This window comes from Paroedura picta, chromosome 10, assembly GCF_049243985.1.
Source record: "Paroedura picta isolate Pp20150507F chromosome 10, Ppicta_v3.0, whole genome shotgun sequence".
Lineage (NCBI taxonomy): Eukaryota > Metazoa > Chordata > Lepidosauria > Squamata > Gekkonidae > Paroedura > Paroedura picta.
In genome coordinates, this window is record NC_135378.1 from 63,069,183 (window position 1) to 63,349,830 (window position 280,648).

Here is a 280,648-nt window from a genome sequence, read left to right on the forward strand (position 1 = left end):
GGAGACACCAAAAAAAAAATTATCACTTTTAGGACTCAACAAAGGCCAAAGGACATGGGCAGCTGTCAGCATGTTGAGGCGATTATTAATAACTGACTTTAATTATAATATTTATGGTGTTCACCCTGCATTCAATCATGGGATAGTCCATATAAAATACAATTAATTTATCCAAAAGTTTTATAAATAGACTTTAAAAAGCTGAATGAAAACTATAGAAATGATTGGCATTAATATAGAACATTTAAGTTAACAGAATCTTATATGAGAAATACATGAAAAAAGAGATTTAAAATACTGCCCAAACAACTTTGTTTTTCTTCTAATTCCATTTTCTGTAATGATTTCATAGTGGAGTATTTTAGCTGGGAAAATGCAAGTCAGACTTTTTAATGGGCATAAAATTTGAAAACAAGCATCTTTATGACATACCCATTGAATAAAGCAATGTAAATCCAATACAAAACAAAAATAAGTTTAGAAATTTCAGTGGTAAAACCATTTAGACAGCACTGGGGAGGAGTTGGATGAGCCTCTGATTTCAATAAAGAGTTGTGTCTGCATAGTTTCCCTGAACTTTGTCCCTGAAATTAATGGGATCTTAAAAGACTTGTTTCAAAGAGACATGAGGCTCAATAGTGTCCCAAGGGTGCTTTTATAAAAATTCCAAAACAGAATCTATAGAGATCTATTTTTAATCTGCTTATACTATTTCTATAGTGCTTTCAGCAAAAAAACTCTTTAAACAGCTTATGAAATTAGAACTACAACTAATCCATTAAAACAAATAAACAATTACTAGAACCAGCAGAGTAAAATAGTAACAAAATTAATATTAAACAACAACAACATATCATATCATGCCATTTGCCCTCATTAAAAATAGCCTTGAGGGAACACTATTTGTCCCGCTAGGGAACTGCATACATACATTGCATAGTACATGTGCAGCCTTTCAACATGTCCGGGAGGGAGTTTTCATCCAGGGAGAAGACTGAAACCTTTTGTTCCCTCTTCCAGGGTCCCAATCCAAATCAGTGTCCACACATACATGGAAATAAATTTCTAGCAGCATGGCATGTGGCTGTTGGGGGAAAAATTGTCGAGTTTGTTTCCTAGAAGGGTGAAATTCTGTTTAGAAGAAGAGTTGGTTCTTATATGCTGCTTTTCTCTACCCGAAGGAGTCTCAAAGCGGTTTACATTTGCCTTCTCTTTCCTCTCCCCACAACAGACACCCTGTGAGGTAGAGGAGGCTGAGAGAGCCCTGAAATTACTGTTCGGTCAGAACAGCTTTATCAGTGCTGTGGCGAGCTCAAGGTCACCCAGCTGGCTGCATGTGGAGGAGTGGGGAATCAAACCCAGCTCGCCAGATTGGACATCCGTGCTCCTAACCACCACACCAAGCTGACTTGGTAGCATTGTATATCTACTTCAATCTGGTCACAGATATCTTGTAGGTGTTCTGTTGCTCTGGAACAGCTTTCATGATGATGTCAGGAAAAGAAATTTGCATTCAGTGTTGGCTGTTGGCTAATGTTTTATTGTCTTGGTTTTAATTGCTTATTCTGTAATGCCTATTTTAGGGTGCAAACTATTTGTAAGCCTGGTTGAGCTCTCCTTTAATGAGGAAAAGGTAGGATAAATAATGTATTGGGGTCCAACCCGATTTTCTACTGATGAAAAAAAGAAGGGAGTTCTTTTTTACCACCCAAAAAGACTATGTTTGGAATCATGGGACCTGCATGGACAGACACCATCTGGTTTGGGGGCTGCAACAAGGAAAATAATTTGGTGTGATCAAAATCAGTAAAACCATAAATGCATCATACTACCATTGGTAAAAGGAGTTCTCTTCATTCTTTTTGCCAAATCTTTCCCCAAAATACCAATGGTGGAACTGATTGGGAAGCAAGGTTCTGCTGCCACCCAGAAGCAAAACAAACCAATTTCCTGAAAAATGTAATAACACAATTATTAGAATGCTGGCACAGAAGGCGTAAAACAGGCTGGAGATGACACTGTAACTTTGGATTGCAGACTGTAAATAAGTGAAACCATGTTTATACTGTTGGGTCCAAAAGTGCCGCCCCCCCCCCATTTATTCATTTGTGAGCATAAGATTCTTTCCATAGCAGAGTCGCATTGTTTGCCCTAACTCATTTCTATGCAGCATTACACATTATAATGCCTTTGTGTAAAGGAATGCAAATAATGAAATGAATTTAAAAATCGTGCACATTAACTTATTGTTAAGATTTCATTTTCTCATGTATATATTCACATCACTTTGAAATGCTACTTAGAAATGCCATGAGGTTTGGCACACAATATACAGCAGCACCCCAGTAAGTCTCTTACTTGAGAGGAAACTACCATGCAGCATCTGCCCGGAAGTTGTCTAAGGCAGCTATAGCTTGCAAACAGCAGGAACAGAATGAACCAGGGTCATGCAGTTTCATGGCTACCAGGAATGCCTTGGGGTTGAGAAGTTGTACTTGCTTGCACCAGTGAGTCAAAATTGTGAGTTATTTACTTAACGTACAACAGGGAACAACTTGCTTAACGTACAACAATCCCTCCATCCAAATTAGACATTTTCCCATGAAATCATAAGGCAGTTATAATCCTTTTGTTTGTTTGATGTCTATGTTTCTCATCTTGGCAATATCCCATTTTTTTTACCATTCCATGCTTCTTTGAAACATATCTTTCAAATACTAATACACCATCTATCCACTAAGCCAACAGAATTTCTCTTTCTTTCTTTACAAACATACACACACCCCATACATATATACCGAATATCTTGGATCTCATAGAAATCATAAAGCTGTTTGTAATTTGTTGTTGGGTCAATGCCATAGGTGCAATAAAATATTTGGGATTTCATCCAAACAAACCACAGAAGAATTTATTAAACAAATAAACACATTCAAATGGAATATATAATATGATCAGCTTCCCAGGTTTTCAGTTCTGAAAGAGTTCTCAAAAAAGTTCAGACAATCCTTGATGAAGAGCTAGCCTGTACTTCCTATCTTGTATTTACATTAAATGTAAAGGTTTCCATTGGCTTAATTGTTTCCAAGATCATCAAATGTCCCCAAAGAAAAATTCTCTTAAACGTTTATTGATGCAGACTAGAAGGGTGAAGAAAAACATTTATGCTGAATTGGTTTGAAAGTTTAACCTTTCAACACATTTGGGAACAGTGACCAGGCATACACCTCATCTTTTACAGTAAAAGCACCGATCTCCAGTATATCCCTCCCCCCCACAGTAATTTGCTGCACCATCCCTTGACAGAACATACTTCCTGCCTCTCCAACATCTGTCTTTTTCATTATTAATCTTTCCAGGAGAGAGACAACTGTCTTTCCCACTTTACAAAAGATGAAGCACACATTAATGTTTAATATGTTTTAACATCCCAATCGACATAATTAATATGATTAACCTGGAACACACAAAATGTATTACTGATTAAGTTGTGGCTGAAGAACATGCAGCTCTAGTGTCACATTATTTGAATGCATGCTGATAGTCAAAGTATGAATTGGAATGTGCACTTCGTTTCAATTCAGAACTGGGGGTTGCAGTCATTCAAGATGAATCAACAAAGAGTCGGAGAGACTGGTTTTAATTACAAGTTCTTGCTTCCTTTAACTTTTGGCTAGCCAATGGAAATTTGGGGTGGGATGTGGGTGTTGGTGATCTTAATGGTATTTTAAAACCAGTGATGGGTTGGATCCAAAGAACCATCAGTAGAAAGAAAATAGCTGTTAGCACTCTCCCAGAAACACCAAGGGCTGCAATGCTATATTAAGACAGGTTGTACCTGGGGAGGGGACTGGCCAGAAGGGGAGGCAAAGAAAGACCACACAAACACAGAGGATGGAAGAAACATCAGGACTTAATTTTAACTACAGGTTCTTCAGGGCAAGGAACTCCGGGTGTTGCTGACAGCCTGACAGCAGTGAAACCCCTAACCCATTTGTTTGTGATAATCAAGGAAAGAGAGTCAGCAATAATGCAAGAAGCAACAGAATCTACTGTGCCTGCCCATTGATGGCTTCTGAGAAGCTTGGACAACATGGCTGTCAGAGTCCTTGTCCCCATAGCTCTATAAGGGGAGCTCTTTTAAGGTCTTGCAGAGACCCGGGCTGCAGGCTGGGCGTTTGCAGTCTTCTGTTTTCTAGTCATCTTTGCCATGTCCATGGGGAGGTTACTGCTTAACAGGGCCAGAAAGGAAGAGGACTCAAACAGGATCGTATATTTATAAATCTATATTAATACTGAGCATGGTGCTTCCATATATATTTTATGTACTATAAACTTGGTTGAAGCAAAGCAAGAACCACTGCTAAATGATAATCAGCACAAGCACTACACAGTAGGTAGAATCCAACAAAAAAAAATCCTGCACCTGCTAGGGCAAACAGAAACACATGAAATAGATCACAATAACCACTTTTGCAAAGTCCAGATTATTGGATTCCTGGCTATGTTTTTGTTTGTCCAATTTTTTTGTGCAGCCAACCATTATGTTTCAGGAAGGGAAACTTGTTGCTTCTTCGGCTCGCCAATGTACAATATGGAAGAGGAAGATAGCTGTTACCCTTCTTGGGGCCATTAAATTTATTCATTTTATTTTATTTATATGCCGCCCTCCCTGAAGGCTCAGGACGGTTTACATGAAACAACAAAATGGTACAGGTTAAATCAGACCCTGGAGTGGTCATACTTACAAGTGTCTATTCACATAACTCTACTGAGCACTGAGCGAGGATAAGGGATATACTGACAGACTGGAGTACAGTAGGACAATCCCCTAAATAGGAAACAAACTGCTCTGTCAACAATTCTTCTTAGGACACCCAAATCCCCATGGGTAGGGCAGTGCAAACTCTAATCTGCAAATTAGAGGGGATACATCCATAAGCAGAGAGAATCATGTTAGAATCGTGGGGTTGGAAGTAGTTCTCAAAATCTTAAGGGATGATTCTGATATCCACATATATCACTTGGTAGTTCTCAGCTAAATGTGTAAACTACCTCCGTTTTAAAGTACTACATTTGATATAAAAGTTTCACCTTCTACATGCAGGGTAGTTCTTAATGACATGGACAGGAAACGAAGAGTATGCAAGTATGAACACAGCATTGCACAGGGTTCCTAAAGACTATTAGAATTGTAGGATCTTTGTAGAAGTTCATTACGAGGGAGTCTCCAATAGTTGTAGTTAGAACTCTGTCTGCTTCATGTAAAGGGTTGCAATATCTTTTGAGAAAAACCTCTCAAGATATAACAGCCTGTCTGTTGCACATCACTCCTCAAATGGTTGAAAAGTGTGTTTGACATCTGAAAGCACTAGCTGTCTATAAATGTGGGAAAAAATGAAAGGCAGATAACAATTAGGGGAGGCCTGCTGAATATCAAATTAAGACCTGGAATGCTATAGCAGTTTTGTTGTGACTGTGAACTGTTGTCTGCGTATCATCTGCATCTTTGGGAGACAGAATAAGGAAACCATGCAATCTTGGTATAAATAGATGGGACCATGCACTTTACTGAATGTTCTATGGAGTATGGGATAGCATGAAGTTATGAGAAATGTGCATTTCAAATATATCGTTTCTGATGTAACCTCTTTCCTCCACCTGTTTAAAACTGTCACCAGCACTTTTGTTTTTTTATCTTTTGCACGTATTTTAAACTTTAGTTTTTTGTTTGAATGATGTATATATTGGTTTTAAGAGCTTTTCAAATAATTACTTGGTATGTTTTGATTTGTTAGCCACCTTGGTGGTCCTAATATTTTATATTATTAAATGCTGTTGTGCCTGATAGAAGGAGTCATTAGCCTTTCAAAGCATTCAAATACAGTTGTTTGTTCTTATTTTCCAATATGAGGGATGCCAGGATGTATATTCTGTTCTGAAATACCTGAGTAGTTAAGTCAGTTACTGAAGGGAAAACATTCTATATCAGTGGCTGGTAAACTTCTTGAGGCAGGATCCACTTAACTTCATCTTTTGCAATCCACCACCATAGAGATACTGGATGCCAACAGTGCAGATCCTGAACATGAGTTGTGGAAGAACAGTGGGGTTTTTTTTTAACACCCTGCTTTTCACTGCCCAAAGGAGTCTCAAAGCGGCTTACTAGTGCCTCCCTTCCTCTTCCCACAACAGACATCTTGTGAGGTAGGTGGGGCTGAGAGAGCTCTGACAGGACTGCTCTGTGAGAACAGCTCTAACAGGACTGTGACTAGCCCAAGATCACTCAGCTGGCTGCATGTGGAAGAGTGGGGGATCAAAAATGGGTCTCCGGTTTAGGAGCTACCACTCTTAACCACTACACCAAGCTAGGTCCCCACAGGGAATCAATGGAAAGGCAGGGTGGAGGGAATATAGCAACTGTACTTTGTCTTTTATTGCCACAAAGTCTCCTCTCCTAGATCAAAGATTAATGTTTGGCAACCCATTTGAGCCACTTTGGGGACACAATCCATGGTTCGAAGGGACTGCCTATAAAATGTATTTAGAGGATTTTCCAATTATTTTCACATTACAGAGCTAAACAGTTGTACTGAGTACGATCTCATGGCCACAGCTTAGTGATCCCTTGCTCACATTATGATTCCTGCCCAGCCCGGACCACTGAGTGAATGCTGACATTTCTTGGGTGTTTCAGGAAACTTTCAGGAAAGAAGTGCAGCTAGGAACACTTTTAGATAGAAAACACAAATGAAAGCAGCCATTTTATATTGCCATGTGGAATTATCCAATGAAGCTGCAGCTAAAGTAGCTAAAAGGAACCTTTCTGTCACTGAATTCACAGGACAGTGGGCTTTGTCCTTAGGAAGACTCTCGGGTGATTCCCAAATAAAAAAAACATATTGAAAACCTGGGTTTTAAATGCAGTTTAATAAAGATAAAAAAACAAACATACAATACAATGTGTTAAGGGTTCTATTCCACATTTTAAGTATACAGGTTATATTTCCAAACTTGAGTTTACAGAGAAAATAATGAGATTGCAGAGCATTGGATCTATAGGATTAAATGTGGTTCTGTCCCAATCAGAGAGAAACAGGAAAGCATGGAGCACATCATCCATAACATTTCCCTGCAAACCTCTCCAAGAACTTTTCTCCCACTCCAAGAAAACCTTTAAATGACAAATATATTGAAAAGAAATGCACACCGTGGATGAACTGTGAGATTAACGGCACACAGGGAGACGAGTTTGCTGTTCCTCACCTGTGCATCTTTTCCTTTTTATGGCAATACAGCTTTAATGACATCTGGCTTTAGGTCTGTTTCTCAACTCTATAATCATGCTGGAGTTATTTATTTTTAATACTGTATTTCTAGAAATAATGATTCCTTAACCCTCTGCAATTTTTTTCAACTGCTTTTCCACATCTTCCACAAATGCTGGAAAGCTCTGATCCAAGAGACATAAACGAATAAAACTGTCTAAATTTCCAGCACTCCATACAGATTGTTGATATGAATGAGGGAGTGTAAAATTTGATGCCAATAAATCCTGTAGAAACAACCAAATATGATTAACTTATTTAAAAATATATATCCAGAGCATTTTAAAGAAACTTTATACACCCAAAACAGTATTTTTCCAGTTTGCATTTGACGCTGACCACCCTTCTCTGGATGGCAGATCAACTTTTGAGGTGGCAGACCAACTTTTGTGTTATGAAGTGTAACTTTAAAACTATAGTTATTAGAAACACAGTCTCGTTTGTACAACATATCTCTTTTATGGTTATGCACTAAGGCTGGTTGTTCATTACTCTTGGCTACTCTTTAATCCCCCATTTGTTCAGCATTTTTGGCCAATAATTCTTTCACAAGGCTCAAGCCTTTACAAGTTTGGGGTTGAGCAGAAGGGATGGAATTTTCAAATTTCCCCCTCACTTTTATATATCCATGGGCTGCATTTGTTACACTCGTTTCTATAATGCATAACCTGAAAACCTATTTCCTTTGCCTAGCTTCTACCAAAAGATTTGTAAGGCTGAGCAGCATACGATAACTCAAAAACCCTCCAAACCCCCACATTTTCTAGCTTATGAATTTTTAAATACAATTTATAGAAACAACCACATAATATACTTTGCACCTTATCCTAACATTTTCCAGGTTGTATTTCAATAAGAGTGAATATGACAATAACCATAGACAATGGTGGTAAAGTAATCACCATGAAGAAACTGCCTCATCATAAGCAAATCAGGATGCAGTGCCAAAGATTTATGCAATGGCAACACTTAGAAATGTGTATATTTCTACTCTCAATATCAGAGTTCAAAAAGACACAGAAAAGATCACCTGAAATGATCAAGTGGATGGAGCTATCTTTCTGCAATTTGATATCTGAAATTAATGCTCCAAGCTGAAAAAACAATGTATTTTTTAATTTGAGGGGTAAATGTTATGACTATCACCAGAGACCAAGTTTCCAGAGATATCTAGCTAACTGCTGTTGGAAACAGCTGGATCTTAATCCAATCAGTAACACAATTCCTACAAGTTCAAAAACAGCCTGTGTAGGAAAACTGCATGTTACCACATCCTGAATAATGTTACAGTAATTATTTTTAGAATCCTATAATATGCTTCTTAAATGTGGGATTGCTTTCACAAGGCCACTATAAAGAAAGCCCCAAGAGGGAAATGTCAAGCTGTAAGTGTGAATTAACTCCATATTAGCTGTAAGCAGCAAATATTCATGATGTGGCATGAAAGAAGTTGAAAAGATATGCAAAATAATTCTTTTAAAAAATTGGCAGGGGATATAAGGAAAGAATTCTATGCCCCACCATGAATTGGGCTGGGAGACGCTTTAGCCAACATCTCCATCATCAAGGAATGAAGGGGGCAAGGTACGGTGGCTATTTGAAGCTTCATTTGCTTTGGCCAAGGGAAAGGGCCAGTACTAGAACCTTGGTATTTAGCTGATGAAAGTCCTGACCCAGTGAAAGTTTGGGGCTGCAATGTATAAGAATTTTCAGCTGCAGGATTCCTCAGAGGATGGAGGCAATCTACTCAGTATTATGGAGTCTGCCTTACTGGTTTTGAGTTCAACAAGGAGGAAAAATAGTGGAGGTTGGGTATACTCTTACCTAAGCAAGGAGGACCTTCTCCCTTTGAACACAGCTATTCTGTCTTGGGCTGAGGCAATGCTTCAGCTGTAAGGTTTTCCATTTCAGGAAGGAAATAATTTGTAATAGAGGGGGAGCAGCTCCAAGATGTTTCCTCTTGAGTTGGATATTTGGCATGGGAGGCCTCCAGTGAATACAGTCTGAAGGGGCATACCAAAACATTTTGGCAGCATACTTGGCCCTTCATATTGCTATTTCTTTCCTTAGTGGTGAACAGGGAAGACATGTACTGGCTCAGAAATTGGCATATACAAGGCCTATTCCACACATACAGTTTTCAGGAGAAGTAGGATTTTCCCAGTAGAACTCAGGGGCACTGGAAGAGTTGCCTGGACAAGGCACGGCAGTGCACCCACATCCCTGTGTCATCGTTAATTTATAACTGGTATACTGTGTCTCCTTGGAAGGAGAAAATGGGTGGAATGTTGGAGTATGAGAAAGGGGGTGATAACTCTCCCAAGAGGCTCTTATCCTATTTAAATTTTCCCTCTGCAACAAACATGATTGATCCGGAGTGACCCTACCTTTTCCCTGCAATATCCTATAGTAGATAAAACTCTCAACATTTGAAAAATTGGTGTGAGAAAGCATGCAGAGCTCTGCATGTTCTAAATCTGCTGCTGAGCTCCATGGTAGAGAAGCCCTGATTGGCCAAGCTCCAGTTCCTCATTCCCAGGCTGCAAGCTTACCTTAAAGGGGAAGTCCTAATTTCTCTCAGCAGAGGCTCCAGAAGCCCTAACTTCTCTCAATAGAGATTTGCCTCTTGGTTTTTTTCTCCCTCCTCTGCTGTCTCCAATCCTCTTCTCCCCCGCCCCCTTCAAGAAAAGAAAGAGGCTCCTGCTGCGCTTGGCTCCCCTCCCCCTTTCTGAGCTTCCCTAACCACATGCAAAACACTTTTCTGTTTCAATGGAGGGGGGGGGGAGAGGAAGACCCAAGTTCAAATCGATTTGGATTCAGGAGGATCCACAACGGAATAAACAAAGTAAGTGCAGATTCAGCCCTGCTTTGTCATGGGACAAAGTTTGCAGCTACAGAACTAGTGTCTGGCCTGGTTAGGCCAATAACAGGAACTTACTGATAGCAGTCATATAGTTTCTAAGCAACAACTGGAGGCCCATAGTGATCTGGGACTAAGCAGTGGGTTCAATCCTGCCCCAGCTCCCATGGTGCAGAGGCAAGGACTTCAGAAGCAACAACTGGAGGCCCATAGTGATCTGGGACTAAGCAGTGGGTTCAATCCTGCCCCAGCTCCCATGGTGCAGAGGCAAGGACTTCAGAATTCCTGTAAATTTAAGCATGTGTGCTTCTTGTGTAGAAGCCACTAGCCAGCACCCTCCTATTGCCAAGACAAGGTGGGCCAAATCACATTTCAGAAGAAAATGAGGACGTGGGGCAGAACTAGCAAAGGTTGTCAATATATCCAGACCTACAGTACGTATTATCTTCAGCTGAAAGACTCCAAGCAGATTTCCATATTTCTTACGTGGATTTAGGCTTTTCATTTTGGCAAAGAATCTGAAGTCAGTTACAGATATGGAGTAGGTAGTAAAGAGAAAGTGGAAAAGGAGTTTAAGGAATAAAGGATAACAGGACCATGTTTCCTTCATTGCCAGACCTGAATGTAACCCATTTGGGAGAAATACCAAAGATAACAGCTGATGAGTACCATTTGATTCACCACTTGCCATACCCTAGGGGTGTTTCTGTTGTTTATTTGATTCCCATTATGCTTTATTTTGTTAAGTATTCCTTATTTGATAGCACAGTTAGGATGCTTAGGACCTGAGGGAAGGAAGTGATGTGTGACATTAAGTCAACCTTCCATCTGTTACCTATATGCTGGAAGTCTTTAGTCTCTTGGCATTTGCATTCATTCTGATAAGGCCCTTCCCTTCAGATGTTTCATTTCATGTTCAGCCTGTGAAAAGTTTGCTTCCTTTTTGTCCATTTTATATAAAAAATACAGCCAAGAACTAGAAGGTAGGAGGATGTGTATTCGAGAGTTAGTTGTTTGGGTGGAGGAAAATGCTCTCTATGTAGGAAAAGACAGAAGGGCTGTGTCATGAGTAAGTGGTGTGCAAGTGAACAAGTTGTTGGTATAGTTTGGTTACTGGTAGCTTGTTTATAGAAGCCAGGATAGGCTTTGATTTTTTATCTTCTTCAAAGAGAGGAAGAAAAATGACAGTCTCCTTATTCCTCTTATGCACCTTACATTGTATTGAATTAATGTTAACATCTGTTGCCTAAAGCTTCTTCGGGATTTATTTACATTTGTTTGTCCTGATTATAATTTCTTTCTCCCAATACATCCCTGTCCCAGCTCCCGTTCTGTGTCACAAGTAATCTGAGAGAAGGGACTCAGAGAGTGTGAGGTTTATCTCAGTTGTGGTGTTCACGTCTTCTATGGCAGTGGTCCCCAACCTTTTTATCACCGGGGACCACTCAATGCCTTTTACTGAGGCCTGGGGGGGTAGTTTACTCCTCTCCTCTCAACCACTGCCCTAGCGCTCTCTGATCGCTATGGTAATGTTTAAACATCCCTTCAAAATAAGATACAGACATGCCACAACAATGAAGTGTGTTGTAAAGGGCTGGGGGGGATGAAGTAAAGGGCCGGGGGGGGGGGTAGAAGGCGTCCTTCGGGGCCCACCTCCAATTAATCGAAGGACCACATGTGGTCCACGGCCCATAGGTTGGGGATCACTATTCTATGGGGCATAGAGAAGGAGTTTGTAGAAGTGGGAATATTTCTTATCTAAAACCTGAAAAGGAGGCAATGTGTTCCCTAAGGTACTAGTGCTGCAGGACCACCAGGACTCAAGAAAATCAAGTGATGGATAGAAAGAGGTCTAACACACATCAAGGATATAGGCATTTCTGAGGGGGGATGCTTATATATTTCTCTTTTATTAGGGTTTTGGTTTCTGGGCATTCAATCATATTGCAGTCCTGCCAGAGGATAAGTAGTTCTTTTAGAGCTGAACTAAGGTTTGTATAATAGTCCAAATGGAGTGTATGGAAGACAGAGGATGCATGGAAGACAGCTGTTAATCTTAGTATTTTAAACACTGGCCTCACCCTTAAGTCTGAGTCAATCATCTGAATGAGATCTCCACTTTGAGCCTGGCTCTGTGCTTGCATGTCTGGAAGGATAGTAACATTATCAAGGAATGGGTCTTCGGGATCTTTTATCAAATATGTGCTAGAGAAGGGTGTGGCAAGATGCCATTAAGCCACGTAAGTTGGAGACAACCTGATACAAAACGAACTGAGACCTACAGAGGGCACTGATGGCAGAGAAGGGAACTTCCATTCTCCATTTGGGCATCAGATTTGACCTTCTGCGCCTGTATAGAGTGGATGGGTCCATCTGTTTCCTGCTGGATATTTGTTCTTTACTGATCTGTAGTTGAGCTTGTATTACTTCAGATGCAGAGTAGGGACTCCCTTGGGTGCTAGGGATTGTGTGGAAGGGTTCTAAACATTGGCAAGGAGAAAAGAAGGTGACACGCAACGCCTCTCGGCACAAATTTTTGTATGATTAAAAAAACAAATAATGGCAGCAGTGGCTGAGATGGGTTTTGAAACAAGGTGGAGTTGTCCTTAATTTAAAAAACCTATACAATAATACAATACCTGAAAGTTTAGGTAATGGTAATAAGTTGTAAGTTACTGGGTGTGCCATTGTAGTCATTTACATTGAAAAGCTGAATTGACTTCCTACTGCTTGGGGGAAAGGGAGAGATCATCTCAAGAATATTTCAAATGCATAGCTACAGAACTGGGGGGGGGGGCATTTGGCTGAGAAAAAGTTCCATGTGGCAACAGCCACAGTTTAACCCAAATTTATGTGTCTTTTGTTTTCACTTCAGTTCATGGGAGCAAATTGTTTGGAAACAATCACCTAATGCAGCCTTTTTCACTTTTTTACTATTGGGAAATCCCTGACATATTATTCAGGCTTCGAGAAACCCCAGAAGTGGCACAATCATGCAGAATATAGTTGGGAAGCATAGCTGTGTACATGCCCACCTGGGGACCCTCCCCTTCAGCCCATCATTGGCCATTTTGGGAGGGGTGGGAGGGATGACATGACCATGGATGGATATATATATATATGTGTGTGTGTGTGTGTGTGTGTGTGTGTGTGTGTGTGTAATTAACTCTCACCCATTCACAAAGCCCTTCCAGGGCCATCAAGAAACCCCATGGTTTCATGAAACCCTGGCCTAATGGAATTGTAGAAGAAACAGCACACACAGGTATGTGGGAATTGTTACTAAGTTGGGAGGAGATTGGGCAACATAGGGAAAAGAAAATATAAGCAATGTTTGCACTTTTGAAATATAAATTACATTGAAATTTCATGACTTTGAGTTTTTCTACATTTGAGAAAGGCTTAAGGTATGAAAAAATGTACTTTTTTCACAGCTGATCCTATTATTTTCCCACAGGAATGAACTGTCCTGTGCTCAGCTATTTACCTGTGCTAGTTCTGCCACAGTTACTCTTCCTTGAGCTGGAGGAACCTGTAAGACATGGAAACTCTATCTATATTCATAAATAAACCAAGGCAACAAAAATAGTACAAAAACATCAAAAACAAAAAGTATTAGTTCAGTCAAAACATGATATAGCAAAGCCCTGTCAGTTCTCTCTGCTGACTATCTCTAGTTCTCTGTGCTGTTCACTGGGATTAATCTGTTCATTTGGCTGGCTTTGTGTTTGTATGGTATGTGAATTCATGAATGAGTAGGAAATCACACTCTCTCGCACAAAATTAGGTAACATTAGGATAAAAAAAAATTAGGATAAACGGTAATGACTGGGGAAGGCACTGGCAAACCACCCCGTATTGAATCTGCCATGAAAACGCTAGAGGGCGTCACCCCAAGGGTCAGACATGACTCGGTGCTTGCACAGGGGATACCTTTACCTTAACCTTTTTTTTTAGGATAAAAATAAGGGGAACGGGAATTTAAAAAAATATACAGAGGTATGTTTGCAATCTTCTTCAGATTTACAGGCAAGTTAAGGCTATTCTTATATTTCCTAACTTGGTTAACTAATATAATTTGCTGTTGTCAAGACCATTTAGATCTCTGAGGTGTTTCTTTCTTTCTTATTTTAAGCTAGTTTGAGTAAAATATTAGGAATGTAGGTAATATATTGTAAAATTTTAAGAGCACTGCTACACTGGACCAAGGACAATTATGTCCAACATAGTGTTCTCAGTCTCAGAATGCTCAATTTAAAGTGATGCAAGAAGGGTAATTGCAGAAAACATTAGGCATAATCCCAGCAAAATAATGAGATTTGGTTGTTATCACTGACATATATTTCATTTATTTCAGCATAATTCAATGATGGCTAAAAGCTATTGGAATTCAGTATAAGAATTTTTAGCAAGCAAGAGCAGTCATTAGTGTGCTCTATTGACCTTTGGTAAATGCTAGTGTATTCAGCTGCTACATCTGGATTCAGTTTACGGGGGTGGGAGGTGCAGAGAGGACAAGCGTTTGCCTTAGCTGACTCTCTCAAATGTCTGTCAAAGAACGAAAGGGGATAACAACAGCTTGCTACCAGCCAGCCCTCCAGGTTGCTTCAGATAAGAGTGAATACACTAAAGTGAATCTCTGGCTTGGAACATGACTTTTAGCAGCATACTTTATCATGTATATTTGTTAGCTATTTCGGGTTACAGAGAGATGATAGGATGTAAATATATTTTAAATAAATTAATAAAAATACATGTCACTACTTTGTGTTGTAGTGAAGCCACGTCTGCTGGTGTCTTCCTGAGCCGAGGCCAAAGATAAAACTGGAAACTGATCATGAACAAAGAGCTCCTTCAGCAAAACACCGGCGTGACACCCTGTTAAACAGAATTGCTGCCTGAAACCATGAAAAGCTACTGTCATAGTTAAGAATAACCTCATTCACTGTCATTCCAGTGGTAGCCATTTTGAGATTGTCTCTGCCACCCGATGTCACCATTTAATTGATTCTGCTTATTGTATTCTTTGTGTTGTTCCAGTATTTACTAGTTATCTTAACACCGCCCGTGGCGCCACGGGCGCCACGGACTAAATAAAACGGTAAGGCGTTCTGAGGCGGGATGTGTCTGGGATGAGGAAGGGTCTGGATTGGACCCTTCCTCCGGACAGACAATCGGAGGGAGCAATCGGCAGGCGCAAAGCGCCTGCCAATCGGTCCCTCCGATTCCCAGCCCCGAGCAACTGCGAGCCGCGGGCAGCGCGGCTCGCAGTTGCTTCTTCGCCGGCGGCTTGACGCGTCGGAGGCGCAAAGCGCCTCCGATGCGTCAGGCCGCCCGCAAGGGAGCCCCCGCGCCGCCAACTACCGACGGGAATACAAGCTTCGCAACCGGCATCCCGACGGAGCAACCCAGAAGCCGCCGGCATCGCCAGCTGTGGCCTGCCCCACGCCGCAAAAGCAAACCAAGTTCCGGAAAATACGTTCCCGTCGCCCTCATGGCGCTAAACGCCTCCCGATTCGCTCCCCCCTCCAACTTCGCTCTAATGCGGCTGCCTGCCACCATTAACTGCCTCACCATCGCCAGGGCAGCTCCGCCTGCGGCCACGCCTCAACACAGAATGCCTCGCTGCCGGCCCGTACAGCCGGGAGCGCCCCGCAGCCGCCAAACTCCCTCCTATCACCGTGGATGCTGGCCGCCCCGCTACACAATGCGGGCTCAGCTGCAGCGCCCATGGCGCCGGCTCCGCTGCCGGCTGCAGCTCCACATGCAATGGCTCGCCACCGGCCTGCACAGCTGGGAGCGGCCCGTTCTGCAAACCGCCGCCGCTAGACGCCCTCCCATCGCTGCGCCCCGCCCGCGCACAGTTCAGCTGGCCCGCAGGCCCAAGCTGCCACGAGCGCCCGGCTGACCCCTGTGCTGGAGCGGCGGCGCAATCCAACACACCCACCTGACGCCCGACACTCGCCACTGGGACCCACAGCTGGGAGCGCCCTGTGGCCCCACCCACTGCCGCATGATGCTCCCGCATCGGCACAGCCTCTGCGCTGCGCCGCCGCCACCACCCACCCTGCGCACCCGAGCACAACGAGGAAGCCACCCGCTGCGCACTTGGTGTCCTGCCTCAAAGCTCTCCACGTGGTGGGGCTCCTCCTGGACAACCCGAGGCAGCTTCTGACCCCTCCACGACCCGCCGGCGTCGCGTTTCAGGAGCTCTGACCCCGCCTCTTCCCGCTCCCGGGGTCCCTCGAGATCATGGCTGCTTCACTTCCGGGGCATTACCTCCTGTGCTAGGGAAATGCAAACAGGTAGATCAAGCAGCCGAGTCCGCCCACCCTGCAGGGAGCCTTCTCTACCGGCTCTCGCGAAGAGTCTTCCCGCGGCGAGAACGCCTAGCCGCGCCTCCAGCAGTTCCTGACTACAGACCACCCGCCTACAGTACCTGTCTCGCGGCCACTAAATACAGTAGGCCGCGGGGCGGGGGGAGGGCCCACGACTCGCCGCCGCCTCACAGGATGCCCGCCACCCATCCTCCGGTACGTTCTCTCGCTCTGCAGTGACCCAAACCTCGACAGGCCTCCTAGGGCCCGCTGTATTCCGATTACAGCGGGCTTATTTTCTAGTAATTATATATTTTGTTTATCTATATTGGACTAGTGTGTATGAATACATCTTGCTAATGGCAGAACTCTCCTCCTCCTCTTCCAGAAGCTCTGATACTATGCTGGTCAATGACTGTAGCAAATAAACAAATAAACGAATAAATATTCTGATGAAAAAGCCACTATACTTGAAGGAAAGCTCCCACATTAGTGAAACCAAGTCATAGGATCTAGACCACTGTTATTAGCAATCTTGACATTCTCAGTGTACTAGAAACTAAGGTATCTGTGTTCTAAATAAACAAGAGGGCAATAAAGGTGTTTTTTAGAAAAAAAGCAAGCACAAGTTGTGCGGTGTTATACAAGACACACTTTAAGTAGAATGAGAAGCTGCTAAACTTCTGTTTTCCATCCATCCAATCACACACGAATACAAGCATCTCGTCAACTTACAGGGTATTGCACTGGGAGATTTTGTTCTGCAACTTTCTCTTGACCTTCATCTTCAGGTGGCTGGCTGTAATTTTGCTGCAGTTCCTGTCTTGCTGCATCCATTACTTGAATGGGTACATACTCTACAAGTTTCTGTGCACAGCTATGGCAGTGTTCCTCACTCTGTGTTTTGGAATCTCCAGCAAATTGAACACGAAACATACGATGCTTGTTCTATTTCAAAGTCAGAGAGAAAAATATGGATATTTAGCCTTCAGGCTCTTGAATACCCGGCAGAAATTGAGTTCTGGGGTTTTATAGGCACATTTTAAAAACTTGTGCCAATGCAAATGTATTTCAACAGCTGCTATTATACATCATTCTCTTTTGATGGATACTAAAAGATAGCGTTAAAGGTTGCTTATCCAGTGTCAAGAAAATGTAAGTTTTCTTTCACAAAATTTTTTTACGAATCCATACAGTGATAAAGCAGTTCAATTGTAAGCACAGTTACACAGTTGTAAGCACAGTTATAGGTTCACTAACATCAGTGGATTTAGAAGGGTATAATACTGCTTAGGATAACAATGTTAATTTAATTTTGATTCCTCTAGCCACTTTCAAAAGAGTGAAAAGATGACTGCTTCATTGTGAAACAAACCATTCCAATTTTGATGAGATACTGCCATTATATATCTTGCTGATAAATGTATTCCATTTAATCACAGCTTCTTTCTAAACCACTGATAGGGCACAGATACGAAATCATATTAAACAATGGCTGATGACTTCGAGTGGCTTCTTATGTTACTTTTTATCCACATGGCCTTTAATGCCAGTGTATTAAAACTTTCATCACAGTCATTTTGGTCTGGTTCATATGGTCATGGGTTGTTCCCTTTTGCGAGGGGAGGCTAAAATACCACTTGTGTGTATTAGTGAATCATAAATTCACTCAGTAGCAATTTTGTGTGATTGTGGAAGCTCTCTTTAGACCTATCAAAATTGCTCAATAAGAGCCAGATCTAGACAGGACAACCTGAGGGAATATTGTTTTAAAAGCATTCTCTAAAGAGAAAAATATATATTTTGTCTTTATTATAGTGTGTTTGTGTGTATACAGACACATACTATTCAGAAAGAAAATAAATTTAAATGAAATGTCTCAGTAAAATTCTCCAGTGACTGATTTCCTAAACATAAACCAATTTTAAGAATGGCATTAGTGTTACTATGTCATGTTCTAGATCCAAAATGTGTGATAAAATTCATATATGAGGAGGGGACATCTAGAAAAAATGTGCCAGAAACAGCATACCTTTATCTTTGAACCAAACAGCATGCAGTCTGCATTTCTAACTATCTTCAACCACTGAGAAGCATCAATTAATGAAAAACCTTCCTGAAACGTAGAGAGAAAATCCACTGAAAAACAGAGAAAACTAGGGTACAGACAGTGAAAACAACACCTCACCTGAAATGCTGGTTCACCCCACTTAAAATATTTTGGAAAAATAGGTTAGGATTGAAAAGATTTCAGATTATTTCAGAATTATCCTTATTTGATCCTCAAACTTTGCTTTCTTCTTACATATCTCAATAGAGCAGAAATTATTTTCAATCTATGTAGCAGACTTACATGATGTTGCATATGTTATCATTGATATAAGCAATTTTAGTATTAACAATTTTAGTATGTACAGTATATAGGGTCTACACTGTATGGCATAGCATGCATCATCAGATTTTTGTAATGGACCTGACATGAATTTTATTACTGCAACAACTCTATGTGGCCATGAGGTTCCGACTGACTCATCATGCTCAGAAAGCTTTGGGAATCAGAGGAATTTGAACTTATATCCAGTAGTTCTTAGCCCCACCCTAACCACAACACTATATTAGGGTCTCTGTAATATTATTTCAATAACAAATGACTTATTGAAACACCTTTCATGTCACCAATATATTTTTAAGTAATTAGCGGCTATTAAAATAACAACAAACTGTCATGGTCTACCTATTTCAGAAAGAGGCTCTTTCTCCTCATTAGTAGTTTTCTAATTAATATTGACAACTATATAATTAGAAACATTTCAGCAAGGTGCGTTTACTTGTGAATGATGTTAATTTAAACAGTGTTAAATAAAGCTCAGCAATTCTCCTACAAAAAATATGAAACTAAAGGAGAAAACTGTCCATACTGATGAAAATAAGCACTTACCAGTACTTCTTTTCCTCTGGAAATGAAGAAATGGCCTGAAATAACCATAGTGAGAACAAGAAACCCAGATTGTTCATTTGACTCCAGAACCTTTTTCATAATTAAAATGAAAACGAGAGACAGTTTTAGGAATGATATAGTAAAAACTACAAGGTTTTTTAAAGAGAAGAATAAGGAGACTGCAAACACTAGCATGTACTCAACAAGTCACACACATTTTTAAACAACTACATTCTGCAATATGGAAGGCTTGTTCCCAAAGTTACTGATAAGTGAGAAAATACTTTTTACATATGCTCGGAAGCACTCAGGACACAGACAGTGAGAACTGAGTTCTCATATTCTCACTCTGGCAAATCCTTTTGCCTCTTGCACAAGGCAGATTGAGCTACTAATTCAGCTGCATAAAGGGCCCCTCCTTGTCGCCTAGATGACCCAAGCTCACCTTCCAGGAGCCTGAGTTAGTGGCCAAAGTTCCAGGCATGAATCGGCCATAACGTCTCAGCTGCCACTCTGTAGCACTGAGACATGAGGAAGAGTCCCGTGGCTGTTCTGTTACTGGAACTTCAGAACTTGAAATAATGCACCCACGGCTTTCGTCACTGCATGTCGCCATCTTGGTAACTACAGGAAATGCAGCAGGACACAACAAAACAACCGGGCAAAAATAAAGAATGACAAAGTAAAAGCCTGTCCCGCAGTTAACCATAGAGTGAGGTAAAGTGCACTAAATTAAACCTCAAGCAATGACAAATTTAGATGCCCTTAGATGCTGTTACAAAGACAAGTAAATTATCTTGTTCTTTACAGAAGATATGCATGACAATACTGATATGTGCATAGATAAAATGCCATTGCAAAACTTTAGTCAGTGTATCTATAAAAACAATGTGTGTGTAATGCCAGTTGAACAGGTTGAGTTGAGTTCAGGAACAAAACAACTGGCAAATATCAAAGGGACAATAAAGTTTGTGTCACCAATTTAAACCAACAGCATCCAGAAAGCCAAATTCCATTATGATTTATAGTTAAAGTTGTATACTTTTTTGTAGTCTAAAATCACCACTCAAATCAACAAAAGCAAATTACATTTCAAAAAATCATTAGGTATTTAAAATATACTTAAATATAAAACACATATTTCAGCAGCACCAACAATTTTTCCCTCTCAGAAGAGGGAGGGAACTAGGCTTCAGTAGAACTTCTGAGGGAACACTTGAAAAGAGGATGGGGGGGAGGGGAGGGAAATTGTCACACTAACAGCAGAAAAAAATGCAGGGCAGTTTTCTATTTTCTCAGGACAGCTTTCTATCTTCTTTGCAACAAGCCTAGTCTGATATATTCCAGGACCTATATCATATGTGAAGGCAGGCATGAGAATGGCCTGCATCTAGTCAAGAAGCCTGGTGTATGTGATTGAATTGCCTAGGCCTAGTCTCTAAAGCTGCTGAGTCTAGAACAGTTTCCAGCCTAGGCAAGGCAGAGACTTCAGAAGAGCAGCTGTAAGCATACAGTTGTATGTTGCTAAAAGAAACGTCACCTTATAGCACCAAGACCAACAGAAGTATTGATAGGATGTAAACTTTCATGGACTAGAGCCAATATCAACAGATGCACAAAGTATGACTTGAGTTAGTAGACTTTACGCACACACACAATTGGCACAGCACAAAAACAACATTTTTAATAGTGGGGTGAAACGGCAGTAAATTGGTATTTTTATATAATGCTCAATTGTATACAAAATAAGCAACAGTAGCAGCAGATGCTAGGAATATCTTCTTAGACATGCTAAACTAATACCTGTACTGTGACAGATTCAGTATCACCATCATTAGTAATAATCTCCTCTGTTGTCACACTACAGACGCTAAATAAGTTTATCACAGTCACAAAGATGGGGGGTGTTTCCACATCAGTCAGAAGTGGTGCAAACTGTATCGAGAGGCAGCGTGGTATAGTGGTTAGTGTCAGACCAGGATTGGGAAGATACCACTTCAAATCCCCACTCTTGACACAAAAGTTTGCTTAATTATATTGGGCCAGACATGCATGCTCACCTAACCTACTTCACAGGAGTTTTGTGAGAATAAAATGGGGAGAATATCATCTGTCATTTTGGGCACCCATGAGGGGAAAAGTGGGGTACAAATAAATGGGGTGCAAGTGGCATCAGTTGGACAATGCAGTTGTAACAATCCTTATCCATGGTTCCTCTATATATTTGTGAAACAGCCTGTGGGGTGGAACATGTCCGGCTGTTTAAGTGGGAATAGGGCCAATCAGGCTGCAGCCAGCAAAGCAAAGCTGGCTACACCCTGACTGGCCCTGCTCCTGCAGCTCCCGCCCTCCGTCCCTGGACTCTAGCCTCTTTGCTCTCAGATGCGCCTCAGTGCCTGGAGCCCGCAGCAGGTAAGGGGAGAGGGTCCTGGGCAAAGAGTGCTGGTGGAGGGCCTGCTATTGAGGGGCTCTTGAGGGCCTGCTAGTGAGGGCCTCCCGGCCTGCTTGCTAAGGAGCTCTGTCCTGGGCCTGCTAACAAGTTGCCCGGGCCCCGCCCGCCCCACTTGATCCGGCTGCGAGCTGTGGCCCAAAGCCACCTTAAGCTGCCTGGCCAGGGGCCAGGGGAGGGGACCCTTTCAAGGCCCGTTCTTGGCAACGGGCTTTGAAGCTAGTGTCTACATATATCAAAAACAATCCATTTTCCTTCCATTTGTTACAATCCTGATTTTTCAGGATCTAATTTGTTCCATTACTGTAAAAATTAAGAGACACAATCTTTGTAGTGTGTGATGATCTTTATGTTCCTGTTATGTAATCGGAAATGTTTTATCTTGCAAGCAATAAGTCACACCCTTGCAATTGGGAAGCGCAGTTAATCACAACGTTCTCATGTTTAAATTGGCACTATGATTCCACTAGGCATCAGTACTAATTCCCAACTTGTGTTTTCTAAGTCAAAAATTTGAAACTGAGAAGGAGAGTTCACTACTTAAGTTTGTGAGCAGCTCTTTTCAGGTACAAAGATGAACAAGTTAAAACTACACCCCCCCCCAAAAAAAAATCAAGACATTTCTTTGGGGAAAGAAAACTCAAATTGACACAGCTGAACACATTGTTGCTACAGCACAAATACTTGCTTCAAATTTTAAGCAGTAATCCAAACGAAGCATCAAAAGGAATAGATAAGGTACTGTCAGAATACTACTTCTTAGCACAAACATCTCTTTTCAGTTAAAAAAAAATATTTTAATCAGTAAAGTAGTTTACTGTTAAGAGCCTCTTGTGGCGCAGAGTGGTAAGGCAGCGATATGCTGTCTGAATCTGTCTGCCCATGAGGTTGGGAGTTCAATCCCAGCAGCCGGCTCGAGGTTGACTCAGCCTTCCATCCTTCCGAGGTCGGTAAAATGAGTACCCAGCTTGCTGGGGGGTAAACGGTAATGACTGGGGAAGGCACTGGCAAACCACCCTGTATTGAGTCTGCCAGGAAAACGCTGGAGGGCGTCACCCCAAGGGTCAGACATGACTCGGTGCTTGCACAGGGGATACCTTTACCTTTACCTTTACTAGTTTACTGTTATACCTTGTACCTATGGTACCTGGCATAAAATCAAGTTAGTAACACTAATAACAATTTAATTAGTATTAATAATAGTACTTTTTTGCATTTTGATATTTTGTGGTGTGGCCCAATTGAATTGCGCTTGTATCAGATCCAGCTTTCATAACAAAGGAGTTTGATGTCCTTGTTCTCAACTTTTACAGTATACAATTTACCTGAATCATTTACTACTATTGTCAAATGATATAATACTATTTACTTTCAAAAGGAAAAGGACTACCCTGTATGCCAACTGTAATACTGTAGGTTAGCAAAGTTTCACTGTTGCTCAAATTTCATTATTACTTAAAGTTGAAAACAATAAACACAATTTCATTGGGAATGATCTTATGTAGACAGAGGTGAGCCAGATGCATGGGAACAAAGCAGTTCTGTACCAATCACTGAACAGATGTTATTCGCTAATCATTCCAAATACTCTTGTGATGAGAAACTCCTCATTCTGGAAAAGATGAGTAAGTAAAAAAGAAGCACAACACTCCAGACTTATTCCCCTCCATTAGGGAAAACTGGATTCTTCAGCCAAAATCTAATAAAAATATTTAAATATGATTAAAGGACACACACGCACAAAAGCTTACTCATGGGGGTAGGAAGACTGAAGTTCCATAAATCAAAGAGGAAGCCTGGCAAAGGTCAACATTCAACTAACTTATTAGTTAGCAATGGGGTTGGCAGCAAACACATGAAAGGAGTCCAAGAGTAAGAGTTTTACAAGAAAACAGACTCAGAGGTAAGCCATTGGAGGTTAAGTTACGACTCCAAATAAAAAGCAATTGGAAGCTAGATGTGACAGAAGCGGATGAATTATAAGGTGTAATTGAAAGAAAGAAATGGCACTCCTACTGAATATCAGGAAGCAAGTACACAATCAGAACAAGCACACCTGATATGAAGGGCCATGTGGAATACAGAGGATGTAGTGAAATCTCCCATTTGATGAGGCAGTCTTCAAATTAGTGACTTCAGCATGAAAAAGACAGGATGGGATATAATCTAGAAGTCATACCAGCACAACACTTTATTAGCCTGGATGGACATTTCCATCTTTGCTAAGGAACAGGGGAATAAAGAATATTTCCATTTCATAGATCCTTTGCCAGATAAGCTGAAAGGAACCTCTTCAGGATGACGTCAACTTATATTCGCTTCCCGTTCTTCCCTCTTTAACTATACAAAATAAATTAGTTCTATGAGCACCTGAAGGTCTCACAGTCATCACAAACACATCATCATATCTTTCAGTTTACATACAAGATCTAGTAAAATTAATGTTTTTTTGTAGCTGCGGAGAAAAGTATGTGGACTGTAAACATATATGCTGGTCATGTAACCTTGCAGAGCAATTCTGATCAAGAACAGAAGAAATCTATTGTATCACTGGTATTAGACTTCCAACAGAACAGAAAGTTTTGCTGTGGGGTTGCTAGCAGATTTAGTTCCAGATAAAAGCATAAGACCATGGTGCATGAAGGATCATAATCAAAAGGTGGAAAAGTAGAAAGAGTCTGACTAAGAAGCATAGATTGCTAGTTTGGCAAATCATAGAGTTATGTAAATAGACTGCAGTTATACAATTAAGGGATAGGTGCCAAAAAGTTACTTAGTTTGCTTGGAAACCCATTAATTTTGGCAAGATCACTTACATTAACTACAGATATTTGTTGTGAAGAAGCAATCTTTCCAAAAGGAAAAAAAAAACTTTTCCCAATTCCCCCACCATCATCTGAGGCTGAGACCTCACCCAGACTCAGCCTGTCCCAGTCCTGGTGAGATGCACCAAAACATTTACCTGGAAGAGCTGGGGGTGAAGGAAGTGACAACCCTGGATGTGAGAGTTAGTTGGCACTGTGCCATCCCTTGGGAGAAAGAAGGCAGCAGCCGCAGCAAGCAGGGCCAAGAACTAGGCCCACTGTCAACGTCATTATCTGGCAATGGCCTGGTAAGGACCACAGCAGCAATGGAGATTCCTTCTCAGGGTCTGACAAGACAGGAGGCAGCAGCCAGGCCAGAATGTAGAGCTACCCAGCCTGCCTGGCATCAGTCCCTGGAGGATAGGCTGCTCAAAAGGAATAGGCACAGGTGAGCCAAATGAGGAAATAGGGGAGAATCACTACTCAGGCCCTAGGGATGACCCGTAAGGTGAAAGCTGGGCCTGATAGGGGTGGCATCTAGTCTTCCACCTTTAGTTCCCTTCAGTGGCTAGGAACAGGGCAGGATTGGCCTCAGGACTTGAGGTGTGTGGATTCAGGGATCTTTAAAAAGGAGCTCTGTGCTAGAGTGGCACAGTGAGGCAGTCCTCAGAAGGAAGATCTGGATGGTATGCTGAGTCCTGCATGGGAATATGCAGTTCTAACCAGCAGAGGCGTTGTGGGGAAGGTTCAAGCTTTTCATTCTGAACAGTTTCAGCCTCTATCTCCAGCTGTCTTCTCTTGGAGAATCTTTGGTATTTGCTGTGTCTCTTCTAGCTGGCTACTCCATCCATGGGGTACTGGGGAAGGGCAGCCCATGACTCCCAGTCCTCACATGCTCTTTTTCCAGGGCTCCAAGCATAGCAGCCTTTGGGTCACAGCTAGCACAAGATGCTCCAGATATATCAAGGAACTGAGCAGTTTCTCCTCCACTTTGGTGCTATTCCTCAGCGCAGAGTTTTCTAGCATCAGGGCCTGCATCACTGGAGCCAGAACAAGCTCTGCTGGCTGCTGCAATATCTGGTAGGGTTTCCTGTGTGAAGGCTTGTTTGGACCTGACAGCAAAGTTGAGGTTTGTGAAGTGTCAAAGGAGTACTTCTTCTTGGGAGTTCTGTTTACTGCAAGCAGTGTGACCCACGAAACCTGCTTACTATTACTATAAGTTAAGTCTTTGATGCTTGTCTGGCAGTTTCTTCCAACACAGCTAAATTGATAGGGCAGGCTGGTGCACATATAGGGACCAGTTCTGGTCTGGCTCACCCATACTACCAGCACAGTATGGCTGCGGCTTGAGTACTTGATTCAGCTCTGCTGGTACCACTGTTGTTACATGGCAGGCAAGAAGAGGCTTTCCAAGTCTGAAAAGGTGGTGATCTTCTGTGTCAAGACAGGCGTCAAGACGTGGTAGCTGTGAACCTCCCAGATTAGCAAGTCATAGAGAAGGCAGAAGGGGCATATATTAACCTTCTATTGGTAGATTTTCAGGTAGAACTTAGAAACAGAATACTTCCACTTAATCCACTGAAGCATTCCTCATCATCTGGTAAATTCATAAACCGGAATGCTCATATTCTGTTCCTGGAGCAGACGGCGCAGATAGGCTGAACTATACCCATGGAGATGTTATTTCGTGTGACTCCTTTGCCATAAACAGCATCAAACTGGTACTTCATTACCTCTACACCAAGCTGGCTCTCTTGGTAGTGTTTAGGAGTGCCAACTTCTAATCTGGTAAACCGAGCTTAATTCCCCACATGCGACCTTGGGCTCACCACAACACTGATAAAGCTGTTCTGATACAGCAGCATAATCAAGGACAGGGAAAACATTTGTCTAATGGGCATGTGCATTACTACCCACAAACTGTACTTGTACATCGAGAGCCACCTACTTCACAATGTCCCATACTGAAATAGGAAGATGTTGAGAGGGGAATAAGACTTAAAATAAATAAATGACCATATTATCAGGCAGCACAAAGCCAAAATGGGAATAAGACCAGAATGCTGTTCACATTAGTTTTTAAAAATGGAAGCTTTGTCACCCTTCATGGGAAATGTGTAGGTGGGTTTTCCCATAGAACAGGTAAGTATTTTTTAGGTTTTGATGTAAACCGCCTCAAGCTAGCTGGCCAGGACTGGCAGTGAATAAATGCAATTATAAAATAAAAAAAAATTAGACTGAGATAACACAATAAAAGAATTGAGACTTTTGAACTCTGGTGATGGAGAAAACTCTTGCGAGTCCCTTGGACTGCAAGGCGAACAAACCGGTCAGTCCTAGAGGAGATTAGCCCTGACTGCTCCTTAGAAGGCCAGATCCTGAAGATGAAACTCAAATACTTTGGCCACCTCATGAGAAGGAAGGACTCCCTGGAGAAGAGCCTAATGCTGGGAGCGTTTGAGGGCAAAAGAAGAAGGGGATGACAGAGAATGAGGTGGCTGGATGGAGTCACTGAAGCAATAGGTGCAAACTTAAATGGACTCCGGGGAATGGTAGAGGACAGGAAGGCCTGGAGGATCATTGTCCATGGAGTCATGATGGGTCGGACACGACTTCGCACCTAACAACAACAACACAATAAAGAATTTTAGGATGCCCTGGCCCACTTTCTTTGATGTAGAAGATGCATCCCAGCCAACACTTCAGTAATCAGGAATCCTCATAATGGAATCAAATTTCATTCAAATGAAGATTAGCCACCACAGTATGATACATGGTGAATATTGCCTTCTCTCACTCTGTAGCACACAGCAGTTTGATGTGGGAAATAGCAGAAAAATAAAATTATTGATGTGTGTTTGTCATTGAGAAAATTCTTTTCCAGAAAACAGCTTTCCTAGATGCTATGCTATTTTAAAAATGATTATTTCTGAGAAATTAGCATTATCGCATCAATATTTCATGTCAGCAATTATTCACTCAAGCTGCAGGCATTTCTTTAATTCCTTGTCACATGACATTTTTACTGGGGAGCAGTTCTTAGAACATACCAAAAGTATACTCTGTATATACTCGGGTTGTTCCAAAGAATAAGAGTATTCAGCAATCAACATAACTTTTGTTTTCCTTGAAGTTTGTTATATGTCTGAATGCAAAATGATTACTTAAACAAATTCATTTACACAGAAAATGGATGGCTTCAGAAAACCTGGATTTCCTCACTGTATAGGTGCTATAGATGGCTGCCATATTCCTTTGATTGTTCCCATCTGGCAGATGGAGGAATACATTAATATCCTCTCAGTCCTTCTACAGGGAACTTATAACCATATGGCACAATTCATATATTGAAGGGGGTTGGAGTGGAAAGCACCAGGATGCAAATGGCCTTCTGCGAATTAAGTAGGACAAGAAATGTTGCAGCATGTGCCTCTGGGTGATGGAAGGCCAGGTGCAGGTGTCTTATTGCCCATCTGCTGGTCCTACAGAAAAACTTGACAGCTGTCATCACTGCATTCTTAATATTAGTGCAATCAACAATCATACAGTAGAAGACAATATAGGAGAGTAAGAGCTTATTTATCTGACTACAAATTATAATATAAAGCCAGGGAAAGAAGTTATAGAAGCATTGGCAAATCTCATCTGGAGTAAACTCTTGCTTCATTTATATCCCACCTTTTTCCCCAACAGAAGCAGCTTACATCACTGTCCTTTTCTCTATTTTATCTTTACAACAGTCCTATGGGGTAGGTTAGGATGAGAATTAACAAGTAGTCCAAGGAAACCTCCAGGGCAAAGTGAGGATATGACCATGAGTCTCCCAGATCCTAGTCTGATACTCTTGACTACACAGTACTAGCTCTTATTTACACTGACAATTTAGCAACGCCTCTTTCTCTGTTAGAAATACTGCCTTTCCTTTTATGGATCTTTTATACCTAAAGCATGATTTCCTTATCTTTCCTGTAAAATGTTTTTTTAGATCTATTTCAAAATAAGTAGGTGTTGTCAGATTAGGTTTTAAATGTGCTGCTTATATTTTTGCAATTTAAATGTTCTTTTTAATAACTGTTTTCAAGACAATCAATTGTCCTGACTGTATCATTTTAGTAAACTTCCTTTGCCTTCCATTTTAAACTGGCCAAGGTTATAGCTGGACATAACTTCAGGGAGCACTACAGAAGACCTGTTTCAGTTGTGTACATTACAACTTCTCCTGTATATTATATTCAACAATTCCTATTAAAGTTCTATTTAAAATGTCACCTAGAAAAACTTCTAGCAAAAAAAAAGTTGAAATGATGTTGAAAAGTGTTGAGGAGTGTATTCTTCCACCCCACCATGAGCATTTCTTAAGCATAGTGAATGAATTAGAAATATGAGACCACATGGGGGCTCCCCACACTCTAGTTTGAGAAATTCCTGGAGATTTGGGGAGGAAGTCTGGGGAGGGTAGAGTTTGGGGAGGGGAGGGGATGAAAAGCATTAGTGTCCAACCTCCGAAGCTGCCAATTCTTCTAGAAGAAGAGTTGGTTCTTATATTCTGCCTCTTCTACCAGGAGTCTCAAAGTAGCTTACCAATACCTTCCCTTTCCTCTCCCCACAACAGACGTCCTGTGAGGTAGGTGAGGCTGAGAGAGCCCTGATATTACTGCTTGGTAAAGCTGAGCTGTGTGCCTATTTGAGAAAAACAAGGAGTTCCATGTGCCTTCTCATAGAGAACTACACATACACTCAAATGTGCCATGAGCATTTTCCTTAGCTTCAATCAAATTTACTTGAGAATACAAAGAAATATTTAGAGTCACATTGCAATAGATACTGCTTATCAGCTTCCTGTAGTGCTTGAATGAGATTGAACTTTTGCACTTTATACAGAAGGAGGATGATAAAAGACCTTTGTTAAAAAGCCCTCCTGAATAATTCAATTTTGATTTTAGTTTCTGGTTTTAAACTGATATTTTATACATTATAAATTATCTGTTATTCATTTTCTAACGGCTACCAGAGGTCCTTTTTTTGGTGTACATCTTCTTTGGGGCTCTTTCTAAAAAGTGATAAAAATTATCTTCTTTTTGGATTGGATTGCTCCTGTATGCCTGATTAGTAGCAATGATCACAAATAGTTGAAATATCCCTTGTTTGAAGTAGTCAGTCAAGAAATGTCCTCTTTTTTTTAGCTTTTCAAAATATTGTAACCCTAGTTTTACAGAATACAAGAGCCAAGATGCTTTAGGATTGAATCCATTTTTAAAATGATAATACTGTTAATAAAGAATTGCTACATTGTGCTAGTTTGTAAAACACTAGCTTGAAGTCTAAAGGGAGTTTGGCTTTGTTAGTACAGCTGCAAGTAAGAGAAGACTGTATGCAAACACAGTTTTGTTGAAACTGGATTTCTTGGTATTCCTTCCAACGTTTATATTCATATTTTTGGGAGGCAAACAACTCTCCCCAATTTGCACTAAAATGGATTTTCTGCAACAATTGTGGATATTTAAAAATATGTATGTTGGCTGACAGTCTCTTATAACTATTTATTTAAAATAATCTAATTATCAAAATACAGCAGTTCTGACACAGCCCTACTTGGACGTACTTCGAAAACGATACGAGACCTTAGCCAGGAATTCGCTCTCACTTTTTGCTTTAGGAAGCAGTATTGCCAACTGTCAAGAAGCATATAAACAGTTCATTAACTGTAAGCGCCCTCTTGTCCGGCTGCAGAAAAAGTGTAGTTGTCTTATTTCAAGAAAATGCAGCACATAAAAAAGGAAGAGGAAGAGCACCAATTTACGTTTGTTTTGTTAAATTCCATTTTAAATCCACTCTGATCTGGATGCTATTGTTTTAAATAACAAGCGTAGTGTTGGTAGTCCCATCTTATACAAGTTTGATAGTTTATTACTGATGGTGACAGAATACTGAGAACTGTGACATTTACCGCTTGCAAACTGGATCTGTTCCTACCTTAGGGATGCTAGCCACCAGGTGGGACCTGGGATTCCCCTGGAATTACAGCTCATTTTCACAGCACAGAGATCAGTTCTCCTGGGAAAAATGGATGCTTTGGAGGGTGGACTCTAGGGCACTGTACCCCACTAGATCCCTACCCTCACCCCAAATCTCTAGGAGTTTCCCAGCCTGATCTGGCATCCCTAATCCTGCACAACTCCTGCTGGTGGCAAACAGAAGGAAAATTTGCAAGTGATACCTGTTTGTCTATCAAACCATTATGTTAATTGGATTCTGTCTATATTTTTTTCCAGACTGGTCTACAATCTGCTGGTTGCTTAATTATATACAGTATATACACAGTATGCGTTGCAAAGTTCTGCAAGGAGCGGTCCTCTCTCCAATCTTATTTAACATCTTTATGCGCCCTCTTGCCCAACTGGTGCGGAGGTTTGGGCTTGGGTGCCATCAATATGTAGATGGAACCCAGCTCTTCCTCCTAATGGATGACCTCCCGGATTCACCCCCAGAATCTTAAACCAGATGCCTGGAAGCAGTTATGGGATGGCTCAAGCAGACTCATCTGAAGCTCAACCCCTCAAAGACTGAGGTCCTGTGGCTGGGCTGGAAGAGACCAAGACAGAAATCACGATTAGTACAGCTGTCAATGGCTCACTCTACCAGAATTATGGGCATGATCCTAGACACTTCCCTCTCCATGGAGGAACAGGTCACAATACTAGTGTGGCGGGCATTTTTCCACTTGTGTCAAGCCAAACTACTAGCATCCTACTTGGCCCTGGATCACCTAGCCACAGTGATACATGTGACAGTCACCTCTAGACTGGATTTCTGCACCCCACTATACGCGAGCCTACCCTAATCCCTGATCTGGAAACTACAACCGGTCCAGAATGCAGTAGCCAGGGTTCTCACAAGAAAAGCTTGGAGGGCCCACATTTGTTCCATTCTCCAACAACTGCAATAGTTACCAGTTGAATCCCAGATCAAGCTTAAGATTTTGGTAATTACCTTTAAGGCCATACACAGTTTGGTTCCAGCATACTTGAGAGGCCATCTCTCTACTTTTGCCCCCCAAGGAGCACTACGCTCAGCCAATACCAACTGGCTAGTGATCCTTGGCTCCAAGGAAGCACATTTTACATCAACCAGGGCTAGGTAGTTCTCGGTCCTGGCCCCCACCTGGTAAAATGAGTTCCCAGAAGATATCCAGGTCCTGTTCAAGGTATCACAATTCCACAGGGCCTGCTAAATAGAGCTCTTCCACTAGGCATTTGATTGAGGCCAGTGACAACACCTACTGGGCCCCCTGAAACCGCCCCCCTCCTTATCCAGACAAACCTACTCTATGGGATTGTGTTCAAAATCACCACTGAACATGTTATGTTATGTTATGATTGTTGATTCAGTTATCAAACTGATAACCTTCCTTGCAGCTCAGGGCGGTATATAAATACAAATTAAAAATAAATTTTAAAAAATTAGTTTAGGTGTCATTCCAAAAATCCTCTGCCTCATTTTGTTTCAATACAATGAAATACAAAACAAGCATGCTTCACTCGGTTTCTTCTATCCTTCCCCTATATCATTTTTCAGTGTAACCCATATAACAATTCTTAACCATCCAGCAATCATAAGTTTGCACCTGTTTAGATAAAGATTGTCTAGTAAGACGGTGGTTTCTCCAGCAAGGATTCACAACCTTCATCACACTCAATGATTTTATTTTACTTTACTGATAAACAGAAGACAGAACGAGAAAATACAGCTATGTGATCATCATTACCTTGTAAGCAGTATAAATGGAAAATTGTAAATATTTCAAGCATGTTCCTACATGCAAATGTTGGCCTTTTAACAGCAGTTTGAATACATTCTACTTTAATTCATATTTTGGTACACAAGAGTTTATTTTAAAAATTATATTAGTGTCCACATTATGGCATGTTGAACTCTATGCTCTAATCTGTTTTTGATTTGCAAGGAAAGTGCCAATAGTTAATTACAAAGCAAGGCTTCTGTGACTCAACCATTTTGCATTTATAGGTTTTTGATATAGTCCAGAGGAGGCAGTGAAACCTTATTTAATTTAACCAACACGTATTTGGTTAAAACACCATCAAAAGAGTGACTGGAATCCCTCTGAGTCAGTTGGAAAAGTCACTTTGAAGAAGGCATTTATTAGCAACATTCTCCATAGTCACAACACAGGGCCGATAAAGTCTGGGAAAAATCAGCCGCTACTTATTATAGTTAGAAGAAGTAGTCATTCCCAACTGGGTAAAGTGTCAATAAATAGTGCTGATACCAGAATTGAAATATGTTTTACAGAGAGTATAAAACTGAATAAAATGAGTTGATATCTATATATAAACCATTAGAATAAAACTTTTATATTTCAGTCATTACAGAAATTTTTATTGAACAATCAGCATTGGTCTATTATGATAAACAAAAAGATTAGGAAATATCACCGTTTAATGCATGACATTACCACTTAATTAAAGTTTAAGAAAGGAAGACCATACCCTTCCACGGGTTTATTTATGTGCAGTTCACTCCCAAAATCTAGAGCAAAACGGTTTCTAGATTCAACGCTGAGAAAAGGATTTCAGAGGTATAGAGATACCCACTCCTGTTTGGAAAAGAAATGTATAATAATTAAGCACAGCTACAAATCAATGTTCATAGTACATTAAAAGCAGGCTAATTAATTAGCAGAAGCATGATCAGCAGGCATACAAATGAACATGACACTTAACACAACTATCACAACTTTAGGATGTGTAAATAAATGCACATTTTCCCTGTGAGGCAGGCACAATTAACACCATGCAAATATAGGTCAAAGATATACTTACTTTAATTTGAACAGCTAATGAACAAGGATTTCTTTTCCAGTGCAACATTCCTTTACGGCCTGAGCTTTGTAGTTCTTGGGAGAAAAGACAAGGAATGGATCCAAAGTAATGAGTAATGGCCAAATCAAAGTTAATCGGCTTTCTGTTGAAATTAGTAAAACACTGTGCATTATTCAGGATTAGCAACTGAGCACTGTATTACCGCTAATACAATAAGAATATTCTCTTTTGTTCAGTGAACGAGCTCAGTAATAGTAATAGCTCACGTTGTCAGCTTCCACGCCAAAGTTCATTTCTCCGCAGGACAAAATTGACATTACTCTGTCCATCTCAATAAAGTATGAAATATTTTAAAGTATCACATTTCTCCATGGAGGGGAAAAAAAGGAAGACTTTATCAGCTATACCATCTCACAGAGCATTCTACTTCCTCTTTCTGTTCAGGTAGCTATAAAATGTGGGTGACCATTCAGAGGATCTAGTATATGAATCCAGAACCACCCCAAGATCAAGTCAGTGCGAAAGGAATGAAACACCCTCTTTTCCATATTTCTTCCTCAGAAAGGATTTGTATGATCCCCCTTTCCTTGACCTGTTCTTCACACTGCATAGGACACTGTCAAGAAGTCAACTGAAAACCTTTTCCAACAGGCCAAGGTGTTTTTCTGGCAACAAACACAGTGTTATGGGTCATGAGTTTGCAAATAATGAAATGTTCGTTAAGCAGTTTGCTGATAAATTGACATCTGCAGTTACATTAATCTCAGGAAGACCCATCAAAACCTCTTGTCAAAATGCAGGGCAACGGAGACCAACTTGTTATAGTCCTCATATATTGATTTATTTCATTTATACCCTGCTTTCTCCCTAGTGGGGAGCCAAAGTTCATTACATCTTTGCCATTCCATCCTCACATGCTCCCTGTGGGAAAGATTTAATCTCTCTCTCTCTGTGAGTGAGTCTGGATAAACATCACCTAACAATGCTCCATGGTAGGGTGGCAAATCACACTTGGTCTCCCTGATCTTACTGACACTTTAGCCACTAAAAGGTAGCACTTAATACCTATAGTGATGAAAGGAAAAGTTCGTACACACATTGTGTGTTCTATGAAATAATAGATGCAGGTAGATACATGCTACACGTGCAATATGACTTATCAAAAGTACACATGCTCACATTTTTAGAAATCCTTAAAAGCAAAATAGAGGATACTAGAGGCAAAGCCTGTTGCACCCAGGGAAACAACAGGTGCTAGGGTGAGTACCTGCACTATGGCCTTCCTGTGGGCTGGGTACAAGGCAAAAACTCCTGCCCACCCTTTGACTCTTGAGGCCCTGCCTCCTAAACTCAATGAACATTCCTGACCCTGGAAAGATCGCAGCAAGACCAAGATGGCATGCATATGGAAAAGGAAAAAATATCCTCCCAGTCTCACCCAAATTAGTATTATTTTTGTGCTGCAAGTGCCTGTGATGGTTATCCCCCAAAAAACATTCCTCCCCTCTCGTATTGTAAACTGCAAACCTCACATGACTTATTCATGAGTAAACATTCCCAGGGCAGAAGCTTTTCCTAGCTGCCCTGGGTCCCAGAAGGCCAGCAAGGGACTGTTTCTGGGCCTCCTACAGCCCCCCCCCCCTCCAGAAGGCATGCAGGGGCTATGCCAATAGGCAGCTCGCTCCCCCTGAGGAAAGAGGCCAGGAGGCCAGAGCAACTTATTAGCAACAAGGCATGCTCTGAGATCAGCTCCTCTTCCACCCAGCAGTCTTCTGAAACTGGTAGGAAGCTGGAAGTAGAGAACTGATTCCTTATTAGCCTTTCCTGGCTGAGGGCCATCTCCTATTGAGGAAATATTTTTAAGAGGGCCAATCAGGTTGGGAGTAAATTGTACGAATATAATTTGAGCTGATTGGCTCTCATTGGCAGAGTGCAATTTGAACTGATTGGCCCTCATTGGCAGAGTGCTCTCTCTCTCTCTCTCTCTCTCTCTCTCTCTCTCTCGGTGGCACACCCCCAGGGAAGGCCAGTCAGTTAAGGAGTGAGTTGTCTATTTGAGCTTTATGATGTTTCATAATGATGATGATGATGATAGTTATGTAGGATAACACAAGAAATTATTCAAATGAAAATACCTGTTCTCAATATTTCCCTTGCTATTATCAAATCAATATACTTCATGTTACCATGCCATGTTATCAATACACAACTGAACCCTAAACCTAAGTGCTGCGAGCTAGCTTGCTGGGAGCAGCGGTATACAAATTCAATTATAAATTAATAAATAAAATGTCATAACATAGCTTCTATTTACTTTATTAAATGTTTTTGTTGATTCTTTCCACATGTTGCATTTCATATTCTAGTGGACTTGCAACTCTATGGGCATATGGCTGTATTTGTAACAAAATTGAGCTAAATCCCCATGCAATACTGCCATCTGGTGGTAATTCAGGTCAAAATTCCTTGCTTCTGAAGGAGTTGCTTTCTAAATCCTTTGCTGTGAAATTACAGCAATATTTACTAATAGTGTTTTAACGAGGACTGAAGATGCACCTATTTTGCTAGAGGCCTTTACATTCTGAAAGGGTTTTGAAAGAGTTTTCTTTATCCCAGTTGTCATTGGCACATCTTGGAAGGGTTTTTTTTTTTTTTTTTGCAGCCAGCTAGCACTGACTGACTAATTCAATTCAGTCTGTTAACTCATCCTTTGCTCCCTTTTGATTGTACACGTGGCAAATTAGAAGTTACATCCCAAAACGTTTTCTTCATTTCCTATACTTTATTTTTATTGAACATTTAGGCCACTAAAGAATTTGGGACAACTCAGCTCACAGATTGTTTCATGGTATTCTGAATAGTCCCTAATAAAACTACTATTGTCTTAGAATATTTAGAACCCCACCTGTAGGGAAAACTTTCTTCCAAAAAATACAATTCCTACAGAATAATATGAGGCAAAAAACATTGACTGTTCAGAACAAAGATTTTGATGAAATCTTTTTTTGTGCTTACTTATTAAAGAAAAATACTATTTAAAATGTTTTCCATGTTGATGTTCTGGACATTTTATGCCGTGGAAGTATTTTCCTATCATAACATGATTAACAGCTGGTTTAAAAGCCAAATTTCAATTTTAATGCACAGCAGAAACTGGCTATAAAACATGTCCAGAAGAACTGAGTTAACTGGGAGGCAATTTACTATTTTTTAGAATGTTAACAGAAGTAAGCAAGCATGCTCCTTGTCTCATGTTCACAACATAACTTTCAATCAAATCTTCAGACATCTTGCATTTTCCCGTAGTTGTTTTTAAATATTCTCAAGCCTGTACTGAATACATTCGCTAATTTTAAAACATGGTTTTATCCCATAATTTTATCAAGAACTAATGAGTACCTGAAATTGTGTGCCAAAATAAAATAATCTGAGATTACTAGGCTTCACAAAGCAGAAATGACAGACCCTTTCCCAGTATGTTTCTACATGCCTCTAGCTACCATCTTAAACAGTGGTCCCCAACCTTTTACCGGGGACTGGTCAACGCTTGACAGTTTTTCTGAGGCCCGGGGGGGGGGTAGTTTTTTGCCAAGAGATGTCGCCGCTGCTGCCGCCTGAGCCCCTGCTCAACTTGCTTTCCCGCCGCGCCCCTGACCTCCCGCCGTCCACAGGGGGGCGCTGCCAGCAGTAGCTGCGCAATGCCACGCCAAGGGGGAGCCCCAGCCATGGCAGCCACAGGAGAGCACCAAAGGTGAGCTGGTGGTAAAGTGGCAGGGCAGCCCCCGAGGCAGCAACCAGGGAGGAGGAGGAGGAGCCACGGCCCGGTACCCACTGATCTACGGACCGGTACCGGTGTCCGGGCCAGGGGTTGGGGACCACTGATCTTAAACATACTAAAGCAACCCACTGTATAGAGTAGGCTTTCTCAATCAGGGTTTTCTGAAACCCTAGGGCTTCTTGACAGCCCTGGAGGGGTTTCCTGAATGGGTGGAAGTTAATTCATTTTTATATTTTTAAAATTTGTTAAACATTTATCGGGTCACATGATCATATATGGTCATGTTAACCCATCCTCTCCTCCCAAAATGGTCAATGATGAGCCTGGAGGCTGGGAAGGGGAGGGGCATGTACACAGGTATCTTCCCAATCATATTGTGCATGATCTCAGCACTTCTGGGGTTTCTCGAAGCCTGAAAGATGTTTCAGAGATTTCTCAACAATAAAGAAGTTGAAAAAGGCTGGTATACAGCCATATCTGATCCAATCCAACAGACAAAAGAGCTCCTCACTTGAAGGATCTGTAATAAACCCAACAACATCCACAGGTCCCCCTCAGACATCCCCTCCATGGCCTGAACTCTCTGGGGAGCTTTAGCTAAGTTGTTGTTCCTATTACATTCTTGATTAAGGCCACTGAAATTGTGCTGTTCAAATCCACTGTGAATTATTTTGACTATGTTATATGTTAAACTGTTTCATGTATTCCCCCCCATCGTTATATGTAAGCCATATGGAAGGGCGGTATAAAAATCTAATAAATGAAATAAACATTTTTGGAACTAAAATATCCACTTGATGACGTGAAGAAACAGATTAACAAAGTTAGAATGGTGCCCAGAGAAAACCTGTTGCAGAGACAATTACAGAACCCTATTAGTGGTCACCTATATCTCTCCACTCAAAACAGTCCAATGCACCAGCAGTTTACAACTACGTCTGGATAATGACAGTTCTCTTTCACGAGTACTGGGAGGGCAAAACTTTTCTTGCCCCCCATCTCAAACACCTTGCCCACCTTGGTAAAGGTATCCCCTGTGCAAGCACCGGGTCATGTCTGACCCTTGGGGTGACGCCCTCCAACGTTTTCATGGCAGACTCAATACGGGGTGGTTTGCCAGTGCCTTCCCCAGTCATTACCGTTTACCCCCCAGCAAGCAAGCTGGGTACTCATTTTACCGACCTCGGAAGGATGGAAGGCTGAGTCAACCTTGAGCCGGCTGCTGGGATTGAACTCCCAGCCTCATGGGCAAAGCTTTCAGACGGCTGCCTTACCACTCTGTGCCACAAGAGGCTCATTTGCCCACAATAAATATATCTAAATTGAACATGGACACTAGTACCAGAGCTTGCAATAAACCCATTACCCTATATGTAATGGTTGGCGACTTATTTTAATGCCACCACTGCAACACGGATGACAATGAATTTACTATAAAGATTGACGACTTTAAAAGGCCCGGTATGGCCGCCTGCTCCACCCGCGACCAATCTGATTCAACAGACAAACGCAAAAGAAAATGCCCTTTTCCTGCATCCTATCCTAGTCAGGACGAATAGGGGCGGCCCAACTGTGGCTCCCCAGATGCTCTCCTGCCAACACGGCGCTCCCCTTAACAGCAGCATGGCCCGTCCGGTCAGAGGAAACCGCTGAGGCCGCCCTCTGTGCGGCAACGGTTACTAACAGAAGCCCCGAAAAAAGACGATGGATTTCACGCATGCGCAACAAACAGAAAGACGCGAGCGAGGAAACTCCCCGTCCGCCGTCTTGAGGGAGAACACGCTCGTGGCCTCGTCCGCCTGCGCTCTGGAAAAACCGTCGTCTTCCGCGTCACGTTTCTTTACGTGCGCGTGGAGGAGGCGGGGTCGGGTTTTGAATCGGATGGCGGGAACGCCCCTCGCCTGCTTTTTTAAAAGAGCGAGCGGGGCCCGGAGGAGCGCTCCCTGACCTGGGCCGTACCCTGCCCCCCCCCCCGCCGTTTGCCGTCTTCTCCTTGAGAGGGCCCCGCACGGCCTCTCGCGTCCCCCATGGCGAAGCAGCAGAGCCGGGAGCAGGGGATCACTTTGCGGGGCAGCGCCGAGACCGTGGCCGAGTTTTTCTGTGAGTGGCGGTGGGGGGATGGGTCAACGGGGGGGGGGGGGCGGGAGGCGGCGTCCGAGATGAGGGCTGAGTGGGGCGAAGGGCCGCGGGCGTCTTCCTTGCCGCGCTAATCCTGAGCAGAGCAGCGGCTTCTGGGATGCGCAGAGGGGCTCCCGCGGCGAAGGCAGGCGTCCCCCCGGGCCTCAGAGTCGCCAGTTTCCCGGTCCCTCCCGCGGAGGCCCCGCTTGAGCCGCCCTGTGCAGAAGCGGCGCACCAGGCGATGACCCCGGACGGGAAGCCGAGTTGTTTGACAGCACCTCCGTCGGTCAGGCCAGGAGCCTGAGGCGCCTTAAGGCCTAACAAGACGCGCTCCAGAGGAAGCTTTCTGGCGTCCGAATGCGCAGCCGGAGCATTGTGGAGGAGCCAAAGTGCGGAGCTCGATGAACCGTTTTCTTCCGGTCCAAGGAGGTCTTTCAGTGTTTCTGCCTGCGGGTGGCGAACATGTGAGGGGTCGGAGCCAAAACAGGTTGGGTCTGAAAGAAGACTTGCTCTGTTGAGACTGCAGGTGCAGACGGTGCCATTTCTAGCATTTCTAGCTATAGATGGTGGAAGAAGGAGGAGGAGGAGTTGGCCCTTATGTGCCGCTTTTCCCAGTCCGAAGGAGGCTCAAAGCAGCTTACAGTCGCCTTCCCATTCCTCTCCCCACAAAGCGCCATGCACAAAGCGAGTTCCGGCCTCAGGACAAAGGTCCTGTCATGAGTGACTGAAACTGCTTAAATGGAGTCAGACATTAGTCTGCTAAAAGTCAGTATTGTCTGATCGGCAGTGGGTCTTTAGAGTCTCAGGTGCCGGACTCCTCACCTGTTGAGATGACAGGAAGAACTGGGGGCCTGCATGCAACACAGATGAGATCCTTTCCCAAGATGGGATCCTTTCTTTTGTCCTTGGGTGAACCATACCTGATCCTGGGTGCTTTTTTTGCTTTGTATCCTGGGGATCTTGCTTTACAAATCCTTATAGGGTCTTATCTGAGTGAGGAAATATGAGTGAAGATAATTACTTGCTTTACATTTAAGGATAGTCTGTCTACTGGCCACTTGTGCTTCCATCGGCTACAGTTCTTGATCCAGGGTTAAATCACTATATGGGAAGGAGTGTCTATATTTGGGATGTCCAGAAGGATGTCTCATATCTCTTAAGTGACTTTGTTTTGAGAAACATCTGCAGCACAATGGGTCAATGTGTCAAAAGTGAAGGAGGCCGTGACAGTTTGAGGAAATCTGTTTCTGAAGTTATTTCCTTTGATGTACTGGTGCATTCTTGTTGCTACCGTAGTCAATATAGAAGACCTCTATTGCTGTTTTTTGTTGCCCCTCTAGGTTGAATTTCTGACAAATATTCCTGCCGTGTAGCAGTTGGTGTAGCAGATAGGCAGTGTGAAGGCATGGATTCAAATTACCATTCATATATGAAGTAATCTGGGTAACCTGGGTCCAGTCACTAACTTTCAGATCAAGCTGCTTACATGGTTGTTGAAAGTAAAACTGGGACAAGAGGCCTATATACCATCCTTAGAAGGATGAGTTGAAAGTGAGATAATAATACTACTACTGCCGCTTGAGCTACTCTGTCACAAATTTTACTCCCAAGAAAGCGAGAGCAGGCTGTACTTATAACTAGGAATAACTAATTGTTTAAATTTACATGCTGCCTCTCTAGGGGCCTGCTGGTCACCAGAATAAAATCATAATGTAAGAATAATCCACATTAAAATGAGCATAAAACAAAGAGTCAGCTAGGAACATAAAAGAATATCCAGTAGCATAAAATAATTACAAAACTGCCCTCAGACTAAAAGCAGAAACTTTAAAAGATGGGGCCCTTGACTTGAAAACCTGAATAAAAAGCAATGTTTTGCTGAAGCCCCAAGGTTGTAAGCTTAGCGAGGGGAGATTTGAAATGTGAGGTTCTGCCAATGAAGAGGCCCTGTCTCCAGTTGCCACCTCCCATTCTTCCCCCATGGTGGCATAGAGACCAGGTCTTGTGAGGTTGGATAGTGACTTGGGACAGGCCCCATGTTGTTTAGAGCCTTACAAGTAAGAACAGATATTTTCCTAATGCCCAGAAGCTAAAAGGCAATTGATGGAATAGAAAGAGAATATATAACTGAGGAGTGTTATTTATATATTGTTAATCTGTGAACAAGTTCCTCATAATATTTTCCCTTATTTCAGCGTATGGCATCAACAGTATCCTATACCAACGTGGGATCTATCCAGCTGAAACCTTTACACATGTCCAGAAATATGGACTAACTATGCTTGTAACTGCAGACTCGGAACTTAAAAACTATCTCAACAATGTAGTAGGACAGCTAAAAGGTACTTGGGTTTAAATTCTGGTTGATCAGTGGGTTCTAAGCTTACGTCACCTATGACATTAATAAATTCTGTAATTCAGTTCTGCCATGTAAATGTCATATCTGTATCCTGAATGATGAATCTTTCTTAGACAATTTGTGTATCAGAAATGGAGAACAGGTGCTCCATAAGCTAATTCCAGCTATTGGAATTATTTGTATGGCTCTTGGTGTCCTAACACATTTATTCCTCTGTGGTGGGTATGAGGATGTATTTAAATTGCCTGTGGTTTCCCTTTGGAAAGAAAATTGTGACCAAAAGTTGTATGAGATGTATGCAATAGTTTCTACTTATATACAACTACAGTTATGGGACATGTCAGCTTGGGCATGAAATGTTTAATACTGTACTACAGGTCCTAACATGTGGAAAATTAGTGGAAGTGCTGATTCAAAGAAAAAATTATTGGCGGAAATATTCTTAAAATCCTGGCTTGTAATTTCAGGAAAACTGTTTTTTCTTCTTCTCAGAATGGCTCACTGAGTGCTCAGTTCAGCGACTAGTTGTGGTGATCTCCAGTAAGGAAAGCAGTGAAGTTCTTGAAAGGTGGCAATTTGACATTGAATGTGACAAATCTGCAAAGGAGGAAAAGTAAGTCTGATTGCAGCTTGAAACAAAGGGTAAATGTGGCATTTATTGGGCTTTTTCTTAAGATTCGCCTTCCCTGATGTCTCAAACTCAATGTAGAAAAGCCGTAATTGCTGCATAAGGCCTTCACTTTACAAATATTGCCTGCTTTGGACATTGAATGTATTTGTACTTATTTATTTTGAATGTTATAGTCTTCTACATTCACAATAGTGGTGGAGGGTTGATAAATATGTATTAAAAAGTTTTTCACCAATTTAAACACTTCAATGATGCCAGCATAAAATGGAACAGATTAAAGAAGCATGACACGATAAAGCAACAGCAATTAAACTTTAACCTCATACCCCAAATGCCTTCAGCACAGGGAATAGTAATTTGTTGGACATCATAGGTGTGACATTTTATACAGAGAATACATTTATTGAGAAGGTTCTGCTTCTTGAGTTCCATCAATAAATGCTGGAATTAATGGTGATGCCTTCTCCAATAATCTTTATATATAGGAAGGTATGACCCATAAGAGATCCTCCAGGAGCCACCTGAAATGTATAGTAGTGCTTGTTGGTTGGAATTTGCTAGCCAAAATTTAGCTGCATGCCTCTAATTCAGTGGTGCCAACTTGAGCATCTTTAGAATTCTGGAATAGAGTGCTGGTGCAACCAGAAAATGGCCACCACAGAAAGCAGACAGAAACCCAAGTGTAGACAGAAACAAGAAGAGTAATTTTAAACCAACACGCAGGGAAGTTCTGTCTGTACAATATATAGAGCAAAGATGGTTTAGCTTGTACCACGGAGTCTCATATTCAATTGGGGCCATGTGTCTTAGAAAGTTCTTTAAAATTATGAACTGCATATTTTGTATAGCCTTTCCCCCCGACCACCCATACAAACACATAACTACTTCCCAACTTTGAAAAACTCATCTTAATGTGGGAACTGGCATGCACAATGATTAACGTCTGGCACACATCCTGTTAAGACAGGACCCCATGAAAGGAAGCTCATACCAGAACTTTGGGCCTTTTAAATGGCAGTAGGAAAAGTAAGAAGTCACATGGCAGCTTTTAGATTAATGTGTTGCTTCATGAGCTTTCATGGATCTGAGAACATTTCATCAGATGCAATAAAGTAATGCAGAAAAGGGGAAAATCCATTTGTCTTTGCCAAACTTTATTGACAACCTTGTATTGTTATTTTAGTGCACCAAGAGAGAAATCTCAGAAGGCTATTCAGGATGAAATTAAATCTGTTATCAGACAAATAACAGCTACAGTGACATTTCTTCCATTGTTAGAAACTACTTGTAAGTATCTTCTCATTTCATGTTAATGACATACCAAATGTCTTTGGGGACTTGTTCATGGCTATGAAGCAAAGAAAATAGGGATTGCAGATTGTTATCTTCACATACTTTCAAGTACTTACAACTTAACTGCTTTAAAGAAGTTTCAACAAAGTCTTCTGTGAAAAAGTAAATTATTGGTCTGCATTGAAACCACTACCATTAAATGTGTTCATAGGTTATAAATGGTCAAAGGTAAGCAGTGAAATAGCCACCATGTTATTTGGAAGGATAAATCCAAGCACACTCCAGAAGCTTCAGAGAGGACTTCAACCTGTTTGACAAGTGGACTAACATTTATGAGCCAGTGCTGCCACTGAATTCCTATAAACAATTGGATTACAATTTAAAGCATGGAATGAAAAAGTCTTACTGAACTATTGATATACAAAATACCATTAACATCCAAAGAAAGGAAATGCACATTGGAACAAAAATGAAATCTAAATGTTAAGTCAATGGGATTAGATGTACATGTTTTGAACTGCATAAATAGTAAAAATTATAATTCTAAGCAATCTAGGAGGGATGACATTCCAGATACTGATGTTAGTCCAAAAAAATCCAGTATGCAATCAGAAAGGACTCTAAAAAGGGTGGAGGGATAAAACATGTTTTGGCCATCATAATACCAGTTATGTGCATCCTATTTAACACATGCTGTACATTTGGTTGTTAGGTGGAGCTCTAGGCTTCTGGGAAGAAGGAAATGGCAGTCTTCAAGAGATCAATCTGAATAGAGTTCTCAACAATTTCACATTTTATACATGCATTGCAAGAGCAGTACAGCTTGCTTATACTAATATTCAGAATACAGATGCAGTAATAGAATGGTTGTTTTTCCTACAGGTGCATTTGATTTACTAGTTTACACAGACAAAGATTTGGAAGTTCCGGAAAAGTGGGAGGAGTCCGGTCCACAGTTCATTGCTAATTCAGAAGAAGTCCGTCTTCGTACCTTCACAACTACTATACACAAAGTCAGCAGTATGGTAGCCTACAAAAAGGATTCCTTTCTTTGACTGGGCAAATGCCTCCACTGTATGTAAGTTGTCTTTCTGTAGACTGTCGTAGGCAATTGTAATCATATTCTGAACAGAGCTTGGAATTCTATCGTAGTCCAGTTTGAATGACGTCAGCAGCAAAAATGCACTTTGCACACATCTATGTATGGTAACTGGGGCCTTGCTACTTATACCATAGAGACTTTTTACCTGGATTTATCCTCCCAGTGTGTGCTTAGTTGTTCCAGATTTGATAATGAAAACCCTTTTCAACCTGGATTAAGTAACAGCAACAAAGAAATTCCTCAAGAACAAAACACAGAACCACATTTGTGGAGAAATACTATGGATGTATAGGCTAACAATCCTGGGGCTGTGTTTTTCTCTCATTATGGTATTTGCACAATATAGAAGCTGCATAATTGAAGGTGGAGAGTTATAGGAATTGGGGTATCTACTCTGTATCCTAAACAGCCTGTTTTTTTTTAACTTCCTTTTGAATAGGAATGCTTTATAGTAGATCTCAGTTAAATGTTTGCATCCTTTTGTAGAATAAAGTCTTTAAAATATGAATACTATACTTGGGTTTTCAAGTCATCTTTGACAGTGATGTTTCTTGTGCTTCTCATCCACACATCTTATCCTGTGTGTCATAACTAAACACAGCAGCAATTTAGCAGCATTATTAACTGTTAAGGGAAGAATATATCCTGTGCAGGGGATTATAAATGCTCACTGCTCTTCTATGGCAAACCTAGATGCTAGCAAGTGAAGCAGTTGATGTTTAGCACTGAAATAATGCTTTCAATGTTGTATGGTTTTTTCCCCAGCCTATTTTGGGAATTTATATGCCGACTCACGACGGAAAACAGTATCATAAAAACCACCACCAATACTCTTTCTGAATTGCAGCTCTGGGCTGAGAGTTCGTTTAAAGACCTTGTTCTGTAGTGTTTAGAGTGTTACGCTAGGATCTGGGAGTCCCTAGTTCATATTCCCTCTCTGCAAGTTCATGATTTATTTCTTGGCCTGATTCCAGGTGCCACTAAGAGTTTAGGAGCACATTTTCTGCACTGTTCCCTTAGATTAAACTGAGAAAATAACTGGCCCAAGATTAATACTTGAGGTCTGTAGCCCAGATCTTTCCAGTCCTCTAACTCTTGTACTGGCAGGAATACCATTTTCACCTATATCACCTGGATAAGCAAGTATAATAAATGGCATCCTCAGAGGCCCTGCTCCGTTTACCAGCGTTGTCTGAAGTGAGATAGACAGATAACAGGTACTTCTCCATTGTAGTGCCCATTTTGAAATAATTAATAATTGTGTTAATTACTCTATCTGATTAAAGTGGGGATAAAGCTTTAATCAGGGACTAATAAATAGCAAAGAAGATTCAAGAGATGGTGTCCAAGCTTGGAACTTCTGAGGCAGGATATTGCTCTAAAAGGAATAATGTGGAGGCAGACAAGGAATGATGCATAACAGTAGAGAAGGTGCTGACCTCACTATCCTATCTGTTGTGTTATACTAGGTGTTGCCTATTCCAACAGGAACAGTTTACCTCTGTCCACTGTCACATCAGCCGAGCTTTCAGCATCTGCTTAAAACTTATTTTCTTATACTTTTGATGTCATTCATTATCACCTAGTGATTTTACCATTGATGTTCCTAGATGAATTTGACTAGTTTCAGACATTTTATGTCTTGCTTTCTAAAATATTCTTGGTGCTACATACTACTGTTTATTTCCTTTGATAGTTTCCCCCCATACACGCTCCTTTTCTTTATCAATTTTAAATGTTTCTACTGTAAATTGTCTTTTGAATTAAATCTTAAGTGTGCAGCATAAAGATATTCTGTAGCTGGACTTCAAAAATATTTTTACTATTCAAAAACTTTTGAATAAACTTGTAGGATGAGTATGGACTCCTTTAGATTGATTAAAGTGTTACCAGTCCTTACACCGGAAAGGGAAAAATCAGTGAAGTTCCATATGGAGTTGTTTTGGACTTTTATCTACTCTGCACTTCAGTGTTGCTGCTGTTTCTCAATGAGTTGAATCCCCAACTGATGCTCTGAATTTGCAGCACCCCACCCACATAAGGGAATTTATTTCGTGGAATTTTTTTCTTTAATTCAGATCCAACCCTTCTCATGTGTTCTCCATTTCCTTTGAGAAGGGGTTATATGGCCATATTGTCATGTACTTCAACGACATAACTGTTTTCTTGTGCAGTAATCTTACAACATTTTTAAAGTGCTGGATGTATTGTAGGGAACAACATGGTTGCTACCATTTCAAAAGTCCTTGTTCCTCCTTTGGCACCAGCTATAAAAATGGCTGGCAATCGAAGTGGGCACACCAATTCAATAATTACAAAGCATGTTAAATGTGTCGTGTTTTTCAGTGACAGAACCTCTTCTTTTTGCATATGCAGTGATGTTTAACATAACATTGTTTAAAAAATAAGAGCAATAGGGGAAGAGAAGGAATGGGGAAGATAAACCATACAAATGCATGGCATAAAAACCTACCTACTCCCCCAAATGGAAGGAACTTCTTGGACTGGTAACAGAGAGGCTTACATAAAACCTTGCTGCCCATTTTGTTCCAATATTGTTCTGTAATTGGCGGGGGTGGGGAAGAAACTCATGTGGTAACATAGTCCACATTGTGCAAGACTGTAACAAGCCCAAGTTGTCAGATGTGGGGCAGTAGGTGAGGTGAACATACAACACAACACGGTGGCATGAGAAAACAAATTCAGGAGTTTCTCAATAGAAAAGTAGATCCAACGGGAAGAAACCAGTTGAACAGTTTCCACAGGGCCTGCAAAAGGGAGCTCCTCGGCCAGGCAGTTGGTTGAGGTCTACCAGAATCACGGCTTCCAATTGCCCCCTCCCCAAGCTTCCCTCCTACAACCATCATTGCAGACTTGCCAACCCCACTGGGCCATCAGTAAGAATTTGCTTATTCTCCCCAATTTTCTATTGTTCATGTTATTATTACCATATTATAAACAGTTATTTGTACTGTTTGATATAAACTGCCTGAGCCTTTGCAAGGGGTGGTATATCACTAGATTTGGAAACCATGGGATAATGGGACATGAAATTCAGATCTACCCCTGGGAATGCAAACTGTGTGGAATGTTTTACATTTTTCAGTTCTTTAGAAATGTCACTGGGTGAGGTCTTTTTGTACAGAAATGGTCCCAGTGATTAAGCAGCCAAATTGGCAGAGACCACTAGTTGATGAAAATCCATAAGGAATGCAAAGGATTCCAAACATCTCTAACTTCTTCCTGCTCACAAGAGCCACTGTTTATTTATATATATATTTCAACTTGCATTCCAAAATTTACAGATGGAGGTCAATAGCATTTTTATTACAGCTGATGATGATGCAGGCAAGCATATATCCTCCAAAATATTTCCTTATACTGCAATCCTTGCCTTTCCCTCCAGATGGCTGTATTTCGGCACATGTAGCTTATTTCTGGATTTTGCTTTGAATACTGAGTTCTATAATTGTCTTTTTGCTTGATAGTTGTTTCAGAATTGACTTTAGGTAGACAATTGCCGAATGAAGAACCTCCTGTTTGTCTCAATTTATAAATAGCTGCCACAGCAGAAAATTCCTGACTTGCCTTATGTTCTGGCTAACACATGAGCCACAAGTAATGTTATGTAGTTGCCTGAGGAAACTTCACCAGTATTTGAGTCTGACATATTCCTAGCTACAAGGATATTAACTAAGAAATCAGCAGCTCCCCCTAATGAAACAACAAAACATGCTGTTTAAATTCTGTGAAGAGAAGTGCTGCGAAGAGTATTGTGCAGTCAGTTACGATGAACTTGAAGCTATCCTATAACCATTTGGCCATGAACTCAGGAAAGAATGGGAACCAATACACAGTAAACTGTCAACATCTGATAAAGAAGTATGTCTGTTGTAGTGTCACGTATGAATTAAGTTTAACCAGACAAACAATAAAAGCTACATCAGATTCTAAATCAGGTCACATCACTTACCAGAGCCTATTTTTATTTACTAAAATGTTTATTTATACCCCATCATTCATCTTGGCTTACGGTAAACTAATTTCCCTTTCCCACTAGCACCTATTCCTGCGTTAAAACAGCCCCATTCTGACTGCTTGCTCAGAAATACATTCCATTGTCCCAATTCTTTTACCAACAACTCAAAAGTTCACAATTCATTGATTTATTATATGTGAAAACAAACTGAATGGATAAGTCAATTTCCTGTGTTTGTAAGACATCCAAAAATTAACACACTTCACCTTAAGCAAAAATAATTAAGGCTTTCAAATTTTGAGGAATCTTTGCCCGTCAATGTTGAAAAAGAACTAGGCTTCTATAAAGTAGGGGAAGGCTACCTGGGAGGGGAAAAAAGAACTGGGGGACCTCAACAACTGTCATGTTAGACTATTAAAATTTTATTAATCTGCTTATTGAGCACACTAACAGTGCACTAACTTCATTCTTCCTTGAAATAATCTTAAGATTCCAAGTATATTCTGAAAACCCTCCCCAAAGCTAGTATTTGAGTTGCACAGCTTGATGTGGTCCTCACAGGTACATATTAATGAGAAAGGTGAAGCTCCTCCTCAGAGCTCTTTTCTTCAGTAACCTGCATTCCACGTAATACAGCTTTTAAGTCACCGCTTGGATATTTCCCAATTTAATCAAGTCTAGTTGCTCTTTCATCTGTGTTCATTGTGCAGACTTTCAGATGGAACGCCATGCGGCATAGTCCCAAGAATCCTTGTAGAGCAGATGTACATCATGGAGTACAAATCTTCCAGAACACCTACTAGTGTTCATTAAAAAGTTTCTGAAATAAAAAAATATATACACAAGCCATTTTTTTAAAAGAGTAATTAGAGTTAAGTCTGATATCTTGGGGAAAGAGCCCACTGGAAAAATAAAACTGGTGACAAACTATATGAACAGATTTTAAAGGCAAAGATAATCAACTGCATTGAAATAAATGTTATGAAACAACCACATATATAATCACTATTTTAGGACTGAGGAAGGGAAGAGAGACAAGCTCCAATAATGATTTGTCTTGTGACTGGGCATTTCAACTTTCACTGTAAGGTATCAATGATAGGGTTGGGTGCTTTAGCACCCAAAGCAGCCAGCGCTGCGTCGCGGGGGGGGGGGGCTTCCCTCCCCCGCGACACGGCGCTGGCTGCTTCATGCACGAGTGGACGCCAAAACGCCCAACCCTGAGATTGTGTCCACCTGAATATGGGATCCTAAAACACTGGAATCCTGCTCAAGACCCCAAGTCCCAGAGAAGTGAAACTGGCCTCAACCAGCAATTGTCTACCAAGTCCTAGCACCAGCCTAGGGAAATGAACTCCCAAGTGAAGTCAGGGACCTGCAGGACTTAGAACAGTTCCACAGGGCTTCTAAAACAAAATTATTCAACCCAGCCTGCAGTTGAGGCCCACAGAACACCATTAGAAAACCACCAAAAACTTGGCCTCCCTACAAACTGACATAGATGCTGGAAGTAATCCATCCACACACCACCAAATTAACATCAAACTTACCACTTTACCCCCTCCCAATATGGAATAAAGTAAAGTTATGTATTCCCCGGTTTTTAAAAATGTATTAATGTTAAAATGTTTTAACTCTCTTATGAATTATTGTGAACCACCCTGAGCCCTTGAGGAAAGGCAGCATATCAGGTTATAAATGAATACAAATATTATTTGACTTCAGTAGGACTTTTGTGCTGCCAATTGCTTAGCTTTCACTATACCAAGCTTAATTGTGACTTCAACGTCACAAAATGTTTACTTCCCTTTGAAGTATTTATATATTTATTTGATTTCTATGCCGCCCTTCCATATGGCTCAGGGCAGTTGACATACAACAACATGGAGGGGATACATGGAACAAATTAATATATAAAATAAATACAACAACAACAATAATCTAAATAACACAATTTCAGTGATCTTAAACAACAATATAACAGAAACAGGAACTTAGTTAAGGCCCTTAGAGAGGTCAGACTGGTTCAGGCCACAGAGGGGATATTTGAGGGGGACCTGTGGTCAATCTCAGGCAAATGCCTGGTGGTGGAGCTCCCTTTTGCAGGCCTTGCGGAATTCTGGGAGTTCAGAAAGGGCCCTGATCTCTTCAGGGAGCTCGTTCCACCACGGTGGGAGCCAGGACAGAAAAAGCTCTGGCCCTTGTTGAGGACTGATGTGCTTCTTTGGGGCTAGGAATCACCAGCCAGTTGGCGGTGGCAAAGCGTAATGCTCTTTTGGAGGTATCGGCAGAGAGATGGTCTCTTATGGAGAAGAAGAGTTGGTTCTTATATGCCGCTTTTCCCTACCCGAAGGGGGCTCAAAGCAGCTTACAGTCGCCTTCCCATTCCTCCCCCCACAACAGACACCCTGTGGGGTGGGTGAGGCTGAGAGAGCCCTGATATCACTGCCCGGTCAGAACAGTTTTATCAGCGCTGTGGCGAGCCCAAGGTCACCCAGCTGGCTGCATGTGGGGGAGCACAGAATCGAACCTGGCTTGCCAGATTAGAAGTCCGCACTCCTAACCACTACACCAAACTGGCTCTCTACACCAAACTGTACACTTGCAGGTATGTGGGTACCTGCAAGTCATTTCCATTTATAGAATTATTTCCAACCGTATAGAAAACCTCCATTCCACCAGTATTTTTACAGATGTCTACATTTACACCAAAATTAAGCAAAATGGAATATGAAAAGCAGAGTCCCTTGTCTTTCTAGATCAGTTTTATGCTGTCCAGAAGCAGACACTATCTCAGAGGTCTTTTTCAATTTTGCTACCCAAGTTCCTTTCAATGACCAAGACCTAATCTGTATGGGCACACTAAACAATTACTTTTCTTCATGGTCTAAATCCTAGGATAAAGTTTGCTGACACTGATTTCTAGAATTTGCATTCTCAAGTAATTGTTTCATTTAGAAGAAATCCATGATGGAAACAGGGCCATTTGGATAGTTACAGAAAACCTTTCTCACATGTTAATAATTTACAAGTTACTTAGCAAGATACAAGAAAATGCAACAAGAAATGTAGTTCAGAAAATCACACCAAAACAAAAAACCATCAAAAGGTGGCACTATAGCACTCACTTAAATCTAGTTCAAATGTCGTATGAGCTGGTTGATCCCATCACCTCGAAATCCAGGGTCTCCAATTTCCTTGCGGAAACCCATTTTATTACGAGCAGCATGACGAGCCACTGATAGGTGGAATGGCCACAAAAATGTGTTGATTTCATGAAAATGCTTCCCAGCTGAGTAAATTTCATGTATAAGATCTTCCAGACAAATGATACCATAATTTCCTGAAAAGAAATGTTTAAAAATTAGACACTCAACTGTCAATACAATGTATCACTAGCTACATTGCCATGAGGAAGGGAAGGCAGCCTGATATAGCCCAATCTTATCAGATGTCCAAAACTAAACAGGGTTAGGACTTGAAGAGAGACCAAGGAAAACTCTGCAGCGGAAGGGCAAGCCACCTCCACTTTTCACTTCCCTTCAAAGCTCCCTGCGGAGATTGGCTGCAACTTGGCAGCACTTTACACACACATTGTCTTGTTAGTATCTTCCAGCCCATTTAATCAATGCTCTCTTACCTAGATGATTTTCAATCAGAACATTGTCTGTAAGTGCATGTTTCTTCTTGTTGATTTTGGCATGGCCTCGTTTCAGGATCAGTTCTCGAATAGATTTCAGGTTGGGGTATCTGCATAAATATAAAAGTGGTGACTCTGCTGTTAGAGAACAAGCAATGCAATAATCTCAAGAAATGGCAACATATTTCAAGTCACAATACTGGTATTACTCACGCAGGTACCAGACAATAGGTTTTCAAGTGCCGATTTGCCTGTCTTCAGTATAGGCTTCTTCCCATGGGGAAGATACAAATAGTAATTACCTGCAGACTAACTGAACTAGACAGCTCACATTTTCTTCTGTCTAGATAACTACCTTCTTTCCCTTTGTCTTAGCTTGATGCAAACTTCTATGTGTCTGCAGTGCCAATAAAAAAAATATACTGGGCCATTTTTTATGCCATTAAAGGTCCTCTGTATCTACTGGAACACTGAGTGGCCTGTATGTAGCTTTTCCAGTGACCAAATGGGAAGACAATTACTGGGTGAAGGAGAAAGTTAATTATTGGGAAAGGGAAACTCATATATTCCAGTGGGAGGGATGTACAAGCCAGTCTTCTGCAAACTGCAGAGAATTAAGGGAAGGGGCCAAGTTTCATTCTACTTTATGATTTTTTCCATGAGGCTGCTCCCACTTTTGGCAAATGTTCAGATTACCAAGAAATAATAGCTGTTCAGTATTGGCTAAACCTTGCAGATATGTTGAGCTTCACAACTCCACCACTCACTCCAAATCAAAGGTATACTAACCCCCAGGCCACATAAGGCTCCACAATCCGCAGCATTTTCAGCGATGCTGGTGACAGCTTGATAAATGTCCCACTGTAAATCTTTCTCAACCGCAGCCTCTGTATGACACGCATAACTGGTAGACTCACCCCTCTAATTCTGAATTTTAAAAAAAGAGATAAACATCAGTTGCCGATTCCTTTGCCTTAAAGACATGATTCTGTATACCACAGCTTAATCGTTCTGCTTAATGCTAAAGAGATTCCCATTCAAAACCAACCTATAGATTGGAAAGTATAAACATATATTACTTTGATATACTATCTCAAGACCCTTTAAAGGGCAGGCATTCTATTTTTATTGTCCCCTTCAATGAGGTCTCTACTCTTCAGCCTTCCAAAATGTATAATTACCAGCTATGCATACTGCCAAAAAGCTGATCCATTCAAGTCTTCCTACTATCCATAGAGGCAGCAAAAATCAGAAGCAAACATGAGGGATAAAAGCCAGAGGGGAAAAAATCAGCATAGTGGTAATAATGAGCAGCTTCTTACTCAGCAATCCGTACAGCAAAGGCCAGCTTGTGTCCCTCAGGCAGTAGCATCACTCCAGGTTTGTGTTCCATGCGCCGCAGGCGGACATCATCTCTGCGTTTCCGATAAGAGTCACGCACAAATGCCTCAAGGCGTTTGAATTTGATCTGTTTTCCTCCCCGATGCTAAAATCAGAACATTTTTTAAAAGAAACTGAAGCTTTATTTTAGTATACTGGTGCACATCAAATAATTACATCAATGTCTGGAATTGAAAAGCTTTAAATTATATTAATATTAAACATTTGCATAGTACAAGTAAAGCAAGAGGCGATATACAGAATTCAGAAGTGACTCAATTTCAGGTCAAAGTGCTTATGATCAACACTGTGAGCAAGTGGGTGACCACTGATCTGACTAAAAATGGGGCAAGGGAATTACAGTTGATATTGTGCCACTTAGATAAGATGGTACTATGTTTTTTTAAATTAACAAATTTATGTTTCTTCAAAATATTTTGTCAAGTGCATCAATCTCTTTAGATAGTTACATCCTGAATACTCTGAAAAGTCAAAGGTTCCTTTGTAACATTAAATAAACATAGCACTGTTATTCAATCTGGGGAGATACAGATATAGATACACACACACACATATAATTAATGCCACTGAACTATTTAGATCTTTTATTCATTTATTTTTCAGTAACTACTACGGACACTTGCTTCTAGTTGAGATTACTTGTCCCTATAGGTTTGGAGTGAGGCAGGACAGGGAAGATATATGACAAAGGAAATGGGACACACTGAAGCAGAATACAGAAGCGAGTATTTTCTAGCGCTGATGCTAACCCACAATTTGTCTATAAAAGCATGTCACACCTGAAGGTCAAGCAATACACCCTATTTGGTATCGCCAGAATAAAGTTTTGTAAAAAAGAAAATAAAAAGTTAAGCTGAATATTTAAGAATTTATTGCATACTTAATGAGATTCCATAAAATCTTTATTCTGTATGTTTTTACAGTTACAGTACACATTTCTATCTAGAAAGCATCAGAGGAATAATGGAAAACAGGTTAAAATAACTTTCCTGCCACCAAATCTACTCTGCTTTTCTGCCAATAATCCCCACTCAGCCAAGGAAGCCTGCTGGGTGACCACTGACCTGTCACATACTCAAACAAACTTGCCACACAGGTTGCTGTGAGGATAACATGGAGGAGTGGACAACACTATAAGCTACTTTGGGTCTTCATCGGAGAAAAGGCAGAGCATAAACCAATTCAAATTCAGAAGAACAGAAATAAATAATAAATAAATATCACATCAAGATGATAAAAACTAGCTGCAAGAATAACATCTGATAGGTACAGTCAACAAAAACCTGTTCCAAATTTAAGCCCTAGTTTAAGAAAGGCAGAGAGCAGATCCTCAGAACCATGCAAAACCATGTAAGATGCTTTGACCCATAGTATGTCCTCCATACCTTCCTCTTATCCAGCAAAGCCTGTTTTGCCTGTGTAGCTTTGAGTGCCTGGTAGGCCTTTCTTTTCTTTAGCAGGTTTTCTGGAACCAATGGTATTTTCCTTTTAGGTCTAAAAAAAACAACAATAAGATAATTCTTGGATGCTTTGGGCTGATCCTGCGTTAAGCAGGGGGTTGGACTAGATGGCCTGTATGGCCCCTTCCAACTCTGATTCTATCACACCTAAGGAGCCACATTTACTAACATGCTACTAAAGGTGGAGAGATTTAAGGAAGGGCGGAACTAAAGACTATACAAACATTTAATACAAATTTTAGAATCGCTTGCTTACATAACATATTAAACCTCACAAAATGGAATTAACTGGATACCTCCACACTTTAATACCCCTTCGTTTTTATAACGCTAAAGCCAACAGGACTCTTCTGGGATATCAGCACAAGCGGGATATCTACGCCCGTGTGAGCCCAGCCTTCCCCTTCGCCCCCCAGCCCCACCGTCCTTCCAGTTGAAGGGCTTCGCTCCTCCCAAGCCATGCTAAACAGACACGATTCCCCGACGCAGGCGCTCCCTTGCGAGCTCTCCCCCCTTCTCCGTCCGCCGAGCAGCTGCAGCGGAGCCGTCCATGGTTCTCCGCCGACCGCCCCGCCACTCCACAAGCGCCTCAGATGCCCACCGCGGCCCACCCCCGCCGTGGATGGCGGCGGATTCGCCCTGGCCCTTCCCGCGCCCACAGAACTCACTCGGCCTCCGCCATCTTGCCGCTCCGCCACCTAAAGGCAGGCAAGGGCCAACCGGAAGGGACCAGGCGCTCTTTCCAGGCGCATCCGGTCGGAGCTACGCTGACGGCCGGTGCCGTCTCTATGGTGGTTGGGGAGGCGCCAAGGGGTTTTGTGCTCATGCGTATCGATACGGATGAGGTTAGGCTGTTCAGAGTTGCTGCCGCAATAACACGAAGCATTTTTAGTTTCCCCCAAATTCAGGTTTCTAAAACGAGGCTTCCTGTGCCTGCCGCAGAGGGGAAACACTTTCCCTTACTCGCAAGTAAGTCCCTTCTGCGTCTTACGGCTCACGGCGACAGTTTGCCTGAGGGCATAATTGGGGGCGTGATGCAGTTTGGCGAGCCTCCTTCTTTAGAAGGACTTCACTTCCATGTGGCTTGACCCTGGTCGAAGTCAGGGTAGGAGCTCTGGATCTAGCACGAGGCAGGGTGGGACACGTTCTGGGATCGCCTTGTGTGCCGTCTTGAGTGGACGGCAAAATTAATCAATATTTAACACTAGTCAATCTGAAAGTGATCGCTCTCCGTTTTGGAGCACGTCAGGGCACGCTGTTAAAGCAGACACGGAGGATTGTGTTTCTCAGTTGCATTCCGCATCGACCATATTTAGGACTGCAAATCTTACAGCTGACTTCTATGCATATAAATTCGGGAGAAAATCCCATTGATTTTAAGGAGGAGTGGAACCTGTGGAGCAAGCTTGTGTGTATTTACTCAGAAGGAAATAATTTTTTGCTCAAGTGGTTTACTTCCACACAGATTTCAGCCTTGGTTGGTTAATTATTACTTCAACTGAGTTGGTTAATCAAGCGGAAATTACATCTAAACAAAACAAATTTTTACTTATTTATTTTATTGGTCAGGTAGGGAAACTAGGCAGAGAACAGGGACTCAAACTGTACAGGGCACGGTTGTAAGAGCTTTGGAGGCTCATACTTGCAACCTGAGCTTGCTCCTGGAAGCTCCATTATTCTAGGTGGCTGGATAACAGGATGCCGGAAGTGCACTGTTCCAATTCACAATACTCTGCGAGCTCCAGCCTTTCCTGAAAGTGTGGATTGGACAGTCACACTGGCTTTGGTAGCATCTAGGCTGAACTGCTTCAGAAGCATCAGCTGGTCCAAAGTGCAATTTGTTAGGTGGTCTCCAGTGATCACATTGTGCTTATTTTCCCTCAGTTACACTGCCAGCCAGTTTGCTTCTCATCACCATGCAAAGGTGAGATGACCATTTAAATGCATGCCAGTTAGGGTTTTAAAGGTTTTCTAGCACATCACCCCTGCCCACATGTTCTAGCTCATGCTATAAGGTCAGCCAAGGGCGCTTAACAGCAGCAAGCCTTGTTCAAGAAGTTCCATAGATGGAAATCCTCATAAGGACTTTCTCAGCTGCTGCCCCCTCTTATTTCCCCCCTACACTGCAAGTGGTTTCCTTGATGGAATCCCTCCAGCAGCAGCTGAACATTCTTTTGTTGTTCCAGAAGGCCTTTTTGAGTTAATTTGTTCCCCAATGCTTTGAAAGATGTTTTTAGATAATGGCCTTTGTGCCTTGTTTGTTGGTCCTCCAGGGATACTGGTTTGGCTGCTGTGTGAAACAGGATGCTTGACTAGATGAACCACTGGTCAGATCCAGCAGGATTCTTTTTATGTTTATGAACTGTTTGAAATTGAATTTTATGCTATTTACAAAAAAAAAGCATAAGCCACATTGAGTATTTATTTTAAATAGGAAAACTGAAAGTCTTGAATAAAATAGAAATCATTTACACTGCAACCCTAAACTAATTTATACCCTCCTATGTCTCTAGACTCCAAAGTTCTTTGGTATAACTCTTCTTAGGATTTCACTTTTAATCCGTTATTAGCAGGGTTAAAATTTATAGGTGTTTTGAGGGCGAATCTACTCATATCACCTTCCTTTCCGTTGTTTCTGACTGCGATAAAGAAAATAAAAAATTATTTTTTCCTTCTAGATTGAATGCAAAATTAGCAGATTTTGTATTTCAAAAAGAAACTTCTATAAGCTTCCCTCTAGCAAGTATACACACGCACACACACACACACATATATTTGTTCATTTCTATGTCATTTTCACTCAGATTTTAGTGCAATAAGAAATATTTTGTATTTTGAGTTCCCAAATTGAGTACACTGAGCAAAAGAAAATACAGTTGGTATCGTATAATGACTAGATTGTTTTCTGGAAATGTGGAAAATTCTGAAGGATCCTTGCTCAGCATTCTTTGGAGGAATAACAGCATGGTAATAGTAAATTCTTGGCATTTATGTCACACGTATGAACTGAAATAACACGTATTATCTCAGTGATCTTTACATTAGTTCAATAAAATATTATATCCAGGTTGTGGTGGAAATAATTGCAGCTTACTAAACAGTGCCATCCCAAGCAGCTCTATTTAGACCCCAACAGGTTTGTAAATGGGTTATACTCTCAGGAAAGTGTTCTTGTGAGGGCATGGTAATATAAGGCTGTTCTCAGCTGTATTGATTCCAGTGAGCTTAGGTCTGGGTATAGGACTGGGCTGTTCAGTAAGTATTGTACAGGTAAATACATTAAGTATAAAGAATATGATAAAATCTGTACTTTAATATTTTGGCAGACTTCCATTAGCATTCACAGACATTGAAATTGGGGTTGCCTGATCAGTTTGGTTTCTCCTTGTGTTTTTGTAAACTACACTGAATTCCAGAGGATTGATTGGCTGTTTTGACAAAGAATTATCATTGGCTGTATTTGATTGTGTGACAGAGTCTACTGAGGTAACAATTAATTTTTTCTATACAGTCCCTGTCATGTAAGAAGTTCTTAATCTGACAAAGACTGCTTGCACTCGAAAGCTCAGTCCCTGAATAAATCTTTGTTGGTCTTAAAGGTGCTACTGGACTCTGATTAGACTGCAAAGAGCCCATTGAACAATATAATTTTACATGCCTTGCAGAAGGCAGGCAGAGAGGGTGCCCTTGGCTTTCATATTGTCTTAGGCAGCCACTTCCACGCTGTCAATATAAGACTATTCAGAGAGGTAGCTGTATTAGTCTGTTAGAGCAAATGAAAATAAACTCTAGTGGTACCTTAAGATAGCGATCCCCAACCTGTTGGCTGCGGACCACATGTGGTCCTTCGACTAATTGGAGGTGGGCCCCGAAGGAGGCCTTCTCCCCCCCCCCCCCCAGCCCTTTACAACACACTTCATTGTTGTGGCGTGTCTATATCTTATTTTGAAGGGATGTTTAAACATGACCATAGCGATCAGAGAGCGCTAGGGCAGTGGTTGAGAGTAGAGGAGTAAACTACCCCCCCACCGGGCCTCAGTAAAAGGCGTTGAGTGGTCCCCGGTGATAAAAAGGTTGGGGACCACTGCCTTAAGACAAACAACATTTATTTCCATATGAGCTTTCATAAATCACAGCTCATTTATCTGAGGAAAAGAGAAGTGACTCACAAAAGCTCATATTGAAATAAACCTTTAAGATGTAGGAATTAGAAAAGTCCACAGCAGGTAAAGGGTCTGGACACTGCAGGGAATGAGGCAAGGAGGAGGAAATGCTCTGAGGAATGTCGGAGACTGTTCTTTAGACTTGCGTGACCCAGGCTGTGAAGAGCTTTAAAGCTAAAGACTGGCACCAGGGATTATATTTTTATTCTGCTCATCCTTAGCATATCACAGAGCCCAAACATTTCTCCCTGTAACTAATAACTGTATAACTATGTAATTAATGAAGTGTATAAAGATTTGGCTTTGCTTGCTGGTTGTGATTGATAACCAACCTGTATATAGACAGGAGAGTGACATGAAAGGATGATAGAAAAGATTGTAAAGAGGGATGGAGAATGAAGGAGGGAAACTAATAAGGCCAGTTTTTAACTGGGACACCAGAAAATTCTACACCAGGTGTCAAGTATCTCATCCAATGAAGAAGGAAGACCTCACATTTTTCAGAATTCTGTCAAGTTCCAAGGAAGACAGCATAAGTGCTGATACATTGTAATACACAACACCAGCTCCTGTGTCAGGTCATCAGTTTGTATTTGTGGGCTGGCCACCTGTACATACAAAGACATGAATATTTGTAAAGGAATGAGTGACACCATTCCGTTTTAGCAGTTTGCTTTTTTCCTGTTGTTTCATGTAAAGTTAAGTTTAATTTGTAAAATCAATTAAAATTATGTATATAGTGGGTAAATACCAGTCATATGTCTCTGACAGGCCCAGAGGGAAGCACAGTTGGCAGCTTTGTTAACTACCTTGCTGGCAGAATGATGGGATATAAATGGTTTAAATAAGTGGGATATGTTGTTGTTGTTGTTAGGTGCGAAGTCGTGTCCAACCCATCACGACCCCATGGACAATGATTCTCCAGGCCTTCCTGCCCTCTACCATTCCCCAGAGTCCATTTAAGTTTGCACCTATTGCTTCAGTGACTCCATCCAGCCACCTCATTCTCTGTCGTCCCCTTCTTCTTTTGCCCTCGATCTCTCTCAGCATTAGGTTTTCTCCAGGGAGTCCTTCCTTCTCATGAGGTGGCCAAAGTATTTGAGTTTCATCTTCAGGATCTGGCTTTCTAAGGAGCAGTCAGGGCTGATCTCCTCTAGGACTTACCGGTTTGTTCGCCTTGCAGTCCAAGGGACTCGCAAGAGTCTTCTCCAGCACCAGAGTTCAAAAGCCTCAATTCTTTGGCGCTCAGCCTTCCTTAAGGTCCAACTTTCACAGCCATACATTGCAACTGGGAATACCATAGCCTTGACTAAATGCACTTTTGTTGGCATGGTAATGTCTCTGCTTTTTAGGATGCTGTCTAGATTTGCCATAGCTTTTCTCCCCAGGAGCAAGCGTCTTTTAATTTCTTTGCTGCAGTCCCCATCTGCAGTGATCTTGGAGCCCAGGAAAATAAAATCTGTCACTATCTCCATTTCTTCCCCATCTATTTGCCCGGAATTGAGAGGGCCGGATGCCATGATCTTTGTTTTCTTGATGTTGAGTTTCAAGCCAACTTTTGCACTCTCCTCCTTCACCCGCATCAAGGGGCTCTTTAGTTCCGGATATAAATGGTTTAAATAAATACATAGAATCAAGATTAATATATATTTTTAGTAACACCAGTGCCCAGTGCTTTCCATAATACCCTAATATAAATGGCCCCGGTCACAATCTTCCGTAATTGTTCTGGGTGAACTAGCCATGAACATTCTACTCACCAGGCAGTTTGCTTCCTTCACTTGAATGGGCTCCAGCCCATCTGGTTGCTACTAAGTCAGCCAGAGGTAAACAACTGGAGCCAGAATTTAAATCCTATGTGCAGCAGGGGACCCACTGAACTGCAAGCATATGACAGAAAAGCATATGCATATGCATATGAAATCAGGGTCATGTGACAGGAAGAGGAGAAGCCAGAGTTGTGACCTCACTGTTGTCAAGGCCAGAATCATATGGATAGCACATCAAGAGAACCAGGGTCAGGACCAGTTGAATGCCAGGAAATACATCACAGTAAGGGGCCAATTTGCACAGGCAAGCCAAATAACTTGCTGCTGAAGCTTCTGCGCTGCACATGCTCTGCTAAGCTCTCCCTGCCAGTCATCCAATACTCCTCTGCCATTCTTGTGGATTCGCGTTCCTCCATACCCACCTACAGAACTTCTTCAGGAGAGGGGCATGTTCTGTAGTCGCACACACAGAGCATTGGAGAACCAACTAGAAATGTCCAAGCTAGACAGATGGACCTTTGGTCTGATCCAGCAAAGCAGTTCTTAATCCATTATTACCCATACATTTTATTTTGTGTTTCTCCAAAAATGGTAATACTTTCTAGTTTCTTTTGATTAATATACAGAACAATTCTTTGAATAGCTTAAAGGTTTTCTTCTCTTGCCAGAAACCACTCTGAAGCTGAAACCGCCTGAACTGATCACTCTGCAGCTGCAGTGTTATATAAGCTCAACACCATAAATTCAACACAACTTTAATAAACACAGATTTGGCCCGCTGTTAAGCAGAACATATTGTGGGTGATCACATTTCATCCGGGAAGGAGTAGGAATTCCTTCCTTGTTCTGAATTCATTAATCATGAATTGATCTCTTTCTTAGATCTGTTCAAATCAGGTGAGGTTGAATTAGTAACCCTGCTTGCATTCTCCATGCCCTCCTGTTAATATAAACAGTAATTAACACTCTAGTAGAATGCTGTCAGTAGTGTTTACATGACTGTGTATCCTGTCCCATGGCAATGTAATTATAGTTCTGAAGGGTTTCTTCCCTCCCTTGCTGGACTGCACCATTTGGAATAGTCAGGGGTTATTGGTGATGCAGCCCTGACCTGGATAGCCCAGGACAGTCCAATGGGAAACCTCCAAGGATTACCAGGGTCATGATGTGGAACCAGACAACAGCAAACCACCTCTGAACATCTCTTGCCTTGAAAGCCCTACAGGGTTGCCATAAATCAGCTATGTCTTGGTGGAACTTTTCACCACCACTTGCAGTGCACAGGAGATTTCTGCATGAGGGACGGTCTTGTGGTTTGTGGGCAAGAAAGAATTCCTCTCCTTGAGGTGTCGAAGGCCCCCCCATTAGCTGTATTGTCAGAAGCAGTTTCCTTTCCTGGTGTCCGGTGTGAAGGGGTCACTCAGCAATCCAACCAAGCAGAAGGAGAGGTACTGTCAGAAGGGACGTTGTACAAAAGGTACATTACTTACGTTTTCAAAAAACGCTTTTCTCCATGTTGTTTTGAGAACTGCATGACTATAAACAGAACAAAACTCATTATGCAAATCACATATTTTGACTGTCTATAACAGGGGTAGTCAAACTGCGGCCCTCCGGATGTCCATGGACTACAATTCCCAGACGCCCCTGCCAGCAAATGCTGGCAGGGGCTTCTGGGAATTATAGTCCATGGACATCTGGAGGGCCGCAGTTTGACTACCCCTGGTCTATAAGATCAATGGCATAGGGATTTTCTTTATCAGGAACTTTAGGGAAAGAGTGGGTTTTGGGATACAGAAGGCCCTTCAGGTTTCATCTCTGATACCTCCAGTTAGGGGGTTTCAGGTAGCAGGTCTTGGGGAAATCTTTTCCTTGGCTGAAACCTTGGAAAGCTATTATCAGGCAATACCAAGCTGGGCAGACCAATGTTTTGACTCAGTATGGCAACTTCATGTTCCTATATTGGAGTGTGTGTGTGTTAGGGATGCAGCCCTAAAAAGGGGCCTGACCTGGATAGCCTTGGCTAGCCTGATATCATCAGATCTTGAAAGCTAAGCAAGATCAGCCCTGTTTAGTATGTGGATGGGAGACCACAAAGGAATTCCAAGGACGCTATGCAAAACATGCAATGGCAACCTTCTCTGATCATCTCTTGCTTTGAAAATCACACCAGGTTGCCATAAGTCAATTGTGACTTGGCTGGGGAAAAAACAAAAACCTAGAAGCCAGAGTCTTTGATAAAATGCCTAGGCTTTCTTAGTTATATAACCCAAGTCTCATTTGGCAGTATTTTGACAGATATACAAGGCCTATGCAATTCTAAACAGAGCTCCAATGCTTAGGATTGCACTGTCAGTGACACAGCAAGAACATCAGTAAACATGGTGGAATCTTTATAAGGCCTCAGTTTGAGAAGCAGTGAGTATAGCTCATGCTAAGCATTTATTTGCTGGTACACAAAATCTGATTGGGCCATAAGTGCAAAAGAGCTCTACATTTCAAGCAGAAAGCAGTCTTCAGCAAGCCCAGTTCACACTGAAAGAGAAAATTGGTTTAATGATGGCTAAAATAGAATAAAAACAAAGAGACAGAGACAAAAGCGTATAAACACACCATTATTCCAAAAGGAGCCATGTTGTGAGGGAGAATATGTTCCTTATTTAAGCAAGGCTTTTGTACTGTGTGAAATAAAAAATTCTCATCGTTAGCAGTTTGATGCCAATTAACAAGGGAAATAAGTAGTGAGGACATGCTGCTACTTGACATTTTGATCACGATATAGAATTAATTAGAAGTGTACCTCTTACTGGAGCAACTAAAGTCTGCGCTAACTCTTGTATGCCCAAGAACCGCAGAACATGTAAAGATAAATTATGAATGTCCTTTTATTCCAGGCACCATTCTATAAGAATGATGTTCTCTTGACCTGTTTTCTCTCCAGATTGAGATTGTACATTGAATCGCTCCTAAATCCAGGGCAGTAGCTATGATTGCTCTGTAGTAATTTATTTTTAAGACTCTGTTTACAAATGTTTGCAGAACAGAATAAATTAATTCCCCTAGGCAATATTGCTATATACTGATAGGTGAGATGGAAATAACACCTGCTGATTTATTGTTTCATGAACTCCACTGATTTATTTTTCAAAATGTTGATCTCCATTGGAGTTTGGCTCCTACTTGCCCTTCCCCGGATAGTCTCAGCCATAGCAATTGGAAGTTGCACCCAGGTATAATGGAGGCATGCCTGGCTTGTTTGTGTCTGCTCTTTGATGTTTCATTGGAAACAGTTGGAAGCAGGAAGTATGGGGGAATCTTAGCTGTGTCAGATCCATGCCTCATTTCCTTTTACTACAGAAAAGAGAATCCACTTTTCTCCTGCAAGTAGGTTCACTAAATTGAGGTTGGAAAATTCCCAGAGTTTTTTTTTTTTTTGGGGGGGGGGGGGTTGGGGAGAGAGTGGGGTTTGGGGTGAAGAGGGATGGTTTCAAATCTCCAAAACAGCCAATTTTTTCCCCCAAGAGTGCAGATTGGTGTAGTTTGGGGAAAAGTTGTAATTCTGGGAGATCTCCAAGCCCTACTTGTCACCCAAGGCTGGCAAGCCTATGTATAAGCTCTTGGGGATATAAAATTACTAAAGATATGGAAGTAGGGATGCCAACACCCAGTTGGTGGTTAGAGATCTCCTGGGATTACAACTGATCTCCAAAATAACTCCAAGGGTATTATGTTCAGCAAATGATAAACTACTATACTCTGACACGGATCCTTATATGTCCTTATATACTTTAGTGTCGGCCGGAAGATTTGAGCGGAGTGCTTAGTAAACAACGTGGCTCCTCCAAACAGCTGATTTGTAGTGTGTATAGTTAATATTAATGTTTACTGTTCTGGGAGTAGTTTTAAACCTTAGCGAGACATGAGTCTTAAATCTGTCATTTGTTATGTGCTTTTAAATTTACCCTAGGCCTACTGCAATAAAGTTTTACATACAGTCTTGTTTTGGGATTCTGAAACCTGTCTGTTGGCTTATTCTATTTTAGTAACAGTTATGAACATCTGACCCTTTCCAGCAAAAACAGTTGGACCTTGGAATGTAGAATAGGGGGGGTTCCATTGGGGGGGGGGTTACTCTGCTTCAAAGCAGTAGCTGTCTAGCCCAAGCCTTTCATATAGTGGCAATAGAACAGCTGAGCCACTGATGCCACATTCTGGCGGCTGACACATTCACAGGATTTACACAGACCTTCTTAACCTCATAGGTACTATTGCACCTTGTAAGCAAATGGAAATAGACAATTAAGTAATATTGGCTCAAATAACATGTGTTGTTGTGATTTCTTCTTCACCATCTCTCCCAGCATAGCTGGCTCAAGGTGGTTTCAAACATGTTTCGATAAAACAATACACATTAATTAATAAAATACAATATAAACTTCCAGTAGTAAAACCATAATTAAAACTATTAAAGCAGACAATCTGTCAATGGGCTTTTATCTAAACACACAAAACCATATTTATTCTTGGATTCAGGGGTGCACTCATGGGGGGGGGATGATGTACTTATTGGTACTGTAGTTATCATTGGTGTTCATTGGCCCCAACCAAATGCTTGGTGAAATAGCTTCATGTTATAGGCTCTTGGAGGAAGGAGATCAGTCATTCAAGAGCTGTTCCCTGTATTCCAGCAATGGCGAGATGGTGAGCAAGAAATTTGTGATCTACCACATCAAATGCTGCTGTGAGGTCAAGCAACACAAGCAGTGCCAAGTTGCCTCAATCCAGATGACAGCAGAGATCATCCATCAGGGAGACCCCATGGCCAGGAAAGTAACCAGACTGGAATGGACTTTCCTCCTTTCTTCTATAATGCCCCTGCGTATTGGGAAAATATCTGTGTGCTATGATGAAGAAAGAGCATGTAAAAATGCTGCAGAAAAGATGTGGCATAAAGAAAATGAGGTGGTTGTTGCCCATTTGAGGAGAAAAAGAAGGCAGCATCCTTAGGTACAAAGAGACAATGGAAGAGGTAATGCAGAACATTCAGCAATACAAGACAGTCCACTGAAGGGGACGTATATCAGGAAACATCCCCAAGTCTTCAGTGTCAAACAGTAGGTACCCCATGTAGATCTTCTGGAATATGGAGGAAAATGGCTTAGATTTGGCTTATGTCGATTTCTTCAGAACCAGTGAAAACTTAACTGGAAAAGGACATAGAAGTGAAATCTAGAGAATTAGAATTTTAGGTTATAATTTTGTTTTATAATGCTTTTTCAAGTTTTGAGAGCTGCCTTCTTTTATCTGATGAAGAACTTCATGAACGCTTTGAGGAGAAACACATTCTTTACCCAGTTATAATAAGCCTGTTTGATAAAAGAACAAAAATGCCTGAGTCAACAAGATTCTGAAGGAAGGTTTATATTAGAAGATACTTCATCTCCCGAGGATTGTTTTCATCTTGGAATGGAGACTTGGACCACCCAGTCTACCTCTCAATTAATCCCCTGGTATGTGTTTGTGTATATGGCTGTCGGTAAGTCTCCATCCAAATCATATAAACTTGCTGCTTGTTGAACCAAACATGGATATAATTTGAGTTCACAAGGTGTTTTTCTTTCTAGAATATTCCATATCAGAATGTGGAAAAAATGTTATTTAGTTCTTTCAGACTCTGAACACAAGGAATTAGCTACATGAATATTTCTCTCAAGCAGCCTGGATTATCAACCACAACATACATGGTTATCTCCAACATATATGACCACCTAAAGAGACTAAAAATTCTAGCAGTGCATTCCTAACCAGAGTTACAATCTTCAAAGCTCATTAACTTCAGTCAGGTTAGAAGTCTGTAACTGCCATTAGTAATGAACACAGAAGATGGAAGCGATTCAGCATATTTAGGGGGTCTCAAAACAATGCCATCCTAAGAATAATTTCATCAAAATAAGCCCCACTTAATAGCTCTGAGTAGAATTCTTAGTGTAGTTTATTAGGGTTGCTCAAACCACCTAATAATTAATTCAATTTATGCAGACTGCAGGTACAAAAACATCAAAAATGCCTTCAGATATATAGATTCTTGCACACCTGCACATCCATTATGCAGTGTTCTCAGATCCGTTGGATCATCTGTATATCACCACCCCTCATGACAAACCAATCATTCAGGAGCGATGGCATTTGATTCTCTGTGATTCTGTGAAAAAAGAGATGCTGCTTGACACTTGCTTCTAGCATGGGCATTTGATCCAACTGGCTTTTCTCATATTAGGATCATGGTAAATTATATCTGAGAATGTTTATAATAGCCCAAGAGTTTTCTTATTCGAACTCTCCCCATCCCATTAATCTTTGCATTACATCTAGAGACCAATTCACATCACTATATTTTCACCCTAATAGATACAGCTATTAAGAGAGAAACATTTCTACGCAGAAAAAAAAATCACAAACATTCATACTGACACAGTAAAGTGTAATTTTATCACTAGAGAGAAGATTTCAAAATACAATTTGGCCACTGAAGCATTCATGTCATAAATAATAAATTATATGAGACACATGAGTATGCATTCAGGCTAAAGAGGGCAGTTGTAAGGTTGGAATTTTGGAAAATAAATATTTTCCATGGGGGGGCTCCTAAAAAGAGATATTTGGAGACATTTTATACTAGTAAGAACCTTTTCTTTGAACTCTTTTTACCACCTTAATATCAGACCACTGAGGAAGACCCCAAGAGGGGTCAAAACCTGTTTGGTCCTTTGTATTAAGTCACTTTATCCGTGTGTCAATATGGATTGGATCTAACATATTTAATGAGTGCATGCATAGTAATAAATATTTGCATTTTAACATTTAGTATATTCTGCTGCTCAGCATAAATAATAATACAGTTATACAATATTAGAAGCAGAAGTGAATTCTGCAAATGTTTATGGAAAGGTACTAATTGCTTCTTAGAAGCATAGCATCAATACAATTTAAAATATTCTGAGGATAAAATGCAAAGTATACACTAATTTGGGATCAAATTTTGTATTAAAGGTCCCCCCCACAAGAAACAAGTTCAAAATGCAAGTTTTTAAAGGAATGTAGTTCTAATACAAGGAATCTCTAGGAATATATTCATATAAGTGGTGACTTCTGGTATTCATGTGTGTGTATGTGGAAGGGGGTGGAGAATCCTTGCACAAATGTGGACATCACTTTTACTATGAGGAATTAAAAATTCCCTCATGCATTTGTTTTAAGTTTTAAGATATTTTTTTTGCAAATCTGGGCAGTCCCAGAAAAATCTCCTTGTGTAGGCCTGATCTGTGAATTTAGATATCCACAGATCTGTCCACATGAGAAATAGATATATAGATACTTTTTATGCTATTTAAACATAGTGTATAAAATTTGAAGAGAAGAGCAATTCCATTAAAAAAAATTATTTGATGACTTTCAAAATACGGAAGAAAACCAGGTTCTGAACTGGTTATTGAAAAGACCTAAATAGTTCTGACCCAATTCATAATTTTAATACTTTGCACAGAAAACATTATGAAATATGTCTGGTATGTTCTTAGCAAAGAATTACACAAACACAAATCAGATGTTTTCAAGGGGTTTGAAGGCAGACTATGTGTTGTTCTTCTCTCAATTAATGACTCCACTGGAAACACAACCTCTAATCCCCCCCCCCCACCAATGACTGCAGGAAGAAACGGGAACTGAGACGACTAGAGTGAATTTGGAGGAAGACTTGTGACAAAGAATCAAGAACATCTTATAGAATGCAGTTAAGAGCCTATAGATGGTGGTAAAGTCAGTTAAATGCAACTTTTACTCAACTAGCATGGTGTCTGTGTAGTCACGTCCAGCACAATTATTCAGGATAGTCCAATCCGACGCCAGCTAGACCGAGGCGGGTCAGCGCTGCTCATACTGTTAGACCTGTCAGCAGCGTGTGACGCAATAGATCATGAGCTCCTAGCTCACTGCCTAGCCGATGCTGGGATACATGGAACAACCCTTAAATGGCTGATTTCCTTCCTCTGGGTAGTGGACAGAGGGTAGCGATAGGAGAGATAGTATCTTATTATGTCTATAAGCTGATGCGAGGTGGCCTAGCTGAGAGCAGCAGCCAATAAACAGACAGACAGATAAATCAATCTATGGGTTTATTATTATGACACAGAGTTGTTTATTCTGACCTCTATGCCATCATTCATTACCAAATAAATCTACATTGCCTTTTGATAATCCATATCAATGCTTCTTTCTGACTTTTGTTCATTGTTTACATATCACTTTTGTTGTGATGAGTGATTGAGTACAGTTTCTCCAGTTAAAAGATATTAAAACGCATCTTTTGGAAAAGATCTTTTTCTGCCTGAGAGCTGCTGCTAGTCAAAACCGGCATTATTGACCAACTCAATATATGATGGTTTCATATGTTTATATTTCTATTTCTTAGGAGCTTAAATTTTCACTTTGCACAACGGCCCCAAAGTTAGAAGACTGACCCTCCCTAATATAATTAGCAAAGGAAATGAGTTTTTCTTTAATGGACTGGGTTAGCAGTCAGTCCTTGGCTAATCTAATTAGAAAGGGAAATAGCTTTATTTGTAATTGATGACTACGATTCATTGCACAGTTATGTGAGCATTGGACTTAAGCTTGCATAATTGCTTGTTGGAGTTCAGCCAAACATACTTTATTTTTATTCCAGACATATTCATGAGTCTGTGCAAATACTTTGTAAAAGAAACTAGGATTAATTTTCAGTTTGTTTCTTAAAAGGAAACTTTCTTGTAGAACCCATTCTATTTAAATTGAAGCTATCTAAATTGTTAACTGATGTTAAATTATTAGCTCAGAAGATCATAATTAAGATACATTTTTATTGAAAACCTGGCATAGCTTTCAGCCAACATCTTGAGTACCTCCCATTTTAACTGCTGTAGGACTAAATAATATTATTTATTTATTTATTTATTTATTTATTTAGATTCTTATACCACCCTTCCCTACGGCTCTGGCCGGTTTACATAAAACATTTTGGAACATTTACATAGAACACTATCAAAATCAATATAACAGTATAACAATAACAACAACACACCAACTGGAACAATTAGAACAACACTTCAAGACTAACTTTGACACTCCCTCAGTGTCCATATATTGCCTTCCATTTTTCCAAATATGCACTACATCCACCATCTTTAAAAATAATTGCAAAATGATGGGCCAATTTTTAATTATATCAGCTATGAAAATGAAGATGATGATTATCACAAGGATTGATTCTAATTATAAGTCACTGAAAGTAAGAGAGTAGCAAAAACCTTTTTGAAAATATGCTTAAATAATCTGATCTTGTACCTTTTGTATTATGTTGATGAGAATTTCTCAAAATTCAAATGAGCAATAGAAGAACAAAAGGGTAACTACATTTGTAAATGTGACATTAAAAACTCTCTGATATATTAACCTTGCAAATAAATGCCAACATTTGTCACACAAATGTAATCTACCTTATGTTAACCAGGCAGCAACAATGTAATGGTATTAGAGGAGAATGTTACTGATTCCATGGACTTCCAAGAAGACAAATAGGTATGTTCTTGATCAAATCAAGCTTGAACTCTCCCTTGAAGTTATAATGACTAAACTGAGGCTCTTGTACTTTGGGGACATTATGAGAAGACAAGAGCTACTGGGAAAGACAATAAGCCATATGGAAGGGCAGTATAGAAATCAAATAAATAAATAAAATAATGCTGGGAAAATTTGAAGGCAGCAATAAGTCAGAATAGATGCAAATAGGTAGCCGTGTTGGTCTGAAGTAGCACAACTGGACTTTGATTTTGTTGTAATAAGTCAGAAGTGACATGAAGACACTTAACAAACACAAAATGACTCTCATTGTATCATTTGGTTCTCTATTACTGAATCAAAAATCTGTCATATTGGACTATTGGTACATTCTTTTCTGCTTTCTAATGAATTATCCATATTATGTGATATAAAACAGGAGTTTTGGACCTTGAAGGTTCAAAATTATTTCCCTTTCAACTTCATATGTTCCCCCGCTAAATCTGGTTTACAAATTCAGCCTGGAAAGATGTCTCACTATTTTCATCATGTAGATAGCCCTTTCCATTGCAGAGTTTTTATGCTGGCCAGGATTAACGGTCTCCTCTCAAAGGTGTTCGCTGCGAGATATCAGTGGGTTCCATTTCAGGAAATGTTATGTTTATGTTCTCTGAACTCACCTGATTCAACATCATTCTAGATTGCAAGTTTCATGAGGTTCCTTGTAAATAACTTCTCTTTATGACACTCCAAAGGTCTTGCATATAAGGAAAGAGGATTTCAATATCTATTAAATGATCATTCACCTGTGATTATGGCTATGATTGCTAAATTTGTAGTTGAAGTACTTGAAGTCAGAAGTAAGCTCTTTTTGTGTAGCTTTGTTTTATCTATTTATATTTTCTCCTGCACGGAATTTCTGCCATATAAATTTTGTAATATTCCGGAATGCTGGTAAAGGTTAATGAAAATGAAACAAACACAAGCATCTGTAAATACACACATGCTTACATCAATGGTGCCATGGCAAACATACATATGCAGCTGCATCTGAATACGGTTCTGTCTCAGAATAAACTTCTGTTGGCATGAATATTAGTGGAAAGCTTATCTAGCTGGGACCATCGTTCAAAGCATCTATGTGCTTTTGATCGGAACACATGTTTGAATATTGACTGAAGACTTTTCCAGGTCTAATTTAAATCAATATCAATCTGGTGGAGAAAACCCAAATGCAAAATATGGAAATTCACAGAATCTTCCTGCTGTGATAATATGGTACGCTTGGGGTGTATAGTCACTTGATGTTCCGGATAAGAACCATAGACATAACAACAAAGGGAAACTCACTTGTTACTGAACCATTGATTCCCCATTTCTTTTTTCCTAATCAACCAGCATTTCAGTCTGAACATACTTGTAGCTTGTTTATTTTAATTATCTTTCCTTATTTCATAAATAACAGGCTCTCCCTACAAGGAAAATTATTGTGACTTTGACTTTCCATACTGTTACTTTTTAAAATAGTGATAAATAGTCTGCCATGTAAAAGAAACATATAAAATACTCTTAAATGTAAGGAATATACATATTAAAACATTTTAATTGAATAATAATTGTATTTAATATTTTTAGATTAAATACATAACAAAATGCACTACTGCCATTAGGCTGCCAACAAGTCTAGAGAAAAGTGCCCCCAGTTTTATGGGGTATTATTTACCTCTCATCCAAATAACCATCAGGTGGAAACAAGCCATGAGGACAAATCATTTCTACATATTCCTGACCGATATGAAATTGCACCATTGGAATAGGAGTAGGAGTTGAGATATGTTCCTTGGCATGACAGACAGGATTCAGGGTGTTATTTTTTTGGGGGGGGAGGTAGGAAGGGTTGCCGGATTACACAAATTATCTTCCAAGCATCTTGAAAGTCTGTAAAATTAAATACCTGTTAGTATTAAATTAAAGGAATCAGATTTATTTAACTAGCCAGTTCCCCTTGGAAAACAATTTTGCCAACTTTCTCTTATGTTCTTAGTGTAAATGCCTACTATGTTTTCCCATTTCTTTCTCATCCCTTTAACAAAGCATTTTAGTTCCTCTGGGTAAACACTGCACCTACTAATGAGATATGACACATGGCCCGGGGAGGTTTGCTGCTGATCACTGCCAATGCACTAAAACATTCTAATGTGCAAATCTGCTTTCTCATGAGTGTAATCTATTTTAGTACATCAAGAATTTTTGTTTGTTTTTCTTGTCCTTGTACTGTTATCTTTCTGGACACCAGATCTTTATCGTTTCCATAGCCCCCTTGCGTCCTGGAGCCACTGATCACCTCAGAACTGAATCCAACATCATCATGTCACCGACAATAACAGCTTTCTTCAGATGTTCTTTTTAGGGATCTCAGTGTGACCAGAGGAAATTGCTATATCATCAGATTATTGGTCCATCTGGCTTAGCATTAGCTACTTTGACTGGCAGGAGCTCTTTAAGGTCTCAACCAGAGAATTCTTTCCCAGCATGTCGAGTCCTTTGAAAATGTCATTGATTGAAGGAGGGGCCTTATGTTTGTGTAGCATATGCCAGCGTGGTTCAGTGCTCAGAGTGTCAGACTAGGATCTGGAAGACCCACATTCAAATCTTCACTCTGCTGTGGAAATTCCCTGGATGACTTCAGGCCAGTCATTCTTTCAGCAAGATTCAAATGAGTAGCCGTGTTGGTCTGAAGTAGCACAATAAAATCAGAGTCCAGTAGCACCTTTAAGACCAACAAAGATTTATTCTAAATCATTTCAGCAAGATCTACCTCTCAGGGTTGTAGTGTAAATAAATCGGAAGTGAGCAGAAAGATATAGAAACACAGGGCTAGAAGGGATCTCAAGAGTCATCTCATCCAATCCCCTGCAGATTACAGGAAATGCACAAGTACCTGACCACCCACTGTGACCCCAATTACATGCCCAGATGATGCCACAGCCTCCCCCCAAAAAATCCAGAGTCCCTGGCCAGTCTAACCTGGAAGAAATTTACTTCTCAATCCTAAAGTGGCAATTTGCATTTCCCTGGGCATGCAAGAAAGGGCCACAAGGACCAAGCACTGACACAGTCGCTTCTGCCCACCTACTCACAACTTGCTCAATGCAGGGGCCATTGATTTTCCAGGTGCATTTTTTAAATTTGCTATGATAGCATCCAATTTACAATTTTAGTTTTGTCAGAATTGTCAGTGATTCCTCCAGACATTGAGTACTAAATAATTTGAGAGCCCGATTTAAGCTTACTCATATCTGTGATAATAATACAGCGTCATCTGCATAAATGAGAACGGCAAACTTTTCTCCCTCTCTGAGCTTTGGGGTGTGAACATTGGTGTTCTGACAAACTGAAATCAGACTGTTTACATATATATTAAAAAGAAAAGGGGCAAAGGCATCCCTGTCTTACTCCTTTTTGAGAAGCTATTGGTTTAGATAAATTTCTATCAGGTGTAAATCTTATCTGTAGCTTAGTGTTCTCACATCATTTAATTATTGAGGATGATGTGTCCAATTTGGCCATCTTTGCAGATGTTCACCCTGATCAAAGGTAACCCAAGAACCTTTGAAAGAAGGGAGAATTTAGTTCACACTATATTTTTTTTTCCAAAAATAGTCATAAAACTGTTTTCCTATTTAGAAGAACTTTGTGTCCAGAACTCTTAACAGGATTAACAACAAATAATAATGCTGGGATTCACACAAGCATGATATGCAAAAAGCTCAAAGAACATAAAAGGCATTCCTTTACTAGGCTGAGAAAAGCAAGCTTCTAAAATAAAATGTCAGCTGGGATACAGGGACCAAAGAATCTCAACTTCTGGGTATAACATTGTACAGATGACCTGCAGTTTCTCTGTGATTAAAGTCACTAAAATATAATCCTGCAACACAATTGCTTGTGGTGCTAGTTTTGAATCCCAAACTGGGAGACAATATGAAGGCATTTTTTAAAGCTTTCTGTGTTCCTTCCAGGCTACACCAGATATTAAGCTAGATTCACAAAATCATATCTTCCAAAACTAGATTTGTCATCTTGAATTGTCAAATCTCTGTAGGGATTCAAGCCTACAATGGCCTTGATGAGCAATTCACTGTAATCAATTCTGGTTTTAATATTGTTGTTTAAAACTGTTGTACACTGCCCTGAGATGGCTGGGCGGAGAAGGCAGTTTTATATATCTAATTATAAATATAAATATTATAAATAAACAAATAAATACATACATAAATGAAATAGGCTTCTAGACTATTTTATCTTGTAACTTATGTTTGGGCCTAGTGAGTTAACAAGCCCAAATTGACATGATGGTGGGAGATATATTATGGGATTTTTGTGTTTAAAAATATTAAGTACCCTAATTTAGACGAGGCATGTAGTATGGGCTGAAGAAAGAGTTTAACCCTTCAGTTGTATATGGGGGAGATCATCTGCTCTGCAGGACTGTCTGCTTTGCAGACTCTGTTGGGCAGCCCAGTTTAAATTGGGGTGCCCAGCAAAGACCCATCAAAGTCTGCAGGGAAAGTTTTCCCCATAAGACCAGCTGCTTTGCAAGCTCTTTGGACACCCCAGTTTTAATAAACTGCCCCAAAGAAGCCCAGGTGAGCTGCCTTTCAATTGTTTTTGGAGCTTTGGCTATCGCTTCTTCCCCCTCTGTGTTTTCAGTTTCGGTTTATTGGACCCGAAAAAAACTGAGATTTCTGAAAAATCCCAGATTGAAATATTTTACTGGTATTGAATCTGTTTTTTTTTGGGGGGGGATCTCAATTTTCTTTCAAGGGAGGGTGTAAAATGTACTTTAAAAGGTAAGTTAAAAAATTGCATGTCCCATACAGAATCCATGGTATACTACAGATAGGGTTGCTGTCTCTGGGTTGGGAAATTCCCGGACATTTGGGGGTGGAGCCAGGGGAGGGATCTCAGCAGGGTATAATATTCCCATAGAGTCCATCCTTCAAAGCAGCCATTTGCTCCATCAAATCATGTCAGAGCAGCCCCATTTCATAGTTCTTTGTCTTAATTGGTGACACACATATAAAAAGGTCTGACCTATCATTTGGTTCAGTTGCTGTGCTGAGAAAACTCTTGGTTTGAAGTAGACTTGCCATCCCTGGGCTGGGAAATTTTGGGGATGGAGCACACAGAAGGCAGAGTTTAGGGACGGGAGGCACCTCAGTAGGGTATAGTGCAGTGGTTCTCAACCTGGGGGTCGGGACCCCTTTGGGGGTCAAACGACCCTTTCACAGGGGTCGCGGCAGGGCAAACAGCTTGGCCAGGGGGGGGAAGCATCATCCACACAACAGCCTTGCAGGGTAGATCAAGATAGAGTGTTTGTCTGTCTGGATCAGCAGAAAAGAGCAAGATCAGCATGGTAGGACAAGAGGCACAGCTGAACTAAGAAAACCCAGGGGGGAAAAACAATTTATATACAATCATGGACAATGGATCTTCACGCCATTCCTCAGATTTGGTTTAATTTCTGTGAAAGAACACTTGCATAATTTTATGGTTAGACGTCATCACAACATGAGGAACTGTTAGAGGGTATTAAAGGGTCACAACATTAAGAAGGTTGAGAACCACTGGTATAGTATCATAGAGTCCATCCCCCAAAGCAGCCATCTTCTCCAGAGTAATTTTTCTTTGTCCAGTTTTCTGTGGCTGTAAATGGTCAAGATTCATCACAGAGATAACGTGAGGGCTAGAGGCTATGCTGCAGGCTGTGTGAGAAGCCCCAGAGATTCTGAAAGAGCCTTGGAGCTACCACATCTAGCCTTGCCGCTTCTGAAAATAGAAATGTGATTTAACAAGTCATTTTATCCTATTTTATTTCTCAGGATTATGTTGATCAGTGATACTCATCACTGCAGGCCCCAGGAGCTGTTGTGCTGCACAGAGCACCTTGATCCCAGCAACACAGAAGATTCTGGCTGCCTGGTCTTCCTTCCCTTGCAGCCCAGTTTGTGTTAAATTAGCAAAGCGTGAATGCATTACAAATAATAAACAACCATAGATGCCTCTATTTGCAAGTAGGCCATTCTGGTCAGGATGTTTGGTCCAATACTAAATCAAAATGGTCTCTGGCAAAACCAACTCACGGCAAAGATTTCTAATCCCCAAACTAATAAAGGCACAGAAAAATCAAGGAAAAATCGAGAAGAGCAAAGGAGCAACTACCTAACAACACATTTTTTACAAGAATGTGTTCTCTTATAAAAGTGAGCCCCGTTTGATGGCAGCTTAGTGTAGTAGTTAGGAGTGTGGACTTCTAATCTGGTGAGCCGGGTTTGATTCCCCACTCCCCCATTTGCAGCCAGCTGGGTGACCATGAGCTTAGTATGGCACTGATCGAGCTGTTCTGACTGAGCAGTAATATCAGGGCTCTCTCTCAGCCTCATCTACTGTCTGTTGTGGGGAGATGAAATAGAAGGCAATTGTGAGACTCCTTCTGTTAGAGAACCAACTTTTCTTCTTCATCTAACTATAAATAGTAGCATTTTAATGTAAATAACTGCATCACTATTGTTCTCAATACATAAGCCACCAAACAAGAAGTCTAAATATTCTAATATGGTAATGCCTTTTGATGCGTTAAACCAGAATAGAGAAATAAGATGTACAAAGACAACTGCACTTAACAAAAATCGGTATAGTGAGGACAGGACTCTGCAACAAATGTTTCTCTGCAAAACTCCTGGTGCCTGAACCTGCGTTTATGGGACCAAAGGCTGCTCAGTTGCAAACTGGATTTATTTTTTTTTTTTTGCCTTGTGGGGTTTTAAGTACTTGAAAGCTTGCATGGTCATTCTCAGAGAAGTTGGTTCAATATACGATAACATCTTTACTTTCTTTCAACTTCTTATATAAGCCCCCTTAGAGAGTAAGAGATTGTTGTCAAGCTATTACCTTGGTTACTTGGCATTGCCATGGTCTGTTTACATATGTGGGCTTCATCATTCACTTGCTGTGATCTCTGTAGTTCACAAGAATCAGAAGGGTTATTAATTTCTGCCATAAAGCTCACTGCATGACTGGTTGGGCCAGTTACACTCAGTCTAATTGAATCACTGGGTTCTTCTTAAGGTAGGAAGCAGGACCATGTGTGCCATCCTGAGCACATTGGAGGAAGGGTGGAAGAAACAAGTGGGCAGGTAGATTCAGAAACATATATAAATATTTTAGATGGGAATGGAATTGTGCCATTAAACACCACCACCAGTGTCTCTGGGTTGTGCTAAATGTTGAGGGGCTGATTTGGTACTTGCAAAGGCACTGGGAGGGTTAACAATATCACCTCCAATCAGGATAAAATCCTCACAACACTTGTATGGCCAAGTTGAGCTCTAAAATAGGATTGGCTCCCATGAGTCAGACTTGTGGGTGTTATAACATCTGCTTTGGCCAATAGTCTGCAGCCTCTCTGGTTTCTTCTTGGCCAATTCTCCTCTGTATTACAGCCCCCATTTCATATGGCCTTTGTCCATACAGGTGCTATGATTCCCAATATAGCCCCTTGGTGGTCAAAAAAAGTCTCCCTTTTCCCTTTTCTCCGGTTGTTTCTATCCAATCCAGAATCAGAACTCTGTACATGCCTAGGAATCTCTGCAGACATTCAGCTGAATGCAAAGATGCTGAGGGCAGGGCTAGCAGATGCAGTTCCACTCCCCTATATGCATCAGTCCTAGAGCCCTAAACTAGGGGAAAGAACAGATGACTGATCCTTCCCCCATGTCTGCTGTTGTGTGTGAAATAGGAGGAAGGAGGGGGAAGGACAGATGGTGCTTCTTCCTGCCTGTATCCCCCACCTTGCACAAAAGGGATGAGGGGGAGGATGGCAGTGGCATTGGAAGAGGAAAATGCACTGGGCGACGGTTGCAAGGACAAGACTGAGGAACAGAGAAGTGTGCTGCTCGTAGGAAAGAAATGATTTTAAATTTGGATAAAGTTATGTTTTGCTATGATTTCATTCCTGTATTAGAATATTTCCACCCCCACTTTTTCAGCCTGACTCCCAATACAGGTCAGGGAACTACTTATATGCAAAGTCTTATTAACCCGCTCCATCACTGTGCTTTTATGCTTGCTAGATTCTAGCAGGCTGATATAGCCACGTACCAATTGGGAACAGATTTTGTAAATTTTGCCAATTAGAGCCTGACTCAGTGCCACATATTTTACTTTATTGCCCATCGCATTCTATGCTTAGACAATGACTTATTGTTCCTATCACGGTGGACCTTTCTTGGCCCTATGGACAGAATCATTAGACATTTGTTAGCTGATAGGTCCCCAGAAATAACGGAACTGGTGGCCGAATTCTTGGCTACTGTGATACAAACGGGCAGTCAGCTAGGCAAGAATCAGTTCTTGACCAGGGGCATCTACAGTTGGTGGAAATTACTGATTGCTGGGCATTCTGGGGGAATCTATTGTTGGTTACTGCTTATTTTATTTCTCTTATCTTTTTTATTTAGAATACGTAATTTTATCAATTAATTATGAATTACCCCCATGTTCATGATGTTTTTATATGCCATTAAAGATTTTTTTTGAAATTTGAATATTTCCAGCAATCGGCACCTTTGCCTGCAAAAAGCCGTGTGATTTGGGGGGGCTAAAAGGGCAAATGAGATTTTGGGCTATATCAAAAGGAATATAGTGTTCAGATCACACAAGGTGATGGTACCACTTTACTCTGCTCTGGTTAGACCTCACTTAGATTACTGTGTTCAGTTTGGGGCACCATAATTAAAGAAGGATGTAGACAAATGAGTGTGTCCAGAGGAGGGCAATGAAAATGGTGAGGGATTTGGAGACCAAGCTGTAGGAGGAAAGGTTGAAAGAGCTTGGTCAGTTTAGCCTGGAGAGAAGACAACTAAGAGGTGATATGATAAACATACTTGAAGAGTTGTCATATAGAGGATGGAACAGAGGGACAGACCAGAATTGGATGAAATAAATTTAAAAGAATTTTTGGCAAACATCCAGAGGTTTCTGACAGGTAGATGGGCTTCTCAGTGGAACAGGATTCCTCAGGAAGGTGGTAAGTTCTCCTTTGGAAGTTTTAAAGCAAGGGCTAGATAGTCATCTGTGAGAAATGCTAATTCTGTGAACTTAGGCAGATTGTGAGTGAATGATGAAGCCCACATATGTAAACAGACTGGCAATGCCAAGTAACCAAGGTACTTGCTTGACAACAATCCCTTACTCTCTAAGGGAGATAATAAGTTTGGATAGGGGTTAAGAACTTTTCCAGTGTCATGTTACAGCAAGGAACTCAGTATATGTTCTAAAGAGCCTAGTATAGCCTAGGTAAAGCATACTGAGCTAATTTATTATTATTATATTTCTTATATTTATATGCCATCGCTCTTAGCCCAGCCAGCTCACAGTGGGCCACTACAGTTTAAACCAGGGGTAGTTAAACTGCGGCCCTCCAGATGTCCATGGACTACAATTCCCAGAAGCCCCTGCCAGCGAATGCTGGCAGGGGCTTCTGGGAATTGTAGTCCATGGACATCTGGAGGGCCGCAGTTTGACTACCCCTGGTTTAAACAATACGAAATAAAATGTGTGTGTGTTTTCCTTCCATTACAATGTCCCATATGACATTTGTCCATGCAGGTTCCATTATATTCAGAATAGACTTTTGAGCTGTTAAGAGGACCCATCAGAAAAACTGATTGACTCTAGCTTGTTATCAGCTGAATGTAGAAATGCCTACAAATTGAATATTCCATCCTAAACAGATCTATTCAGAAGTAATTCCCATTTTATTCAATAGGGCTTATTCTGGGAAGTGTTCCTAAGGTTGCAACAATTATTTGATAAAGCTTTACAGAGGTATTTAAATTGAACTAGAGCATTTGATTAGATCCTAGGCAAAACACTGAAGGCTTTATTTTAATTTTTATAGAAATCTACATATCTTTCTGTGGACTAAAGGATGACGTCTCATTTCCACGAACACCACCTTAATGCAGAGAGGCCTAATTCTTTGCTCTCTGATGATTCTCTAGGGTTCCCCACCTTCACAGTCTACATAGTGCTAGTGAAGCACCCACATTTGCCATTAAGTGATACGATAGCCTTTGCCATCCCAATGTGTAGGCCTGAAGGCAATGCAAAGACAGGGCTTTAAAAATCTATACAGCCCATCTGTTTAGTAAGGGGAGCTGTAAACTGATATACAGCCCAGAATAGATTGGCCATCTGCATTTCAAGACTGGCAGCAGAGAGGGACACATTTACTATTCTCATAATCCCATATTGTAGGAGCTGTCTAGGTACCCCTTTTACATCTTTTGCTTTGGAGTTACATTTATTTATTTATTTATTTATTTATTTATTTATTTATTTATTTATTTATTTATTTATTTATTTATTTGGATTTCATAATTTTAAATTGTCATTACTCTGCTGAGACACAAAGACCCTTTATTGTAAAGCTATTGGTGAACTGAATGAGAAAAAAACATTACACAGGGATGCATGTGGACAGATTTGCCGTTATGGATGCCAGCTCCAGGTCAGGAAACACCTGGAGGTTGGGAGGGGGGGCGGAATAAAACCTGGTTAGGGCAGAGTTTTATTTATGTATATACCGCCCTCCCCTGAGGCTCAGGGTGGTTTGGGGAGGAGAGTACCTTGGTAGGGCACAGGGCCATAGAGTCCACCCTCCAAAGCAGCCGTTTTCTCCAGGGGCACTGATCTCTGTTGTCTGGGGCGAACCTCTAATACCAGGAGATCGCCAGGCCCCACATGGGTATCTGCCTGAGCCAGTTTTAAAAGCAGTTACTCGTTTCAGCAATTTGGATCACGTTCACAGTTCAGTTTGGTGATTAGCCTTATGAATTCTCCATCCTGTACAGAGACTGAACTGTTTCTTTGGAATAAACATTTTGCACGTGGGATGAGTTGTAATCTCAATGCATGTGGAAGAGATGCTGGAGTGCTCCCAAGACCACCTCTCTAACTAGACATAAGAAGCCTGCAGTGCTTCCACCATGTCACTTTTTATCCAAACAGCAATCAGTCTGCAAAATCCCTGACACAGATAACAACAGGACACATAGCAGATGTGTGATGGTACAGATGTCCACTTTAGAACTTTAATTCCAACAGTGCAATCCTTAGCAGAGTTATATCCTTGTACGTCCGCCCAAGTCAATGGGCTTAGAAGGGTGTTAATTTTCCTTACAGTCGCAGTGCAAATCAAACATGCCTTTCCATCATTAAAAGGAACATCTTTTAAAAAAGGTGTAAAATTTTTAAATGTTGTAATAATTTAAAAGTATAAAGCCTGTGCCATGTTTCACTGGTCTTTTGGGTTACATGGTGTATGTCTTTGGAATGTTACAGTGGAATTTTCACTGAACTCTGCAATTCTAGATTTTAACAATGTAGTTTGTGGTAACTGGGCTGTCCGTTTTGAGGGGCTTACTTTGCACTGGATTGACTTGATCTTTTCCTGTCAACACGCTTTAGATTGGAAAGTGACAACTGGAAAGTTAAAGTAGTTTGTCTCATGCACAGGATTCCTACCAGTGATTGAGTAACTTACAGTCATCACAGAAGCACTTGTGAATATGGTGTGATCTGGGCCCAAGTCCAATTGATGTCATTGGGAAGGCCAAACTTAGCAATATGCTATAAATTCAGTTTTCCTCAGCCCAACTTGCACTCATATCTGCCTTCTTGACTGAAGAATGCCCAGGCCCTCATTCTGGCATCTCCTCTGGGTTCTTTAAATTCCAACTGGTCATTAACAAATAAAATGGGGGTCACAAGCTTTGGGATTTTCAGATCTTTTATTTGGAAACCTGCTAGATTAAGACTTTACTAGTTTGTGAGGTAAATAGAGAGAACTTTTCCTTAGATATTTGACTTGACATTGATGGATATGAGCAACAAAGGTTTATTTAATAGCAATTGAAGTATTTAATAGAGTAAGTCTTATATGTAGGGATGACTTTGCTATATAAAATAAAACTGGCTCTCGACGGGAAGGTTGATTCCCCTTTTTCCAGCCAGATTACCTCAGCAAGTTCAAAGCTCTCTTTTCCCACACAGAGCACCTTTCCACAGGACATCTGTAGACCAGTTAGGAATGATAGGCCCTTAACAGGATGCTTATTTCTAACTCTAAAATAAGCATTCTTCCCTAAACCCTACCTAAAATCCAAATAAAATCTTGGCTAAGCTAACATTCCTTTCCAGAGCCACAAAACCCCTATCCAAAGGGGGAAAAGTTTTCTTCATCCTTATTAAGCTGAGGCTGGCTCACCTCCTCCCACCCCGTGGAGTTTCATGGATTCTGGGGGGCCAACGTTCACTTGGCTTTGCATGGAACAAATCCACAAGGATTGGTCTGGAGCCCTGGAGAAGAGACAAAACCTTTAAGGATGATTGGCACAGAGAGCAGTATAGTTCAGTATAGGGTTCATCCTTCCTCCTATGTCCTTTTCCATTGCTGAAATGATCGTGAGGGCAGTATGCTTCACTGTGGGTCTGCACAGGTACTAACAGATACTAACTGCAGCAATGGGGCAAGGGGTCTCCACCATATCTCTTTTGATTCAGTAAAATGGCATAGAAGGGAAGCCTGTACCGGAGTCTTCACCTGAGCTGCATCCTTAGTTTGAACTGGGCCTGCTGTGCTTGGGAAGTTCATTTCCCATTGACATATATAGCTGCATAACAGTCAGAGAAAACCCCGACCTGGCTTGAGTCAAATGTATAATGAGTGTGCATTCAGATCTACCTGAGTAAAAAATCTACCCAAAAGTACCTTACTGATTTTACAGGTTGCCTTTGTCATCTCAAATGTATATTTCTCAGGAAAAGTAGTATAAATGCCCCCCCCCCCAAATCTCATATATATATCCATGTATTACCAGGCAGATCCTAAAATAGCAGAGATGCAGGAGCTGATCACTTGTTCTATTGCAGTCTCTTTAAAGTTTAAAGGGATTGCAGAAGACAGCCTAAGGATCAACTGCACCAGTGGGGAGTAGAACGGTTCATTCTCAAAGAGGCTTACATTTGCCTTCCCTTTCCACTCCCCACAACAGACACCCTGTGAGGTGGGTGAGGCTGAGAGAGCCCTGATATTACTGCTTGGCCAGAACAAGGGGGCATCAGGAGGTAGTGGTATCACAGCTGCTTCATCAGCACCCTGTAAGCACTGGTGTGAGTCCAAATGATGAGGTAGCTCTGTTATCCAGTATCCTTGAGGCAGCATAGTGCTCAAGTATCCATTCTAGTGCCTCCCCAGCCACCTCCTGATGTGCACCAATAAAGGCAACCGTATCCTTTTCTCTGTTTCATTGATAGAAGAAGGTGGCTTTTCTCTACCCAAAGGAGTCTCAAAGTGGCTTACAGTCACCTTCCCTTCCTCTCCCCAGAACACACACCCTGTGAGGTAGATGAGGCTGAGAGAGCCCTGATATGACTGCTCTGTGACTAGCCCAAGGTCACTCAGCTGGCCGCATGTGGAGGAGCAGGGAATCAGAACTGGCTCTCCAGATCAGAAGGTGCTGCTCTTGGCCACTACACCAAGCTGGCTAGTAACAGAAGATAATAGTCTAACAATATATGAACTGTGCACAGCGACGGAAGATGATAGTCTCTCGATATAAGCTGTGCACAGCAATATTTTGACCCGAGAAGAGCTAATAGCATCATGAGTGAGGTCAACTCCTCTTCTTATTTAAGATACTATTTAAGGACTTCCATGGTAAAATTGGGGATTCAAATGTGGGTCTCCCAGATCCTAGCCCGACATGCTAGGCCAACAACAAATGCTTTGGCATACTTTCAATTAGTTATCTTTACAGTTCCTTATCATTTGTCTACATCTTGACTCATGCCCATGAGTCAACAAGAGAGAACCTTTCACAGAACTGGCAGCTGAGGTTAATTAAAGCCAAAGCCCCAATTGCTTTCCTCACTACAGCATTTCCCTTATGTGTCAGTTTTTTTTGTAGCTGTAAAGATACATAATCAGGATAAAGTGAGGGTTAAGAGCTATGCTGCAGGCCATATGAAAAGACCTAGAGATTCTGAAAGAGCTCTGGAGCCACCACATTTAGCCTTGCCGCTTCTGAAAATAAAAATTTAGCGTGGCAGGTCTTTTAATCCTGTTTCCTTTCTTATGTGAAATAATTATGTTGATCAGTGACACTCAGTGGCCCAGGAGCCACTTGTGGCTCTTCTCAGCATGGTTTTCTGGTATGGCTCCCCTCCCATGTTTCAGGAAAGTGGACAAGGCCATCGCTCAGTGGACTTGTAGTTGGCAGGTGGTTTGTGCCTTGGAACAGCCACCAGTGGAGAGATTGGAGGACAGATAAGCTATTGTAGTGTCACAGATGGAAACGGAGGCCCCATCCTGTCACACCTTCAAACAAATGCTAATAGGTCTGACAACGTTTGCTTACCTCTGTAGATTTTGAAACCATGGAGATCTGTAGTTCCTAGACCATTTTGATGTCATGTCCAGATACAAACAGGAAGTGACATCACCATGTTGTGTATGATCACATGATGCCACTCCTCATCCCCGCACTTCATTCCTGTTGATGCAAGAGGCCCAGCAGGATTTGGAGCTCATGGGTGGAACTTGCCTGCTGCTTCTAGGACAATGGCAACCCAATGCACTAAACTTCTTCTTTCCCAAAGGTTAAAGGCATGCCTTGATACCAGTTCAACCCTGCAGCCTCCAAAGAGCTGAGACACAGTGGCTCTCCTAAGGTCATTCAGTACATTGATGGTGTGATCCGAGATTAGAAATGAGTTTATAGCTCATGTTCAACAACTATACATTTTAAAGGTTTCCAAAACCAATGTGCAAATCACTCCTCCAGCACAATTCTTTTTCAAATTGCTGGAGGAGTTTAGAGCAGTCCTCCAGAGCTGTGTCATCTTCAGCGACACATTTACATTTGGATAGGATTTGGGCTTAGATTGCCAATAGCTCTCTGCAAACAGTCGTTTCTTGGGTTAGTTCAGTAGTGCTATATTTGGAGTGGAAAGTGATCCTGGGTGAGCATGAAGAGCCACTGGGAAGCAACTGAGAGAGGTCTCAAACAGATGACACTACACACAAGGAAGAATCAACTTTAAAGTATCTGGGCAAATTTCCACATTAACTGAGCTAACACTTCTTTCCCATTACATCACATTCAAAACAATCCCTATATTACAGACCATATGTTGCTTAAAGAAAATCCCCACAAGGCAGAGGCATACACCAGCTTACTAAAAGACAGCCTATTCCAGCTGGATTGCTAACACACCAAAGAAATGAAAGCAAGCCATGAAAATCTCCAGCTGTACAGGAAAAGGAGCTACATATGACATCTCAACAAGATGACATGAATCAAGAGGTAAGATGAAAGACTACGTTTGGCTAAATGGCACAGAGAGTAAATTAAAAACAAAACAAAAATTAAGAGGAATGGATAACATGGACAGCAAATGGATTTGTCTTTCTGAAGCCATGTTCCTTTAAGCTACAGATCTTGCCCCCTGCTCAGGGTAGCCAAATGGACTAGCCAAGAAATGTTCTACCAATTTTATTAGAAGCTTAATGTGTTGAAATGAACAGCTGAAACTTTTCATGGGATGGAGATATCACCAGGTAAATAATAGTCCAGCATGGTGTAGTAGTTAAAGAGCAGGGGACTCCTCTACATGCAGACAGTTGGGTGACCTTTGATTAGTCAGTTCTCTTAGGCCTGTTCTCACAGTTCTCTTAGAGCTCTCTCAGCCCCACCTCCCTCACAGGGTGTCTGTTGTGGGGGACAGGAAGGGAAAGGTGTTTGTAAGCGGCTTTGAGATTCCTTCAGGTAGTGAAAAGCAGGGAATAAAGAAATAGCTCTTCTTCATTAAGCCTCTGTTTGAGGGATGGGACATTAGAGATGCAGTTTTCTCCAGGGTTTTTTTTGGCAATTTTAATTCCAGAAGGTCAGGGGTTTCACAAAAGAGACCTGACTTACAGATTATATATATTTAATTCTCAGAGAAACCTTCAGACTCCCCACCCCCATTTATCTAGTTTATTTGTAAGTAGGGAAACACTGAAACATCCGGCAATGGGTGGCAAGATGATACAGACACTGTTTTAAAAATACGCACAAAGGAATAGTATTTCTACATTAGTTGACATTAAACTCAGGAGGTGGTGTATTAAATGACAGAGTAGAAATCACATCATCTGCATTAAGCTGAATCTTTAACTCATGGAATTTACTGGCTTAATTGGATATATAGGATATCACCAAGCCAAAGCTAAGAACTTCTGAATTCTATTAATTGAAATGGGAGTGTTAATCCCTGGCATTTCCAGTTAAAAGGGCCACATGGTAGGTGATGTGAAAGACCTTCACTTGGTAGGTGATATGAAAGGCTACTGAAAGAGGGATTTAATTTAATTTTCACTCATATTTCATCCTTCCCTAGCAGCTCAGAGTGGATCACAACAAGATTCAATACAATCCAAATACAATATGAAGTAAACATAACATATAAATACAAGCATAGTTATATTTAAAATTTAAGTTTAAAATATTAAAATCTAACAAGCCAACAAGCTGCCTCTTTCTCACAGGGAATTATACTAACTAAATTAAGGGGCGGGGAGCCCCATAAAGTTCTTGGAGAGTCTGACTAATGATGAGGTAGACAGGCAGACTGTAATGTTTTCTCATGAGTAACTTACATGAAAGTCTTGAAAGGGACCATGGATGGAAACCGGCTGTCCAGGTCTCAGGCAGTTGTGTCGCCTGTACCTGTTTACTTTGAAATTCCACTGAGTTCACTGGAACATATTTATTTGTTTGTTTGTTTGTTTATTAAGAGTGCATAGGACCCACAGTAGCCCCTCTTATCTTGGAGGCCAGAGGTAGACCCTTAAATTTTCTATGGCAATGGGGGACAAAGCCATTTTGACTGGTCCTGTACATTTGTTCCCTGCTCTTGCTGTCTTTGCTTTTCTGTCTTCTCTTGGAACATGCAGGCCTCTATTGTACCATGCAGCACATAATGGAGTGATGGGAATAACTGGGCTACAGAGCACACCAGTGGGAACCTCTTTATCTACTTTGTCCCCTGCTCCTTCAGAACATGTACAGACGCAAATAGGAAGGGAAAAGTTGGAAGATGTGAATGCCTGATTTTGGCCAGACGGAGTCTATAATTTTGAGACAACAAGCTACCTTTGTGTTTTGTCTGAATTTCTTTTCCACTTTGATTTTTAATACATCCGTGGTTCTTCCAGTTGGGATATATACAAAGCATTTTAGAAATCTTGAGGGAAGATCTTTTAAGATCTCATAATGCGTGCACCTTTTTGGGCTTCCAGGCCCCAGCAGGCTTGGATCAATGCCTTCCTTTATCGCAATTAAATCACATTGGCAGATCCAGTTCCACAAACTGGAACGCTGAATAGCTTACAAAAGGGAAGATTTCTCATTTTGTGTTTTTTTAACAAGTTTCCTATTGGCATGGGTTAAGCGGTAGAACATAAACAACTAGAAGAAGAAGGGTTGCAATTTGACATTGTGAGAAGTATCTGAAGTGTCACCAGCTATGTATATGCCCAAAGTTAAGAATCTATATACTAACAGCCACGTTGGCCAAATCATAGCAACTGGAGCTATGAATTTTCCTGCTAACATGGGACATTTTTCAGGTTTGTCAAAAGTTCAGAACTTTTGACAAACCTGAAAAATGTCCCATGTTAGCAGGAAAATGTGAAATCTTTAAAAAAGAAAAGAAAATCCACACTGGAGAATTTAAGCTAAACATCCGGAAGAAGTTCTTGATGGTTAGAGACATTCCTCAGTGGAACAGGCTTCCTCAGGAGGTGGTGGGTTCTCCTTCCTTTGACGTTTTTAAGCACAGGCTAGATAGCCACCTCGCAGAAATGCTGATTCTGTTGATTTAGGAGGATTGTCAATGTCTGGGCAGAAGGGAGTGTGTTCATACTTGGCTCATGTAGCCCTTTCTTGGAAGCCCAGGGAAATGGCAATCACCATTTTTGGTTCAGGAGGTGAATTTCCTCCAGGCCTGACTGGCCATGGATTATGGGTTTTTTGGGGGGAGGCATAATCTGGGCATGGAATTGGGATCATTGTGGGTGGGCAAGTAGTTGTGAATGCCCTGCATTCTGCTAGATGACCCTGGAGGTCCCTTCCAACTCTGTGATTCTATGATTCATTAAAAAAATACACACAAAATGATAAAAGGATTGTCTGTAGCTTTAAAAAAATGGATTCCCTCAGTGAAAGTTGCTAGGCAACCATAGCATTTCAGGCTTCAGTTTCTGTGAGTAAAAGATAGGTTGAGGGGGGCAAGGTCCTTTCTGGGACTATTTGGCCTCACTGGGGCCAGACCTGTCAGGGCTGCCAACTCCAAGCTGAGATATTCCTGGAGATTTTGTGTTGAAGTCTGAGGAGTGCAGTGTTTGGAGATGGGAGAGGCATCAGCATGGTATAATGCCATAGAGTCACCCCTCCAAAGCAGCCATTTTTCCATGGGGGCAGTTCTTGGTTGTGTAATTCTGGGTTATTTTCAGGTCTCATGTGGAAACTTGCAACCCTAGTCCTAGCAGCAGCATCTGGGTGACTTGATACCACCTGCCTTGCATGACTACAAGGTCTGGCTACTTACTATTGTTAACAACAGCCACTTGATGAAAGCCAGTGTAGAATAGTGGTTAGAGGTTCAGAGTAGTAGGGTCTAGAAGACCCAGATTCAGATCCCCATCTTGCTGTGAAAGCTAAAAGGGTGATTTTGGACCAGTCATATACTTTCAGCCTAACCTACCTCACACGGTGGTTTTGCATATAAAAAGGAGGAGAGAATAAGGTAAACTGCTTTGGTCCCCACTGCAGAGAAAGAGGGTAGTATTCCTAGATAGAGGCAGGGAGGAGGTGGAAAGCTGAAGATCAGGGGGCATAAAGATAGGTTGGCTAGTGGGTGGGAAGGAGATAGGGTTGCCAACTCCAGGGTGGAAAATTCATGGGGATCTGAGTGGTGAAGTCTTGGGTGGGTGAGGCTTGGGGGAGGATGGACCTCAACGAGGTACAATGCCATAGAGTCCACCTTCAAAATCAGCCGTTTCCTCCAGAGGAACTAGCACTGCCAACCTCCAGGTGAGGACTGGAGAGCAGCCAGAATAATTGATCTCTAGATGAGAAAATGGCTGCTCTGGAGGGTGGAGTCTACTGAATTATATCCTGCTGAAGTTGCTTTCCTTCTCAAACTCTCCCTGGGCTCCATAAATAATCTCCAGGAATTTTCCAGACTGGAGCTGGCAATCTTAAGGGGAACTGATCTCTGTAGTTAGAAGATCCATTGTGATTCCTGAAGAGCCACTGCCACCACTTCTGTTATGCCGGGGGCGGGGGGACAGGCAGGAGGATGGGGAAATGATGAGGCAAAAAAGAGAAAGAGTGATGAGGTAGAGAGGCAGAAAAGGAGAACGACAGAGACACTGACAGGCCTTGTGGAAAGAGAAAGTCAGAAAATGAGTGGCAGGAACAGGGTGAGAGCCATCATGGCCCCTCAGGCAAAGATTCCATCTGCCACCCCCCCACCCCCCGTATGACCCTGACCCAAACCAAATGTCATAACAAAACAAATCACTTCACTGCCTGTTACCATACATGCATATATTTGTCTGCTTGTCCGTTTGTGGCAAGCATAACTCTGAAAATAAGGAATGTCAATATTAGCCACCAACTTCAGGATGATCACGGGAGTCCCATGGCCAAAATGTAAAGGAACTGGAATATCTGGACCCATATGATCTCCAGATCCCAAAGCAGAGGGGAATGGGATAGTTGATCCCACAAGTGTCTTGTGGATCCCCACCTGTCCTTTTAAAAAGTAATTGTTTGAAAAGTATGAATTAACACTGTTTAGAAGATTTTCTTTAAGACATACGGAAAAAGTTGCCTTTAGCAGCTTCTGGGGGAAAGCTCCAAGCATATTGCAAAGGAATCTGAAACAAACCCAATTAATCTTTTGCTTTGGTTTGGTTCTGCCTTTGCTTTACAAAGTACAGGTTTTCCTGCTCTGTCTCTTCTAGAATATGTAGTTCTGCCGAGTCAGGCAGTCTTGTTTCTCTTAAAAATAGCAACCTCTCAACAAAGCTTGGGAATATACACTTCTCTTACTCACAGGAGGCCAGAGGAACATTGCCTATTAAAAAGCTAGTCTCAGGTGGAACTTTTAAATATAGTTCTGGCACAACAATAGGAAAAAATTAGATCAAACTTTGTTATATGTTCAGTGCCAATGAAATTTCATGTAGCTTGCTTGCACAATTTGATTATCAACGATGTTTTCGGGAGTAATTCCAGAACAAATTTAATATAAATACCATGTAGAGTTTCTTTGAGGTTCAGAATATGTAAAAGCTGAACTCCGAGGTGACCATTGTAAAAACAAACAAGCATAACAGGACTGGCAACTTCCAAAATACAAAACCATAATCCGGTAAGTCGCCTTCAACTTTTTGTCAAAGATTTTGAATTGTTTGCATGTTTCATTGTCCTGCGTTCTTCCAAAGATTGGTTTGTTGTGGCACTTCCTGAGGACACTTTACAAATCCGAGAAGTAAATGAAAAAAAAAAGCTGTATTTTAAATGCTGTCCTATTTATGAATGTAGCGTGTGTGAAATGACAATATTATTTTTTGCTGTAGTCCAGAAAACAAAAGCAAAACACACTGGGTTAATTTAATTCCTATTACTCACCGGAGTGTCTATACAGCTTCCCCAGAAGTGCAGCTCCATGCTTGCAAGGGGGCAGCTGGAGATGGGGAGGGAGGCAGCTTACAGCAAAGAATTCTCATGGGTAGATCAGTGTATGGTGAAGGTACAGTTTATGCAAAAGATCACAACCAAAGAGTATGAGCAGAATCACAGGATATGAAGGGTGCAGAAGATAATTTGGTTACAGTACAAACAAGTAATACTTTGCTACCATTTTGCATGGTAATGATGCCATAAAGTTTGATGCCATAAATAACCAAATGATGCCATAAATAACCAAAGACTTTGGTTATTGTTCCATAAATTAAGTTACACTTACTAGGTGTAACTAACTATTCTGGTTGCCTCTAGCAAAGAGCTTTCAGGGATAGACACCAAACTGAAAGGATTGGAATGCTGCTGAAGAGAGGTGGGTATCCATGCAAGGGGGGAAAATCCATGGAACTCACCCCTTGAAGCCATAGATTGCTCCATTATAATTTCGATCTCCCTGAAATATGTACATTGCGCTTTTCAGCCCTTCCCATTCTGGAAATAGAGCTGTTATATTTGTTGAATGGCACTGTCAGACTTAGGCAGTTTGCTGACAGCTTGTCCCCAGCACTGTTACAGGTACATAGGCTGGAGCTCCTGAACTTTTAGGAACTTTAAAATGGGAAGTGGTCTTCCATGGTATTAGAACTGAGTGGCTGACCAGGGCCCATGCTGCACATGTTGGATAATGAACTTTTAATGCACTTTAGAAGCAGATTCTCTTGTTCCACGCAGGAAAATCCAGCCGCAAAAGCACATTGAAAGTGCTTTTGTGTCCAGAATGGGCCCTGGTCTATTCAGGACCACCCACTACTCTGCTTTTAATTTTCAGACTATGACATTTGTGTTGGTTGTCCCAGTTTAAAGCTTCCATCCATTATTTTGCCTCTTTTCTGCCTCCATATGACCAAAGTACACATTTACTGTGTACTTTTGATGTCTTTTGTCACTTTTGATGTGATTGCATATAGACTGGGGTTGTTTTAGGTGGGGGTGCACAGAGTGCAGGTCTGCATTGGTAAAACACCACATGCACTGAAATTATATGCATGATTTCAGCAATACATCATTTTTTGCAGTGTTCCACAAATGTCCCTTTGCATGTTGGTAAGGCAGAGGAGGGAAAAGATGCAAATGAACTGATAGAACTGATGGAACCGGGATAATGCATCACTCAATTCTTAACTGAGCTAAAATGAAGGGCTAAAATGTAGTACAGAGCAAAATTAGAGAACAATAAAACAATGGAAAAGGAAAATAACTGTGTACCATTTCTACTTGCCTATGTAGGATTTCCCTTTGGAGGGTATCAAGTTCCTGTGTCCATCAGCAGATATTCAGCAGTTGTAGCTTTACCTGAAAGAAAGTGCAATTTTAAAAATGAGCTTTGTGACTGCTAAACACACAGGAGATTTGCAAAATTTCAGCACACAGAAATCTTCAAGTAAATATGAACCATACAATTCATTGCTTATTCTATAAAGCAGTGGTCCCCAACTTTTTTATCACCAGGGACCGGTCAACGCTTGACAATTTTACTGAGGCACGGGGGGGGGGGTACTCTTTTGCTGAGGGATGCCGCTGCCTGAGCCCCTGCTCCACTTGTTTTCCCACCAGTACCCCTGACTTCCTGCTGCCTGCTGGTGAGCGCTGCCAGCAGCAGCTGTGCAGTGCCACGCTGAGGGGGAGCCCCAGCCATGGTGGCTGCTGGAGAGCACCAAAGGTGAGCGAGCGGCAGAGTGGCAGGGCAGACCCCGAGACAGCATCCAGGAAGGAGGACGAGGAGGACCCGCGGTCCGATACCAACTGATCCACAGACTTGTACCGGTCTCCAAACCGGGGGTTGGGGACCACTGCTATAAAGTATATATGAAAAAAGTAATTGTTTTCCTAGAATTATTATTAACCTTTTGCAATTATTGAGGTGCATCCCATCAGCATTGTTTTCTTTGGGTTTTTCATCTTCTCTGGAGCATATGATCCATTTTAGGCCATCTGGCAGACCTTAGTAACAAGTTGCTTCCATCACGCTTAAGTAAACAAGTATTTTTGTGGACTTTGATTCATATTCACCAGGCCTTTCATGACTTGGCAACACTGATTAGCTGCTCAGAACATCCCTAACCTAACTGCAAATGAGAAATGCAACCAGTTACACTTACTCAGCAAAAAGGATGGTATGATAAGGGGGGATCACATCAATATTTCTATGCTCAAGAGGGCTCTTTTACAATATAGTTGCACTATACAAAACATTTCACAAAATTATTAGGGATTGTGGACTATACTAATGTGTATAGCTTGCTGAAACTAGGATCTGCAAGGGTAATTTTTTACACCATTTAATGTGTCACATTAATGGTTACTTTGCTTCAGTTCTGTTTTTAGCCTACTGATGAGTTCTTCAGCCCTAATTTCTGTTGCATTGTTCACTGAATGTCTTGTCAATTATATTCACACATTCTGTTTAGTGACTTGTAAAGAAAATAAATAAACCTACATCAAAAAAGATTATATAGAAACCTGTTGAATGTAGGGGATTTGCTTCTGGGATAATTTAAAGGACATTTCCGCACATCGTTAAAAATAGTGTTACACCAGCTGAGTGGCATAACCCTACATGTAATCATGCCTCATATTTTTTGCTGTCTCAGTCTTCTCTGCTGCCATTTTGCGCTTCTCCCCCTCCACAAGTGCTGCTGGAAATGGCGGGAGAGAGCAACGCGATTTATGTGACTCTCTTCCACCTGTCAAACAATCCAGGCAGCCAATCCCCTTTCTCCATGCTTTAAAGGGCCCATGATGCCCGCTATTATTTTAAATCAGTAGTTCTCCATAATCATAGATGCCTAGTGCTTCTATATTGCCACTCCTTATGGAATCACGAATCTTGCTTCTTTAAAAAATAAATCTCATTCCTGGTTGGGGGAGGAAGCTTAGAGAGGCATGCTTTGTGCTACAACTTTGGGGAAATGAACCCTCTGGACAAATAAACCCTCTTCCTGTGGTAAGATAATTAGAATTATCTGCTGCTTCACTTTCTTTATGTTTTGTACAACTTTGCAAAGTCTGAAAAAGTTTTCTTCATGAAGCTCCAGAATGGTGTCCACTGTTCATAATATTTCTCCAAGCTTTTGTCCCTTAATAGTGCTGTTATTCTGGCTGAATCTGCAAAGTGCAATGTCTTCTTTATCCAGTCTTCTATGGTAGCAGTTTCTGAGCTTCTCCATTTAGCCACATACACCAGTCTTACTGCTGATACTGCATAAACAAGAAGGGTCCTCCTATCTTAGGTATATCCCCCTCTACAGAGCTCAATAAAAATAATTTGTTTTTTTTCCTCCAGGTTACAATTCATAACTTTTAAAATTCATCAAGTACTCCACCCCAATATTTTCTTACATTTTTACAACCCCACCACATGTGATAGTAATCCCCCTTTTCAACCTTACATTTCCAAGAAGAAAGGAAATTCTGTGGTGCTAGGGTTGCCTACTGTAAGCTGGAAAAGTTCCAGTGATTTTGGGATAGAGCCTCAAGAGGGCAGGTTATGGGGATGGGAGGGATATTAGAAGGTTGTAATGTCACAGAGTCCACTGTCCAAAGCAGCCATTTTATCCAGAGAAAATGACACCTGTAATCTAGAGATGTAATTCTGGGAGATCTCCAGGCCCCATTTGGAGGCTGTCAACCCAACTTAACACCTTTCCTGTCTGCCCATCCATCCCCACTCTGTCAACCAGGGCCTGGGGAGCCTTTTTGCTTGTTGCGGGGAGCCAAAACGCTCCCCAGGCCCCGGGGAAGGTGATCCATGGCTCGCAGAGTCAAGCCGCCAAGAAAAACGCCCCCCAGGCCCCGGGGAAGCGTTTTTCTTGGCGTTTTCCTTGCAAAAAGGCTCCCCAAGCCTGGGGAGCCTTTTTGCAAGTCATGGGGGAGGGAAAACACTCCCTGCTGGAAGCTCCGGCTGCAACCTGGAGCCTGCCAGCCCCGTCGCCCTTCCTGCACTGCTCCCGCTCCTGCTGCCTTCTCCCCAACCCTCCACATGCCCATTTTTAAAAATGGGCTTTGTTTCTAGTCAACTGATAAATGTTCAACATATTTTAAAAAATTAACTCTCACCCATTCTGGAAACCCTGCTTTAGCCACTGCACAAAAGTTAAGTTAGAATTGCTAGGTCTACTGGCTACTCTGAGCCATTAGTTCAATAGTAAAAGGGCTGCTTCTCAGAAAAGGACATAAAGCTTGGTGGATGGGTACACCCCTTGAACTATGATGGCCATGACTGAAATACCCAAGAGCTAGGTACAAAGCATCTGGCATGCTTGTCTTGTAACATAAGGTTTGGCAGGAAGGAACATACTTTTTAACATATTTACTAATGATCTAGATGAGAGGGTGGAGGGACTACTCATCAAGTTTGCAGATGACACCAAATTAGGAGGACTGGCAAATACTCCAGAAGATAGAGACAGAGTTCAACGAGATCTGAATACAATGGAAAAATGGGCAAATGAGAACAAGATGCAATTTAATAAACATAAGTGTAAAGTTCTGCATCTGGGTCAGAAAAATGAAAAGCATGCCTACTGGATGGGGGAAACGCTTCTAGGTAACATTGTATGTGAACGAGACCTTGGGGTACTTGTGGATTGTAAACTAAACATGAGCAGGCAGTGTGATGCAGCGGTAAAAAAGGCGAATGCCATTTTGGGCTGTATCAACAGGGGCGTCACATCAAAATCACAAGATGTCATAGTCCCATTGTATATGGCACTGGTCAGACCACACCTGGAGTACTGTGTGCAGTTCTGGAGGCCTCACTTCAAGAAGGACATAGATAAAATTGAAAGGGTACAGAGGAGAGTTACGAGGATGATCTGGGGCCAAGGGACCAAGTCCTATGAAGATAGGTTGGGGGACTTGGGAATGTTCAGCCTGGAGAAAAGGAGGTTAAGAGGGGACATGATAGCCCTCTTTAAGCATTTGAAAGGTTGTCACTTGGAGAAGGGCAGGATGCTGTTTCCGTTGGCTGCAGAGGAGAGGACACGCAGTAATGGGTTTAAACTACAAGTACAACGATATAGGCTAGATATCAGGGGGGAAAATTCATAGTCAGAGTAGTTCAGCAGTGGAATAGGCTGCCTAAGGAGGTGGTGAGCTCCCCCTCACTGGCAGTCTTCAAGCAAAGGTTGGATACACATTTTTCTTGGATGCTTTAGGATGCTTAGGGCTGATCCTGCGTTGAACAGGGGGTTGGACTAGATGGCCTGTATGGCCCCTTCCAAATCTATGATTATGTGATTCTGTGAACATGAGCCATGTGAGTGTTCAGCATCTTGGTGCCAGGGAGGAGTCACCTAGACTTTAGGAATGCCTAAACAGAGAGAATCTGATTCTTCTGCATCCTGTTGGATTTTTTTCCAGCACTCAACTGGATGTGAATTTTTGGTTAGTTATTGCAGATCTTATTCTGTGTGAATTACAGTTGATCTCCTTGATTTATCCAAATACTGTCCTTGTTTGCTATATTTTGTGCCAGTTTCTTGTCATGGTGAGGACTTCTTTTAACATTCAGCCCTTGTTTACCCAATTCATCTTCCTTTCTCTTTATGAACGAAATGCATTTTCCATAATGAGCACAGCCTTTCCTTACTAATTACCAAAGAAGTTCCAATAAAATATGAGCTTATTGTTCTGGGATGGCTAACTCATAAGATGTGCAGGGAGCACAACCTGATGTCCTTTGGTTGTCCAGCCACCTGATTTTCTTTCACTCAGTCTGCTTTTGTAAATAGATACTAATTGGTGGTGCAGGTTACTGCCTCAAAAGGATGCCCAGCAATTTAAAAGCACCTGGAGTACCAGTGAAGAGCCCATTTTAATAGCTGGCTATGACTTGGTTAAAGCTGCCTGGGTAGAAGAGCAAGATAATAATGAGGGCTGTAATGGGTCATATATGGCAGGAAACAACCCCTTCCCCCACCACACCCATTCAGCAGAACTGAATATTATGACTTTAAGTTGTAATAAATACCCCTTAGAGCAGGGGTAGTCAACCTGTGGTCCTCCAGATGTTCATGGACTACAATTCCCATGAGCCCCTGCAATGTTTGTTGGCAGAGGGTCATGGGAATTGTAGTCCATGAACATCTGGAGGACCACAGGTTGGCTACCCCTGCCTTAGAGGAAAACCATTTTTAAAGTGTTGATATGATTTTCCCCTTCTCTCCTTAGATAAAAGTGAAGAAGCCCCTTTCACTGTGTATTAAAAATGCAACTCATTTCAAATCTTTCTTTTCTTCATGGCCAGCTGCATATCAGAATTGCATCTGGAGTCAATAGCAAAGTGTTAAAATCTTGTTCCTGTGATCTTTCTAGACTAATAGAAAACAGGCAGCACCAATAAATTCTATGACAACAGCTCCTCTGGAATTTTTAGTCTGCAAGAAAAATATTTTGATACTTCTTAGGATGGAACTCTTTCTGTATAGCTTGAAAAATGTATAACTGTTTTTCTGTTTTTCAAACCAAGAACTGACCACACAATCTCAAATTCCAATAATGGACACTGTACAAATAATTTTCTTTTTTTTTAAAGTAGGCTTATATTTTCTTGGTTTACAGAACATTTTAAAAGTACAATGGATTACCAAGGAATGTGTACCTTGGATAGGGTATATCCTACAGTAATCTTGTTGAAGATAAATATGTTTTGGTCAGGTCAGGTCTGGGAGATTACCTGGAAACTGTACATGTGCTATTTTAAGTCCCATGATGGGAAAATTCAGATAACAATTATTCATGGCAATTAAAATTAAACATATGAAGAAAGGTCCATACCATATATAGTCATAACAAGGTATTACTATGTTTTCTGTCCCTTAAGGGGCAATATGAACAACTATAATAGTATTTGCTGGAACACATTACCGTGAACATCCTCCTGAATGCTGACAAGCTGAATCAAGTATGATCAAGCTTTAGCTGCCATATTTTGAGTAATGGCAGAAGACTTTACAATAAAAATCCCTCCACCCAGGTTTCTCTTATTTTCTGTGGGTGCAGTGAATTTTTGTGAACTCCATCCAGCTCTTGTAATAAGCCAAAAACATGCATGACAAGGGAACCCGGATTATTTATTTCTGTTCCCTTCCCATTTTAACCACAATTCATCTCAGTGATGTTCCGTGTTTTTGTATGTGTGGATCAAACAACTGCAATGCAGACATGCCACAGAATAAGAAGATTATACTCCACTTCAGTGGAGCTCTTACTTGTGAAAACTCAAACTGTGTCAACTAAAATGCACATGTAATTTAATTCTGAAAATCACTGGCATTTGTCCTCTCTGCCAGAGCAGCTGGTTGGCCACTGCATAAAACATGGTTACTGACTAGATAGACCACTGGTCTGATCTAGCAGGGCTCTTCTTATGCTTCCAAGGGAGTTGATTTTTTTTTAAGACTCAGGAGGAAGAGGTTGGAAAAAATTTAATGCTGCTGTAGTGTACAGTTTCTGGAATGTTCATGATTGGCAGAATAAGAGGGAGAGAAATTCTGGAGCAGGAGTGACTGGAAAGGATACAATACTTGTCCAGTTTATTTAGAAGAAGAGCTGGATTTTTTGTATTTACTACCCTGCTATTTACTACCCAAAGGACTCTCAACGTGGTACATAATTGCCTACCCCTTCCTTCCCCATAGCAGACATCCCATGACATAGGTGAGGCTGTGAGAGCTCTGAGAACTGTGACTGACTCAAGGACACCCAACTGACTGCATGTGGAGGAAAGGGGACTCAAACTCCAAACTCCAGATTAGGGTCTGCTGCTCTTAACCACTATACCAGCTGGCTCTCAGATGTCAGTTCCACATGTATAAATTAATATAACTAATTGAGATATTTTTGGCCTGGGTGGCATAAAACTATAAATAGCATATAAATAGCATAAAACTACAAATACATAAATAAACTCCTGAGGATTATTAATATGATACACTTAGGCTATAATTTACAAAGGAGTATGTGTCAACCTCATTTGCTGTGACATGTGGATTATAAGTGTCCCATGCTCAATATGGGTGAGGTCTACTAATCCAGATGGTCCACATTGTAGTAGACTGCTAGCACAACTTCCTCTGTTTCTGCATGAAGCAGAAACTGGCCATTAGGCAGGCTGGTGCTTGAAAGTACCATCAAGTTGCTGACTTCTGGTGACCCCTTCAAGGCAACAGGCAGGGGTGGTTTGCCACTGGCCTCTACGGTCTTCCATAGAGGTCTCCCATCCAAATACTCACCAGGACCGACCCTGCTTAACTTCCAAGATCAGACTAGTTTGGCCCAACTTGGGCAAGGACATGATTTAGACATGCCAGTGATAAAAGCTGACCTTGACTAAACTTGACCATACTGCTACCCACTAGGGATAAGAGGAGTTCATCAGTTTTGAACTCAATGCCATATCTGCTAACAAATTATAGGAGCAATGTCTAATGCTCAAAGGAACACAGGATGTTCTTTGAGAGGGTGAGGGTCAGGTTCAGTGACCTCAAAGTGACTGCATACCAAATAAACCAGGAAAATTGTGTTTTGAGTCCAAATAGAAGCATTTTGGGATTTGATGACTTTGATTAAAAACAAAACAATCTAACAGATGAAAAAGTTGTTTCTCTTCTAACTCAACACATGGTCATTGAATAGATCCTTAAGTGATGCTGGAAGCTTCCATTTATTATATAAAGGAGAAGTCCATGAAGCTGTTTACATTTGGACTGAACCAGAAATTCCCCCAGTGACCTCTACAAGTGTCTTGTCCTTAACTGTTTCTCAATCAACCCTGCTGGAAAACCTCATAGAGAAAAATCCCACATTTCAATGAGAACCAGATGCTGCCATAAAAGTTCTGACTTTTCTAAGAAACACATTTCAGAATGCAGTACTAACGACATTGGACAGCATGTTTCTTCTGACTAGGTTTTGAAAGTATTGTTTCAATCTCCAAAGAAACTGTGGTGTCTAATATGGCATTTGATTAGAATGTCCTGTGACCTACTGCAGCTATCACAATAGTTATATCAGATCTCTGTATAGATAAGGAGAGATACATAGATACGTAATGTAGACATCTACAATGCAGCTAAATTTGGAATACTTTGTATAGTTTTCATTGCTGTATCTCAAAAAAGAAAAAGACACTCTAGCCCTGTAAAAGGCACAGAAATGGGGCAACCTGCATAAGAAAGGGGTGGGTGTATCTTCCTGATGAAAAAAGTTGAAGGAAAGGTTGGGCCAAATGTTAAATATTTTTGGTGGTGGTAGAAAGTGCCATCAAGTCATAACCTACTTATGGTGACCCTGCACGGTATTCAAGGCAAGAGGCGAACAGAGGTAATTTGTTATTGCTTATTCCTGTGTAGCAACCCTGGACTTGCTTGGAGGTCTCCAACACAAATACTATCCAGGGCTGACTCTCCATTAGCTTCCAAGAACTGATAAAATCAAGCTGATCTGCACTATCCAGGCCAGGGAATTTTTGTTGTTCCTTTCTGCATAATCTGAAGTTAAGATCAAAGCATATAGCATTACTGCCCTGTGATCTAGATTTTTAGTGACTACTACATACCCTCTGTGAGTAGTGGGAAAATATAAACATTAGTCCATTTGAATCTTTTTGTGCTATAAAAAGGGAAATAACAAACCGCTGCATGATGGATGATTCCCCTGATTTTCTTCAAGTGGGAAAAGACTTGCAGATCTGTTATTTCAAGCAAGAGTCTTTGGGGTGGCTTTGTAATAAAGTGGTTTCCTAATAAAATTTGTAGTCCAATAAGCTTCCAAGTTTATTGTGAAGCAGATTCTTCAGGCCATTGACTTCAACATACTGTGAAACGGCTTGCTTGGTAGTTATCACAAAGTGCTTTAATTACAGGTCAAAGTTTGCTCATCAGTTTGTTCCCCACATCCTTTGGTGGTGTGTGATCAAAAGGGCATTGTGCATGCAGGCTACACAGACTGCAATAAAAACCTTAAGATGGGATTGTAACCTATCTGGGTTTCAGCAGCATGAAAGAAGTGTGTAACATAAATGTCTGTAGGAAGCGTGTATGGATACAGCAGGTGAAAATTAATCAAAAGAAAGTAGAAGAGAAAAGGATTCAGCTGGAGAAGAGCAGGGCAAAAAGGATAGATTCAAATGGGTAGCCGTGTTGGTCTGAAGTAGCCCAATAAAATCAGAGTCCAGTAGCACCTTTAAGACCAACAAAGATTTATTCAAGGCACTTGCACTTGAAAGCTCATGCTTTGAATAAATCTTTGTTGGTCTTAAAGGTGCTACTGGACTCGGATTTTATAAGCCAAAAAGAGTAAGACATTCACATGAAATAATCTTGGAGTAAAGCACTAAACAAAAATAGATAATGGGATGAGAGGTAGATTCAGTCTTGCCAGATATCAGCTGTTGAAGCATATTGGTATAGATCAGCTATCAAAAATCGATATCACTGCCTGTCAGTTGCCAGCTTAACACCATCATATTCAGAGGAGTTAATGCTCCTGTATTAAATACAGCTATTAAATACAGTAAGAGAGCATCTTATGCGGGTATACTCAGCATACTACCCAGGTTATAGGATCATAGAATTGGAAGAGGCCATACAACCCCCTGTTCAGTGCAGAATCAGTCTAAAGCATCTGTGATCAGTATCTCCCCAGCCACTGCTTAAAGACCCAGCAGTACTTCTCACTTGCCTTGAAAGCCCCTTGCTGGGCTTACAAGAAGTCCGTTATGATGTGATGGCACATGCATACATGGGAAGCAGTGTTATTATGTTTTCCCAGTGAATTTTTGTCCCACAAATAAAAATCATTTGCCATCTTGGCAAACTAAAATAGCTTTTGGCATGGGAATGAGGGCCAACCCCCCCTCCCCTGGTCTTTGGATGCAGGGACAGAAGATGTGCTGGGAGGTTATGTGCTGTTCGCTGCTAGGCTAGTCAGTCTGCCCAGGGATTGTTTACAGAGCAATCATATTTTATTCAGCTCCAGATCCCTGAAATAGGGTTATGCAAACATAAAAGAAACAAGAAGCTCATATTTATTTTGAATGCAATAATTGTAAAGAAATGCCAATATGAAAGTAATAATGGATGACATGATTTCCTCTTACAACCTTCATGCAAATTCTGTTTTAGACATTACCTATCTTTCAATGAGAATGAAAGGTGACAGAAGCAATACTCACAGCTGTTCTCTTTGGTCTTCCAAAGGGTCTTTCAGGCTTACAGAGCAATAGAATCAGTGTGTGGGAGGGAGGGGGGGGGAGATTTTAAATACTGTTCCTTCCGTCATAGGTAAGGGTAAGGGTATCCCCTGCGCAAGCACCGAGTCATGTCTGACCCTTGGGGTGACGCTCTCTAGCGTTTTCATGGCAGACTCAATACGGGGTGGTTTGCCAGTGCCTTCCCCAGTCATTACCGTTTACCCCCCAGCAAGCTGGGTACTCATTTTACCGACCTCGGAAGGATGGAAGGCTGACTCAACCTTGAGCCGGCTGCTGGGATTGAACTCCCAGCCTCATGGGCAAAGCTTTCAGACAGCTGCCTTATCACTCTGCGCCACAAGAGGCTCTTTTTCCTTCCGTCATAAGAAAGTGGAAAAGGAGAAATCTCTCTAATGTGTTGGTTATGCAGCATTAAAGACATTAAAGGTATATTTATTGAATTTATTATCCACTTAATGTACATGCTACTTTCCTGCCCAGTAGGGACCCAAAGATGACATTTTTTCTCCTCTCCCCCATTTTATTGTCACAAAAGCCCTAGGAGGTAGGTTGGGCTAAGGATTGGGATTGGCGCAAGGTCACTTAGCAAGCAATACTTCTTTAATAGTTTTAATGTTTTAGTTAATTAGCTCAATTAAGTTTTAATATTGATTTCATTCTATTGTGCACATTCAAATGTTGTAGCCTACCCTGAGTAATCAGAGAGGGGGTAGGTAATAAATAAAATATCACCATCATCATTCTATGGCAAAGTAGGGATTCAATCCTTAATCCTAGTCTGGCACTCAAACCACTACTATGAGCAATGAAAGCTAAATGGAACCCCTATTTTCAGAGAAAATGACTTGGATCACATGGAGGGATCATGACCCTCCCCACTGAAGCTCAAAACACTTCCTCAAATGCTGCTCCTTGGAGACATGAGCCATGGAATCCAATACCAAATATCTCTAAATAACAACGGATGACAAGGACAAGTAATGCAGGAATGTATCACTTTCATTCCCTGCTAGTGATTTTCCAAAAAACATCTGGCTGGTGGCCACTACTGGAGACAGAGTATGGAATAAGTAATCCTTCCTTCTCATCTACTACAGGAATGTTATGTTCTAAAATGCACAAGTGGTTAACAATTATACAATTAATAAAATAGGGTTAGATGATTTGTGAATATGACTCCCGGCTACTTGGATGACAATCAGTGTCTTTAGTGTATTTATTATTAATTTCAGTTTCTATCCCATTTCCTCCCAAAGACCATGGCTGGATAATGATAATTGAAAACAATGACAACAAAGTAAACCTCTGGTGGCCTGCAATACCCATTGGATTAGATCCCACAATTTATGGGTCTACTCATCAAGTTTGCAGATGACACCAAATTGGGAGGACTGGCTAATACTCCGGAAGATAGAGACAGAGTTCAACGAGATCTGAACACAATGGAAAAACGGGCAAATGAGAACAAGATGTAATTTAATAAAGATAAGTGTAAAGTTCTGCATCTGGGTCAGAAAAATGAAAAGCATGTCTACTGGATGGGGGATACGCTTCTAGGTAGCACTGTGTGTGAACGAGACCTTGGGGTACTTGTGGACTGTAAACTAAACATGAGCAGGCAGTGTGATGCAGCGGTAAAAAAGGCAAATGCCATTTTGGGCTGTATCAACAGGGGCATCACATCAAAATCACAAGATGTCATAGTCCCGTTGTATACGGCACTGGTCAGACCACACCTGGAGTACTGTGTGCAGTTCTGGAGGCCTCACTTCAAGAAGGACGTCGATAAAATTGAAAGGGTACAGAGGAGAGCGACGAAGATGATCTGGGGCCAAGGGACCAAGCCCTATGAAGATAGGTTGAGGGACTTGGGAATGTTCAGCCTGGAGAAAAGGAGGTTGAGAGGGGACATGATAGCCCTCTTTAAGTATTTGAAAGGTTGTCACTTGGAGGAGGGCAGGATGCTGTTTCTGCTGGCTGCAGAGGAGAGGACACGCAGTAATGGGTTTAAACTTCAAGTACAACGATATAGGCTAGATATCAGGAAAAAGTTTTTCACAGTCAGAGTAGTTCAGCAGTGGAATAGGTGGCCTAAGGAGGTGGTGATCTCCCCCTCACTGGCAGTCTACAAGCAAAGGTTGGATACACACTTTTCTTGGATGCTTTAGGATGCTTAGGGCTAGTCCTGCGTTGAGCAGGGGGTTGGACTAGATGGCCTGTATGGCCCCTTCCAACTCTATGATTCTATGATTCTATGGGTGCAAAAGTTAGAGTCCCTTCCTGTGTTCCCCTATCCCCTCAGTGGGTCCTTCTAATAACAGGAAAGTTGATTCCCGAGGTCATAGAGCCTGCAGGCACTTATTGCCATATGGATTGGGAGGATGCAGGGAGGAGGAGAAATGGGATATTACCCCAGAGGCAGTTTATCCTAATAGCCCATGGAGCACATGCTACAGGCCCTGCAGTTCCAAACATATGTTTCCCCCGATATTTCATTTTTTTATCCCAACTTCCTGCCAAAATGTTCAAGATGCCAAAGTTGGTTCTTTCCCTTACCACTTCATTTTCACAACCCAGTAAGGTAGTCTATGCCAAAAGCGGATGACTGGCCCAAGGTCATCAAATAGGCTTCATGGCTGAAGGAGAATTTGAGCCTAGGTTGGTCCAGACCTAGCCTAACCTCTACATTTGACTGGTTCATTTTTAGATGCAAACCTACAAAATGTATCGAAAGTATCCCTGTATGAGCAGAATCCACAGTGGGATAAAGTGCTGAGTTCTATCTCTTTGATGAGGATTATTCCTTACTAAAGGAAGAAGATTTTTGTATCGGTCCTTTTGTGATTTAAAGCAGTGGTCCCCAACCTTTTTATCACCGGGGACCACTCAACACCGGGGACCACTCAACACCTTTTACTGAGACCCGATTGGGGGGGGGGGTAGTTTACACTTCTAATCTCAACCACTGCCCTAACACTCTCTGATCGCTATGGTAATGTTTAAATATCCCTTCAAAATAAGATACAGACACGCCACAACAATGAACATAAAGAACATTTTATTTTCATGGAAATTTTAACTCATGATAATGGCAAATCAATGGGAACCCTGAGCTTGTTTCTCTGCAACGAGATAGTCCCATCTTGGAGTGATGGGAGACAATGACACCCGAAGTGTGTTGTAAAGGGCCGGGGGGGGGGGGAGAAGGCATCCTTCGGGGCCCACCTCCAATTAGTCGAAGGACCACATGTGGTCCGCAGCCCACAGGTTGGGGATCGCTAATTTAAAGGACTCCAGCTCAGTTTTACATAAACAAATCTTTCCTTGCTAGGAAAGCATTCACTTAGAAGACAGTAAAACACAAGGTTGTTAATGTTTCCTTCCCTTGTTTAATGTCATTGTTTCTTTCAAAGTGCAGAAGAAGGTATTTTGTTAATGGGTTATAAACAAGAGAAAAATAGCCCCCTTTTGATTGGAGCTATTATTTTTGCAGCAGTTGTGAAGCATTACAAATGTTCTGCATGGCAGCAGTTTCACAGATGGCAGGAAAATGATCTTCAGGATAAAGCTTCTGCACAGAACTGTACCCACAGCCATCAAAAAGGTTATGCAACACAAAGGAAGCGCTTGGCCTTATTACCAGACTTCTGAATAACCAACATTATGGGGATTCAGGACTGAAGAAAGTGCTGCCCTTTTGCTCATGATTCATATATTTGATATTCATGCAACATCCCATTGAGTTGGGATACACATGTCAATGGGATAAAATTCTTGTGGATATACTTTTTAATGCATTAATGTAAACTTTTGAACACAGGTTTCATTCTTCCTCTCTTGTTTTAAATCGCTTGTTATGTTTGCTGTTGAGACAGAATGAGTAGACAAGAATTGACTCAGGTCATTAGGAGACTTCTGAAGGCCTTTGGTTATGAGAATTTGCAGACTGTTCATCTTTGTCAGTAGGTGTCCTCCTGCTAATAAAAATACCAAAATATCTAACTCTTCCAATGCATGGAAGGGAATATATGCTTTCATGTCCAATTGCCCTACCTTTAGTGGCGACATTAGAAAATTCAATGGAATTCCATATTCAGGTAGACTCTGCAATTGTGGCAACAACAGAATTTATTCTGCCAATTCCAGCCTCCAGGTGGGACCTGGGGATGCCTCGGAATTCCAGCTCATCTCCAGCCTTCCAGACTACAGAGATCTGTTCCCCTGGAGAAAATGGATGCCTTGGAGGGTAGACTCTATGGCATTGTACTCTGCAGAAGTCCCTGTCCTTCCCAGACTCCATTCCCAAATCTTGAGGAGTTTCCCAACCTAGATCTGGCAACCCTAATCCCCATCTCACACTGGTAGCTAACAAAGACTTGGTAACCCTATGGTAATGACTAGGGAAGGCACCCCATATTGAGTCTGCCATGAAAACGCTAGAGGGCGTCACCCCAAGGGTCACACATGACTCTGTGCTTGCACAGGGGATAATTTTACCTTTACCTTTAGGAGTGTGCATCCTTAACTGGTTATACCTTTATGATATTTGAGTGCTCCCAAGGTTTCCAAGAATGCAATGTATGAAAGCCAGTTATGTAATGGAAGTATTCTGGAAACAAACATCACAGAACGTTACAAAACAGCACTCTTAATACGTTTTCCTCTGTGTATTCCATATACCAAATCTGTTTTTGAGATGCTAGCAAGAGATCTTTTAATAACAAATCTATCACTTATCAGTTATTATCCAAAAATATTATTTCTGAAATCTTTAACAGAGTGAATGAACTATAGCGAACAAAGCCCAGCATAAGAGCAAATACCCTACCAGAAATGCTACATAGACCATGAAAATAAGCAAATATAAATGAAAATATGCACATCACAACAAAACAGAGCTATGATAGACTCCCGCTTTTTAACATAGTACCCAGTATTCTGAATCTCAGTTACTGAAAGTTATGAACAAAACTACCAGTTAATAACTTAAGTTACATGACAGATTGAATAAACAAGTGGGCAGTGTAGTTTTGCTGCCTTTACCAGATGGCTGTGTTCCTGATGCAGGCAGATAGCATGGAACTGTTTTGAAAAGCCATCTATTTATATAGCTCTAAATGTAGAAGGTCTTTGATCATTCAATATAAATATGTACCTACTTATAAAAAGGGACTCAAAGAAACTAACAGTGTCATCCGAAGCAGAGATATACTCTTCTAAGTCCATTGACTTAAAGTGTTTGTGCTTCTTACCAGTACCATTGGTAGGGCCAGATTAAGACCAGATGATGTCCAAAGCACAACCCAGCCACAAAACCCCTCATCCCTTCCTTTCCTTAACTGACAAGACATTAAATGTTGAAGGTGAAAGAAGAGATTAAATTTGAGTTTTCTTCCAAACCATCCCCCAGTCCAGACCCCAAATCTTCTCTGCCAAAGCATCTGGCAAATCTTCTCTGCCAAAGCAATTCACTAGATTGTGCCCAGTAGTTTTAAGACCTACATCTCTTGGCAAACTAGCAAACATAATACTACATCTCTTGGCAAACTAGCAAACATAATGTAGTCCCATTGCAAGCTGATTAAAAAGCCTTTGCCCTTAGAATCCCAAAAAGGTAGGTCCAAAATCTCTCACAGTGAAGGTCCACTCCTGTAGCTGCTATATTTCCTTTCTAAGACACTACTTTTACAAGCATTGTGGCTCACTAAACAAACATGCTTGAAGTGCAAACAGTCTCATAAAGTCATCAGTTTAATTAACTTGAACGGATCCCAGTAACCAACGGTATTTGCTTTCAGAAGTCAAAATTTTCATAAAGATATGATAAGGAATAACTTATCCTACTACATGAGACTTATCCCAGTGCAACAAAAAGGCAGATCAATGTCAGAGGATTGTTTAAAATAACAGAACCAGTTACTTTGCACTGTTAGAATAACACACAGCAATAAATAAATCAAAATGTTTCTAATTTAAGGTGGAATTTATAAATCTCTGGGTCCAGGATTTACTTTTTATGGTAGCATGCTCTATCCATAACAGTAAATGTCAAAACTGAGGAGCCTTTTTATCTTCAGTTATAAAACAAAGGAATTTGTGCTTTAGTTCTAATTATATTTAGGTACAGTACAAACTAGCCTCAGAGTCTATAGTCATTCCACAGTAGGGATGAATGAACTCAGGGACATGTTGTCTTAAGGACCTCACAGCTGGACAGTTTTCCATGCTCTGAAAATTTTAGCATAGAAAGGATAAAGATGTCCCAACACTATTATGATCCCATTGAAATTAGAAATAATTTACATATCAAAAAGATAACAGAGAATTACCTAATTCCTCTTTAAAAATTTCCTCTTGAAAAAAGTAGTTTCATTTTATTTTGTGTACGTGGAGTCTACCAGAATGGTAGGCGGAGATGCTTATCCTACAGAATAAGTTAAAAATCACGACGAGTTGTAGCATGGAATCTGTCACTTTCAATCAAGCAACAAAGATTAGTAATTCAAAGTAATTAACAGCTAAACCAAAACAAACCTTAATATAACCACTAAAACCAATTCAAATTTCTGCACTGATTAGTGAACTGTGCTAGCAATTTTCTGCCCAGTACCAGGCTGTGAATGAGAAGGCCAGAAGACAGACCATTGCTTTAACCCAATGTATGTTGTTTTGATTTGGCAAAGGTCTTGGTTTTACTACTGTTCAGTTCTGTAGGAATTTGCTTTCCAGAAAATGCAATGAATAATGTCAGCTCCTAAAATGCTAGTACAAAACTTCCTCTGTGTTGAAGCAAAAGTGTGTGACTGTGTGTGAAAGTTCTGCACTGGCAAAGACTCTGAAAACCAAACCAGGAAGACCAGATGCCAAAAAGAACAGAAGTTCTTTTCCTTTGACAGTTGTCTAGAAGCAGGAATTCTGGCAGATTCAACTCCTCCTGCAGTGGTAGGAAATATGGATCATCAATAGTTTTCTTTTTTCTTCTAAAAGGGTGCCATATAGAGGATGGAGCAGAGTTGTTCTCTCTTGCCCCAGAGGGACGGACCAGAACCAATGGGATGAAATTAATCAAAAGAAATTCCATCTAAACATCCAGAAGAAGTTCCTGACAGAGTGGTTTCTCAGTGGAACAGGCTTTCTTGGGAGTTGGTGGGTTCTCCATCTTTGGACATTTTTAAACAGAGGCTAGATAGCCATCTGATGGAGAGGCTGATTCTGTGAAGGCAAAGGGGTGGCAGGTTACAGTAGTTGAGCGACTGGGATGTGAGTGTCCTGCATAGTGCAGGGGGTTGGACTACATGACCCATGAGGTCCCTTCCAACTCTGTGATTCTATGATTCTATGTGTCATGTTTTGTTTTGAATGTGGTCACCTTTAGTTGTATCTGTTCAAAATATGTTCTCAGGGTAGCCCCTAAGTGCTTAAACAAGCAACTATAGGCAGAAGAACTACAGCAATATGGGAAAGAATTACAAACGGTAGAGTGGTTTTGGTATACTGGGAGGAACCAGAATGTGTCACAAATACCTGTTCTCTTCAATTGAGTCTGAGAAGCATGGAAGGCCACAGATTGAAATAGCTCAGTAAAACCCTTTCTTGGAGGAATGTTGATAGATAAAGAGTTCTTTTTGATGAAGTGAGTAAGAAATGGTTATTGTTTTTCATGCAAGGCTTTACAACTCACATGGTACAAAACTGCCCTATAATGAATCAGAACCTTGGTCCATCAAGGTCAGTACTGCCTACTCCTTTAACTGGAGAGGCCAAAGATTGAACTTGGGGTCTTCTGCAAACCAAGCAGATGCTCAATCTGGTGTTTTTGCCTATGAGTCGCTGTCGGTCAGATGGGAAAATACTAGAATACTTGACTTGGTATGCCAATGGCTGCCTGGGTATTAGGCAGTGTCATGTGTTCCTGGGTTCAGCAGCAGAAAATGGTAATATAAATTTCACTAGACCAGCAGAAATATCAATGTTACAAAACACCTTGGAATGCAAAAAATGAAAATAATGCAGTAACTATATATATCTGTTGTGTTTGAGTTTTGGGGTCGGTATTTTAGTACCACCACCACTAAAAAGTTTTCTCTTTCTCTTTGCTGCATATCTATTCTCTAAAGTTTAGAGCACTCAAGAAAGTCTCCTGATACGGATCTTGTTCAGATTCATTTGGAAGGCAGTGGTCCTTCAAATAGTCTCATTTAGGGTTTTCAGCATCCAGAGCAACACTTCAAAAGGGGCCTGAAAATACAGTACAGTCTTTTAGTACAGCCTGTAACTCCCAGTCTTTTTATTAGATATGTATTTGGGGCGGGGGGGGGGGGATGAGAGAATTATATAATACCACCATGTTTTGTTTTTTATTGTATGACTTTTATGTCCCTTTTATTGTTTTAATGGGGTTTATCAGGGTTTTAAGGGGGACAATATGTATCCCACCACGAGCTGTTCTCGGGAGTGGTGGGAAATAAATTTTAATAATAATAATAATAACAACAACAACAATAATAAGCAAAAGTTGAGTAAGCAATCAATCATGGTAATAATTCCTGAGGCATAATTCCCTGATAAACAAACAGGAGTCTGGTGGCACCTTAAAGACTGACATATTTTGTTAATCTTCTAATCTAAAACTCTACAATGCTAATCCAAAACTCTCATCAATCACGGTTGATTCAGTAAAGATTGCAATACTGATTGCTATGAGTGCCTGGACTTTGGTGAATTTCTTACTAGAGAAGTAAAACCAACACCGCTATCCTCTAAAACAGCGGTCCCCAACCTTTTTATCACCGGGGACCGGTCAACGCTTGACAATTTTACTGAGGCCCGGGGGGGGTAGTTTTTTGCCGAGGGACGTAGCCGCTGCCACCTGAACCCCTGCTCCACTTGCTTTCCTGCCGGTGCCCCTGTCTTCCCACCACCTGCTGGGGGGTGCTGCCAGCAGCAGCTGCGCAGTGCCACCCTGAGGGGGAGCCCCAGCCATGATGTCCGCTGGAGAGCACCACAGGTGAGCTGGCAGCAGAGTGGCAGGGCAGCCCCTGAGGCAGCAGCCAGGGAGGAGGATGTGGAGGAGCCATGGCCCGGTATCAAATGAACCACGGACTGGCACCGGTCCCCGGACCGGGGGTTGGGGACCACTGCTCTAAAACTTACTAGAACAGATCATGCAGTATGATGAAAGATGCTTCTCTTAGAAGGCTTTGAAAATATGGGTTGTTTAATTTATTCTACACAAAACCCCAGTCTTAATCAGACCTCCAAATGCCAAGGAAGAGCACCTGAATGTTATAACTTTCTAATCTGTAACCGTTAATAAAGACATTAAGGGGTGCTAGATGGAGCTGGGACTCACCGCCTAACCACCAATCAGGTTGGCTGCCCTGACTGCCCCATTCCTGATTGGCTGTCTGTCCAACAAATGACCAATCAGGAAAGCTGTCACACACCCTGGTCACATTCTCTTCCAACTTCTTCCATTTGGAAGGAGTTCCAGCCTGGTAAGCAGGAGCTGGGAGGGTACTGGGGGGAGGGAGCCCCTGCCAGTGTCCCGTCCCCACCCCGAGCAGCTGCAGCCGCAGCCTTGCCAGGCCTTGGTAGAGCTGCTGGGTGGCAGGAAGAGGAGTGGACTGCTCACTCAAGTGCAATTCTTTTGCATCCAGTACCTAACGAAGTAGGAAACCATAAGAATCAGGATGAAGGATTCTATCTCAAGCGTTAGATGACCCTTGAGCTCCCTTCCAATTCTGTTTCTGTAGACATGGAATCTGTAGTCAGGAAACTCATGGGATATGCTTGTGGTTGCATAGGGAAAAAATTCTTCACTCACCCACTTCTGTTCACAGCAACACCAGCTATCTGAATCAAAGATAATACCTATTTAAGTGCTGCCAGTTCTGAAATATTTTCTATCATTGCTTCAGTATGTGTGCTAAAGGCTCTCAGAACTCTCAAGAAGCCATCAGCTAAATGAAAATAAGCAATTGCTGTGCCCAGACATGAAGTAAGCTATTGATAGTTAGTATCTCTGAATTACCAACATAGCTGCTAAGCAATTTACCTTTGGTGTTGTTCCTCCACAGACTCTGTCTCTTTCTGAGTTTCATTTTCTGTGCATGCTTTCTGCGGTGATAAATAACATTGCTATCTCTGACTTCCTGTTTTTAATCAATTGCATATTCAGTCCAATCATACAGATAACCTTCTTCACAGTCTTCTTCACAATTGCAATGAGCTCGACCTTCCATACAATCTGTAAGACTTTTGAGCCAAATTATTTTAAGGAACACAGCACACTTGTCCACATTAAAATCAATAGGTGATGCTGCACAAGAGCAGAGATCATGAAGTTCTTCTCCATGTTCAGAAAGCAAGGCACCATCAAGTGTTGTTAACTCCCTTTGACCAAGGCTTATTCTGCATCTCTTGATTTTCCTGCTTTTATTCTTGCCGATCTCCACCTGATTTGGGCTCGGGCATTATGAGTGATCTGCAATAAACATTATTTCCAAAACGAAACAGCTTTAACATACTTGCGTCATCTGCATCACGTTAGTTTAAATCGATTCCTGACGTTCTGACATACTTCCCACCAGAGTGCGCCTGGATATGTTTTTTTTATTACCGTATTTGTACACTTTTCCATTTCTGTGCTGTCTCAAACAATCTAAGCTCTCAAAACAGAGCTGAACAGTGTATTTACCCGTGAAACAATTATTCCCCCTTTCTTTCGACTCCACGAGTCGACCAGTCAGCAGGAGATAAAACACGTTCAGTCAGCATTGGAAAGGAGGGGGGGTTGTCGACCAATCAGCAAGAGAGAACCACACAGTGTCAGCATTGGAAATGCGGGGGTTGGTTGACCAATCAGCAAAAGACAGTTCCGTAACGTCACCATTGGGGAGGAGCGGGGGGAGGAATGCCGGTTAATACGAGTGCCGAGGACATCTACACGTGGATCCTTTGGTGTATCCGGCGCGAATTGGTGGATATTCCGGAAAATAAGTGCTCCGTGATATTCCGAGGGAAAGGTACGGTGAATGCGGGTCAAGGCATGACGGTTGCAGATGGAAATTTTCCATCAATGGAAATCAAACTGGAAATCGATTTCAGTGCAGACAGGAGGGACTGAATCAACCTGGGAGTGGAATAAAAGCTCCGTGCAGTTTACACCCAGGTGTCAAGCAACTGAAGAAACCCTGTAGACTTACAATACTCTTGGACTTGGATGTTGCTCTCTGTAAAACCAATAGGGCTTCTTCATTGTCCCGCATTTCCTTTCGAGTCAGAATTATTATTATTATTATTATTATTGGATTTATTACCCGCCACTCCCTTGCGGCTCGTGGCGGGTTACAACAGTATAAAACCCCATAAAATACATTAACATCCCATTGACACATCTGCAATTAATAAGCTACCTGGCAAGAGCGGCTAGTCGACTACCCATTCCCCCACTAGCGGGTGGAGAGGGGATACTGATGGTACCCGTCTCTTTAATCCCAATTTTGTTTATTATGTATGTGTTCATGGTATGAAAATATAAAGGAGTACTAGAATGCAAAATTCAGCCCTACTAAACATTCATTACCAGTATTTTAAAAATTGGCCTTTTAAAATAAGTGAGAAGCAGGCACTAATAGGACCATTTGGTAATTTGATTATTTGTTTGCATTCCTGCTTTACAGCTTTTCTTCTAAAATCAGATAGTATATGTCCGATCACCTAGTTCTTAAAAGAGATATACTAAAGTTCATGCCCATTTGGGGGTGTGGCAGAGTAATTAAATGTTGAAATTGCACACTTAAGGGCTTTCCTATATTTACTGATGTTCTATGACTCAGACTTAATTTTGAGAATAGACTCTGTAGATCTGGATTAGCTGGTCACATTTATTCCTTAACATTCACTCTATTTTGGCAAAATAATTGAAAAACCATAGAGCTTTCACACCAAAACCACCCTGAATGTTAGGGCTGCAAACCTTCAGGTGGGAGCTGGATAACTCCCAGGATTACAACTGACTTCCAGATGACAGCGATGAGTTCCCCTCGAGAAAATGGCTGCTTTGGGAGGTGGACTGTGTAGCATTATGCCCTGCTGAGGTCATCCCTCGCTAAACCTTTTCCTCCCTGGGCTCCACTCCCCCAAATCTTCAGGTATTTCCCAAGCAGAAGGTGCCAACCCTACTGAATGTCCACAGATAAGCTGCTGACCTATTAAAATGGTGCAATGGCAGGGTTCTACAGAGCATCCCCTCCAACACAGACTTGGAATGGTTAAGCTCTCCTTGTTTTTACAATGTCTCTTTCCCAGATAGATCCAAATGGGTAGCCGTGTTGGTCTGAAGTAGCACAATAAAATCAGAGTCCAGTAGCACGTTTAAGACCAACACAGATTTATTCAAGGTGTGAGCTTTCGAGTGCAAACAATCTTCCAGATAATTAGTGAATAATGCCCAAGTTTCATACTTTTTTGGCCATTTTGGTAACTAGAGGGCATTTATGCATTCTTAGTTCCAGATCATGTATTTATACACCATCTTCCTACCCAATGGGGCCCCAAAAGAAGACAATACCATTCTTTTTCTCTCCACAACAACCCAGTAATGGGTTAGGCTAAGAATGTATCATTGGCTCAAGGTCACCCTGCCAGCTTCTGTGGTGGATGAGATTTGAACCGGTGTCTTCTAGATCAGAGGTAGTCAACCTGTGGTCCTCTAGATGTCCATGGACTACAATTCCCATGAGCCCCTGCCAGCATTTGCTGGCAGGGGGCTCATGGGAACTGTAGTCCATGAACATCTGGAGGACCACAGGTTGACTATCCCTGTCCTACATCTTCGTCTGATGCTGTAACCACGACACCCCACAGAGGTGAAAGCAGCATAACACGGCATGATGGAGGAGACGACTCATCATTCTCTGGCTGCTGAATACAGCCATTCTTCTTAGAATACCTGCTTTGCCTAGCTACAACGCATACCAAAGTCTGTGCAAATGTGCCGTTGGTGCCTCCAACCCAGGCCCTTTCTGGATGTAGCTTCTTATTCCTCATGCCACCCAGAATTGAATGAAGCAGAACATAGAGCCACTGGGAAGGAAACCACTCATCACTCTGTGGCTGCTGAATACAGTCATTCAGACATTCCTTGGCTAGGTCAACAAAGTGAGGTCTTTAGCAATGTGGTGTGATGATACCAGAAGGGGAATGTGAAAGGATTCCCTAAAGCTGCTAGGTCACTCTGACACTGAACAAAGGAGAGGGCCTTGCAGTATATTCCAAAAAAAGTCACCTTGAAACGGCTGGGCAACTTTTCTGTAAACATTTGTACAACCGCCAGCCATGAAGTGAGCAATCCTAGGGTGAGATATGGCAGGCCATCCATTACAATGTGTGACCCTTGCTTGCTCAAAATACAGACTGTTTTGTTTCAAAACTGGTTGGTCAATCATTTCCTCAGCTTTGTGGATGTCAATGTTATTTCTAGGTATTGAGTTTTGGGGCATTATGGCATCAGGCCCAGTTTGCCTTTACTCTTCTCTTCTGCAACTTCCCTTGAATTTGCTACAAGAATGACATTTTATCTTGTGCCATCATTTGTAGGGTTAAATCCATTTAGGCTTGTCAACCACCTGATGGTGGATGGAGATCTCCTGGAATTACAACTAATTTAATTAAATTAATTCAAAATAACTCCTTTAATCTTGAAAAATAAAAGCCTTTCCAGATCACAAGAGGGACTGTGTTCGGATATCCGCAGTAAGGATGTATGGATTCCATACATCAGCTAAGCTGTTTACACCAGTCACTTAGCCACACAACCAAGCTACTGTTCCCAATGATCACTGAGAGATCATATACATAAATGAGGATCGCGTGTGATGAATCAGTAGGATACCATCAGAAGTGAGTTTGGTTATCCATTTATTTTAATGCATATTCAGGTAAGCACAGCTGCAGGATGGCCAAGGGCATCTCCGAAACAGTGATGTGTAATAGGAAAGTTGATTCTTACATCCAAAGTGACCTGGCAAAAAATGTTCAGGTGGGGAGAGCTATATGGCTGCAAAATCAAACACCAGTTCAATGACACCTGACTAAGAACATTAATCTCAATGAGAGCTTCCATGGGTCAGGAGTCAGCTCATCAGAATGAATGGAGTGTGCATCAAAGACAGCCAGCATGGTGTAGTGGCTGGCAGGCCAGACTAGGGTCTGGGAGAAGCAGGATCAAATTCCCACGGTGTCACAGAAGCTTTCTGGGTAATTTTGGGACCATCTAACACTTTCAGCCTAATTTACCCCATGGGGTTGTTGTGAGGATAAAATGGAGAATGTAGTATGCCACAGTAGGTCCTCATTGGGGATAAAAGTAGAGTATAAATAGAGGAGATAAAATAAGCAAAGAGGTCAACTGGAAATATATTTATGCCATATTTGCAATATACACTGGGATATGCAGTAAATATAGTTACAGGAAACAGAAGCGGGAAGTGGAGAAAGGCCACTTAGAAACAATAGCAGACTGATGAAGCCACTTGTTCAATTGGTGGGCTTTGTAATCTTGCCAGCCCGTTAGGGTAAGCGTATCACTCTACTGATTTCCTAGATTTCTGATAAGGTACAGGGAGATCATCTCCTTACCTCTTGACAGGATAATAGGGATAGAGAGGCAGAGTTGGAAGGGACCTTCTGGGTCATCTAGTCCAACCTATTGAGCTCAAATCCAGAGCTGACCATCAGCATGTTTCTGGACAGAAATGATATCCTAGATACACAAAATAAAGTTATCCATCTTTACAATGAAATGGGTTAGAGACTGTTTTAAAAGTGAAACCTGTGAACTCCTAGCAACTAGCAGCTCATAGCAACTAGTAGTTCACTTTATAACATTGTAGTAAGCCAGGAGTTACTCTTTTTTTAAGCCAGAAAAACTCCTCCAGTGGTGTCGAGGTGGGAACCGAGGCCATGAAAGGCTGAGGCAAGGATAATGTTGCCACTGAGGGTGCGACCTTCAAAAAGCAATTCTCCCATCCATATGATGTGCAAGCCCATTTTGACTGCCACCGTCCCCCAAAACAGTGATCCCCAACCTTTTTATCTCCGGGGACCGATCAACGCTTGACAATTTTACTGAGACCCGAGGGGGGGGGGGAGTGTTTTGCCGATGGATGCCGCTGCCTGAGCCTCTGCTCTGATTGCTTTCCCGCTGGTGCCCCTGACTTCCTGCCGCCCACTGGGGAGCGCTGCCAGCAGCAGCTGCACAATGCCATGCCGAGGGGGAGCCCCAGCCATGGCAGCCACTGGAGAGCACCAAAGATGAGCCAGTGGCAGAGTGGCAGGGCAGCCCCCGAGGCAGCAGCCGGGGAGGACAAGGAGGAGCTGCGGCCCGACTGATCCACAGACCGGGACCGGTCCCTGGACTGGGGGTTGGGGACCGCTGCCCCAAAGGATCATATTGTTAGGTAGAGAAAATCTGAAAATTTGAAATGGAAAATTAGGGCATGACTTTAGCTCTGTACAGTCAACCTCTCTGCACGCTGACTGAATGTGCAGAGCGAGAAAGCAGGCAGAAATGAGTTTGTTGCACCCTCCCACACCCTCTGCCAGATCACTGGTGCCTGAGAACAGCACCTCGGCTCAATCACCTGTGCACTCCTTCCTTGTGATCAGGGATGCTGCTTTCCAAACATCACGGGGAGGGATCATATACATGGACACTGGCTCCATTCACAGGCATCATGTTATGAGCCAAAGATTGCATAGAGGTCATGCACTTGTACCCACCCGCTTTTTCTGCAAGATCGGGTTGTGTGCATGCACACACACCGTGCTACACTTTGGAGGTTTTGAGGAAGCAACTTGAAATTCCTGAAAACGGGCACTCTGGGGGCCTGCTCCTGAAAAACCTCATGGTTTGATTGTTCAGTGGTGAGAAAAGGGATCTCTGCAGAGCTGTTACATTAAACACATTGTGGAGATGGCACAAATGTGGTCTTCAGTTTCGCTGAATTTCAGTCGTTTGCCCTTTTTTAATGTAGGAACTTTAACCCAGGTATTGGCGTTTCCCATTTCTGCAGTTTCAATGTAGTGAGTAGGCTAGGGGCTACATTACCGTTCTGATTGAAAAACAGGCCTCCTTCCTAGGACCATTCCCAGTTGTACCGCAATAATTAAAAGGAGGGCTCAAATGCACCTTTATAGGGCGCTTGGTGTTGCAAAGTTTCATTTGCCTGTTTCAGTCCCCAGCTCCAGAAGGGCCTATTATGCACGGCCGCTGAAACGGTGGCATGGAGAACGAGAAGGAGGAAGAAGTGAAGCAAACCGATTATGCACGGGACGGAACACAACGGCGGCAAAACCCAGAGTATCCGATTATGCAAGCAGATACTCCGGAGCCGCTTCTGGTTGCGCCCTGGTCCCAGGAAGCTCCACTTTCTTCTGCATCTCGCTGATGAGGCTTTTTCGGTGGCATAAGTTGACTCTGCACCCGGTTGCCGCCTGCAGCGTGCATAATTGGTGATTTTAGCCGCCGCCATTCCACCCCGAATGCAGACTTTCCACTCCGTGCATAATGGGCCAAGGTAACAGCGGCTGAAGACAAAGCGGGATTCCCTCCGCCGCCGCCCTGCTTTCCTGACTGGGCACCCCCAACCGGAGAGGTGCACACAAAGGGGCTTTTACGGCGACCTGTCTGAAAGTGAAAACGGGCGGCACGTGCCGCCAGGACCGATTATGCACTGGAGGTTTCATGCTGGGCTGCAGGCTGGAGTTTTAGTTGTGGCAGGTTGCCCCACCTCTTCCTCCACCCAAATGGGGGAGCATTTGGCCTGGTGCACCTCATCCGCCCCCGATTTGGCCTCCTGTGCAAGAGCTGGGGCAGTGAAGTTCCCAGTGCATAAACGGTCCAGGAGAGGCCTGCGGAGCCCCGAAAGCGCTGAACGCGCTGAACGCGCTGAACGCGCCTGGGCCGGCCGGGCCGCCTCGGAGCCTGCAGTCGCCGCGCCGCGTGGACTTGCTGCGGGCAGCGGCGGGAGGCGTCCCTCCTGGGGGAGCCGCGGCGGGCAGGGAGGGGAGAGGTGGAGCCGGGCGCCACGCTGGGCTCACCGAGGAGGCGGCGGCGGCGGTGGAGGCGTGGAGCTGGCACTTCGCCGGGCGGACACCTGGGAACCCCCGGGCAGAAGGACGCGGCCAGGGCAGGGCGGCGGCGGCGGCGGCGGGAGAGAGCCGGTCCGGTGCCAGGCTCCCTCCCTCCCTCCCACCCCCCGAGGCGCGGGCGCAGGTCTCCCCTGGCGAGGCGGCGCGGAGGGCGCGGGGTCAGGAGGGGACCCCGACCACCCACCGCCCCGAGAGGAGGGGCAGCCGCGGCCGGACGGGGAGCCGCCGCCGTCCCTGGGGGGCCGAGCCGAGAGCGGCGGGAAGAGCGCACCATGGAAGGCGGCGGCCGCCCCCGGCAGCTGCAGGAGGACGCGGTGGAAGCCTGGCTGGACGACCACGGGGACTTCAGCCGCTCTTACTTTGTGAGGAAAGCAACGAGGTAGGAGCCGCGGGGGGGGGGGGGCGGGCGAGCGAGGAAGGGGGGGTGGAGACGGGAAGAGCCTTTTTACCCTTTCCCGGAGGCGGCAGGCAAAATCCAAAACCCGACGCAAAAAGCGACCCGGGGGAAAGCAGCAAGCAAACAACCGCTCCGTGTTGGCTGCCCGACAAGGCAAATGAGCCTCTGGGGCTTCGCTGCGGTGCGAGGCACGCCGTCGGCTGGCAGCCTTTGCCCGAGTTCCAGGGACGACTGTGCGCCGCTGGCTGCTCGAGGGAGTTCGTTGACCAGGACTCTGTTCGAAGGGGACCGATTCCCTCGCGTCTGCACCGTTCATTTATGGCGCTCGTTATTATCAAAAATAAAGGGCCGGCTCCAGTGTGGCACACAGCCTCCTGGTTTTACTTCCGTGACACGAGTCCTAAGACTGCGCGCCGGGTTTCTTGGGGACTTGTTGCCCCTGGTTATGCACTTGCATGTGCGGAGCAATGGCCATTTGAAGAGGTCTTCAGTGGACGGGTATAGCCCATTGGGGCCTTTGGCTCATTGTTTGGGGAGCAAGGCCCGTGCAGTGCAGTCGCTACTGCTTCCAAACTAAGGTGCTGGGAAGACATACCTGGGAGTCACGCAACTGTAGGCCAGGAGTGAGTCCCATTGGAACTGCCGAGTAACTGGGCATAGAATCAGGGCGGACAGGGCAAGGAGTACTTCAGATCACTTAAATCAGAGCAAGTGTTACAAAAGGCCCTTTAGGTGCTTCTTAGCCACACTCCCATACAATGCGGAGAGTAGTCTTTATTCTGGGATATCCAACTTCTGCGGAATTCTGGGATATCCAACTTCTGCGGAATTCAGGAAATCCTTTCCTGCTCTGTCCCTGCTCAAAAGTGAACGCGGGGGGGAGGGGGTGACTGCCAACTGCCTCCCCTTAGTGGGGACCTGCCCCGAGGGCAGTGTAAGAAGCCCGGAGACATTTCCGTAGGGAAATGTGGTTCTGCCGTGGCGTTTTCTGGGACGTGAGCGCAGAGGGCAAAGCTCGGGGTTGGTGTAGATTACCTCCAGGTAACCCACCCCTGCCGTTCTGGGGCTCGGGGGCACTGATTCGCGAGCGGCCGCCGCCTTTGCCACAGAGCCTCGTGGATGCTGTCAGGGAATATGGGGAAGGGGCGGACAAGGACTTGCAGATGAGCGATGTGGGCGGGTTCGGCCCAGGAGGCGGTGGCGCTTCTCCCATGTCCCGGGTTGGGGTGGGCGTGAGAGCGCGATCCAGGCGGCGGGAAACTAGCGGCGCGCGTGTCAACGGAGCCCCCGTTCTCCTCCGACGAGGCGGTCCGTCCCGCGAGCGCCGTTCTCCGCCAGGAGGCAGCGCTGAGGCGCGCTGAACTGGGCGCAGCCCCGCCAGGGCCAGAAGTTTTTCCCGGGAATTCATTCTCCGAGGGTGGGGTCTTCGGGGAGGAGGAGGGGGAAAGCGCGCCTTCGAGGTTTCACGTGGAGATCAGAGGCGCTCGCCTGGTCTTTCTCACCGCGGGTTTGACATGCTGCCGTTTGGGGACAAAGCCAGGTATTCCTCTGGGTTCGCGTCAAGGATCTGCACCCCCAGCCCGCGGGATCGCCACTATTTTTAGAAGTGGAGTCAGGTTTCCATTTTGAATAGTTCTCTGATAAACAAAGCGGGGACGATGCGGCGGGCGGGCGGGCGGTCTCCAGAGCGCATGGAGAGCTCGCCGCTGGGAAGTCTCCCGGGTTCCCTTCCGAGCGCCGCGGGGATCGCCTCTCGCCGCGCCCTCCAGGGCTTGGCCATCTGCTCTGGCGGCTGCCGCTCGCTCCTCTGCTCGCTCTCGGCCGGCTGCGTCACCGATCGGGCTTTGAATGAGTTGGACGCGGCTGGGACGGTGCGGTAAGACGAGAGGTTCCCATTAATTATTGACTTGCAGGTTGCCCGGGTCACCGCCTTCCCGGAGACCATCTGGGGCTGGCACGGTCTCTTTCCGCCTCCGCCTGCTGTTCGCTCCCCAAAGAGGCTGCGGCAGGACTCCCTTCGGCAGAACCCAACGCCAGCAGGGACCATTGGTCTCCGGCACTGCAGCCGTTGCCGGAGTAGGGCTCTTGACTTCAGCAGAAACTTCTTTCCGTCTCCTGGGTTCTGCTTGCCGGGGCTGGCCTCCTGCGCGGGAGGGAAGACACCAGACATTTAGTTTGCAGAACTTTGTGTCAAAGCAGTTGTCCTGCAAAAACACGGCTCTGCTGCTGGCATCTTAGCTGTTGCGATAACTTGTAATGAGGTTTCGCAATGCTTGTGCTTATTTTGCCTAGTGGTATGTACAGTACTGTGATGTATTACAGCATAATACTGCTAGTATGCACCCAAAAGCACTGTGAATGAGTAGGTAATATATGGCAAAAGCACACAACGTTGCTCATGTGTATCTTACATACCTACACTACCTTACATACTAGGCACTGTGTATATAATAATGGAGCTAATGAGGTCCAAACTATATATTGAGTGAAGTTTGCTTGTTTGATTCCAAGGACCCATCTTAAATGGGAAAGATAATTTTTCATGAAGGGCACACATCTGCGTGTTTTAATCTGTTTTTATTTGGGCGTATTAGTGTAACAAGGCATAGAAAAATGTTAAGGGTTGCCTTTCCTCCTTTAACAACATGGTAAGTCTTGTTGAAATGCAAACTGCCTTCCTTCAGTAGCTCTGACACTGAGGTTCTGGCAAACTAATTAATTGATTCAGTTAGTTAATTGATTCAGCATGTGGCTTTTGCATCAGCTAAATGTTATTTACTGTTTTGACCACCCAAATGCATGAAAAAATCAACATGTTTTATATACTGTATCCCAAACATTTTGCTATGTTTTCATGTACTGTTGTACATTGCCTTGGTATAGAACACTATAGTTGGTTTCATATTGTTGCATGTATTATTTGTCTGTATTTACAATATATAACTGTTGAATTTCATACATGCATGCCCACCAAAGTGCTTACCCCTTTTTTGTGGATCATAGCATGCTTGAAGCACTGTGTGCTATACTGGCAGATCCTTTACTGGGATGGTTTTGACAGGCAGAGATGTGCTCCTTGAACTAGTTTTAAAAATATCAGTTTTATCTGGAAAACATTCTTTCCTTACATTCTGACTCCTTGCATGTTTATGCAAAACACTTTCAGGGAACTTGCTCCCATATATCTGTTTTTAGGACTGCCGTCATAGAAACGGAAAGCAGTAACAGATACAGAACTCCATTAACATGAATACTTGGCAACACATGGTTGGTTATCAAATATTCCCAAGAAATTCCCAAGAGTTGAGATTTTGACAAAGTGCAATATCTTATTCCTGACATAACCAATGTTTCCTGCTGGTAATTTGGGAGTTTGTTTGGAAACAGCCCTTTTTAAACTTTTTAAAAAGTACTTTTATATATCTGCTTCTAAATTATAGGGGTTATATAATCTAAAATTATAACCATTGGTGCAGTCATAATCCCAAAGTTTCCAGTTGGAGAGTTTTAGTCCAGGTCTCTCGTTTTGCATAGGATCAGTGCACTAACAGTGCAATCCTAATTCAGTCTACTCAGAGAGTAAATTCTAAGCAAGTCTACTGAGATGCAAGTCTCATGTTATTCACTGGTGCTGACTCTCGGGAAAGTGTTCTTAGGATTGCACCAAAAAATACCCACACTGCAACTCTAAAAAGACCTGCAGCCACCTCAGCCCACTTAAATGTGTAAGTCTAAGAGGACTGACCAAAAATGGTCAGAGGGTGCTCATCAGTTTGCATAATCGTTCAGCATTGATTTCCAAGCTCCATGTTGATTAGCCGTGCTGATAGTTTAGGCGAATCATTGTGTCCCACATTCTGCTAACCATGCTACTTGGTTCGTTGTCACCCCTGAATGAATTGCTGGCAAGGTTAATTTTGTAACAGCCCAGCCTTGTGCTGTAAGAAAGGGCTTCATTATGTCGGTCTGTTACTTATGCAAATAGCTCCTATAGTGCAAATTTACCCAAGGGCTTGCAGGTGTTGAGCACTAAATGAAGCAGGTGTAGTATGGTTATAGAAGGTCAAGACTTCTGCAGTGCTTTCCATGACATTGAGGGCTCCTGTCTTTTGCACACAGCTATAGAGCGCTTCACTGGTTTCCTGTTAATTCAGTCGGATACCAGAGGACTAGCTCAGGATTAAAGTGTCTGCTGAGAGCATTCAGCCTGGCTATTGTTTCATATTTACAGACACGTAAATTATTCCTTTAATTAACTCCATGCAGATTCAGCATGGAAACTTCTGTCAGATGTGGAGTAAGGATTATCACTCCATACATCCTCATGCATTGAACTCTCTGAAATAAATACATAAATGTGGGAAAGATGCAACCTTTGGCTCACTGTTGGGGGAAAAAAGCCTTGCTAACATGTCTCAGAATGCACCCCATCCTAATCACTACTTATATAGAAAAGTTGGCACAATGCATGTGCCTGCATGATGGCTTGAAGTGATTTAGTTGAGTTGTCATGAAGCCAAATTCTGTACAGATTGGCCTGGAAACAGTCAGTGAGGTTTTTTTCCCCTGAGTAAATATAAAAAAGGATGGCCTCCTTAATTTATAGTATTGTTTCCATGGCATGGCCTTCAGATTACAGATTCAGTAATTGCAGAAAAGAAGTCTTAATTTCTGAACTGAAATGTTGTAGCGTAGCTTCCTAAGTTTTTGCTCCATGTTGTCACATTATGTTCCAGTACCTTTGACTTTTTTCTCTGAAAGGAGAACTGCATTCTATTTATTTCAGGCTATATCAACAGGCTTGATGTGGTCCTCCCAGGCTCTAGATATGTACACAAGAAGTTCTGTCTCTGCAAGGCTGTACTGAAGAAATGTTTGGAAGAATGAGTGGGCTAGGTTGGGTCCATATTGTCTCTTTTTCTGTGACAGGCAGTTGATAGGCGGAACTCTTGGCTTTATCTATGTTCCTAAAACCAATACTTTTTGAAGAAAAAAGTATCTTGTGATATTGCATGACCAAATTCTTGGATGTGTTTACATGTTTAATTGGTAGCCACAGTATGAATTCATTTTCCCTTGGTCATCAGAACTAGTTTTATGTGTTTCACATCTCATATGAGTATGCACATAGAAATGGCTTGATTATTAGTGTGTGTGTGTTGAGGAAGTTCTACTGCAGATGCCTGATCTAAATATATAAATACATGGTAGTGCTGTTGCCTAAAATAGACATCTCCTGAATTTATGATGGGGGGAAAAGAATGGACACAGGTGTGGGGAAGATAGCCGAGGACTAGTATGCCACAGTCCCTTGGACTGCAAGGCGAACAAACCGGTAAGTCCTAGAGGAGATCAGCCCTGACTGCTCCTTAGAAGGCCAGATCCTGAAGATGAAACTCAAATACTTTGGCCACCTCATGAGAAGGAAGGACTCCCTGGAGAAGAGCCTAATGCTGGGAGCGATCAAGGGCAAAAGAAGAAGGGGACAACAGAGAATGAGGTGGCTGGATGGAATCACTGAAGCAATAGGTGCAAACTTAAATGGACTCCGGGGAATGGTAGAGGACAGGAAGGCCTGGAGGATCATTGTCCATGGGGTCGCGATGGGTTGGACACGACTTCGCACCTAACAACAACAACAACAACAACAAGTATGCCACTATTTGAGGTGTTCCCAGGTGAAAGAGAAGTCTGTGATAGCCATAATCCTCTTGCGTGAGGTTGACTTCTCACTTAGAGCAAGTATAACCTATCTCTGCCACCCAAACCTGCCTGTGCAAGTTCCCTGGCTCTGCCCTATTTGGCTAAGGGGCACAGGGGTCCCGTAAATTCACTGTTATGAACTTTTGGGATGAATTATGCCCCTTTTTAGTCATTACAAAACTGTGGATGTAATAGTGGGTGCAAGCCTTTTTAACCTTGTTCAGCTTGGGCTAAAAATGAATTATTTGGCCAATAACTTGCTCTACTTATACTCCTGTTATGTAAATAGAAATACATGGCTGGATGGGAGGCAAATCAGCAATCTATTTACCAAAGAGTTAATTAAAGAATGAAGTATTTCTCACCTTAGCTCCTAAAATAGATGCTCAGCACTGTGTGGGAGTATAGAGATACTGTGAATATCAGCGGATGTCTTTTACTGCAGTGATAACACTGCATCAAGGGACGTCACTGGTATTCCTAGGATCCCCGTGCTTAAGTGAAGAAGTGGGGACTTCAGTGGATGGGTGACTCAGAAATGCTGGGAACAGTGTTTCTGTATTTATTCAGGATTTGCATTCACTTATAAGAGATCTAGTATTGAGTACAGTGGGAGAATAATACTTGCCCTCTCCTGAAGGTCATTTGAAATCAGGGATTAAAATTTCTGAGGTAAAACCAGTACATGTACAGATTTTAGTTCTTATAATTCAGGCTAATGAAAGTTTCTTAAGCTATTCAGTTACTTAGAACTTTATTTTTGCTCCAGTGTTTTCCTAGGCACTCCAGTATACTTGTTTGAGATCCAGCTTGGTGTAGCGGTTAAGAATGGTATCTAATCTGGTAGAGCTGGTATGCTGTGGATGCAAACTGTGCTGCCCTGAAGGATGTCTATACTTTTCAGAGCTATTTGACTGGGGAGGGAAATTAGAAGATATATCCCCTTTCTTAGCTTGAATGGGAGTCTTTGTCTACTTTCCAAACTTCCTTGCCAACTTTCCCCCAGTTCACCATCGTTGTGCTCTCAGTCAAGGTTGAAATCAGACTTCTCTCAGTCAAGGCAGAAATTTAACTTGACACTCTCTTCAACATACAACTCTCTCAAGACTTTCTCTGCTCAGTTGATATTAACCAATCAGGTTGTTAGAAACAGCCTATCACTCAAGCCGAGAGTGGTTGGACACAGGCCATCAGGCAAGGAACCAAAGCAATGTATGCAGTCCTGCTCAAAAAGAGAAAACATGTCATCACATAATTATTAAGGAATTAGGGGTCCTACTCATTATATGTGATATTTTTCATTAGCAGCAAAAGATGTTCAGTTGTCCTGTTTGCTTTTTTGAAATTTTAAGCCTGAGATCAGAAAGCAACAAAAGTAGCCACTTAAGTAATTCTGTATATTGTCTTTGCAACCTTGACCTTCATATCCCTGTGGTTTTACTGTTCTCCTTTCCATATTAACAATGAGAAATCCCTTATAGGGCTCGACTGTTCTTGTACTCTAGATAGCTGAAAGTTAAGCTGCACAAGTTAGCTTGTTAAGTAGCCAAGAATAACAAATTAGCGTTAGGGTACTTTTTTGGTATTCTTGCTTTAACAAACAGATCACACTGTTTGCCTTACTTAAAAATAATGCTAGCAAGAGGAGAGAATTATGTTGTTTGACTGTGCTGCAGGAGGAAGCATTTTCTCTGAGTAATGCTGATTGCAGCTTGGACTTGGTAAAGACCACCTCTTTACTTTCACCACAGTTCTTAAAGTTATTTCAAATTAAACAGACACGTTTTTCTTTCTTTCTTTCTTTCTTTTGGTTTACTTTTTTGGGTGCAGATGTAGATTCCAGACACTGGTTACTATATAATACAACCAAAGCCGTGTACCATTAAAACTTTTACTCATATGTGAGGTGGATGGGTGGGTTGGCTGGAGGTTGTAAAAATCAATCAATAAATAGCGGCCCTGACTTACCGGGGATGCCGTTGACGGGGCTCAGAGTGGGTGGAGAGGCACGACGGGCTGGCAAGGCTTCAGCACGCCAGCGTCCGTTGCGTTGGCACAGAGAGGCGGGGCTTGATTGGCTATATAAGCCACCACATGGCTCAGGTCCGCCTCTCCGTCCAAGCAGCCAGCAGGGACAGCTTTCCCTCCCACCCACTCTGTCTTTCTTGTTGAGTTGTTATGTTATTGTTTGGTTATGCTACTTTGTTTTTTATTAATTGTCACAGCTGCGGTTCAGGGCACGGGGGAGAGCCTGTTAGCAGGGAGTCCGGTTTGCGTACCGGACTCCGTGGCAGAAAGGGAACCTCATAAGAGGTTGGCAAGCATCGAGTGCGGCTGACCCGACTGGGAGGCCAAGGGCTCGCTTGCTGGGTGGCTGAAGGGAAGCCTAATGAGGTGGGCGCCCCATTGGCCCCCTTCTTTAAAAATCGCTTCCCTGCATTTAGGATTTCCAGGAGGCAAGGGGCACGCACTCCCGGCTGGGAAGAATGCGGTCCCAGGACGCCTCAGGGAACCAAATATGAGCAACCGGATGGCTGATGGTCAGGCTCTAATCTCCCGTGCTTGGCCAACCCTCCTGAGGATGGGGGTTACAAAATAAAGCTGTGGCCCATGTTTAATGCCAACAATTTGAGTTGCGTCTTCTTCTTGCCAACATGCTATACTGCAAGTCAATCACCTCTCCCCAGATTGTGACTTTAAATAACAATGTCTTGCTCTGACACTTTTGTACTACTGTGTGTGCTGCACCATTAATGAGAATGTTGACCTAATGTCCTGCTGTGTTAGACTGGGGTCAATATAATCCATCTTAATTAAGTTGTGAACATTAGCGTCTTATCTTACAACTCTGCTTGAAGTATTAAATATTATATTTTTAAAATGTATTACTTAGTGACAAAAGCACAAACATCACCTGTTAATGGGCTGAGTGTGATTTTTACCCAGCATTCTGGTACTGAGGACTTGTGTCGTAACGAGAAAGCTGGACTGCCCTGCCGAATAATAGCGAAAGAACACTAAGGTCACAACACCCTGCAAGAAGGTTGACATCTCTGATTCTAATCTTATACTTACCACTTTTTACTTTATACTTACCTACATTGATCTTAGTTTCCTAAGAAGCCTTGGGCATCTTCTATGGAATAAAAATACTAGTGAAGCTCTTCGCAAGCCGTGCTATTTTCTGCTTACAGCATAATATTAGTGATTGGGGAGCTTTAAAAAAAAATCCTTCCTTGTAGTCTGAAGTGAGAGGAAAGGCAGTATGGTATATTAGCAGATCTCAGAATTTGAGCAGGGTCAGTTCTTGGAAGGGAGATCACCAAGGAAGACTCTGCAGAGGAAGGCAAACTACCTCTGCTTCTCACTTGCCTTGATGCAGTGTTGTTGTTGTTGTTGTTGCTGTTGTTGTTGTTGTTGTTGTTGTTACATGCGAAGTTGTGTCAACCCATCGTGACCCCATGGACAATGATCCTCCAGGCCTTCCTGTCCTCTACCATTCCCCGGAGTTCATTTAAGTCTTGATGCAGTAGTGGTGCTCAATAGCTGCCTGAGTGTTGTAGGCTAAGAATGAACAATCCTAGTGCTAAATTCAAATGAGTAGCCGTGTTGGTCTGAAGTAGCACAATAAAATCAGAGTCCAGTAGCACCTTTAAGATAAACATAGATTTATTCAAGGCGTGAACACTCAAAAGCTCACGCCTTGAATAAATCTTTGTTGGTCTTAAAGGTGCTACTGGGCTCTGATTTTTTTTTTTTATAATCATAGTGCTGGTTATGAAGGCAGAGATCTTGCAGGATGCAGTATTTCCCACTTTTGTTGGGGTTCAATGGACTCTTGTGGGCTTGGTCAAGAGCCTAGGAGTTCTCTCACACACATGTTTGCCTAGATGGAGCGTTACGTAGATTTGGCCAAACTGGCCACTACATTCCATGCTACGGTATCATTGAGACTAGAACACAGTAATGCGCTCTAGATAGATCTCCCTTCAAAGTCAACTCAGAGAGACTGGTTGGTGTGGCATGCCACAACTCTGTGGTTTTCAGGGGTTAGACAGAGCATGTATATTAGGCCCATTCTGCATTATTGGCTGCCCAATCACATACAAAGCCTTTTTTTGGCACTGAATTCCCATATCTTTCCATATGCTGAGCTATGACAGCTTTGCTCATCTGAGCTGGGCCTTCTGCATGTGCCTCTGTGCAAAGGGACAAAATCTATCATTGTCTGTGTACCTTGTACACTCTGTGATGGGAATGGCCTGCCTGATGAAGTCAGGAAGGCTCCCACGCTCCTGTCATTTCACAAAGGCTACAAAACTGAGCTATTCAGGAGAGCATTTTTATAAAGCTAATAGGGCCTTATAATGGAATTGATACAGGAAGAATGCTTAAATAAAAAGGAGACAGACTACTGTATTCATTACATACTGTCTGTTACTGTAAGAGTTATCCTGTTGTGTAGTCTTGGTATTATTCAATATGGTGTGTTTAAGCTTGGGCTTAATTTCAGCATTGTTCATATTTTATACTTGGTTTTAGTTCATTAATCCTCACCCTGTGACATGGCTTATTGGCTGTCTCATCATTGTATTGACTCCAGTATCTGACACTGTGTAGTCACTCTTGAGTCTCAGTGAGAAAGGTGGACTACAAATCATGTCAATAAACATTTTAAGGCCTGCTGTTAACTATGCGTATTGAGAGTTATCCAGATAAAGAGAGATTTCTCTTCTAGTAGGTGCAAGAGCCTCTTGTGGCGCAGGCCGTGTGAAAGCTCTGCCCATGAGGCTGGGAGTTCAATCCCAGCAGCCGGCTCAAGGTTGACTCAGCCTTCCATCCTTCTGAGGTTGGTAAAATGAGTACCCAGCTTGCTGGGGGGTAAACGGTAATGACTGGGGAAGGCACCCTGTATTGAGTCTGCCATGAAAATGCTAGAGGGTGTCACCCCAAGGGGCAGACATGACCCGGTGCTTGCACAGGGGATACCTTTACCTTTAGGTGCAAGAAGCGTGCTTAGTTATGGGATGCAGAAATCTGGACAAATTCCGCAAGTTTTGATAGGAACAGCTGAATACTGTGGCAGGCCTATTGTTTCTTGGACAAGGGAATAAAACTTCTCCTGTGAACTATCCCCCCTCCCCCCAGCACTCACATTTATCACAAGATGCTGGCACATAGGAATAAATGCTCAGTCCTTAAAAGTCCGAGTATAACTTTTTTTCTTCTATCAGCCTTTCAGTTTCCATGGGAGCTCATGTCTGGCAGCAATTATACCACCATCTGTAAAGAATAAAGTTCTGTACAAATTGGGCTTTGTAATAGTACCAACATCCCAGTGCCATGCTTTCAGAAGGAGGAAAATGAGAATAATGCGGGAGCAATCCGTTGTGCTCTGTTTTGAGGGTACAGCAAATGAACGAATTAGCTGTAATAATTGCATACCTAGTGTTCAAAACCTAACTGAAAGCATGTGGGATTTATACCTGTGGAATTTCTTTCTTTCTTTCTTTCTTTCTTTCTTTCTTTCTTTCTTTCTTTCTTTCTTTCTTTCTTTCTCTCTCTCTCTCTCTCTCTCTCTCTCTCTCTCTCTCTCGAACTGAAAGCCAGTTATTTATTTGATAGAGAGGATAGTCACCACAAAGTGCCCTTTGAACTCATCTCTATATAGTCAAATAAGAGTATTCAGTAGTCTGAAATTATTATGAGCCTTTGGGACTTGATAAATGCCAGATCTTGCCATATTTGAAAAAATATTGAGAAGACCATTTATGGTACAGATTATAATAGATGGTCACCTGATGGCATAATTACTCTTGCAAAAATGGGTGTTCGTAGAATGTTTGCTTGATCAAGTGTGTAAACCAACAGATCTGCATGTTCTATATGAGTCGTGTGTGAGCATTTAGTTTACTTCTGATTTTTTAGATTTTTTTTCTCAAACAATGAGTAACTATATATTTTTAAAATTCTGTGTAAAATGCCTAAGCACATTGAAACTGATATTTAATCAGCCTTTTTGATGACATACTGCATTTTGGACACAAATTGCTGAAAGAGTACCAGATTAGCAAAATGTTATGGTCAGTATGCCCAATGCAACTAGGACATGTTGTGATGTAATATTATGTAAACTTATGGTACATCAACTTTGATGGACATTCCACGGTGACATCACCATGGCTCAGATACTACCCTCACTCATTGGGAATGCATGTGAGCTCCCTTTTCTTCTACCACATACCTCAAAAAATGTGAGCTAGGTGCTCCATGATGAGATCTTCAGCATGGAGGCCACACTCCCATAATTTCTGTTCCGTGAATTGTATGGCATTTTGTGTGAACCAGAGGCTTGCATGAAGATTGCTTTTACATGTTTTTTAAGATGTGTGGTAGAGAAAAAGAATGCCTATCTCCATTATACAAGGAACACAGTGCTAGTAAGATATTGTAATAGGAAGCTTTAGTGTGTGTCTTATGCATCTTCAGAGGAAGCCACTAGGGCAGATATCTTCTGAAGAGGCGGTCCTCGAAAGATGAATGTGTTCTGGCTTGTGTGTGTCTGTAAGATATTGTTCTGCATATTGGACCTGTTATACAGTTATGTAGAAGCCTAATCTCTCTTTAACCTTGTTAAGTAAAGTGTTATCTCACAAACATGGTTACTGTCATCTCTGAATAAACAGCCAGCCTGGCCACTTTTTAAAGAATAAGCTACAAAGTGGTATAGCAGTGCCATCAGGCAGGGAAATGATTCATAAAATTTTCTGGGAAATGTTATGACTTTAATTTACATAAACAAGTTCACAAAATTGAACTAATGTTGGTAAAAGAAGGCAAATACACTGTGTACAAGCCTTTACCATGTATGAGCACTGGGATTTATCCATGTCCCATATTTAGCCTAACTTACATGATTAATTTGCTGCCCAACAGCCCTGACAGCCATAGGTAAACAGACTATATTTACATATGTGGGGCAGAAAATTTAACATGGAAAAATACAGCCTTGGAAAATGTTCTGGAAAATTTTCTAGCCCCTATCACTGGAATAACTTCAATTGGACTGGTGCCATTGTTTTGCAGTGAAAGAATGGCATCTCTCTTCCTGTTAATGTTTGAATTACATGATGAAACAGACCAAAATGTATTGCTTCATGAAAACTGAGAACAACCTAAACATTACTTTTAGTGAATGGAAAGGATGACCTTGGTGAAAAGCTAGCTGAGTGAGTATGATACTGGCTAGTATTTTCAGCTGCGAAGGGGAAGAATTTCATTGTTCTGCAAAGGTCTTTGCTTCTCAGAGCTTCTTCCATAGTCCTTTGCTTACAGAAATACATTTTGTCTGTGCATGTATATATGTACACTTAATTTGAATATTTATACAGATTGCATAATTTAGATTTTCATGGCACAGAATTTCAACATACATACCTTGTTTCTGAACATGTGAAAGCGTGCATGCGGATCTGTGTATATGCAGCTTTATCATTTTCCTTCAGGAACTTTAAAAGCCATTGAGAATGCATCTGTTGGGTGTTTAAGATCATCTTTGGGGGTAAAAACCTTTCCTCAATAATTTCTTTTCTTTTTAATGACACCAAGATGTCAGTGTTCAAGTCAATCTCTGTGTTGAATATGCCAAGAATAAGCATGTGGCTGCACAATACGTGCTTCTTTTATCTGATGTATGCAGAAGGCATATATCAGGGGTGGTCAAACTGTGGCTCTCCAGATGTCCCATGAGCCCCTGCCAGAACTGGGACTTGTAGTCCATAGACATCTAGAGAGTCACAGTTTGGCTGCCTGTGACATAGATACTGCTCTCATGGGAACAACCTCCTTTAATTTATTACCTTTTTGTGGGGGACTGTTGCCTAAAATATTGATTGCATTTCTCTTCTCTTTCAGAGAGATGGTCAATGCATGGTTTTCTGAGAGAGTTCATACCATTCCAGTGTGCAAAGAAGGGACCAAACACCACAGCGAAGTTTGTTCTTGTCCCAGCCACCAAACAGCACGGGCTGAAAGCACTACACCCACACCACCTGCCAGGAAGATATCTGCTTCTGAATTTGACAGACCTCTTAGGCCCATTGTTGTCAAAGATTCTGTTGGCACAGTGAGTTTCTTGTCTGACTCTGAAAAGAAGGAGCAGATGCCTTTACAATCCCAGAGGCTTGGAACTGATGCAGGTGATCAATGTTCAAGGCTCCTGGAACTAGTGAAGGATATTTCCAGTCACTTAGATGTCACAGCTCTTTGTCACAAAATTTTCTTACACATCCACGAACTAATAGCTGCGGATCGCTACTCCCTCTTCCTGGTTTGTGAAGACAGTTCCAATGAGAAATTTCTTGTCAGCAGGCTTTTTGATGTTGCTGAAGGTTCCACCTTGGAAGAAGCATCAAACAACTGTATCCGCTTGGAGTGGAACAAAGGGATTGTGGGCCATGTAGCAGCTCTGGGTCAGCCTTTGAATATTAAGAATGCATATGAGGTAAATAAAAATGTGTGCATTTGTAGTACTTTATCCACAGACACACAAGCATCTGATGTTTATTATTGTTCATTTGTACATTTATGCTCCACTTTTCTATCTGGTGAGGACCCAGATTGCTTACAGCATTGCTCTACATTCATTTGTTTTATCGTCACAATAATCCTGTTAAGTTTAGGTTGAGAGATAATGATTAACCCAAGGTCAGAAAAGTTTCATGGATTCTTCTCTGAGATTCCAGTCCCACGTTCTAAATACCACACTATCCTTCACCTAGTTCCTTCTAAATTAATCAGACCATTAAAATGTATTTACAAGAATATTTTTTTGTATCCCACTTTTTACGGTCAGAGCTGCTGTGCAGCAGGGGAGCCTTCTGCTCAGGCCTGCGTTCTAGCACCTGGTGCATTAATGTGTACACTGGGTTTTGCTGCTAGTACAACATCGTTGTATTTATTGTGAACAATCATGAAGTATAAAATGTATAAGTAAATATTTCCCTTCATATCCCCTTCATTATAATTTTTAAGTAGTAGATACTTCTGTTGGGATTCAATTGTATTGAACATTTTAAGTTTCAAACTTCTTAACTAATCTATTTTGCCTACATCATTATATTCTTCATTACTACAGATTCTATATTACATATTTTTGCTGCCTCTACACATTAAGTAGAACCTTTAACAGATAAATAATGTGGTTAGATGTATGCAAAAATGGGTATGTTTTGTTTCAAGTCTATTGGACTGAAAAAATTGCAGCATTTCCAAAAAATCTCAGATTCTAATACTGGTATGGTATTTGGATCTATAATTTTTGTTGTTGTTGTTGTTGTTGTTTTTTGGGGGAAGGGGGGACTACAATAAACCTGAGGAAAAAATATTAACCCCCCCCCCAACCCAGCCCTGAGTCTGGCTTGGCTTCTCCTGCAACATGGTCCAAATTGCACTGCAGGAGAAGCTGGATCCAGGATCTGTCTGATTTATCCCCATTGCATGCAGACCTGGCTGGGAACTCTCAGCTACCACCGTCCCAGCCAATCCTGGGCTTTCTCTTCTTGCAGCTTGGTGTAAACTGAGCTTCAAGAGGAGTTAACCCCAGTTGAGGCAGCATACTCACCATCCCAGATGATCTTCAATATAGCTCAGTAAACCTGAATAAGAGCTGGAAAAAATTGGCTTTATTCAGGCTCAGCCATATCTGTAGCCAATCAGATTCTCTGATCTGTATTCAGCTTCAATAATAGCCCCCAAAATATGCAAAGGTATTTTTTCAGCTCAGTGTTTGCTGAATGCAAGGAAGGTCTGTTATACAGCTCATATCAAGAACCCTAGTCAGACTATTTTGTTCAGTATTATCTACTCTCACTAGTGGCAGTTCTCAGTGACTTTGCAAAGGAAGATATTTCCCATCACCTGGATTGAACTGGAGTCCACCTGCACAAATATATAATAAATAAATACAATAAAATATTTTCAGAGGGGCAGTTTATTTGTTTATTTTTCTTTTACCCCGCCACTCCCAGCGAGGCAGCTCGAGGCGGCTTAGGACAAGTTCAAAATAACATATAGTCAAATACAAACACTAAAACAATCATAAAAATCAAAACATTAAATATATCTCATAGCGATGATAAACATACTCTCATTGATGCTGACTCCCAACAAGCAGAGAAGTAACTACCCTCAAGGAGTGGCCTGGATGATTGATTTACAAAAATGTGTCTTGAGAAGGTAGCAGAAAACCAAGTGCAACCTCGGCCAATCTATCAGTTCACTGACTATGTTAAGTTTTGGTGACCCTCCAGAGCATGGAGGGGGAATAATTAGAAAGCACTGGGGCTGAAATGGAGGTCTTATGCAGCAAAGCATGCCCTTTGCTGTTGATTCACTCTCTCAAAAGGCTTGTAATGATGTGACTAGATAAGAATACTGGGTAATATTCAGTGGTAAAGATAGGTAGCTCCATGTTACAAGTAAAATCTATGAAGTGACCATTGGTGTGGGGACTTTCTATTTATTTTATTTATAGTCTGCCTCTCTTGGACCGATTATGCATTGGGCAGAAAGGCTGGGCTGGCAGTGGTGCTTGCGCAATTAGGTTGCCACCATCCCTGGCCCAAATAAGGGCCTTTGATGGCCTCCAGCGAAGAATCAGCATTCCCTTTGTTGCTGTGGGTGTCATTGGAGGCTAGGCTGGGGCAAGCCTGTGCACACAGGAGGATGGTGGCCGGGGGTGGACCAAATATGCCCCACACAGCTCCTTGGCAGTGCATGTCACTGTGGGGTCAACTGGGCCTTTGTGCACCATTTTACAGGAAGGTGGGATTGCGGTCTCCCATAATCCCACCTTCTTGTAAAATGGACCCCCCCAACCAATGAAAAAAGCAGAACTGTTCTGCTGTGGTGGTGTTCCCTGGGGATTTCGGAATGGAGCTGGTCTGTCAGCAAAATGTGACACTCATGGGGACGCAGGAAGTGGTGTGCCAGCTTGTGCAGCTTTACAGTGTTCCTTGTGTGCCCTCTATAAACGACGGAGCATGCTGCAGCCTGGCACAATCACTGCTGTGCATAATCACTGCTGTGCATAATCATAATGAAACTTAGGCCCATTACAGGATATAAAACTGCCATCAAACATGGTAAAACAGCTAATGAACAATGCAATCAGACTAGGATTACAGAATTAGAGAAAAGCTTGAAACAAGGTATACTTTATCTGAAGCAATGTATCCTGTAAACAATGCAAAAATGGAGTACAAGGTATAATGCAGTAAAACAGATGATATCTACAGCAATCACTGCAGTAGACTAAAGGCTTACTCCATTGTGAAGGTACCTTCTGGTACAAATTCTATTATACAACAGTTTTAATGTCTTTTTTAAAAATGCCATCTTGATCATTCTGTGAAATGATAAAAGATGTGGGATCCTTCCTGACTCTTCAAGCAGGCCAGGCCCCAAGGTTAGAGCAACCAGAGAATCTTTCTGAACAAGCAGATACTTAGCAGGGTGGCATCTTTAGAAAGCTTTGTTTAGAGGAGCACAATTCTCACAGCCAAATTGGTTGGGCTATTTGCTACTAGGATTAAGTCAGAAGTTTCACACCTGCTGGTTTTCTTGTTGGCTGCAGGAAAGGGAAAAGTCCCATGCATTTGTGGAACTTTTTCTTTTGGACTGACACAGGGACCTAAAGCTCCTATCTGTCTGTTCATCATAAGTGCATCTAATTCTCATCAAGGCCACATCTATGGATACTTAAATCTGGAAATTAGGGTTATGAATAGACAACAGTTATTTCTTCAAACTTGAGGGGGGAAAAACCCAGATTTGTATCAAAGTCTGAAATCTAAAAAAACAAAACACAGCCAACATTGGGATGGCCCCCACATACTTATGGTCTCATTGGTCACTGCTGGACAACTACAATGGCAACTGCAACACTTCTGGTGTTGGAGAAGGCTTCTGTGGACTCCATGGACAGCAAAAACCACAAAAAAGGAAATCCTACAGTGCATAAAGCCCTTTATATAACTGGTAGGCAAAATCATGAAATGCCGGCTCATGTACTTCTGCCATATGCAATTCCACTCACTGGGGAAAGCCATTGTGCTGGGACAGGTCAGTGGTAAAAGGAAAGCAGTCCCACAAAGAATGTGTTGGCTAGATACAATAAAATGGACATGACAGAACTAAAAGAAGCAGTGCAAACGTGAACATCATGGCAACAGATGAGCCAAGGGATCGCCAGGCTCGACTGAATGGCTAACATCACCATCATCAGGAAATTGCAACAGAATTGCAGATATATAGGAGTAGGAGCTGTTGCTGTGCCTTCCTGCAGTGCAAGCAGTTCAAGAAGATGATGAGAAGGATTAGGAGACACCACCCCTTCTCCAAAGCTTCATGAAAAGGGGTTAGAATGCCTCAAGTAGATGGGTGGGGAATGGGAGCTGTGCCCACAGCAGCTGTGTGACCAGACAGTGGTAGAATGGTGGCAGGTGGCTGAGCAACCAAGCACATGCAAGGGGTGGTGGTGGGGAGTTCCCTGTGAGTCTTGTAGTGCAGGGGTAGTCAACTTGTGGTTCTCCAGATGCCCATGGACTACAATTCCCCTGTTGTAGTGTATGAATGTATATAAATGTATTGATACTTATCTGTGATGGCTCCCTGTCTATTTCCCTCCTTCAGAGGTAAGAGTTTCCCTTCACTTTTCTTTCCCTTCTGTGTTTGAGCTGCCCTATTTATCTGTTCTTTTCCATTCCTGTCCCAGCCTGTCCCAGTATAAGATTTTGGCTGTTTGCTCAGTCCTGGAACCTGAATGAAGGAATGGGAGCCCCCTTTAATTTACTCAACTTAAATAGCACTCAAGAAGTTTTATATTCCAAATTAACAAAATATTCAACAGAGTGGGGGAAAGTCAGGTGAAATCAGGGAGAAATTCCTGAGGTAATTCAATATAGATAACTTTGAGTTAAAATGGGCACATGCACAGACTTTGGTATTTCAGGTTAATGAACATTTCTTTGTGCTGAGAGGCTTTTGTTGCAGTGTTTTCCAAACACTTCAGAAAACTTCTTTTAGTATTCTTTGACTCTTGTTTTCCAGAAGGCTGATATACTCTTTCCAGTACCCAGCCCTTTTCTCTTAAAATACCAGTACTCCTCTTGATTTTTTAACTGACTCAAAATATCTACAGGCAGTTTCTAACCAGGACTCATTCTGCACTTGGAGGATAATGCACTTTCAATGTCCTTTTGCAGCTGGCTTTTCCTGTGCAGAACAGGAAAATCTACTTCTAAGGTGCATTGAAGGTGCATTAACTCCTGGGTGCAGAATGGGCCCAGGACTCTCCGAACTCTTCAGAGCTGACTCTTTGTTTGACTGGGTAGGGATATTTTCTCTCTTTCTAGAAGATCTGTCCCCTTTCCATTTCTGAAATGAGTGTTTCCATCTAACCACCCACTTGTCCTTGACAACATTCACCAGTTCTCCTGACTGTATTAAACTGATTTTAGTCATAGCTGAATTCCAAGACTGTCAGGACTTGATTTTTCTCAGCTAGGGCTGAAATCAGACTGAATTCTCTTCAGCATCCAGTTCAGAAGTCATTTTTGGCTGAGCTGATGCTAACTAGTCAGATCTCTTGGGGCAGCTCAAGGTTCTGTTTCTGTGAAGAATTAATGCTTCACACTTCTAAACTTTTAAAAAGTGCAATCTATGACAGTTGGGGCAGTCTAACATAGTCCTCATCTGAGGTAAGTGCATTCATGTTTTCTTTGATATTGTTCTGTATTCTTTATAGAGTTCAGCTTTCTTTGCACAAGAATAGCAAAAGTGAGCTTTTAAACTTTGTTTCCAGAAATGGAAGATCTTGATCCTTTTAATCACTAATGCTTATGACTGCACTGCTAGGTTGAAGTTGTTGAGGTTTTTTTATCTACAAATGCTGATGTTTCATATAAACAATTTGTTTCAGCATCTGCTTTATGGAATATATATAAATGCCAGGAAAAATAATTTTCACTCTCTTATCCATTGTCTCATGATGGAAACATTGTTACCAAAGAGAAACAGTTAGTTGGAACATTTGCATTCCTATAGTAATATAAACAGGAGAAGTAATGCAGAATTTTTCAAAAAGAATAACACAGTGTATTTTCTTATTTTACAGGACCCCAGATTCAATGCAGAAGTGGACCAGATCACAGGTTACAAGACACAGAGCATACTTTGTATGCCAATAAAGAACCACAGGGAAGAGGTATCTGGCTCTTTGTAGTCCTTCCAGCCCTGCTAGTTCCCTAAACTCTTTTCAGCTTTTAGGCTCCGCCCCAAAGCATTCTTTAAAAAAGAAAACTCTGTCTGCTTATGTTTATGTTTCCGTAGAGAAGAATTTTGACCTGAGCAGTTAATTATGCAAAATTGATTTATAGCCAGTTTTCTTTTCAGTTTTGTAATTTCCTAAATAGTCTGAGCCACTTTTGGTGATGTAAATACATCTGCCATTTTTTCAGACATAAAATACTAATTTCATTTAATGTATGTGTGAACATAGTTTGTTCAACTGAATTTGTACTGAAAGGACGTTTTCTGTATGTATGAGAAGTATTTTTAAAAGATCCCAAGTAATATTCATTTACCGTGAAAAATTAACCATTCTCTAAAATGTAGATAAATAAGGAGAGATGGAAGAAAACCCATAAAAAATAATTAAACTGAAAAATGGTGTGCGAGAAAAGCCATACAATTTAAAAGCTGGATACCTTTTTAAATCTCTGCCTCTAGTAAATTTGAAGTCTCCTTCAAAGTGTGTTTATATGGGACTAAGGGCAGAATGTGTTTTGTCCATACCTCAAATGTTGTGGAAAAGAATCTGAGAGACAGTTTTCACAGCACTGGTAGGGAACTGATGCATATCCGCCTGAATCCTTAGGTGCTCAAATTCAGCACGAATAATCCAGATATACAGAAAAGTTGCCCTGTGATGGCTCATTATGCACGGAGGGAAAGGTCTGCATTCGGGGTGGAATCACCAATAACGCACGGCGGTGGCTGCAACCGGCCGCAGATTTGGTGCATGCTGCCGAAAATGCTGCGTAGGCAAAACGCGGAAGAAAGCGGAGCTTCCGGGTGACCGGGGCGCAACCAGAAGCGGCGCTGGGGTCGCCGCGTGCATAATTGGTTACTCTGGGTTTTGCTGCTGTTGCGTCCCGTCCCGTGCGTAAGCAGTTTGCTTCGCTTCTTCCCCCTCCGTATTTTCCATGTGACCCAAAATCGCCATTATGGCAGCTGTGCATAATAGGCCGCTCATAGGAGGCAATGGGAGCTTCAACCAGATGTGAGGTCTCAGCTTATCCTTTTCACATAATTTCCCAAATCAAAAATTTCGGGGAGTATATCTGTTGCCCCCCCCACCATACACCCCCTCAAATACCCAGTCTGTGCTGAGTCCAAGCTCATCAGAGCATACTGACGAATGCATGGCCCATGACTGCTGCTGGTACATGCTGAGCTCAGTCACAAAGGGTTTTAGCTATCTGTGGTTTTGATGTCAAGATCAAAGTCTATCTGTACAGAGCACAGGATGCCAGAATTGGCACATTTTCTAGCACAAGAGTTTATTAACTCTTAAGTGCCTTTGGATTTTATTATCCCTCTTACCAAATAGATTACCAGTATATACTTACGTGGCACAACCAAGATGAATGGAATGTTACATTACCATTGTCTTATGCCGTTGCTAGAACATCCTGCCAACTGGAATCCGCTCACACACCCTTGTGTGAATCACATACAACTTCAGAGAGGCTTACCTTGTGATCAGCAGTAAGTCTGCTGCAAGGAAAGAACAAAAGTGTTGAATTATAATTTGAGCTATAGACCATGTTCTTTCATGGACAGAACAGAACTCATCACACATTAATTTTGTTTTTTAAAGACACTGGGATTCTCTTATGTTGTCTTCATTTTTTAAAGCATTAATAGTGTACAAAACTAAATAGCACAGTTTTATAATCCAATAGATGCCACTGGGGCTAAAGTAAAAATTGCTTAATCCCCATCAGTAAAATCTTGCTGTATACTTGCAGATTAATGTAAAATGATTGCTCCGTATGACCTTCATCTGATTGGCAGCTTGCTGAGCATTTACAAAACACAAATGGCAAAAATCTGGCTTCAAGTTGGCCTTCTGATGGACTGTCCCAAGGCTTGTTTTGACTGTGTCGACATTTCTATTGACGTATGATTTTCAGTCAAGGAGAAGTTTTGTATTTGCTCTTTTCCAATTTTCTCCCCCCCCAGCAACATCTCGAATTGTTTCCAAATACATTCATATGGTGAATAAAAGCTAGCTTAAAGGGGTGTTTAGTCATATTGGTTGCAGCTACACATGATTCTTTATGTATGGATTTAATTATGGTTAAAATAAATATACTTTGCCATGTAAATCCTGCACAAAGATTCGAGAGAATCCTAAAACACCAACCCAGCAAATTTCAAATCAGGCAAAAATATTATGACAATAAAATTAATAGATAAATTAAAAGACAGCACCAACGTTCAAGAAAATAAGAAAATAAATTAATTGATTCAGCACAGACAAAAGCAGATATTTCTTTACTCAACAGGTAATTCAATTGCAGAATTAACCATTAGTGACTTGTGGAAGACAACAATAGAAGGGGACAGGCAAGTCTCTTTAGGAACAATTCCAAAGTTTTGGTACCACAACTGAAAACGCTGTCTTTGGAGGTGCCACTTGACTACTCTCAGAAAGGGGGTGCTGGAACTGGGGTCTCAGAGGCTGACTGTAGAAGTTGGGTAGATTCATAAAGGAGTAGGCAGTCTTTAGCCTTTCTTCATAGAAATGGTGCTGTAAACCCTTCCTGTAGTCTTTTATGATGATACTGCTGTACTGTAATACTTTTGGGGGATGTGTAGATAACTGTTTCGAGCTTCTGAGAGAAAATATGAGATTGATTCATTCTCATAAGTATAAACAAAGTTCTCTCTCTTAACTCTTGTTTGTTTGCATAAAATGCTGTTGAGTCACAGCCAGCCCTATCAAGGAGCTTTCAGAGTGAGTGAGAAGCACATGGTTTTTGCCATTGTGTTCCTCTGCAGAATATTCCTTGGTGGCCTCAGTTCCAAGTACTGACTGTTTTAGCTTCCAAGATCTGACAAGACCAAGCTATACCATGCTGCCTTCCCTCCCAAATGTATGAACAAATTGATGCAAGATATATGGAGGAAGGGGGTGATGAGCTACGCTCATTTCTAGGCAGTTTAAATTAGACAGATTGAGTTGTGGAATGTTTCTTAGGAAATTTTTTTCTCCCCTTTTAAATTCTCTTACCAGAAGGTTTCCATCACTCTCACCAAAATGCCTTACTGACACATTACTGGAACAAGACTGAATCAACCCCTGAATTACCATCTGCTATTAGCTGCTTTTTCAACCTAAAAAAACCAAAACATTAATAATATCAAACATTTGGGTTCTTTTTTCCAAGAAGCACCTCCCAATAAAAAAAAAAGACAGACTTTATTATTATTATCATAAAGATCCGTCTGGGAGTTAAGGGACACTGCTTTGGTTCTGAATGTTACTGGTAACAGTCCAAAAATATAAGGCCTTTCTGATGAAAACAAGTCACAAACAAATTTTAACTAATATATAAGTTCCCCACCCCACCCCAACCCAATAGGCGTTTATGGTCCAATATTTGTAATAGATAACTCCGCTTAGGAATATACCTTAAGATGTTACAAAGCAAGGTCTGGGTTTTATTCAAGGCATTACTTTCAGATTGATAGCACTGGAAAAGAAGGAAAGAAAATGCTTCTTTTGGGTTGGAGGCAAAAGCAACCCCTCCCTCCCAATAGCCGTATATAGGATAAATTGGCAAAGACCATATTAAGGTTTGGATAGAGACAAGAAATCTATAGAAGCCATGGAGTCCAAAAATGATAAAATGTGGGGGCAGGCAGAAGAAGCAGAGGGCAGAATACTGCAGATGTGGAGCTTGGATGAATACAAGGAGAAAACTGAGCAAGTGGGGCATTGGGAAGGAGATTTTTATAAATATAATAATGGCATGGAAATAGACAAAAGCAGTACATGCAGAGACTGTGGGACAAGTATCGTAGAATATGCTTGACCAGGGTGAATGGCACAAAAATGTATTGTACAGAATAAAAATTTTATGTGTCCTTTTTCATATTCAATAAGGCCAAAGAGAAAACAGGCTCCTTGGCTACTTTAGAATCTGTAACTGCCTGGCCTGATGATGAAGAATAAGGGTATTCTTTAGGACAGCATTGAAAAAACAGCTAACTGTTTTGGATTTGCTTAGATATTTGGACATGAAAGAAGCCTAATCTCCACAGGAGTACAGAAGTAATAGTAGAGAAATTAAAAAAATCATCCTACAATTTAACAAAAACTCCCCTCCCCTTTCTGCAAGAGAGACAAAAATCCATTTCCTGCTTTGTCGAGCATTCTTTGATACAGTGGATCATTTTTCTTCTGTGTTGTCTTTACTGAATCTCAAAATCTTCACAGGAAGCCAGGGGAAAAAGTGTTTGACTTAGAAATAACAATGAAAAAAAAAAAGGGCACATGCTCCCTTTGGGGCTTCATGTAGCTTTCACGGAATTAAATCTGAGATCTGAATGTACAGGAATGCAACAAGAAGCATCCATCCAGATAAAATAAAACTTTGAATGTAGCTAGCAATGCTAAAGAAGAATCTGCAGCCTTTGGAGAAAGCCTGCAGGGAGCTAGGAAGGGCATTGTCATTCTTGAAGCTAAAAGTCAGCCTGTCTATTTTAGGCTAATAAAATAATTAGTGAACCTAAAACGCTGTGGTGGATTATATGATAATTGATGCTTATCTTCATAAAGTGAATGGAGCCTCCAGGATGCATCAGCAATGGGAGCTTGCGTAAGAAGTAGAAACAGCAGCACTGAAGTATTCAAGCCTTTAATACAAGTAGAAGAAGCTGTTTAAGCATTTGAGGGTAGTATTGAGGGGACAGAAAGTGTAGAGGCATGACACAGGGACAGAGCAGTCCTCTTGTACCTGAGCTGTAGTGGTTAACTGCAGTGCAGCAGTGGTCACTGGCCACCTCCCTAAGGGGAAAGTTATGTGGCATCCAAATGGGATAAAGGTGCTCCAGCATTGTTGGTGGACAATGCCACAGTGGCATCCATGCCATTTCTGCCACTGCATTCCAACCTAGCATTGTTGGTAGGTGGGTGCAGCATGATAAGACAAGGGCAGGAAGGACCAGTGGGAGCCATGAGTCCCGGGGGGTGGGGAGTGAGTCAAGAGTCTGTCACTGGTAGGAGGCGAAGAAAGGTGAGCCACAGAATCCTCGCTCCTCCCCTGCAGCACACTCCATCTTAAAGAAACCAGCTTCTGTCAAAAGACACGGTTACCTATCAGGGGGAGAGGGGCATCAACCATCTGCACCACAGGGACATCATGGTGTCACTCCACACACTGTGCACAGAGCTCCTGAAAGTTGTAACAGACAAGACATCAGCAGCCACACCATCCAATAAGCCACCCATACTAACAAGGGCATCTCCATGGGAACCCTTGTACATACCCTGCTGGTGGATGACTAGGACATAGGGCTGAGAAGCTTGATGTGCTCCTGTCCCTCAACCAGTTGCCACTAATGCTGTACATCTGGGTGGCACAGTAATGACAGAGGAGGCTCATGTTCTTATCAGCATCCACTATCAGACAGCTCCTGCCTTGATTAGTTTCTCTTAAGAACTGTCATCCCTTGCCATCCCCGTCTTCTAGAAGGCCTTGTTCTCCCTGAATTTCCTGGCCATTGGGGGTTGTGGCAGAGGTCTACTAGGGGTTTCAGTTATCAGCTAGCCTGCACAGCTTCCTGGAAGTCATGCTTACCCACCTTCAGGAGTTTGTGCACTTTCCCACTGAGGAGAGGGAGATGACGCCCATCAAAGCAGGGTCTGTGGCATTTGGCCACAGTGTTGAGGAGACTGTGAACTGCACCACATCGCCCAAAAGAATGGGGTCACAGGTCCACCATAATCATCACCACTCATATAGCCTGAATATTCAAACGCAATCAAACTAAGGTGAGATTTCTACCTAAGAAGTATGAGGGCCTATTTATGGCCTCAAGTCGACAGATGCTAGTTGCTTCCATCTTTGGGATCTAGCATGTTTTTACTTTACATTTGCTTGTTATTAAAATTTCTTGAGGATGTGTAAACTGATTATTATGCTGTTGGTCTTATATAAATCCTCAGTGACCTTACTGACTTATTTGTTGTCATTCCAATTGTGTTTGTGCTAATGATGCAACTTCCTCACCAGGCTAGCAGACACCTTGCAGTTATGTCTGTCAGGTCCTAGGACAGGGGTAGTCAACCTGTGGTCCTCCAGATGTCCATGGACTACAATTCCCATGAGCCCCTGCCAGCATCTGCTGGCAGGGGCTCATGGGAATTGTAGTCCATGGACATCTGGAGGACCACAGGTTGACTACCCCTGTCCTAGGAGACTTGTTGCCACCACTGCTAAACAGCAATCCTCTATTATTGCCTTGACAGTGGACATGTAAAATGGTCAGAAACTTAGAAATATCCAGCAACTGAGAACACAATCCATGAACTACTTTTTATAAGGACTAGTCAAATGGTATGTAATCATATGGAAGCTTTCTGGTTCTTCAGAAATCTTCCTCAGATTGGATTAGGGATCCTTCCTCCCTCCCCTCCCCCAGCCCTGACTATTGTCAATCAACTGGAAGGCTGGTAAAATGCTGAGGAAAATGAGGGGTGATTGGTGCTGGGTCAATGACATTACATCATTCCCAGTGTAATTGAGAAGCTGACACCATTGTGGAGGGCAGCACGCTAGCATTCACCCTGGCATGATGATTGCACAATGTTGGTGCATCACTAGAAACTCACTGAACCCTGGAAACTCCTGCTGGTTGTAAGCGGCTGGCTGACAACTGTACGTGGGATGTTACAAAAGAAAAAAGGAAGAAGTTGGCTGTTATGTCTCTGCTTAGTGAGAGATGTTTCCACGAGACAGCAAGAAAGCACTTGGAAGTCATTGCATTCAGTTTGGAAATGATTTTGGAAGTTTAAGACAATTGGATTTTTACGATGCTAATTAAGTCCAGATTTGGTGATTTTACCTCATGTTGAAACCTTACAACATTTCTTGCTAGTCATAATTGTTATATTAATTCAGGAGATGCACTTGAGAAGTTTTGAGATGTTGCCTAAGGTATAAAATCAGTTGAACCTAGTTTAAGGTGACCAGATTTTAACATTGGTAAAGCGGGACACCATTGACCGGGGGAGGGGGGTTCTTGATTAAAAATTTGGTCTATATGGAGCAACAAATTCTTTCATAGAATGCATAGAACACAAAAATAGTATTGTAATATATGTATTTTTACTTGCAACATAAGTACAATTTGCCAGGTGCCACTAGATGTCCCTCCAAAAGTGGGACAATCTGGTCACCTTAGCCTAGTTTGTTATGTCATGTATCAGGTGCCATGGAAGTCCTCTTGGTGATTTGCAGCCAACCACATGCTCTCAGCCTAACCTACCTTATGGGGTTGTTGTGAGGATAAATTGAGGCAAGGTGAATGACGTAAGCCACTTTAGGTTCCCACTGGGGATCAAGGCAAGATATAAATAATAAACTCTGCATTCTGCCGAGCACAGTCTGGTGTCATGTCCTTTCCCTCTACTATCTGCGTTCAGGTATCATAAAAGCAGAACGCAGTTGTTGCCTGCTGTGCTGATCTTAACAAAAACTTCTTTCTACTTTCTATATATTTTTCTCAGAACTTGCATTTTTAAAAATTATGTCATAGTACTGTCGTTCCCTCCCCCCTTCTCGTGCTCCCCAGATTTCCGGTGTTTTCATAAATGTTTTAATCCCTGGGGGGAAAAATTAAACCCATTTACCCACTTCTTCCTTGAATCGCTACTCAGGACTAGTGAGCTCTACTAGTTCAACTGAGTTTGAAATCTGGGCAAGTTGGTTCCCTGAAATGATATTTTCATTATTCAGTTACTAACATTTGCTATCTGTTTCATTACTTCTCATATATTAATTAAGTTCATAGGGGCAGTATTAGAGTTCAGAAAAATAAGTGAGTCTACATATGGCTTGTATGCTTTTCACTGTAAAGGGGAAACCTGCAGGGCTAATAAGGAGCAGCTGAATGGTCTTTTTAAGGCTTTATTAACACAGCCCTTTTTACTGTTTCCTCACAGCTCTTTAAGAACCACAAGCTTCCCTTTCATGGCAGCAAAGTGTTTACACAGGGTGAAAGTGTTCTCTTTTGGATGCTTCAGAGGGCCTATGATCCTATTGAAATGGGTTCAGCTTTCTGTGGTTCAAAGCTAATAAAATAAAAAGGCCAGTGTTGTAAGGTAACACCTGCATGACAGCTGTGCACCTGTGGGCTGCTGAGAGTTCATACTGAGAAACTGGGAATTTGCTGATTTCCCCCCAGTAAGCTATGATTCTTAACAGCCCTAACTATCAATTTGGGAAATCTAGATTAAGACACAATGACTGTCCTTACCATAACTACATAGCAAGAAGTGAACAATACAGTATTGTTCATGAGCAGTTCTACAACTGCAGTATATATAGCACTGGTATGTTAGTCATTATGGTACCGATGCTCAGGTTTGGAGTGGAAACTGAGTTCAGTTGCCCAAGTTTGCTGAATGGCCTTGGGAAAGCCATCTCAGCCTAATTTAGGATTATTTTGAATAGGTGAGTGAGTCAAACAAAAAGGCCATCTCTAAGATTCTTAACTTTTTCCTAAAAAGGGTCTTGTGCTTTTAATAGCCACATGGGTGGCAGAAGTCCACCAGGTGCAACCACTGTAAAATGGTACTCCTGCTTTTTGAGGGGGAGGGTGGGCAGATATTGAGGTTGTACACATCACTGTACATTATCTTTAGTACAGGCTTTCATGAAATCCTGGTGTTTCTTGACAGCCCTGGAATGGTTTCCTGAATGGGAATTAATACATTTTTAATTTGTTAAACATTTATGGGGTGATATGACCATATATGGTCATGTTGGCCTGCCCAACGATGGGCATGGAGGGGATGTGAATGGGAGGGGACCCAGGTGGGCATGTAAACAGCTGTGATTCTCACTTCCGGGGTTTCTCGAGCCTGAAGAATGTTTCACGGTTTTCTCAATGGTAAAAAAGTTTTCTCAATGGTAAAAAAGTTTCTAAATGCTGCTCTAGTACAAGTCATTTTATTGTGAGAAAAATAGTGCCTGAATGGGTTTATATTTGGGAATTCAAAACTAACCTGTTCATAAAAACTGAATTTGTGTTAGTTGTTGGGGAAAGCAGAGGATTTGGTCTGGTAGAGGAAACTGCATTGTAGAAAACGTTGTTGTAAATTCCAACAGGATTTTTGTGGTAGTCCAGAGGGTGTTTACTTCAGTGAAACTGCTGTCATCTGTTCTTTGTGGTGCCTGTTGTACAGAGATAAAAAGTACTTGACGTATGAAGATGCGAATTATCTGTTCTTTAAGGCGTACTCTAAAATAGAAATTCTCCTAAATTAAAGAGGACATGGTAGCTGAATCTTGTGTGTTTGGGAGGCCTGTGTGATGTATGATATCTGAACTTACAGGAGCTTTGGGTTTTGAAGTATTGAAGTTCAGGCATTTTAAAAAAACACTTCTTTAAACTATGTGGCTTGTTTGAAGATAGGAGTTGACCATTAACTTAATTAACTTACCCGGTCCATTTGATTTCATGAAGTGGACCTGACAATAAAACCATTATTTAAAATGGACATTTGGAGGCCATACTTGCTAATGGAACACAGAACAATGATCTCATTTGTATTGCCTGTAGCTTATTGGGGAGGCTGATGTGAGTGAGAAGACTATAAATCATAATCTAGCCCACTGTGATATTGAAAGTGTTTTTCCACCCATTTTTACGACTTAACTGTTAGAGCTGGGTGTTTAGTGTCTGACTAGAGTTTTCCATATGAGTGCCTTGCAAAAAATCATCTGTTGATGTCGACATTAATAGCAGGAGTCATCATTTCCTGTTTCAGATCCCTTCCAAACTGCTGTGGTCACGAATAATTCTCTTTCTGATGCATTCTGGGCAATAGCCTTGCTGCTAATGTGCTAAAGCCAGAAAACTGAATTACTGCCTTCTTTATCAAGAACCTGTTGCCCTGGGTTTGCAATTCTGAATAGAAACAATATACATATATGAATGAAAGTTTCCAGCCTCCTTCAGGCCTGTCTGGCTGGGTTAAAGTCTGGACTGCCATATATCATTTTGAAAAAAGAGGCAAGCTGAACATGCTTTAGAGAGCATGTCCAGATTAGCCCTTAAAAACTATCCTGTTGCTATTTTAATTTCATTTCCTCAGGACTGCAAGTGGTACATCAGAATTCACTCATCTGACTCAATTACCTCTCTGCAGCAAGCTCCAAGAATATCAGTTATACATACATTAATGGAACGTTTTTAAGACTTTTGCCATTAATGCTCAGAGTAAGAGACCGTTATGACAGGAAACGTGAAATCCCACAGAGCTATCATATGTACACAAAGAATCAGTTAGGCCTTTCAAATAGTTTGAAATTAAACAGTCCTTTTTAGAAACAACCCAGACTAAAATCATGTTTTTGTCTGGTTTAAAAGAACTGAAAGCAGTTTTGAATATGAACAACAGCTTCTGCAATTTAAATGAGAAATAAGAGATGTCTTTGATGTTGTGCATGCAAGCTGTAGGAAGGCCTTTGCTTGTGGCAACGCCACAGAAACATTTTAGAAGATCTTTATATGTGCAGCCTTCATTCTGTAATGTTGGACTTCAGCAAAGCCGTATCAAAATGATGGTACTTTATGTAGATATATCTGCAGGGTTGGAGTAACTTCATTACCTTGACACAGCCTTAGAAAAATGACCGCTAGCATTTAAAATTTTCTTTTCTGCTTGAGACTTGTAACAGCTTTATTTGGTGTTTCGGTATACAAAATCAGCTATAGCCATTTTTTGCGGTACAGTGAGAATATTTTGAAGCTTAAGATGGCTGGCACAGATGGTTTTCATGCTGAAAGCCACATTGTTTTCAGCTGGAGCCTCTGCCTCCAACAGACAATAAGGCTATTTATTGACCCGAGACTTCAGTTCACATTGGTGGTAGAAAGTTCCTTCATGTGACACAGGGTTTTCAAGGCAAGGGTGGATCACAGCTGGTTTGCCATTGCCTACCTCCAGCAGTACAGATTAGGCAAATTGTATTCCAGTAGATAAACATGCCTCACTCATGAACATGGCTCACTGATAAATAGGGCAAATAGTAAAATCTGTTCCACTTAATATTTCTGATAACGGCTTGGAGGACGAGCTGGTCACATGGCTTAAATGCCACTCAGTGCTTAACACCCACTCAGGGCGGCTGTACCACCCCTGAGTGTCTCCTCCTCCAACCAGCTTGCCTGTGGCCAGCCAGTCACCCACCATCCCCCACCCCTGACCATCCCCTACTACTTCTACTTCCCTCTGAGGCTCAGAGTCTGCAGATTCCTGCCCTGTGAGAGCAGCCCCTGCCGGCAGACTTTCCAGGTCTTGAGAGGAGGGGGAGGCAGAGTTCTTCCACCCCACCCCCCTAATCTAGCACCCATTGTATTCCTGAATGCAATAGGCTTGGCCCCTGATACAGTATATAAAAGAAAGGTTGCAGAGAATGGCACGTTTTCATGATGGATTATTTCTATCATAGTACACCCTTCAGAGTACTCCAAGGCAAAGTAACATATGTATAGGTTTTATTTGTAGCTCCCCTTCATGTAGTACTCTTTGAAACCTTTGGTGCAATAGGGAGAGAGTGTACCTTTATTTCATTCGAGTAGATTTATTTGGCTGCCATGTGTGCAAAGCCAATTTTGCAAGGCAGCAGTCTGATTTTACATTTATTGGCTCCCAAACCAAACCTTCTGGGTTCCTTAGGATTGCGGAATAAAATGGTCTGAAGTTTTATAAGCAGTGATCCTTGCTTTGGTTTGCATTTTTTATATTCCGAGTGGAGGAAGGATCAAAAGATTTTACGACCAGACTTTGATAACCAATGTGAATAGTAATGCCACACAGGCTCTGATGTAGCTCTACAGTATTAACTAATGTTTTGATATCTTAATCAGGTGGTTGGTGTGGCCCAAGCAATAAATAAGAAATCTGGAATTGGAGGAATATTCACTGAGCAAGATGAGAAGGTACAAATTACTGTCTTAACTTTGCCAATAGAAAAACTTTGTCGATAGATCTCTCTTAAAGTGATTGCGTGAACAGTGCAAAAAAAAAAAAATGAAGTACTTCACTACTGAAAGCAATGGGAATTTAAACTGCTGGTTTGGAGTTTACAGATGTATTTAAAATCTCATATTTTATGTTAAATAGAACATTTTCCAAGTACAAAAATCTTTGGGAACAGTTCAACAATTTGCCCAACTGAAATATCAGAGATCACTTCTGTAAGTGTATCGTGAATTCCCCTTAATGGGACATTCATGCTGTTCCCCTCAATTATCAACTTTAACACAGAGTCCTTTATGATTACCTGGGCCCCCTCTACCCTAACCTGCAGCGTGCTTATGCTTTTGCACCTTTCTTCCTTGCCCACTCTTACAACCATTTTTTAATTTTGGGGATCTGAATGTTGCATCACTTCCACTCTTGTTATCCAGTGATGTCAGCAGTTGCGGCACTAGGAGCACCAGATCAGTGCCTCTTTTCCCAACTGAAGAGATATCTGGTGACAAAAGGAAGCACCTCGCAACAGAATTACATATTCTCTTTTTTACTCCAAACCCATCTCCTATCTGAAAATGGGAAGTCACTCCAAGTCCCCCTGTGAAATTGCAGGGACCTCTGGGACAATTTATCATTTCCTGCCAAGAGGTATGCGGGGGGGGGGGGCAGGAGCCCCAACTTTCTAATGTTATTTTTAGATCTGTCAGGGCTGATGATATTAGAAGTATGATAGAACTGCTGTCCTGTTCCTTCATCATAACTGATATTGGCATGTGATATGGAGTGGCTGCATTTGTGGGGGTGGGGGGTGGGAGGGAGCTGATGAAGAGCCCATACAAAACCTGCACCAGCCCTACCCAGTGACATCTCTCTGAAAGTTCTAGGGAGGTAATGGTTTTTCATGCTCCAGGAGATAAAACCAGGTCATTGTTCATGTACTGAAAATATTGACTAAATCTGCCATTTTCTTTAGTCTTCGTAATCACATGATTTCTTGCTGCAGAGAGAAGTTAAAGTAGAAAAAGCAGCAAATAACTCTTTAAGGGGTTTAGAGAATGAGTATCCAACACAGGAGTCCAAATCCCTGTATCAAGTTACTGTTATGTAAATGCCTGCAAAATAGAACTGCATATCCCAGTTTTGCAGTGTGAATAAATTGAATAACTGCACTGAATAAAATCATAGTGTCAGAATGTTAGATTAATTTAGAAGTGCCTTCGGCAAAGTGATTTACAATGCCATGTTGTATGAGCAGTTTGTAATGCACAAAAGAGGATTTAACTCAGGCTGGAGGAGCTGATGAGTATATGATGAAGTCAAAATTCCTTCCTTCCTTCCTTCTTTTCAAATGGAGTGAAGAGCAGCAGAGCATTGGAATCAATAAATTTCCCGAAGAGAAACAGCTCATGACTTCCTTGCTTTAAAAAAATGCAGTCGCTTGTTTTAAAAGATTTGCAGTGCTATCCTCAGTAGAGTTACGTCCATTAGGCTTGGAAGGGTATAACTCTGCTTGGGATACCATTGTTAATTCCTTCTACAACAGATGCTTCTAGCATAAAGATGACAAGGCTTTTTGTGCCTGTGGGTGGAGGTTCCCAGAGATCCTTATTAGGAAATGTTTTTATTATGACAAAGCAGAGATGGATATTATACAGCCGGTGTTCAAGAATGCATCTATTCATGAACTTGATGTTAGTGCTGCTTCTTCCTAAGTAAGTTGTGGTTAGAAATGGGACCAGTTTTTCCAGTACTGAAGAACCCCAACAATGCAGGGAAACATTTTATGCATGATTGTCAGAAATAATTTTACAACAATCTTTGATAGTATCTCTAATTTGTTTTAGTTATTTATTAATGGAGGAAGCAGATCATTTTCATTTTATTTGTTTTGGACCAAGTAGTTGGGTATCTGTGTGAAACATTTTTGATTTTGTGCTCAAAGAGCACAAAATCCCATCATTCTGGGAGTCATGCCCACTGTTGCTACCTTAACCATGGGTCCATCACAGAGGAGCAATTGCAAAGAAGGAAGGCTAGCTTAGGCTAGGAACATACTCTTGCTGCTCACCCTTGCCCAGCCCATCCTCACTACAGCTAGGGAGGCTCCTACCTGGCTTTGCCATGGTAAGGGATGGAATGTGCCCACTCAGCCTCATCTTGCACCTCTTGTTTCAGACAGGCCATGAAGTTTCCCTCACCCTCCTTTGAGGATGGAGCTAAGGTGGGTCGGGACAAGGCCCCTTTCTCCTTCCAATTTGTATCTATCTCAACAGGGCACATAGCAGCTTCTCACATCCAGTTCATGTCTGGAAAGCAGCATAGATGGGAAGTCTTGATGTTCTACCACTTGCACCATCTGAAAGGAAACCCCTGTGCATTTATTTTTACTGAAAAAGAGTTGGTTTTGGCTCCTTGCAGGGTTAAATTTGTTTCAGTCCTGACTCTCGTACATTGCACAGCCCATGGTCTTATTGTTATAAATTTGCAAAATGGCCAACAAATCTCATCAAAGGCAGAATTAGATATTTTAAGAACACTCAGGTGCTAATAAAGTATTATGCTTGGGTACAAAAAACAAAGAACTCATTCAGGACTTCAAGTTTAACCAAATAATTTGAGTGCCTTTAAAAACAAAATGTATTTCAAGGTGTAAATAACCATGTGAGCTGATACCCTGCTAAGCAGTTGTAGGCTTGAACATTTTGTCCTTTTCTGTGGGGTTATGGGCAGATTCTGTAAATAAATGGCAAAGCAGAACCAAAGTAGCTCCATTGGTTGGGACTGCTGAAGTTCATGGGTATTTGCATGGTGTTGAGTCACTATAAGCTGTTGTTGACATGGGTGTTCACAGAATAAGTGATCTACAGCAAGTCAAGTGACATTTTACAGGACCATCTTTTGTGTAATTCAAGGCACACCTGCTCCTACATCAGTTAACATTTGGCGTAATACCTTCTGGGACTTATCTGTATTACAGGAATTTGGTGATTCAAGCTGCTTCATTTAACTCAAACTCTGGTTTTCAGGATTTTGCTGCTTATTTGGCATTTTGTGGAATTGTTCTTCACAACGCTCAGCTGTATGAAACATCCCTGCTTGAAAACAGACGAAACCAGGTGAGGCTGATAGGTCATTTGTCAATAAAGTTTTTTCTTACTTCCCCCCTGATTGCACTCAGTATTTGGTTTGAGGTGCTGAGGTTTCAGCTGGAAGGAGTGAAATAGAGACCAAGGGTAGGAGTTGTGCTGGGACAGAGTGCTCAGCTCTAGCTCTAGGAACAGTGCTCAGAAGAAGAAGAAGCAGGGATTAGAGGGAAGGGAACAAGGGCTGATTGGGAAGATAAAATGGCCTAGGAATATATTGAGCCAAGCAGCTTCTGTGGCATTACAACCCATCACAGCAGTTCAGGCACAACAAGCAGCACAAATGATGGGAACATCACCCACCCACCAACCATGTACAGGAGGAGGCAACCAGTGAGCTGACCCAATAGTTGTTCCTAGAGAGGTAAAATAAATGGTGAGCAAAGCCACAGGGGGGAAATTGTCTTTTTCAAAAAAAGAATTCATGGAAAAATTGAAATGTGAACAAAACTGAATGATTTAATAAATTATAAATTATTCCTTTTATCATTTCTGTCATTCCAAATCAGAAAATAGTTCTCAGGAGTTGTTTTTCCAGCACCCTCTGGAGTTCCTTTAGTTGTTGCTAGAGTCTCAGAGAGGTTCCAACAGTGCACAGAGACCATGGGTTCCATGCAACAGGAAGCCCTATTAATGGGCCATGGAAGGATGGAGTTTCCTGCTTTGTTGGCAGTCTGTACAGATAATTCTGGCACAGTGTCCATCCCTGATCTCTGATCTCCACTTATCTTGTGACTTTAGCTCTTGGCTTAACATAAATTGTTGTTGTTGTTGTTGTTGTTATTCATTTGGTATCACTTTGACCCCTGATATTATTGCCTTAAGAGCCTCTTGTGGCGCAGGGTGGTAAGCCAGCCGAAATGCTTTTCTGAAGCTGTCTGCCCATGAGGCTGGGAGTTCAATCCCAGCAGCCGGCTCAAGGTTGACTCAGCCTTCCATCCTTCCGAGGTTGGTAAAATGAGTACCCAGCTTGCTGGGGGATAAACGGTAATGACTGGGGAAGGCACTGGCAAACCACCCCGTATTAAGTCTGCCATGAAAATGCTAGGGGGCATCACCCCAAGGGTCAGGCATGACCCGGTGCTTGCACAGGGGATAGCTTTACCTTTTTTTATTATTGCCTTGGCGCTTTAGACTTCCTTGTACCTGCCACCCCTAAAGCTGCACCTAGTTGCTGCTGTTGTCAACTCTTGTCTCTTCCCAATGGTCCTTTTATCTTTCTCCTATAATCTGTGCCTCAGCCAGTTACATCAATTTGAGGAACATAAAAAAGGCAAACAAGACTGAAACTGGATGAAGATGATTGAAGCAGAAAGAAATAAGAAGTGGAGTGATTTCACACCTGTTTTTAAGTGCATAATTATCCTTGGGATAGTCCAAATGTTTAGCAGGAAGAGAAGTGAGGGCCAGTTCAGAGCTCCACTTCCCTTCCTCCACTCCTGACATTGGGGTGAGTTTGAACAAGCCTTGATCCTGCCTTTTCTGTAAATTCACTCAGACTCCGAGGCTCCTCCACATGTATTAATAGGTGTTTACTGTATCTGGTGAAGCAGAGCTGGTCTCTTTCAGTAGGTTTCTATGGGTGTGTCATCAAGCCATATGCTTTGTTGCAAGGTTATTTATATTTTGTTGCTGTTTACGGAGGGAAGTATCTATGTCCACTCCTGCCAATGTGAAAAAAAACAAACATGGGTATGCTTAAATGGGCAAATACTGCCCCGAAGCTTTCCATCCAGACGGGAGTTCAAAGTTGCTTGCAGAAGCTTTCAAGGGATATAAATGTTTCAGACTAGCATCCCAGTCTCATTCCATAATAATGCAATACATTTTTGTATTTAAGCAAGGCCATAGCTTGCTGAATTGAGAGGTTTCCAAGCAGACATTTTTCATCATGCCCGGATGGAGTTAAGGCAAAAAAGAGAGTCATCCATAGATGTGAGATCCTGTATGATCAAGCAAGTGCTTGGCATAAAATGGCAGAATAATTAGGGAACTGTATCTTCAGTAGATAATAAATGTATGGAGTATTAATCATGGAGTCAGATTTCAAATCTCACTTGTTAAATAGGGCATTTATTTGTTTTTAACCAAAGGTCAGCACAAAAATATCCTGTAAAGTAGAGGTAAAAAATCTATTCTAGGTAATAATAATGAGCTATAGAAAAATATTAATGATCATAAATGAAATACATGTGATGCCATAGAGTACACCCAAGTTTAACAAATGGTCTCCATCTGAAGGGGGAAACAACATGTTTAGTCTTTTGCAACCCATAATGTATTTGGCACAATTCAGGGTGTTATATACCTTAAAGTCCAAAATCCTAGAATGGTTTTGTACTAGCATACCCGAAGGACTACCTAATATGGAAGGGCATCTTCCCAACCATGTCACTACGCCGATGAACTACAGCTTGTCATGAATTATGGCCTGTTTGTGGTTCATGAAGTGATGTTTGCAAACTGAAGAACCACCAGGAACTTCTACACATTTTGATACAGTTCATGGCGGTTAGTGAAGAGCCATGAAAAACAGCGAGAGCAGCTGAGTGGCATTGAGTTGAAAGAAGGCTGAAACTGCTCAGAGCTACTGATGAGGGCAGAAAGATGAGATACAAAATTTATAAATAAAGAAATATACCATGCTTCTGGCCCTAATGTTTGTGACTTTCATCTCTATGTTAAAAATAGTTTTATAATTACTAAGCTTGCAGAGTAACATGTTACATGTTCAAAATTTAGCTACATTATTTTTTTTTCTGTAGGTGCTCCTTGATCTTGCAAGTTTAATATTTGAAGAGCAGCAGTCCTTGGAAGTTATTTTGAAAAAGATAGCTGCCACCATAATCTCCTTCATGCAGGTGCAGAAGTGCACGATTTTCATAGTGGATGAAGACAGTTCTGTGAGTACAGAGCCTGACTTGTTTGCGAGAAAATAAGATGCTAGTTCTTCCCTTGGAAACATTAGAGCAGTGGTACTCACTACGCAGGTTATGGAGAGCCAAATTCATAGGTACCACCAAGCAAAAGAGCTGTATCTTTATGGAAACTTGCAACTTACCTGTTCTTCTGACAATGGCTATTTTAAATGGGAAGCCGCAGTGAGCCACAAACTTCACTGACCCAGGCACTTTTTTCACTTATCTGCTCCATGTTTCAGAAGCCATATTGGGAGAGCGCTCAGAAGAGTCTCAGGTGGTGAGTCAAAGAGCTACATGTAGCACCTAAGCCAGGGAGTGAGTACCACTGCTTTAGAATCAGGGGTTCAGTTCCCATCATTTCCATGCTCTGGGAATCCTTCTTTTTTGAATCATGGAGAGTAGAAAATATAAGCTGAATTATTTATTTCCATCTCATATTTGTTTCAGCATCAGGTCCCACAATCAATTTAGTACAATGTCATTTTATGTCTAACTCAAAAATCATTTTTTCACCAAGTTGAAACCTTGTCTTTCCCTGTGGCAACTGTATTAAGGTTAAGGTCATTGTTAGTTAAAAGAAACTGTTAAAAGAAAGAAAGAAAATATTGGTCGGAAAACATGGTGGTAACTTCTCTTGAAGTCCTGTGAGACTATACGTTGAGATGGAAGCTACTCACTGGTCACAACGAATCCGTTATTCATACCTATAGTTAGACAGGAAAGAAATAAATGTAAATGTTTGTTGTGAAATACAGAGGATCTCATTTGTACATATTAACTAATCAGGGATTTGTTTTTCATCCTTAGGATTCATTTTCCAGTGTCTTTCATATGGAGTTTGAAGAATTGGAAGACTCCAGTGATGCCCACAAAAGGTAAAACTAATGGTTCTGAACTGTTAGCCATTAAAACTAATGGCTTGGGAGACAACCTGATGAAACTTTCAGATGGGGCCAAGAGTTCTGCCCCAAATACAGCCTATTGGCCCAAAGGCGGGGTGATGTATCACATGCAATCCAAGTTCTAGCACAGTAAATTACCTTAACTGCCTCGATTTCCTCCTCTGTATGACTTTTCGTGTTTGGTGAGTGTTGTGTATGCAACAACAGACACTACTCAAATGCAGGGATCCTAGACTAACCAATGGAAAGACTGTTGTGTATGCAGATTAGTGGAACCGCAGAGTGGGAACCGCAATTCAAACATCGGGGACTCTTAATGGTATTGGTTGGTGTGCAGGATCTGTGCTACTACTTGTTCATTTAAGGTCCAATCGCTTTGAACTTGGGGAATTTGCACTGGGTCAATCACAGGCTTTGGCAGGAATCCTATACTGTATACAAGTTCAGGTAGTTGGCTTTTGAGTTGGGTTTGGTTGTGTGCGATTTACTAAAGAGCTGATGTTTTGGCACACAAGTGACTCCGTGCCTTATTGAGTCTACTGTTCAATAAAGCCTGCATTGTTGTCTGCTGCATCCAATCTCATACCTCAGTTGTAGACCAATCGTAAGTCCACATTAAGGAACAATCAGGTTACTTGGCAGGCAGCCTGCAATGTTTAGAAGTTCACTGGGTTCTTGAGTTTGCTGTTTGGTGTTGGTGTTTAATAAAGAACTGCGTCTGTGTTTTGCTGAGCCCACATCTCCAGTGTTAAATACAAATTTAGAGAAATTAGTTTATGTATTCTTACTTCAACAGAGATTACGATACCAATCAGGTTAATTATATGTATGCCCAATATGTCAAGAATACCATGGAGCCTCTCAACATTCCTGATGTTCGCCAAGACAAAAGATTCCCTTGGACTGTAAGTAATGTGAACTTAGATTTGGAAGCCGGCAATGGAAATGCATAGGCATTCAGTTGTGGAAAATCACCTGTTAAATCGTTTGTTGCTAGACTTGCACATACGCTGCCTTGAATAACATCTCCTGTAGGCAATCACCCCTAGGTGTTTTCTGACTTCATGGAATCTTATTTACCTATTTTGGACTGAGTTAATTCATTGTTTCCCTTTCTACTTGCCTGTTGATTAGTGCAAGGCTGATGTAGCTCCATTTGATGTTACTTTCTCACTACGTTTCTCTCTCACAGAACATGAGCAATAAGCATTGACCAATTCTGGTTGTCCTCTTGGCCATCTCCTTTTGACTGTACCCTACACATCTTAATTCTGCTGCTCCTTTCAGCACTTATTAGATAGTACCCAAAACTGAAACACACCCTGCCCTAACAAGTTTACTTTTTAAATAGCACTAATGGCTAGAATCTGTTCCTGTGAACTGTCTTTAAAAATACAGTTTAGAACCCTAGTAGGAGAATAACTTATAACTGCAACACTTCCATTTGAACATTTATTTATTAGGGACATTTTAAACTCACTTTTCACTTTGCATGAATTAAATGTGATGCACAGAATAAGCCAGTTTTATAATTTCTGCTTGCAATTCACAAACTAGATCATAAAGCAGAGCAAATGGAAACAACTCTGCCTTTGATGAAACAGTCCCTTGGCAGGCAGGCACTCAATTCCTTGTAGAAGGCCGCTTCCTTCATGGTCACAGGAGTTGGAGGAGTGGAGGGCACGTGGGAAGAAGAGGTTTTTATGCCCTACTTTTCACTTCTCAAAAACATCTCAAAATGGCTTACAATTGCCTTCCCTTCATCTCCCCACAACAGACACCCTGTGAGGTAGATGAGGCTGAGAAAACTCTGAGTCTGCTCTGTGAGAATAGCTTCTATCAGTGCTGTGACGAGCCCAAGGTCACCCAGCTGGCTGCATGTGGAGGAGTGGGGAATGAAACCAGCTTGCCAGATTACAAGCTGCCACTCTTAACCACTACATCAAGCTGGCTCTCAACAAGTCTGCCCTTGATGAGCCAGGCTCTCCACCAATCAGGAACACTGTCCATGGTTGCATCCATATAATTCCAATGGAGTTAAATTGACAATTGTGATGTTATGAATGTTGTGACGTGAATATATTTATTACAAGTCTGCTCTGTGAGAATGGTAAGTTTGTGATCAGAATGTAAGGTAGTTGGAATGTTTAGCTATGGAATATGTGCAATGAGCATGTCTTAAAAGTGAATTCTGTAAGTAATATTGCATATAAATTTGGTAGCCAAGATTAAATAAATATACATAAAAAAACAATTTGCTGCATTCCATAAATATAAGGATTTTTACAATGTTATACCTTTCATTTTTGCCTGTAGTACTTGCATGGGCTAAGAGATGAATGTATAAGAATTGTGTCTTTTCCCTTAACAGAATGAAAATGCAGACAGCACAAATCAGAATATAGAAAGTTTGCTATGTACACCAATAAAAAATGGCAAGAAGAATAAAGTTATAGGTATAATCTTTGCATTTAAAAATGTTTCATGATGCAGTTTGCATGATATTTTGTACAGTGTATTATTTCTGAGTAAGTATGCTTTGTGTTGTGGTGCTTGTGACAACTCAAGAGTTTCAATACACTGTAATGGAGCAAAACAAAAGTCATAATTACTGTGTTTTCATGATGATCACCACAAATCCCAGTATCTGGTTTCTTAAAAACATTTTTCTCCTTATCTTCATTGTCTATCATCTGAGTCGGTGATAATAGGTCCAGTGGGAAACTCTAACCGAATGCCAACAGAGAAAGAGAGTGACAGCCGGTCCATATTCATAGGCATATATTTATTTATTACATTTATATACCACCCTCCCCAGAGGCTCATATCTGGTAATGGGAGAAAAAGACATTTCATCTTTCCTCTTATATGGATATGGATTTATTTATGATTTCAAATCACCTAAGCTTGTGGCAGTTGCTGTGTTTTGTCAGAATGAATTTCATGTTTTAATCCATAAATTGATCATGTTCTACATGAAGAACTGCTTCCCTTTGCTTGTAATGGTAGTACATGTCATTGCAGGGCCTTTCTCTTTGCGTTCTCAGTCATATCTGCTGTTGGACATCAGCTGTGATCTCTTAGATGATCCACACAAACACAGGCACAGTTTATTTAATTACATAAGGTAAAGGTAAAAGTATCTCTTGTGCAAGATTATAGGAGAAAGTTAAAAGGACCATTGGGATGAGACAAGAGTTGACAACAGCAGCAACTAGGTGCAGCTTTAGGGGTGGCAGGTACAAGGAAGTCTAAAGCGCCAAGGCAATAATAAAAAAAGGTAAAGCTATCCCCTGTGCAAGCACCGGGTCATGTCTGACCCTTGGGGTGACGCCCTCCAGCGTTTTCATGACAGACTCAATACGGGGTGGTTTGCCAGTGCCTTCCCCAGTCATTACCGTTTACCCCCCAGCAAGCTGGGTACTCATTTTTCCCACCTCGGAAGGATGGAAGGCTGAGTCAACCTTGAGCTGGCTGCTGGGATTGAAATCCCAACCTCAAGGACAGACAGCTTCAGACAGCATTTCTGCCGCTTACCTCTCTGCGCCACAAGAGGCTCTATATTTAATTATGTATTCACTCCTTTTTCAGAATGAAGACTTCTTTTCTGAGACAGAGCAGCAAGGAATCAGTCCTCTTTCTCTCTGAGACGAATCCAAATGCTTTCCCTTCCCCCCACATAGCTACTATCCTTGCAGTGTAGTCCTATCCAGTTATGGCAATCTAAACCCAAGAAAATCAATGGGCTGAAACTTTCCCACCCTTTACAATATTCTTCCTCTTAAGTTTCTCTTCCATTTTATCCCCCCAGAGTTCTCAGGAAGAGAATGAACTGAAGTGACTCGCAGTGCCATCCTAAGAACACTTTTGTGGAGCTTGTGACTTAGTCATAATTCAAACTGCGGTCTCCCTAGTCCTAGTTAAACTTTCCAACTACTACACCTTATCAGTTCTCCATTCTTTAGCTCATGTGTCCTGTTTTATGCTTCACATTACAGTAGAATGCAGGAAAAAAGGAAACAAAATCCAGAGATTCCAAGACTACTTATACAAGAGCTTGCACAACATGGTGTGGTTAAAGAGCGGTGGACGCTAATCTGGAGAATTGGGTTTGGTTCTCCACTCCTCCACATACAACAAGTTATGTGACCTTGGACTAGTCACAGTCCTCTTCGAGCTGTTCTTGCATAGCAGTTCTCTCTGAGTTCTTTCAGCCCCACGTACTCTGTTTTGGGGAGAAGAAAGGAAAGTGATTGCAAGCTGCTTTGGGACTCCTTTGGGTAAAGGAAAGCAGGGAATAAAAAACCCTTCCTCATCTTCCATGAGAATCTACCTGCTGTGTTTATTTAAAAGATATCCATGTTACCTTGTCAGATTCCTACTTTCAGTTACACTAATACTTTATCAATATTCAAGCAATAAAACATTAAGCCCAGAGACATAAAAAGCATAACGTTATCTGGGAAATAGACATCAGACCAGAAGCTGACTAATAAAAAGCTGGCAAGATAACTCCCCTAATTTTAAAGGATCAATGAAAAATGTGTGTGTACCTGATATAATATTATATGCCCTCTTGCACAAAGACCTTTGCAGGTTGTTTGTGAAACAGTGGTAGCAGCTATCTTCCTCGGTGCCTTGGATGTTTTGATGTGTCATCTGATTTTGTGGGCGTTCCAGAAAGTAGGCCATTATGACAAGGCTATTATTGAAGTGCCACAAGCAGAGCATAGAAGCATAGAACAGAAAGCTGAAATGTACTAGAGGATTGCTTATGTACCTAAGTACCCTTTCTCAGAGCCATGCAGTTGTAATGACAAAAGGTCTGGGTGTCACATAATAGGCAACAAACGTAAATCTCTGAATTATACTCCAAAAGTAATTGCAGCATGGCTTACTTCACTTTTATAATTTTTATCCTGCGTATACAGAGCTTTGGCTACTATCCTTGCACTCTGGTCCTACGCAGAGTTAATCCCATTTAAACTCAATAAAATCAATGGGCTGAAGTAATTCTTCACGGGGTGTGCTTTTTGTTACATACCACTAAGATGAACTATTATTTGAATGCTGGTTGATCCTGACTAATGAGAGACATGTAGCCCTTGAACTAAATATGAATACATTTTTTAAAAGTGGGTTTTTTAAAGTCTTTATCCAGTTGTTTCTACTGAAAATCAGCTTCAGTAATCGCTCTGCTATGTTTTAAACTACGAAAGAACCAGCTGGGCGTTTTTGATAGTTACTCTTTGTATCAGTGGGAGTATTTTAAAGTTTTAATACTCCCATGTTGGGAGTATTTAAAAGTTTTAATGGGTGTTTTAATGGGTTTTTTTCTTTAGACATTGTGACCCACCACGAGCCGTCTAGGGAGTGGCGGGACATAAATAAATATAATAATAATAATAATAATAATAATAATAATAATAATAATAATAATAATAATACTCATAGACCGTTTATGCACTGAGAACTTCACTGCCCCAGCTCCCATGCAGGAGCACAAATCGGGGGTGGATGAGTTGCACCAGGCCAAATGCTCTCCCGTGTGGGTGCAGGAAGAGGTGGAGCAACCTGCCACAACTAAAACTCCAGCCTGTAGCCCGGCATGAAACCTCCAGTGCATAAACAGTCACAGTGGATTCTTTCCACTTCTTGAAAAGGGAGTAAGTTTGCAAAAGGTAGTTACTTCTGAAGACTGGAATTTGATGCTAGTAGCTCCAGTGGGTGAAGCTTGTGAAGATGAATCCACATGTTCAGGCATCAGCCCTCACCATGGTTTTGTAGAATTTCCTATCTCCCTGGATTAAGGGATTACAGTTTACATGGAAGTGACACCTGGTGATTTATTGGAACACAATAAATGGTTTCAAGGCTCCAGAAATGGCAATATTTTTTTTGTCTAATTTGTTTACTAAGCCATCTGGACCTTTTTTTCTTCTTCTTTTTTTTGCAAATAAGGAAGTGCAAGTTCTCTGTACCACTAACCTGACATTCATAACTGTTCTCTTGGCATGCTTACAAAAATCTAATTAGCTTGCAAAGGACAACTTGCCTTCAGGGAGTATATCAAACTAAAGCACTATTAATAGTAAAAGTCAAAAAGAAAATGGAGATGAAGACTTAAAAAGGAGGTAGCGAAGAGGTACAGGGTTTCCTTTTAGCATTGTTGGTAGTGGAAAAGCCTTTAAATTGTATATAAAATGAACCTGCATGCAAACCATTGATGAAATACAGCTTGCCCTTCCCTGGACTGCTTTGGCCTCTGAGGGAGGATTCTTAGGAATTAAGCCTGGGAGCAACCACCAGGTAATTTAATATGGTGCATCTTGTATGATTCACCCAAGACTGGCTGTATGATACTTTTCAACAGGAGTCACCATAAAAGCCAGTGTGGTGGGCTGGTTAGAGTTTCAAATTAGGAGACCCAGATCTGAATCACCACTCAGCCTTGGAATCCCACTCGGTCATCTTGGATCGTGGCATGTTCTCAGACTAATAATAATAAATAAACAATAAAATAAAACTTTATTTTGTTCCCTGCCCTTCCTGAATAGCTCAGGGAGGGTAACAACATGGTTTAAACATTAATAATAATAGATTCACATTAAAAACCTTCTTAAATCATACAATAGTCCACTGCATGCCCATTCATTCATTCATTCATTCATTCATTCATTCATTCATTCATTCATTCATTCATTCATTCTTTTTTTTATTTATATACCGCTCCCTCTCGGATTCACCATCTCGGGTGGTGAACAATTGATTTGATTTACACAATATAATTCAACAGGAAAACAATATAGCTAAAGCCAGTAAATTGTGGCAATTATCACTTCTCAGCTCTGATGATGGATATTTTCTTGCTTGTCACTATTAGAATTTGGTGGTGGCGGGTTAGGGGGAAGGAAGGGAGTGCGGCCTTATTTGATGTTTTAAGATATTTCCCGGCTGGCCTCAATCATAAGCCCGGTGGAAGATATTAGTCCTGCACTCTGGAGAAATTGGCAAGCTATATCAGGGCCCTGATCTCTCTAGGGAGCTCATCACACCAGGCAAGAGCCAGGGCCAAAAATGCCCTGGCTCTAGTTGAGGCCGGACATATTTCCTTAGAGCCAAGGATCCTCAACTAGTGGTTGTTCGCTGAATGTAGTACTCTCTAGGGCAGCAGTAGTCAACCTGTGGTTCTCCAGATGTCCATGGACTACAATTCCCATGAGCTCCTGCCAGTGTTTGCTGGCATGGGCTCATGGGAATTATATTCCATGAACATCTGGAGGACCACAGGTTGACTACCCCTGCTCTAGGGAACATATTCGGACAGGTTACATCGGGCTTATCATCCATCAGGAGATATGTCATTCGCATATTGGTATCACTCAAGCCCAAAATTCTAGACAAGCTGGGCAAGAAGGCTCATGAAGATGTTAAATGATGTCAGGGAGAGAACCCCCCACTGTGGAACTCTGCAAAGGAGCTGGAAAAGTAGCAATTGATCTTCCCTGATGGCAACCCTCTGTCCTCAACTGTGACTGGGGGGGGGGGAGGGTGGCTGCTCAGAGGACTAGTCTTTTCTGTTTTTCAACAGTGAATCCAGTACTTACTGATGGTCTATTTGGGCCATATCCATATTTCTGGTGGAACAGCTCTGTCTTGCAGGCCCTGCAATACTGATTAAGGTCCCTCAGTGCCCCTCTTTCAGCACCATATTCCACTAGGCTAGGGACAAGGCCAAGAAAGTCCTGGTCCTGGTCAAGGCCAATCTCACTTCCTTTGGGTCAGGGATCCTGAGCAAGTTTGGACTGGATGACCTTAATGCTCTTTGGGAGCATAGTGGAAGAGACAGTCCCACAGATATGCTGGCCCCAAACCTATCTTAAAGGGTAAGGATAAAATGGAAGAGAGGGAAATGATGTGATCTACCATTATCATTGTACAATTATCACCATACTTGATGTACATACATGAATATAGCTGAAGATGTGGGACTGAGCCTGGCAACCAGCAGGGAAGTTGGGCATGGGGACATGGTAGGAGGTGACAGTACTGGCATGATGATGTCATTTACCATGGCATTTCCAGCAATTCCTAGAGCTACCCTCAATCACATCTGGATTTTCCTCAGAAGTGAGGTTTTCATATTGGTGACACTGTTGGGTTTTTAATTCCCCCCCCCCCCTTCTACTGCTTCTTGAAATGGGAGTTGAGGCCAAGTGGGGCTGGGGACTTCCAAATGGTTGGCATTCGCTAATCGAAGAAGTGTCCGAGGGATGTATTCAGATAGGTGGTCCCTCAGACTGACTTTTAAAAAATCTATTGGGGAAATACATGGGAAGCCCTGGAGTTGTAGTGCTGTTTTAGAAGCCACCATAGTAATAGAGAAACTTCACAATCATGTTACTGTGTAGAAAACACCAAGTAAGAGGATCGAACTGGCCAGGCTCTCTGCTTGCCATACACTTTGCAGCGGTAGTCAACCTGTGGTCCTCCAGATGTTCATGGACTACAATTCCCATGAGCCCCTGCCAGCGTTTGCTGGGAATTGTAGTCCACGAACATCTGGACTACCACAGATGACTACCCCTGATGTATAGGAGCGTTGCTTGGTGCGGTTTCCTTCTAACTATAATGGTATGAAGAAACAACATATATTCATTTTTAAGAACACTGATGTAGTAAATTTTAAGCTGTATTATTTAAAGGTTTACTTTTGCTATTTTAGGAGTTTGTCAGCTGGTTAATAAGATGGAAGAGAATTCAGGGAAGATAAAAGCTTTCAACCGAAATGATGAACAGTTCCTGGAAGCTTTTGTCATCTTCTGTGGCTTGGGGATCCAGAATACGCAGATGTATGAAGCCGTGGAAAGAGCCATGGCAAAACAGATGGTGACATTAGAGGTGAGGCTTAATCAAGGCAGTCTTTATGTAACTTGCAGCTGCTTTTTTCAAGGAACTCCCTTGCTTGAGCCAAGCCTGGCTTGATGATGAGCTCAGGATTGTGTCCTTTTGTTTGCTGCTTGCTTCTGTTTTTCCATATGCTTGCATGGTGTTCAGTTGATTATTATCAGCTGTTCCTTTTGTGGGATTCAGCCATGTATGCGAATAGGTAAGAGAGACAGAGCTAGCTGGCTTGTCCTGTTGCATAGAAAAACAACATGGTTCCAGGCTTTGGGACAGCTCCTTTTTCTTGCTTGTGGTTTACCCTGATGATTTTGGCTCAGTCCTTCAAACAAACCAGCTGTTGGACCAACAGCCAGATGACTGTAGGCTTCCTCAGACTTCATCAAACCATATCAAGCATCGACGTCATCTGGTTGTGGTCTTTTGAATTGGTCACTGTTAGTTTTAATGACCGTGGTATGAAAGGAGACTACAGTAGCAGATCCAGGTTTACAGTTATCATCTTCCAAAGTAACTTAGGAAGTCAGATGTTGTAGACTTTGGATCCATTTGCATCCAGTGAGTAAACAGAGTGTCTGTGGCATTTCTGACATGACCAAACATGCCGTCAGTTTGCTTCTGGGGGGAAAGTTCTCATTTAGGTCCTCCATATGCATTAGCACACGGTAATTAAGGCATTTTGCGAAAATCAGTTTGGTCAAGTTGTATGTTGCAAATTGCTGTCTAAGGTGCCATAACCCAAGGAGAGATTTAAAAAACCTTCACAGGCAAAATGCAATGACTGTAATTGTAATTTTAGTCAGTAGTTTTGAAACAAATATCGCCATGCTTTGCTATCAGACGTATTGCCAAGGCAATTGACATCATCATTTACAAACAGCCAATTACAATAAGCAGTCAAAACAACAACAGAAAAGCAAATGGAACTAACAGGATTTAGAGAACCCCAGAAACTAAATGCCTAGATGAGTAAGACATTTTTTGTAGCTGCCAGAGCACAATGATATGTGGCCAGGTGGATAGAACTGGAAAGGAAGGGTGCCAGCAGAGGAAAAACTCCTCTGTCATGGTCATCTTCCTCATTTCTAAGAGCAGGCCCATATGCCTCAGGAAAGCAGACACACTCTATGACTCCTGAAAGAAAACTACTGTGTTGATTACGTTAGATTCCAGTTAACAATCTGAATGCCATGCCAGTTGAAATTCTGATTACACTGAGTTAAACATGACCTAACTGAAACAGTAAGGTTCTTCTTTGCTTACATTTTTCATAATAATTTTCTATTTGTTCCTTGAATAAAAAACACTTTCTCCTAAACTGACAAAATGCCTGCCAAAACCTTTCCAGGACAGAATTTCTTTTATGCCTGTGTTACAAACCTTTGGAAAAAGTTAATTTATTATGACAACCTTGTCAGGGTTATAATTATAGCCATGTTGTAAGCTATTTGTCTTTCATATAGGGACATGGAAGCTTTTCAGATTTTTTTTCCTCATGAAGAAAAGAGTTCTTTGCTCTTTTAAGGCAATGATGTTATTCCCCCCTCCTCCCTCATAGCTTGCTATCCTCAGGAGTCCTATATGCTGGGAAGGCCTGGTAAACTTGCTTCTCCACCCTGCACTAATATGCCAAGAAACTATGCATATCATCCTGGTTAAAATTAATAGGGCTGTGTAGATATTTTGGAGTGATAGTGCAAGAAATATAGGACAAATATAGGTCATTAATACAGATGTTTTATTGTTCAAGGATATTCAATGTACAAGAATAGCATATACTTTCAAATTATTACTAATGCATCATCTAAAACTGAAGTCCAGTAGAGATATACTGTTGGTTTTATGGACCCCATATAAATTTGGAGCCATCCTCAGGAATATAGTCCTTTTCTCTCCCCAGATCTTCCTTCCCGTGTTTGCCCTGGTTTAGAATTACAATTGTACTAATATTAATGTTAGTCAGCTTTGATCTTAAGGTAAGCAAGAGAAGGGGAGGGAGAAGCCATGCTGCAGAAGGGAAGGGGCTCCATATTCATAGTTTGAAGGGAGCTAGCATTATGTCTGCCCAAGATGTGCTATGTCTCCATTCTTAGCCCATTGGTCTGGTGTTATTGAGTTCAGGATAGCACCATCAGACACATACATTAATTACATCTGCATTTCTCACTGATGCATTCACATCTGATGCCATTTACTTATAGGTTGCTTCTTGAAGAACTTGTAGGGTCATGATCTGCCTGGCAGTATTTCAGTGTAAATTATATTTAGCGGAGCTTTAATGATCCCAGTAGAAACAGTAGCTCTTAGGCAACTTCTGTCTTCGTGTCTAAATTAAGAATTGTAATTTATGTATGTTCTGTGTTTCCTTTTCTTGTAGGTTCTTTCTTATCATGCTTCAGCTGCTGAAGAAGAAACAAGGGAACTTCAGGCTACAGCGGTAATACATTTTTTTAAAACTATTTTTTTAAAACTATTTTTTCTTGTCATGGTAGTCTAGGAATATTCAAGTATAGTAATCCTTTAAGATTCCTGCAGGAAATTGGTTATGTCATTTGCTATCTTTGCCGTGATTAATTTCTGTCCTAATAACTGAGTAAAAAAATGCAACAAAAATGTAGCTTTTGTCCAGTAATTTCTGCAAAACAGTTTTCCAACTTTCAGAGTTCCTATATCACTCTTCAGAGCAGAAGCCCCAAACCTTTCCTACTCTTATGGACAGATTTCACTTGTTGTAGAAATTGACGTGGAATACAACAAGGTTACATCTCAGTGCTCATTTTGCCTTCTCTTTCACTAAGTATTGTGGAAGAGGAGAAAATGAAATTTCTTTCTTTAATTTTTTTTTACTCCTGGTTCCTGTAAACAGAGTACTCATGAAAACGGCTGTCCCCACGTGCCAGTCTCCTATCTCCATATGAAGGGATCTTTTGTCAGTGCTTGAAACAAGTAAAAACTTGGGCTCCTCCTTGGAGAGGGATTTGCAATGTCAAAACAATGAGGGCAGCAATATGGGAGTTTTAAAATATTTGTCAAGTGGATAAAATTAAACAGAAGGAAAAATCAGAAAATGCAGGTAGACTGAAAGAGCAATAGAAAGTACTAAATTTGTAGAATTACTGAACTGCAAATAACTAGATGGCACATCATATTTCACCAGTGATTGTGAAACAAGTAACAACAAGCAAACTGGATGATTCCTACTGAAAGCTACTCCGATTAGTAGATATTACTTTCTCATGCTTGGCCAAAAGTCATAACCCACCCCTGGGTATAATGTTTCCCAAGGGAAAAACAAGGAGGGTGATGTGTAAAAGGAAAAGTGTTATGGATTCTCTCTTAGAAGCATTTTAGGCAAAGGGGCAAGACTTGGAAAAGGAGGGAAGTTTAAAGAAGTAGAGAGTTAGTTTCATTTGTTGCCTGATATTGTAGTCAATACAGTCAATACATTGATATTGTAGTCAATATAGTGTGAGAAGTTCTGTGGAGACTCACAGAAACATATGTTGGTAGGGGCCATACAGGCTATCTATTCCAACTCCCTGTTCAGTGCAGGATCAGCCTGAAGCACCCCTGTTAGGTATCTGTCCAGCTGCTGCTCAAAAGACCATCCATGGGGGGAGCTCACCACCTCCTTAGGCAGGCAATTCCACTGCTGAACTGCTCTGCCTGTGAAATCCACCCCCTCCTTTATCTAGCCAATACCATTTTATCAGGCCCGGGTGAGAAGAAGGTGCATGTCCAAATTTGGTTGAGTGGAAGTGGATGCTGCATATGAGGTGGGGCAGGGAGTGTAAAATAAGGAAGAAAAGGTTCAAATCGGTTGATAGTTCTGGCTTCACTTATGATTAGGTTTTCATTCTGAATTGTAAAGCAAGTTCCTGGAGGGTCTTAGAAGATTGATTGCTGTTCATGGCTGAAATTTTGATGGATCCTCAGGAAGCCAAAGGATGGAGCCATTGTCAAGGGAGAGTCTGCCCCTTCCCCCAAGCCTGTTTCCTTATGAGTTAGTATCTTGATAATCTCTATCCTGATCTTCATTTCTCAGATGTAATATCAGATACAGAGTATTTCCTGCAGTTTCAGGTGGTAAAGTTTGAAAAGTCACATGAAGGGCTCAAATCCATAGCTCCCAAACAGGCATCTTTGTCAGTAACATTTGTCTTGAATCCCACGCAAGAGACTCAAAGCAGCTTACAACCCACAAGACTATACAATTCAGGAAGCTCCCAGGACAAACTTACCACAGGTAATGAGCTACAAGGATGTTCTGGACTGGTGCTAGCTCCACTAACATGGTTTAGGCTAAGAGCAAAGGACTCATATCTTTGGCCCAAGGCCTAAGTTACACCCAGAAAAATGGAACTAAACTCCACTTCTTCTTGAGAAAATCTAGTTAAATCACAACTCATTTTCTTCTTTCACCTTTGTAGAGGTGACTGAGTTCTTCCTCAGCACCGGCGAAGGCTAAGATCTTCACTGCAAAGCCTCATGATGTATTTGCTGGTCCTTTTCACAGATGTTAAAAGGCTGAGACTTAAATTTCCATGCTAGAGCATATTATTCATTTGTGCTGTTCTGTTGAATTATTGTTAACATTTATAAAATAAATGTTTTTTATGTAGACATGTGATATCCTCAAGGGACAGCATAAACCAATAGCAGGGCCTCAAATGCAAGCAAGTCTGCTTATTGCCACTCTGCTTCTCGTTCATGGTGGAAGCATCTCTTGGATTTACCTTAGATTCCTTGAAAAGTAACTCTTACTCTAGATTCACAATTATATACTTAATTCAATGATCAGCAACAACAAATGGGGGATACAGCTGATACAAAAATGGAGGTGAACTGGTCCCTGAAGTCGGATAGTTCTCTTCAACGAACCATTTCTTAAAAGCTTGGTTTCCAGAAGTCTCCATTTTAGTGAGCATGTCAAGAATGTGCTGCAAGCAAAGGAAAAGCTAACGTACCCAACAGTTTTAGCAAAACGGTGATGTAGCAAGAATGTATGCTGCCGTTTCTTTGGAAGGGGAAGAGTGGTTTCATGAGTGCTTAGCTTCATGAACACTCTGTTTTGTTTTGTTATGTTTTGGTTCCACCTATTATTGGAACATTGTTGAGGTGTTTAGTCAGCATCCTGATTTCATACTAGTGCATTCCAAAGACCTGTCATCTTACTGTCATATTACAGTACATGCCATGAAAACCCATTGACTGCACCATATAGTAGTGCTGGGTTGCATACATTCCTCTGCTGCATAGTATCTCTTGGCCATTTCATTTCTTCATATTGTGGGGTTATAAAGTCACCTTTATCTCATTTAATGTATCTCTAGAGGCTGAGAGAGGATTTCATGGTCAGAAGATAAATTCAGTTTTAAACATATACAAAGAAGGGGATCAAACTCGCTCCTTGTTTATTAAAAGGCAACAAAATCCTTCTAATAATGAGTATTGCAAGATTTCTGATGTGGTTCTCATTATAAGTGCCAAACCCACTAACTCTCTGCATAGTTACAGTGTTCTGTAAAATTATGTGGTGTTTTGGTGTCGTGGTAGACCCGGGAGCTGCTTACAAGTGACATAACCTACAAAATCAAGCAATTCATTCAGTTGGCTGAAAACAAGAGATTCTAGGACTCTTCACCCCCCCCCCCGCCAGTGCTTCATTAAATTTGGTAACAAATATTTACCTTTTAAGCACATGAAATCTCTCTGCAAGTACTCTCGTTTTCAGCCAGAGAGCTTCAGATGTATAGTTCGAGAACAAATTTAGTAACTAACATTAGTCATCCGAGTTATAAAAAGAACAGCTGTGTGGCTGCTTTTATTTCTTTAACCAAGGCCTCCATGCACATAAACAGGACAGTGTCCCATATCCTTCCTCTGAAATAATGTGAATTATACATGCTTTGAGTGTGCCCTCACAATTTTCTAACTATCATCAAACTCAGCTGCAGTGAAATTTATTTACTTTGCTACAGCCATTTTCAGTTCTGCAACTGGCATGAATGATGCAGCTTTTCATATTGGAGTGTCATTCTTACCTGCCTCTGCCGGCAACTTGAAGGATTTGCATAGGGCATTTGCAACCCAAAGCTAGCCACGGGTTCTGTCTTGACCCTACACCACCATTCTTCAACCTTATGACCATGGAGGAGCCCCTTCAAAGACCCCTGGAAATGATGTCAGCTGGCCGTGCCCCCTGTCATGCCCCCAGAAGTGACATCACTACCCATATCCTTAGCCCTCCTTTTGCTCCCTCCCCCTGCCTTTACTACTACTATGGTGGCTCTGCCTCATGTAGATCAGAAAGAAGAGTAGGAGCTGAGAAGACAGCCGGGATCCTCCTCCAACATACCATGCTACCTCAGAGCTCCCACAGATGCCCAGGTGTCCATGGACCCCGGTTGGAAATCCCCGCCCTACACTAAGCAGCCTGGTTGTCATATCTACTGCTTATAGTGGGAGAGGTATTTATAGGTATAGCCTTAACTACCCCAGTGAGGTGAAATTCTTGGGACCTGTAAGCAAATCACCCCTACTAAATCTTTGTTTAGAGGTAATTTTGTGCCTTACAGGGACAGCACAAGGAGGAATGACAACAGTAGTGTGGTATACCCAGAGATATAGAAATGTTGCATGTGTGGGGGGGGGGTATAAAAAATTGAACTGCAAGTACAGGGGGATAAATCTTGAAGCTCCTCCCCCCTTGCTGCCTTCAGTATTTTTCTGCTGCTGATTTCTAGTATCAGATCCTGTCTGGCAGTATAACTTCTGAAAGCATCAAAATAACATGATCAGGAGTTTCATGTGCTCAGGAGTTGCTTTATGTTCTCATTTGAGGCATTTGTGCTGTTAAGAAGAGAGCATGGCTTGGTGAATCTTAATTGGTGAATGTATGACTGCACAATCATACATCAAACACGGGCTGCCTGCGGGGCTTTGTAATTAGTGCGGCTGGCCCACTGTCGGGCTGTGCCAGGGTGAAATACTTGTCTTTTTCCTGGCTTGGCTTTTTCTGCTTTCATTTGTGTGCCGCAGTACTAGGGGGAAGGGAAGGTGTCACCTGCACGCGCCTTTGAAGTGAGAACAGGTCGCATAAGGCTGCTGCTTCAGTTTGTAGATGTCGCATTGTGTTAAAGCAATCACACTTTTCATCTTTTATGTGGGCCATGCAATGTGAGTGACACAGAGAAAGATCCCAGTTAGAGGCCTCTGGATAAAGTAGATAACATGTAGTAACAATTCTGGGCTCACCTTCCCATTTTCGGTAGCAGAAAAGGCCTGATTTTACTTTAAAGCCACAAACGTGAGAACTGTTCAAGTCAAATTGGACCATGAAAGAGGACTGCCTGTTCTGATAGATGGGAGGGTTAGCAGTATGCATATTTGACACAGATGTAGCAGAACGATGCTTGTATGCTTGACGTTAGGCTATCTTTCTCTTCCATTGTTATCTATTCTGACAGCAGTTCCTCTCCAGTGCGTCAGGCTGAATTGCTTTCAGACTTGCTTCCTATGACCTTTTAACTAAAAGTGACAGGGATCGAAGCTGAAACCTTTTGAACACATGCCATGTACTGTACTACTGAGCTAGAGCTTCTCCCTTACGAAGGTCATGCTAGGAAAAATTCATCTGTTACAGCATGAAATGTAAATGCCAGTTCCTGGATTATGGTAAGAAACTCTGGTCTGCAGTTGTTAGTACCTGGGGGCACCAGCAGATTCAGTTGTTCCGGCAAAACGCAGCTGCAGTCACCCAGCAATTATTGCATTGGTAGAATTGCAATGTGTCTAAATGTTTTCCTTTTCATTTCAGAGAAGGTATTCTAAGTGCTTTATTGTTCTCTTTCTGTATTTTTTTAAAAGGCTGCTGTTGTACCATCAGCACAATCCCTGAAACTCACAGACTTCTACTTCAGTGACTTTGAGCTGTCAGATATGGAAACTTCTCTGTGCACAATTCGAATGTTTATTGATCTTAATCTCGTGCAAAATTTCCAAATGAAACATGAGGTAAGAATTCTCTGTTAGATGGAGTGGGCCATATGGAGATTGTGACTATCAGTGTATACCAAACCATATATTGAAGAGGCGGAGCAGGAGTGGGTAAACATCCATGAACAACTAGGTAACTAAATATCATCATAATAAATAAATAGTTGAAGTGCTGGTTGATGGGCTAGTCTACCCAATGCACAACTATACATTTGCGTTCCATCTGGGAATTTCATTCATGATACCAAGAACTAGTGAAAAGTATTGCACATACCTACGCTCTCTGTTCTTAGAACTGATCTCGTCAGAACTGTGGCTGAAGTTCATTGGGAAGTCTAGAGCTTTCAACTGCTCCAGCTGTTGCAATTTCCTTGTTATACATAGACAGTGAAAGTCATATCTGCCATCTTTTACTCGATGGCTCACATAAATGTGGCAATTGTTCTGAATATTTGCTACACTGGGGTTTTTGCCGTTTGACTTATTAATTGCATTGGGTCTTCCTTTCCTTTACATACAAGAAGCCAGACTGCACATGTGAGACTCGCCCTGAGACTGGCCTACTGGCCTTCCCTCTGCCATGTCTTCAGCTTTTCCCAAGGGGCTTCCCAGGACTCCTAATGGGTGTGGGAGAGGATCTGCTCACTGCTTCAAGATTCCTTTGCCCTGGCTGGCCAGTTTCTGGAGCAGAGAACCCTCCAGTCTTCTTCCTTCCAGGCCTTATGCAAGCAATCCTATTTTAAAAGACGGTTGCTCTACTCCCTTTCCTCCAGAACCCCATAGGTGTTATCTTTGAAAGGGTACAGAGGAGAGCGATGAAGATGATCTCGGGCCAAGGGACCAAGCCCTATGAAGATAGGTTGAGGGACTTGGGAATGTTCAGCCTGGAGAAAAGGAGGTTGAGAGGGGACATGATAGCCCTCTTTAAGTATTTGAAAGGTTGTCACTTGGAGGAGGGCAGGATGCTGTTTCTGCTGGCTGCAGAGGAGAGGACATGCAGTAATGGGTTTAAACTACAACGATATAGGCTAGATATCAGGAAAAAATATGTTCACAGTCAGAGTAGTTCAGCAGTGGAATAGGCTGCCTAAGGAGGTGGTGAGCTCCCCCTCACTTGGCAGTCTTCAAGCAAAGGATGGATACACACTTTTCTTGGATGCTTTAGGATGCTTAGGGCTAATCCTGGGTAGAGCAGGGGGTTGGACTAGATGGCCTGCATGGCCCCTTCCAACTCTATGGTTCGATGATTCTATGATCTTCTTTTAGCTCCACCTCTACTCTTGTTACTTCCTTGGCCACACACTCTGCCATTAACCTCTAAGACTTGTGAGTTCCTACAATGAACTGACCCAACATTGAGAAAAAGCTTAATGTAGTGGTTAAGTGTGGCAGCCTCTAATATGGAGAACTGGGTTTGATTCTCCACTCCCCCATATGCAACCAACTGGGTGACCTTCAGCCAGTCACAGTTCTCCCAAAGCTTTCAACTTCACCTACTTCACAGGTTGCATGTCATGGAGACAGGAAGGAAGGCACTTGTAAGCTTCTTTGAGACTCATTGGGTAGCAAAAAGTGGGCTACAAAAAAGTAGCTCTTCTTCTTCCACAATGGTGTGTGTCCCGACATTCGACATAAAACCAGAAAGGGAAACAGAAACCCAACCTGACTAGGCAAGTTAGAAACCTAAAGGTTGAGCTGCAGAAAAAGTTTGATATTTAAAATAGAAATATTTATTATACTCAGGTGCACAAAATATGGATAATGGAGATTTTATTGATGTTTTTAGTTTATTTATTTATTTAGTTTTTATTATGTGCACCTGATTATAATAGATGTATTTTTAGTATAAAAGTTTTTCTGCAGCTCAACCTTTAGGTTCCTAACATGCCCGTTTCGACCCCAGAGTTTTCCTCCAAGCCAAAGTCACTCGGGTCACTGCTTCTGTGACCCGAGCACAACTAGAAAAAGAAGAGTTGGTTCTTATATGCTGCTTTTCTCCCAAAGGAGTCTCAAAGCAGCTTACATTCACATTCCCTTTCCCCACACCCTGTGAGGTAGGTGAGGCTGAGAGAGCCCTGAGCTTACTGCACAGTCAGAACAGCCTTATCAGTGCTATGGCGAGTCCAAAGCCACCCACAGCTGGCTGCACGTGGAGGAGGAGCGGGGAATCAAACCCGGCTCTCCAGGTTAGAAAGTCCTCCTAACCACTACACCAAGCTGGCTTTCTACCCCAAGCTGGCTAGGCTGGTGTGAAGCCCTCCTGCCCATTCTTTTTTATTGGCTCCTGCTTCCTCTGGCCCTTTGAGTCCTGGGCCCATGTGGAAGACTGGGGTGGGCTTGGTCTCCTCTGAAGTTGGCATCTTGCTGGGTTTTCCCCGCACTGCTTCTCCCAGCAAGCCCCAGCTGACTGGTGGCTTGTCTTTGCTGGCAGTCAGTGATGTCTCAGCTCCTGCTCTCTTCCTCAGGCTTGGTGATGACTCTGTGGCTTTGTCAGGTAAGGAGGAGGACCAAGGCAGCCCGGAAAAGTCTAGGGTTCTCAGCAAACTTGGACAGCACCAAACATCTGGTGCAGAGAAGCCCAACATCTCAATTCCAACAATTAGCTATATAAAATCTTTCCAACATGGGCCATTTGTAGGCTCTGTATCTGTAGTGGGTCTAGTCCTGCCCCCATCCTCTCCAGTTTCCCTTTAAGATAACAGATGTGGAAAAAAATCTTGGTGTCATTTTGTAGCTTGCTGTTCAGGTTACAGTTTAAATCAGGCTTTTTCAACCAGGTCTTTGTGAAACCCTGGGGTTTCTTAATGGCCCTGGAAGGGTTTCCCAAATGAATGGGAGTAAATTAATTTGTAATATGTTAAAAAAATGATTAAGCATTAATATGGTGACATATATGGTCATGTCAACCTGCCCCCCCCCCAATGGCCAATGATGGGGCTGGAGGGGGTGGGAAGGGGAGGAACCCTGGATGGGCATGTACAAAACTATGCTTCTCAATCATATTCTGTATGATTGTGCCACTTCTGGGGTTTCTCAAATTTGAAGAACGTTTCAGGGGTTTCTGAACGGTAAAAAGGTTGGGAAAGGCTGGCTTTAAATCAAGAAATGAAGTTGCTGAGATACCAAATACAGCATGGCACAGTTTTCTTATTATGGTTCTTTTTGAGTAAAAGTATATTTTTCCAACTATGCTTTGCAAAATGTGACGAAAACCATGTGGGAAATCTTTCCATGCTGGGAAGCTGAAAATAGAATGTTATGTTTGTGTCTGTGAAAATGGAATATGCCGTATGTTTTACTGAACAGTGGTATGCTCTCTTAAGGCCCTCTGCAGCTGGATTTTAAGTGTGAGGAAAAATTATCGGAAGAACGTTGCCTATCACAATTGGAGACATGCCTTTAACACAGCCCAGTGCATGTTTGCTGCTTTAAAGTCAGGGAAACTTCAGGTATGCTTGGATTTGATTATTTGCATTAAGAATCTTTAAAAGCTAACCACACAACGTGACACTGACACACAACAAGGTAAACTCTAATCAAGGACTGTCTCCATGAGTTGGATACCTGAGGGACAGAATTCCATGTGGTGTGTAATGTGTGACTCAGGAATTCTGTGTACACACACACACACACACACACACACACACACACACAATGTAATGTATATGGAGTGTACTTTCATAAAATATCCAGCACTGTCCTTTACCACAGTGGTCCCCAACCTGCGGGCCGCGGCCCGGTGCCAGGCCGTGAAGGCCATGGCGCCGGGCCGCAGCTCCCTCTCCCCCCCCCGCAGTAAAAAACTTCCCAGGCTGCAAGCTTGCGGCCCGGGAAGCTTCTTACTGCGGGAGGGCGGGGAAAGGGAATCAGGGCCGGCCGCGCCCCGCGAGTGCAGCCTGATGCGTGGGCGCGGCCCGCAGGTGTGGCCTGATGCGTGGGCGCGGCCCGTGGGCACAGCCTGCGAGTGCGGCCCGATGCGTGGGCGCGGCCTGCGCGGGCTGCGGCCCGCGCCCCAATGCCCTGCCGGTCCCCAACCTCAGAAACGTTGGGGACCACTGCTTTACCAGAGCCAAGGGGTCAGAGATTCTTGTGAATCTAGTTAAAGAACAGGAAGCAATGAGGCAATTTTCACAAAAGAGTAAGCAGTTATATCCCTCATGGCTTTTTATAAGGATCAATAACATTTTCATTCCCAGTAGGGACGTATAGCAGCTTATATTTTATGTTAACAGTCCTGGGACGTAGGTTACACTGAGTGTGTGACTGGCCAAAGGTCACTCAGAAAACCTCTAGAGCAGAGCAGGGATTTGAGCTTGGGAAATTCTAGATTAGCTATCTTTACACCCAATTGACCTTGAACCAGGGGTAAATAATGCAGTGGTCAAATTTGCAGTTGGTATCAAATTAATTCAGATCTCTCCAAACAGGGTGAACAGATAGCAGAATGGCTAATATACACAACCTCATGGTTGATATTCAATGAAGAACAGTGTTAGGCAGCAATAGTTAGGTACGCTACTCCCCTATCCTTTCCTCTTCACCTGTTTAATAATTGGGGGAGGGATGGGATTTTTAGCCGTCAGGTTAGTAGATTGATGTTTTAATGGGAATTTTAATGGGGTTAGTTGTTGTGACCCGCCTCGAGCCTGTCGGGAGAGGCGGGAAATAAATCTAATAATAATAATAATAATAATAATAATAATAATAATAATAATAATAATAATAATAATAATAATAATAATAGGGTGGGTATATTTATGGGTTATTAAGAAAGCAATTGAAAGCAAAAGGGTTAATCTTGTCTTAATGTCTTTGCCTAAAATTGTGGTGCCGCTGGAACAGCATACATTTATTTATAAGTGTTTTGCACAGGTATGATTAAAAGCCATATAGAAAATTTAAAATTTAAAACTGTCATCTAGTAAATGGCACCTTGCCAATCAGAACTGAAAGAAACCACCAGGATTCTCTACAGGCTCTTGTAAAATATTCTGCGCTGCAGAATGTAATCTTGGTTGCTCTTTTCCAGAGCTCAGTCCTATCTTTTTTTGCCTAAAAAGGAAAAAGTGTTTTTGGCTTTCCAGTTCAGCAAAATACAACTAGAGTGATACATAACAGGTTTATACAGTGAGATATGACGTAAAAGTTCTCTGTGTAGTTAAAGCAAAAGATATCTTGATAAAATTGGCTAGAAACAGCCTCAAGTCAGGCGAATAAATCACCTTATGAAAATGATGTGATCATGGCCTTGAATTATTTGGCTTTAATAAGGATTAAACAAATTCAGGGGACATCCATAGGTGTTAGCCATGACAGCTTCATGGGATGTCCAGATTCAGAGACACTAACTCTGAATGCCATTTGTTATGGAAGCAAGGAAATGGGACAAGAGCTTGTCTTAATGCCTGACTTATAAGGTTTTAGGTGGTATCTGACTGACCATTCTTGAAGCAAGATACAGGGACTTGATATATACCATATTTGCCGGCGTATAAGACGACTGGGCATATAAGATGACCCCCCAACATTTCCACTCAAAATATAGAGTTTGTTACATTACTTTACAGTACTATGGGCCACTATGGGCAGCTATGTCTAACAACTGTAGACAAAAGTATGTTTTCTTTAAAATTGAAACCAAATCATTTTCTAGATGCCTGAGAACTGGAAAGGAAAAAAATGAACAGGCCTACTTTTGTTCTAATTATGTATGGATTTTGCTGTACTTTATATACTTCAGATCTTAATGACCCTGTATCAACAAAGGAAAAAAATCTCTTAGTGTAAGACACAATCTTGTATTATAATACTTACATGGTTGCATTACCATGGCATGACCCATCATATAATATTAACATATTTATAAATCCAGAGCTATTTTGCTATGTTAATGTGTGTTGATACTTGAATATTATCTGAGTTCAAAATACCCGCAGTCAAAAATGGAAACAATGAACCATTAATTTCAAATACACAACTTCCTGTTTTAAGTGTAATTATCTTTCTTCCCCTCCTGCCTTTCATGTCACATTCAGAACAAACTTACGGATGTTGAAGTCCTTTCTTTGCTGATTGCAGCTCTGAGCCATGATTTAGACCACAGAGGGGTGAATAATTCTTACATACAGAGGTGAGTGAAGGAGATAGCTGACAGGGATTTAAATTTGCTTCTGTTCCCTAATACCTATTGTGCTAACCTGTGTATGGTTGTGACAGGTACAGCTCCTGTTACATTTAAAGTGAAATAAGGCAAGGAAAAGGTGATTAAAGTAAATGGGAATTCAGTAAGAAGCACAAGATCATCCTGGAAGCCTTTTGTAAATGGCATCTGCCAATGGTTGTTTATTGAACCAGGACGTGCCTTGTACTGGCATGTTGGTTTAAAGAACCTTTACTGTTAGTGAAGGTTCATTCATTGCAGTTCATTTCTTTGGTGAGACTTGGAGTGTTTAGGCTAAATCTCTGCTTATGCCCCTCAGAACCCGCACCTAGATAGTGTGTATAAACACATGATTTATAAAAGTTACGTGAATTCCCCTAATACAGAAAGAAACAAGTCTGGTAAATTAAGAGATGATATGACTTTGTTGTAACGCTAGAACCTTGGAGACCCCAAGTTAAATCTCCCTTTCAGCCTCATGGTTTGCTGGCTGACATAAAGTCAGTTACTCTCTGGTTAATGTACCTAGCTAAAATGGGGCAGAAATGGGCTCCACTTCCTCGGAAGGTCAGCATATAAACAAGTTTTGGGAGTACAGCAGGGATACTCTCACTTCTGTGATGTTTGCCTGTGGCAATTCTTCTAAGCGGAGCTGTAGTTGCTTATAGACTGGCCATATTGAGGTTGGGTTATCTAAGAAAATTGTGGGATTTCCTATTTGGGGGGAACATCTGAACAAATATTTGCCAGGAATGAATTATATGAAAAGTGTTGTATTCAAGTGCTGAATTATTCAGTAGTTTTGGTGATTCATGTAGGACGAATATCACCCATAAAACTCTGTGAAATTATCTGTGTTGTTAGAACCATTGCTAAAAAGGGTATCATGGGAAGATTTGAGAGGCATTTTCATTAGATGACTTCGGAGGAGGAATGACATTTGGGCTGATCCTGCGTTGAGCAGGGGGTTGGCCTGTAGGGCCCCTTCCAACTCTATGATTCTATGATTTTATGATACTTCTCAGAAAACTGAGGATGGTGAAGGCCTCTTGTGAAAATGCTCTCTGTCCCCACCTCCACATGAAGATCACAACTTACAGCAGGAGGGGAAAAAGTGAACTTCTGAGAGAGTGATGCACTCTCTCCTTTCCCATCATCCCTGTCTTCCTGTCACCAGAATTTAGATTTGCTGTAGCCAGAATTAGAAGGCTATTTTTTAAACTTTATTTATTTAAGAATAAATTATTTCCAGGAAAACATCTGGGGATGCATCATTACCCTTCCAAAAATGTCCTGGGAAAATTTCGTCAGTGAAGCCCAGCATTTATGCATACCACAAATTAGAGACACTTACTTTTTTATAACATTTATAGTCCCGTTTAAAAAAAAAAAAATCTACCCAGGCTAATGAAGAATAGATTAAAATGAGGATTGGGTTGTGTGTGTATTTGTTTGTGTGTTTTTTGAGGGCTGTGGGAGCAAAGAGGCTTACAAGACTTGGCTCAAGATACTGTTTTTGGAATACTAGAGTTTTAAAAAGAGTCAGTGAGCAATAAGCCTGGTCAGAAAAAAAATCTGTTTCATGGAATACGTTTTTACAACTTATTTTGTTGGCATAAAGCTTCCCCCCCCCTTTCCACCCATCGGAAGTATGCAAATAAAACTTTAAAAAACAAGAATTGTGCAGATTCATTGGATCTCGAGTCCATCTGTTCCAGGACTGGTTAAGAGAGGCAGCGGCCCCTGGGATCCTCTCAAGCATAGCTTGATAGTGCCATGATCTGTTGCTTATTCTCAATGTCTGATTGTTGCAAATAAATGGAGATTCCATTTTGTTATAACAAAGAACTTTGAACATTTCCATTAAAATAATGCTAGTATCCACTGTCACATTTTGTGACAATAAATTGCACCCATTAATTATATATGGTAAGTTAGAATAGTGGTAAGTTAGAATAGTGCCACAGATCAAGGAAATAGATCTTCTTTGCGAGAAAGATTTTGAGACGGGATAAAGGGCATTATTTTCCTTCTAAACCAAGGCAGAGACAGAATAGATGAAATCCCATTGAGTGATGTATGAACGCTCTGTGCTGAATCTGCAACTGCCCAGATTTTTGTTAACATCCCTGCCAATTTATTTACTTATTTATTTTTCTTGTCAAGGCTCTGGCTGGGTACTCCAGAGTGGCTGGCTGGCATTTGCAAGTCCTTGAGAGAGATGTGCTTGCATATAAACACAAATGGATGCTCCTATCTCCATAAGCCTTAACTTACTGCTTGGGAGGGAAAATAAGCTCTTAGAGAAAATTACACTTCATGGTGTTCTCCAGCATGACTTCCTGCTGGTGTTTAATTGGACATGTGGTTTTCACAGCCTCCTGAATTCTGTTCTAAGGCTAAGAAAACTACAAAGTGCCATCAACTCTCAACAGTCTGGTAAGTGTTGAGTATTTGCCAACAGCACCCTTCCCAGCTGCCTCTGCAAGGAAGAATACTGCCAAAATAGTTCTCATGGTAAACAGTAAGCGATTCATTGCTATGAATCTATGGTCTAGTTAATTCAGGAGAAGACAGACTTGTAAATAGGAAAGCTTAATTTCTGAACACGCTTTTGTGAGGTTGCAGCATTACAAATTCTAATTTTGCTGCTGCTCCCGATTCTTCATGTTGAATCCTATTGAGGTTATTTGGGTTTCCTTGACTCTATTGTCTCTACGCAGGACACAATAAACCACAACCCTCTAAAGTTGGTTAGGCTGACCTGCAGTGGTTTGCCCTAGGTCACCCAATGAGCACTTTAGTTCTAAGGAGATAGGATTGGAGAGATGAAATCGCTTGGTTGGATCCTTACTGGATTCTATTTTACAGAATGGAAAGATACCAGAGTCATGGAAAGAGGCCAGTTTAACACTTACTCATAAAGAGGGGCAGGATCCCAACAAGACATTATAGAGCAATATCCATACTAAATAATGATTATAAATTGTTTATAATTATCTTAGCCTCAAAGTGAGAGGAAGGGAAACTGGTGAAATGATTGGCAGCCATTTAAAAACTTCACAGTGAAGCAGGTGTGCCTGTCAGCTATTAGGTTGAAATGGCCCTGTACAGACAAATCGGACAAAATTCTGTTAAATGTTTGAGGATTCCAAACTGAACCAAGTTTGTGTCTAATTTGGGTTTGTGAGGCAGTTTGTCCCCATCTCCACTAGGAATTACTTGGATTCCTGGGTGCAGAATTTAGAAGATTAATGTTTTGTGTGCAGAACTTTACACTGGATTTGTAGCGGATATTCCTTTTTGCAAGTATCTCCAAATATCTCCTTGTCAGACATGGAGCTGTGAAATAAATTTTATTCAGGAATCTACTAAAATTCAATAGTAATTTGGTTGTAGAATATTTATTGCTGGCTTTACATTTTGCTGCATTTTTATCAGGTCAAACTATATTTTGATTGTACACTGTCAGTATTGCCGTTCAGCCTGCATCTGTGTTTCTGCCTAACTTCGGAGTTGGTGGCCTCTACAGGCACCAGCTTAAATTGTATTACAGCAGTCAAGGTTTCAACAATGCATTAAAGTACATTAACGCTATTGCATAGTTTGGGTTAGGTGTTGCTCAGAAGACCTTGACATTACTTACACACCTTCATTCTGTCTCTCACACATACACAAAGACCCATGTACTTTGCTGGGAAGAAAGGTGGAGGAGTAGAAGGAGAAGAATGAAAGGAGGGACAGTAATACAGATTAAGAATCGAACTATGGGAAAATTTGGCAAAAAGACTCTCTCATATAAAGGCAGGTGATAACTTTTTAAAGAGATTGCTGTAGTATAAAGAAGGAATTCAGAATGCACCCTCATATCCTTTTGCCTCTGTATGTTGTTTTTCTGAATACATTCCCCAGGGAGCACTTTGGTCAAGCCATTCCACCCAACTGAGGAGAAAGGGCCTTTTCAGTGAGATCAGGGCCCTTGCGGAACGTACCGAGTTCTGTAGGGCCTGTAGAACAGAGCTCTTCCGCTGAGCTTATAGCTGAGGCCAATCAGGAACTACATTGTAACATCTAACCAGACTTCCCCCCCCCGTCCCGCCCCTTCTCCCCTGACTCTTACGTCCTTATATTACAATATTGTTGTCAGTGATCCCTCATCACCAATGCTGATAGCTGCTTTTAACTAGAATTTTAAACGTTATGCCATTTTATTGTTTTAATGTTCATTCCTTTTGGAATGTTTGTAAGACTGATATCGTTGTTCACCACCCCCGAGGTGGCGAGTCTGAGAAGGGCAGTATATAAATTAAGCAATGAACAAACAAAAAAAATCTATAAACCTGTTTGACCAGAGCAGTTATTGGGGGAAAGAAATGTGCATAAGAAACTCTTACTCACACACACAAACACACACACAAACACACAAACGTACGTTTTTTTTTAAAGAGCTATCAGTCTCCAAGTGCTAGATTAGAGTCCAGCAAGACCTTAGAGTCCGCCAAGTCTGAGCTTTCAAGAATCAAAACTTCTGCCGTTAGACCGAATAGAGAGGTCAGGTAATAAATGCAATATTTAATAATGATGATGATGATGATGCCCCTAAATCCAGTTGGTCTCTAAAGTGCTGCTAGACTGGCATCCAGCTCTTCCACTGCAGACGAGCACACCTCCTCTCTGAAAGTGTCCTCCTCCAGCAACAGTGTGGCTGTTGCATTTGAAGTGTTCTCTCTGGTGTTGCTTTTCAGAAGTGAACACCCCCTTGCCCAGCTGTACTGCCATTCCATCATGGAACATCATCATTTTGATCAGTGCTTGATGATCCTCAACACCCCGGTAAGTGGCTCTTTGTGCTATGTGCTACAGGAAGTCTTTGACTGGTTCCCTTTCGTTTTTAGGCTTTGGATGGATTCCCAGTATTATGCATTCTTGACTATTCTTTTGGGGCAAAAGAAGGCAAAGGCAGCCATTCTACCAGAATTTCCCTAAATGCTACCTGATAAGCTCAGGGGATCATGCTAATGCCCACTGCCTGGGATCAGAGAGAACAGGGGTATCTTCCAGTTAAGCCTTCTGGCCTTAATCTTTCTTCTGGAGGCAGCAGTACTGTTAGTATTTCTTGATCAAGTCTTGTTGAGAGACATGCAGCATCATTGCAGAAGAATGTAAGGGGCGTTACTCCCTCATATGGTTTCCAAACATGAGATGCAAACTGTGAAGGATCCCTTAAGACATCCAGTTTGAACAGGATCCAAGTCTTATACAAACAATGACTTAATTGGATGTCTTCACAAATAAATGCCTATACAAGTCACTGTTTCTGTACATATTGCTAGAGATACTCCTCATAAGTTTGGAATGAACAAATATACCTAATCCCAGTATAGCTTTGGATACTCATAAAATAGATATGATGAAGTGTAAGGCTTCTTGTGCCCATGAGGTATTATGAGCTGTAGCACTGCACTGGGATGTTCAGGCAGTGTAGCTATGCCTGGGTGTGCAAGTTCACACATGAGTTAGATGCAATCACATAAAAGTGTAGTGGGACCGAGTGGTGATGGGAGCAATGCAGGATCATGGATTGTCCCACTTGTGCAATAAAATGTAAGTCTGAATCCAGCAGTCCAAACAGGTCTCTGGGCTTCCTCCACACATCACTGTGGATGTGTACTGTAACTGTGGCACTGTAACTGCCTGATGTTACAGTCCTATAGCAGTCATTTGGGATTGATTTTAATCCTGTGTAGACAAATGAATCCTATCATGGATTATTGCTATTTTACAAGAAGACTGGAATAGCCAGTGAAGCATCCCTGGATTGCAAGTGACAGGGTGATCTGGCCATACAAATCTATGGCATTTGCTGCTTCGGACCGTATTCCATCGATCTGTGCCTGAAGCAGCCCTGATTCAAACATTTTTTGGCTGAAGCAGTCCAAAGTGCACATGCCTAGTTCTCACCATAGATTTCAAACACTTGTTCTCTTCAAAGCAACCAAAACAAGCAGATGTCTGTGGAGCTACTCAGAAGCCTATATCTGGGAATGGGAAGGAATTTTTCCACCTATTCTGCTTGCCTAGAAACGCTGGGGATTTTTGCCTTCCCTATAATATAGGCCTTGAGCCTCTTGTGGCGCAGAGTGGTAAGGCAGCCGTCTGAAAGCTTTGCCCATGAGGCTGGGAGTTCAATCCCAGCAGCCGGCTCAAGGTTGACTCAGCCTTCCATCCTTCCGAGGTTGGTAAAATGAGCACCCAGCTTGCTGGGGGGTAAACAGTAATGACTGGGGAAGGCACTGGCAAACCACCCGGTATTGAGTCTGCCATGAAAACGCTAGAGGGCGTCACCCCAAGGGTCAGACATGACTCGGTGCTTGCACAGGGGATACCTTTACCTTATAATATAGGCCTAATGGTCCACGTAACAAGAAAATATGGAACTGTGTTGAATCTAAGAAAAAAATTGTCAAATTAATGGACTGTTTAATGTGTATTCACAAACTTTTGTGTATCTGTGAAGGGAAACCAGATTCTCAGTGGCCTTTCTGTCGAAGAATACAAAGCTACCCTGAAAATGATAAAGCATGCTATTCTTGCCACCGATCTGGCACTGTATATCAAGTAAGTTGCAGTTTCATTATTACTAGCAGCTTCTGTCCTTGAGAAAGTCTCAGTTCAGCTGTGGAACTTTTGTCCTTTTCTTCCCCTTGTTATAAGGAGAAGAGGGGAGTTCTTTGAGCTTCTGAGAAAGAAACAGCTTAGCCTGGAAGACCCCTATCAGAAGGAGCTGTTTTTGTAAGTAGTAACACAATCTCTTTATGACACATTATCCAGAAATTTTGTCAGCTTTGTTTGCATTTTGTAGAGTTCACCTAGGCCAGCATTCCAAGGATTTTGATTTAATTGAGGGGTTGGGTTGGGCTACAAGAGAACAGAAAGAACTCCTGTGATTAACGGTGACCAGCCGGCCATGCAGCTATGCAAACAGGGTGTAGGAAGCTTGCCTGAATGCCATATTGTTCTTGTGCTGTACATGCATTGTCCTAAAGCACTGGAGTGTTGAAACGAGCGTGCTCTGCATTTTTGGGAAGCCACTTACTTTGGATCTAAGAGTTTAGGGACAATAGTTCTGTTTTTACAAAAAGAAGCAACAAGAATGGGTTTGTCACCCGTGTATTGCAACACTGCTTTGACGGCATTTTGTCTAAAAGCCAAGGGCAATGAGTATGGCAAACTAAAGATGGGTAAGAGCGGGCTTAGCAGACCTCGACGCTGAATTGATTGTGAGCGGCCTCTTCTGCTTACTTCCTGATGGGTAAATTAAGTGACTAGTTTGTCCAATGCATATCATAGTTCTAACTTGATCTTGTTCAATAAGAATTCACCTAGCCTATATCTGGCCTCATGCGCAGGCTTTAAGAACAGAGTACAGATGTGATTTCGAAACTCCATTCTTCAGGGTACTGAGATTCTTAACCAGATCGCAATTGAAAGAGCTCATTCTTGAACAGAGAATTGGTCTTCTTTATAAAACATTTTTAAATTGCATTTTTTTAAAAGATCTCGGGGGAGACGGCGTAGTGTTGTATTGCTTAATCATCAGAAACAACTGATGTTATTAATGATTCCTGTGTCATAATTTCTAGTTATCCTTAAAAAAATGATTTGGAATTCCATAGCCAGTTTTATATTGTTGCTGGGATTGTATGGATTTTTATGCTGTATAAAACCATTGTTTCTTGGGGTTTTTCTTCTGTAGAGCCATGCTGATGACTGCGTGTGATCTGTCAGCGATAACAAAGCCGTGGCCAGTTCAGCAACGGGTATGCTTGACAGGGGCTTGATCAGTCCCTTGTGACCTCCTTGCAGTTTACCTGAGCATCCTGTTCCAGCCTGTCACCACCACCATTGACTGTTACACGAAAAATGGACGATTCCAAATTAGTGACAAAGAGAAAAAGAATCTATCCAGTGGCTTAAGACTCTTATATTATTTATTCACTTCGACTCTGCCAGAACGGTCTCTAGATTGTTTTCCGTTTTCAGTCTTTCATCAGTGGCAGTGAGTCCGTCCTTGTTAATGTTTTTAGATAAACGCTTCTGTATCCTGGAGATTCAAGGCTGTGAGCTCTTGATCTGAGCTCACAGCCTTGAATCTCCAGGATACAGAAGCATTTATCTAAAAACATTAACAAGGACGGACTCACTGCCACTGATGAAAGACTGAAAACGGAAAACAATCTAGAGACCGTTCTGGCAGAGTCGAAGTGAATAAATAATATAAGAGTCTTAAGCCACTGGATAGATTCTTTTTCTCTTTGTCACCACCACCATTGAAGCAGATGAATTGTTGTCTGCTGGAGCATGTTTTCTATACAGTACCAGAAGAAGTGGTTGTGCTCCATAACTCAGGCTGCAGGGAAGATTTGGAGCTTCAGAAACTAAACCTTAGGACAGGGGTAGTCAAACTGCAGCCCTCTAGATGTCCATGGACTACAATTCCCATGAGCCCCTGCCAGCATTTGCTGGCAGGGGCTCATGGGAATTGTAATCCATGGACATCTGGAGGGCCGCAGTTTGACTACCCCTGCCTTAGAATCTGAAAGAATGATGAGAGGGAGAAGATCCCAGCCTGACTGTATCATGACTTGGACAAAGCAATTCGATTTTAGCTTATTAAGAGGCTGCCCTTGTCTGGAGATAATTTTAGTAATATTTAGAGAGGTGGATCTGGTGCCAGAAGAAAAGCTGTTCTGTGCAAAACATTTGAATAAAGGTGCTGATACAGCTTGGTGTAATGGTGAGGAGGGCGGACTTCTGACCTGGCGAGCCGGGTTTGATTCCCTGCTCCTCCCCCACATGCATCCAGCTGGGTGACCTTGGGCTCACCTCAGCACTGATAAAGCTGTTCTGACCGAGCATGAATATCAGGGCTCTCTCAGCCTCACCCACCCCACAGGGTGTCTGTTGTGGGGAGAGGAAAGGGAAGGCGACTGTAAGTTGCTTTGAGACTCCTTTGGGTAGAGAAAAGCAGCATATAAGAACCACCTCTTCTTCTTCGTCTAGTCATCTCAAAGAGAGACAGGAGTATTCAGGGGATAGCGCTGCTGTCCAGTGTCTTTAAACAGTGGATGGGTTGTGTCCAAGTTTTCTTCTGGTGAAAGGAGGGGTGTCTTCCACTACCCCCAAAAAATTATGCCAGGAAACATGGTATCATCTGAATGCTAGAACCCTACGTGGGATAGGAACTGTAGGACAATTGGGGAGGATTGAGTGGAAAAGCGGCTCTAACTCACTGTCATTAGGCTCAACATTAGATATTCTGGTGGTCTAGTCTGACTTTTTTTGTATACATTCTTTCAAAATTATCAAAATAAAATTCTGTTTTTTTGAACAGATAGCTGAGCTTGTGGCTGCAGAATTCTTTGACCAAGGTGATAAAGAAAGGAAAGAACTCAATATAGAGCCAACGGTAAGTTGAAGTAGTTGCCTGCTAAATTTCTTTTAGGTTGTTATTTAACGTCCTTCCGTAGAAGGCAGGTTTAGTTCATTTCCTCAGCCATCGTTCTGGAATGAGAGTCCATCAGTTCTAATACTGCTTTATAGAGACATTTTAATATTTTTCTCACAATGAAACAGTTTTTGCAAACCAATTAGGATGCATACCTTGAGAAAAGGTATATTTCACAGCCGTTGCTTGTTTCTGCTGAGCAGTACTTTTCTAGAGATGTATTTGTATGAAGTTTCAGAGTAAACCACACCAGGTTCCACTTACAGTATTATACTGAAACTAGGGGCAAAGCCCGTTGTCTCCAAGAATACAACGGGCGCTAGAGCTTAGCAGTGGGAAGAGGAAGGGGAGGAGTTGTCCAGTCTGTAAGGGCATGGGGTTGTCATGTGTGTTGTGTGGTAGATTGTGATGGCATGGTGGCAAATGAGGCCATGGGTGTGGAGATATGGATGTCAAGAACCTGTGGTGTGGAATGTTCGTTGATTGTGGGAGAGGACTGACCTTTGGGAATTGTGGCATAGTGGTTACAGATGAGCTTTCCAGAGCCATGTCCTCAGATACGTGAAGGGAAAACCAGACTGGAGACTCTTCTTAAGGGAAGATTACATGGCAACCAATTCCCCCCAGTTCTGCGTCATTTCCCTTCTTGTGTGAATTAGGCCACATTCAGCGAAATGCCCCTCTGCCCTAATACACATGGGGTAGTCACAGTACACAGGTGTCCACCCTGTTCCTTCTGTCTCCAATATTTTCACTGTTGGTAAAATGTTATGTGCCCACATGCTTCTTTCATGGTTGCTCCTTAGAAGAACGGATTTTTGTACCCTATTGCTTACTACCCAAAGGAGTCTCAAAGCGGTTTACAAACACCTTTTCCATTTGTCTCTCCACAATAGTCAACCTGTGAGGTATGTAGGGTTGTGAGAGATCTGAGAGAACTGGGAATGGGCCACAGTGACCCAGCAGGCCTCAGGTGTCTCAAAGCATTTTCCAATCGTCTTCCTCTTCTCTTCCCATAGCAGACTCCCCATGAGGGAGGTGGGGTAGCGAGCCTCACAGGGAAGGTGGCAACCCTAAGAGGAAGACTGTCTGTGCACAGCAGTCTTGACCTTAGTAAGGTTTTTAATATTGTTTTTGTATTTGCCAGGCCAAGGTTATTTGCCAGTTACTATTTCAGTTACGATGTGTCTCCAGACATTTACTTGTTCTCTATTTAGTTTCAGGCTGTAAATATTTATTTAGATCTTCCTGCACTTTCCAGACTCACAGGACTGATGCTGGTCTGCCTGTCTGCGCCCCAGAATACAAACAGTTGCTGATAAGGGCTGGCCATAACCCATAGGCCAGGAGGGACACTCCTGCACCACTCCCTACCAACTGCAGGCATTAATGGCTCATTTGAAGGCTGGGCTCTGAGGCATTGTACGATTTTGAAGTCCCACCTCCAAACCTCCAGGAATATTTCCAACCCAGGGGTAGCCAACCTACAGGTGTGGAGAGCTCCTGGAATTACAGCTCACCTGCAGAGTATAAAGATCAGCTCCCCAGGCAGAAAGGGCTACTTTGGACGGGGTTGTGGTAGAGAAGAAACATTTAAGGCTTCCCACACAGGTTGTTGTTGAATTGAAAGACTTGAGGCCTACTGCACAGGGTTGTTGTGCAGATGAAACAGGAGACAAAAGAGCCAGCTTCCTCTGCAGAATAACACTGTGCAGTGGCCTCAAATCTGCAGAGAGTTGCAAAGAAGAAAGACACATGGCTTGGCTGTGTCTAACCCCCGGCCAGAGCAGTATTTTAAGTGAGAAGGGGCTTTTCTGTGGCCTCCCTGTCAGGCAACTGTTTGTCAGAAGGGGAAAGTCCCCCCCCCTCAAAAGGAAGGCCCTCAGTCTCCCCTGCGTTGCTCTTGGAAAGGCCTCCTTCCCTCAGTCAGGGCCTGTTAGAGGCTCCTTTGCAGCAGGCCTGAAGGGGGGAGGGGGAGCACTCTGCAGCCTCCTGCCAGCTCTGTCAGGGTTCTGAGGCAATTTGCAGTTGGACATGGCAGTTAGGACAGCCTTGGGGCGAAAAGGGCTGGCGCAGCCTCTGTTCTCATCCCCCTTGGCACCCTGCTGATCTCCTCTCCCTTTGGTGGTCAGGAGCAGACTGGCAGCCAGACTGGGCTGGGTGAATGGAATTTTGGTCTGTCCTGGTGAGGGGCCAATAGGAAGGCACTTTGCGCGCCTCCCCATTGGCTGCTTGGCCCTGGATGGACACTCGGAGGGCCCAATCAGGAGCCGCTTGGCGGCTCCTGATTGGGCCCTCTGAGTTTTTATCCTGGACAGGGCCCGCCCTAACTCCTCCCCAGGTGGCCTTACTCTTTTATTTAATAGGACCCTGTCCTATTTAAAGATGAGTGGTGGCATTTTCACAATAAATCTGTTGAGTAGTTTTGTGAAATTTTCATTGAATATTTATATCATGACTTGCTGAGATCTTCTTGGGGCTTTCATGGCTGAGCTAGGATTTGAACCCTTTAACCACCTGTGAAGCTACGGTGACTGAGGATTGTAATGTCATGTTGTGTTAGCCTGTTCTCCGATGTATGTTGCTGAATTAGACTACATGTTGGCAAGTAGATGTGTTTCATGTGTACTTTCAGGATTTGATGAACCGAGAGAAGAAAAACAAAATCCCCAGCATGCAAGTGGGATTCATTGATGCCATCTGCTTACAGCTCTATGAGGTATCCTATACAAAATGTACAAAATGCGAAAGGCTTGTCAACAATATATATATCTGTATCGTTAACAAGAAGAGTTTGAAATGATGCTTGCCATTCATTGACATCGTGGTGTAGAGCCCATCAAGGAGATGTGGAGCTATGTATGAGTTTAGAGAAAGAAAAAGAAAAACATCCAGTCATCATCTTTATTAAAACACAGACACAAACGCTTGCCTCTTCTCTTTCTGGACACAAATGTTCAGTAACTAGTCGTTTCTGAGCCAGAACCAGAGTACAGTTCGGATCCCTAGTACAGGCTTTAGAAGCCTATCATAGTAGTCCTGCCTCTTTGCAGAAATGATGGGATGATGTGGCTCCATACAGACTTTATAATCTGCCTGGTGTCCATGTAAGGTGGCTTTTCCCCCTGTTCTCCCCATTCAGGACCCCAGGAAGCTGGCTTCGAAGCATGCCATGCCTTCGTTTCCCAGGACATTCCTTTCAGATGCCAGAGTCCTAAAGAGAGAGAAAGAGAGAGAGACACACACATCCCCCCCCCCTCCCATGCTAATGTGTGTATTGTCTGATTTGCTTTTCCATTTGCAGGCACTGGTACACATTTCAGAGGCTTGCTCCCCCTTGCTGGATGGCTGCAGAAAGAACAGGCAGAAATGGCAAGCGTTAGCTGAGCAGCAAGAGAGTAATCTGATCAACGGCGAAAGCAATCAGCCCAAGAGGAACTGAGATAGCACTTGGTTAAGGAGCGTTGGTTTACAAAGTTTATTTATATACAATTCTTTGGAAATACTTACATTTTGCTAGACACTGTATGAAATAGGTGTATAATTTGCCACTGCTGTATTTTAAATAACAAGAGACATATATTTTTGCACAGCATTCTGAAGCGCAACATGATCTTTTTATGTGTATGATATATGTATATTTCCAATATTTTCTTTTTATACGGAGGATAACCAGATCTGCCATTAGCAGCTCCAGTTCACTGTGCCCTGCTTTGTACGATGGTGACGGGAAAACGAGAGCTCCTAGGACTGCTTTGGTTTTGAGTTGTACATAGTTGTTTCATTCCAGTGAATGGCCAGTATGTTAAAGATTACCATGTTTGGCACCTTTTTCATTCCTGCGTTGTCTGTTTTTTGTTTGTTTATTTTTGGTAAGTGTAAATAACAAAAGAGCAACATTACATTTAGAAGCTTGAACTGTTGAATCAGCCACTGAATTTGGTATAGCCTGTTTGGGGGAGAGAGTTGGGCGAAAGCATACTGAGATCCGAAGGAATCAAGTTCTGTCTTGGAGGAATATGCTGCATTTGTGCCTTGTTCTCCCTGTGATGGGAGTGCTTCAGCTAAATGAATCTGACCTGTGAATTACTTGCTACCTTTTGAGAGATCTACAAGAATGATGGAAGGCTTGTTAAGATTGAGATGCAGCGCCGTAGCATAAAACCACTGGTGGCTGAGGAAGAAGACCTCCGATGCAAACCTGCAAGGAATGTAGAGATGGAAAGAAAAGAAATGCGGGGAAAGGGATTACTGCACAAACTGGGGCTCCTTTCCTTGTGGTGGGATTGTCCTTCAGCAGGCAAGCTTAATGTCAGGAGAGCAGGACACGAGACTTGTAAAAGCATGTGAAGGAAGCCAGGCTTAGAACTTGAGAACGGCTTTGAGTATTGTAAAGCTGAATCCAGTTACAGTGATCAGTGCAAAGAAAGAGTGAAGACTACTTTAAAAACAATGGTGCATAACTGCAAAGAGTTTTTGTAATGAATGTACTTTGGAAAGAAGATTTTTTTTTTAATTCCCAAAAGCTTGGAACAATCATAACCACAAAGTCTTAAAGCAGCAAGTGCAAAAGAAAACGGCTGAGAACACTGAGTTATGGCTTGCAAATGTTGTTTTGAACAAGTAAAAAATGTCTGTTCAAGAAAGAACATGGACAAGACAAATTCCATCTTGCTCCGCTGCCTACAGCTATTTTGAAAAACAAGTCTGTTGGGTAGGATATTTGTAGCGTGGATGCAACTTTTGCTATACCCACATGTTTATAAAAGTTATTTTCACACGTGTTTGACTTTCCAGGGCAAACTAGCAATAGCTATGTACACATCTGTAATATTTTTTCAGTGTCTAAAGTCTGCCCTTTGAGATTTTTAGACTGTCTCTGTCATCCTCAAAGGAAGAGGCAAAGTTTCTTTCCTCAGAAGGTACGATACTTGATAGGCACCAAGCTCATGTTTGCTGCTGCTTCTTGGTTTTTTGCTCACACACACACAACTGCATGAAGGAAATTCAGTTTGCAAATCCAGGAATTTGGATAATTGGTGTGTATGTGAAAGGGGGTGAGATAATTACAAATTATCTCCTTGTAATTCTAAGGAGGAGGATTGGAATGGGCTATTTTCTCTCTCATGATCTTGCACATTCTCACACATCCTATGTGATATCAGATTGTACCTGAATTTTATATATATGAGTTACTAACCTGTGTACTAACCTTTGGCTGCAGTCACAAAAGCAAAACCTCAAAACCACTTTTATCAGCGTATTTAAAGCCTCCAAATACTTGGATGTGGAGAAGTTGACAATAGCAAACATTTCCCCTTTTAAGATACCTGCTCCTTTCCCTTTTTTATGTGACGGGACACGCTGTTTGATGGTGTGGTATCCATAGTCGTGTTTTGACTTGGAGGCATGTGGATATACTAGAGCATATAGAAGGCTACGCGTATACTAAGGCTCAGTACCAGTACAAACGGACCAAACTTATTGTTTTGATATCCAAAGATATTCTGCTTGTTTAGCAAACATATTGTTTGGTCCAGTCTTGTCAGAATTGTGTTCAGTCCTGTAAGAATTCTGGACCAGATTATGGGGAATGGGGGGATGGGGGGCTAGATGATTGTGTGAGTGATGGTTCCCCTTTATTAAAATAAAATTACAGCCTACATGTAGAAACGTGTGATTCAGGTCACAGTAAGGGATGAACAGAGGGGATTGGCCATTGTCTGCCTCTGTGTCACGAGTCTGTCCTTCCTTGATGGTCTCCTCTCCAGGTACTGACCAAGGCTGACCCCACTTAGCTTCCGAGATCTGATGAGATCAGGCCCATCTGAGTCATCCAGTCCAGGGTTGAGTATTGGGGCATGTAAATAGTTATATTAAATCTAATTCAGGGTGAGGAATGCTGTCAAAATTTCAGGAAGGATTTCATCCTCGTATTTTAGTTCAGGCAAGAAGAGGGAGCCAGAGTAATATATAATCAATTGTACACATTTTTGTTCAAAAGTTAGCCTGTTGTGTTCAGAAGCTTACATTCATGTAGGTGCATAGGATTACTGCCTCAGTTCTCATTTGAAAATTGGATTGTGCTCATAATCAAGAAAAAAAATTCTTAAAGGACTAATCCCAAGTCTCCAACCTGTTTCTGTCTGTGGTCTTTGAACAGACAGTGATCTGAGCATCTGATTTGGATGTACTGAAATAAGCAGTGAGATGCTTTCCGTAGGTCTTTGTTGGTTTCAGAAATGCTCTTGATATTCAGAACAAAGGTACCCATTCAGAACAGTGTGTTGACTCCCAATCTTCCAGATGATTTGCCTGTTGATGTATTGCATGGCATGCCTGTTATGGAGCCAGGTGATCCTAAGATAGTCCAGCTGCCAGTCAAGAGACAGTCAGAAATGGCTTGCCATTACCTGTCCCCTCATGGCATTCCTTGAAGGTCCTGGGCCAACCCTGCTTAGTTTCCAAGATCTGAAGGGATAGGGCTTGCCTGGGCTATCCCAATCAAGTCTCTTCTAGATGAAAAACGGTGTCTCAGAATGATGGGCTGGCTCATACCGTATATACTCGTATATAAGCCGACCTGTATATAAGCCAAGGCATCTAATTTTACCACAAAACCTGGGCAAACTTATTGACTCATATATAAGACAAGGGTGAGAAATGCTCCATCATCCCAGGCTCTCCCATCCAGCCTCCCCCCGCCAACAAATACAGAAAAGTCAAGAGAATGAATAGCTGCTGGTTTTTGTACCCCACTTTTCACCCACAGAAACCAAAAGAATAGTTTGGAAGAAGTGAAGGCAAAAGGGGGAAAAAAAGATCAAGAGTCCCTCTGTTGAGTCAAGAGTCAAGAGTCAAACTGTTGATGTCCTACAAGCTACCAGAGCAATGATAGCCTGGCTGGAGCAGGCTTTTATTTCAATCACCGTATATACCTGCATATAAGCCGAGGAGGGCTTTTTCAGTGTGAAAAAAGGTGCTGAAAAACTAGGCTTATATGCATGTATATTGGGTAGATATCACTGATTTTTTTTTTTTACAATAGTACTAGTTAAGTTACAACTGAAAAATTACAGCTTGGTGTGTTGATTAAGAGTGGTGGCTTCTCATCTGGCCGGGTTTGACTCCCCACCCTTCCACATGCAGCCAGCTGGGTGACTTTGGGCTAGTCACAGTCCTGATAGAGCTGTTCTGTCAGAGCAGTCCTGTCAAGGTTTGCTCAGGCCCACCTACCTCACAGGTTGTCTGTTGTGGGGAGAAGAAGGGAAGGCAGTTATAAGCCACTTTGAGATTCCTTCGGGTAGAGAACAATGGGGTATAAAAACCAACTCTTCCTTCTTCTGACTGTAGGATCTCTGGTGTTAAAGACAAAGGGGCATGAAATCTGAATTTGGCATTTATTCACACATACAAGTCACTGTGTGATGTTCCAGTTATCAAAGTGTGTATGTGAGAATTGGGGTTTAAAGCTGGCTTTTCCAAGATTTATTTTTTTTGTTTATTTGTTTGTTTTGTAAGCTGCATATCAACAGTTAAGACAGAATCAGTACAAACAAGCTAGCCCAAATGCGAGTTATTTAATATAGAAGAATACCACAGAAAAGGTATGCATCTATCCCAGCCTGCTGCTACAAGGAGCAAAGTGTGAGGATCCTGCCTGTGATGAAAGAACGATGTCAGATGGAGGAAGGCTTCAAATTCTGCTCAGTGGAGTGCTAGGATAGGGGTAGAATCCATCCTGCTTATTCAAAATGTGCATTAAAATCATGACTCATTCAAGAGTTTGACACAGTTGATTCCATTGTGATGGAGAAGGCAGGGTATGATTTAAGGTAACATTTGACTTCTCCTAACATATATGCAGGACATCTGTATACCCTAATGGAAACAGTGTGTATAATTTGGAAATACGTTTAAAATTGTAACTGCATAAATCCACCACAAAGTGGTTGCCTTCTGCAATCTTCTGCCTTTGAACAAATGCATACTTTCTGAGAACATTATTTTTGTGCGAGGCCAAGACTTGGGCTGTGTAGATGGTGTTTTTAAAATTCATATTTTGGAGGATTACTGAATGCTATGTTCCCATATTTTCCTTATGTCTCTTTTCTTCAAGAGTATCATACAGCCTGGGGAAAGAAAATATATGGCCAATTGAATATACATTCCCCTTGAATTGCTTATTCAGTTGTTGACTTTTCCTTTTGTTATCTTCATTGTACCATTTCCCATGCTTTCTACAATAAATGCAAGAAATGAACTATTCCACTGTTTTTGCCTTATGCATAGCTCCATGCACAGGTCCAAAAAGATGCATAAGAATGGACATGATAACCATCCGTTTTGTTTTAAAACTTGGTTAAATTTAAAACATTCATAAATGGGAGTTTGCCAACAGGTGCCAGGGAAATTTTTAAGAACTCTGGGACAGGGTGTGCGTTCCCTGAATGTTGGAACTGAAAATTCCACAGAATTTAATAGTCGGTATTTAACTGTGTTGAAGATACCTCTATTGTGCCGAGTTTGTCTGTTGTTTGTAAACTGTGAAACATGTCTGTATTTCCCTCAAACCCCTAATGAATTTACCAGCACGGCGTTTCTAATGAAGAATGACCACTAGAGGGCAATAAAGTTACAACTATCAAACTGATGAAAGGCGCTTTGATTAAGGTGTATAATAAAGAGAGCTTTGAGTCTCCAAACCTTACACTCCAAAAGTCCTGTTGGTCTCTGTGGTGCTACTGGGCTCAAATCTAACTATCAGAGTGTATCACTCTAAGGAGCTCTAAGGAGACATACTTGTGTGTTGGAATCCTAGAGTTCTTTAGGAATTCAACAAATTCCAGGATGCTCTTAGGGATTCAAGCAAGCCAGTATTCTGTCCTCCCTATGTTTGCCTTCCTCCTCCTTTAACAGAAGCTCATTTTACCACAACATTTTGTGCAACCTGGAAGACAATGAGCACACTCACGTTTCCTGAGAACAAAAGGTTTGAGAGAGAAATGTGCATCATACAAGCATTCAGCACTGGGTTATGGGTGGCCCCAAAATCACAGAGCTGGAAGAGGCCACAGAAGGCCAACGAGGCCAGCTTAAAAATGACACAGACCTGACAGGTGCTCATCCAATTTCCTAAAACTTCCAACAAAGTTGGCATATACCATCTATGAACAGCCCTCACCATCAGAAATTGCTTTCTAATATTTAAGTGGAACCTTCTTCCCCATCATTTGAACCTATTGCTCCTAGTCTTTGTCTCTAAAGCTACAGTAAACAAGTTGGGCCTCTTGTCAACATATCTACCTTTTGCATAGTTAAACACACCTTAAAGGGAGAACCCTCTGCTTGCTTCTGGCTGCAGGCTCACCCTGCCTAATGGGAAGAAATCAGGTAGCAGACATCAAATCATAAAACAGTCTGTCCTTGAGCAGCTGGAGTCGATGGCAGCGATTACTAAGAGTCAGCATGGCTTTCTCAAGAACAAGTCATGCCAGATGAACCTTATCTTTTTTTTTTTTTTTTTAGAAATATAAGGTTACACATGATATTCTTGTTGACAAGCTGGTAAGTGTGGTATGGATCCTGTCACTGTTAGGTGGATTGATAACTGACTGACAGATCACACCCAGAATGCTTTTTAGTGGTTTGTCATCCTCTTGGAGAGGAGTGACAAGTGAGGTGCCTCAGTGATCAGTCCTGGGCCCTGTGTGGTTCATCATATTCATTAATGATTTGGATGAAGGAATAGAGAGGGTGCTTATTATATGAGACTAAACAGGGAGGGGTAGCAAACAAAACAGATGACAGAAGCAGGATACAGGATGATCTTGACAGGCTGGAAAACTGGACAAATGAATTCCAATAGTGAAAAATGTAAAGTTCTGCATTTAGGTAGGATGGGGGAGACCCATCTTGGCAGTAATATGTGCAAAAAAAGGTATAGGGTCTTAGTAGACAATACACTGAACATGAGCCATCAATGTGACTTGGTGGCTAAAATGGCAAGTGGGATTTGGGGCTGTATCAAAAGAAGTTTAATGTACAGACCATTTGACGTGATAGTACTGCTTTAGTTTGCTCTGGTTGGACATCACTTAGAATACTGTGTTCAGTTTTGGGCACCACAATTGAAGAAGGGTGTAGATAAATTGGACCATGCCCAGAGGAAGATGACAAAAATGGTGAGGGGTTTGGAGACCCAAGATGTATGAGGAAAGGTTGAGAGAGCTTGGTCTGTATAGCCTGGAGAGAAGACAACTAACAGGTGATATGATTGTCATCTTCAACTACTTGAAGGGCTGTCACAGAGGATGAAGCAGAGTTGTTTTCTGTTGCCCTGGTAAGACCAGAACCAATGGGATGAAATAAAAAAATTGAGAAGATATTTTGCAGAAATTAAAAAAAAATTCAGCTAAACATCTGGAAGAAGTTCCTCAGAAGAACAGGCTTCCTTGGGAGGTGGTGGGTTCTCCTTCCTTGGGTGTTTTAAAGCAGAGGTTAGATAGACACCTCATAGAAATGCTAATTCTGTGAAATTAGGCAGATCATAAGTGGTTGGGCAGAAGGGACTGTGTCCATGCTTGGCTCTTGTGGCTCTTTCTTGCATGCCCAGGGAAATGTTGACCACCACTTTGGGGTCAGGAGGCAAATTTTCTCCAGGCCAGACTGGCCAGGGATTCTGGTTTCTTTGCGGGGGAGGGGAGGCTCATCATCTGGGCATGGAATTGGGGTCACAATGGTGGGCAGGTAGTTGTGAATTTCTTGCATTCTGCAGAGGATTTGACTAGATGACCCTGCAGGTCCCTTCCAACTCTATGATTCTATCAGCAACCAATGATTGTTTGCTCTTCTCCCAGAAAACAGATGGTGATAACAGCATGGCTCCGATCAGAAATTCCAAGTTCAATGGTAAGAAGCCATCATGGTCTGCTCTACACACAACTCCCCTCTGAGGTAAATGTTTCCCTCCAAAACGAAATGCTCCCTCACAGACTGAGGAGCCCTTGTAGTGTGGTTTCTTTGTCATGAAACAAAGCCACTCTGTCACTTCACTCTTCACTTTACTCTAAGACAGGGGTAGTCAACCTGTGGTCCTCCAGATGTCAATGGATTACAATTTCCATGAGCCCCTGCCAGCGTTTGCTGGGAATTGTAGTCCATGAACATCTGGAGGACCACAGGTTGACTACCCCTGCTCTAAAAGTCATTGGTTACTATGTTTATCCAAAACATCTATTTTTCCTCTGTCTTTTTTGGGGAGTACAAGAAACTTGCAGTGAGGGGGCATTCCCCTTTTTGTTTCCCCAGTACACTCCCCCCCCCTGTCACTTTCTGTGGCTTGCTTGGAGGATCTATGGGCAAGCCAGCAGACTCTTCCTTGTCCGTCCCCCATCTGTGACTCTTCCCTTCTCACTGTTATCTGCAGTTCACATAGACCTGCTCCAGGCAAGCCAGCAGATTCTTGTTCCCCTCCCCCAGCTTGTCCTGTGCAGCTTCAGACAGGAGCTACCAGGACTGTTAAGTGTGTTGTGTAGGCATGTGCAGCAAACATTGCTTCCCCCCCCCCATTTTCTATTGTCAGATTTTTCTGCAGGAATAGGAAGTCCCCCAAGTTTGCCAGAATATCTGTTTGGGGTGAAATATCCACAGTTAGGGGGGACACTTGGGATTTAGATACATTATTATCAATGTGTTTCAGCCATTAAATCATATTGAGAAGATATTTTGCAGAAAGAGTCATCCTAAAGGCTAATTGGCAAAACTGTATGTAAGTCTTCAGGAGGGGGATAGAAAAGGAGGAAGAAGGAAACAGGAGGAGGAGGAGGAAGAGGAAGAGGAGGAGAAAGTGTTGGTTCTTATATGTTGCTTTGCTCTACCTGAAAGAGTCTCAAAGTGGCTTACATTTGCTTTCCCTTTCCTCTCCCTACAACAGACACCCTGTGAGGGAGGGGAGGCTGAGAGAACCCTGATATTATTACTCAGTCAGAACAGTATTATCAGCGCCTTGGTGAGCCCAAGGTCATCCAGCTGGCTGCATGGGGAGTAGAGAATCAAACCTGGCTTGCCAGATTAGAAGTCCACACTCCTAACCAGTACACCAAGCCGGAATGGAATTGTAAAGCCAGCTAGGAAATTTACAGGTTTACATTTGTCCACTTTACTGAAGGAATGGGGAAAAGCAGTCTATAAAGTATATAGATATCACCAATGTTGGAATCAGGAAAAAACTGTCTAAAACTGTTACCGGACCCCTCAAAAAGGATAGCTAAAGTCTCAAGGAGTACAGATATGTGCTAGAAATGTGGAAAGGTAAAAGATTCATTTCCCCCACATTTAAGTTGGGCCTGTCCCATAGTTAAAAGGTATTACGATAGTGTACATAAGGAAATAGAAATTATTTTGTAATGTGTTTTCAATTATTCATTAAAGATTTATTTGCTAAATGCTTGCCCTATTAGCATGCCTTTGTCACAATAATGCCACCACCTCAGTTGGTTGTTGTGGCAAGAATGACGTTGACACACAGGTAGAAAGGTCAGTCACTGAACAGCAGATACTGGAGTTTGTTTGATGGCTTTACATATATAGAAAATGGGTAGGTAAGAAGATGGTACTTAAAACATAAGATTAGGTCAAGATTTTGGAGTTAGGTAAAGGGCAGGTGATGGTGTTTTGCTTTATAATGTTCATATAGGTAAACTTGAGCTAGGAAAGGGCAATGTGCCTCTAATTGTAATTTTACCTTTTAAAAATAAATAAGGACCGATAGCACTAGATCACATTGGTGTGCAGTACACTGGTTAGGACATGAAAGCTACTTACTGGAATACAATCTGAGATAGAGTAGCGATACCCTATTATTTAGAATGAACCATACCATCAGGTGCCTTGCTGAAATCATGTAGTGTTCACAGAAAAGCCTTATTAAAATGTTTTATGCTGCAAGGTTTATTTAGAATTATGGAAAGTGTTTCACAGTTCTCGATTCACTGCATGGGAACATCCCTTACATGCTAAAATCACATAGCAAAATCAATTCATGGAGTAGCCCAAATATGCACTTGATTTCTTGAATCCCCAGTAGAGAGTATCATATGTAGGTTTCTTTCTCATCATCAAGATCAGATTTCCAGGCGTCATCATTCTTCAGCTATAGCCATTTGTATTTTTTTTTCTAGAAATGGGTTGAAGAAACATGCCTGTTAATATACTAAGAATACAGAAGGCACAAACATTAGTTTTGTGCCTGTTTATCCATCAACATTTCCTTCAAAAAAATCTGGAGATTATATCATGTTCTCTTAGAACTGTTCTTGCAGAGCAGTTCTTACAGGAGTCTCTCAGCCCAACATGCCTCACAGAGTATTTGTTTTGAGGAGAAGAAGGCTATTGTAAGCCACTCTGAGCCTCCTTTAGGCAGTGAAAAGCAGTATATAAAGAATAACTTCTCTTCTTATAGTATTTATTTTATTTTATTATTTTATTTTATTTTTATTTTTATTTATCATACTTCTATACCGCCCTCCCCGGAGGCTCAGGGCCAGGGGTAGTCAAACTGCGGCCCTCCAGATGTCCATGGACTACAATTCCCAGGAGCGAATGCTGGCAGGGGCTCCTGGGAATTGTAGTCCATGGACATCTGGAGGGCCGCAGTTTGACTACCCCTGGTCCATATAGTTACAGCATTATCAACTCGGACAACGTTTCCATAGCCTTAGTTAGAGAAGGAGCTTTCCTAACACCTACAGCCTGAAAATGGCTACTTCAGAGGGCAGACTCTTTGGTATTATATCTGATTAATGTCCCTGATTAATGTCTCCCAAATTCTGAGGTCTCTGCACGCAAGAAGTGGATTGTTTTTTGAAAGTTCCCTTGTCCCGTTAGAAGAAGAGCTGGGGATCTATACCCCACTTTTCACTACCCAAAGGAGTCCCAAAGTGGCTTACAAACTCCTTTCCTTTCCTCTCCCCACAGCAGACTCCCTGTGAGGTAGGGGGGAGGCTAAGAAAGCTCTAACAGAACTACTCTGTGAAAACAGTCCTAAGAGAACTGTGACTGGCCAAGGACACCAGCTTGGCTGCAGGGGGAGGAGTGGGGAATCAAACCTAGTTCTCCAGATTACAGTCCACCCCTCTTAACCACTATACTTACCACCTATAATGCTGGCTCTCATTAAAGTCATCCATGTCCTTCTTAGGCTGCCCATGAGACCCCCCACCCCCTCATGGAGCAGCAAGTGATTGATGGCCATTTCACAGTGTGTGCCTATGCAGCAGGAGGGGGACTTTTCAGGTTGCAGTAGGAGGGACGAAGTAGGGAAGCTGCCTTTCTATGGACAGTTTATGAGGGTTGGAAATTCCTGGAGATTTGGGAGAATTTAGTAAGTTCAGTCCTCATGCCAGTAAAACATTTTCTCCAGGGCAAGTGATCACGTGTAATTCTGGGAGATCTCCAGGCAACCCTATTGCTTCCAGCCTGGGTGGCTATAGCGATCCTTAAGTCTTTATAGCAAATTATGTGGAGTGAAACCAGAGCAGGGTTTGGGGCTTTTTTGGGGGGGTGGGACATGAATTCAATACAAGATCTTGGTTTTGTGAATCAAAGTAACCATCCACCTAAAAAATGCATCTTCTTCAGTGATCTTTGTTAACTAGGCCTCATTCATGCACAGAGGAAGAAGCAGACACTTTTATGGTGATACATTGGTGGGGAGTCTCCCATTTGGCACACAGAAGCCCAGGAAAGTGGGACAGTATAGGACTGGGGATCCTCTTGCGTTTATAAGACTTGTTCATGTGTAAATTAAAGTAAATTAAAACGGTAATGACTGGGGAAGGCACTGGCAAACCACCCCATATTGAGTCTGCCATGAAAACGCTGGAGGGCGTCACCCCAAGGGTCAGACATGACTCGGTGCTTGCACAGGGGATACCTTTACCTTTAAATTAAAGTAAGGGGTTATTTGGTTTCAAACAAAATGGATTCTCGTTTAACCTCCTTTGAAGAACCAACCCTTGTAAAGACTTTCCACTCCATCACAGCTCATTCATAACAAAGTAAGAAAATACTAATAATGCACTTGCCATAATCCTGATAAGGCCTTTGGTACTTTATCCATGACTTGGGCGATGAGGTTACCACTAGAAGTATGGAAGAAAGGAAAAGAATGAGACATCTCTGGGACATTGTCTTCCATGCATTGTTGGTAGTGTCCTCAAAGACTGGTTTAGAGATGGGCTAGGTTTTATGTTACATGTCAATAGAAAGCAACCATACTTTGCTTGTTCAGACTTCTCTTGAACATCTACCCCAGAAAGGCAAAGATGGGGAAAGAGGGGCCCCTGACCAGCTTTTTCCACTTATGTCATTACCGTCATTTCTCTTGGCTAATTTTATCTGACGCGTCTTTCCCAAGAGAGAGGAAAGCTTTGCAAGACCTGAACAAGGCTGTTAGTACTGATGATGCAAAAAAAAAAAAAAGACTAAACAATTTTCTTCAATGCCGAACTTTGTATCAGGAATGAAACTCACCCAGATAGTTTAGATTTCCTGCAAAGTGGATTTTTATTCATTTCAATCGAAAACAGAGATGCTTAAGGCAATAGAACCAATGCATACATATGCAATATATGCAGACCCTCATATTTAGCTTCACAGTGTTGAAATCTAAACCATTTTGTATGCCTTGTAGTTTTATTAAACTCCCAGACTTACTTTTTCTTCTTTCCTGATTTTGGTTTCTGGAAAGAATAAAGAGCAGGTTACTTCAAAACTTCCCAATTTTAAAAAGGACACAAGACAACAGACCAAGGGCTTACTTTATTGGGGGTGGGATTACTGAGTCTCTTATGTTCTTATTTTTTACTTGATCACCTCATACTCTGAAGCATTTTCTCAAATTTTAAAATCCTGAAGCTGGTGACTAATTTTGAAACTCCTAGCACTATTGGGTATGCACTCCACAGACAACCATTACTTCTGTTTCAAAGATTTTGAGTGGGGGTGGGTATATTTAGACCAGTGGTGAATCTGCACTGGGCTTTTTATCCCCGGTCAACTGAATTAAAGAAAGTCATCTACATGTTATTCAATTTCCATTCTGATATTTAGTGCTTTAAATTTTCCCTCTGCAACATCTATGACTGATCCACAGTGACATGACCTTTCCCCCACAATATCCAGGAATGGATATAAGTCGCTACATTTGAGGAAAGCTCTGAGAGCCCCAGTATTAAGTGTAGATTTTCTTTGTTTTGCCAGGTTAACTTCCACCCGGTGCCTCCAATGCTGATGTAGCGGAGCAGTCTGTCGCTGATTGGTCAGGGTGTCAGTTCAAAGACTGCCTGGTTCCCGGTTGCCATTCCCTCGCAAGACTTAATTTTGACCTCATTTGGGGATCTATTTTAAAAGGTCTATGCTCCAAAAGTCCACATTTCTCTAAGCAGAGATTTGCCTCTTGGATGTACTTTCCTCTCCTCGTTCTCTGTGAGGATGCTGCCTCCCCTCCCCTCCCCCCACTCCTGCAGGAAAAGAAAGATAAACAAGCAGCCTCATGCTCTACTTGTCCCTTCTCTGGCTTGTTCAGGCTTTATCATCAGGAGTCAAAAGGCAGGGAATAAAGCACTCTCCAGCCTTGTTGTCCTTCAATGCTGGCTGGAGCTTCACATTCCCACCCCCCAATCAAGCAGGAAGGAGACTGAAAATTGGGACAATATAAATGCAGAAGGGCAATGTGTTTAAAATTGGGGGGGGGGGGAGAAGTCTAGATATGAGTTCAAATCAACCATAATTCAGCAAGATTTACAGTGGGGAAAACGGGGAGTGCCGAACCAGCCCAGGACATTTAGATTCTCTGAAATGTTGGCATTACTTCTCTCATGTTCAACCTGAAGTTAATGGCTACCTTTTAACTGGCCAGCATTATTTTAAGATCCATTATGCCTAATACAGGCAGACAGGTGTATATAACAGGTAGCACAGGGATGATCTGAACCAGGAGGCTCCTTGTACCTTTCTTTTTTGGCACCACAAATCTCATGATCATAATAAAGTCGGGGGCCAATTTGAAGATGCATTTATTTATTTTTCTCATGTCACATCAAGACAGTTGATCTGAAGATTCCCTCCCCCTAGATATTGATATGATAAAACAGCTAAAGGGAGTGAATGTCAAAGATACTCATATAAGATTTCCATTCTTTTTAGATGTTACTTTCAAAATAATGGGACACAGTACAGAAGTTGATGGAAAACTAAACCACAGATACTTACGCCTTTGTCACCTTTACAAGATTTCTGGACCAAGAGGGAGAAAGAAAAGAAAAAGATTTATGGCAGCCATGATTTTCATGCAAAGCCCATTTCCACACTGATCAAAGGCATTCTTAACCTACTAGGAAGTTTACAGCATGCTTTCGATTACTGAAGCTTCTCTTTCTTTTGTTTTACAGCAAATTTAACATGTATTGCCTGTAGCATGAATATTGTCTGACTCTTTGCTTTGTTTTCTTTCCCGAGAAGAGCAAAGGCTCATGTCATTTATTGTTGTCAAGATTTTGACCATCGTAACCAGTGAAAATGCAATGCAGCTATACAAAGGTTAAAACATTATATGGAATCTAACTTCCATGTTTCTGCAGATATTAAAGTTTGTCCAAACATCCTTTATATATACCCGGCATATGACTTGGCTTCAGAAGTCATTCTGTGTAGGGGCAAAAGACCTCAAGGAAATCATGACATGTGTGCCTTGTGCATTCCCTCACAGAGAAGTAAGGACACTAGAAAAATTGTCCGTTCAGCTCAGGTTCTATTCAGCAGGGCCACAGGGCCATCACCAGTGGAAATGATGCCAGCGGAAGGCAATTCATTGACAGGCTGCTTGGATACTTGCAACTTTTTAATGAATTAATTTTTACGATATACTGCTGCCTCTCCAGGAACCTGCTGGAGGTGGCTCACAAAATAAAAATATTAATTAAAAAAAAACATTACAAGAGATTAGTTACAATGCAAACTTGGTCCAGCATAAAAACACAGATCATAAAAAGAGACCAGAGAAAGCTACATACAAGATTCCCTGAATGTTGGCATTTCTAAGAGAGCATTTAAAGGTCAGCATTGTCATTAACAGCCGGTGCTTAAAAGACAGCAACACACCAGGAGAGCCTTGAAACCAAGTGGTAGCACAAGAGAGGAGCCACCACTGAAAACCCCTCTCACTGGCTGCCACGCCCCTTGCCTTCCCTCAAAACAAACCAGCTGTGTAGAATGCTGCTGCTCGCTAGTGCCAGATGGAGCCAGATGGAGCGTCTTTAGCACTCTCGTTTTACAGTCACTGCATAGGCTGCCCCACAGCTCAATTTAAGGGGCTGGCTATCACACTGAAAGCCCTTCCTAGCCTTGGTCCCTCATCCTGGTGGAACTGCCTCTCCCCCCGTGCTCTGTCATGATGACTTTATTCATTGGAGCAGGGCTCATGCTGCTCTGCAAGTGAGCAAGGGAGCAAAAGCAGCAGCTACCTGTACCCTGCATCCCCTGTTATGAGGAGGTCAGGCAAACTTCCCCAACTGGTTTTCTAAAAACTATACAGAACTGACTTATTCAAGAGGACTTTTCTACACAAGTAATAGGGCTGTAATATAACTAAATGGTTGGTAAATATATTTGGCTAAGATAGGTACTGTAGTGCAGGGGTAGTCAACCTGTGGTCCTCCAGATGACCATGGACGACAATTCCCATGAGCACCTGCCAGCAAACACTGGCAGGGGCTCGTGGGAATTGTAGTCCATGGACATCTGGAGGACCACAGGTTGACTACCCCTGCTGTAGTGTATTATACTGTTCGGTTAGTATGCCTAGATCTGAATGGTCCAGGCTAATCTGACTCCATCAATTCCAGAAGAAATGCAAGCTCAGCCTTGGATAGTATTTCAAGGGGACACTGCCCCAAAACTGGTAACACAGAGGCAAACAACAGCAAACTACTTCTGTTCATCTCTGGCCTTGAAAACCCTATGAGGTAAACCTAAGTTGGTTATGATTTGATGGCGCCATAGCTCAAACTGTCTGTTGGTGTCAGTAGAATCCTAGTATGTAATTTAGCAGTATGTAATATGTAACCCTGGAGGGCATCACCCCAAGGTTCAGACATGACCCATTGCTAGCACAGGGATAGTTTTACCTTTACCTTAATATGTATTTTAGCAGAGGGCAACCAACCTTATTCTGTCCATTGCCATTGTTTAGTGAATTAATACTTATTCTTTGCTTAACTCATGTTTCAAGAGTTTTGATTAGTTACTCCCCTACATGCAGCCAGCTGGGTGACCTTGGGTTCGCCACGGCACTGATAAAACTGTTCTGACCGAGTAGTGATATCAGGGCTCTCTCAGCCTCACCCACCCCACAGGGTGTCTGTTGTGGGGAGAGGAAAGGGAAGTCGACTGTAAGCAACTTTGAGCCCGTTTCAGGTAGAGAAAAGCGGCATAGAAGAACTGCTAAAAGACAAATCTGACAGCATTATTCATTAGCAAAACCATACTAAGTCATATTCTTGAAACCCTGAATACTCGGGGAAGGGGGGGGGACCAACCTTATTATGTCCATTGCTATTGTTCTTATTATTCTGAAAAGGGAAAAAATGTATTACTAAAGGATTTCCATTTCAAAGCACAAATACATACTTATCTGGGACTCTTTTGTGATCACAAGGCAGGTTTTATTTATTTTTTTAATTATTATATTTGATTTGATCTATTACCCGCCACTCTTGGCATGCTGGCTCTTGGCAGGTTGCACAAGACAATAAGACAGAACCCCCAATTAAAAACCCAATTAAAAACCCATACAAATTACAAAAAGATACAAAACCATATGGCAGAAGTAATAGCCATCTATCTTAACTACCCAGCTACTTTTGTACCAAGCAATTTTATCACCATCAATTCCTGTAGTGATTCTGTTTCCATAAAGATACCAATGGTCATCTGATCAAACCTAGAAATCCTTTATTTTACCATAATGCCTCCCAAATGACAGAGAAACCTTCACATCTCAGTTACATTCTTGGTCAGGTACAAAGACACACGTATCCAGACTTTCAAACACAGAGACATTTTCTTATACCACACAGCTTCATCAAAGACAGAATCACCACTGGGTCTCACAACCAATCTTAACAACCCAGTTGGGGCATGACAACCAACAGATGGATCGGCATGGGAACATATCTTTCCGGGAGGGTGAGCCCCATCTGATTTTGTTTGAAACATGAGGCATCCTGCTACATGGGCATGGCTGCTGCCCATCTGGGGGGAGCCTGGCAGCGTCTTGCAGCCGTCAGCCCATTGCCTTGTAGGCCTGCAGGGGCAGTCCTGGGAAATCCCTTGGCTTGGGGCCTTTCCTGGGACTTCCCCTCTCCCCTTTAAGGCTACATGCCTGCCAGGCTTCTTCCAATTCAGCTTCAGCCATCCCCGTTTCCCTCAGTCTTTGGATCTGAAGTGTCGTTATCTTTGTTATTTCTTACTTACCGTTTTAGGCATTTATCTAGATCCATTGGGGTGGGCTCTTTCCTTGAAAACCCTACAGGGTAACCCTAAGTTGGTTTTGATTTGATGGCACCCAAACCTCAGACTGTCTGCTGTTGTCAGTAGGATCCTAGTATGTAACTTAGCCCATAAATACTTATTCTTTGCTTAAATTGTGTTTCAAGGATTTTGATGGGTTCCAGATTCCTAAAAGATAAATCTGACTGCATTGTTCATTGGATGTCCAAGGCAAAACCATACTAAGTCATATTCTTGAAAACCTGAATACACGGAGAAGGGGGGGGGACCAACCTTGTTCGGTCCATTGCCATTTTTCTTATTCTGAAAAGGGAAAAACTGTATTAGTAAAAGATTTCCATTTCAAAGGATATGTACTTATCTGGGACTCTTTTGTGATCACAGGGTGGGGGTAGCAGGTTTCATTATATATTATTATTACTAGAAATAAAGCCCATTTTATTATTGAATAAAATGGGCGCTAGGAGTCGGCCTTCTCTCGGCCCCGGAAGCAGCCTCACCGCAGCGATGCAGCTCCCGGGGGCGATAGAATGCCGGCTCTGACCAGCCCACCCTCCCTGAAGACGAAAACGCCGTTCTCCTGGCCTCGGGATTGGCCTTGCCGCGGCGAGGCAGCTCGCAGGGCCGAGAGAAGTCCGGCTCCCGCCCCCGCACCCTCGGTGAGGATGAAAACGGCGTTATCTCGGCCCTGGGAGCGGTGTCACAGCGGCGAAGCAGCTCCCGGGGCCGAGAGAAGGCCGGCTCCCACCCCCAACCCTCCCCGAAGATGAAAACGGGATTCTCTCGGCCCCGGGAGCAGCCTCTGCGCGGTGAGGACGCTCCCGGGGCCGAGAGAAGGCTGAATCCTGCCCCCCACCCTCCCCGAAGACGAAAGAAGGCGGCGCGCCCCCCCACCGGCGGCTATCTGGAGCCTTCTCCCGGCTGCTGGAGCGGCCTCACTGCGTCTGCGACGCGGCGAGGCTGCTACAGTGGCCGGGAGAAGGTGGCGCAGGCCTCCAGAGGACTCACTGCATCGGCTGGCAGTCCAGTCTACGCGGTGATTCCCTGGCCGGGCAAAGCAGGCAATGGGGAGCCGCGGCTCCTGATTGGCCCCTCCCAGTTTCTATCCTGGACAGTGCCCGCCCTAACTCTTCCCAGATAGCCCTTACTCTATTATTCAGTCCGCAGTGCGCAACGAATAGCCATTCAGTGGAGCAACGAATAGCCATTCAGTCATGCAGACAAAGACTAATCAGGCTGCATTATTCATTGGATGTCCAAGGCAAAACCATATTAAGTCATATTCTTGAAACCCTGAATACTTGGGAAAGGGGCAGGGGAACCAACCTTATTGGGTCCATTGCCATTGCTCTCACCATTCGGTACATCGCCATTGTTCCCATTCTGAAAAGGGAAAACCTATATTAGTAAACGATTTCCATTTCAAAGCAAAACTAGGTACTTATCTGGGACTCTTTTGTGATCACAGGGTAGGGGTGGCAGGTTTTATTCTTTTTTATTATTATATTCAATTTATTACCCACCACTCTCAGCACACCAGCTCATGGCAAGTTACACAATACAAAAAAATAGAACCCCCAATTAAAGCCCCTATTAAAAGCCCATAAAAATTACAAAAAATACAAAACCATATGGTGGATATAATAACAACCAATCTTAACAACCCAGCTAACAGCCGAGGCGGCTGAGGGCATGATATGACAACCAGCAACACCAACAGATGGACCAGTGTGAGAACATATCTTTCTGGGGGGGGGGAGCCCATCAGATTGGTTTGCAACATAAGGCATCCTGCTGCATGGGCAGGCTCCTGCCCATCTGGGGGAGCCTGGCAGTGTTTTCCAGCCAGCAGCCCATTGCTTTGTAGGGCTGCAGGGGCAGTCCTGGGAAATGCCTTGGCTCTTTCCTTGAAAACCCTACAGGGTAACCCTAAGTTGGTTATCATTTGATGGCGTCCATAGCTCAAATTCTCCGTTGATGTGAGTAGTTTCCTAGTATGTCATTTAGCAGTACGTAATTTATCATATGTAATTTAGCACAGGGGAACCAACCTGACTTGGTCCATTGCCAGTTTCCTCATTGCCAGTGTTCTCATTCTGAAAGGGGAAAAACTGTATTAGTAAAAGATTTCCATTTCAAAGCAAAAATAGGTACTTATCTGGGACTCTTTCGTGATCACAGGGTGGGGATGGCAGGTTTTGTTACTTTTTATTATTATATCCGATTTATTATCCACCACCAAAAAGTGGTTTCACCAACGTATTTAGCGCTACCTAATGGAAAGCAGTCAGCAGCCCAAGAGCCAAAAATATGTATGGAGGCTCATATGTGTGAAAGGAGCCTGCGTCGTCCTGTCTTTGCTCCCGCCCCCTCTTCCGGGGATGGTACCATCATTTAAAAAATGGCTGACATTTAAAATGCCCCTTCCACCTGCAGCAAGGGAACTCTGAGGAATGCGTGTGTGTGTGTGTGTTCGTGCGTACATGCAGGGGAGTGGAAACAGCGGCAGTGAGCCCTAACTGGGTAGCGTATATGTGTGTGTATGTATGTGAATGTATGTGCACACGCGCAATGTGCGTTTGCACATGAGGGGAGAGGCAGTGACAGCAGAAGGGAGGATTTTTTCTCAACTCAACTGCCTGGAGCAACGAATAACCATTCAGTCATGCAGACAAAGACCAAACAGACTGCATTATTCATTGGATGTCCAAGGCAAAATCATATTAAGTCATATTCTTGAAACCCTGAATACTTGGGAAAGTAATTTAGCACATCCTTATTCTTTGCTTAAGCTCTGTTTCAAGAGTTTTGGTTGGTTCCAGTTTCCTAAAAGAAAAATCCGATTTCATTGTTCATTGGACGTCCAAGGCAAAACCATACTAAGTCATATTCTTGAAGCCCTGAATACTCGGGGAAGGGGCAGGGGAACGAACCTCATTGGATCCATTGCCATCGTTCTCATCATTCGGTCCATTGCCTTCCTTGTTCTCATTCTGATAAGGGAAAAACTGTATTAGTAAAAGATTTCCATTTCAAGGGAAAAATAGGTATTTATCTGGGGTGTAAATTGCACGGAGCTTTTATTCCAATCCCAGGTTGATTCAGTCCGTGCTCTCTACACAGAATAAGATTTCCTTTTTGATTTTGGGTGATTAGCTTCTCTCAACTTCTGTCGGTCTTGGATTTTTTTCTCCCTCCTCTGCCTTCTTCGATCCTCTCTCCCCCCTCCAAGTAAAAAAAAAAAGGCTCCCTGCTTGGCTCCTCTCCCCCCCCCCTTTCAAGAAAAGAAAGAGGCTTGGCTCCCCCCCCCCTTCTGAATTACCCTAACCACATTCGGAATATTTTCCTGTTTCAATGGGAAAGGGGGGGGGGAAGAAGAACACCCGAGTCCAAATCGATCTGAATTCAACAGGATTGACAATGGAATAAACAAAGTAAGTGCTGACTCTGCCCAGGACTCTTTTGTGATCCCAGGGTGGGGATGGCAGGTTTTGTTATTTTTTATTATTATATTCGATTTATTATCCACCACCAAAAAGTGGTTTCACCAACGTATTTAGCGCTACCTAATGGAAAGCAGTCCGCAGCCCAAGAGCCAAAAATAAGTATGGAGGCTCATATGTGTGAAAGGAGCCTGCGTCATCCTGTCTTTGCTCCCGCCCCCTCTTCCGGGGATGGGACCATCATTTAAAAAATGGCTGACATTTGAAATGCCCCTGCCACCTGCAGCAAGGGAACTCTGAGGAATGTGTGTGTGTGTGTGTGTGTGTATGTGTATGTATGTGTGTGCACGCGTGCAATGTGCATTTGCACATGAGGGGAGAGGGACTGACAGCAGAAGGGAGGTTTTTTTCTCAACTCAACTGCCTGGAGCAACGAATAGCCATTCAGTCATGCAGACAAATACTAATCAGACTGCATTGTTCATTGGATGTCCAAGGCAAAACCATATTAAGTCATATTCTTGAAACCCTGAATACTTGGGAAAGTAATTTAGCACATCCTTATTCTTTGCTTAAGCTCTGTTTCAAGAGTTTTGGTTGGTTCCAGGTTCCTAAAAGACAAAGCCAGCAGCCCATTGCCTTGTAGGCCTGCAGGGGCAGTCCTGGGAAATGCCTTGGCTCTTTCCCTGAAAACCCTACAGGGTAACCCTAAGTTGGTTATGATTTGATGGTGCCCATAGCTCAAACTGTCTGTTGGTTTCAGGAGGATCCTAGTATGAAATTTAGCGCATTCTTATTCTTTGATTAAGCTCTGTTTCAAGAGTCTTGGTTGGTTCCAGTTTCCTTAAAGGAAAAATCCAATTTCATTGTTCATTGGACGTCCAAGGCAAAACCATACTAAGTCATATTCTTGAAGCCCTGAATACTTGGGGAAGGGGCAGGGGAACAAACCTCATTGGATCCATTGCCATCGTTCTCATCTTTCGGTCCATTGCCTTCATTGTTCCCATTCTGTGAAGGGAGAAACTGTAATAGTAAAAGATTTCCATTTCAAGGGAAAAATAGGTATTTATTTGGGGTGTAAATTGCACGGAGCTTTTATTCCAATCCCAGGTTGATTTAGTCTGTGCCCTCTACACAGAATAAGATTTCCTTTTTGATTTTGGGTGATTTAAATTTTCCTTCTGCAGCAAGAGAGATTGATCCGTAATGACCCTACCTTTATTGTGCGATATCTTAGAGTGCATTTAATGCTCAATATTTTAAGAATCAAATTGAGAAAGCAGGCTGTTTTGAATCTCGGCTCTCCTCCATTGTAGAGCAGCCCTGATTGGCCAAAGGTGCCCATGTAACAAGTTTGCCTTAAAGGAAAAGCCCCTAGCTTCTCTCAACTTCTGTCGGTCTTGGATTTTTTTCTCCCTCCTCTGCCTTCTTCGATCCTCTCTCCCCCCTCCAAGTAAAAAAAAAAAAAGGCTCCCTGCTTGACTCCTCTCCCTCCCTCCTTTCAAGAAAAGAAAGAGGCTTGGCTCCCCCCCCCCCTCCTTCTGAACTACCCTAACCACGTTCGGAATATTTTCCTGTTTCCATGGGAAAGGGGGGGGGGAGAAGAACACCCGAGTCCAAATCGATCTGCATTCAACAGGATTGACAATGGAATAAACAAAGTAAGTGCTGACTCTGCCCAGGACTCTTTTGTGATCTCAGGGAGGAGGTGGCAGGTTTTATTATTTCTTATTATTATATTCGATTTATTACCCGCTATGCTCGGCATGCTGGCTTGTGGCAGGTGACACAGTACAATAAAATAGAATTCCCAATTAAAATCCATATTAAAACCCCATACAATTACAAACAATACAAAACCATATGGTGAAAGTAATTAGAATCTGTCTTAACAACCCAGCTACTTTTGTGTCAAGCAATTATATCACCGTCAATTCCTGTAGTGATTCTGTATACAGAATGATACTAATGGTCACCTAATAATCTAATTGAAGGTAATAACCAAAACTTTGAATCTGATCTGGTCTTCAATCTGGGAAAGGACCAGTCAAATATGGGCTTTCCATTGGAACCAGGTAAGAGCCCATGCAGCGGCTTGACATTTCTGAAGCAGTTTCAATGGTGGCCCATGTAGAGCAAGTTCAGTAATCTAATCTGGAGGTGGTAATTGCATAGGTCAAGGTGGCTGGGTCCCTGTTGACATATAGGGTGCTAGTTATTACATTGCCTTGTAGGTCTGCAGGGGAGTCCTGGGAAATGCCTTAGCTCTTTCCTTGATAACCCTAAGTGGGTTATGATTTGATGGCACCCATAGCTCAAACAGTCTGTTGATGTCTGTAGGATCCTAGTATGTAATTTAGCATATGTAATTCAGCACAGGGGAACCAACCTGATTGTCTCCATTGCCATTTTTTTTATCATTCTGAAAAGATAAAAATGTATTACTAAAAGTAATTGTGTTTCAAGGATTTTGATTGGTTCCAGATTCCTAAAAGATAAATCTGACTGCATTGTTCATTGGCTGTCTTTTGTGATCACAAGGCAGGTTTTATTTTTTTTTAATTATTATATTTGATTTGATCTATTACCCGCCACTCTTGGCATGCTGGCTCTTGGCAGGTTGCACAATACAATAAGACAGAACCCCCAATTAAAAACCCAATTAAAAACCCATACAAATTACAAAAAGATACAAAACCATATGGCAGAAGTAATAGCCATCTATCTTAACTACCCAGCTACTTTTGTACCAAGCAATTTTATCACCATCAATTCCTGTAGTGATTCTGTTTCCATAAAGATACCAATGGTCATCTGATCAAACCTAGAAATCCTTTATTTTACCATAATGCCTCCCAAATGACAGAGAAACCTTCACATCTCAGTTACATTCTTGGTCAGGTACAAAGACACACGTATCCAGACTTTCAAACACAGAGACATTTTCTTATACCACACAGCTTCATCAAAGACAGAATCACCACTGGGTCTCACAACCAATCTTAACAACCCAGTTGGGGCATGACAACCAACAGATGGATCGGCATGGGAACATATCTTTCCGGGAGGGTGAGCCCCATCTGATTTTGTTTGAAACATGAGGCATCCTGCTACATGGGCATGGCTGCTGCCCATCTGGGGGGAGCCTGGCAGCGTCTTGCAGCCGACAGCCCATTGCCTTGTAGGCCTGCAGGGGCAGTCCTGGGAAATCCCTTGGCTTGGGGCCTTTCCTGGGACTTCCCCTCTCCCCTTTAAGGCTACATGCCTGCCAGGCTTCTTCCAATTCAGCTTCAGCCATCCCCGTTTCCCTCAGTCTTTGGATCTGAAGTGTCGTTATCTTTGTTATTTCTTACTTACCGTTTTAGGCATTTATCTAGATCCATTGGGGTGGGCTCTTTCCTTGAAAACCCTACAGGGTAACCCTAAGTTGGTTTTGATTTGATGGCACCCAAACCTCAGACTGTCTGCTGTTGTCAGTAGGATCCTAGTATGTAACTTAGCCAATAAATACTTATTCTTTGCTTAAATTGTGTTTCAAGGATTTTGATGGGTTCCAGATTCCTAAAAGATAAATCTGACTGCATTGTTCATTGGATGTCCAAGGCAAAACCATACTAAGTCATATTCTTGAAAACCTGAATACACGGAGAAGGGGGGGGGACCAACCTTGTTCGGTCCATCGCCATTTTTCTTATTCTGAAAAGGGAAAAACTGTATTAGTAAAAGATTTCCATTTCAAAGGATATGTACTTATCTGGGACTCTTTTGTGATCACAGGGTGGGGGTAGCAGGTTTCATTATATATTATTATTACTAGAAATAAAGCCCATTTTATTATTGAATAAAATGGGCGCTAGGAGTCAGCCTTCTCTCGGCCCCGGAAGCAGCCTCACCGCAGCGATGCAGCTCCCGGGGGCGATAGAATGCCGGCTCTGACCAGCCCACCCTCCCTGAAGACGAAAACGCCGTTCTCCTGGCCTCGGGATTGGCCTTGCCGCGGCGAGGCAGCTCGCAGGGCCGAGAGAAGTCCGGCTCCCGCCCCCGCACCCTCGGTGAGGATGAAAACGGCGTTATCTCGGCCCTGGGAGCGGTGTCACAGCGGCGAAGCAGCTCCCGGGGCCGAGAGAAGGCCGGCTCCCACCCCCAACCCTCCCCGAAGATGAAAACGGGATTCTCTCGGCCCCGGGAGCAGCCTCTGCGCGGTGAGGACGCTCCCGGGGCCGAGAGAAGGCTGAATCCTGCCCCCCACCCTCCCCGAAGACGAAAGAAGGCGGCGCGCCCCCCCACCGGCGGCTATCTGGAGCCTTCTCCCGGCTGCTGGAGCGGCCTCACTGCGTCTGCGACGCGGCGAGGCTGCTACAGTGGCCGGGAGAAGGTGGCGCAGGCCTCCAGAGGACTCACTGCATCGGCTGGCAGTCCAGTCTACGCGGTGATTCCCTGGCCGGGCAAAGCAGGCAATGGGGAGCCGCGGCTCCTGATTGGCCCCTCCCAGTTTCTATCCTGGACAGTGCCCGCCCTAACTCTTCCCAGACAGCCCTTACTCTATTATTCAGTCCGCAGTGCGCAACGAATAGCCATTCAGTAGAGCAACGAATAGCCATTCAGTCATGCAGATAAAGACTAATCAGACTGCATTGTTCATTGGATGTCCAAGGCAAAACCATATTAAGTCATATTCTTGAAACCCTGAATACTTGGGAAAGGGGCAGGGGAACCAACCTTATTGGGTCCATTGCCATTGCTCTCACCATTCGGTACATCGCCATTGTTCCCATTCTGAAAAGGGAAAACCTATATTAGTAAACGATTTCCATTTCAAAGCAAAACTAGGTACTTATCTGGGACTCTTTTGTGATCACAGGGTAGGGGTGGCAGGTTTTATTCTTTTTTATTATTATATTCAATTTATTACCCACCACTCTCAGCACACCAGCTCATGGCAAGTTACACAATACAAAAAAATAGAACCCCCAATTAAAGCCCCTATTAAAAGCCCATAAAAATTACAAAAAATACAAAACCATATGGTGGATATAATAACAACCAATCTTAACAACCCAGCTAACAGCCGAGGCGGCTGAGGGCATGATATGACAACCAGCAACACCAACAGATGGACCAGTGTGAGAACATATCTTTCTGGGGGGGGGAGCCCATCAGATTGGTTTGCAACATAAGGCATCCTGCTGCATGGGCAGGCTCCTGCCCATCTGGGGGAGCCTGGCAGTGTTTTCCAGCCAGCAGCCCATTGCTTTGTAGGGCTGCAGGGGCAGTCCTGGGAAATGCCTTGGCTCTTTCCTTGAAAACCCTACAGGGTAACCCTAAGTTGGTTATCATTTGATGGCGTCCATAGCTCAAATTCTCCGTTGATGTGAGTAGTTTCCTAGTATGTCATTTAGCAGTACGTAATTTATCATATGTAATTTAGCACAGGGGAACCAACCTGACTTGGTCCATTGCCAGTTTCCTCATTGCCAGTGTTCTCATTCTGAAAGGGGAAAAACTGTATTAGTAAAAGATTTCCATTTCAAAGCAAAAATAGGTACTTATCTGGGACTCTTTCGTGATCACAGGGTGGGGATGGCAGGTTTTGTTACTTTTTATTATTATATCCGATTTATTATCCACCACCAAAAAGTGGTTTCACCAACGTATTTAGCGCTACCTAATGGAAAGCAGTCAGCAGCCCAAGAGCCAAAAATATGTATGGAGGCTCATATGTGTGAAAGGAGCCTGCGTCGTCCTGTCTTTGCTCCCGCCCCCTCTTCCGGGGATGGTACCATCATTTAAAAAATGGCTGACATTTAAAATGCCCCTGCCACCTGCAGCAAGGGAACTCTGAGGAATGCGTGTGTGTGTGTGTGTTCGTGCGTACATGCAGGGGAGTGGAAACAGCGGCAGTGAGCCCTAACTGGGTAGCGTATATGTGTGTGTATGTATGTGAATGTATGTGCACACGCGCAATGTGCGTTTGCACATGAGGGGAGAGGCAGTGACAGCAGAAGGGAGGATTTTTTCTCAACTCAACTGCCTGGAGCAACGAATAGCCATTCTGTCATGCAGACAAAGACCAAACAGACTGCATTATTCATTGGATGTCCAAGGCAAAATCATATTAAGTCATATTCTTGAAACCCTGAATACTTGGGAAAGTAATTTAGCACATCCTTATTCTTTGCTTAAGCTCTGTTTCAAGAGTTTTGGTTGGTTCCAGTTCCCTAAAAGAAAAATCCGATTTCATTGTTCATTGGACGTCCAAGGCAAAACCATACTAAGTCATATTCTTGAAGCCCTGAATACTCGGGGAAGGGGCAGGGGAACGAACCTCATTGGATCCATTGCCATCGTTCTCATCATTCGGTCCATTGCCTTCCTTGTTCTCATTCTGATAAGGGAAAAACTGTATTAGTAAAAGATTTCCATTTCAAGGGAAAAATAGGTATTTATCTGGGGTGTAAATTGCACGGAGCTTTTATTCCAATCCCAGGTTGATTCAGTCCGTGCTCTCTACACAGAATAAGATTTCCTTTTTGATTTTGGGTGATTTAAATTTTCCTTCTGCATCAAGAGAGATTGATCCGGAGTGACCCTACCTTTATTGTGCGATATCTTAGAGTGCTTTTAATGCTCAATATTTTAAGAATCAAATTGAGAAAGCAGGCTGTTTTGAATCTCGGCTCTCCTCCATTGTAGAGCAGCCCTGATTGGCCAAAGGTGCCCATGTGACAAGTTTGCCTTAAAGGAAAAGCCCCTAGCTTCTCTCAACTTCTGTCGGTCTTGGATTTTTTTCTCCCTCCTCTGCCTTCTTCGATCCTCTCTCCCCCCTCCAAGTAAAAAAAAAAAGGCTCCCTGCTTGGCTCCTCTCCCCCCCCCCTTTCAAGAAAAGAAAGAGGCTTGGCTCCCCCCCCCCTTCTGAATTACCCTAACCACATTCGGAATATTTTCCTGTTTCAATGGGAAAGGGGGGGGGGAAGAAGAACACCCGAGTCCAAATCGATCTGAATTCAACAGGATTGACAATGGAATAAACAAAGTAAGTGCTGACTCTGCCCAGGACTCTTTTGTGATCCCAGGGTGGGGATGGCAGGTTTTGTTATTTTTTATTATTATATTCGATTTATTATCCACCACCAAAAAGTGGTTTCACCAACGTATTTAGCGCTACCTAATGGAAAGCAGTCAGCAGCCCACGAGCCAAAAATAAGTATGGAGGCTCATATGTGTGAAAGGAGCCTGCGTCATCCTGTCTTTGCTCCCGCCCCCTCTTCCGGGGATGGGACCATCATTTAAAAAATGGCTGACATTTGAAATGCCCCTGCCACCTGCAGCAAGGGAACTCTGAGGAATGTGTGTGTGTGTGTTCATGCATACATGCAGGGGAGGTGAAACAGCGGCAGTGAGCCCTAACTGGGTAGCGTATATGTGTGTGTATGTGTATGTATGTGTGTGCACGCGCGCAATGTGCATTTGCACATGAGGGGAGAGGGACTGACAGCAGAAGGGAGGTTTTTTTCTCAACTCAACTGCCTGGAGCAACGAATAGCCATTCAGTCATGCAGACAAATACTAATCAGACTGCATTGTTCATTGGATGTCCAAGGCAAAACCATATTAAGTCATATTCTTGAAACCCTGAATACTTGGGAAAGTAATTTAGCACATCCTTATTCTTTGCTTAAGCTCTGTTTCAAGAGTTTTGGTTGGTTCCAGGTTCCTAAAAGACAAAGCCAGCAGCCCATTGCCTTGTAGGCCTGCAGGGGCAGTCCTGGGAAATGCCTTGGCTCTTTCCCTGAAAACCCTACAGGGTAACCCTAAGTTGGTTATGATTTGATGGTGCCCATAGCTCAAACTGTCTGTTGGTTTCAGGAGGATCCTAGTATGAAATTTAGCGCATTCTTATTCTTTGATTAAGCTCTGTTTCAAGAGTCTTGGTTGGTTCCAGTTTCCTAAAAGAAAAATCCAATTTCATTGTTCATTGGACGTCCAAGGCAAAACCATACTAAGTCATATTCTTGAAGCCCTGAATACTTGGGGAAGGGGCAGGGGAACAAACCTCATTGGATCCATTGCCATCGTTCTCATCTTTCGGTCCATTGCCTTCATTGTTCCCATTCTGTGAAGGGAGAAACTGTAATAGTAAAAGATTTCCATTTCAAGGGAAAAATAGCTATTTATTTGGGGTGTAAATTGCACAGAGCTTTTATTCCAATCCCAGGTTGATTCAGTCTGTGCCCTCTACACAGAATAAGATTTCCTTTTTGATTTTGGGTGATTTAAATTTTCCTTCTGCAGCAAGAGAGATTGATCCGTAATGACCCTACCTTTATTGTGCGATATCTTAGAGTGCTTTTAATGCTCAATATTTTAAGAATCAAATTGAGAAAGCAGGCTGTTTTGAATCTGGGCTCTCCTCCATTGTAGAGCCACCCTGATTGGCCAAAGGTGCCCATGTGACAAGTTTGCCTTAAAGGAAAAACCCCTAACTTCTCTCGACTTCTGTCGGTCTTGGATTTTTTTCTCCCTCCTCTGCCTTCTTCGATCCTCTCTCCCCCCTCCAAGTAAAAAAAAAAAAGGCTCCCTGCTTGGCTCCTCTCCCTCCCCCCTTTCAAGAAAAGAAAGAGGCTTGGCTCCCCCCCCCTCCTTCTGAACTACCCTAACCACGTTCGGAATATTTTCCTGTTTCCATGGGAAAGGGGGGGGGGAGAAGAACACCCGAGTCCAAATCGATCTGAATTCAACAGGATTGACAATGGAATAAACAAAGTAAGTGCTGACTCTGCCCAGGACTCTTTTGTGATCTCAGGGAGGAGGTGGCAGGTTTTATTATTTCTTATTATTATATTCGATTTATTACCCGCTATGCTCGGCATGCTGGCTCGTGGCAGGTGACACAGTACAATAAAATAGAATTCCCAATTAAAATCCATATTAAAACCCCATACAATTACAAACAATACAAAACCATATGGTGAAAGTAATTAGAATCTGTCTTAACAACCCAGCTACTTTTGTGTCAAGCAATTATATCACCGTCAATTCCTGTAGTGATTCTGTATACAGAATGATACTAATGGTCACCTAATAATCTAATTGAAGGTAATAACCAAAACTTTGAATCTGATCTGGTCTTCAATCTGGGAAAGGACCAGTCAAATATGGGCTTTCCATTGGAACCAGGTAAGAGCCCATGCAGCGGCTTGACATTTCTGAAGCAGTTTCAATGGTGGCCCATGTAGAGCAAGTTCAGTAATCTAATCTGGAGGTGGTAATTGCATAGGTCAAGGTGGCTGGGTCCCTGTTGACATATAGGGTGCTAGTTATTACATTGCCTTGTAGGTCTGCAGGGGAGTCCTGGGAAATGCCTTAGCTCTTTCCTTGATAACCCTAAGTGGGTTATGATTTGATGGCACCCATAGCTCAAACAGTCTGTTGATGTCTGTAGGATCCTAGTATGTAATTTAGCATATGTAATTCAGCACAGGGGAACCAACCTGATTGTCTCCATTGCCATTTTTTTTATCATTCTGAAAAGATAAAAATGTATTACTAAAAGTAATTGTGTTTCAAGGATTTTGATTGGTTCCAGATTCCTAAAAGATAAATCTGACTGCATTGTTCATTGGCTGTCTTTTGTGATCACAAGGCAGGTTTTATTTTTTTTTAATTATTATATTTGATTTGATCTATTACCCGCCACTCTTGGCATGCTGGCTCTTGGCAGGTTGCACAATACAATAAGACAGAACCCCCAATTAAAAACCCAATTAAAAACCCATACAAATTACAAAAAGATACAAAACCATATGGCAGAAGTAATAGCCATCTATCTTAACTACCCAGCTACTTTTGTACCAAGCAATTTTATCACCATCAATTCCTGTAGTGATTCTGTTTCCATAAAGATACCAATGGTCATCTGATCAAACCTAGAAATCCTTTATTTTACCATAATGCCTCCCAAATGACAGAGAAACCTTCACATCTCAGTTACATTCTTGGTCAGGTACAAAGACACACGTATCCAGACTTTCAAACACAGAGACATTTTCTTATACCACACAGCTTCATCAAAGACAGAATCACCACTGGGTCTCACAACCAATCTTAACAACCCAGTTGGGGCATGACAACCAACAGATGGATCGGCATGGGAACATATCTTTCCGGGAGGGTGAGCCCCATCTGATTTTGTTTGAAACATGAGGCATCCTGCTACATGGGCATGGCTGCTGCCCATCTGGGGGGAGCCTGGCAGCGTCTTGCAGCCGACAGCCCATTGCCTTGTAGGCCTGCAGGGGCAGTCCTGGGAAATCCCTTGGCTTGGGGCCTTTCCTGGGACTTCCCCTCTCCCCTTTAAGGCTACATGCCTGCCAGGCTTCTTCCAATTCAGCTTCAGCCATCCCCGTTTCCCTCAGTCTTTGGATCTGAAGTGTCGTTATCTTTGTTATTTCTTACTTACCGTTTTAGGCATTTATCTAGATCCATTGGGGTGGGCTCTTTCCTTGAAAACCCTACAGGGTAACCCTAAGTTGGTTTTGATTTGATGGCACCCAAACCTCAGACTGTCTGCTGTTGTCAGTAGGATCCTAGTATGTAACTTAGCCAATAAATACTTATTCTTTGCTTAAATTGTGTTTCAAGGATTTTGATGGGTTCCAGATTCCTAAAAGATAAATCTGACTGCATTGTTCATTGGATGTCCAAGGCAAAACCATACTAAGTCATATTCTTGAAAACCTGAATACACGGAGAAGGGGGGGGGACCAACCTTGTTCGGTCCATTGCCATTTTTCTTATTCTGAAAAGGGAAAAACTGTATTAGTAAAAGATTTCCATTTCAAAGGATATGTACTTATCTGGGACTCTTTTGTGATCACAGGGTGGGGGTAGCAGGTTTCATTATATATTATTATTACTAGAAATAAAGCCCATTTTATTATTGAATAAAATGGGCGCTAGGAGTCGGCCTTCTCTCGGCCCCGGAAGCAGCCTCACCGCAGCGATGCAGCTCCCGGGGGCGATAGAATGCCGGCTCTGACCAGCCCACCCTCCCTGAAGACGAAAACGCCGTTCTCCTGGCCTCGGGATTGGCCTTGCCGCGGCGAGGCAGCTCGCAGGGCCGAGAGAAGTCCGGCTCCCGCCCCCGCACCCTCGGTGAGGATGAAAACGGCGTTATCTCGGCCCTGGGAGCGGCGTCACAGCGGCGAAGCAGCTCCCGGGGCCGAGAGAAGGCCGGCTCCCACCCCCAACCCTCCCCGAAGATGAAAACGGGATTCTCTTGGCCCCGGGAGCAGCCTCTGCGCGGCGAGGACGCTCCCGGGGCCGAGAGAAGGCTGAATCCTGCCCCCCACCCTCCCCGAAGACGAAAGAAGGCGGCGCGCCCCCCCCCCACCGGCGGCTATCTGGAGCCTTCTCCCGGCTGCTGGAGCGGCCTCACTGCGTCTGCGACGCGGCGAGGCTGCTACAGTGGCCGGGAGAAGGTGGCGCAGGCCTCCAGAGGACTCACTGCATCGGCTGGCAGTCCAGTCTACGCGGTGATTCCCTGGCCGGGCAAAGCAGGCAATGGGGAGCCGCGGCTCCTGATTGGCCCCTCCCAGTTTCTATCCTGGACAGTGCCCGCCCTAACTCTTCCCAGACAGCCCTTACTCTATTATTCAGTCCGCAGTGCGCAACGAATAGCCATTCAGTAGAGCAACGAATAGCCATTCAGTCATGCAGACAAAGACTAATCAGACTGCATTGTTCATTGGATGTCCAAGGCAAAACCATATTAAGTCATATTCTTGAAACCCTGAATACTTGGGAAAGGGGCAGGGGAACCAACCTTATTGGGTCCATTGCCATTGCTCTCACCATTCGGTACATCGCCATTGTTCCCATTCTGAAAAGGGAAAACCTATATTAGTAAACGATTTCCATTTCAAAGCAAAACTAGGTACTTATCTGGGACTCTTTTGTGATCACAGGGTAGGGGTGGCAGGTTTTATTCTTTTTTATTATTATATTCAATTTATTACCCACCACTCTCAGCACACCAGCTCATGGCAAGTTACACAATACAAAAAAATAGAACCCCCAATTAAAGCCCCTATTAAAAGCCCATAAAAATTACAAAAAATACAAAACCATATGGTGGATATAATAACAACCAATCTTAACAACCCAGCTAACAGCCGAGGCGGCTGAGGGCATGATATGACAACCAGCAACACCAACAGATGGACCAGTGTGAGAACATATCTTTCTGGGGGGGGGAGCCCATCAGATTGGTTTGCAACATAAGGCATCCTGCTGCATGGGCAGGCTCCTGCCCATCTGGGGGAGCCTGGCAGTGTTTTCCAGCCAGCAGCCCATTGCTTTGTAGGGCTGCAGGGGCAGTCCTGGGAAATGCCTTGGCTCTTTCCTTGAAAACCCTACAGGGTAACCCTAAGTTGGTTATCATTTGATGGCGTCCATAGCTCAAATTCTCCGTTGATGTGAGTAGTTTCCTAGTATGTCATTTAGCAGTACGTAATTTATCATATGTAATTTAGCACAGGGGAACCAACCTGACTTGGTCCATTGCCAGTTTCCTCATTGCCAGTGTTCTCATTCTGAAAGGGGAAAAACTGTATTAGTAAAAGATTTCCATTTCAAAGCAAAAATAGGTACTTATATGGGACTCTTTCGTGATCACAGGGTGGGGATGGCAGGTTTTGTTACTTTTTATTATTATATCCGATTTATTATCCACCACCAAAAAGTGGTTTCACCAACGTATTTAGCGCTGCCTAATGGAAAGCAGTTAGGAGCCCACAAGCCAAAAATATGTATGTAGGCTCATATGTGTGAAAGGAGCCTGCGTCGTCCTGTCTTTGCTCCCGCCCCCTCTTCCGGGGATGGGACCATCATTTAAAAAATGGCTGACATTTAAAATGCCCCTGCCACCTGCAGCAAGGGAACTCTGAGGAATGCATGTGTGCATGTGCATGTGTGCACATTCTTATTCTTTGCTTAAGCTCTGTTTCAAGAGTCTTGGTTGGTTCCAGTTTCCTAAAAGAAAAATCCGATTTCATTGTTCATTGGACGTCCAAGGCAAAACCATACTAAGTCATATTCTTGAAGCCCTGAATACTCGGGGAAGGGGCAGGGGAACGAACCTCATTGGATCCATTGCCATCGTTCTCATCATGCGGTCCATTGCCTTCCTTGTTCTCATTCTGAGAAGGGAAAAACTGTATTAATAAATTTTTCCATTTCAAGTGAAAAATAGGTATTTATCTGGGGTGTAAATTGCATGGAGCTTTTATTCCAATCCCAGGTTGATTCAGTCCGTGCCCTCTACACAGAATACGATTTCCTTTTTGATTTTGGTTATTTAAATTTTCCTTCTGCAGCAAGAGAGATTGATCCGTAATGACCCTACCTTTATCGTGCGATATCTTTGAGTGCTTTTAATGCTCAATATTTTAAGAATCAAATTGAGAAAGCAGGCTGTTATGAATCAGGGCTCTCCTCCATTGTAGAGCCACCCTGATTGGCCAAAGTTGCCCATGTGACAAGTTTTCCTTAAAGGAAAAGCCCCTAACTTCTCTCGACTTCTGTCGGCCTTGGATTTTTTTCTCCCTCCTCTGCCTTCTTCGATCCTCTCTCCCCCCTCCAAGTAAAAAAAAAAGGCTCCCTGCTTGGCTCCTCTCACCCCCCCCCTTTAAAGAAAAGAAAGAGGCTTGGCTCCCCTCCCCCCAGGTGACACAGTACAATAAAATAGAATTCCCAATTAAAATCCATATTAAAACTCCATACCATTACAAAAAATACAAAACCATATGGTGGAAGTAATAAGAATCTGTCTTAACAACCCAGCTACTTTTGTGTCAAGCAATTATTTCACCGTCAATTCCTGTAGTGATTCTGTTTACATAATGATACTAATGGTCATCTAATCAAACCTAGAACCTCTTTATTTTACTATAATGCCTCCCAAATGACAGAGAAACCTTCACATCCCAGTCACATTTTTGGTTTCTACAAAGATACACGTATCCAGACTTTCAAACACATTTTCTTATACCACACAGCTTCATCAAAGACAGGGACTCACCACTGGGTTTTGGTTCACTGGTGTCTGTCAAAGATACACAGTGAATTGCTTCTTCAGTTTCTATTGCAAAGGGATTCGCCTTTCTTCAATGGCAATTTTGTTTTTAATAGTATAGCTGAGCTGTTTTTCATGAAAAGAAGAACCCCTACTATATTGCCTGTAACTCTATCCTTCTTCCCCTGGGAGAAGCCAGGGGAAGGGTCACAAGTACCCTTTAACTGAAGGCTAAGTTGGTGAGTTTCTGGCAAGAAGGCCAGGAATTTTTGATGTTGTTTCACCCTCAATTATATGCCTGGGAGAACAGCTCCATTTTACAACCCCTGCAGAACTGATTAAAGTCTGGCAGGGCTTTGATCTCATTCAGCAGAGTGTTTCACCAGGTCAGGTCCAGGTCTGCAAAAATCCTGGCCCTGGTTGAAGCCAGTTTATCTTCCCTGGAATAGGGATCCTGATCAAATTTTGGTCTCTAGATCTTAATGGTCATTGGGGGAGAGTTGATTCCACAGGTACTATGGTCCCAGAATGTTAGTGCTTTGAAGGTAATAACCAAAACTTTGAATCTGATCTAGTCTTCAATCTAGGAAATGACCAGTCAAATATGGGCTTTCCATTGGAACCAGGTAAGAGCCCATGCAGCTGCTTGACGTTTCTGAAGCAGTTTCAATGGTGGCCCATGTAGAGCAAGTTCAGTAATCTAATCTGGAGGTGGTAATTGCATAGGTCACAGTGGCTGGGTCCTTGTTGATATATAGGGTGCTGGTTATCACACCTCGCAAAGATGATTAAAAGCAAGATGAGAACTTTTACAGTTCAATGGTTTGCAGCTATTAAATACTTACTGGTTCAGCGTTTTCACAATTCTGTTGGGACAAACAGAGATGAAGACTGTGATTTTCTTGACAAATCCACCACCACACTGTTCCAATTTCTTTATTTAACTGTAGTTTTGAGACCTAATTGTCTGGAACAGTTGACTTTCTTTAAAAGGCTTATTACTTTCCCTTTCTGTCAAAACATTTTTCAAACCTAGAAAGTCATTTTTTTAAAAAACCACACACAACAGTTTCCAATGTAAAACAAAATCCTCATCAGTAACAGGATCATCAACCATTGTAAGCACAGAATATGGAATCCAGGTGGAAATGTGTCAAGCATTTGTAAATAATAAACTTAATTCAAACTACTTTTATGTGTACATCATCATAAAACATCATAAAGATGAAATGGTAAAAAGACTACCAGGTTGGCACTCTGGGGAGTCACTTGCTGTGGAGGACCAATCATGTAGCCTGTTCCTTCCTCCTCCCACAGGCCACTCACTGCCTCTGATTGGCCCTTGGGGGGGAGGGCCTTCTCCCAACAGCACCCTCAGGAAGCACTGCCGAGCTTCTGGCACGCACGAGTTAGCATCCCATCAGGAACTGCCATGGAGCATCCGATTTGCCCACACAAGGAGGGTGCCCTCCCCCACGAAGGCCTTCAAGTGGGGCTAGGATTGCTGGCTGCCTCTGCTGTGGGATCTTGCAGAGATCCCTGAACTCCCAACCTCCACGCGGGGCCAGTAGCCAGGGCTGGATTTACATGAAAAGAGGCCCTAGGCTATTCCACTTATGTGGCCCTTTCACCTCCCATTTTTAAGTTTGTAATTTACATGACAGATAATAAAATAATAAAATACATCATTACTGTGATATATATCAATACAATGAAACATGTTGTGATTGGTACTAACCTTTATAAAAAATGTGGAATATAGGCCCCTCTTGATCTTGAGGCCCTAGGCTGAAGCTTAGTTAGCCTATAGGAAAATCCGGCCTTTCTGCTTTTTCAGGCAGCCAGCAAGAAGCCCACTGTGAAGCCCACTGTGTGCTCTACCCCAGCCCTGGTGCAGCCGCTGCCTTCCTGACTTTTGGGGCAGTGTTGGGATGGCTGCTAGCTCCCAGCCTACTTTTAAAGTGGCCTTCACCACTGCCATCTCTGTCACCCCTCTCGCCCCACTCCTGCAATGAGAACTGGAGTGTGTGGGGGGGTCTGTCTGCCAATTACTACCCCCTTTTAAAGTGGCCTTCTCCCTGCTGCGCTCTGTCCCACTCTCCCCATGCTCCTGCAATGGTCAATGCTGGGGGGGGGGGATGCCAGCTCATAGCCCACTTTTAATGCAGGCTTCGCCACTGCATCCTTCAGCCTGCTCTCTCTGTGCTCCCGCAACAAGCTCTGGTTGGGGGGGGGGGATCATCAGCTTCCACATCCTAGCCTACTTTTAAGTGGGCTTTTCCTTTAGTTTCATATATAAGTAACTTTCAATTTATTTAGCAGTCATTCTGTGTAGAGGTGAATGACTCTAACAAGCAATCTAACCTGTAGTAAAAACATGCCTTACACTTTAAAGCACAGGAGGGGAAGACTATTGATTCTTTCCCCTCCCTTCCATATTGAAGGAACAAAGATTCCTACATACAAACATTAGAGAACCATTTTATCCCATTCAAGGCCCTAGTTTGGAAGATGAAATAAGACACAGATAACAAATACTTTTTTCATTTTTGAACCATGGGAAAACCCGAAAAGGAGGATTAATTTATTACACTGTTCAATCCCTTCTACTCAAGTCAAATCCTCCTTGGATCTCAAAAAAGAAAGGCAGACTATAAATTTGGTCAATATATACAACATTGGTTCAAAACTGAAGCATAATCATCCGTGGAACATCATTTTCTTTATATATTGTATGGTGTGTGTAGTCTAGCCAGTGTGTAGTCTAGCCATCTGTGAATTGTCTGGTAGCCAGGCAAGGGACATTTTAAGCTGGTTTGCCATTTCTTGCCTCCATGGCATGGCCCCTAGTGTCCTTTGGAGGAACTACCACCCAAATCCTTGGAGATCTCCCATCCAAACAGTAGCCAGGGTCAGCTCTGCTTAGCCTGCCTGGGAATATATTAGCAATTTTTCCAAAATGAAAATGTTTATTCCCACAGCCAGTTGGGTGGCTGCAGAGTGCCTCTAACCATTTCCGCCAAAGAAAATCCAAAGCAATTAAAAATATAGTGTAAATAACATACAAATCACTTTAACTGTAGTGTGGTTGCCACTGGACTTAGAAGGGTTGGCTCCCAAGCAAGGGATACTGGAACCCCTGTATTTATGGGACTGCCTCCTCCACTATGTCCTCAGAAGATCGTTAAGATCGAGCAATCAAAATCTCCTTAAGGTCCCTGGCCCCAAAGAGGTAGAACTGGCTTCAACCAGAGCAAGTGCTTTGTCAGCCCTGGCCCAGTCTGGTGGAACACTCTCCCTAATGAGATCAGAGCCCTCTGGGATCTTAAACCATTCTGGAAAGCCTGTAAGACAGAGCTGTTCCACCAGGCCTATGGTTGAGGAGAGGAATAATATAATGCAATGCTAATCTCCCTGTTTGAGAATACACCCAACCTTCCCACAAAGTAACATCTGCCGACCTCTGAAGATCTGAAATTTTAGAATAGGCAGTTTTAGTACAATTTTAACAATTTTGAAACTTAATTTAATCATTATGCTTCATTCCTGGCTCTCTTACAAGGACACCTGACTATAGAATGAAATAAATAATTTGTGAATTAAAATCTTACCTCTTTTCCATTTCCCCCCTGGAAAAAAGAGAAAACAAGAATTAATTCACTTCCCTTTCTTTTAACAGTGGAGTGAAAATCCAGTAGAATCTGGTACAGAATCTGGTGGAACCTCTCAAAAGCTTCCTTCTATGTGTCCAATTGATGAAAATAATGCATTTCGAGTCGAAGAGACGTATTAATGGTCAAGACTTGAAGAGGAGTTACTCTTAAGAAAGCTAGTATGGTGTCTGCAGATTGTCATGCTGTACTGATATGCGTAGCTGAACCAATGATCTGAAGCTGTTGTGGGTAACAACAAAGAAATAGAGCTTGGTGTCATCTGCTGTAGTATTATTAAGGTTATATTCTGCTAGGAGGAGCTGATATGAAGGTATCCTGAATGTAGCCAATGAAATGGATTCTAGATCTCAGAATCCATTTTATTGTCTGCGTTCATCAATCTAGCAACCTTCCTACAGTTAGTGTATTGACAGTAAATGGCATTTTAAAGATCAGAGAGTTTGCTTGTAATTTAAACTGGACATGAAAAGATTTATATGGATCATGGTTCACATTCAACATGCATCATTATACTGATTAAAGATTTTTCCCTCATCAAAATAAAGATCAAGTCTATAAATTCTTCATATTGTACTGTTTTTTCTTTCTGACAGAATTTACTAAGCTGGAAGATAAATAATCTCCATTTGTTCAGCAGTGGAATAGGCTGCCTAAGGAAGTGGTGAGCTCCCCCTCACTGGCAGTCTTCAAGCAAAGGTTGGATACACACTTTTCTTGGATGCTTTAGGATGCTTTGGGCTGATCTTGAGTTGAGCAGGGGGTTGGACTAGATGGCCTGTATGGCCCCTTCCAACTCTATGATTCTATGATTCTATGATTCCATTTGGCTTTCCACCCAGGAAGGAAGGGAAAACTGCGTCATTTATTTTTGTCCCTTGTGTCCATAGCCAACTCAATGTACAACTAGAAAGACTGAAGCTTGACTTTTTCATAAGGAAGAACCCAGTCCCTATAACATTCAGCCATATAATACCATGTAAACTAAAGTCCTCAATCATAAGAGGGGGAAAATTAAGAAAATGTTGATACCTGAAATAAATAGTGATTAATAAGCACAAACAATCACATATATGACAAAATATAGCAAAATCATCTTTTTCCTTCCTAGAGGAAAGTAAGACAATCAAAATTATTATTGTGCAGGGTTTGCTTTCCAAATGAAATTGCAAAGTGCACTGAGATACTGTAAACCAGGGGTGGGCAAACTGTGGCCCTCCAGATGGACTACAATTCTCATAAGCTCATGGGAATTGTAGTCCATGGACATCTGGAGGACCAGTTTGCCCACCCCTGCTGTAAAACCATGTTCTCTTTCTACGAATTGTCTTCTGTGAAGTAGCCAAGCTATATAAGAAAGCACTTAATATGCACAATAGGGTTGAAAGGTCATGAGCAGCAGGTGACAACATTTGTGGAATGTCCATCTAAAATAGCTACTTTAAAAATATATAAATCTGTGTTACAAATTCGATCATCATACTACAATAGCAAGTTTACCAAGCCAGTCTCTTCTGAAATTCCTCTGGACTCTATGAGGCCCAGAAGACATAATAGGAGAATCCCAGTGAGAAATGCCGGCCGCATCATGTCCAGATCTGTGTTGCTCTGTAGTTGGCCTTTTGGAGCGTTATCAGAAATGACTGTTAGGCTGTGTAGCTCTTATTTATATCTGAAGGAGAGTCATAAAAACTGTAGTGGCCACCAAATACTTCCTTCTTATACACTGATCATCCTTTCCTCCTCCTATGATCTGTCATTTGATGATCCCTTTTTTCCTTGTTCCTTCCATCCCTTTCTTCCTTGTTCTCTTCATGAGTGCCCTTTGTTTATTTTTCTTATCTTTTTGGCAGCCATAAACATTTTAAAAAATATTTTAGAAGGGGGCATCCTCTGTCATATAACCTTTTATGGAATCTTGATCTGTTTGCATAACAGAAAGAATGAAAGATCATTTGTCAGAGACTTGACAGACACAATAAAGAACACCGAGAAAATAAGCAGGTCCCCAGCCAGAAGTAGTATGAGAATAAATGGGCACTGGGGGGAGGTCATTTAATTGGATTTTCAGTGCTAGATAGCCAGGTATTAATGTTGGCCCTAACTCCTCAAACTATATAGAACCCACTCCTAAAGTTGAATGATCTTTCTAAAACCATTTTAAAGTAACTCCTTGCCACTTCGTTTCTTGCAACACACACAAAAATCAAAGGCTTTAACAATGAACGCTTTTAGACTTTACTTCCATGTTTCATATTTAAAATTTGTAGCATCTCTGAGCAAATGCTGTATTTTATAAATTCTGCAGGGGCAACCCCAAATTTGCCTTCCAGACTCCTAGAGCCTTTCCCCCCATGGTCCCAGGGCTGATTCGGAACCTTTTACCACTCTTAAGTTTGCTCAGAACATGCCCTGCACCCTTAACTCCAGAAAGGACCGTAGAAGTTTTGGAGCACTTGCTAGGATGGTGAACTGACCCTGGCTTTTCCTTCCTGCCCTCGTGACCCTGACCCCTGACCCTCAGGCTGAGAACCGCATGTTCTAGAATGATTACTGATTGGTGTTCCATTAATGACAGAGAGCTTACATATGCCCAATGTAGCAGTTTTTGACCGAGTCATTTTTCAAATTTACAAACACTGAAACATCATTAGTATTAGGAACCATGTTCCAGCTTGTTGAGCTGCATGTCACTGAAACAGTTATCAGGCCAGAAGTGGACTGCAAATGTATGCAACGTGTTCAACTCCATCATGAAAAGCCTGGGTTAAAAGAGTCATTTTGGCTTGAAAAGGGAGGGCATTCTAGGGGCACCACTGAAAAAGCCCTGTCTCTTGATGTTTGTGCTGTTTCTGGTAATTTCTTTAGTTATTATTTATTATATTTATATACCACCCTCCCTGAAGGCTCAGGGCAGTTAACATGAAACAGGAACAATACAATTAACTCAGTTTATAGTAATATGGAAGCGGTGGTTTAGATCGACCTCAGCCAAATGCCTGGCAGAGAAGCTCCCTTTTGCAGGCCCCGTGGAATTGTTCGAGTTCTGTCAGAGCCCTGATCTCCTCTGGGAGCTCGTTCCACCAGGTGGGGGCCAGGATGGAGAAAGCTCTGGCCCTGGTTGAGGTCAAGCAGGCTTCCTTGGGGCCAGGGACTACTAAGAGGCTGGAGGTGGTAGAGTGCAAGGCTCTTTGAGGGATGAAGCAGCAAGTCTTAAGCATAAGGCTTATTCACTTCAAAAAGAACCCACAAAAGAGAACAGTAACTCCTACCCACTTCAAATACAGCCCCAAAACTACAGTGGATGAAGAGGTCCAAACTAAGCCTCACAGTGTTTTGAGACTCTGATCCATGGTTATGATCCAGCGGGGTCTGAAATGCTATCTTCGGAGTGGGGGAGGAAACAAACGACACTCTGAAGATCAGAGAGTAGATAAAATAGCAGAGGAGCCAGCAAGTTCAGCCAAGGCTAAGGGAAATGCGCATGCAGAGGAATGATAATTGATCTTTACACTGCCACAAACAAGAAGAAGAGTTGGTTTTTAAACCCTATTTTTCACTACCCAAAGCAGCTGACAAGCACTGTCCCTTGCTCTCCCCACAACAGACATGCTGTGAGGTAGGTGGGGCTGAGAGAGCTCTGACAGGACTGCTCTGTGAAAACAGATGTAATAGAACGGTGACTAGCCCAGCTGGCTGCATGTGGAAGAGTGGGGAATCAAACCCAGTTCTCCAGAGTAGAGGCTGCCATTCTTAACCACGTCACTATGCTAAGGATATTCCTGGAATTAAAGCTGAAGTTATCAACAACATCTGAGCATGAGGCTGGAAACTATACTGGAGAATGGAGTCTCCTAAAGTGGAGGACACTACACCTGTATGAAAGACCAGGACATGGACCATTTATGCACTGGAGGTTTCATGCCAGGCTGCAGGCTGGAGTTTTAGTTTTAGTCGTGGCAGGTTGCTTCACCTCTTCCTGCACCCACACGGGGGAGCATTTGGCCCAGTGCATCTCATCTGTCCCCGATTTTTGCTCCTTCACAAGAGCTGGGGCAGTGAAGTTCCCAGTGCATAAACAGTCATGAGGAACAAAATTAAGCAAGTTAAAAATGACTAGGAAGGAGTACCAGGATAATCCATGCAACGGTCACCTCTAGTCTATACTTCTGTAACTTGTTCTACACAGGGTTTCCCTTGAGATTGCTCCAGTAACTCCTACTGGTACAATATGCGGCAGCTAGGGTCCTCAAGAGAACTCAGTGGAGAGCACATATGACATCAGGGCTGAATCTACATAGAGCCTTTATTCCAATCCCAGGTCGATTCAATCCCTGCTGTCTACACTGAATGCGATTTCCATTTTGATTTTGAGCAATTTAAATTTTCCCTCTGCAACAAGCATGGTTGATCCAGAGTGACCCTACCTTTCCCCTGCGATATCCTGGAGTGGATATAACCCTTGATATTTCAAAAATTGGCATGAATAAAGTTGCAGCTCTCTGCTTGTCCTGAACTAACTTGCTGCCTCAAGCCTCCAACATTGTAGAAAAGCCCTGATTAGCCAGGGCGTAATTTCAAAGGCTTCCTCATTCCCAGGTTGCAAGGCTTCCCTTAAAGGGGAAGCTCTAACTTCTCTTAGCAGAGATTTGCCTCTTGGATTTATTCTTCCTCCTCTGCCGTCTCCAATTCTCCCCCCCCCCTGCCTCATTCAAGAAAAGAAAGAAGCTCCTGCTATGCTTGGATCCCCCCTTCTGAGCTTCCCTAATCACATGCCGAACAATTTTGTGTTTAAATGGGGGGGGGGGGGATAGAGGAAGACCCGAGTTCAAATCGATTTGAATTTAGCAGGATCCACAACAGAATAAACAAGGTAAGTACAGAATCAGCCCAGTTGCATTGGCTCCAGATTGGAGACTGGATCAGGTTAAAGGTTTTGGTATTAATCTTTAAAGCCTTAAATGGTCTCAGAATATCATGTCTGTTGGATAGCCTCTTCTATCACTCCCCCCCCCCAAAGAGCACTGAGGTCATCTGACCAACATATGCTTAGGATTCCCAGCCCAAAACAGGTGAGACTGGCCTCAACCAGGGCCAGGGCCTGGTGGGACGCTCCCAAAGGCCCTCAGGGCCCTGCAGGACCTTAATCAATTCTGCAGGGCCTGTAAGAGAGAGGTGTTCCACAAGCCTGTGGTTGAAACCAGATGGAACATCAGATAAAAAATCAAGAAGAGTTGGTCTCATTGCTGAAAATAGAAGCTTGACCCTTCCCCCCCCCTCAGAAAAGAGCTGGAATTCCCCAAAGTTTTATTGAAATGGCACTGAATGTAATTTAGAAGTTTTAAATAATTTATGTTTATACTGTTTTTTAAGAATGGATTTGCCTTTTGGTACTGTCCATAGAGTTTTGATGCGGGTGAAGAAGGAGAGTGCAAAAGTTGGCTTGAAACTCAACATCAAGAAAACGAAGAGGAAAGCTATGGCAAATCTAGACAGTATCCTAAAAAGCAGAGACATCACCCTGCCAACAAAAGTGCGTCTAGTCAAAGCTATGGTCTTCCCAGTTACAATGTATGGCTGTGAAAGTTGGACCATAAGTATAGTGACCAGAAGTGCCAATAAGGGCGGGATGGCTACACCGTTTACCCAAATGTCCCGCGTCCCACCAGGTTCCTTTGACGTCCCATGTGCCCGGCTGCAACACTAAGCTGGAAGTGGAGCCTGAGCAGGCTGAGCAGGAAGTGGAGAGTCTCACCTGCTCATCTCTCACCTGCTCATCTCTGCCGTCTCTCACCTGCTCATCTCTGGGGGTGGCATCTTGGCCTGCAGCATGTGGGGTGCATGGGGCGAGGGTCATGGCCGGCGGAAGGCCGCCCCAGCAGTGGGGCCTGGCTCTGCCGCTGACGGCAGCGTGGGAAAGGAGTGGGAGGAGACCGGGGACGCGCACCTGGGCTGGTTGGAGGCGCTGCGCAGAGGTGCTGCATGGGGACTGGGGGCTCGAGGCGCACCACTGGATGTACCGCCGCTGGATGTGTAGTAAGTCTGGTTCCCAATGATCTCTAAAAGGGTTGTTTCAATGAAAGGTATACATTTAAAAAGCAAGCTGTTATCAGCATACTTTAAAGTGGTTTTCCTATGTAGCAGGCGGCTAATGGTGGCTTTCCTTTCCTGATTGCTTCCTCTTACTGCTGGAGGGAGGAGGAGATGGGTGGGTGGAGACCCCCGCCCGCTTGTATGATGCCCAGGTGAGAGGCTTGGCAGAGGCAGCAGGGCAGGAGAGGGCTGCAAGGGTTGGCTCCAGAGAAAGGCAGTGCTGGAAGGTGTGAGAGGAGCACAGTTTGGCCTCCAGGGCAGCCCTTGGTCTCCAAGCTGTGCAGGCTTGAGTGGTGATTCCAGAACTCCAGGCTGTTTCTGGAGGTTGGCAACCCCCCCCCCACGAACAATGGTGTCCCTCTTTACCAATCTTAAAATCTGGTGACCTTAACCATAAGGAAGGCCGAGCATCAAAGAATTGAGGCTTTTGAACTCTGGTGCTGGAGAAGACTCTTGGGCTGCAAGGCAAACAAACCGGTCAGTCCTAGAGGAGATCAGCCCTGACTGCTCTTTAGAAGGCCAGATCCTGAAGATGAAACTCAAATATTTTGGCCACCTCATGAGAAGAAAGGACTCCCTGGAGAAGAGCCTAATGCTGGGAGCGATCGAGGGCAAAAGAAGAAGGGGACGACAGAGAATGAGGTGGCTGGATGGAGTCACTGAAGCAGCCGGTGCAAACTTAAATGGACTCCGGGGAATGGTAGAGGACAGGAAGGCCTGGAGGATCATTGTCCATGGGGTCGCAATGGGTTGGACATGACTTCACAACTAACAACAACAACAAAGAATGGATTGTATTCACATCCTGTAACTTGTCCTGAGCTATAAGGAAGGGCGGGAAATAATAAATATTATTATTAATTATTATTACTTCCAGCAATGCAGAAGGAGGAACACATCCCTGGGGTCAAGGTTACATCAAGATTGCAACTATTTTTGTTTTGTTTTTGCTGCCAAATCACAGATTAATTATGGATATCCTGTAAGGTTTTCAAGGCAAGAGATGTTCAGAGGTGATGTGTGATTGCCTGCCTCTTCGTAGTGAGCCTAGGATACTTTGGTGATCTTTCATCCAAACCCAAATTAGGGTTGACCTTGCCTTGCTTCTGAGATCTGATGAGGTTGGGCTAGCCTAGGCTTTCTAAGGCAGGGCAGTTATGCATTATGAACATATAATCATCCAACAGAATCATAACCTATAAAAGGGTGTACGTACTTCTGGTGACGTGCTGAATGTTCCAAACCCTCCAGATACAGCAACACTCATGTGAGGAGGCCCTGGAATGCTCGGCAAACCACTTCCCCATCCTGTCAGGCAGCATGGAGAAGCTTCTCTGAAGCCTGAAAGGGAGGAAACAACCAACAAGTGGCTCTCCTGATGGGGGAAGCCACTTGCAGGCTCCTTAAACCTTTCCCCCCTGCACTGTCAGGCAGCAGGTAGAAGGCTGCCCAGCACCTGTTGTATGTCACTGTTAATAAAACTTGATAAAGTACAATTTGACCTTTTTTTTTTACAGGAGGTAGCTAGCCATTTTCAAAGCCAGGCATCAGAGAAAATCGGGAAATTTTGTTTCCACTATTAATTGACTTTCCTGTATTTGTATTTGCATACATGTTCATTTATGTTGCAAGAAATAAAATAAATATCAACAGACTTTGCTTCAATTGTCTTTTCCATCCTGATTCATCCATTGGAATATGGAGTTGCTATTAGAACTGTTGTTTTTGATCTTTTCTGTTGGATCAGACACAAAGTCTCCATTTAAGGTGCAGTGCGTATGGGTTTGGGTCTGTTTTATGGAGTGCCACTTTGTCACCCATGCTTTTTTATTTACATCAGGCTGCTGAATGAAATCAATCTAGAGCTTTGGAGTTAGGTGTTCTCCAGATATGTTAATCTTGGCAGTGAACCAGTGATTTGAGACTGTGATCCAATGGCTTGGCCAAAAAAAGCTAAATCCAAGCAGGAGAGAGATAATGCTGTTCCGGAAGGCAGATGCTCTGGAGGAACTAGATCCACTGGGAGTGGGGGGGAGACCCCAGTAGGTAAATGGTTTAAGGTTTGCTCACGAACCCAGTCTTGTGGAGAACCTTGTCAAGCTTGTGGAGAACCATCAGCTACATTTAGTTTTCCAAGTCTCTCCTTTCTTAGACTCAGCTGACATGGCAATACTAATCCATGCTTCTATAAACTCATGGTTGGACTTCTGCAATGCTTTGTACATGGAAATGCCCTTAAAGATGACACAGAAACTGCTACTAGTTCAAAATATGAAAACACTACAATTGTCATGAGCTTGCCAACCATCTTCCTCCATATTTCCCCACATGCCAATCATGGTACTTTAGTTGCCATCCTCATGCTGTTTCCTTGCTTACCCACATGGTAAACAGATCTCACAGTTTACCAGAATGCAGGCCTCTTCTGTAGCAGTTTTCACCTTAATGATTGGGCTCCCTGAAGAGTATGGAGAGTTGCCATACTTAGAATTTTTAGGAGACTCTGTAAGGCTCTTTTATTTACTAATACTTTTAATGACTTTAAGATGCAATTATATTTAATTATAACCTTAAATTATCTATCCACTGTGATCGCTCTTTGAATTTAGCTAAGTGTTCCTCAGCTCAAATTAAACGTTTTTATTTTTTGGAAGTCAACCAATATGTCCCAGTGGCCATAAGAATCTTTAATGCTAAAACTGTATCCCAGTTGTTCTATGATATTCCAATTTGGGCAAAGGCTTCCAATAGGAAGATAGAAGGGATCCAGGGAACCTTCTTCCGCCAAATTCTTGATGTTTCCATGTGTGTGCCCAAAAGTGTGTTGTGTGCTTAGCTTGGCCAACATTTTTTTAGAAACCATGTCTTGGTTGATAAGTTTTAAATTTTGGCTTAAAATACTATTTAGAGTAGAGTTGCATAGCTTACTCTTTTACTTAAAGATGGACTGACAATGCAGCTCATGGCTTCTCAGTATTGAATCTAAAATTGTAGAACTTTGATTTTCAATGTTTTTTTCTCTTATGTTTAATGAGTCTGAAATTTTTAATATTTTGAAACAAAGATTAGTGGCGGCTGAACGATCCAAAATGTTCCCAGCACAACCCTGTGTATGTTCTCCCGCTGCCTTGGGGATCTGATCAAATCAAGGGAAAATTGTGAATTATTTTTATAATCTTATTAATCCATCCCTCCGTAGAGTTTTCATGCTGGCAAGAATGAGCTGTCTTCCCTCGAACGTCCTAGCAGGAAGATACCAGCATGTCCCAAGGAGGGACTGTGAATTGTCCTGACTCAACTTCACATATTATTTTAGATTGTGAACTTCACGTGAATCTTTGCAGAAAACTTCTTGATCCTCTACTTCGTCGCAAGGGTTTAGTTAATGATGAAGCTGCACTCCAGGTCCTGCTCAATGATCACTCTGCAAAAACTACATTGTGTGTACCTGAATTTTTAATGGTTGTTTATCAAGCCAGAACTAAGATGTTTGAATCAGTCAATTTAATTCTGTTTTAGTTTATAATATGAGCTTATTTTATCCTATTATATTTTTATCCTGCTTGGCTGTATTTGCCTCTTATTGTTTTATGCCAATAAAGGTTTATTATTATATTACTTTAAGATGCAAGCATTTTCTTGTGCAGGGGAGATTAATGAGACTTAGCACCAATATATTTGGTTTTAAATGTGGAATTAAATGTGGCCTTGAGCCTCAAAATTAATTTTTGTCCTTGATCCATAAAAGAAAGGTTGGATATAAATATTTTAATTAATAAACTAATCCATGTGTGCACCAACTTGGTTTTGAAATATCCTGGTAAGAGGGAGAATTGGCTGGTAAATTATTAGTTCACAATTATAAACTTTAACTGAGAGAGACAAGAATATTAAAAATGGCCAAGACTATGCAAAGATTATTCAACCCTGGGGAGAGAAACAACACAAATAATAATAAAGAAATATTTTATTTGTCTACTGCCCCATCCTGTCTGCTCAATGCAGTTAAAGGTAAAGGTAAAGGTATCCCCTGTGCAAGCACCGAGTCATGTCTGACCCTTGGGGTGACGCCCTCTAGCGTTTTCATGGCAGACTCAATACGGGGTGGTTTGCCAGTGCCTTCCCCAGTCATGACCGTTTACCCCCCAGCAAGCTGGGTACTCATTTTACCGACCTCGGAAGGATGGAAGGCTGAGTCAACCTTGAGCCGGCTGCTGGGATTGAACTCCCAGCCTTATGGGCAAAGCTTTCAGACGGCTGCCTTATCACTCTGCGCCACAAGAGGCTCTTTTTCACAAGAGGCTCTTTTTCAATGCAGTTAGCAATGTTCTAAAAACTATACATAATAAAATAACAATAAAACAACAATATTTTATTAAAACCTCCTCTTAATATTTATTCCTGATCAGGTTTTTCAGAGTCTTTGTTGGTGAACGGAGGAGGTCTTTGTTGGTGGATGATTCAAGTATGGAGGTCAGTATTTCTTGATATTATTGCCTGGCCTCAACCATAGATAGGCCTGATGGGAAAGCTCAGTTTTGCAGGCCCTTTGGAATTGTGTGAAATCCCAGATGGCCCTGGTCTCCTCAGCCAGAGTTTTCCACCAGGCCAGGGCCACAGCTGAAAAGGCCCTAGCTCTGGTCAAGACCAGTTCTCTGGGGTCCCAGATCCTAAGCAGATTTAAGCTGCCTGATCTGAACATTCCTTGGGGGGTGGGGATGGGTGGGACATAACTGATATTTCCTGAGTTAACCTTCTCTGCTGCCAGACTCAAGAACAGAAGACCCTGCAAAAAGAGGAAATAGGAAATTCAATAAAAACTCTCAAGCCTTGTAAAATACTCCAGCCAGAGAGCTGAATGCTATAAAATCTTCATTGTCCTGCTGGTCCCACAACTGGCTGTCTCCTACCTAACCAATAAACCTCATCAGGCATATAGACAGGTTTCTGTCCTTATCCTGTGAAGACATATAGTAGGACTTGTTCTGTAGTTTCTGTTTGTGCTTCTGAGTGAAAAAGGACAGCGCTAGCAGCTGTTAGAGTGGACTACTTGATGCTTACCCAGATGTGGCTCTGTCCCTTGTTGCCTTCTCCAATGACCAAAGGAAGGTTACATGCACACACATACATGTATTGTGTCTGCTATGTGGGAAGCACTACTGTTTAGAAAGAAAAGTTGTTAGCTGAGCAGTGAAAACATTTATTGTTGTCTCTTCTTGGAACTGAATGTGAGTACATTAAACTACAAGATCTGTTTTGACAGGGTAGCCTTTAGATCTTATTGGGGCCAGATCAAGGTCGGAGGGGAGGGGGGGGCTTAGAATATGGACAAAGCCCCTTCTTGCAATCAAGCTCTTGATGTCAACCAGTCTTGACTCCTATGCTAAGTTCTGTGCTTTTGGCTGCATCATTGCAAGCTTATGCTGTCACAGAATCCCAACAATAAGGCTGTTTTCAAGATATGCTTATCCTGATTTAGCAGCCTATGATCCAGTTGCAGGGACAGTAGGAACATGACTGTCCAGTCACTAAACTCTGGTATCTACAGAGTGGGGGGAAGGTTTATCAGGCTGATCCTGACAGCTGAAGTTTACCAGTATGTCCTTATCCATTGTTGTTCCTCTATATATTTGTGTAACAGCCTAGGGGGTGGGATGTGTCCAGCTGTCCAAGTTGGAATAGAGCCAATCGGGGTGCAGCCAGCTTTGCCTTGATTGGCCCTGCCCCTGCAGCTCCCGCCCTCCGTCCCTGGACTCTAGCCTCTTTGCTCTCAGATGCCTCAATGCATGGAGCCAGCAGCAGGTAAGGGGAGAGGGCCCTGGGCAAAGGTTTGTGGGGGAGGGTTTGCTAACGAGGGCCTCTTGGCCTGCTAAGCTGGGCCTGCTGACTAGGGCCTCCCAGCCTGCTGACTGCCTGCTAACAAGTTCTGTCCCAGCCCTACTAAGGAGCTGCCTACTCCCCGCCTGATTCCAGGTTGGACAATTTAAGAATATAATGGTTTGGACAAAGACCATGTTACCAGTAGGAGTGACAACTTTTATTTGGAAAGTTTACTCCACTAATAGGATTAGGAATGGGCCTGAATTATAATAAAATATATTTTAAAAAAGAAAAGAAAAGGAATGGGCCTGAAAATAAATACCTTGCGATTACGGTGCTACAGCAACAATATATGCTTATTGAAATGGCCTATTGATAGTATATTTTTATTTAACAAAATTTTACTTTACATTTGGATCTGATAACACTCCAGCATGTCTTTCCTTGTGGGATTCCTTGATCGCTTGGATATCCTTCCCACACACACAATACAAGTTTATGCAGAAATAATGATATTTGTTAGCTCATAACCAATGTTAAGCAAAAAGAGCAGAATTAAGGACATCTATACCATAAACCTGAACAGGGAAACAACACTTCCAAGGGCTAGTGATGTTCTGTGGAAGCAAAAAAAGCAAAGTATCTAGCAGCATCTTAATACTTAACAGATTTTTTTATGGTATGAGGGCTAAAAATGGCAATATTAGTAAGCAGGCACATGCTATGCAGCTTTATACCCTCCTAAATCCATGAAGTTCAATGGACTTAGAAAGGAGCCTTTGCTTAGCACTGCACTGCATATCTCTTACTTGTTACCTCAACTCTTCACTGTTTTGACAGACCAACTCAAAACAATGACCCATTATGCACGGGCCAGAATGCCCGTGCTGGTGGCAGCAGGGCATCAAGGAAAACCCCTGATTATGCAAGCCCCCGCCTCAAGCGCGAGCATGGCCCGGCACAGGGCCACGGAAGGCCTGCATTATAGAAATGCGGGAACTTCCGCAGCTTCCTGGATGCTGCAGACCCCTGCACGGGCTGGGGCGGGGTGGTACTGTGCATAATTGCCAGTGCCGGAGCTTTAGGCCCACCTTGTCCCAACCTACAGTGTCCCTGGAGGGACACCGCACGCCCCTGCGGGCTCCGCGGAGCCCCGAAGCCGGCACAGGCGTCTCCCTGCCCCCACCAAAGCGTGTAGAGGGGGCCCGGCACGGCCCAGCCCCTCCCCACTTTCCAACCAGCCACTGCTGCTTACCCTGCTGGCCTCGGTACAAAGCGTGTGTTCGCACGCTACGCAGGAGCAGCTCTGCACGCCGCCCTGCACCCGTGCATTCACAGGGAACGGCGGGGCAGGAGTAGCTGCCACCATGCATAAAGGGTCAATATTAATGACCTCAAAAAATTTACCCATGTTGGGTCAAACTCAAGACTAATCCAGTGATTATTAATTTGGATACTTTATTAGACTTTATAAAAAGAACAAAAATGGCACATACGCCAGATATATCAGATGGAGTTATGGTTCTAAGATTGCTAATCCATATAACCAGACTGCTCGGTAATGTGTGTGTGCTCAGTAATATGTGTGACACACTTGTAAGTGTGTCAAGTGCCGTCAAATCTTAGCCAAACTAGGGCGCTCCTAGCAAGGGGTTTTCAAGGCAAGTGAGAAACAGAGATGGTTTGCCATTGTCTTCTTCTGCAGAGACTTCTTTGGTGGTCTTTCTTCCAAGTGCCAACCCAGCTAGACTTCTGAGATCTAACAAGACTGGGCTATACCATGCCCCCTTCCCTCCTCTGGTCTGTAATACATCCCTTATAAGTCTCTGCCAGAAAGACAGACAAAAAATAAAGAAAATAAATAATAATGAACAAATGTTTAAATATTATTTTAGGAATACTGTTATTTGCAGTCTCACTATACTCTAATACTAGAATCTGTACTCAGCTTGTGGGACTTAAATTCCAAAGATGTTGCTCTCTAGGATGCCATCTTGATAACAGAACATAGAAGTGGAGGCTTGATCATTATGTTAAGAAAACATCTCTACTTGCACTCAAAGAAACGGTCATCTATAACCAAAAAAGGGAGCCAAAGACTTACCTTTCTATAGGATGAGTTATTGGAATTTTTACTGTACATTTATACTATAAAAAGTCATCAAGGTTGCTTATAGAGACAGCCAGAAATTCGACCACAATCTCTTAATAACAAAAAATAGCTAAAATGAAAGTTTTAAAAGTCTATAAAAGCAAAAAAGAAAAAGTTGATATTTCTATTTGATGTTACTTTATTTGCCTCCTCACGGCCATGTCCTGCCTGGCCTTTGTCCATATGAGTCCCATGATCTTCAACAAAGCCTTCTCATTGGTCAAAAGGACTCTTTCTCCTCTTTTGCAAGTGGGAAAGTTGACAGAATCCAACCCACAGACAGCAGCTGTCAGAGCTTAGAAAGCCTAATTGTTTAAAAAGTATTAAGGGACATTTTTGTGAGAATTTATATCTTGAGAATGTAATTATATTTGAAACTAAATGCATGTTGACATAATTCAACAAACCAATGGAGCCACAATTAATCACTCCAGACTTTACAGAAATGATCTCAGACATGGACATCCTTGGTCTGTCCCTCCCTTGTTCTGTTATTTTAGCTCCTATTACATAAATCCCTTCCTCAAGATTGCCTCCTTTGAGGATTGTGAGGGTTGTTTTTTCCACCTTCACTTGCTTACGCATATTGCACACACAATCCAATTATATTCACTAATAATCAAGAACCAATAATCTGAACCAAACCAGGCCCAATTTTAAATCAGTATTTGGATGTGGGTGGAAATTTTCTAATCCTAAAATTATTCTGGCATCTTGCTGTCTAATTGCATTTTTCTAGGCAGCAGAATGAAGAAGGGTCAGCAACAGAAGGCAGAGTTCACCATCTATGTGACACAAAGGTCAAGCGGCCAGAACACTTTGCTGCCATCTGAACTCCATATTTGTAATCTACTTTTTCTACTGCTGTTTGGATCCTGCTTCTCCTCCTTGAGTGTTATTCCATTTTCAGAGTGTGTGCATACTGGGAGCACTTATTTTTAATGCAAGCATTCTAATTTTTGGAGTTCTTGTGGCAGGTCCAATATTTTTGTGTGGACTAGTTGAACGTATTAACATTTTCCTCAGTAAAAGCTTTGATCTACATCCCAGGTGTCAATGCTCTTTCCACATTTGCTAAAGAGCCATATCATTTCATTAAACAATCCCTTGGTAATTGGTTGTGTAATTGTGTGTGTCTCTCACCCCTTTAAAAAGGTAAAGGTAAAGGTTTCCCCTGTGCAAGCACCGAGTCATGTCTGACCCTTGGGGTGATGCCCTCTAGCGTTTTCATGGCAGACTCAATACAGGGTGGTTTGCCAGTGCCTTCCCCAGTCATTACCGTTTACCCCCCAGCAAGCAAGCTGGGTACTCATTTTTCCGACCTCGGAAGGATGGAAGGCTGAGTCAACCTTGAGCCGGCTGCTGGGATCAAACTCCCAGCCTCATGGGCAAAGCTTTCAGACGGCTGCCTTACCACTCTGCGCCACAAGAGGCTCTTCTCACCCCTTTAGCGCTATGTAAAACCTAAACCAGCAGTTCCTCTTACAAAAGGAGGTGCCAAAAGAAGGTTTCATTCTTATGTTCAGGCAATTTCAGTATGACATCAGAGGTGGAACACCTGCAGGCGTCCTGAGCATACATGGCTCAACCTCATTCATGAAATTCCATGAAATTCAGTTTAACCTGTTCAAGAGAAAGGTTGCACCATGGGCCTAGTTTAGGTTATGAAACCATTAACAACAGACACTTTACCAAAGACTGTGGTTTGCTTGGGCTTTTTTATTCTTGCCGTATGCCTAAAAGTCCTAGCACACTTACGGTTAGGGATAGGTACATACCAAATTTTCTCATAAAAATACCTTGTGCAAGCCTACCAAATCAAGGTTTGAGGGAGGTGGCTCACTGAAGCATTTTCTGGACCTTTGTCTGGTTCAGTTTGAGGGTTCAGCCGGCAGCCATTTCAAGCTGGCAGCAGACAAGCATGCCTCCTGGCTGTCAGGCTAGAATGGCTGCAAGCCATCACAGCGATTGATTGTGCTTCCTCCTGCTTAGAAGGGACCACTAAAATGACTGTCAGCCATTTCAGACTGACAGCAGAGGGGCATGCCTGTCAGCAGTTAGGTTTAAAGGGCTGGCAGCAGTCCATTTGGCTTCCCCTCACTTGAAAGGGATGGAATGAAACAGAACAGCCTGAACTGGACAGTTCATTTCAGGGATTTGGTCTAGGTTCAGTTGGGATACTTGGTTCAAGAACATCCTGAATCAAACCAGAATTTTCTAGTTTATTCCCATCCCTACTCCAGATGCAAGGAACTCAGTCTGTTCAGAACTGGGATTGGAGGTTTTTCTTAGAATCATGGAATAATAGAGTTGGAAGGGACCTCATGGGTCATCTAGTCCAACCCCCTGCACTATGCAGGACACTCACATCCCAATCGCTCATCTACTATAACCTGCCACCCCTTTGCCTTCACAGAATCAGCCTCTCTGTCAGATGGCTATCTAGCCTCTGTTTAAAAATTTCCAAAGATGGAGAACCCACCACCTCCTGAGGAAGCATGTTCCACTGAGAAACCGCTCTGTCAGGAACTTCTTTCGGATGTTTAGATGGAATTTCTTTTGAATTAATTTCATCCCATTCGTTCTGGTTTGTCCCTCCAGGGCAAGAGAGAATAATTCTGCTCCATCCTCCATATGGCATCCTTTTAAATACTTGAAGATGGTTATCAGATTCCCTCTCAGTCGTCTCCTCTCTAGGCTAAACAGACCAAGCTCCCCCAACCTTTCTTCATACGTCTTGGTCTCCAAACCCCTCATCATCTTTGTTGCCCTCCTCTGGACACGTTCCAGTTTGTCAACATCCATCTTCAACTGGAGTGCCCAAACTGAACACAGTATTCCAAGTGAGGCCGAACTAGAGCAGAGTAAAGCGGTACCATCACCTCCTGTGATCTGGATACTCCGTTTGATACAGCTCAAAATCCCATTTGCCTTTTTAGCCACTGAGTCACACTGCTGACTCATGTTCAATGTATGGTCTACTAAGACTCCTAGATCCTTTTCGCACATGCTACTGCCAAGACAAGTCTTCCCCGTCTTATTTTAGTGTATTTGGTTTTTCCTGCCTAAATGAAGAACTTTACATTTATCCCTATTGAACATTTTATTCAGTTTAGCCCACTTCTTGAGCCTATCAAGATCATCCTGTATTCTGTTGCTGTCTTTGATTGTTGGGGCTAAGCAAAACCATATAGATATGGGAGAGGTAGCTTTGACCACTAGCCATGTATGAGTAGGCAGGGAGTTCAGGCAGCTTCAGGCTTCCATCCAGCACAAAGATTGTTGGTGCTCAACTGTGCCATGGTCAGTTTGCAGTGGCAGGTGGGAAGGGACTGCTGGGACATGGCAGCTGACAGCAGATCCCCAGCCAAACACCACTTGTGGCCAAAGCCTGCCATCTCTTGTCACCAGCGTCTTTCCCTCATGGCAGCTAAGAGGACGAAGAAGAGGAGAGCAGCAGCAGCAGCAGCCCAAACACTGCTGGCCATCTTCTCTGGTTGCCTCCTTCTTTCCTATCTAGCTTCACAGAGGAGGTGGCGATGTTTGGAGGGGAGGGGGCAGTCATTACCGTTTACCCCCTAGCAAGCTGGGTACCCATTTTACCGACCTCGGAAGGATGGAAGGCTGAGTCAACCCTGAGCCGGCTGCTGGGATCGAACTCCCAGCCTCATGGGCAGAGCTTTCAGACTGCATGTCTGCTGCCTTACCACTCTGCGCCACAAGAGGCTTTTATTTTATTTTATTTATTTTATTTATTTTATTTATTTTATTTATTTTATTTATTTTATTTATTTTATTTATTTTATTTTATTTATTTTATTTTATTTTATTTTATTTTATTGAGTCTCGTAAATGAGGTTAGTGGATTGGTTTACTACATAAGATTACATTAAATGCCATATATATCCAAGATGGATTTATTATATTGTTTATAAAGACATTATTTACTCAGGTTTACTCAGATCATAAAATTACTCAGGTCATAATTTTGCAGATTAAGTAGTTGGTGAGCTAACTGAATACACAATAGTAAAATAATTTTTCAAAAGAAGTCAGCCTTGCAAAAAATAAAATGTTATGAGTGTAACATTTTTTCAATCTATCACCCCAGTTTAAAGTAAAAGGGACATGTGAATTGCTCATTCACTATAGTGTTGACATACTTGGTGGGTTTCAATCTTGTACTATTATTTACTAGTATAATACTGTGTTTAATGTAAAATATGGTTATATTTATTGATCCTACAGTTCTTCCAAGCATTGCCTCTTTTATTCGGTAGAACACCTAAAACATAAAACCATGAATTCTTACAATTTGAGGAAACAGCAAAAAGGGAGAAAACCAACCTGAGAAGCAAGTCAGGAACCTAGAAGGCTGAGCAGCTAAATAAAAGAATAAGCTACATCTATTTATTAAAGAACTGCACACTAAATATAGATTAAAAGTAAATTAAAACCACAAGGTTGTGGGTATCACATTACATCCACATAGCATAGAGCAACACATGTAAATTGCACATACAGTAATTAAGATCAAAGCATAGTAGGCCAAATGTGTTTTGGCCCAGAGGATCTTCTTCAGTAGTCTAAATAATGACAGCATGCACGAGAAATGTAACAATAAAATATCTTTTCTAGACCAGGCAGATTGCGTGTGAATCAACAAAATATTGTAGCTCCAAATAATAAAGTATTGATGTCAATCAGGCTTGCACACATAAATGATAGCTCTGTACAGCCATACTGCCCTAGCCAAAGTGTGTGTCCATGGCCTATTATGCACGGCCGCTGAAATGGCCATTTCGGGTCACATGGAAAACGCAGAGGGGGAAGAAGCGATGCAAACCGCTTACGCATGGGATGGGATGGGACGCAACGGCGGCAAAACCCAGAGTAACCGATTATGCGTGCGGTGATTCCAGCGCCGCTTCTGGTTGCATCCGGAAGCTCGGCTTGCTTCCGCGTTTCGCTAACACAGCTTTTTTGGCGGCCTGCACCAAATCTGAGGCCGTGTGTTATCGGTGATTTTAGGCGACGCCATTCCACCCCGAATGCAGACCTTCCCCTCCGTGCATAATGGGCCCATGTGTAAATCAATAATTGTTACACATATGCCTTCATGCCATTCAACGCATCAGCTGCCTGTTTTCTAAATCCTAAACAGGCCTTTTTGGAAGTAAATCCCTTATTATTTAATGGAGCTTATTCCCAGGAGAGTGCTCTCAAGATTGCAGGCAGTGGATTGGATCCGGACTAACGTTTCTGTGGGTACACAAATTTCTGTCTGAACGTCCATTCTGCCTCTCCCACAGCAGCCTGATTCCCCATTCCCATCTTGTTCCTATGGGTTCCTTGCTTCCAGGCACAGGACAGCTTCCAGCCAGGCTGTTGTGGGAAGCAAAACAGTGAGAAAATTACATTTTGTGAGCAGAAAGCCTTGCACCCAGGCAAATAACTCATCTGAATCTAAGCTGTTAATTCTAATCAATTAGATATAAAGAAAGCTATTACTAGAAGAACCTATTATGCCTTAGAGATCCCTTATTTTCATACATCTAGCTTCATAACAAATATAATTAATATATTCTGAAGAGTTCCTTGTCTTGATCCAGTTCTCTTTTACTATAGATGCTGTACACTTCACTATTGTATCGACCAGCATATGAATGACATCTAAAAAGATTTCATTAATTGGAGATGGACAGCATGATTTCCAGAGCTGTCCTATGCTGAGTTACTCTAATCTAAACCTGCTGAATTCAATAGACTCAGAGTGGAGCAATTCTACATAGGATTACACTGCTATGTAGGTTAAACTGGCATAAGGCTGTTATATGGGATACCACCCACATCAGCTTTGCCCCAAATGAACCTTATACTTCTTCAACAAATGCAGTGCACTAGGGGGCACTAAAACTACAGCTACAAGGATGCAGTGTGGAAATGGGCAAACAAGTCTCTGCTTAAAAATACTGTGAGAGTAGTTCATTAAAACAGCTGTAGAGAATTGTATAAAGCAGTATTTAAGAGCACATGCCTGACAAAATGAATTTTGATTAACAAAACCTTATTAACACAAAACTACTCTTTTGACCTAAAGGCCTTGAGCATATCACACTCATAACATTTAAAACAATTCTAATCACTTGATTCCGGTTCCAGACTCATTTATTTATTCATAATAACATAATTATATTGGGCTACCGCTTGGGGAAAGAACTTTGCAACAGTCAAATAGTTTTGTGTTCAATCCCTGCTAGGCAGGGGCACTCTCAGTTTCTCTTCAAGAGGTGCTTTTGCCCTCTTAAAGGTAAAGGTAAAGCTATCCACTGTGCAAGGACCGGATCATGTCTGACCCTTGGGGTGATGCCTTCTAGCGTTTTCATGGCAGACTCAATACGGGGTGGTTTGCCAGTGCCTTCCCCAGTCATGACCGTTTACCCCCCAGCAAGCTGGGTACTCATTTTACCGACCTCAGAAGGATGGAAGGCTAAGTCAACCTTGAGCCGGCTGCTGGGATTGAACTCCCAGCCTCATGGGCAGAGCTTTCAGACTGCATGTCTGCTGCCTTACCACTCTGCGCCACAAGAAGCTCTATTTTGCCCTCTTATATCTGAGTAAAACACACATCCCAAGAGACAATATTCCAATGTATCAGTTTGCCCCGATTGACACAAACACAATCTATCTGAGTAAGGGAGCTTTTTATAGTGACTATCCAGTATCTGAAAAGGTATCACTTTTTACAGAAACCTAACAAAAGTTTTAATCCTGTGATCTTTAAGTTGCTACAAGACCCAAATTTTGTTTTATTACAAAAGACTAAATCAGCTGCACACCTGACATTAAAGAATTGTAATCCAATAATTCTGAACACATGGATAAAGATACCATCTCATTTCAAATGTGATCCCAAGACTGTAATCCTATGCTTCTTTAATTATGCCAATAAAAGTGTCTGCTATCTATCTTTACATGGGATTAAATTCCACTGAACCTTCTAGCATTAGTTCTGCACTATAATGCAGAGGATTGGACTATCATTCTGTTCTAATATAGGTGCCACTCTGGTTGTCTTGTGCATTTCTGTTGGAAGCAAAAGCAGAAATGAACACTTGGATCCGCCAGAGTTTTTCTAGAAAAGAAGGAATCTGCCCACGGACTGCAATTGTCTTGCCTTCCTGATCCCACTGACATTTTGAGGAGCATTTGAGGTAGCAGTAGGGAGTTGAGAAACTTGGGCTGCACCCTTTGGGTGTTTCCGCACAAGGACCAATGTTGCCAATTGGTTCCACAAAGCAGAAACGCTATTTTAAAAAGTGGAATCTCAGCATTACGCATACCTGCATTTGTAGTGGAATCTAATAGTGTTTCATTCGTTTCCCACAGGTTTCCGGTCTCGCAGGAATCACTAGAAAGGAAGCAATTTTTTCAGTGTTTGGTCCCGCCCCTGGCCGTCAATCAAACAAACAGCCAATGGGCGATTGTTATCATGCTCCCGAAAAGCCCCTTTCCCTTTAAGCACAGGTTTAAAAAAAACACACACACACACATTGCAACGAATATGCTTTGATTCTTCCTAACGTAGAGACCCATCTAGCAGGCATGTGAGCTGGTGAGTCATCATTACCACGCTCCCCCGAGTGAAAAAAAAATCACATGGGCGCGATTTTCGGCCGAAAATAATGGGAACTTGCAAACGGGGCTGTGTTGTGCTTGGGGACTTAGGGGAGCTTTAAAGCACTTCTGTGGAGGGACTGTAGCCAGAGAAGCCTAGCTGGGTGAATAAAGCCTTGCTGGTTCATTGCTTTCCCCGCTCGCTTCGAGGAAAAAAAAATGGTGATCGCTTTGTTGGAAGTTCAGAGAAGAGAGCCAGGGGGAGGGACTTTGTTGGAACCGCAACAATGAGAATGCACAGGTCTTTTCCGCTAGTGTTGCAGATTGTTCGCAAGAGTGTAGCACTTTTTGTGGAACTATTGCAGGAGTGTTGCAGATTGTGTGCGATGTCTTGCGGAACTGTAATTAGTAGCGTTTACAATATGAAAGAATTCTGCTACCTTAAACTCGTGCGGAATGGCCCACAGTCTAGCCAGGTGAGCATTTTTAGCAGCTGTGTGTGCCATTTGGTTGCAGATGCGTTACACAGATCCCATAGGGTTTTCATGGTAAGAAATGTTGCAAGGTGATTGGCTGTCACTTTCCTCTGGATGATCTTGGAATGCCTTTGATTGCCTCCCATCCAAACTCTAACCAGGGCTGGCCCTGCTTAGCTTTCAAGATCTGATGAGATCAGGCTAGCCTGGGCCGTGATACTATTAATCACCATTCTTGCCCTGGGATTCTTTAACATTACAGTCAATACTGCAATACTAAGGACTGTTGTACTGACTTCACTGGACCTAGAAGGGTGCAAGTCTGCTAAGGGTCGTGCTACTAGTCACTAGCAGTGCTGTTCTAAGCATAATTAGGCTTCAACATCAAGTCTAAGGTGTCTTTAAGCAATGGCTGGACAGTTACTATCATAGATGCTTTAGGCTGAGCCTCAACGAATGGCGGGCTTTTTTACAGCCACATCAATCAGATTAGGGGCCAGGCTCAAGACACCAGGGAGATGTGGAGGATGGTAAGGGAGGGGAAGAGGAAACTGCAATAAACCAAACACCAGAGCCAAGCTGTTCTGATACTACAAGGGAATGGCTGTGTGGAAGCCCTTTGTTTGTTTGCTACTTGCTGCTGGTGCTCTGGATTGACTTCTTTGCTTCTGATTCTGGTGTGCACCTTTGTAACCGTGTTCTTGGATTCGCCTTGGGCCTTGAAGATATGAGTGTTACCTAACTTGTGCCAGAACCTACAATTGTTAGAAACTTTGATGTGTAGAAGCTGCTTCTGTGAGCCTACTCTGTGCCAGTAAGCAGAGCACCCAGTAAAGCATGTTGCAATAGCCCAGTCTTGATGTGACATAAGAACACTGTGACTAGATCAGATTGAGCCAGGAATGAGAGCATCTGAGACACCAGTCAAAGCTGGATGAAAGCACTCCTAATTGCATCAGTCATTTGATTTTCTAAGATGACTATAGCATCAAGTAGCATTCCCAAACTGCAAGCCTGCCATTTCAAGGGGAACGTAATGGCATCCGAGACAGGGGAGATTTCAAGGCCCTAGTTTCAGTTAGAGTACCACTAAGTAAATCCCGTTTTACTTACTAGAGCTTGCTCCTAGACAATGTTAGGATTTCAGCCTTTGAGCCACACAGCACTGATATTTCCTATGCCCCAACAGCTTTTCAATAAATCTTCTTTTAAAACCCAGAAGATTTTTCCTCTCAATGATCTCCATTAACCCTCTAAATTACAAATTATGCCTTCTCTTTTCATAGTAAAGTTCCACCAGTCTGTCTTCAAGTTTCATATTATCTGATAATCAATTATGACTTTTAAAAAGCTGCACATCCCCCTGGTCTTCCTCTGTTTTTCATTCTTTCAAAATATTTCTCCTCTAAATCTAGATATTCATAACATTTGTCAATTTATAATCCCTTTCTACAAGTTTTAACTTTAATGATTTTATGCTGTGTTCTTTAGCATTCTTCAGTTCTTTATTTTGTAAAAAACAAAGTTAGTATCTCTTGCCCCAAAGGGACAGACCAGAACCAATGAGATGAAATTAATTCACAAGAAATTCCATCTAAACATCCGGAACAAGTTCCTGACAGAGTGGTTTCTCAGTGGAACAGGCTGCCTTGGGAGGTGGTGGGTTTTCCATCTTTGGAAAATTTTAAACAGAGGCTGGATAGCAATCTGCCAGAGAGGCTAGTATTCTGTGAAGGTTCAGGGGGTGGATGAACAATAGGGTTGTGTCCTGTATAGTTGGCCAAGATGACCCAGGACGTCCCTTCCAACTCTATGATTCTATGATTCTTTAAAAAATCTTCAGTGTATCTAATAAAGACGATGGGTCTATTGCTGCCTCATGCTTTCACACCTCTTTAAAAAGTATTTTAAGAGCAGTAATGGTAATCTGATCAATTATCGTGCTCTTTTCTCTCTGTTGTCAAAACTCATAGTTTCGTTATTGTTTGAATATTATTATTATTTATTACCTTCCCTTTGTCTTCAGACTCAGGGTGGGGTATGCAATGACTCAGTCATCTTAATGCTATAAATTAATAATCTTCAAAGTACCTAGCTGCAGTTAGTAGATAACATTCAATCTCCCTTTTCCTCTAAGATCGTTCTAACAAAACAATCTTTCAAGTAGCCAAATTTTATGCCCTGATATGTGCAACGCGGAAGCTGCTAGTTAAGGTTTTTAAAAATTATATTTGTAGTGTGGAAATCAGCCTATTATATTATAGACCTGGTGGAAGAGCTCCGTTTTGCAGGCCCTGTGAAATGCCAAAAGCTCCCACAGGGCCTGCAGCTCAACTGGGAGCTCATTCCACCAGGTAGGTGCCATGTTGAGGCCAGGTGTGCTTCTGAGAGCCAGTTTGGTGTTGAGAGCCAGTTTGGTGTAGTGGTTAGGAGTGCGGACTTCTAATCTGGCATGCCAGATTCGATTCTGCACTCCCCCACATGCAGCCAGCTGGGTGACCTTGGGCTCGCCACAGCACTGATAAAACTGTTCTGACTGGGCAGTGATATCAGGGCTCTCTCAGCCTCACCCACCTCACAGGGTGTCTGTTGTGGGGAGAGGAATGGGAAGGCGACTGTAAGCCGCTTTAAGCCTCCTTCGGGTAGGGAAAAGCGGGATATAAGAACCAACTCTTCTTCTTCTCTTATGCCAGTAATGACCAATAAGTTGGTACCTGTCGAGCATAAAGCCCTAATGGTTAGTAAGACCTCAATGGTCACTCAGAAATTCCTGGCCTGAGATGCGGTAGTAACTTGTGTCCCTGACAGTCTGGGTAAACACACTTCCTGACCTAGCCCCCTATTCCCCAACCACAGGGCCTCCATTTTGGAAGGGTTGAGTTTCAGATGACTCTGCTCAAGTCATCAAGCTGTTGCTTCCAGACATCTGGCGAATGGTTCCAGCGGGGATTCCAGGTGGCTGTCCATGAGGAGAGAGCTGGGTGTCATTGGCATATTGAGCTGGGCCAGAGGGTGCATAAAGATGTTGAAAAGCGTGGGGGAGAGAACCATGCCCTGAAGGACCCCACATGGGAGTTGGTAGGAGTGTGACAGCTCTTCCCCCACAGCAACCCTCTGGTTGATGCAACCCTCTGGTTGATGCACTGATTCTTTGTGTGTCAGTCTTGGCTGAACTATGATCGTAGTACATAAAGACTCTGATTATAATATAATTGAGGAGCTGTTGTAAAGTGCTTTAATACAACAATTAAAAATCAAGTCCTCAAGAACAATACCTGCCATTTATGAAACTGCTGTGTCAGTAAATTCAGTGACCTTTCACCTCAGTGCTGCTCAGTGCAATGCTAAGCAGAGATATATATCCTTCTAAGCCCCATCCCTTCCGCGCATTTACAAGGATGCAACTCTCAAGATCCACAGCAAAGTACTCATGATCTTGGTCTTTTTGATATTTAGGTATAGTCCCATCTTTTCACTTTCTTCTTTTAGTCTCTTTATCAGGGTCTTCAGATCATGCTCCGATTCAGCAAGGAGTGTTGTATCATCTGCATAGCAGAGATATCATCTGCAGAGTGTGAGTGTGCCACAATCACAGTGCAAGATATCAAGTTCCACAGCCATGACCAATATAACCCAGTGCTGCACAATTTGGCATCTGGTCCATCCAACCATGATCTCTAGGGTTTAACATTCTGGCCAGGAGTTGCCATTTTCTATATGTGAGTTGGGTGTGTGCATGTGTTCAGACAGGAATCAATGGGGTGGGGGGGGGCACAGTGCTTATCTACATCCAGTGGGATTAATGGAGAGGTGATATTTATGTAACCCACTGTGCTCTTTGATGGTGGTTCTGGGGAGTACTCATAGGTTTAAGAAGTTGGCCATAATCCCAAGCCTACCCCTTCCTGTGTTTATATGAGAATATGCTGATGTAGCACTGGTGGGTGGCAGGGCTGTACCAGCACCTGGCACCAGTGTGTGTTGCTGGGGTGCTTTGTTCAGGGCACTGTCCACAATATCCCACCCTCCCCATTTTATAACAGCACTGTGAGATTACATTATCAAGGCCCAAGGTCAACTAGAGCTTCATGGTGGAGTGGAAATTTGAATGAAGGCATCCCCTGTCCAATATTATAACCAACACCCCACATACTGATAATATATTTATGCTGCACACAAAGTTGAAGTAATGATTAAAAATTCTGATTTGGATTTTATTTGGTTTGGGAATCTGCTTAGACATGTCAAAGCAAAAATCTGTTTCTGCAGCAAATGATAAGACTTGAAAGAGTGACTTCTGATCTTTGGAGTGCCTTTTAATTTTTCTAGTGCAACTTTAAGCTATATGGTCTTAATTGTCATTGATTATTTGATTAGATATCTTTTTCTAGTTAATCATTTCTTCCAGTTTTCCCAACTAGAGGGCAGTAACCTGCACTGAAAGGATACCTTTCATCAGAAATCGTGGGCCATGCAACAACTCTTCCAGTGAACCACTTCCTAAGCATTCTTCTCTTTGAAGACCTCAAACAAAATGCTGAATGGAAGAAGCTGAGGGGAAGAACATTAACAGAATCACATTCTACTAGTCTTGCTGGATTGAATTATTTCCAGTACTAGTTGGGGACGTGTGTATATTTCCTATATTCCCTTTAAACAACAACAACAATCCTTGTACACAGAAAAGGGGCACGTCAGAGACGAATCTTGAGGGAGCCATGTTAGTGTTCCCAGTACAGGGAGCTGTGTTTCTTGTGGGAAGGATTCAAACTCATTCCATCTTCTGCAACATCTCGGGCACTGTTCAGGAGAAACTACTTAATATGACTCTTCTGATTGTGGGCCTGGTGTCTTGACGTGTCAATATTTATAATGGACACACCTCTTCTCTACAACCTAGGGTTCCATTGCTTGTGGCATGCATAAGGACTCTGGGGAAAGCAGCTGACCTCTGAGATATGGAAAGGAAAATTGGGGCAGCTAATAAATTAGTTCAATGAAAGGCCAAAGATACTTTCATAAGCAGATTAAAATAGAAAGTCATGTTGAGAAATTAGCAAAAAAAAAATCCACCCCTCAAAAAACAACAACAACAAAGCAACGGTAACACCTTAGAGACCAAGTTTTCAAGTACCATCATCAATTGGATGTCAAGGAAAATGCTCAGGTTTTCTAATATACATTCTGCTATGTTTTCTTTACTGCTTTTCTCTGTCTAGTGCTGGATTACTACTGGCATTTACCTTTTCACGCAATCCCCGTTTGCAAGCTACAGCAAACACACATCCAATCTGCATGCCATGTACAGTTGATTGTTCTTTGGGTGTGCATTGAATAACTATCTTGTTATAATCAAAGCATGTACAGCTAAGTGTGTGATACAAACCAGGTATTTACCCAGGTCCTGGTCTCTCCAGTCTCATATATGAAGTGAATACATCTGGCTCTTTCTTACAAAAAGATGTAAAGACAGGATGAACTTTGTCCACTGTAGCATGTGTTCACTGTAACATGTGAAGAGGGCTCCTGAGAACACTTAACACATCTTCGTCCTAGGAATCCTGAGTACAACCTGAGAACTTTGTGACTTTCTAATCTAAATGAAGTCAACGTAACACCTCCATAGCTCTTCCTTCATACAAACTACAGGCAGACCTTTTCCATCATGCTAAGGAAATCCCTTTGCCTGCTCTTCCTGCTCTTTGGTTTATTTCTGACATCCAGCTTGATTACACTTTTCAGGGTACTTAAAAAGTTGTCAGCTACTGTGTGGCAATTTTGTTGGTCCTAATAAAGGCATTAGCTACTGCTGTGTGTTCACGTTCACTTAAATTTCTGTAAGTTTCTACTACTCATAAGGCAAGGGGGTTGCTGTTTGCATGCTAAGAAGGCTTCTCCTCTGAACACAGCCCCAGGCTCTTCATATGGATGTCGTCTCCAGTTGCTCCTCTCAAGATTTATTGAATGATTTATCATATCTATTCTTTGGACTATTATGTCACCACTACTCCCAGGGTTGCCGACATATGTTACATAGCATGTGTTATCTATATACCATTTGTGGTATGTAGCCTGGAGATGCTAAGATTGTCTGGCAGCCAGGCAAGAGATGTTTGGAGATGGGTTGCTATTAACCTTGGTTCTTGGAAGCTGCCCTTCCAAATGCTATTCAGGGTGTAAACTGCACGGAGCTTTTATTCCAACCCCAGATCGATTCAGTCCCTGCCCTCTACACAGAATGCGATTTCCGTTTGGATTGGGGGCGATTTAAATTTTTCTTCTGCAGCAAGAAGGATTGATCCGGAGTGAATAAAAAAAGTAAGTGCAGATTCTGCCCAGGTTCAACCCTGTTTAGCTTCTGAGATCTGATGGGATCCGGCTTGCATGGGCTATCTAGGGCAGAGTTTGCACTTACTTTTTTTATTCCATTGTCAATCCTGTTGAATTCAGATCGCTTTGAACTCGGGTCTTCCTCTCTCCCCCCCCCTTCCCATTGAAACAGGAAAGTCTTCTGCATGTGGTTAGGGAGGCTCAGAAGAGGGGGGGGAGGCAAATGGAGACTCTTTCTCTGTTTTCTTGAAGGGGGGAGAGGATCCAAGAAGTCAGAGGAGGGAGGAAAAAACCCTTTCTTTTCTTGAAGGGGGGGGGGACAAAGAAGGCACAAAAAAAAATCCAAGGCCGACAGAAGTTGAGAGAAATTAGGGGCTTCTCCTTTGAGGCAGGCTTGTCACATGACCACCTGTAGCCAATCACGGGTCCTCTACCACGGAGGAGAGCCCAGATTCAAAACACTGCGATTTTCTGAATATATTCAGGATTAGCAGCAGTCTGAGATATCCCACAATAAAGGTAGGGTCACTCCGGATCAATCCTTCTTGCTGCAGAAGGAAAATATAAATCGCCCAAAATCCAAACGGAAATCGCATTCTGTGTAGAGGGCAGGGACTGAATCGATCTGGGGTTGGAATAAAAGCTCTGTGCAGTTTACACCTAGGTCAGGTTCCTCTCGAGAAAAGAATTGCTACAGAATAACCACATCCTTAAACTGCAGAGATAGAATTCATGATTGCTTGTGACATAACCTCAAATGACTTATCGGAGATAGCCCACGGAAATCTTGGGAAGTGTTTATCTTATCTCAGCAGTGCATCCTTGAGAACTGCAAACTAGATGAAATGTCCTGGACAAGGTTCATCCTGGCAACCTGCTTGCTATAAAGTCACATTAGTGCAGCAAGCTGGATCCCTGAGTAGGGCTGCTAGCAACCTGGAAGAAAAATGTCTTATCCCTTTAGCAAAGGCTTAATGGGACATTCACTTTCACACCATGAAAGGCTTCAGTTGCCTATTTCTCTGCATTAATCACATGTAAAAAGGATCATTTTCTCAAAGCCCGTTGGCAAACCTATTCCCGAGTAAGAGAACTATTTCTTAGTTCAGCTGCGGTGAGGGGGGGGGGGGGGAGGAACACTGGGTTCAACATGTCAATTCAAAATTGATCTTTCCAAAATCCCCCTTTGTTGCCCTATATTTATCTCATTGTCATTCCAGAACTGGAAAACCAAGAGGCACTTCAAAAGTGTGAAGAACCAATACAAGTACCTTCCAAGATAAACAGCTGTCCCGTAGCCCTTGCTGCCCTCATTATACCTGATAGAACAGCTTCCAAACACGTCGTGCAGAGCAAAAGGGGCTTGACCTTCTTTGTTGGTGCAAATATTTGTTTAATTTCCCTCACCAATATAAGAAGCATTGACATTTGTTTGCTAATCAAATAAGCACTGCTCTAGTGAAATCCATGGCTCCACCTTGATTTTTTTTTAATCAACAGTCAACCGAATCTGCTATTCCGGGCTGTAGTATAAAGTGAACTCAGAAACCAGCAGGTTTTTTTCAGCAAAACCACAGCCAAAGTTTTCATAAGCTACACCTTTAACTAGGTAAGAGACTCAGGTCAAGGGCAGTGCCTCGGCCTTCTGGTGTCATGTGACGAATTGTACTTCCCCCAGCCACATCACTGTGTGAATTGCTTTCCAGATAAGTGAAGGCATAAATCTCCCATAGAAAGGTGTGTTTTCTGTTAAGTTGGGCAGAAATCATCTCTGAATCTTCTTTGCTACAGCAAACAATCATGGCGTTTAATGGTACTTGGAAAGTAGAAAACAGTGAAAATTATGAAAAGTTCATGGAAGCAATGGGTAAGACCAACATTTCCTTTGTCTCCTGTGAGAACATTCCTTCTTGGTCTTTTTATGTTTTTGCTGCTGTTGTTCAACTGTATGTATTTTGTTTAAAAATACCTTTGGGGGAAGATTCTGTCCAAAGGGTTGCACCCTCAAAATAATGCATTGGTAATTCTTAATAAAGGTGAGAGCTGTTTGTTCCTTTTTGTCTATGTTCCTGGGCCATTAATGGCAGGCAGAAATTCAACAGAAGAGAAGTTGAGAGAACATAATAGGAGAAGACTTGGCTAGCAGAAGGTTTGCTGGTCATGCAACTTTAAAATTATCTCCTAGTTGTATTCACCATAACTATCAAGTACTTCATACTTGGAATGGTGTAATGAAGAACACAAATATTGTTTCTATGCTAGCCTTGCAGACTTGAGAAGGGAGTACAAGTTTTCATAAATCTTATGGAAGAAAACAGGACTGTTTCATCAATACTCAAATGCAATCTTTCTCCAACTGCTCTTTAGACATTAATATTCCTTTCACTCCACCAGCTGGTACATTGATTTCTCTTGCAGAACATGCCAGGACTGCAGCCTACCCTGGTTTTCTCTCCAGTTTGTTGCACAATTCCATCTTGCGGTTTTAATATGGGCAGGCAACTGTAATTTTCTGGAGTTCACTTCCCACGCCAACACTCACATCCTACCCTTCTATAGACAATCAGCCATGTCATTCCAAGTAATGTGTACACAATGGCTTTCTACATTTCGTTACTGGCATCTTTTTCTTCTCTACACAAGAACTAGTTCATCTACTTTTGTGGTGGATTTATTATAATTAAGATTTTTTCCCCCTTTGAACTAAATGAAGAGCTGGGCTGAGGAGCAAAACACAAGTGGCTCAAGGAAATAACAGGATCAAGAAGACGACTTTAATGTATCCAATGTGTTTTAAAGTTTAGTCTCTAGCTAAGTGGGAAAAAGAGAAAATTTGTAAACTGTCTAAGCATCCATGAGCAACTGATGACAAGTGGGTGCAGAATGCACTGATTTGATTTTTCCTTTGCTCAAGCAGGACTCTGTCTCTCTAGGAAGCTGTCTTCTTGGTTCTTAAGAAATGAAGATATATAAGTAACTTTGTGTAGCCAAGAACAAATTTAGAGTCCAGTGGTACCTATGAGACCAACAAATTTTTATTCAAGGTATGAGCTTTTGTGTGCATGCACACTTCCTCATATACAGCATCATGGAATGGAAGTAATCATTTCAAATGTATGGGTAGAGACTGAGAATATATTAACAAACAGCATAATGAAAGTGGGTAAGAGATTCCAGAGATAAATAGGAAAAAACAGCAATTTGGATTTGTTTGTATTCATTTGAGATTCTATTACAATACAAACAAATTCAAATTTCTGGGTTTCCCCCCCTATTTATCTCTGGAACCTGTTAACCATTTTAATTATGCTGTATATTAATTTATTATCACACTCTACCTATAATTTTCTGATTACTTTCATTCCATGACATCTGAGGAAGTGTGCGTGCACACAAGAACTCATAACTTGAATAAAACTTTGTTGATCTTCAGGATGCCACTGGACTCTAAATTTGTTCTGCTGCTTCAGACCAGCACGGATGACCACTTGAATCTATCTTTGTATAGCTAAGTTTTTGGCAGCTGATGTAAAATCACATTACATCTCAAGTAGTACAAAGTCGTCCCTTGTAGTGGAAGGCTTGCTGCTTAGATGACTTTTGTTGTAAAAATAGCAATCAAGAAGGCTTGTTTTTATTCTCCCTTTTTTCTACCTTAAGGACTCACAAATCAGCTTAGAATCTACTTCCTTTCCCCACAACAAGCACCTTATGAGGTATGTGGGGCTGAGAGAGTTGATCTTGGACCAGTCAAAGTCACCCAGAAAGTTTCATGAGGAGGAGTGGGGAATGAAATCCAGGTCTCCAGCTTACAGTCTGCCACTCTTAACTGCTACAAGCTCATCTAGTTTGGGAGAGACAAGCACTCACTAGACACGAGAAAACTACTTCAAAAATGCCACTTGGAAGTCCAACTTGATCCTTCCTTTAGCAAATATGCTCACTCTGTTTTTTTAAAGGGATTTCTGTTGTGTTTTGACTTTTTCTTTTCTTCTCAGGTATCAATTTAGTGAAGAGAAAGCTAGGGGCCCATGATAACCTGAAGCTTACTTTCCAACAAGAGAGCAACACCTTCACTATCAAGGAAACAAGCAACTTCCGGACCATAGAGATAGTGTTCACATTGGGAGTAGATTTTGACTACAGTTTAGCTGATGGAACTGAGCTCCATGTAAGAGACTTTCTCATCTATGATGCTGTTATTTGGCGCTGTTATTTAGCAAAGTTGCTAACCGGATGCAAACTAATACAGCCACTGTAAAGCTGCTTTCAATTTCAAGGGTTTCTAATAAAGCTCACTCTGCTTAGAGTCCAGTGGCGCCCTTAAGGCCAACAAAGTTTCAATCAAGGCTTTTGTGTGCTTGCACACTTCTTCAGATATAATCTAGAGTTGTCACTAACTTCTGTCTTTGCATTGCAGGGTAACTGGAACATAGATGATGGTAAACTTGTAGGCACATTCAGAAGGAAAGATAATGGAAAGGAACTTAAGGCTTTCAGAGAAATCATTGGAGATGAAATGGTTCAGGTGAGTTAACAAGGAAGTGGTGGTGATAGGACTTTTTAAAAATGACAGCTTTGGAACCAAGGCTGTAAATGCCAAGCTGAAAAAAAGAGATGAATCCTCTTCTGCTGTCCCTTTCACTTGCAAGTAATCTCCGCTTCTTTCCTCTAAAACATGGACATTTCAAAACTTGATCATCCTCCTTAATCACACCTCTCATCATTAAAGAGTTCTGAAAGAACTCAACTGTGAATTTATGGATCTCCTGACCAAAATATACATTCTTTTGCTAAAATTTGCCCCCTTTCCTGAATATTAGAAGGTAGTAAATGTAATTCCCCTCATTAAAAATTGCTCCAGAGGAGATCCAGGAAATTACAGGCTGGTCAGTCTAACGCTGATACTGAGTAAATGGGTGGGATTGGTTATTAAACAATTAGTAGGTATAATGATGCACAAAAGCTATTGAGGAAGAATCAGAGTGGATTCTGTAAAGGAAGATCTTGTGTCACTAACCTCGTAAACAAGCATGTGGACAAGAGTCACCCAATAGATGTTGTTTTCCCAGACTTCTGGAAAGCTTTCCTCATCAAAGGTTCTTAAATAAGCTCAGCAGTCATGAGCTAGTATGACAAGTCCTCTTGTGGATTAAAACTGGTTTATTCACAGGAGAGTTTTCACAGTGGAAAGTGATAAGCAGTGGGGTATCACAGGCCTTGGTACTAGGTCTGGTGATTATTAACTTGTTCATTAATGATCTGGAGTTGGGAGTAAGCAGTGCAGTGGCTAAGTTTGCAGATGACACTAAATTGTTCAGTGTGGTGAAAACCAGGGAGGACTGAGGCACTCCAAAGGAATCTGTCAAGGATGGACAAGTGACCATCAATGTGGCAAATAAGGTTCAATGTAAGCAAATGGAAAGTAATTCCCATTGGAGCCAAAAATCCTGACTATAAATACACTGAGATGTGCACGATTGTGTAATAAGGCAGTCATGTAACTAATTTGTATCTATGTGGTTTTAAATTGTAAGTTGCCTCAAGCAGAGCTCTGAACTGAAGAGGCGGCACAGAAATATTTAAAAAAACCCCAACAAAACAAAACAAACAAACAAAAAAACAGAGAAGAGAAACATCCTTAAATGAAATGCAATAGATTTCAGTGACATTCTGACATGTGTTTTTTTTTTTTTTTTGCACCTCACTTTTTAGACTTACATCTATGAAGGTGTCACAGCTAAGAGAATCTTCAAGAAAGCTTGAACAGGTTTGAAATACGATGGATTAATTGCTGAACATATGGCACCTGGGCTTTTGACAATAAGTACATAGTTACTGTATGACTAAACCTATTTATCTTCTGTCCAATGTCTATTAGAAAATAGTGTTACTAAGAGATGGAAAGAATACTAGTCTTCATAATGGAAATAAACAAACATGGTTTCTACACTGCTTTTCAGAAGATGTATTTGTTTTTATTGCTGTTGTGCCTTATTTATGCACTAGATATTGAATTTTGGAGTCAATGCCCCCCTTTTAAACGTTTGCTGCCTCTATACAACACTGTTTCACATCTGTCCTCTCACCTTGATTTGTGGAAAGTTCCAGAAGCAACATTTGGTTCCCTCTGGATGAGACTTATTGCAAGACTGGACTTATTGCAATTTTTGTAATACTACACAGAGTGAGTTCAAGAGGACTACAGAGTGCAATGGCCCCAGGAGCTCTTGCCTCTCCCTCATGCCTTTTCAAGCATAGATGCAGGCATGGAGGAGGCTATTTCTGCACCTGAAAACCTGCAGGAGGAAATGAGCTCCTTGGGCCACTTTGCTGTGCACCCCCATCCAGATTGGGGTCTTACAGCAATATTTAAGTAACTATTGCAATGAAACTGACGTTTCTGTGCCTTGATGATCAAGCCAGCTTTCTTTAACTTTCGCAACACTATAACTAGATGTTGCAGATATGCTTCCCAAGTATTGCTACTAATTATAACATGGTAGCTACTTGAGGACTTGTCTAGGCCCATCACAACCTCATCCAGGACCACGAGTCTCTGAAAAGTGTGGATGGCAGACCAGATGCCAAAAGGTAAGACCTTAAACCTAAACTGTCCTAAGTAGCACCTTAACACTGACTTTTGTGATGTGATCTCTGTCAGTGGGATCTGTCAATATTCCGAGGTCAAGTTGAGGGTGCTAATATATTTTGTTATTGCCAATCTATCAATCTATTCATCTTTGTGTGATGAAGGATAAACATCTTGGATCGCATACTTATTCAATTTTCTAAAAATCACACACAATCAGTACTAGGGGGAATCATCATCACAAACTATCTTTTGAACCACCACAAGGTTAAAGCTTCACTCAGAAGAGCAAGGGGTCATCACTCCCACTTTCAACAACTTTTGTATTTCATCCTCCCCAACCTTTCTCAATGCTTTTTGACTGGATATATAGGTGATCTCACTGGGGTTGCTGCCCCAGTGTCAATATAATGAGTCATCAATTGTGTTGACACGGGGACAGCAACCCCAGTCATCAATTGTGTTTTGCCTGGCTCACTACTGAACTAATCTTCAAATGACTCCAGTTCAGCTTGTTGAAGGATTAAGGTAGAACTAATTTAGCCCTCATAAATACCATTTGCCTCATTAATTTATTTAAGATTTTTAAACTGCCCTTCTATATGGCTCTGGGCGGTTCAGTCAAGCCTTCAATTAAATCAGGCATATAACATTCCTCTTTCTCTCAATTCATGAACAGGAAACATGCCAGGTTCCCTTTGGAGAAATTTCTTTAAACAATTAATGCACACCACAAGATTTTCCCCATCATTTGTGTCCATGACTGCATAATTGTCATTGCCAGACCTTTACACAACAACATAAATTCCCTGCCAAATTGTTTCCAGCTTCCCTACATGTTCAGACCTCAAGAAGAGCACTTGATTTCCTGGTTACAGTTCTTGGGGCTTGGCATTATGTTCATAATAAACTTTATGCCTCTCCCTTGCTGTGGTCAAAGTCTCTTGACCCACAGCTCAAACCTGTTCTAATGATTCCTGCAAATGTGCAATATATTCTGCCACAATCTGTGGACAACTCAGGCTCACACGCTTTCCTAACTAGCATGCTACAATGTAAACAGCCCTTTAATTTGGCATTCAAACAACAAGTCCTTAGGTGACAAGCCTCCCAAGGAAGGAGGCTCATCACAGTTCTTATTATTTTGAAGACAATAGACTTTACTAATTATTTTCTATCTTTTTACTTGACCATGCAACTGAGGATGATGGGCTGTGCTCAAAGCCTGCATAATTCCAGCACTCTTGTGTAACATTTGTACTAGCTAGCTGGTAAAACTTGTCCACCTGTCAGAAAGGATTGTGTCTGGCCAGCCCAGACAGAACTCACCTCCAACAAAGCCCTAGCCAAGTTTGCTGTTATTTCTGACCTTAAAGCCATCAGATAACACATGACACTATCATCACCAATATAAACTTTCTACCATTTTAGATGGCTTGAAATGGCCTTTGAATATCAGCTGTTTACTTAGGAGGAAAAAGCTGGGTTGTAAGTAGAATCAGTCTCAGGGGCACTTTACAACCATTTCACACGTATCCAACATTTTGACAGATTTTACAACTCAGGACATATTTTTGACATCCTCATGAATAACACTGCAATAAAATAGTTTACTGACTTTAGCTAAAGTCCTCTTAAAGTCCAAATGTCCAGACAAGCTGATATCATGGCCCATTTCAACGTTTCAAATCTAAACACCGCCACGGGCGCCGCAGACTAAATAATTCACTAAGGGCTTCTGGGGCGGGATCTGTCCGTGATTAGGAAGGGTCCGGATTGGACCCTTCCTCTGGACAGACAATCGGAGGGACCAATTGGCAAGCGCGAAGCGCCTGCAGATTGGTCCCTCCGATTCCCAGCACCAGCAACTGCGAGCCGCGCACAGCGCGGCTCGCAGTTGCTCCCGGCCTGACGCGGTGAGAGGAGCTTCACGCCTCTCGCCGCATCAGGCCGCCACCCCAGGGAGCCCCTGGCAGTCACACGAAGCGCAGCTGCCGGGGGCTCCCTGCCCGGCGGCCTGACGCCCCCTCAAACAGCCGCCGTCGCTGAGAGCCCACCCAGAGGACTGCCGCCGGGGGCACTAAGGTTAGTTCCTAGCGCCCGCTGTATACTTCATACAGTGGGCTATATTACTAGTCTATAATAAGGCTTGGGAACTACCAACTGCTTTACCTTTTGAAAATCAGGCTTTCTGCTTTTAGGTCCAAACTAACAGAAGTCCCCCTTCACAAAAGAACTGAGCCAGGCTGCTCTATCTGAGCTTTATCAAGCTGAGCTAGACACTCTATCAAAGTTTCACAATTCCTCTGAGCTCCCTGGTAATTAGAGCATTCGCATTTTCTGTAGATGCAGACCCCGAGATTATAAAATCGTCGGCCTGTGATGAATTTCTTTCCTCCCTTTCCCACAACACCCTATTGGCTACTCTGTAAAACTAATGCTTCAAAATCTATCCGAGAATCAGTTTGAGACAGCTTGCAACTTCTGGGCTCTACTTTGAATAGATTTTTGCTTAACCATACTAACAGTGGCCCATATCAAATCCCAATAAAAATTGTGGATCTGCTCCAGAATAGATCAAGACAAGCATAGGGACCAAGCCCTATGAAGATAGGTTGAGGGACTTGGGAATGTTCAGCCTGGAGAAAAGGAGGTTGAGAGGGGACATGATAGCCCTCTTTAAGTATTTGAAAGGTTGTCACTTGGAGGTGGGCAGGATGCTGTTTGTTGGCTGCAGAGGAGAGGACATGCAGTAATGGGTTTAAACCTCAAGTACAACGATATAAGCTAGATATCAGGAAAAAAATTTTCACAGAGTAGTTCAGCAGTGGAATAGGCTGCCTAAGGAGGTGGTGAGCTCCCCCTCACTGGCAGTCTTCAAGCAAAGGTTGGATACACTTTTCTTGGATGCTTTAGGCTGATCCTGCGTTGAGCAGGGGGTTGGGCTAGATGGCCTGTATGGCCCCTTCCAACTCTATGATTCTATGATTCTATGATTTAAGTCTTCCAACTGAATCCTGTTTCCCTGGCAACCTATTCCTGGGCTACATCAGCCACACCCACTGTTGGGAGGACTACTTCCTGTTGAAGTTGTGCTCCCTGGTAACGCAGGGTTTCCTTTAAAGGCCGCACTGCCCCACCTCCCACGTTACCAACCGCTACTCCCTTAGAAAGGTGACTGTTAGATTTCCTTCAATGTAGATATGTCCTTTTACAGAACAACAAACTTTTCTGTCTGGGCCTTTGAGTTGGGCATTAATTATTAGTAAAAGTGCATAGGACAGATTGTTCTAGCTCAAGTGTCTCTTGATCGAAAGTGGCCAAGCTGTGCCACGGCAGGGGCTCATGGTAACTGTAGTCCATCTGGAGAGCCCGTTTGGCCACCCCCATTTCTGAGGAGATGCAGCATGCCTCAAGACTGGAAGGCCGCTTCCTCCAGGGCAGGGGTAGTCAACCTGTGGTCCTCCAGATATTCATGGACTACAATTCCCAAGAGCCCCTGCCAACATTTGCTGGCAGGGGCTCATGGGAATTGTAGTCCATGAACATCTGGAGGACCACAGGTTGACTACCCCTGCTCCAGGGGCCACGGTGGGAGACAGAAAAGCGGCTAGAGAAGGCGGACATCTCCCTTCTCGATGACTCTTGAGAAAGTCCCCTTCTCTTCATGGATATTCCCGCTGTCATTCAAGGAACCGTCCTCGCCCCGCCCCGCCCCGCCCTCCCTTCGCCCTCGGCCTTTCGCGCCACCCTCGCCGCCTCGCTCTCAGGAGCAGCTCAGAAGCCGCGTCGGAAGGCTTTCCTGTTGGCGCAGGCGCGAGAAAACCCACCGTCCAGGAGCGGGCCTGAGACACACAGCGCAAGCGCAACACCGCCCGTGTCGGGCGCTTCCTGCCTCACGCCGCCCCCCGGAGAAGCCTCCTCCGGAAGTGGCGCGTGTCGGAGCGCTTCATGGGAGGCGGCGTCGCGGTCCCCCGTCGCGCCTTCCGTATGTAAGCGGGAGTTTGGGGTGCGTCGCACTCCGAGCGGGCCGATGGAGGCGGCGGAGGGCGCGGAGGTGCGGCCGCAGGACTCGGCCAGGGACACCTTGCGGGCGGCGGCGGCGGGGAACGGGGGCCTCGCGCCGGCGCTGTCGGGACAGTCCTATTGGCTGGACGTCTGGCTCATGCTCCTCTTCGACTTGCTGCTCTTCGTCTTCGTCTACCTGCTGCCCTGACGGCAGCGCCAGCCCCGACCGGTGAGTGCCTCGCTTAGCCCTTCGCCCCTCAATCAGGCAGGCAGGCAGGCAGGCGACGAGACCGGGACGGGACGGCGAAAGAGGGCGAGCCCGGGGGCGCCTTAAAGACTCACGAGCTGTGCGGCAGGCGAGGAGCTTCCGTGGGTGGCCGCTCCCTTCTTCGTGCCCTGCCCTGGTGCTCCTGGGCTCTTGCTCCGTCCTCCTGCCACGGACAGACAGACCGCCTTGCGCCGACAAAAGCCGGTTACGTGATCCAGATGGAGGGAGCTCTGAGTCAGCGTGGCTCAGGTGGGTATACATTTGGATGGCTTTCAAAGGGCCACTCGATTCTCCATCCAAATCGTTGTAGGTCTCCCAGTTGCTAGCCAGGGTCAGCCCTCCTTAAAGAGTTTAGCTAAAAATAAATGACGGAGCATAAGCATAAAACAAAACTATCCCAATGTAGAATTGTTAAGCAAAGGTTTAGGGTAGCAGGGATGTGGGTTTGGGGCCCAGGTCTTCAGAGTGGTGTTAGGATGCTCCATCTGTGTGTGGTTGCTTTCTCTTCCCTATGAATACTCTGAACATTCCAGTTACATTCTGGCCCTTATTTCAGTAAAGTATGCAGTCCCAAAGCTGTGAATACCTTTGGATTTCTTAAAGGCAATCAGAGCTGTATGTGCTGCTACTCTGCTAAGAGAAGACTTGTTTGGCAGACTAAAGGCACACTATCAGCTGTGTGTGAGATGTATCTATTGGGGGGGGGGGTGTATTGTCTGCATTTTGGCAACCAAGAGAAAGGAAAGCATAGTCCATAAGATTCGAGACACAACTCAGTATAAAAGTGGCATGAGGCCTGTCATACATTTGAAGAAAAAGAGCTGGTTCTTATATGCCGCTTTTCTTTACCCAAGGGAGTCTCAAAGACCCTTTATGCACGGCGGCAGCTTCCCGTTGTGGCGGGGCACAATCCCCCACCATTTCCTGTGTACGCATGGGAGTGGAGCATGATGGGTTGCCCCAGATGGCTGCCAGTCAAGGTAAGGGAAGCAGTGGGGGTAGGGGGTGTGGGGAGGGGCCAGGCCCCCTCCACACACACTGGTGGGTCCAGGGGGTCGCCCCTGCCAGCTCCGTGGCTCTACGGAGCCCACAGGGGCGTGCGGTGTCCCTTAAGGTAGGGGTCCTCAACCCCCGGTCCGCGGCCTGGTACCGGACCATGAAGGCCATGGTACCGGGGCGCTAGCGTCCGCGTCTGCCTCCCCCCTTGCAGCGAGAGGGGGGAAAAAGGCAGGCGCGGTCGCCGGCACGACAGCGACGCAAACGCGCATGCTCAGAGCTGCCGCACATGTGTGTTTGCGCCCCCTGCTGGCGAAAATGCGCGGCAGTTCTCCGCATGCGCGTTAGCGCCACCTAGTGGTGAAAACGCAAATGTGCGGTTACTGCGCGTGCACGCTTACGTGCAGCTGCGGCGGCCAGGCCGCCGGCTCTCTCCCACCCTCGGAGGCAGTCCCCAACTACAAGAAGGTTGGGGACCGCTACCTTAAGGGATACCGTAGGGTTAGGGCTGGGCGGGCCGACAGGCCTGGTGCTGGCGATTATGCACAGCACTGGCCCGTCGCAGCCCTGGCTTACCCAGGAAGCTACGGAAGATCCCATATTTGCTTAATGAGAGCCTTCAGTAGGCCTGGCCAGGAGGCCCCCGCACTGGCGGCAGCAGCGAGCGTTATCGTGGATTTTCCCCGAAGCGCTGCTGCTGCCAACACAGGCAGTACGGCCCGTGCATAATGGGCCAAAGTGGCTTACAATCGCTTTCCCTTCTTCTCACCACAACAGACACCCTGTGAGGTAAGTGAGGCTGATATCACTGCTCTGTCAGAACAGTTTTGTCAGTGCTGTGGCAAGCTCAAGTCACCCAGCTGGGTGCATGTGGGGGAGTGCAGAATCGAACCTGGCATGCCAGATTAGAAGTCCACACTCCTAACCATTACACCAAGTTGTACTTGACCACAAAGAACAGAGACATATGTCAGACAGTGAAGAAAACAGTATTACAAAACAAGAAAACTACGCACTAAGAGCAGGATAATACATACAACGTACAGTGGTATAGTCCACTAATGTAGTGGTCCGCAACCTTCCAGTTGCTGCAGACCGCTGCTCCGGAGTGGCGGGAGAGGGTGACCCCCGCGCAAATGCGCATGCGCGGACTGCCGTGCACGTGCGTTTGCGGCAGTCTGTGCATGCGTACTTGCACCGCCGCCATGCCAGCGGCCGCGGCTCCCTCTCTCAGCCCCTCCGGGCTGCCAGCAAATCGGCCGCCAAAGTGGCCGATTAGCTTGCAGCTCGGCAAGCTTCTCTCCCCCCCCCCTCCCGAAACAAGCTTGCTGGGCCGCAAGCTAATCGGCCACTTTGGCGTCCGATTTGCTCACGGCCTGGTGAGCTTCTCGCTTCGAGGGGGGCAGGAAGAGGGAGCTGCGGCCCGCGGGTTGGGGACCACTGCACTAAAGCACCTTCCTGAGCCATTCCATTATATATCTCTCACCTTTGTTCCACACTGTGTATAATGAGGAAAATGTGGGAGCTTTCTTAATCTTAGGCAACCCATACTATAAAAGGGGGGCCACAGCAAATAATGCACATGTAGTCAGTTTGCAGTTGTTTTGTTTCCCTGTTACAAGCCCTTGTGCACTTAGTGACTTCACACTCTGTTTAGGGACTGCTCAAGCCAGAATATCAACTCTCCTGAAGCTTGGAGATGTGGTTTTGTAAGGAATCTGGCTCCATATTACAGATCACTTGCAAGAGGTGGCAGCCAGTTCTGATAGTTCCAGATTTGCAAGGTGACCATCCCACTGCTATCCCAACCGGTTGTTCAAAACTCTTGTTCAGTGACTGTGTCTATTCAAATGTGTGGCATACTTGAATATACACAGCAGATATGATGAAATGCTGAAATGTTTGCCCATTGTTGAATATTATACTTGTGATGCTTGTACTGTATCTGATCTAGATGAGGGGGTGGAGGGACTACTCATCAAGTTTGCAGATGACACCAAATTGGGAGGACTGGCAAATATTCCGGAAGATAGAGACAGAGTTCAACGAGATCTGAACACAATGGAAAAATGGGCAAATGAGAACAAGATGCAATTTAATAAAGATAAGTGTTAAGTTTTGCATCTGGGTCAAAAAAATGAAAAGCATGCCTACTGGATGGGGGATACACTTCTAGGTAACACTGTGTGTGAACAAGGCCTTGGGGTACTTGTGGATTGTAAGGTAAACATGAGCAGGCAGTGTGATGCAGCAGTAAAAAAGACGAATGCCATTTTGGGCTGTATCAACAGGGGCATTGTCCCATTGTATACGGCACTGGTCAGACCTCACCTGGAGTACTGTGTGCAGTTCTGGAGGGCTTCAAGAAGGACGTTGATAAAATTGAAAGGGTACAGAGGAGAGCAACGAATATGATTTGGGGCCAAGGGAATAAGCCTTATGAAGATAGGTTGAGGGACTTGGGAATGTTTAGCCTGGAGAAAAAGAGGTTGAGAGGGGACATGATAGCCCTCTTTAAGTATTTGAAAGGTTGTCACTTGGAGGAGGGCAGGATGCTGTTTCCGTTGGCTGCAGAGGAGAGGACACGCAGTAATGGGCTTAAACTACAAGTACAACGATATAGGCTTGATATCAGGAAAAAACAGTCAGAGTAGTTCAGCAATGGAATAGGCTGCCTAAGGAGGTGGTGAGCTCCCCCTCATTGGCAGTCTTCAAGCAAAGATTGGATACACACTTTTCTTGGATGCTTTAGGATGCTTAGGGCTGATCCTGCGTAGAGCAGGGGGTTGGACTAGATGGCCTGTATGGACCCTTCCAACTCATTGATTCTATGTTTTGATTATAGGAATGTATGGGAACGATTTAGTTGTTTAGTAAGAGAATGCCCATTATATCTAAAGCCAGCTTCGAGTGTTGTGAGTTTCACTATATGACATCAGTTATGCACATAAGCTATAAGCCCGAATTTGCTTTGGAGAGACCACTGAACCTAGTGAGACTGAAAGCTTGCGAAAAAAAGGTAAAGGTATCCGTTGTGCAAGCACCGAGTCATGTCTGACCCTTGGGGTGACGCCCTCCAGCGTTTTCATGGCAGATTCACTACGGGGTGGTTTGCCAGTGCCTTCCCCAGTCATTGCCGTTTACCCCCCAGCAAGCTGGGTACTCATTTTACCGACCTCAGAAGGATGGAAGGCTGAGTCAACCTTGAGCCAGCTGCTCGGATTGAACTCCCAGCCTCATGGGCAGAGCTTTCAGACTGCATGTCTGCTGCCTTACCACTCTGCACCACAAGACGTTCTTGAAAGCTTGTGAAAGGCTAATGTAAATCATCTGACTCGTTTAAACTGTATTTCTCAGCAGTACCTTGATCTCAGTATTAGCACCAAAGGCCATCTTGGTGTAGTGGTTAGGAGCACAGATTTCTAATCTGGGTTGATTTCCCACTCTTGCATATTCAGCTAGCTTGGTGACCTTGGGCTTATCCCAGCACTGATAAAGTAATATCAGGGCTCTTTCAGCCTCACTCACCTTATAGGGTGTCTGTCATGGGGAGAGGAAGGCACTTTGAGACTCCTTCTGGTAGAGAAAAGCAGCACATAAGAACCAGCTTTTTTTCTTCTCCCATGGCTGAGGCAATTGGAATCTGGCTTTAAAGTTTATTCATAATTTCCTCTGTGGTAGAGTGGCTGGTCTTGAGTGGCTAGTCCTGGAGACAGTTGTCACTGTTCAAATTATACTGGTTTTATCTAATTCACTGAGACTATTATTTTGTCTTCTAGGACAGACTGGGTCCACTGCAGAAAATGGGTTTCTACCTTCAACAGCACTTCTGTTCATAACAGAACTGATGAACTCTGGAACATGGACCAAGAAGTGGTGCCTTTCCCGGCTGTATCTGAACTGTTGGCTGTTGTTCTCAGTTTCTTGGGTGTAGCTTCATGAATGGAGTTGGAAGAGAGATGTGGTTTCACCTTTTTGTCTTCATCCGCAAACCCTGGGAGTTGTGCCTTACATCTGATGTTATGCTGTTATACAGATTAAACATTTTCAGCTATTTTCAAGTGGTTCCCTTTCAATGATTATGCACTTCAGTGTTTCATAAAGCATTAATGGATTAGGATATGTAAGATTCATAGCAGTTCCAGGATTTGCTCCAGTAGAATAAAAATGAGATTCTGCTGGGAAAATGCCAATTCAAAACATCTACTGGTTGTAGCAGGGATAACCAAGTTTGCTCTATTCTCATCTGAAAAGGTGCATGCCATCTTGTTTGCATATGTTGTTGTAGACACACACAGTCCAACATGTGAATGAGAAAGATCTGACAGACTTCGTGTAATAGCTTCTAAAGAATACTGAGCATTGTTATAAAATGACTGAACATCGGCAAATACAAGTTCTTCTTTATAGGTTATTTAACCTTGATTAGAAGAAAGATCTATACTGATAGGGGTAACTATTTGAGGCAGCACTAAAATACTGCCAAATGTTTTGTCTTGCCAATTCATGTATGTTGTTTTTCCTTCTGGGCCACATGCAAGAGCTGAGCAAGCACTTGTCTGCACTGTCATATAGGAGATACATGATTTAGAAGCTACCATGAGCTGGAAAGCAGCAGCCTGAGCTGAACTAGCAGTGGGGATGAGTGCTTCACAGCGCAGAATTAAACTGTACAGGAAGGAAGGCTTCTACCAATCAACCCCCCCCCCCCCCGGGGTAACACTTTATTGATTGAATTAAAAATCCAGACCATAGATCTGTATGCAATTAAACTTTGAGTCTTTGGTAAATATTGAGTCTTAAGTAAATATTAATAAGCCACCCCATATCTTGAATTTCTACCTGTAGAAAACTGTCTTGTAACCTTTGCAGGAATGTTGTAGAATCTGTCTGCATTTTGAGTGTCAAAATGGGCTCTGCAAGAAGTCATAGGAGCTTTTCAGGCTTGTCCATGTGTTCTATTAAATATAATGCCAGGCATTGGAGATCAAACTTCATAAAGGATAGTAGTTGTTAATCTCCAAGTTGGTGTGTCCTCAATGCTAGGTCCCATGCAGAGCAAAACTCACATGGGTGGACTAGATGCAGCACTGGACAGATGCTCTCGTGCTGCCTGGAAGGGGAATAAGCCTCCTTACTAGCTTGGCTGGGCCCCGGAGTTAAAACACAAAGTGGCTGGGTGATGCAAATCCCCCCCTGAGCAACCATAGAAAAGGGACTAGAAAAACAAGTTGAACCCCCGCAGCTGAAGGGGGGGTGGCTTAGGTGCAAGGCCTCATACACAGCAGGGCCCGGGCCAAGCAAAGGTGATAAGCTGAAGATGCCTGTGTAGCAGTGGCCCCCTCCAGCCAAGGCCACCATGGTGGGGCAATGCTGAGGGTTCAAGCCAGAGAAAGTTGGCAAGTTATGCCATCCCTATGTGGCAGTAGCTGCCAAAGGCTACTGGAGCATCTGATGGGATAGAGGGCTCTATACATAAAAGGCCACATGTGACAGAGGCCTCATGCTAACCAACAGCCAGTATGGCTAGAGATCATCAGCCCTGCCCCCCCCCCCCAAGGCAGCAGCTGCCTATAGTTGGAAGGCTGATGGGTATTTCTTGGTGGAGGTAAGTCCAGCAGCTGAGTTGCATACTTGGTAGCAAGGACTAGGCCCCTGATGTGTGGAACTGCCAAAGGGCAAAGCACAACTGCCACATGGTGGGGAGGAGGGGAGGCATGAATATGGAGACAACGTTGGGCATCAGAAGGCCCTAGGACAGGATTGTCTTATGCCCGCTCATGTGCAAATGCAGATCTCTCTGGCCATCTGAGCCTTGGAGCTGCAGACCAACCAGAGAGGTGTACGAACTCACCTTGGAAACCTGAGTTGGCATGAATGTAGCTGCAGACTCCCACCTTACCAGTGAGGCTGCCACTCAAGCAGATCCCGCTTTACTACTTCAGCCAAGGTTGTTCATGCTGAACACACAACTGGAATTATTCCACCCATTCTTCTCCCTTAGGTCGCAATTGTTCACAGGTTGGATAACAGCCCAAGATAGGCTGCCCCCAGGCTTTATATTTGCTACCCGTGGATTAAAACGAAGCGCACCTGTTTGCTAAACAGATATTGTACCACTGAGCCATGGCTCTTCCCTGAAGAGGCTGACTTTGCAGTTTCAGAAACTGAAATGGCTGCACGTTTGCCCTGACAGATTTTGCTTGATGTATGCATGGAATCAAACAAAAGTTTGGGTTTAGTTCTGGTTCAAACATTTTTTTTGAAAAGTAGTCTGGATCAATTTAGATGAATTTCATAAAAATAATACAACACCATTGTGATGTGCTCTGTAAAATGGGTTAAAATTGCTAATCACTGTTACTTCACTGGGCCTTTATCTCCCCAAAAGGGCCAGAACACTCTTAATCTCTCCCTTTCCTTATTAGAGTCATG

The 280,648-nt window shown here is 42.5% G+C and overlaps 6 protein-coding genes and 2 long non-coding RNA genes across 22 annotated transcripts; 5 read left to right on the forward strand and 3 right to left on the reverse strand.

Moving 5' to 3' along the window:
* Positions 1-6,919: 6,919 nt before the first annotated feature.
* REC114 (REC114 meiotic recombination protein) lies at positions 6,920-39,099 on the reverse strand. Of its 7 annotated transcripts, none has more exons than XM_077300431.1 (9): positions 39,005-39,099; positions 33,537-35,378; positions 33,204-33,310; positions 19,889-20,067; positions 19,444-19,533; positions 18,538-18,621; positions 17,241-17,453; positions 13,676-13,720; positions 6,920-7,555 (listed from the first exon to the last, which is right to left on the reverse strand). In XM_077300431.1, exons 4-9 carry the CDS (start codon positions 20,057-20,059, stop codon positions 7,394-7,396), a joined length of 765 nt encoding a protein of 254 aa, XP_077156546.1. In that variant the 5' UTR covers positions 20,060-20,067; positions 33,204-33,310; positions 33,537-35,378; positions 39,005-39,099; the 3' UTR covers positions 6,920-7,393. The 7 variants fall into 7 exon arrangements, with proteins under 7 accessions (XP_077156546.1, XP_077156547.1, XP_077156551.1 ...); XM_077300432.1 differs by lacking the exon at positions 39,005-39,099 and adding an exon at positions 38,201-38,230; XM_077300436.1 differs by lacking the exons at positions 33,204-33,310; positions 33,537-35,378; positions 39,005-39,099 and adding an exon at positions 21,504-22,601.
* Positions 39,100-39,125: 26 nt separating this feature from the next.
* Positions 39,126-45,330, forward strand: MAD2L1 (mitotic arrest deficient 2 like 1). The gene is made up of 5 exons (XM_077300438.1): positions 39,126-39,414; positions 41,628-41,774; positions 42,284-42,404; positions 43,606-43,709; positions 44,598-45,330. Exons 1-5 carry the CDS (start codon positions 39,342-39,344, stop codon positions 44,768-44,770), a joined length of 618 nt encoding a protein of 205 aa, XP_077156553.1. The 5' UTR covers positions 39,126-39,341; the 3' UTR covers positions 44,771-45,330.
* A 3,637-nt stretch (positions 45,331-48,967) lies between these two features.
* On the reverse strand, positions 48,968-56,195 carry RPL7L1 (ribosomal protein L7 like 1). Its single transcript, XM_077300429.1, has 7 exons — positions 55,966-56,195; positions 55,223-55,331; positions 53,759-53,922; positions 53,226-53,363; positions 52,437-52,546; positions 51,925-52,139; positions 48,968-49,616 (listed from the first exon to the last, which is right to left on the reverse strand). Exons 1-6 carry the CDS (start codon positions 56,181-56,183, stop codon positions 51,931-51,933), a joined length of 948 nt encoding a protein of 315 aa, XP_077156544.1. The 5' UTR covers positions 56,184-56,195; the 3' UTR covers positions 48,968-49,616; positions 51,925-51,930.
* LOC143819173 (uncharacterized) lies at positions 56,065-69,486 on the forward strand. Of its 2 annotated transcripts, XR_013224836.1 has the most exons (3): positions 56,065-56,266; positions 61,898-62,706; positions 65,918-69,486. It is a non-coding gene; the product is annotated as an uncharacterized LOC143819173 (long non-coding RNA). The 2 variants fall into 2 exon arrangements; XR_013224834.1 differs by lacking the exon at positions 56,065-56,266 and having other exon boundaries at positions 56,273-62,706.
* Positions 69,487-86,117: 16,631 nt separating this feature from the next.
* Positions 86,118-200,367, forward strand: PDE5A (phosphodiesterase 5A). Of its 8 annotated transcripts, none has more exons than XM_077300444.1 (21): positions 86,118-86,254; positions 134,134-134,722; positions 140,396-140,485; positions 152,455-152,526; positions 155,590-155,679; positions 158,472-158,609; positions 159,435-159,502; positions 160,326-160,434; positions 161,901-161,985; positions 168,255-168,430; positions 170,811-170,870; positions 176,303-176,449; positions 179,755-179,880; positions 182,467-182,561; positions 187,337-187,424; positions 189,109-189,209; positions 189,306-189,383; positions 190,348-190,411; positions 191,986-192,060; positions 194,735-194,818; positions 195,404-200,367. In XM_077300444.1, the coding sequence occupies exons 2-21, from the start codon at positions 134,138-134,140 to the stop codon at positions 195,539-195,541; spliced, it is 2,469 nt and encodes an 822-aa protein (XP_077156559.1). In that variant the 5' UTR covers positions 86,118-86,254; positions 134,134-134,137; the 3' UTR covers positions 195,542-200,367. The 8 variants fall into 8 exon arrangements, 7 of the variants coding, with proteins under 7 accessions (XP_077156559.1, XP_077156560.1, XP_077156556.1 ...); XM_077300445.1 differs by lacking the exon at positions 86,118-86,254 and adding an exon at positions 120,094-120,498; XM_077300441.1 differs by lacking the exon at positions 86,118-86,254 and adding an exon at positions 120,249-120,498 and having other exon boundaries at positions 170,811-170,861.
* On the reverse strand, positions 196,186-235,509 carry LOC143820036 (uncharacterized). The gene is made up of 20 exons (XM_077302402.1): positions 235,362-235,509; positions 233,802-233,819; positions 231,036-231,056; positions 229,256-229,315; positions 228,665-228,709; positions 227,941-227,997; positions 226,885-226,914; positions 225,608-225,640; positions 224,170-224,229; positions 222,442-222,501; positions 221,560-221,604; positions 220,836-220,892; positions 214,722-214,766; positions 213,997-214,053; positions 212,944-212,973; positions 211,698-211,730; positions 209,374-209,397; positions 207,817-207,842; positions 207,186-207,242; positions 196,186-196,300 (listed from the first exon to the last, which is right to left on the reverse strand). Exons 1-20 carry the CDS (start codon positions 235,449-235,451, stop codon positions 196,186-196,188), a joined length of 963 nt encoding a protein of 320 aa, XP_077158517.1. The 5' UTR covers positions 235,452-235,509.
* Positions 235,510-264,061: 28,552 nt separating this feature from the next.
* Positions 264,062-268,304, forward strand: FABP2 (fatty acid binding protein 2). Its single transcript, XM_077300446.1, has 4 exons — positions 264,062-264,216; positions 266,348-266,520; positions 266,770-266,877; positions 268,065-268,304. The coding sequence occupies exons 1-4, from the start codon at positions 264,150-264,152 to the stop codon at positions 268,113-268,115; spliced, it is 399 nt and encodes a 132-aa protein (XP_077156561.1). The 5' UTR covers positions 264,062-264,149; the 3' UTR covers positions 268,116-268,304.
* Positions 268,305-272,701: 4,397 nt separating this feature from the next.
* LOC143819179 (uncharacterized) lies at positions 272,702-278,274 on the forward strand. The gene is made up of 2 exons (XR_013224838.1): positions 272,702-273,178; positions 277,993-278,274. It is a non-coding gene; the product is annotated as an uncharacterized LOC143819179 (long non-coding RNA).
* Positions 278,275-280,648: the final 2,374 nt, after the last annotated feature.

Bases quoted from the DNA above. Each gene is read 5' to 3' on its own strand.
- FABP2 (XM_077300446.1), top strand. From the start codon at position 264,150: ATGGCGTTTAATGGTACTTGGAAAGTAGAAAACAGTGAAAATTATGAA. The intron at 264,217-266,347 runs GTAAGACCAACA...TTTTCTTCTCAG, and splicing joins AAAGTTCATGGAAGCAATGG to GTATCAATTTAGTGAAGAGA. The intron at 266,878-268,064 runs GTGAGTTAACAA...CTCACTTTTTAG, and splicing joins TTGGAGATGAAATGGTTCAG to ACTTACATCTATGAAGGTGT.
- REC114 (XM_077300431.1), bottom strand. From the start codon at position 20,059: ATGGCGACATGCAGTGACGAAAGCCGTGGGTGCATTATTTCAAGTTCT. The intron at 13,721-17,240 runs GTAAGTTGACGA...CATGTCTTACAG, and splicing joins ATCTCCCAGTGCAATACCCT to GTTCCTCCAGCTCAAGGAAG. The intron at 7,556-13,675 runs GTAAATAGCTGA...TTGTTTCTACAG, and splicing joins CTGTGGCAGAACTAGCACAG to GATTTATTGGCATCAAATTT.
- LOC143820036 (XM_077302402.1), bottom strand. From the start codon at position 235,451: ATGATGCGGCCGGCATTTCTCACTGGGATTCTCCTATTATGTCTTCTG. The intron at 222,502-224,169 runs GTTTGTTCCCCT...TTCCCTTATCAG, and splicing joins ATGGCAATGGATCCAATGAG to AATGAGAACAAGGAAGGCAA. The intron at 209,398-211,697 runs GTTGGTCCCCCC...CTCTTGGTCCAG, and splicing joins ATAGCAATGGACATAATAAG to AAATCTTGTAAAGGTGACAA.
- MAD2L1 (XM_077300438.1), top strand. From the start codon at position 39,342: ATGGCGAAGCAGCAGAGCCGGGAGCAGGGGATCACTTTGCGGGGCAGC. The intron at 39,415-41,627 runs GTGAGTGGCGGT...CCCTTATTTCAG, and splicing joins GACCGTGGCCGAGTTTTTCT to CGTATGGCATCAACAGTATC. The intron at 41,775-42,283 runs GTACTTGGGTTT...TCTTCTTCTCAG, and splicing joins TGTAGTAGGACAGCTAAAAG to AATGGCTCACTGAGTGCTCA.
- RPL7L1 (XM_077300429.1), bottom strand. From the start codon at position 56,183: ATGCTTCGTGTTATTGCGGCAGCAACTCTGAACAGCCTAACCTCATCC. The intron at 55,332-55,965 runs GTGAGTTCTGTG...TGTTTTTTTTAG, and splicing joins GGCAAGATGGCGGAGGCCGA to ACCTAAAAGGAAAATACCAT. The intron at 53,923-55,222 runs GTATGGAGGACA...TTCTGATTTTAG, and splicing joins CTTTGCTGGATAAGAGGAAG to CATCGGGGAGGAAAACAGAT.
- PDE5A (XM_077300439.1), top strand. From the start codon at position 122,175: ATGCGGCGGGCGGGCGGGCGGTCTCCAGAGCGCATGGAGAGCTCGCCG. The intron at 179,881-182,466 runs GTATGCTTGGAT...TGTCACATTCAG, and splicing joins TAAAGTCAGGGAAACTTCAG to AACAAACTTACGGATGTTGA. The intron at 187,425-189,108 runs GTAAGTGGCTCT...GTATCTGTGAAG, and splicing joins TGATGATCCTCAACACCCCG to GGAAACCAGATTCTCAGTGG.